The 288,358-nt window shown below is 41.7% G+C and overlaps 1 protein-coding gene across 1 annotated transcript; it reads left to right on the plus strand.

Moving 5' to 3' along the window:
• The first annotated feature begins 100,056 nt into the window (after positions 1-100,056).
• kcnn2 (potassium calcium-activated channel subfamily N member 2) lies at positions 100,057-218,335 on the plus strand. The gene is made up of 8 exons (XM_063069166.1): positions 100,057-100,938; positions 101,229-101,324; positions 137,172-137,590; positions 180,911-181,052; positions 184,002-184,112; positions 195,798-195,925; positions 203,608-203,677; positions 217,798-218,335. Exons 1-8 carry the CDS (start codon positions 100,057-100,059, stop codon positions 218,083-218,085), a joined length of 2,136 nt encoding a protein of 711 aa, XP_062925236.1. The 3' UTR covers positions 218,086-218,335.
• Positions 218,336-288,358: the final 70,023 nt, after the last annotated feature.

The raw sequence follows: 288,358 nt of genomic DNA on the forward strand, positions 1-288,358 counted from the left end.
TATCAGAAGAGGGAAGAAATTTGATCTAATTAACTTTGACCATGGAATGGTTGTTAGTGCCAGATGGGGTGGTCTGAGTATCTCAGAAACTGCTGATCTCCTGGGATGTTAATGCACAATAGTCTCTAGAATTTACAGACAATGATGCTAAAAATGAACAAAAAAATCCAGTAAGTGGAATGGCAGTTCTGCTGGTGAAAACACCTTGTTAACGAGAGAAGTCAGAGGAGAATGGCCAGACTGGTTCAAGCTGACAGGAAAATGACAGTAACTCAAATAACCAAGTGTACATCAGTGGTGTGCAGAAGAGCATCTCTGGATGCACAGTATGTCGAACTTTGAAGCAGATGGGCTACAGCAGTAAAAGACCACAATGAATTCTGTTATTGTTATTGCTTTGTCTCAGAAAACTAAAGCAAGTAAATGGAATAATTTCCTCCCAAAGTCTGGAGCACATCCAGTATTTCACAGATTAATGTTTGGAAATATTTGTGGCTTTTCACATATTGAGGTCTGGTTTGTCTCCAGGAAAACAAAAAGGCAATGTGGCATCTGCAGAAAGGATAATTCCAGCCTGATCGGGTCACTATTCAAATTGAATTTTCCACTCCATTAAACAGCTGAATTTCGCAGAACAAATTGCTTCCTTTCTTCCTTGTCTATATAACACTTGAGTGGCGGATTTTGAAATGCTTGATGTCAGCAGAGCAGCAGAAGCCCCAAACCAAGAATTAGCATGTATGCATGTAAGTAGATCTTGCACCCAGGGGAGATACTTCATCTGAAATGCTTTTTTCCTGTGAAATGCAATGACAAAGAAATGATTAAGTCCCCCCGAACAGCTGAAAAGTGTTCTTCTTGCCTAGGGAACAACACCCACTGAATGCCCAATATTGGAATGTCAAATAACCAGCAACAGATTTGGAAAGCATTTGAGATTTCTGGTGTTCATGAGGTTAGTTATCACACTTGTACTTTAACCTCTAAGTTTACAAGACCATAAGACATATAGGCCATTTGGCCCATTGAGTCTGCCCCACCATTCGATCATGGCTGCTTTATTGTCCTTTCAATCCCATTGTCCTGTCTTCTCCCTGTAACCTTTGACACTTTTACTAATAAAGAACCTGTCAACCCCCACTTTAAACATACCCAACGACTTGGCCTCCACAGCCAACTAATAATTCTTGAACATTGCTGCTTCTTGTTGAATATTGTAGAAGGAGATGAGTTATTAACTTCAAACTTTCTGCATAATCACTCAGAGAGTTGAACTGCATGTGCATGTAACAAGAGCTGTATAACTCATCTCCTTCTACCTTAGGCCACGAACTTATCAATCACCCCTGCTGTGGACCACTTCTACAAAGAAGGGGTCCGTATGCTCCACGACCGCTGGATAGGAGGGGACTATGTTGAAAAATAAATGTGCTAGGTTTTCTAAAATTGACTCCGTCTTCCTTAGGCCACGAACTTATCAATCACCCCTGGTATATGAACTTATTTTGTGCATAACATTTGGAATCATTGAAAGTGATTTGTTATGTTTTCCACTGAGTTCTCATTGTATGTAGCGACATGAACAACATGTCATCCTGGAAAATGTGCAAGAGGTTTTTGTGTTTAGTGTTTGTTTTGGAGATTGCAGGAAGTACTGGTTGGATTGAATAGCAGAATGAATTGCAAAGAACTAGTACTAATAGCCCTCGGAGATGCAAATCTAGAGATGCGGAACAAAATTTGCAGGTGTTTGGGTGGTGGAACAGGTTGAACTGGGAAGGTAAGGATGGGAACTAACCCTAACAAGAAGAAACGGCACACTTTGCCAATGTGATCTTAGCCCTTTTCACGGGAGTGGAGCATAAAATGTCATCTCAACCTCCAGCAAATACTTCCAAGGGGAAGGAGGAAAGAGGCTCGGAAGCGGTTTAAAATATTGATAAGCCAGGGCTGTCATTTTTTAGTCCTGAATCATTCTCTCCCAAGTGAAGGAACTAGAAAAGAAATTTGCTTTCAGCCCTTTATAGAGATTGATAACGTGCCTAGAATGCAGGTGAATACGGGAATTTCCTCTTCCCAACATAATGTCTGTTCATAAGGATGGCTTTCCTTGAAGTGACGGAATTCCTCACTAATACACATTTACTTAATACATGACTGTTATTTATGTTTCTGGATCAGCGGCGAATAAAAAGAACATCTGTCGGTTTTACGGCACTGTGGATGGCAGATCTTAGCTGTTTAGCATCAAAGTAGCGGGTATTAGGCAGTTACACCTCTATTGGAAATCGCGAGCAACGTTCACCCTTTCTGTAACACAATTAACTCCCACACGTTTACTTGCTGACACCTCATCACTCAAGTTGAACCTCAGACCCGATTACATTAAATAACAACCGAATACTTTGATCTTAAATGAGATTTATTTTCAGTTTGCGTGTTTTGACAATCGTAGCCCTGTTCATCCGTGCAGCTTTAAGGCTGAGCGTTTCTTTGATCCGTGCCGCCGGCATCAGAGCTGCACATGACCTCGTGGTCTAACAGGTAGTGCGCGGGGAGGCGAGCTGCCGTCTACCCCGAGATCACGACGGGTTGACAGCCGGTCATTGAAGATGCTTCTTCACATAAGCTCTCCTCTTTCGTCTTCACCAGATCTGGATTCATGTCGGTTGACTCAGTCTGTGCTCCCGAAAGAGAGGCGAGCGCTGTTGGCAACTTGTGCAGCTGCGTCTTTGGAGACTGACCGGTATCTTCGGTGAAGGCGAGGGTTCGGGTTCAGTTGGTGATCTTCAGATGCCGTGGGCAGAAGCGCCGATATTAACGTGCTCAGGTGACGGGGACGCTCTCGCTTGGAGTCTGGACCAGCGAGTGTCAGAGGCAGCAGACCCTACCGGTTAAACTGTTTGCAGACTCCTTGCAGCAAGTTGCAATGTTCACTTGTTGAGTTCCGTCTCCTGGAAGTAACGGGTGGGCGCAGTGGTCAGGGCAGAGCCCCGGGACAGACAGAAGAGTGGCAAGAGACAAAACAATTAGCTCCACATTAACAAGGAAGGAATCGTTAAAGGTAAAGAGCCCGCAAACGATATAACACGTAATATATTCGAAGTGTTGTGTGAATTGCTTGTGAACAATTATTTCATTTTCCCATTGATGCTGCGTTACATTTGATCCTAGATGCTTTCTGACTTTGGATGTAGAAGGGAGTTACTTATCCATGGAGTTGGATCTCTGTGGCGATCTCAGGCAGCTCACTTCATTCAAGATATTTCTTCAGTTTTGCTTTAGTGTCGCATACAGCAACATCTATCCAGTAGACTGTATGTTGCTGTTTATATCCTTTAGTTCCAGCTTATTCGCTCCCTTCGCTTCATTTTCCCTGATTTTTCTCTGGAAACGGCCATGGTTTGACACAATTCTCCTCCTTAAGCGGTCTCTTGCAATGGAGGATGCCAGTTCCACTCCAGTTTTGTGGGTTCTGAAGTAATTGAAGCCCATGTGGGAGCCATTGATGGGTCTGCTGGAGCCTGATGAGGTGTCTTGGTAGATAGTTGGTGAGCTTGTACATTCCTATGCATGGTTTGAGGTTCTCAGTACCATCCTGAATGCTCTTCCTCTGAATAGTCATGAGCCAATTATTTCCAGTGGGGATGTTATGTTTCAAAGCAGCTCCGAGTACAAAATAGACTAGTCATAGAGCACTACAGCACCGAAACAGGCCATTTGGCCCATCTAGTCCATACCAAACTATTATTCTACCTTGTCCCTTGGACCTGCACCTGGACCATAGCCCTCCATACCTCACCCATCCATGTACCCAACGGAATTTCTCCTAAATTTTGAAATTGAACATGCATCCACCACTTCCACTGGCAGCTAGTCACTGATGATGTCATACTAGTTTGACTTAATGATACCCCTTTGGGCATGGACCGGTTAGAACTCAACCCACAGCTTCACAAATTCTTTTCCCTAGTCATCATGTCCCTACTGCCTCTGTGTCCGCTGTTCAAAAGTGAATCAGGTTGGTATTACATTTGATCCTAAGCTGAGTTTCAAGCCATATCATACCGGCATCATCACTAGGAAAAGCCAGTTCTCCACCTCTAACATCTCTCTTTCAGCCAACCTCTTCTGCAACAGCCTTGGTACGTTCATTTACTGGCTGTTATGCTGGCATTATTTTGCAGATACACAGAAGGTCAAAACTGATGATAAAGGTAAAATTAGGCAGGTCTATCCCATCACCAATCAGCTGGTGAATAAGATGTACAACCACTATTTATCTTCTTGCCAGAAATCTAATGGAGGATTGGGAATTGGTAATGGAACCCATTGTGACCTGTTACCACTTTTGGATCTCTATCAGATGGATCTTGTCAGTATGATATAATCAGAAGTGTTGAAAAGTAATTCATCAGTTATATTGTTTAACTTGGTGTCAAATCGTATGAAGATCTGAATCCATTATGTATGTGGTATTGAATCTGAAATTCAAATATCAGTATTATGGGAAGGCTGATGAATTCATTAACCAAATTATGAATTACCCATGATTTAGTTTTTGTGAGTTTGAGATTCCCTCCTCCTGCTACAATCATGGTACATTTTTGTCGACCATGAGCTTATTTTAGGGGCAATAGCATATATTGTCAGCTAACATTGATCACTCTTCTTGTGTCAACAACTTCCTTCATAATACATGAATTATGCTTGAAATGCTGCTGTTTTCCAATTTAATGAACACTGCATAACATCTGAGCCATACATATTATCTCTTCCAGGGAGGAAAACAATTTTTTTTTCAAAAACATTTCAATAGCTTGCTGTATTATTAACAGTGAAAATAAGTTTAGCAACTATTTCCAATGCCTTTCATTGCCCTTTTAACCTTCATCCATGCTTGTTAGATTGCTAACATTCCCATCTGGATGGCTTCTTTCATTCAACCCTCCATAAGTAAGAAGGCAGCTATGGTTCCTGTATCCTAAGTTCCCCTTTGCTTATTTACCAGCCTTGTCTCCTTTAGTCAATTTCATGACTAGAAAGTTCATGAGGGTACAGAATCTTTATGTTCCTGTTAGGTTGAAAAGAAAGGTTAAAAGTTTGAGACAGCCATGGTTTTCAAGGAATATTGGAAACTTGGTTCAGAAAAAGAGAAATATCTACAATAATCATAGGCAGCATGGAGTAAATGAGATGCTCGAGGAATATAAAGAATGTAAAAAGAATCTTAGGAATGAAATTAGAAAAGCTAAAAGGAGGTACCAAGTTGCTTTGGCAAATAAGGTGAAAATAAATCCAAAGGGTTTCTACAGTTATATTAATAGCAAAAGGATAGTGAGGGATAAAATTGGTCCCTTAGAGAATCAGAGTGGACAGGTATGTGTGGAGCCAAAAGAGATGGGGGAGATTTTAAACAATTTCTTTTCTTCGGTATTCACTAAGGAGAAAGATATTGAATTGTGTAAGGTAAGGGAAACAGATAGGGAAGTTATGGAAACTATGATGATTAAAGAAGAGCAAGTACTGGCACTTTTAAGGAATATAAAAGTGGATAAGTCTCCGGGTCCTGACAGGATATTCCTTAGGACCTTGAGGGAAGTTAGTGTAGAAATAGCAGGGGCTCTGACAGAAATATTTCAAATGTCATTAGAAACAGGGATGGTGCCGGAGGATTGGCATATTGCTCATGTTGTTCCATTGTTTAAAAAGGGTTCTAAGAGTAAACCTAGCAAGTCCGCCTGTGAGTTTGACGTCAGTGGTGGATAAGTTGATGGAAAGTATTCTTAGAGATGGTATATATAATTATCTGGATAGACAGGGTCTGATCAGGAACAGTCAATATGGATTTGTGCATGGAAAGTCATGTTTGACAAATATTATTGAATTTTTTGAAGCAGTTACTTGGAAAGTTGGCGAGGGTAAAGTGGTGGATGTTGTTTATATGGACTTCAGTAAGGCCTATGACAAGGTTCCATATGGAAGGTTAGTTAGGAAGGTTCAATTGTTAGGTATTAATATTGAAGTAGTAAAATGGATTCAGCAGTGGCTGGATGGGAGACGCCAGAGAGTAGTGGTGGATAACTCTTTGTCAGATTGGAGGCCGGTGATTAGTGGTGTGCCTCAGGGATCTGTACTGGTCCAATGTTGTTTGTCATATACATTAATGATCTGGATGATGGGGTGGTAAAATGAATTAGTAAGTATGCAGATGATACTAAGGTAGGTGGAGTTGTGGATAATGAAGTGGGTTTTCAAAGCTTGCAGAGATTTAGGCCAGTTAGAAGAGTGGGCTGAAAGATGGCAGATGGAGTTTAATGCTGATAAATGCGAGGTGCTACATTTTGGTAGGACTAATCAAAATGGGACATACATGGTAAATGGTAGGGCATTGAAGAATGCAGTAGAACAGAGGGATCTAGGAGTAATGGTGCATAGTTCCCTGAAGGTGGAATCTCATGTGGATAGGGTGGTGAAGAAACCTTTTGGTATGCTGGCCTTTATTAATCAGAGCATTGAGTATAGGAGTTGGGATGTAATGTTGAAATTGTATAAGGCAATGGTAAGGCCAAATTTGGAGTATTGTGTACAGTTCTGGTCACCGAATTGTAGGAAAGATGTCAACAAAATAGAGAGAGTACAAAGAAGATTTACTAGAATGTTACATGGATTTCATCACCTAATTTACAGAGAAAGGTTGAACAAGTTGGGTCTTTATTCTTTGGCACGTAGAAGGTTGAGCGGGGAGGGACTTGATAGAGGTGTTTAAAATTATGAGGGGGATAGATGGAGTTGACGTGGATAGGCTTTTTTCCATTGAGGGTAGGGGAGATTCAAACAAGAGGACATGAGTTGAGAGTTAAAGGGCAAAAGTTTAGGGGTAACATGAGGGGGAACTTCTTTACTCAGGGAGTGGTAGCTGTGTGGAACGAGCTTCCAACGGAAGTGGTTGAGGCAGGTTCGATATTGTCTTTTAAAGTTAAATTGGATAGCTATATGGACAGGAAGGGAATGGAGGGTTATAGGCTGAGTGCAGGTCGGTGGGACTAGGTGAGAGTACGAGTTCGGCGTGGACTAGAAGGGCTGAGGTGGCCTGTTTCTGTGCTGTAATTGTTATATGGTTCTCATAGTTGTTTTCAAATTCCTCTGTTTTCAAGCCTCCAGGTAATTCAGTGATCTCCTTTATTCTTAGATCTGACAGAGATGGTCTCTCCTCTTCTTCTGCTCTCTTCTTTATCCCTAAATATGACTGATATAACTTGGACTATGTACTTTTTTTTCAGTCTTATAGTTCTTTTATATTCTATGTTTTTCACCTGATCGTTCTCGTTTTTTTTTGTGTGCAGGGGAGCGGTATTTGGGAGTCAACCTGCCTGTTACATTTTTGTTTGTTTCTTTGTGCAGGGAGGATGGATTTGGGGTTTGATGGTTGTGCTGCCATTCTTTTCTTGGTTTTGTGACTATCTGGAGAACAGTATTTCAGAGTTGTATACCTTGATAATGTGTGGTGCGTGGCCAAGTGGTTAGGGTGTTGGGCTCACGATCTGAAGGTTGTGGGTCTCAGCCAGGGCAGCGTGTTGTGTCTTTGAGCAAGGCACTTAACCACACACTGCTCCAGTCCACCCAGCTGAAAATGGGTACCAGCAAATGCTGGGGGTTAACCTCGCGATAGACTGGTGTCCTATCCGGGGGAGGGGGGAGTCTCGTACTCTCAGTTGCTTCACGCCACAGAAACTGGCATCAGCACCGGTCTGATGGGCCACAAGGCTCTGGACAGACTTTAACTTTACCTTGATAATAAATGAACCTTTGATGTTTCAATGGAAGACACGCCCTTAGCTTCCTAAATTCTGGAAGTTGCATATCCATATCTTCCTGCTCACCTTTCTTTCATCCTTCAAGATTCTTGATAAAAATCTGCCTGTTCCATCAAGCTTTTGATAATCTGGTATAGTATTTGTTTGTGTCGCATGTCATCTGTTTATGTCAGAAAGTCCTTCTGTGAACAGCCCTTGGGGTGTTTTTTGTTAAACTATATATAAAAATAATAGAGGTTATTATGTGTGTATTCTATTGCCATGGCAAAGAGTTTTACTATTTCAAATCATAAGTGAAAAACGGTTATGCCAATGTGGTAATAATTATGTTGTACAGCACTTGTCAGAATTGACTATGATTGGGTGTGTGCTGGCAATTGTCTAGCTGCTTCTGACTTTTGATTTTATTAGTAACTGTTTGTCATGTAACCATCATCTCTTTTTTTTACTTAAATAAAAGAACAGAGGCTACTTCAGTGATTCACATTAGCAAGGTCATTCCTTATGTTGATCTTGCAGTTAATTTGAATTGAACTAACTTGCTCAAGACAGCCATTGCAACTTCACTCTGCTCATTTACAAGTGAATATGTGGTGCTGACATGGTGTGAGGTGAACATGAAATCTTGCTCTTTGCCAGTATGAGCAAACTTGTAGTGTTTGTGTTAGAAGTATTAAATAGATGCATTAAAATATTTAAACTAAGATCCACTTTCTGTCAGGACGATTTTGTGAAATTGATCTGCACATTGCTATGTTAACATATTGACCGTGTTCAGTAATTTCTGAGATAGCAAAGTTTCTCAACGGTGCTAAATTAAGTTGCTGAATCATCAGAAATATGTTAGTTGCTGGTTGATGTGTTAGTATCTTTGATAAATTCTTTTGCATTCTGCAAATTGTGACTTCTCCTCACCAATTTGTTGCAGTTGTACTTGGTTTCTATTTCATTTCATACCTGAAAGTATGTGGGGCTTGGACGGTCAAAGGCCAGGCTGAAGGGTGATTGGAAACAGCCATATCAGGACAAAGAAAAAGCAATTAGGAGATGGAGGTGGAAGGGTAATGAATAATAAAGCAGATCGGGAATAGAACTATTTGAATTTCATGTGTGAAAACCATAAACTTTATCCAGGAGTTATCAACAGTTCTGGCCACAGTTTGAGGTTTGAACTAGGGCATGGAGAGCAATCAAGATCGCCAGTATCTTCAAATGTAATTTTGCATGCTCCTTCCAGGCAGCATCAGATAGCGCATTGACACCAGGGTTAGCAAGGCTGCTGCACAACTCGAGTGACCCAACACTCATAAAAGTTGCTGGTGAACGCAGCAGGCCAGGCAGCATCTATAGGAAGAGGTACAGTTGACGTCTCTCAGTGGCCACACATTTTAATCCCACGTCCAATTCCCATTCTGATATGTCTATCCACGGCCTCCTCTACTGTAAAGATGAAGCCACACTTAGGTTGGAGGAACAACACCTTTATATTCTGTCTGGGTAGCCTCCAACCTGATGGCATGAACATTGACTTCTCTAACTTCTGTTAATGCCCCACCTCCCCTCGTACCCCATCCATTATTGCCCATCCTCTGGGCTTCCCCCCTCCCCCTTTCTTTCTCCCTAGGCCTCCTGTCCCATGATCCTCTCATATCCCTTTTGCCAATCAACTGTCCAGCTCCTGGCTCCATCCTTTCCCCTCCTGTCTTCTCCTATCATTTTGGATCTCCTCCTCCCCCTCCCACTTTCAGATCTCTTACTAGCTCTTCTTTTAGTTAGTCCTGACGAAGGGTCTCGGCCCAAAACGTCGACTGTACCTCTTCCTATAGATGCTGCTTGGCCTGCTGCGTTCACCAGCAACTTTTATGTGTGTTGCTTGAAATTCCAGCATCTGCAGATTTCCTCGTGTCTAGTGACCCAAGTTCAATTCTGACCTCTGGGATTTGTGGAGTCTGTGTGAAGCTTGCACCTTCTCCCAGTGACAGCATTGGTTTCTTCCTATATCCTAAAGGCAAACAGTAAGCAGATTAACTGGCTATTATAAGTTATGGTTGGAATAATCAGGATTGCATTAATGGCCATGAGACAATAGGCTGTAGGGAGGTAAGTGTGCGTGTAAGATGGGATTTCTCCAGAGAAATAGCAGAGACCAGATGGTCTGACTGGTCTCCAACAATATTAACTTAGGGACTTATCCCATTCTGCAGTTCTTTGCTAGTTCAGCCTTTCCATGCTCCAAGCATCATGATCACTCCTGCTGTGAAGAAGGTTGATTGTACAGTTTCTTCACAGCAGCCATGATTCACTCTTCACCAGTCCTCTGTGCCACATTTACTCGTCCAGGCCATAGATGGGCAGATTAAATGGTTTCGGCCCAGAATGGATGGATGGAGGGCCGATTTCTGTGCTGTATGCTCTATGGCTCTATTGGATAATAAGGAATATTCAGATGTTCAAGAATATTAAATTTTTTTTATCAATGAGTAATAATTAAAGAGAAGAATTTTGTTTAAAAATAAACTACTATAAATTAAATACATAAAGTGAATGAAAGGAAATTAAATAGAAAACCTGTTTGTAATGAAGTCTGGTGAGTGCATTCAAATGAATGGAATTGCTGCTGTATACTGATATGTAGCCGAAGAGCTGCTGGTGGACACAGTGGTGATGCTGGCAGAAGTGTGGTAGTCAGGAACGCAGGCTTCCCACCTCCATGTTGTAACATGCTGACGCAGGAACTGAAGGTGTTGAAGATCAGAGAATGGATCAGTGAGCTTCCAAATGAACCGCCACATACATTAGAGATGGATCAGGACTAACAATTCACAAGAAGAATACTTCAGAGTACTTCACAAAATGTAAGGATATTCCATTTGATGAGTTTCTTCTGATCTAGGAGCATGAGGATGCTGTCATCTCCCAGGCTCCCAACATTGCTGCTGGCCATGTTCTCCCTGTCAGCCAGTAGTGTATAAAAAAAAATGTAATCCAATTGTTCAGAAATCTCAATAGCATGATTTTCTGGCTTATCTTGTTTTACTTTTTGTGCTCCCTTTAAAGTCACTGTGGCCCCCATTCCTTCACCATTTACCAGTTATATTCAGGGTTGTGCAATAGGACAGGAGAGGAAGGGATACTGTATCTCAGATGGCTGTGAGGTAAAGGAACTCACCAAATTACCTGCTGGCTTGAACACAGTGGAACCTTAATCAAATATGACAACTTTTAGTCAATGTAAGTTTATAATTATATCATAATATATTGACTAAAGGAGCCAAGACTGGCAAACAAACACAGGGGAAGTTAGGATACAGGAACCACATCCCCTTCACACTCACCACATTTTGTTTCCCTTGGTTCCTCGGTTGAATTTACCCAAAATGGATAAATTCAAAAGGCAAAGTTAGAACAGGTATAAGCCAGGTTGCCTATTAGCTATCATCCATTTTATGCCACTGATCAATTTTGCCCAAGATAAAATCCTAATTGAAATGTACTAAATTTAGTCCCAATTAATTCCCTTTCCAGATGAGCTGAATAGATTTTAGTTAATGAATGGTAAAAGTATATGCATTTATTATATTACATTGGGATCATAAGGGTATGAAAAATTAGAGCAACATCATTTGGATTGTAGTGTCAATTTGAAATTTTTAGATTTAGTTAAATTGCTTTTGGAATTGGGTAAAAAATTCACAATCTGTGCTAAAACGTGCTGGATAATTTCATCACTACACTTATTACAGCTCATGGTATCAACTAACTAATAAAAGCACTGCTGAAGTGAGTAATCAAGACTGTGTAGTCTTTAAGGATCTAATAAAATATCAATACATATTGTGGCATTGAGCAATTCAAAACAAATGGACAATCAGATACAAAAATAATTACTGGTTTATTATTATTATCACATGTACCAGGACAGCGCAAAACTTACCTTGCACATATACTTTTCATACAGCTCAGAACTTTACACAGTGCATTGAAGTAGAACAGGATAAACAATAACAGAATGCAGAATAAAGTGTAATAATTAAAGAGAAGGTGCAATGCAGGTAAACAATAAAATGTAAAATCATAATGAGGTAAATTGAGGTCAAGAGTTTACCCTATCTGTATAAACCCAGTAGTTTAGCTTTAGCCAGTATCTATTGAGAAAGAAAAGCTGATTTAAAGTTACAGATGGATGGAAAAGCAGGGATGTAATGCTGAGGGTTTATAAGGCTTTGCTCACACTGAATTTGGAGCATTGGGAGTAGTTTTTGGGCTCTTTATCTAAGAAAGGATGTGCGGGCATTGGAGAGGGTCCAGAGGAGGTTCATGAGAATGATTCTGGGAATGGAAGGGTTAACGTATGAGGAACGTTTGATGGCTCTGGGCCTGAACTTGCTGGAGTTTAGAAGAATGGGAGGGGATCTCACTGAAACCCGCTGAATATTGAAAGGCCTGGAGAGAGTGGACGTGGAGAAGATGTTTCTTATCATGGGGGAGTCAAAGACCATAGGGCATAGCCTCAGGAAAGGATGTCCCTTTAGAACAGAAGTGAGGAGGAACTTCTTTAGCTAGAGAAGGGGTTCCCAGCCTGAGGTCCAAGAACCCCCTAATGGTGCATGGCATAAAAAAAGTTTGGAAACCCCTGAGAGGGTGGTGAATCTGTGGAATTCATTGCCATGGACAGCTGTGGAGGCCAAGACATTGCGTGCATTTAAAGCGGAGTTTGAAAAGTTTTTGATTAGTCAGGGTGTCAAAGGTTATGGGGAAAAAGCAGGAGAATGGGTTTGAGAGGGACAATAAATCAGCCATGATGGAGTGATGGAGCAGACTTGATGGGCTGAATGGCCTAATTCTTCTCCTATGTCTTATGGTCTTATCATACTAGTGAAATATTTAATAATCTTATAACAGTAGGGTGGAAGTTGTCCTTCAGCCTGGTGTTACGTGCTCTCGGGCCTTTGTATCTTTAATAAAAGCAGAATACTGCAGATGCTGATAATCTGAAAAAAAAAAACAAATTAACAGAATTACTTGGCAAATTAATCAGTGCCTGTGAAGGTAGGAAACGGGTAACATTTCAGGTCAATGACTTCTCATCATAACCCTGAAGTTTTAGAGTTAAAAGAAATGGATGGAGAGAGATGAGCAGAACATAGGAAAGGTGATTGAGTGGAGACCAGGAGAGCTAGACTAATGAATGTGGTGGTGGTGATGCTACCTAAGCGAAGGCAGTAAAGACTAGTAAATAATAAAACTTGCGTCTGACAAAAAAAAATGTATAGGAGAACAATGAAATCTGAAATCACCAGAGAAGAGAAACTGGGAATGTACAAATAAGATTGGAATGGGCGCTTGTCTGATTTTGTTGTAGTCAGTGAGCTTATAAAACAAGCTTCCAGTTTTGCAACGAGATACAAGTGAAATCTAAAATGTCTTTAGAATATCTACAAGCTGCAAGTTAATACCAATATTCAACTTTCAATCTTCATTTCAGAGATTCAGTCATTCCATCCTTGTTGCCCAGCTTTCAGTATTCACTTTTTTCACCCAACCAGTAGTTTCAGGATTCATTTGTCAGCTCCTATATTCAGTCATTAGCCACAGATTTTTATTATTCACCTGCTTTACTGTCTTTTGTAAGAAAAGTTTCATATTCTTACAAAAAACTGCTTTACATTGGGGGGGGGAGGGGGGGAGAAGAGAAATAGCTAAACAATTGGCCTAAACAATCTCATCAAAATGTCACTGAGTTTTTGTACTATTGCCTGAAATAGATCTGAAAACAAAAGGTAATAGTTTGTATAAATTGACAATCCTTAACATCACAAAGTTCACAAAATAATTTAAAATGTCATCAATAACATGAAAATGAAATGATCATTATTCCCTAAAGTTTGATGAACAAAAGCAGAATCATTCTATTTTATTGTGAGATCAAAAGGTTGAATAGAAAATGGAAAACAATACAACGAATTATTGGCACAAATTGTGAGAACAAAGAAATGTGAACCAATCAACCAGTTTCTGTTTGTTGGTGTCTGGACATCACTGGCAAGAATAGCATTAGTTGATAATCTGCAATTACCCGTGCTGATTCACCATCTTGGACTGCCACAGATTTTCTGCTGAAGGCTCTCCCACAGTGCCAGTGGGCTGGGGGCCCCAGGAATTAAGTCCAACAGCAGTGGAAGAATGTCAGGATTGTCTGCAGCTTTGAGCATATTCTTACGTGTCCTCCTTGTTTCAGCTCACTAGTTTTGGAGGTGCTATCGTAATCGTCTTGAGTAGCTGCATTTTGCAAATTATACACAATGTTGCCACGGTGATGACAATGGAGAGAGTGAATATTTATGGTGATGGATAAATATCATACCACTCAAGAGGGCTGCTTTGTCTTTGAGGATGTGGATCTTCCTGAACATTGTTAAATCTCCTGTCTTGTGCCTTTTGATATCAATAAGCTTAGAGATGTCAGAAGAGGCAATGGCCTGCTCTTGTAACCATGGTATTTATGTGAGAGATCCAGCTGAATTTCTGGTTCGGAATGGTTTCCAGTTGATGGCAGGTTGCACTGTGTTGGTAATGCCATTAAATATCATGGATAGCTGAATAGATCTTCTCCTGTTGGGAGTAACCGTTGCCCGACAGTTTAATAGACACAGCTCAGCATATCACAACATCTAGTCTCCCCGCCCCACCCCCATGGACTGTGTATATTTCATGCTGCCTCAGTAAATCAGCCAACATAACTAAAGATCCCACCCACCATGGGCATTTTCTCCTCCATCAAACATAAGATACAAAAGCCTGAAAGCATGTGCCATCAGGCTGAAGGACAACTTTTACCCATCTGTTATAAGATTATGAAATAGTTTTCTAGTATAGTAAGGTGGAGTCTTGACCTCCTAATCTACCTTGTTATGATCTTGCACCTTATTGTTTACCTGCACTGCATTTTCTCTGTAACTGGTACATTTTATTCTGCATTCTGTTATTAACTTCAATGGACTGTGTAATAATCTGATCTATATGAACAGTATGCAAGACAGGGTCTCACTGTACCTTGGTATATAATTAAACCTGTTTCAATTCCAATTCCAATATTGCATCTAGCATCTGCTTGGAGAATGCTTAAAGGTACTTAAGTCCCATGAGATATCTGCAGTCACGTTTGTGTATGGGGGCAGGGAGAGGGGAACTTTGATATTTTAATTTGTAAGCCTGTCCTTTTTTTTTGCACCTAGAGTTCTGAGTTGTTTTTAAATGTACACATTTGCATATTTCAAATTATTTTCATGATATGCAGCAATGAATATAAAGTTGAGACAATATTGTTCTTAGGTGTCAATGAATAAACAGTGCATATTTTGATTATTTATTATAACATTATCCAAGACAAATGGATAACATCCTCTCTAACCTCCATGTTCTACTTTCTATTCATTAGCATTTATGTTTTTTTTAGTGAAAGATCATAAATTTACCCAATTGTTGTACCCAATACTTGTAGAGTATTGAGGGAACTGTGTTTTCTTTCAAGTAACGTTGAAACAAAAACAGTACCATCAAATCACTGAACTGGTATTTTTACCAGGCAAGTTGCTTTTGACACATACGGTGATTGATATTTATTATGGAACTCTTTTCCATCAGCATTTCAAAAGGCATTTTCATGATGCATAACCACTTCCCTCTAATCTCTTGTCGCTGATCATCTGTAGTCTTGCTACAGATTTTACATTTCAAAGAGTTGGTAATAATTCTGCAATGAAATTATAACTGGTGTTGCTCCATTTTAGCTGGCAAACAAGCTAAAAGGTATTTATTTTTAATATTTCAGACAAAGCAGCATGGACGCAATATCATTTTCATGCATATGAAGCAGTCCTTGCATAAAAAGAGGTACAGGACATCCAGTTACACAGCTCAGTAATTGCTCTCCATAACATACCCATTTAAGCAGGTCTTTTATTTGTAGTCTGACAATTGAAATTCAGCATCATCCCTTCACTTCTCATCCTCAAGTTAGTCTGCACTGTAATCTCAGCACTAAGGATTATAAATTTTAAGTTGTATAGATTTACCTCAATGTTTCTCAATATATCACACATGTTCACATACACAGTACACACACTCAGTGGCCACTTTATTAGGTCACACCTGCTCACCTGCTCATTAATGCAAATATCCAATCATGTGGCAGCAATTCAATGCCTAAATGCATGCAGACGTGGACAAGAGATCCAGTTGCGCAAGAATTACCGGAAATGCTGGGAATCCAAAGCAACACACACAAAATGCTGGAGGAACTCAGCAGGTCAGGTAGCATCTATGGAAGGGGGTAAACAGTCGGTGTTTCAGGCCGGGACACTTCCTCAAGATGGGAAAGGAAGGGAAAAGATGCCGGAATCAAAAAAGGTGGTGAGAGGGAAAGGGGGATAGCTAGAAGATGACAGGTGAACCTAGGGCTGTGAGAAAGATCAAATGCAGGAGAGGAGAGGGGACTATAGGAGAAAGGGAAGGAGGGAAGGGCTCCAGGCTGGGGGGCGAGGGGTGTGATAGGCAGGTGAGAAGAGGTAAGAGGCCAGAAAGGGGAATAGGAAAAGAGGGAGGAGGAATTTTTTTTTACCGGAAAGAGAAATTGATATTCATGCCATCAAGTTGGAGTCTACCCAGGCAGCATATAAAATATTTCTCCTTCAGCTTGAGGGTGACCTCATTGTGGCGCAAGAGGAGGCCATGGACCGAAATGTTTGAATGGGAATTGGAATTAAAATGTTTGGCCACTGGGAAGTTCTGGCTTTGGCAGATGGAGCGGAGGTGCTTGACAAAGCGGTTCCCCGATTTACGATCGATCTCACCACTCTAGAGGAGGCCGCACTGGACACAATAGACAACCCCAGCAGAGTTGCAGGTGAAGTGAAGTTCTGCCTCACCTGGAAGGATTGTTTGGGCCCTTGAATGGAAGTAGGGAAGAGGTGAATGGGCATCTTTGCATCTGTATTTACTGGGGAGATGGATACAGTGTTTATAGAAGTAAGGGGAGGCAGCATCAACTTCATGGACCCTGTACAGATTACAGAGGAGGAGGTGTTTCCTACTCTGAGGCAAATCAGGGTGGATAAATCCCTAAGGCCTGACAAGCTGTTCCCTTGGACCCGACGGAGGCAGGTACAGAAATTGCTGGACCACCAGCAAAGATATTTAAAGCATCCTAAGAGATGGGAGAGGTACCCAGTGGACTGGAGGATAGCCAATGTTGTTCTGCAGTTTTAAAAAGGCTCTAAACAGAAACCAGGAAATTATAAGCCAGTGAGTCTGACATCAGTTGTGGGAAAGTTATTGGAAAGTATTCTAAGGGACCGGATATATAAGTATTTGGATAGACACGGACTGATTAAGGATAGTCAGCAAAGCTTTGTGCGTGGTAGGTCAGGTCTAACTAATCTCAAGCAACACACATAAAAGTTGTTGGTGAACACAGCAGGCCAGGCAGCATCTCTAGGAAGAGGTGCAGTCGATGTTTCAGGCCGAGACCCTTCGTCAGGACTAACTGAAGGAAGAGTGAGTAAGGGATTTGAAAGTTGGAGGGGGAGGGGGAGATCCAAAATGATAGGAGAAGACAGGAGGGGGAGGGATGGAGTCAAGAGCTGGACAGGTGATAGGCAAAAGAGATAAGAGAGGATCATGGGACAGGAGGTCCGGGAAGAAAGACAAGGGGGGGGGCGGACCCAGAGGATGGGCAAGGGGTATATTCAGAGGGACAGAGGGAGAAAAAGGAGAGTGAGAGAAAGAAAGTGTGTATAAAAATAAGTAACAGATGGGGTACGAGGGGGAGGTGGGGCATTAGCGGAAGTTAGAGAAGTCAATGTTCATGCCATCAGGTTGGAGGCTACCCAGATGGAATATAAGGTGTTGTTCCTCCAACCTGAGTGTGGCTTCATCTTTACAGTAGAGGAGGCCGTGGATAGACATGTCCACGGCCCACATCCCATTCTCATTCTGACATGTCTATCCACGGCCTCCTCTACTGTAAAGATGAAGCCACACTCAGGTTGGAGGAACAACACCTTATATTCCGTCTGGGTAGCCTCCAACCTAATGGCATGAACAATGACTTCTCTAACTTCCGCTAATGCCCCACCTCCCCCTCGTACCCCATCTGTTACTTATTTTTATACACACATTCTTTCTCTCACTCTCCTTTTTCTCCCTCTGTCCCTCTGAATATACCTCTTGCCCATCCTCTGGGTTCCCCCCCCTTGTCTTTCTTCCCGGGCCTCCTGTCCCATGATCCTCTCGTATCCCTTTTGCCAATCACCTGTTCAGCTCTTGGCTCCATCCCTCCCCCTCCTGTCTTCTCCTATCATTTTGGATCTCCCCCTGCCCCTCCAACTTTCAAATCCCTTACTCACTCTTCCTTCAGTTAGTCCTGATGAAGGGTCTCGGCCTGAAACGTCGACTGCACCTCTTCCTAGAGATGCTGCCTGGCCTGCTGCATTCACCAGCAACTTTTATGTGTGTTGCTTGAATTTCCAGCATCTGCAGAATTCCTGTTGCTAACTAATCTCGTAGAGTTTTTCAAGGAAGTTACCAGGAAAGTGGATGAAGGCAAGGCAGCGGATAAGGTCTACCTGAACTTTAGTAAGGCACTTGACAAGGTCCCGCATAGGAGGCTGGTCAAAGAGGTTCAGTTGCTCGGCATTCAGAATGAGGTAATAAATTTGATTAGACATTGGCTTTGTGGGGAAGCCAGAGAGTGGTAGTAGAGAGTTGCCTCTCTGACTGGAGGCCTGTGACAAGAGAAATTCTTTCCTTGTTATGGCGGCAGGAAGATGGGGTGAGCACGGATGTTCAGAAAATGGAGGTGATGTGAGTGAGGGCAGCATCAATGGTGGAGGAAAGGAAACCCTGTCATTTGAAGAAGGAGGAATCTCTGATATTCTGGAAAGGAGATCTTCATCCTGGGAACAGCTGCAGCGGAGACAATGGAATTGAAAAAAGGGAATAGTATTTTTACAGGAGACAGGTTAGGAAGAGGTAACCGTGGGAATCGGTAGGTTTATAAAAGATGTCAGTCGACAGTTTGTCTCCAGAGATGGAAACAGAGAGATCGAGAAAGGGGACGGAGGTGTCAGAAATGGACCAAGTGAATTTAAGGGCAGAGTGGAAGCTGGAGGCAAAGTTGATGAAATTGATGAGCTCGGCGTCGGTGCATGAAACAGCACAAATGCAGTCGTCAATGTAGCAGAGGAAGAGTTGGGGAGCATTACCGGGGAAGGCTTGGAACATGGACTGCTCTATGTAGCCTACAAAAAGGCAGGTATAGCTGGGGCTCATTAGGGTATACATGATTACCCCTTGAGTCTGGAGAGAATAGGAGGAGCTGAAGGAGAAATGGTTGAAGGTGAGGGTAAGTTCTGCCAGATGGAGGGAGGGTGGTGGTGGAGGGGAACTGGTTGGTTCTTTTATTGAGAAATAAGAGGAGAGTTTTAAGGCCTTCTTGATGGGAGATAGAAGTGTATAGGGCATGAACATCCCTGGTGAAAATAAAGCAGTCAGGCCACGGAATGGAAAGTTACTGAGGGTAAGTTCAGTTGTTCAGAGCAAATGTCAGAATGGGGAAGAAAGGTGATCTAAGTGACTTTGACGGTGGAATGGTTGTTGGTGCCAGACTGGGTGGTCTGAGTATCTCAGAAACTCCTGATCTCCTGGGATTTTCGTGCACAGCAGTCTCTAAAGTTTACAGAAAATGCTATGCAAAACAAAAAAAACCTCCAGTGAGTGGCAGTTCTGTGTGTCAAAACACCTTGTTAATGAGAGAGGTCAGAGGAGAATGGCCAGTCTGGTTCAAGCTGACAGGAAGGTGACAGTAACTCACATAACCTTGTGTTACAACAGTGATGTGCAGATGAGCATCTCTGAACGCACAATACATCAAGCCTTGAAGTGAATGGACTGCAGCAGGAAAGACCATGAAGATACAGTCAGAGCCCATTTCATTAGGTCCAGGAGCTACATAATGTGGCTTTTAGGTGTAAGTATATGCTACGTATCTGACATCAAAATTCTGAAACAGGAAAATAGATTCTTTGTTGGGCCCACACTAACCTTGGCTGAAACACACCTGGTGAGTCGACTATGCAAAAGGACAGAAGGTTTTATGAGCTGAGTTACATGAAGGAGGGGATTGTATTAGCCTATGAGATCCTCTTTTTCGGATGGCAATTCCAGAAATAACTGTAGGTTAATGGCATTTCAGGGATCAGCATGATCCTGACTCTGTGCCTGCACCTCACAGCATGGAGATTTGGAATGTGCTCGGGATCAGGTGTTGCTGTCAGGTTGGAACAGCCAGAGGACTCACAACTGAAATCAGGAGCAAGGCTCAGATACGATACTGGATGTGGTGTGGAGAAGGAGGCCAGTTACATTGTATACTTGGACTCACACTTCCCTTGTATACTGAGCATGAACTGGTCACCAATATTGATGGTTAAAATGTTTTTATTAAATTTTAATGTTCATGTTTATAATTTATTAGTTTATTATTATTTTTAATGTTACTTTTCCATTATGGGTATCTATTGCATTGTTATAGTCATCACACACATTTTGAAACAGCCAAAATGTTCTCTGATAGCAAAGCCCTTCCCACCATTGAGTACATTTAATCCATAAGACATTGGAGCAGAATTAGACCATTTGGCACATCGAGTCAGTTCCACCATTTGATCATGGCTGATTTATTATCCGTCTCAACCCCATCCTCCTGCCTTCTCCCTGTAATCTTTCACACCCTGACTTATCAAAAATCTATCAACCTCTGTCTTAAATACACTCAATGACCTAGCCTCCACAGCCACCTGCATCGATGAATTCCACAGATTCACCACCCTCTAGCTAATGAAGTCTCTCCTCATCTCCATTCTAAATGGACGTCTCTCTATTCTGAGTTGGTGCCCTCTGGTCCTAGACTCCCCCACCCTACAAAATATTTACATGGAGCTCTGGCACAAGAAATCAGCATCCATCGTCAACAACCTCCGCCATCCAGGCCATGCTCTCTTCTTTCTACTATGACTGGGCAGGAGGTAGAGAAGCTTTAGTCCAACACCATCAGATGCCTGGTCCTGCGTGGATGACTTCAATCACTACAACTCTGAATTGATTCTACGAACTACAGACTCACTTTCAAGGATTCTTTACAACTCATGTTCTTAGTATTATTTTTTAGTTGCACAGTTTTTTTTTACATGTTGGTTGGTCATCAGTGTTTTTCTCTTTATGAGTATATATTTTTTGGTAAATTCTGTTACACTTTTTTCCTTAAGTGCCTGTAAGAAAGTGAATCCATTTATGTACTTTGATAATAAATTCACATTGAACTTTGAAGCTGATCACTGGGGCACTTGGGATCTGCAGCCTGAAAACTTGTCACTGCTGATGGATTGCTCTATCTCATGGGACAGAAATGGTAGCAAAGTGCGGAGGGCATTTTGTTCCACGCAGTGAGGGTAGGGCAACAATGAGGCCAAGGCTGAAGCTAGATGTAACTGGCTGTAGTTTGTAGAATCAATTCAGAGCAGTGGTGACTGAAGTTATCCACGCTGGTTCAGGAGTTTGATGGCTTCTGTAGCTTCTGCCCAATGGTAATAATGAGGAGAGGACATGGCCTGGACAGTGGGGGCCTTTGATGAACCCTGCTTTCTTGTTGTATCACTTCATGTAAATGTACTCAATGGTGGGGAAGGCTTTGCTTGGGGTGGACTATCAGAGATTTTTTTGACTGTTTTAAAATGTGCATAATAACTAAATGTTTGCCAACAATTGAAATGGATACAAATTGGTATTAAAATATATGTGGCCTAGTGTTGATGCTGTACTTGTTATTTGTGGGCCAGTGGGAGGAGAAAACTGGTGGGCTTTGCAGACACCTTGTTTAATCCTCCTTTAAAATGGATTGTGCATGCAATGAGGAGAATTACGGACTTGGAGAATATGGGACTGGGATTCAATATCTTAGAAAGTTCTCAGTCCGGTTGCTCAGATGTGAAATGTTAGAACCTATCCTTTCAGGTTCTGGGCATTTGGATGCTCACTCAATTTTCAGTGTGTACTGAGATAAGTCCTTAACTCTGCAGCCTTGTGGTTTCCATTTCTCTCACTTCCATCGAACAAGAATGGAGCCCAGAGATGTGCAGGATAAACTAAGCAAATGAAACACCAATTGAACTATCATGAATGTACAGGGGTAATTTTTTCCTGCTTCTGTTGAAGCTGTTCCATTAGAATTTATGAAAATTTAGTATTATTAAAAACACATGCCACACGGATCTAAGTGTAAATGATCAAAGGAGCCTGGTCAGTGAGTGTTAAACCTTTTAGTTGCACACAAGTGCATAGAAACCTTTGAAAGTGGCTCTGAGTTCATCACATTTTATTTTTTTCATGTCATAAATAAGACTAAATTTGGGAGGCTAATTATAATGATGTTGCGGTTAACAGAGTGGGACACATTCAGATGTGCACATTGTCCATACTGGAAGTATTGGAAATATAAAGCTGTCATGTGCCACATCATTGGAAACATACCTGCAATTATTTTGAATATCTACATGAAATATAGACATAACTGCTGGAAGAACTCAGTGGGCTCAGCAGCATATAAAAGTGGAAAGGAATTGTTGATGTTTCAAGATTCAAGATTGTTTGATACCATTTCCAGTACACAAGTGTAAAGAAGAACAAAATCGTTGTTACTCTGGATCCAATACAGCACAAAAAACACAATAAGACAATGAGCACAGTAATAAAAAATGGACAGATATAAATATAGAGGACCGGGTCGAGACAACAGAGACTTATGGAGAAGAGGTGCTCGGTGGGTAATAAAATGGACGAGTTCACTGCGCTAGCCAGGTGTCAGAGAATATTTCAAGAGTGCAGTGTTATGTGTTTCACTGGAACGGGGCTGCACGAGGACATACCCGATCAAAACTTTTCCATGGACGGCTTCCAGACCATTCTGGCTGACTGAAAGTGCACTGAGAGCGGTAAGCGTAAAGGAGTTGGGTGCTTACTGTTCTGGTTAACAACAGATGGTGCAATCCGGGTCATATTACGATTGAGGTACGTGTTTGTAGACCGGATATTGAACTTTTTACTGTTGGACTTCAGCCATATTTCACCGAGATACAACACTGGGCGGCACGGGAGGTCGTTCCTGCCTGTGGCCATCGAACGTGCAGCTCCTCCCGTGGAGGGTCAGACACCCTGAGCCAATAGACTGGTCCTGGACTTATTTTCCATCTGGCATAGTTTGCATTTTGTTGTTTGATTGTTTGTGGTTTTTGTATTACTATATTTATGCTCTATTCTTGGTTGGTGCGGCTGTAATGAAACCCAATTTCCCTCGGGATCAATAAAGTATATCTATCTATCTATATAATAAACATTGCAGCTTATATACATTGACTGTATGTACATAAAGATTTGTTATGTACAGGAATGTCTGTACATAAGGTGATGCTGACTGGAGATGATAAAGTAGTGGTGTTGGGGGCATGTGGTGGGGTGAGTCAGTGAGTGGAAGTGTTGCTGCAGCTATAAAGAAGGCAAGATAGCAGCTGTATATCATCAGGAGTTTGAGCAGATCTGGTTTGTCAACTAAAACACTCAAACTTCAACAGATACTGTGGAGAGCATTCTGACTGGCTGCATCACAGTCTGTTATGGGGGGGGCGGTTACTGTGCAAGATCAAAGGAAGTGGCAGAAACTTATAAAATTAGTCAGCTCCATCATGGGTACCAGCCTCCATAATATCCAAGCCATCTTCAAGGAGCAGTGCCTTAGGAAGGTTGCGTCCATCAATAAGGATTCCCACCACCCAGGACATGGCCTCTTCTCATTGTTATCATCAGATAGGAGGTACAGAAGCCTGAAGGCACACACTCAGCGATTCAGGAACAGCTTCTTCCTCTCTGCCATCCGATTTCTAAATAGACACTGAACCCATGAACACTCCCTCACTACTTCATATTTCTGATTTTTTGCACTATTTATTTTAACTTATCTATTTAAAAGAGATATATACACCTAACTTAACTCAGTTTTTACCTCTGTATTTATTTACCATGTACTTCATTGCACTGCTGCCACTAACAAATCCCACAATATATGCCGATGATATAAATTCTGACTCTGATAGGCCTTACTGGTTGGGACAATCAGTTCATGAACAGGGTGGGTTGAATCCTTCATGATGTTGCTGGCCTTTTTTGGCAACTTTCTGTATATGTGTCCATGATGGCGGGTAGGCTGGTGCCAGTGATGCACTGGGCAGTTTTGACGACCCATTGTAAAGCCTTTCTGGCCTCCGCAGCCCAGCTTCTGTACCATTCAGTGTCGCAGCATGTTAGGAAGCTCTCTACCGCTTGTTGGTGAGCTTTCCTGATCGTGTAGGATGTGATCTGGGACAATGAAAGTTTGTAGGAGAGCACACACCAGGAGTAGGAAACTGCTTGCGGTTTCTACTGCTGTGACGTTGATGTAAAGAGGGCTGTGACTGATGAGAATTCTTCTGAAATCGATAACCATTGAGGAACATCAACAAGACAAAGGAAATGGTTTTGTTCCAATAACACATCCTACACAATCAAGAAAGCTCACCAATGTCTCTATTTTCCGAGGAAGCTGGACTACGCACATCAGTACCCACGAGAAATAACTTCTTCCTTAATGTTAACAAGACAGAGGAGATGGTTCTCAACCCTGCATCAGGATTGAAAGGTCTTGGCCTGAAATGCCAACATTTTATTCCCCTCTGTAGATGATGCCTGACTTATAGATTTCCTTCAGCATTTTGCTATGTGTTGCTCAAGATTGATAGCATCTGCAGAATTTCTTCTGTTTGTGATCCGGATTGATGTAGTTTCCAGTTTAGCCCCAGTCTCTACCACTCTGGCTCTTTGACCACATTCTTACCAAGAATAGCTGCACCCTTCCTCAGTACTTACCTTCACCACCATCTTTTCCCAAGTGGTCTGCAGCTCCGTTTCTAGGCCACCCAGTTTGGCCCCAAGCCTTCCAATAGATTGTTGCTTAAGCCTTCAGTACTTGCAGTCTCTCATCTCCAAACTGGATTAAGCTCCACTTTACTGCCTGTGCATTGGATTCATTTTAACACCAACACGGTGTCGTGGTTCAAAGAGACTACCAACCATTATCCTTCAGGGTGGCTCATTTCAAAATATTCAAAGTACATTTGTTAACAAATAATGTGTAAGTTATACAACCTTGAGATTTGTTTGCTTACAGGCAAAGTAAGGAATCCGAAAGAATCCAATTAAAATGAAGACCAACCCCAGTGCCCACAGAGAAAGAGAAAAAAAAAACAAATCATGCAAACAACAGAAACAAGCATCAACAACAGAATTCTGAACCAAATTGAGTCCTTGGATCCAAATCTCCAGAGCAGCTCAGAGTAGGCCCAAAGCCTCAGTATTCAGTTCATCATATTAGCGGGGTAAATCACTGCAAAGTTCGCAGACACGAAGCACAGCAGCCGGAGGGGTGGGGGGGAGGGGAGTCTCATAGCCTTAGCATCACGGAGAGAGGAGCCCCCAGTCTATCTGGGCCGGCGTTTAAATTGTCCGAACTGCAGATTGCATGTTTCACTAGGACCTGGGTCCCGCTGCGGCAAATCGCTCCGGGCCTAGAACATGCCATCCAGTGATTCACTTTGGAGCTAAGTATGGATCATATGGTAACATTCAAGTTTTCTCCACTCCGAATTGTCCACGCCAACCAGCACGGCCCCAACTCTAAGTCTGTCAATTTTGCAGCACACCAGCAGAGCAAAACTTTGTGAATTTGCTTTACCTTTGCTTGCGTCTTCATTGTTTGCAGTAACAGTTCAGCAAAACTTACTTCAAAAGAAGTGTTATTCGTAATTTTTTAATTGAATTCTTTTGCTTTCGGCAGTGCCATCTTAAACCAGAAGCTTGGCTGATCCTGATTTTTCTTTCCTGATCCTGTTGAAGTTTTCCTGTTTGGAATTTGTGATGAATTAGCATTATTAAAGAATTCTTTGATCACTTACACTTAGATCTGTGTGGTACATATTTTACACAGTATTTAATAATTATTACGTAAGTGTCTGGTTATTTTTCACTACTGACTTCAACATTATTGGTACAATTTTCATTATTAAATTATAGGCCTGATATATTGGTCTTGGCATTACAGGCTAAGATGCTCAATTTAAGATAAAAGGTATTTTGGCACCCAGAAACTGTAAGCATCAGTCAAGGTGTGCAATGACTTATTTGGTTCTATGGAGCTAACCAACCTGCTCAGAGGGATCTGGGTGTCCTTGCACGTAAATGACTAAATGGTAACAAAGACATACATCAAACAATAAGGAAATTCTTTACTGCAAGAGGATTTGACTGCAGATATCTTATTTCAATAATAGAACAAGATAGTTGCATATGAAGATATACAAAATGGTGCAGCTGTATCTGGAATAGAATAGTCGTCCTCTCTCATAAAGGATATAGTAGCATTACGAGGATTGCGAAGAAGGTTCATCAGATAGGTTTCTGGAGTGCAGTATTTATAGCATGTATAAGAGGAAATTTAGTAACTGAATGTTATAAACACTCAGTATTATGTACAGAAGTACCCTTGTGTGTGTGTGTGTGTGTGTGTGTATATATATATATATACACACACATATACATACACACACACACACACACACACACACACACTCTCTCTCAAGGGTACTTCTGTACATAATACTGAGTGTTTATAACATTCAGTTACTAAATTTCCTCTTATTTCCTGTATATATATATATATACACATACATCCACACGTGTGTGTGTATATGTTATAGATATAGAATATTAGTATAGGAAAGTGCCAGTGAGGTAATTTATTTATTTGAATATTACAGCAAGTATGAGGAATTGATTATGTTCCTGTTTCAGTTAATGTTCTTAAGAGTACATTCTCCCAGAGTCCCAGAGGTAACAACTACTGATGCTTAAAGAAGGTTGTTTTTGTTAGTTCTGTGGTAGCGAAAGCCTACTTTAAGTCCAGATTTGCTTTACCTTTGCTCTGCTAATGCTCAGCTGATCTTTCTATTGACGGACTCCAAGACATTAGTAACACTGCGCTGCTAGGGAGTGGAGTGGGCTGTATGATCTGATATAGACTCTCCAATTCCCATCCCTGCCATCACCATCTGCTACTGCTCACTTGTGAAGTATGACTCACCGTGTGAGAGCTTGCCTCCACTCACTGAAGAGCATCTGATCTGCATAGTTTCTACAAGCCCTACAGTGGTACACCCTCACAAAGATCCAGTTCCTCTGCCTCCGTCACTACCTAACAGGGCATGTGAGGAAACATGTGAGAGATGAGAGGTATAAATCGGCACTTTCATGGTAAGAATATTATGTTGTTATGTTAGTCATATTTCACTCTTGAAATTGTGTGACTGTCATTCTTTTCTGTACGACATACATATTGGTTATTGATACGTATTTGTGACACAGTAGCCGGAAACGACCCATCTTCCCATAAACATTAAAATTCCCTTGTCCTCCATTTGTGAGTTGAGAAATCTGAAGCAGCCCACGAGCAGGTCTCCTCTGTCAGTTCCACACTCTGCTGGCGTGAGGGAACAATGATCCTTAGAGTGCTCTGATGACGTGTTCACTCAATGAATGCAGAGGATTCAGGTGATTCAGGGAAAGAGGCATGAAATTCCAAGAAGCTGAATGGGAATGATGGCCAGGTAGATGGGAATTTGTGGGTGGGGGGGAGCAGAGAAACAAGAAACAAATGTGTGTGTGTGTGTCTGTGAGAGAGAGTGAGAGAGAGAGTAAGGGATGAGGCTGAGTCCTAATTTGGAGTATTGTATGTAGTTCTGGTAGTTTAACATAGTAGTAGCTTTTCTGTTCCTGATGCCCTGGCCTTAAGCCAGCAATAGATTGCTTCCTTTTATTGCTGGAAAAGAATATCTCCCTCTGTCTGCTCAATGTTGCCACCTGTACTGTGCCTGAAAGCAAATATTGCCTGTTTGAAGCCAGTTATGCTCGCTGTGCGAGGAGTGGCGCCCCACATAGACTTCCAATCAGCACCTTGTAAGGCATGAAGATGCCTGACGCAGGCCTCTCATGGTCTGAGTCGACGTTCTCTCCCCTAAGCTCTCTGGGCCTCTCATAATTGAATGAATTTCTATCAGGTCTCCCCTCAGCATCCACTGCTCCAGAGGAACAGCCCTAATTTGTTCAACCTTTCCTTGAGGCGCATGCCCTCTAATCCAGGAGCATCCTGGTAAACCTCCTCAACCCTCTACATCCTTCCTGTAATGGGCTGAACAAATCTGAATGCATTTGATGCAGCCTAACCTGAGTTCTGAAGAGCTGGAACATAACTCCCTGACTCTTGAAATCAATGCCTCAACTAAGGCAAGCATGTTATGTGTTTCCCTTACAATCCTATTGGCTTGTCCTGCTACTTTCAATGAGCTACAGGCATGGATGTCACAATCTTAAGCTGGACAATCCTGTCCTTGACCTACTTCTGAGTTAAAGATTATGAATTGGAACCAAGGAGCAATTATTGCAAACCTGTCTCGAAGTGCCTCCATCTCCTGAAATATTAAAATCAAGAACACATATAGAACCCTGGATTTGCTTGCCAGAGGTTTATTCAAAGATTCTCCAAATTAGTCATGTAACTTCAACAAAGAATTATCATAAACCTAATACGTGTGAATCCAAGGCTACCAATGAATTTCCTTAAGAACCGTTGCAAAAATTACCATTATTACCCGCAGTTCAAATGCACTCAGTAACCACTTTATTAGGTACCCCTTCTACCTAATAAAGTGGCCACTGATTACAAACAAGAGAAAAATCTGCAGCTGCTGGAAATCTGAGCAGCTGATTGTACATTTGTGGTCTTCTGCTGCTGTAGTCCATCCACTTCAAGGTTTGATGCGTTGTACGCTCAGAGATGCTCTTCTGCACACTACTGTTGTAACACACGGTTATCTGAGTTACTGCTGCCTTCCTATCAGCTTGAGCCAGTTTGATCATTCCTTTCTGACCTCTCTTATTAACAAGGCATTTTTGCCAGTGGAACTGCTGCTCACTTGATGTTTTTGTTTTATGCACCATTCTTTGTAAACTCTAGAGATTGTTATACGTGAAAATCCCGGGAGAGCAGTAGTTTCTGAGATACTTAAACCATCTCGTCTGGCACCAACAATCATTCCATGGTTAAGATCACTTTGCCCACTTGTTCTCCAATCTGAACAACAACTGAGCCTCCTGACCATGTCTGCATGCTTTTATGCATTGAGTCACTGCCAGATGATTGGCTGATTTATATATTTGCATTAACGGGCAGGTGTACCTAATAAAGTTGCCACTGTGATAGCTTACAGTGCTATTCTGAACCTGATCTTGTGCTCACCAAAGTGTACTTCTCAGCTACATTCATTCATCTAAGCATTCACGTAAGATTACAAACATAAACTGTGATTATTTTATTCACTTCCAGAATGTGAGTGTTGCTGACATGGCTACTAATTATTGCTCATCCCTAATTGCCTATGAGAAGGAACTCTGGACTTCTTGGACCTGAAGGAAAGATATCAATAAGCTTGAAAAGGTGCAGAGAAAATTTACAGAGTGCAGAATGCAGGGAATGTTGCTGGAACTTGAGGACCTGAGTTATAAGGAAAGATTGAATAGGTTAGAACTTTATTCTTGGGGGAATAGAAGAATGAAAGAAGATCTTATAGAAGTATTCAAAATTATGAGGGGTATAGGTAGGGTAAATAAATGCAGGCTTTTCCCCTGAAGTTGGTTGACACTAGTCATATGTTTATGGTGAAAGATGAAATATTTAAGGGGAACCCAAGGGGAAACTTCTTTGCTCTGAGGGTGGTATGAGTGTGGAATGAGCTGCCAGTAGAATTGGTGGATGTAGGTTCAATTCCAATATTTAAAAGAAGTTTGGATAGGTAGAGAAGTCATCTCTCTGACACAGTGGTGGCAAGAAAACAACCTTTCCCTCATTGTCGCAAAAACAAAGGAGCTGGCTATGAATTACAGGAAAATTGGAGACAGGCTAGCCCCTATTGACATCAATGGATCTGTGGTTGAGAGGGTGAACAGCTTTAAGTTCCTTGGCAATCACATCACCAAGGATCTCATGTGGTCTGTACACACCAGCTGTGTGGTGAAAAAAAGGCACAACAGCGCCTCTTTCACCTCAGACGGTTGAGGAAGTTTGGTATGGGCCCCCAAATCCTATGAACTTTCTACAGGGGCACAACTGAGGGCATCCTGACTGGCTGCATCACTGCCTGGTATGGGAACTGTACCTCCCTTAATCGCAGGACTCTGCGGAGAGTGGTGCGAACAGCCCAGCACATCTGTAGTTGTGAACTTCCCATGATTCAGGACATTTACAAGGACAGGTATGTAAAAAGGGCCCATAGGATCACTGGGGACCGAAGTCATCCTAACCACAAGCTGTTCCAGCTGCTACCATCCAGGAAGTGGTACCGCAGCATAAAAGCCAACAGGCTCCGGGACAGTTTCTTCCACCAGGCCATCAGACTGATGAACTCATGCTGATTTGACTGTATATCTATGTTACATTGAATGTTCTATTTATTATAAATTCCTATGATTGCACATTGCACATTTTGATGGATACATAACGTAAAGATTTTTACTCCTCATGTATGTGAAGGAGGTAAGAAATATAGTCAGTCAATTCAATACATGGATGGGAGGGATATGGAGAACTATGGTCTGGGTGTAGGTAGGCAGAACAACAGTTTATCATTAACTAGATGGACTGAAGGGTCTGGTTCTGTACTGTGGTGCTCTATGTCTCTGTGACTATTGTAGTCCTTCATCTGGTAACTTGAAAGTATGGGCTGTCCCTATAGAAAGTGAAGATCATCGATTTGTTCAGGTATTAAAGAAGTTGTGGTGGATTTTAGCTGAGCATTTAGTAGAAGATATACACTGTAGCCACGATGCACCATTATTGGAGGTGGTGAATAGCAAACGGGGTGCCAATCAAGTAGCTTCCTTTATCATGGGTGCTGTCGAGTTTCTTGAAAGTTACCAGAGCTGCTCTTACTCATGCCTGTGGCAAGTATTCATCACATCCTCCTCCACTTACCTTGAAGACTGTGGGTGTCAGGAGCAAATCATTCGCAATGGTTATTACTCCAGCTTGCACAGTCCAGAACTCATGTACACTGCCCGGTTATGTTTCTGACCAGAGGTGATTTTTAAGGATCATATCAGATTTGCCATTACCAGTAAGTGTCAAGGAGGCATTTAGACACAATCACTAGACACAGATATACCTTTGAAAAAACAATATAAAAAATGCAGCTTCCCATTTTGCCAGCCTATGTGAAAGTGGACTCTTGTCTGAGGAATTAAGAATGCAACCAAATCCTGTACATTCATCAATAAACAGCTTCACTTCTAACCTCCTACTAACCCCCACCACCCAGGTCATGATCTCTTCTCGCTGCTTTAATCAGGAAGTTGGCACAGGAGCCTCAGGACTCACTACCAGGTTTGAGAACAGTTATTACCTCTCATCGATCAGGCTCTTGAACCAGTGGGGATAACTTCACTTGCCCTATCACTGAACTGTTCCCACAACCTATGGATTCACTTTCAAGGACTCTTCAAACATGTTCTTGATATTATTTATTTATTTATTTTCTCTCTCTCGTATTTGCAGAGGTTGCTAACTTTTGCACATTGGTTGTTTGACCGCCCTGTTGGCTGCTGTCTTTCAATGAATCTATTATGGGTCTTGGAGTTAATGAGTATGCCTGCAAGAAAACTTATGTCAGGGTTGTATATGGTGACATACATGTACTTTGATAATACATTTATTTTGAATTTGGATCTAACCTTCTCATGAATGGAAGGTCAGTGATTAAGGTCCAATGGTTGTCTCAGAAATTGCAGTGAAGTTCTTCCATTTAGCCACAAACGACTGCACACATTTTCCTTTTTGCAGATGTGGTCCCAGTCAGATGCGAGATATATACCCTATTGATTCCTGTCAATAATGTTTACCAGTGCTCCTTGATGTCACAGTCAATTAAATGCAGTCTTGAATGTCAGTCATTCCACCTCACTAAGACCATAAGACAGCTGTCCCCAGCCACCGGGCCGCAAAGCATGTGCTACTGGGCCATGAGGAAACGATATGAGTCAGCTGCACCTTTCCTCATTCCCTGTCACTTGAACATAGGATTGCCAACTGTCCCGTATTTCCCCCGCTAAGATAGAGCGTTCCTATGAAACCTTTCATGCCGAAATGGCGTGAAGCGAAGAAGCAATTACCATTAATTTATATGGGAACATTTTTGAGCGTTCCCAGACCCAAAAGATAAACCTACCAAATCATACCAAATAACACATAAAAACAAAAATGAATAACACTAACATATAGTAAAAGCAGGAATGATATGATAAATACACAGCCTATACAAAGTAGAAATAATGTATGTACAGTGTAGTCGGGAAGATGAAAGCAAAACCAATTTGTGGGGGGGAGAAATGGGCCGTACGCACATGCGCACACAGGTGCCAGCGCAAGTCATGGTCATGGTAGTCTTTCCTGGAGTAAAGTGTCCCGGGATTTGACTGCTACTTTTGTCCCTTATTTGGGAGTGAGAAAGTTGGCAACCCTAACTGTAAAAGACATGTTGAGGTGAGTTTAATCCTACTTCCCGCTGCCCCCCCCCCCAACCCCCCGGGTTGGCCAGTCTGCAAGAATATTGTCAATATTAAACCGGTCCGCGGTGCAAAAAAGGTTGGGGACCCCTGCCATAAGACATCGGAGCAGAATTAGTCCATTCAACCCTTTGAGTCTACTCCGCCATTCCAACATGGCCGATATATTTTCCCTCTCAACCCCATTCTCCTGCCTTCTCTCCATAACTTTTGAAACCCTTACTAATCAAGAACTATCAATCTTTGCTTTAAATATAAAATTCAAGATTATTTAATGTCATTTCCTGTACATAGGTGTAAGGAAAACAAAGTAATTGTTAGTCTGGACCCGATGCAGTACAAAAAAACACAAAAGATAAATAACACAGTAATAACATTAAAAATAAATAAATATTGTTACGTACCCTGTAACTGGGTTGCCAAACCAGCAGAAATGGATCACTCAGTTGGAGTCTGGATTACTAGAACTAAGAAAGTTTTATTAAAGAAACAAGCAACACAGTAATCGAAAGGATAATAAATGCAACAGTTCAGCAATGATAAACACACATGTGCACAGAATTAAGATAACAGGATCAACCAAGCTCTATCGTTGTCTAGGGGTAAATGACCAATTTCAAAGTGACACAAAGTCCAGTTCAATTTAGTTCAGTTCGCAGTAATCATTGCCATGGCGATGGACAATGTGGGGGGAAGGAGAGAGAGAACAAGAACGAATGATCATTCAAAACGGCTTCCACTCACAGACCTGCGATATTGCTCACAAGTAGCTTTCGGGCGAGTCCTTTGTGATGTCACCTGGGGTCACCGACTGTGACCCCTCCTCCAGATGCGGTCAATCCTCTGCAGTGAACCCGGCACCCAAGCAAGAACGGACACACACCGGGTTCCCGCTGATCGTACCTTTCCACCCTGTGCGTCTAAGGCTGATCCCGCGATCAGCCGTCCAAGAGCTGCCCACCGACTTATGAGAGGCGCACCGCTTCCAGGGTCTCGTTACCTCGGGGTGTCGTGTGTGTCCTGCCTTAGCGAACCTGTCCCTTTTTATCCCCCTGCTGGAGTATCGCCTGTCCATCAGTTCAGGGTTCAAAGGGGGAGCCGCTCTAGACAGCTCTCTCTCTCGTCCCTTCATTACACATCTCCAGATCGCCTGTCCATCACTTCAAACAGTTCAGGGTTCAAAGGGGGAGCCGATCTTGACAATACCCAGACTGATGGCTCCTTCACTAACATCTCCAAATGCTGCTTCATTGTTCCTTATCTCTCCCTCCCCTGAGGACAGGTGGCAGACCAACTGCTGATGCCACTGATGCCTGCCCAGGCCAGCAAACATCTTAATTTATGTGTATTCTCGTCACAATATAAATACATAAGATAGCTTGTATTCCTAGATGAATTGTATGTCCATAAAGTGACACTAGGCTGTACATAAAGAAACTAACAGGAAGTAATAAACTGGTGGTGGAGTTAGTAAGTGGAAGTTTTGATCAGTTTTACTGCTCGGAGAAAAAACCTTTTTGAGTCTGGTGGTCCTGGCATGGATGCTATGTTGCCTCCTCCCTGATGTGAGTGGGACAAACAGTCCATAAGTAGGGTGTATGAGATCCTTTATGATGTTGCTGGCCCTTTCTGTATATATGCCCTTGCTGGTGTGCAGGCTGATACCAGCGATGTGTTGGGCAGCTGTGACTAACCACTGTAGAACCTTCCCGTCTGCTGCATTGCAGTTTCGCAGTGATGCAACTTGTTAGGATGCTCTCTAACTGTGCGTCTGTGGAACGACTTGAATATGGATGTGCAAAGTCCAACTCTCTTCAGCCTCTCCAGAAAGTAGAGGTGTTGGTGAGCTTTCATGACTGTGGAGGATGCGTTCTGGGACCATGAGAGGTTGTGTGAGAGGTTCACTCCCAGGAGTCTGACACTGCTTGCAGCTTCCACTACTGTGCAGCTGATGTAAAGAGGACTGTGAGTGTTACAGATTCTCCTGAAGTTGATAACCACCTCCTTTGTCTTGTTGGCACTAAGAAAGAGGTTATTTGCCTGGCACCAGACCTTGAGCTCTTTCACCTCCTCTCTGTGGGCTGTCTCGTTGTTGTTGGAGATGGGCCCCACCACTGTCATGTGATCAGTGAACTTGACGATGTGGTTGGCCATGCAGTCTGGTGTGAGCAGAGTGTACAGTAGTGGGCTCAGCACACCACCTGAGGGTGTCGAGTGGGCTTACCCATATTGAGGATCATGAGGAGGGACGAGTGACTATCTGAGGCCTGTTCATTAGGAAGTCCAACACTTAGTTGCATGGTGGTGTATTTAGACTGAGGAGCAGGAGTTTGTTCACAACGGTCTGTGGGACAATAGTATTGAATGCCAAACTGAAACCCAGAAACGGCTTTCTGATGTAAGTATCCTTGTCCTCCAGGTGTGTCAGGGCCAGGTGAATGACAAATGCGATGGTATCTGCCATAAAGTGGTTCTGCCACTAAGCATGTTGCTGAGTGTCCAAGGTGGCGGGTATAGAGTTTCTGATATGTGCTTTTCCCAGCCGTTCAAACCACTTCATGATGATTGGTGTCAGTGCTACTAGGCAGCAGTCATTTAGTTTGGAAGGTGAAGCATTCTTTGGTACAGGGGTGATGGTGGCTGATTTGAAGCATGTGGGGACAGCAGCCTGGATGAGTGAAGAGTTGAAGATGTCTATTAAGTCATCAGTGAGCCAATATACCCAATAATTGGCCTCTACAGACATCTGTGGCAATTGGCACAGGTTCACCACCATCTGTTTTAAAAGGACAATCTTGTATTCTGAGATAGTGCCCTCTGATCCTAGACTCCCCCACCACAGGAAACTTCCTCTCCGCATCCACTCTATCCAGGCCTTTCAATACTTGCATGAGGTTTCAACAAGATTTTCCCTGTCATTCTTCAAAACTCCTGCAAGTACAAGCCCAGAGCCATCAAACACTTCTTATATATTAACGCTTTCATTCCTGGTATCATTCTTATGAACCACCTCTGGACCTTCTCCAATGCTAGCACATCCTTTCTTAGATACAGGTCTAAAGCAGCTCACAATACTCCAAGTGTATTCTGACCAATGCCTTAGAAAACCTCAGCATTACATATTTAGAATTCAGATCTCAAATCTACATTTATTGATTATTGGTAAGTGCCACTTGGTGAATAGGTTGGAGCTCAAACATCCTCAGCAGGTCCCATAACGTGGCTTCTTTGTGAGGATATAGAACAATTTGAAGGATAGCATCACCTGAAATGGTTGAACATTATTGTCCCCCTTTACCCGTGAAGCAGTAGATCTTTGTGTCCTGGAAATTGGACTGTGAAACTCCTGTCATGAAGGTCTAGGACTGAAATAGCTATAAGCAGCCAGATTTATCTTCCATTTTGCCAGATATGGTCCCACTGAAAGAGAAGACATAGGAATTTTTAGTGAATAAGGCGTGTATCTGGAGATATTCCTGAAATTACATTGAGACACATTTATAAAAAAATCCAGGTGCAGTAAATGTCCTCAAATCAAACAAGTCTGAGTGCGCAGCAGTAAAGAAACCTGTGTATCTCTCTATTTCAATGTAATCTCTGATATAATGATAAAATGGAGCAAGAAGCAAGCAAGAGTAGTTGTTGCAAGTTGGAGGCATTTCCATATGCACATTTTGAAAGAAGATAGTAGGAAAGGCGATTAAAGCTCACAATCACTAAGGATAATGAGTGTCATTTATATAAAAGGTTATAGGAAAGAGTCTAAAAAGCAAACAGCTTATGATGCTGCATTTGTAAAATTCTTGTTACACATCTTTGAGATTGAATTTACGTCCTACTGCCACTGCAATATCTACCAGCTACAGTTGATGTCATCCTGAACTCAAATACCCTGCTTCTCTTGTTCCATATCTCTTTTAGAATGATATTTAGAAATACTCTCTTACATCAGATACTTGCCATTCTTTCTCAACTCAAGTGAACAGCTTCCTCTATTAACACCATTCCCCCATAATAATGTTGATTTTCTTTCATACAACTGTTCTTTGTCTCCTTATGGTTTGTTTTCTCTCCCTCTCTCAAACTCATTTATCATTCCAAATGCTTTTTGGGTGCAACTCCTAAATACGCAGGAACATTATATTTCTCCTTCCCTGGTACATTAGGAATTCTGGCTGGATCTTCTAGATTTGGAAACAGTTGGACATACCTTTTTCCTGAATAGACAATGAAAGTTCAAAACTGGCCCATTGTGTTGGATATTTCATTGTGTTGGATACTTAGCCTTGTGTCCAAAGTTTTCTTTAACCAATCGCTACAATACAAAATAAAATGTAATGAGTAGAACATTTTTGGCCGATTGCCATTGATGGCTTTGGTGAGGAACCATAGGTGGAGTGAGAAAAACATGACACACTCAAATTCATTGTCATCTGATGGTAAACACACGGCCAAATGATGCAATGTTCCTGTGGACCATAGTGCACCACAATAGATATAACACACACAGCGCATAAACCAAAACTTTACCATGATTAAGTTAGTAAAATATAATTCAAAAAGCACGCAGCACAGGTAAACAGTAGAATATACAGTACTTGGTGGTGGAAGGGTGCTCATTAGTCTCATAGCCTGAGGAAAGAGGCTATTACCCAGTCTGGAAGTCCTAGTCCTGATGCTTCTATACCTCCTTTCTGATGGTAATGGGTCAACGAGATTGTGAGTTAAATAACATAAAAAAAGAGGGCTATGGGTAACCCTAGTAATTTTTAAGGTACACGTTCGGCACAGCTTCGTGGGCCTAAGGGCCTGTATCATGCTGTAGGTTTTCTGTGTTTTTCTATAGGTGGTTGGGATCGTCAACAATGCTTTGAGCTCTTTGTCTGCAACGCTCCCAGTAAATGTCACAAATGGGGGCAGAGGGAGATCCTCTAGATGGTTTTAACCTTTGTAGGGTCTCTCAGTCTGATACCTTGCAGCCTCCGTACCACAGAATGATGCAGACCGGACACTCTCAACGGTGTGCCTGTAGAAAGTTATAAGAATGTACCAACCAGAGATTATTACGTTTGAATGAAGCAATCTCAATATTTTCATTCATTTTTCAGCAATAATTAGTACTTAATAATGTCAGTGCTCCATGAAATTTTATTACTTGCAGCAAAAAGAGATCTTTAATGCTATTACTATTCATGAAAAATAGTCTTAAATTATATTTGTAAATCAAATCAAGAGATGAAGGAACAAGAATAATTAGTACCCTTAAATCAGATTAGAACATGATGTCCTTTATGCATCATTCAGTACAACATGGTGTAAATATATACCATTTAAATATATATTTTATAGTAATACTATCTTTAAATTACAGATCAATAAGGGATGTTCATTGGAGAAGTTTCATGACAATAATTTACAAAATCAGTACTAGAGTATTGCATAAAATGGACATCCCTACAAGAAACTTCAATGAAATAATATTTGATTAAAGTTTGTGAAGATTATAATGTTAGCAACCCCCATAAACAGTGAATATCTTAAGTTAGGTAGTCCACCACAGCAAAGATAGACAGTCCTCTCCACCGCTGGGCACATTTACATGGAACGCTGTCACAGGAAAGCAGCATCCATCATCAAAGACCCCAACTATCCAGGCCTGCTCTCCTCTCACTACTGCCATGACGAAGGAGGTACAGGAGACGTGCGAGCCACTTCAACAGGTTCAGGAATAGTTATTACTCTACAACCATTGGGCTCCTGAACCAATGCAATGGTAACTTCACTCACTTCAACTCTGAATTGATTCTATAACCTATAGACTCACTTTCAGTTACTCTCCTACTCATGTTCTTAATATTATTTATTTATTTAATTTTATTTGTACAATTAGCCTTTTTTTCCACATTGGTTGTCTGTCTTTGATCATGTATGGATCTTCATTAATTCTATTATATTTCTCTATTTTCCTGTAATGCATCTTAGAAAATAAATCTTAAGGTAGTATATGGTGACACATGCACACTTTGATAATAAATTTACTTTGACTTTGAGATATTGCACTTTCAATGTTGGAATTCAATCTAAGCATTTAGGTGTTTATTTTGGATCCTTCACGTTCACTGTTTAGACTCACAAAATCATCTTTACTCCCTGATTGGATCAGTGCCTCAAAATTATCATTTTCGTAATGAGTAATGAAATGAAAAAACAGTATTTTCATGTATAATGGATTAAAAATAGTGAGAAATACTGTTGGCTGGATTCGTTTGTTGCATATGACTAGTTCAAAAAAGTACAATTCTCAAGATATTTGAGTGATTATTACTGCTGGAAAGAAACTCATGGAAATAAGCTTTGTTTTATAAGAAAGTGTCAAAGCTTATTTCTAAAGTAGTATTTTAAATGTTCTCTGAAAGCATAGTTTTTTGCTGACTGAGGTTTATGAAGCTTTTCAGAAATATAATAATGTTAGCTTTATTTGTTATACATACATCAAACCGTATTAGGGAAATGCATTGTTTGCATTAAATCAAATCAGTGAGGATTGTGCAGAGAGGAAGGCAACAAATGTCACATTTCGGATGCCAACACAGCATGCTCACAACACACTAACCTTGGAACGTGGGAGGGTATCAGAACACCCAGAGGAAGCCCATGTGGTCACAGGGAGAGCGTACAAACTCCTTACAGGCAGTGGCAAGAATTAATTTTGAATAAAGAAAATAAAATTGGCTTGGATGATAAAGGAAACACAATGGACTGACTGCTTCATTTATATTTTTTTGAAAATCCCTTGGTGAAAAATAGATGCATTACAGGGCCACAGCAAAGTAAAGTTTCATCTTTTTTCAGACTGAATGTACCTTAACAAAATGTACTATGCAGTATTTCTTTATGGCGTGAAAGGAAGGCACTTCAGCCCATCAATTCCGTGCATTTCCATTCCCCACTAATTTTCTCTATTGTCCCTTTTCCCTCGTTGATTTTTGCATTCATCTACGCTGCAGCGACAATTTAGTTATCCGTCAGATCTTTGAGATGTGGGAGATAACTGGAGTACCCAGGGAAAGCCCATGTAGTCACAAGGAGAACGTGCAAACCCCCTGCAGACAGTATCTGAGGTTAGTGTTAAATGTGGGTTTCCACTGCAGTGTGAGAGCCACTCTCCTAGCTGCACTTCCTGGCTAGTATGGGTTCACTCATCTGTGCAATTGAAACTCCGGATGAGCCTGTTCATCAAAAAAATGAGGATAAAAATGTTCAAAGAAAGATTTTAAACAATGAATAAAAAGGTGCCTTCTTAGACATCATTGGAACAGGAGGAGGATGGGAATATGAAGATTGACACATGATACGTTCTTGCCAAAATTCTGTAACAGAACACATCCAATATTGTTTTCCTAAGCACATGATTGGATTATTCCTCTATTTGAACTGCATTGCAGGAGTGTCATCATGCAATAAGATTGAAAACAAAAGTCCTAGTTCCAATAAAATTCCTTCAGCCTGGAATATTAACTCAGTTTCTTTTTCTCTGGTGCAGCCACACTCACTTTTCGTTTCTGGCATTTCTTGTTTCCATTTTATAATAAAGTTTTAATACTGCACAACATAATACATCACAATTCCAATCATTGCCAGCCTTGCCACTTAGTTTAATCTGTACCTGAGCAGTAAATATTCCAAGCCTGAAATGTAGAATTCCAGCACTAACCCTTTTCCCCTCTGCAGTAAAAAGCCCAATTAAATTAGAAACTTTTCCAAGGCTTTGGCCACCTTTCTAACATTCATTTCTAGGCCTGTTGTCCTTTTACCACTATGCTCTGTGTAGAGTAGGTATTCTCTATATGCTAAAAGTTCTATATTAATCAAAGAGGTTGAAGTAATACTTTATGGTGCAATGATATATATACACACAGTAGCTTACTAGTGTAGAACTACTGAAAACTTGGAAACAATCATGGCAGTTTTGAGCTGTTTTGTGATAATATGTTAGTGAGAAAATTATTTTTAGTACCTGAGTGTATTTTAGAGAATGGTCAGTAAAATCAACTATGCCATTGGAACAACTACTGTATACTGTTTGTCCTATATAACAAAAAAATCCCAAATTTTGCATCTAAACATATACCTATCCTAATTTCTATGCTGTAATCCTTCATCATTCATTATTTAAATAATTAGTGTATACTTGAAAGCGACAAAGATGTTGAAACCCTGAAATTTCTTACTCCTACAGCTGTCAGCAATTACCCTTCTGTATTTTAGCAGAAAATCCTGAGAATATAAAGAACCCCAGGCACTGAATAGTAATAACAAATCCTTTTTTCAATCCCATAAATCAAGGACATAAGATTTAGAAGCAGGAGTAAGTCATTGGCCTTTCACATGGCTTCACCCTTCAGTAAGATCATTGCTGATTGGTTTTTACTTCAGTGGTTCTTTCCTGTACTAATTGTCTTGCCTCTGAGAGTTCTTCCATTGGGTTTCCAACAGATGCTCTGGTTTCCTGCCACATCCAAAAAGAAGAGCTGGTAGATTAATTGGCTATGGGAAATTAACCCTTAGTATTGGTAGTAGCAAAATATATATCATGGGGGATGTGAGAAAGCATCTATTGCAGTGCTCTGGGGAAATAAGAACGTCAGAATGGAACTGAAGAAATTACTTTGTTTGGAGTTGTCTTAGACCTAATAGGTCAAATAACCACTTGTGTAGTCGTAAATAAATTGCATTGCAAACTTCTAGCAAGCTTTAGCTGTACAAGTACCTTATCTTCCTATGAATATCACTACTGGTATGACTCGGACAGCTTGTGTATGCACACTTATCAGATGCCATTATTGAAACCAAGATGGTTTTTGTTCACCACAGAAACTAAGCATACACCTCAGCAGTTTAAGAATAATCCAATATAATCTCATCAACCAAACAAACTATTCTACAGCTCAGAACAGGATCATGTGAAATTAGAAAATATATTTTATAGCATCACTTTTGACATATAAAAGTAATTTGAATTTGTTTACTGCTCTGCAAAATATGGAATTTCTAACAATAATGCTATTTGAAATGTTCTAGTTGGAATGTGTTGTTGTCAGCTTTTATATATGTACATGAAGAAACGGCTGTACTTCTATCAGTGATGGCTAAACTCGTGCAAAAATTCCCAAGTGTATCTGTTGTTCTTTGTGAGATTCGGGATTCCTCTATCTCACTGGGTCAAAGTGAAACTTTGTGCAACCCATCTGCTAAAACGACCAAATGGCTTAAATTGCAGAGGTTGTAAATAGGAGCCAAGCTCCTTAACTTTTATATGTTGCCAATCCAAGCAACTTAACCTAGTCACATGGTGGAATGGAATGCATTTATTGGGTTTGCACTGCTTTGATGCTGGTAATTTTGTACTTGTACATCTGAAAGCACTTGAAGAATTATTTGAAGGCTTTGAATGACTCCTCTGAACTGCAGTTTCTTTTAAAAGCATAGAACACCTCTGCCCATGATGTTGTGTTGACGTGTTGAACCTACTCGAAGATCAATTTAACCCTTCCTTCCAACATAGCCCTGTATTTTTCTATCATTGTGCGTATCTAAGAGCTTCTTAAATGTCCTTACGCACCAGTCCCCTAGTTTGTTCCAACGCAATCACTTTCCGAGGTATTTTAGGATTCACTGTATTCTCCAGCTCAGCCTTGGATCTGGTTTTCCCTTCCCTCTTCGCTCATGGTCATCATTGAGGGAAAGGAGAAAGCATTTTGGGAAGACCAAGTTTAAATGGTGACTGTAGTTAGATGTGTATTGCAAATAAATCTCTAAAAAGTGCCAAACACTTCCTCGTTTCCAATTTCACAGATGGTGAGATTAAGCACGGAATCCCAAATCCCACAAAGAACAAACAATGTTACCTAAGCATGTCTGAATTTCAATGTGGGACGGGGTGGGTGAGAATCTACCTGCATGAATGTTATTTAAACTAACTATTTAATCAAAGGAGTATACTCAAATCTCAACACTGACCCATGTGAATCCATGGATTCAAAGTGATTATTTTCGTTATAAGTGGCTTTCTGTGATTTTTGGAAAATTGCTGTACATTTTACTGATTTAGAAAATAATACTGAGGAAAACCGAACATTTTGGAGAGGATTTCATAGGATTCTATGCATGGACACAAAAGCTGCTAGCACATTGTACACCATTAATAATTGGAATCTCAAGTACCAGAACTCAAATTACGAACATACATTTTACTGGTGTCATTCTTAATAAACTGAGAACTAAATGTAAATGAAGTACTTCTATTCTTTAAATCAGTGGTCCCCAACCACCGGGCTGCAAAGCATGTGCTACCGGGCTGAGATGAAATGATATGATATGGTGAGATGAAACGATATGAGTCAGCTGCACCTTTCCTCATTCCCTGTCATGCACTGTTGAACTTGAACATAGGGTTGCCAACTGTCCCGTATTTGCCGGGACATCCCGTATATTGGGCTAATTTGGTTTGTCCTGTATTTCCCCCGCTAAGGTAGAGCGTTCCTATGAAACCTTTCGTGCCAAAATGGCATGAAGTGAAGAAGCAATTACCATTAATTCATATGGGAAAATTTTTGAGCGTTCCCAGACCCAAAAAATAACCTACCAAATCATACCAAATAACACATAAAACCAAAAATAAATAACACTAACATATAGTAAAAGCAGGTATGATATGATAAATACACAGCCTATATAAAGTAGAAATAATGTATGTACAGTATAGTCGGGAAGATGAAGGCAAACCGATTTGTGGGGAAAAAAAATCGGCACATACGCACATGCGCACGTCACGCATGCGCACACAGGTTCCCGCGCGAGGCTTCATGGTCATGGTAGTCTTTCCTGGGGTAAAGTGTCCCGGGATTTGACTGCTACTTTTGTCCCTTATTTGGGAGTGAGAAAGTTGGCAACCCTAACTGTAAAAGACATGTTGAGGTGAGTTTAACCCTACTTGAATACCTCTCTCCCCCAGTCGGCCAGTCCGCAAGAATATTGTCAGTATTAAACCGGTCTGCGGTGCAAAAAAGGTTGGGGATCCCTGCTTTAAATATTCAATATACTACACTTTTTATTACATCAAAGATATTCAGGCTTCTTTTTGTATGATGTGATGTGTGTTGGGTGGCGAGGTGGAGGTACATCTCTACCAAAAAAAGGTGTAAGGTGCTAGTTCTCCCCGCTAGACTGCAGGTCACCCTTGGACAAGTTGCAGCACTTGCCTAGCGCCTCCCGCCACCCCGATCAGGGTCACGTGAAGCCTGGGGAGCAGGTGGTGGATGGTTGTACAAGATGCTGGTCCTGGTTATACGATCACTGATACCAGGCAGACATTCTCTGAAGAGTATTGATAATGGCTGGTGTCCCCCATCTTAAAAAGACCATGATCACTTGTGTCATATGACAAGGCACATAATGAATCAGAATCAGAATCAGGTTTATTATCACCGGAATGTGTCATGAAATTTGTTGACTTAGCAGCAGCAGTTCAATGCAATACATAATATAGAAAAAGAACAAAATAAAATAATAATCAATCAATCACAGTATACATATATTGAATAGATTAAAAATCGTGCAAAAGCAGAAATAATATATATTTAAAAAGTGAGGTAGTGTTCACGGGATCAAAGTCCGTTTAGGAATCAGATGGCAGAGGGGAAGAAGCTGTTCCTGAATCGCTGAGTGTGTGCCTTCAGGCTTCTGTACCTCCTACATGATGGTAACAGTGAGTAAAGGGCATGCCCTGGGTACTGGAGATCCTTAATAATGGTTGCTGCCTTTCTGAGACACCGCTCCTTGAAGACGTCCTGGGTGCTTTGTAGGCTGGTACCCAAGATGGCGTTGACTAAATTTACAACCCTCTGCAGCTTCTTTTGGTCCTGTAGATTAGCCTCCCCCATACCAGGCAGTGATGCAGCCTGTCAGAATGCTCTCCACGATACAACTATAAAAGTTTTTGAGTGTATTTGTTGACATGCCAAATCTCTTCAAACTCCTAATGAAGTATAGTCACTGTCTTGCCTTCTTTATAACTGCATTGATATGTTGGGACCTGGTTAGATCGTCGGAGATCCTGACACCCAGGAGCTTGAAGCTGCTCACTCTCTCCACTTCTGATCCCTCTAGGATGATTGGTATGTGTCCCTTCGTCTTACTCTTCCTGGGGGGTCAGATGGTCCATGAGTTCTGTACTGGATCTAAGGTCTTGAACAATAATATAAATGGCTCATGGGTGTATGCAGAGATGGTGTACTGAGTCCCTGATTACAGTGCAGTTGGCTCCATTGTGTTGCTCATGTCACTTGCATGGGTGAAGGAAATGATTCACAGATACTTTCAAAGCTTCCTTGAACAAATGCACCATCTCCATTGACTCCTAGGAACCTTTGGCCACCCAAAGTGGTGGAGCAACATCTGTGATGTCACTAAGAGTCTGAATTCAGCCATTGGTAAGGCACCTCCTCTCCAACTATCCAACCATCCCTCCCAGAAGATTCCTCCTGCCCTATCTAGGAGAGGGTTGATGTCCTCATCAGTCACCTCAGAATTCACAGGACTAGAGTGGCACAAGTCACTCTTGACCCTGAAGGGTTGCAGAAGAGGAGGAAGAACTGGAACCATAGATGAGAATTGAGCTGCTCCTTCTTCTGTCCAAGATCAGAGAGGGTGTTACCGATGTGTTAACTTGGAAGGCAATTCAAGTTTTTGATATTTAATTTACACATTTGACATCACATCCTTTGTAATCTTTAGCCTGTGTTTCTGCTTCAATCATGACATAGTTAAATTAAATCGATGGCAATCACATTTTAAAATGGTTCAACATTGTGCCTTTTAGTGAATATTTATTCTTTACTAAAAGAATGTGGTTAATAACTGATTAGGAGAAAAGAAAGGATTAGAAATGCAATGAAAGCCTTGTGTAAGAGAATTAATTTTAATTCTCGCAATAGCCCTAGAAAATTGTTATTGTAATTTTGTTCAGCCAATGTATAAATTGAAATGGAACAGTACTTTAATTATAACAACATGTTTGAATAAATAATGCTTGTACTTAATGACATTTGTCTTGGACAACAATTATGAGAAAAATCTAACATTTCACCATTTTATGAATTGCATTGTTCATAAATTCAATAAGCCAATGATTAGCATCCATTGTAACCTTATTTTATGTTTAATTTTCAGATAATGCATAATTTCTGGTGAGATTCTTATGATAAAAGGGCATCCAACAACATCCATGCCAATTTTATGCAAAAAAAAAAGTTTGTGAATGATTGGAATAAATGAGATAAGGGAATCTCTTAAGAATATTCTAAGAGTATTAAACATAAAATTGACATTTTGTCAAGTTAATTTGAAGGAATGTTAGTCTACATAAAAGGCAGCAAGGTTAACTAAGTCATTAATGCATATTTGTTGAATGAGTGTATTAAATAGATAAGACTTAATTTTCTTTGGAGCGTTTATAAGTGCAAGTGCACATTCTAATGCTTTTAGGAATTTCAGTAGTGGGGTAGAATGCACTTCTAGTACAACAGCAGGCCATTACACCTTAAATAGTAACATATGACTTTCTCATGTTTAATGACATGTCTAACCCTACCTACCTGTGCTATAACATTTCTATAATAAACTGCGTTAAAGTTTTAATTGTAAGTTAGAGTTTAATGTTGTATATTGGTTATTTATTCAGTTAGAGGAAAGCATTCAGAATATTCTGATGCTAAATTCCAAGACTATTCATAATAGAAATGGAATAGCTATTGAGCTGAAGCCACACTCCAGTGGAAAGAGACCCACAAATGATCCTAACTTCATCCTTGCACTCTTGGAATAAATCCTTTTTACTCCAACTATTCGGCCACAGGGAATTTCAGGAGAGAGTTAATGGGATCAGAGTGTGGGGAAGCAATGGCTACAGGAAAAGAACTGCGGCGACACCTGGGCCATTTAAAAAGTAGATTAAAGAAACAAGTACTGGCTGCTTATTTTGGCAGCCCAGATTGATCCCTTTAAGACCAATGCCCATATCAGTTCACAGAAAGAAAAACAGAGCTGGAGAGGGTCAGTATTTTAAAATTCCTTAGTGTTACCGTATCAGAGAATCCATCCTGGGACCATTCCTGCTAACTCCCTGGGGCTTGCTAATTGCAGCACATTTTGCCATTATACCCAGTACCTCAATAATCCTAATCTACATCTAATATAGTTCCCCAAAATAATTGTGATTTTTACCTAGTATAATGCGTCATTTCAAAGAAGGCACAGTAGTGCCTCTATTTTTTTTTGCAGATTTAGCAAGTCATCTAAAACTTTCACAACATACATCAAAGTTGCTGGTGAACGCAGCAGGCCAAGCAGCATCTGTAGGAAGAGGTGCAGTCGACGTTTCAGGCCGAGACCCTTCGTCAGGACTAACTGAAGGAAGAGTGAGAACTCACTCTACAGTTAGTCCTGACGAAGGGTCTCGGCCTGAAACGTCGACTGCACCTCTTCCTAGAGATGCTGCTTGGCCTGCTGCGTTCACCAGCAACTTTGATGTATGTTGCTTGAATTTCCAGCATCTGCAGAATTCCTATTGTTTGCGTTAAAACTTTCACAAGCTGTGTACATACATCTACTGATGATGCTTCTGGACACATCTTCAGTGATGTTCCTGGAATCATCGGGTGTTTCAGGTCTTTCAACATCATACAACCTCCTCCGACCCCAGCTTGTGTCCAGATGACCAGCTACTTATGACTCCATGGCTCCCCTCTTCTGAGCCACAGCTATCTTGAGGCCCTCTCTGCCGCATCGGTGGTACTGCGGATGGCTCTCCTCTTCCTCTCTCCCTCGATGCCCAAATTGCTGAAGGCTCTAACTAAGGAACGGGCTGCGAATCCCCTACAACCAACCTCCACTGGGCAGCTTCCTATCAACCCCTCCCTTCGCCGTTGCCTCCAGAATTTGGTTAACATCTTCATCAAACTGCTTCCACAGTGAAGTCATGTTAGCTGCAGGCCATTTGATCCGCCTCCTGTTAGACTTCATGTTAGAAGGATTAGTTTGCAACACGTGAAGGTTCCGGGCACTACGGGCTGACTCCGGGCCTGGCCCCTCCTTCGTCTCACCAGGTTGGTTACCTGCGCGTTGTGCTGCTCCTGCTCCCGCCAAACACTTATCCTCGCTTGGTGGATCTTCAAGCCGCGATCATTCTTGCAGATTTTGCCACATGCACACTGCTTCCTCATCGTCGTTTGTTCACTGCCTGGATCTGATGTCGTTATGTTCGTCCGACTGGGGTGCTCTTCCTCCCCGCCCCTCGGGCACCCCGGGGGTATTTTTCCCTTAGATTCATCGTCGCTTTTGTGGGGGTCGTTCTCTCAGAGGACACAGCTTGGATTGCCAGCCCGTTCTGACCCGGTTGCCATCTCTTCGGGCTGTCACTGACTCTCCAGTCGTCACCACTCTTTTCGCAAACATCTATAGAAGCAGAGTGGAGAGTATCCTGACTGGTTGCATCACAGCTGGTATGGAAACACCAGTGCCCAGAACAGAAAAGCCTACAAAAAGTGGTGGATACGGTCTAGTCCATTACAGGAAAAGCCCTCCCCACCATTGAGCACATATATACAAGGAGTGTCGCCACAAGAATTTGCAGTTTGTCTTTTTTTTGCACATTAGTTGTTTGTCCGTCTCTATGTATGGTTTTTCATTGATTCTATTTGTATTCCATTGCAGTACTGTGAATGCCCACAAGAAAATGAATCTCAGGATAGTGTATGGGGACATATACACTCAGTGGCCACTTTATTAGGTACCCCTGTACATTGGCTCGTTAATGCAAACATCTAATCAGCCAATCATGTGGCAACAGCTCAATGTAAATATAGTCAAGAGGTTCAGTTGTTGTTCAGACCAAATGTCAGTATAAGGAAGAAATGTGATCTAATTAACTTTGACCATGATGATTGACGGTGCCAGACAGGGTGGTTTGAGTATCTCAGAAACTGCTGATCTCCTGGAATTTTCACACACAACACTGTCTAGAGTTTACAAAGAATGGGACAAAAAAATTAAAAACATCCAGTGAGCAGCAGTTCTGTGGGAGATAATGCCTTGTTAATGAGAGAGGCCAGAGGAGATTGGGCAGACTGGTTCAAACTGATAGGAAGGCGATAGTAACTCAGAGAACCAAACATTACAACAGTGGTGTGCAGAAGAGCATATCCGAACGCACAACACGTTGAACCTTGGAGTGAATGGACAAACACAGCTCCAGCCCACACTGTGTTCCATTCCTGCACCTGATAAAATGGCTACTGAGTTTACTCAATAATAAATTTGCTTTGAACTTAGAGTCTGAAGCACTGCGGGAGCATCCATTAACTCTGACAGCTGCAGATTCTGTCATCTTTATTTTCACTAAGGCTGCTATTTAGCAAATAGTAATTGTTCATTTTCTCTATTGAACATGATAAATGCTGGTTTTGCCAGCTGTTGTGTATTTAGTATTTCAGTAAATATTTATACATTGTTTGATTAAGCATTCTTGTTCTTTAAATAATTAATTATGATTTATATATAAAAATAAGTTAATTGCATACATCATCACAATACCACATGATACATGCACATCTTGCTTAAAGTAAACTTGAAGTTACACTTATGTTTCGGGCTCCCATGTCTTCCTTTGAATTAGTCTAATATTTTGAAGTTACAAAACATAACATTGGCTACAAGGTATTTTTATAATGAAATGGCTACTGACTGTTTAAGTGCAACAAGACATTTGAACTAAAAAAAAATGCAGCGAGGAATGGTAAAACATAGCTGTACGTGTTCCTTGGAAGGGATGATATTATATGCAAAAATCCATGAACAGAAGATTTCAAAGTTCATAAAGAACGAGTACCGGGTGATAATAATCATTTATTAAAAAATCAGTAATGGCTAGGTACATCGGAAAGATTGACGAGTTTGATTACACAACGGGTAATTGGCTTATGTATACTGAGCTATTGGAACAGTATCTTGAAGCAAATGAAATAACCAATGAGAAACGAGTACCAATTTTGCTAAAGCATTGCGTTTAAAGGCAAACAGATTTATCCAAAGTTTGACTGCTCCAACGAAACTATTAGAAATGAGTTTGGGGCTATTGTAAAATTAATGCAGGTACAATTAGAACCAAAACCATTGATTACAGAATGATCTAGGTTTCATAAGTGAAATAAAAAAAAGGAGAGTCCACTTTAGCATATCTGGTTGAATTAAAGAGATTGTCTGAGCATTGTCAGTTCAATAATGGGCTTAATGTTGCACTGAGAGATTGTTTAGTTTGTGGAATCTTACAAGAAAGCACTGAAAAACAGCTCCTAACTGAGGCACAGCTTACCTTTAAAAGAGCAGTGGAAATTGCTGTTTCAATGGAAACTGCAGACGGGGATGCAACTGAGTTGCAGTCAGGAATAAAAGTGAACATGAACAAAATTGCAATGTCTAAACAGAAATTTCTCTGGCCAAACAAATTGTGTTACAGTCATGGCAGGGGCTCACATACACCAGACTAATGAAGATTTAAAGTCAAAACTTGCAGAAAATGCAACAAAGTCGGACACATACAAAGAGCATGTCGGGTAGACAAAAATAAATGGACTGCCCAGGGAAGAGAAAAGGCTAAAATGTTATGTTGCAGTCTCACAAACAGCACTAGTCTGCACACTGTTGATGAGAGTGACACAGGATTGTGCAGCCTTAAAATTAACAGTGTGAAAATTAACCATAGACAAGCGATATGACTTACACCAGAAGTTAATGGCAAATTAATTAAAATAAAATTGGACCCTGGTTCAGCTGCTTCAGTCATTCAACAAAATATGTTTGAGAGGCATTTCAAAGATACCAAACTGAAGCCTGCAGATATTCAACTAAGAACTTATACTGGAGAAAAGTTAACTTCTGTGGGAATGACATTCGTAGCAGTGAAATACAACAACTAACAAGCCACATTGAGCTTGTATGTTGTAAAAAAACAGAAGGACCCGTGCTGTGGGACATGACTGGCTGAGACAACTACATTTTGATTGGAGATCCATTGATCATTTCAACACCACATCCCCTACACAAAAATCAACTGAAAACAAATTTAAAAATACTGAATGATGCCACAGCCGTCTCCATGTTGAACCCCATGAACTGTTCCCAACAGAGGACAAACAAGTTTTGATCCCAACCACTATGCCTCTGGTGGGAAAGTACATTGGAGCAAGGAAGGATCATGCTGCTCAGAGGAATCGTGAAAGTGGTGAAAGCAGTATGACTACAACAGCTTTTATAGGCAACATATCTGAGAAAGCTTCTTACACAGTATATTAATCATGCAGTCATTTGTGAAATATGGCTTGGTTTTCAGCTGGAAGAGAGTTTAGGGAGCTTCAGGAAATTTGCAAGCATTTGGCTTTTGTGAGTATAAAGAACCAGAATCTACTCTGCATGCATTAAGGTGATTGCAAGACCTTTAAGTGGGAGTCAAAAAGTTGCTTGTAAAGGTATATGTGAAGACCACATCCCAGTTGGATGAATGGAAGCTGAAAAAGAATGGAGGCAATGGAGAAACAAAAAAAGAGAATTCATCAGATGATGCTGTGGATGTGCAAGAGGACAGATCAGATGGTAAAGGGATCGGGAGAAGGATTAAGAGAATACTCTCGTGAACTAAATGCACCTTCCCAAGATCAAGACGCACAAAGCAGAAGAAGGAAAATGAAGAGGAAAGGTGGCTACTACTGTCAGAACCACTCCCTGCAGTCCCAGAGTCAACGTCTACAACCACTGTGGAGAAGTCCCACAACCTAAGCTGTTTCCACAGCCACAAGGCTCACCTACCAAGCAGATCCCCCTTGTCAGGAAAGACATTATCCCACAGGAGTAAGATAGATAGATACTTTATTGATCCCAAAGGAAATTACAGTGTCACAGTAGCATTAGAAGTAAACAGATATACAAATATACAAATGTTAGAAGAGAAGTAAGAAAGAATTTAAAAAAAATCACTTCAAACAGTCTTAACAGGAGGGGGTTATCACTTCCCCTGCTATATGTTGACTCATTATAGAGCCTAATGGCCGGGGGTAAGAGTGACCTCATATACTGCTCTTTAGAGCAGCACAATTGTCTCAGTCTTTTACTGAAAGTGCTCCTCTGATCAGCCAAGGTGGCATGCAAAAGGTGAGAAACATTGTCCAGAACTGCAAGGATTTTCCGTAGGGTCCTTTGTTCTACCACAGCCTCCAGTGTGTCCAGTTTGACTCCTCTAATACAGCCAGCCTTTCTAATCAGTTTACTGAGTCAGTTGCCATCACCCGTATTGATGTCGTTGCCCCAGCACACCATCACATAGAAGATTGCACTGGTGACAACAGACTGGTAGAACACGTGAAGGAGAGGCCTGCAACTCCAAAGAACCTCAGTCTCCTCAGGAAGTAGAGGTGACTCTGGCCCTTCTTGTACATTGTGTTGGTGCTCCACTCAAGTCTGTCATCCAGGAGCACCCCCAGGTATTTATAGGTCCTCACCACATCCACACCCTCACCATCAATAGTAACAGGAAGCAGCAAAAACTGAGTCTTCCTAAAGTCCACCACCATCTCCTTTGTCTTACTGATGTTGAGCTGCAGATGATTCAGCTTGCGCAAAGTCCTCCATCAGGGCCCTGTATTCATCTTCTCATTCTCCCTTTATACATCCAACTATTGCTGAGTCATCAGAGAATTTCTACAGATGACATGACTCAGCATTGTATCTAAAGTCCAAGGTATACAGGGTAAACAGGAAGGGCCAACAGGGCTCCTTTATGGTGCCCCAGTGCTGCGTATAGCCATGTCTGACACACAGCTCTGAAGCTACACAAACTGTGGTCTGCCAGTCAGGTAGTCCATTATCCAGGATACAATGGAAGTGCCAACCTGCAGTGAACGGAGGGTTTCCCCCAGCAATGAGGGCTGTATGGTATCAAAGGCACTTGCAAAATCAGAAAATGTGCTGCCCTGCTTATCCAAATGGGAGTAGGCTCTGTTCAGCAGGTAGATGACAGCCTCCGCAGCGATAAAGTCCTTAGATTTGAAAGAAACAACTTAAACATTTACTATGCTGTGAATGTCTGTATATAGTAGTTATATTATATAGCATACAACAGGAATTCTGCAGATGCTGGAAATTCAAGCAACATACATCAAAGTTGCTGGTGAACGCAGCAGGCCAAGCAGCATCTATAGGAAGAGGCGCAGTCGACGTTTCAGGCCGAGACCCTTCGTCAGGACTAACTGAAGGAAGAGTGAGTAAGGGATTTGAAAGCTGGAGGGGGAGGGGGAGATGCAAAATGATAGGAGAAGACAGGAGGGGGAGGGATAGAGCCGAGAGCTGGACAGGTGATAGGCAAAAGGGGATACGAGAGGATCATGGGACAGGAGGCCTAGGGAGAAAGACGGGGTGGGGGGGGTGACCCAGAGGATGGGCAAGAGGTATATTCAGAGGGACAGAGGGAGAAAAAGGAGAGTGAGAGAAAGAATGTGTGCATAAAAATGAGTAACAGCTGGGGTACGAGGGGGAGGTGGGGCCTAGCGGAAGTTAGAGAAGTCAATGTTCATGCCATCAGGTTGGAGGCTACCCAGACGGAATATAAGGTGTTGTTCCTCCAACCTGAGTGTGGCTTCATCTTTACAGTAGAGGAGGCCGTGGATAGACATGTCAGAATGGGAATGGGATGTGGAATTAAAATGTGTGGCCACTGGGAGATCCTGCTTTCTCTGGCGGACAGAGCGTAGATGTTCAGCAAAGCAGTCTCCCAGTCTGCGTCGGGTCTCACCAATATATAAAAGGCCACATCGGGAGCACTGGACGCAGTATATCACCCCAGTCGACTCACAGGTGAAGTGATGCCTCACCTGGAAGGACTGTTTGGGGCCCTGAATGGTGGTAAGGGAGGAAGTGTAAGGGCATGTGTAGCACTTGTTCCGCTTACACGGATAAGTGCCAGGAGGGAGATCAGTGGGGAGGGATGGGGGGGACGAATGGACAAGGGAGTTGTGTAGGGAGCGATCCCTGCGGAATGCAGAGAGAGGGGGGGAGGGAAAGATGTGCTTAGTGGTGGGATCCCGTTGGAGGTGGCGGAAGTTACGGAGAATAATATGTTGGACCCGGAGGCTGGTGGGGTGGTAGGTGAGGACCAGGGGAACCCTATTCCTAGTGGGGTGGTGGGAGGATGGAGTGAGAGCAGATGGACGTGAAATGAAGGAGATGCGTTTAAGAGCAGAGTTGATAGTGGAGGAAGGGAAGCCCCTTTCTTTAAAAAATGAAGACATCTCCCTCGTCCTAGAATGAAAAGCCTCATCCTGAGAGCAGATGCGGCGGAGACGGAGGAATTGCGAGAAGGGGATGGCGTTTTTGCAAGAGACAGGGTGAGAAGAGGAATAGTCCAGATAGCTGTGAGAGTCAGTAGGCTTATAGTAGATATCAGTGGATAAGCTGTCTCCAGAGACAGAGACAGAAAGATCTAGAAAGGGGAGGGAGGTGTCGGAAATAGACCAGGTAAACTTGAGGGCAGGGTGAAAGTTGGAGGCAAAGTTAATAAAGTCAACGAGTTCTGCATGCGTGCAGGAAGCAGCGCCAATGCAGTCGTCGATATAGCGAAGGAAAAGTGGGGGACAGATACCAGAATAGGCACGGAACATAGATTGTTCCACAAACCCAACAAAAAGGCAGGCATAGCTAGGACCCATACGGGTGCCCATAGCTACACCTTTAGTTTGGAGGAAATGGGAGGAGCAAAAGGAGAAATTATTAAGAGTAAGGACTAATTCCGCTAGACGGAGCAGAGTGGTGGTAGAGGGGAACTGATTAGGTCTGGAATCCAAAAAGAAGCGTAGAGCTTTGAGACCTTCCTGATGGGGGATGGAAGTATATAAGGACTGGACATCACTTCACCTGTGAGTCGACTGGGGTGATATACTGCGTCCGGTGCTCCCGATGTGGCCTTTTATATATTGGTGAGACCCGACGCAGACTGGGAGACCGCTTTGCTGAACATCTACGCTCTGTCCGCCAGAGAAAGCAGGATCTCCCAGTGGCCACACATTTTAATTGCACATCCCATTCCCATTCTGACATGTCTATCCACGGCCTCCTCTACTGTAAAGATGAAGCCACACTCAGGTTGGAGGAACAACACCTTATATTCCGTCTGGGTAGCCTCCAACCTGATGGCATGAACATTGACTTCTCTAACTTCCACTAGGCCCCACCTCCCCCTCGTACCCCATCTGTTACTCATTTTTATGCACACATTCTTTCTCTCACTCTCCTTTTTCTCCCTCTGTCCCTCTGAATATACCTCTTGCCCATCCTCTGGGTCACCCCCCCCGTCTTTCTCCCTAGGCCTCTTGTCCCATGATCCTCTCGTATCCCCTTTTGCCTATCACCTGTCCAGCTCTCGGCTCTATCCCTCCCCCTCCTGTCTTCTCCTATCATTTTGCATCTCCCCCTCCCCCTCCAGCTTTCAAATCCCTTACTCACTCTTCCTTCAGTTAGTCCTGACGAAGGGTCTCGGCCTGAAACGTCGACTGCGCCTCTTCCTATAGATGCTGCTTGGCCTGCTGTGTTCACCAGCAACTTTGATGTATGTTGATATTATATAGCATATTGTGTATGTAGTTGAAATGCACTCTATATTGAGTTGGAGTTTATAGCTAAGCAGGGAGGAGAGTTGTGTATTTATCTTTTCAGTAATATTTCAATAATCTTGTATATATACATTTATTGTTAGATTAAGCTTTCTTGTTCATTTAAATAATTCATTATGGGTTATAAGTAAAAATATGTTAACTGCATATGTCATTACGCTACCACATGCTACATGCACGCCCTGCTTAAAGTAAACTTGAAGTTAGACTCATACTTCGGACTCCTGTGTCTTCCTTTGAATTATTTTAATGTTTTGAAGGTGAAAAACATAACACCAGCAATGTCAGCATCCAGAAGTGAGTAACAAGAATTAAATAAACTTAGACTATACAATCTGTCTTCATAATCTAAAATGAAAACAGGAAGCTCTGGGAAGATCCTGGAGTGGACCAGGAACTCCCATCAGTGGAAGGGGAAACACTAATAGAGGGTCTGAGGTTTGATCCAAAATGTTACTGGTTTTTCTTTATACAGATGCTACCTGACTGGCTGAGTGTTTTCCTTTCAGATTTCTGCAATCTGAGGAGCTTTGAGATTCATAACAGAAATTTTGCCTCACTGGTTAGAAATGATTATTTTTTGGGGAAAAACTACTAGATGTAGATCAGGATTATTAAGATACTCTGTTGGAGTAAAATGTGCTGCAATTTGCGAGCCCTCGAGGGGAGGGAGGGGGTGGTCAATTGGGCTCCTGTTTCGAAGACTGGCAATGTAGATGGAAGTCAGCTGGCAGGCCAGAGCAGCTGAGCAGGCAGAGTGGATCTCTGCCCAGAACAACCAGCTGAGTAACGTCAGCGATAAAGAACTACATGAACAAACTGCTGGCAGGCCAAACCAACCACAAAACCTGGGGTCAAAGCGAGAGCTGTGTACAAGCTGTAGATCCCAAGGTCGTGATTTACATTTATGTTATTGGCTGTGAAATGCCAGGCTTCAGTGCCATCACATGATTTATTCAAATGTAATGTCTACAAATGCCATAATGAACACAAATTAAGTTGATTAACGGCCACAAGACATTAAGTTTCGTAATTTACAAAGCATCAACTTCAGGTGCTGAAGTCTTAGAACATTGAGACTTCCACTTTTTAAAATATGTACTAGACAGAGTAAGCAATCCATACATCTAGACAGCAAAAATCAGGATTATAATTAAATAAAAAGACAAATAACATCAATGAAGTAAGCATTAAATGAAAATGCTAAACAGCTCAACCAATTTACAATTCAGTCCGTCAACACAAAGTCAAGTGGAGTAATATTAAGCTGTTCATCCAGATTTTGACATAAACTATTATAAGGAATTGCAGAATGGTTACAGCATGAGTGAAGTCTTTTGGCCCAATGGGTCTGTGCTAGCAAGGTGCATGAGCAATCCAGGTCACCCCACACCTTCATCCTCTTCCTGTAAGCCTGAAAGTTCTTTCTTTTCACATGCCTACCCAGTTCTGTTTTGGACACTGCAGTTTAATTTACCTCCACTACAAACACTGTGACAATTCCCTATGTAAAAGATTTTTTTCTATACCCAGCGCACCTGCATTTATGAAGTTGCAAATCCTGTATGTTTCTCTTTAAACCTTCCCCACCACTTTCAACAAAGTAGGCACCCTCCAGTTGTTGTACCCCTTTTAGAATTTTCCCTCTCGTTTATATTCCTCATTCCTCAAAGCAAAATGAAACATTTCACAGTTGTTAACATTCAATTTCACCTGGCACCTATCTGCCTGTGCAGCCAGTTTCTACTTCCTGGAAATCTATCAATTTCCATTTCACAGTGCATTTGTATCAAACTTTTACATGATTTGGAAATTGTGCTCTTTACATTCAAATTCAAATCATTAGGCTGATGTCCTCATACCAACCACTGGGAAAATCCAATATACACTTCCTTGCAGACTGTAAAATAACCTTCTGTTACTTGGTCCATTTTCAATCCATGCTCTTACAAACATTTTTATTCTTCAATCCTTCAGGTCTTCAATCCTAATGAAAAACCTATTCTATAGCATCTTATCAAATCCCTTTTGGAAATCTATATATATAGACTTCCAAAAGGCATTTGATAAGAACAACATTTTCTTCACCAAGTCTCTGTCCTCCGTCAAGAAATGCTATCAAGTTAATTAGGTACAATTTGCCTTTAACAAATTGTATGCTGGCTCTCGCTAGTCAATCTACACTTGTTCATCACAGCTAATTTTGCTTTAACAAAATTACTGTTTATAGGACTTTTCTTACAACTGAAGTTAAACTGTGGTTGCTAGTTTTATCTCTCAGCTCTCTCTTGGGCAAAGGTATAACATTTGCGATTCCCCAGTTTTCAAAATTTGAAGACATTTGAAAGATTCTGGCCTACACCTCTGCAATTTCCTCCCATACCCTGACACAGAAAGGTATTGCCAGCTGGTTAGAACAAATTACTGAAGGTATTCCCAAAAGCTCCATGGCAAAACACTGCATCCCTGGTGACACCTGGGAATTCAAGGCTGACGATCATTCAAAGTAGAGAAGAGGAATTAAAAATGGCACTGGAAACAAAATTATGAGGAATATAGTTGGGGTAAATGCAAGCAGCCTTTTTTCGCTGAAGTTGGGAGAAACTAGAATCGGAGGTCATAGGTTAAGGACAAAAGGTGAAATATGTAAGGGGAACCTGCGGAGAAACTTCTTCACTCAGAGGGTGTTGCAAGTGAGGAACAAGCTGCCAGTGGAAGTGATGGATGCAGGTTCAACTGCAACATTTAAAGGACATCTGGATATGCTCTTGGTTGGGAGAGGTAGGAAGGGTTATGACAGCATCTGGGACTAGGCAGAACAACTGTCTGACATGGACTAGATGGGCCAAAGGGCCTGTCTCTGGCTGCAGTGCTCTATAACCCTATGAAAACCCCATGTCCATGTATTAGGAGCACACAAAGGCCCAGCGGAAAAGGCAGGAGTGCAGCATCTCAAATCAACCACCTGCCCTTTCTGTCAACCACCTCTTGCCCCATCTCTGACCCATTTGCCTTCCTTACTAGTGACTCAGCCTGGTACTCAACCTGCATCAGGACTCCAAGGTCCCTTTGCACTCCCAACCCTTAAGGGTTGTTGCTTTGGATGAAGCCATGGCTTGAATGAACCTATTTAAAAGTTATCAGTTATAGTTTCTCGTGTATAATTTTAACATCTTGTCTGGCAAGATTTTCCGGTGTCTTAAGTTGTCCCATGGTGGAGAGGTGAATGGAAAACTTATTGAAGATGTCAGAACAGCATCTGGTGCTTAAGCTATATCACGTACACAGAAAATATGGATTCTGTGACAAAAGGAGTCCCCAAGGCATGGTACTTCTATATTTGTTGTAAGTATCTAAAAGATATGGAGCAAAGAGTAGTTTTTACTGAAGGTGGATGTCAGGTGTCATCTAATTTCAAACAGGACTGAGATGCTGACCAGCTCATTTCTTTTCCCAATGCAGCACTCATCATTCACAACACGAGTTACAGAAATTCAGCAATGTTTCAGGAGTTCAATATTTCCTTTCCATCTCTTCAGCAATCCTAAAGTGTTTTACAGCCATTAAAGCATTTTCTTAAGTATAGTCACCACGCAAACTGGTATGGAGCAAAAACAGCCAATTTGTTCACATCAGATCCCCAGATTGCAACAGGATAATGACCAGTCAGACACTGCTTTCGTGATGCTGGGGGAAGTAGGACCAATTCTCTTCCACATCTTCAAAACCGTGCTCTTTTTTAAAAAAACACAGGACAGCAGAGGCAGGTCCTTCAATACAGCTCCAAAATGCAACAACACCCTCTGCCCCTCTGCACTGCCAGTCTAGATGTTTGTGCCAGTTTCTAAAGCAAGGATTGACTCTGCAATGTTTCTGACTTGGCAGCTGAAGTGCGGCCAGCTATAACCTTTATAAAGACCATTCACAGACTGCACAGTCACTTGCTACAAATGCACTAAGTTACCCCACCCATAGGACAGAACTTGCTTCTCTGGTTTTCCAAATTAGATCATCACTGCTGAGTAGAAACTGCTCCTTGGCTAGATTCTGGGATATATAAATTATGAAGAGATCGGAAGTAAAACAATGAATTCTTGACATGCAGGCTAAATAGCAACTCTGTCTTCACACAGCTATAGTGGAAATGTTCAACATTTAAATCATGATTAAATAGTTGTACATCTCTCCTATTATACCAAATATATCATACTGAGTCAACTGCGTAAACCACTGGAAACTCTAGATATTAATAGATCTTAGCATGGGTACCAAAGTTTCAAAGATGCCACTTGGCATTATGCAACTTACAAATATGTGATTGACAAGTTAAATTATACATAGCTTTAAGAGATAATAATTTTAAAACAGGAAATAGAAAACAAATTACATAGTTTGGATAGATAAATAAACATTAGAAGCCATAGTATTTAGAGGTACAAATTATGTATTATTCATAAATTACAGACAGCATTGAGCAATATTCTGTACTAAAAACCATTAGTTATCATCAGCATTTAATACCATCATTCCTACATACACCAAAGCTATGGACATGCCACCAATGCCACCTCTACAAAATCTTCAAATCAATTGGTAGGTGAGAAAAACCAACAACTCAGTGCTCCTTTCCAAGGCCACCATCCCAGCAGAGATGGTGACTTTTATCACTGATATTTATGTCGCAGAGAGGTAGGTCTTGAGATAAAGAAAATGCTCTAAACTTTTGAGAGTCTTGTTGTGATCCTTTATCATTGGAAGGTGGTGGTGTAGGGACGTTGGAAGAGTGAAGACATTTTGTTTTGCAAATGTTGAGTACAAGGCCAACCTCTTATCGACTTCAGTGAAAGATTCAACAATGACATGGAGCTTGGCCTCCAGACATGTCCAAACAGAAATATGTCTACAGCTCGACCACTTCGGGCAGGATGACCTTGTTTCTGGGTTTGGACGTAACACAAATTGAACAGCTTACGTTTGTCCTGCAGAATGGTTCCACTTCAGCAGGAAGCCTGTTGGAGCTTGAAGCATAACTATCAAGGATGGAACAAAGCAATAAGACAGCCTTGCTGGGTAAGTGGAAATGCTCCAGCATTACAGCAGCTGAAGGCAGGTCCTGCAGGAAGCACGTGAGCTCAGGATCAGATGGTGAGTGTGCTAGGAGTGCAGGAATTCTGACAGGTCTCTGATGACCAGAATGTGTTTGGATTTTTCATTGCTGCCAATCCCATCTTCAGGTAAGGCAACCACGCTGCTGACAAGCAAGAATAGAATTAAACTGATCAAGTACAGTAAGGAGGAAGCTCTTTAATCTCCACCAACTGCAACTGCCTTTGTAGCAGCTTGCATTCCTCACACACACACACACACACTTCCGGTTAAGATGGCACCAGCGTACAACATTTCCTTGGTCGACATCTTCCAGATGGCCCACAAAAATGTCTGTTTTACTTCTTTTACATCTTACATTTTTTTTTTATCTCAAATGTGTTTCTGGGACTGTCAGAGCCTGTGAATTACAATCTGGGGATCATTTGAGTGATCCAGTGCTTTGCTGTCTTCTAGAAGATTCCGGGAAGCAAGCGTGTACTCGGATAGCCTCGAGGCAAAGAAACTTCGAGATGGGGTGCGAGCTGATGCTCGACTCCATTTCATTGATTAAAGTACGTTGAGGAAGATTGAGACATCAAGGCGAATATGGAAAGCGAGCAAGAGCTCGGTGACGACTACCTGCCGTTTGATTGTTGCCAGAGAAGGAGTCTGTGAGCAGCCTATCACTGTGTGGCTCGCTGTAGCAGGCAGGTAGGCCTCTGGGCCTCGTGTGGAGTCCCTCTCTTGAGATGATGAAGGACCATGCTACGGTGGTTCTGTTCTGCATTATGGATTGGACTACTGTGTTTATGGATTGTGGACGTTTTTCACACTTACAGTTTTCATGTTCTGTGTTTTTGCACGTTTCTTTCGGTTTTGTTGTGTGAGGGAAGGGGGTTTGGGGGTTGATGTTCTTGTATTCTTAGTTTTTTGTGTGGGGTGAGTAGGGTTTCGGGGCCAACGTTCTTGTTGAATTTTGTGTGGGGAAGGGGGTTTGGGGTTCGATATTCTTGTTGCATTTTGTGTGGAGGGGGCGGGGGTCGATATTCTTATTGCATTTTGTGTGAGGGAAGGGGGTTTGAGGAGGGGTTCCTGTTCTTGTTGTATTTTGTCAGTTTTTTGTGCGGGGTGAGTGGGGTTTCGGGGCCAATGTTCTTGTTGAATTTTGTCTGGGGAGACGGGGGGTTGGGGGTTTGATATTCTTGTTCTGTTTTGTCTGGGCAGAGGGGGTTTGGGGTCGATATTCTTCTTCCGTTTTGTGTGGGGGGAGGGATGTTGATGATTGGGATGCTGTTCTCTTTTGTGTGGCGGGGGTGGATTTGATATTTCTCCCTGATAAGCTTACATATTTCTTCCTTGTCTCGTGGCTATTTGGAGTAGATGAATCTCAGAATCGTATATGGGTGCATCCTTTGATAATAAATTAACCTTTGACTCCATCCCACAAAGTCTATTTACACCAACCGTGACCCTAAACAGTGATATCATAAAAACTTTATTGCTTGGGAGTAGATGGTCTCCTACTTCAATACTTAAGGAATATTTGTCAAAAATCCACAATGTCATTGCTCACACATGCAAATGAATGATGCGCCAGGAGACTTTAATGACACCACGATTGTAAACATTTGCATGAAAGAAAGACAAATCTGACAGCGGTAACTACAGAGAGCCCCTCCTGCTGTCTGCTGCAGAGCACGGTATCAGAATGGAAAGCCATCAGGAGATCAATCCTTTGCGGCGGACGGAGCGAAGGTGTTCGACAAAGCAGTCCCCCAGCCTTTATCAGGTCTCACTCATTGCCATTCTGACATGACTGTCTATAGTCTTCTCTACTGCCATGATGAGGCCAGACTCAGGTTGGAGGAGTTAACGCATCATCTTTCGTCTGAGTAGCCTCAAACTGATGGCATAAAGATTGTTTTTCTTTAACTTCTGGTAATTTCTTCTTCCTACTCCGCCTCTCTTTATTTCATGTCCTGTTTTGTTATTCTCTCATCCATTCTTTTCTCCTCACCTGCCCAGTTCTTTCCTCCTGCTAACTATCTACTGTGGTCTGTTGTCCTCTCCTATTCGATTCCTCCTTCTTTAGCTCTTTCTTCTACCTATCCCCCTTCCACTACCCCTCCTACTTCATCCCTCTCCCCCCACAACTGCCACTTTGGGATATCACCTGCAAAATACAAGAATTTAGACCAACGAAAGATATTGAAAGGTTACTTGCTCAATCAGTAATTTGAACGACATGGAGAACATACCCTACAGATATGCCAAAAAGAACATAAATAGAAGTTTATTGCAACAACAGCTACCAAGATAACCTATTCTACAACAATCTGTTAAAAAAGCAATAATTACTATGAAAATTCTTCACTTGAAAATAAAGTAGCATGTGAAAAGCAATGAACACCATTGACAGTGGACTATTACATTACCACACAATTTGCAATTTCAGTTTTAAACAGAGAAATTATAGTATATATCAGCAATAAATTCTATGTCCAATATATTATTAATGTTGCTGTAAACCTGTTTTGGGATTAGCATATCCATTATAAATTTGCCATCCATAATTTGCATAAATACATAAACAAAATGTTCTTATCAGTCTTACATGAGGAAATTAGAAAAAGACGGCAAAAGAACTGGCTTTTAAAACTGACAGCATTAAAATAGTTCGATCTGTAACTGGAAGAGAAAACTTGCCTCACTCCTCTTGCATCACTGATTAAAGTGACTGTGAATTTCTGGCTGTCCATATTGATACCTAGAGAAGAGTCCTTTTGTTATTTATTGAGAACAGTCCTACCTCAAATTCTAAATGATCCCCATAATATACAAAGTTCATACAAGACCTTATACCCCACCTAAAAAAATGGGTAAACCTATGCGCATTCAGAATCTCAGGTTGTCTACATATTTGCTACATGCTGCCTGTAAAGCATTCTGTTGTACGGGTGATCGGAGATACATGTAGAACAAATTAACCCCATTTTGAGGAACACCATACCTCCTGCCTGACGGTAATAGCGAAAAGAGAGCCTGGTCTGGATGGTGGGGGCACGTGACGATGAATGCTGTTTTCTTGTGGCCACATGCCATGTAAGTGTTCTCAGGGGTGGGGAGGACATCACTTGTGATGGCCTGAGCTGCAGCCACTACTTTCTGTAGCCTTTTCTGTTTTTGTGCATTGGTGTTTCCATACTAGGCCATGATGCAACCAGTTAGGATACCCTCCACTGCGCATCTACAGAAGTTTGTCAAAAGTTTTTGGGGATATGCCAAATCTATGCAAACTTCTGAGAAAGCAGAGGCGCTGTCATGCCTTCTCTGTGTTGACACTTATGTGCCGGTCCCAGGACAGGTCGTCTGGTATATTGACTCCAAGGAATTTACAGCTACTGACACTCTTCCTTTGTTCCCCTAACAAGGACCCCGAACACAGTTTCATCTTCCTGTAGTCATTAATCTGCTCTGTAATTTTTTAAAGACATATAGCATGGTAATAGGCTCTTGTGAACAACTAATCTACTACTCCATTACACCTTTGGAATACAGAGGGAAAGCGGAATACCCAGAGTTTCAGGGGGAGAATGTAGAAACTCCTTACAGTCCTTACAGCAGTGCAATTGAACCTAAATTGCTGGTGCTGAATAGCATTATGCTAACCATTACACTACCGCACTATCTTATTTTGCTGAATTTGAGTGACGGGTTGTTGTCGAGGCACCACTCAGCCAGATTTTCAGTCTCCCTCCTATATGCCAATTCGGCACCACCTTTGATTCGGCCAACAATAGCGGTGTTGGCAGCAAACTTAGATTGCTGGATTGCTACCATACCAAAACGTGGATGGACAAGATGGAACAATGTATCGATGCAAATAGCCCCAAGTGAGAGCCTAGCATTTTATAATTAATAATCTACAACTCTAACTTTGGCTATCAGCTAACAAAGTCAATTGCTTGTCCTGATGCTAGGTAGTGTAGTAGTTGACGCAATTCTTTACAGTGTCAACAATCACCAATTGGGATATGATTCCCATGTCTGTGTGTAAGGAGTTTGTGTGATGGTATTGGGTTTGTTAACAGCAAAGTTCTAAACTCAAAGACTTCAAGCCGTAATGGATATCGATACCCAAGGGTACCCTCATTAAAGGGAGGTTATACTGTAACTACTCAATCTTTAAAGACTAGTTCACTTCCCTGTTTGTTCTCCACAGCGAGCTTAGCTGCTGATACCCACTATTTGAGTGGTGGGTGCCCCCACCCTGTCCCTACTAAGGAGTAGATACTTCCAGCTAACAGAGGTTTAAACAGCTCATTTATTTTCAGTGAAGCGCATTTAAATCCAAACATTCTTAAAATGCATTTAAAACTCAGAGTATTTCTATCTTATAAAAGATTTCCAAAATTACAAACCATTTCTAAAACACGAAGGTTTCCAAAACACAGGTACAATTCGTGCAAGCTAAAAGAACAAAAATCAAAGGCAAGGAATGGATTCTAGTTCACCCAGTGTTTCTGTCATTCTTCTTGATGTTCCTAAACCATTCTTAAAAAGCCTGATCTGCTCTCTAAGTTTATACTGTTTCTTTGCCACTTGGAAAACTTCACAGCCATTTGATATCTTTTTCAGATACCTTTTAACATATGTGATCTAAAAGCTTCTGAAGACAGAGATCTCAGGTACTCACAATTAATGCAATGAAGCTGACTCCTTGAGTACATACACTTTCCTATTATTAACACATCAGCCATTTAATATACTAAATGATAATATCAATCAAACTTCCTTGAACTAAACTTAGCCAGTGTTGTCTAGTTTGAAAAAAAAGCCAAATTAGATAACCTATTGTCTTCTACTGCCCCTCTTAAGCAGAAAATCCAGTTGCTGTGGCACCAACAAGTTTGCTCTACCAACAATTGCTTGTTTGTAAAGTTGCTCTTCCAAGTTCAAACTGATTATTGCTTGCCATTTACATCAAGAACTGAAAACTGGTGACAAGAAGCTGAACGAAGAATATTGGTTGGAAGTTTAACTTATTCAAAACAACACTTTGATCTCTAGAAGCTCACAGCTGCTGTGTTTAGAAAGCTGAGCTTGGCAAAAAAGCGAAGTGTCTCCTGGACAGTGAATGTCCATCACACTTGTACATTCTCCCCATGACCACATGGGTTTCCTCTGGGTGCTCAGGGTTCCTCCCACATTCCAAAGACATACAGTTAAGATTACTGAATTGTGGGCATGCTATGTTGGTACCAGAAGTACAGCAACCCTTGAGGACAATCTCCTGCACAATCCTCAGCATATGTTGGTCAGTGACACAAATGACACAATTCACTATGTTTCGATGTAGATGTGTTTGGGCAGAGAGTCTTACATTGAATTCGATGCTGACTGGTACCAAACTGTATTGGTCTCTGCGGTTCCTTTGGGTTCATCAGTTGCATGGAGAAGGGGAGCTGGCTACATGGGCAACAACTTGCTCTCCATATTGTACTGCCCAGGATGCTTGTCTAGGCAGCTGGGACGCAACATCAGTGATCGACCCTCACCGACGGAGGCGTCACTCACTCAGTTGTTACAAATAGAGCTAATCTTTAAGCATTGTATAAACTTCCTTAGCCATCTAGGAGTGAGTTCATAAATAACTAAGCTACATGGTTACCAATTCTTTAATAGTTTTTTTTAAAGAGATCTCTAACTATAAATTTGACATGGAGCTAAAGATGATTGCTGATTTAACCCTGATCCAAATGTTGAGTAACAAGTTGGAATGCAGGCCTGAGCACTTTTATGTGGTTTCTGTGGTCCTGCAAAATTGCCGTTTAGTGACCTCTGCTGGCAGTAGTGGACATAGGGAAGAACAGCTTTGTCCTGATCGAACATAATGTTAGTATTGCTCACTCAAGACTAACGATCACTTACTTAAGCTGTTGAAGGATGCCAAGCTTCAAGAACTGTAAATCAGTAAGGAAATGAAAATGCACATGTTCAGAATAGAAAATTGTCAAAAAGGATTAAATTTGTGATACATTTAGAAAGAACATTTTTCTGCCATGGACTTCGCACAGTATATTTACCTTTAAATTTTCAATGGCTTTCCTTGTTATTTCATTAGCATCTTTAATTCTTTAATGTATCAATATTTTATCAATTATAAACTTAACGGAATACTGTATAAGGATGCTATACAGGTTCATTATAGCAGGCACCATAAGCATTATTTAATATTAAACATTAATGCATTGGTCAAAATTAAACAGACATAAGCAATACTGTCAAGCTACCCACAAGGTTTTTCCTTATCCATTGATCTAAGAGTCTCTTTTCAGTTAATTATTACTATGTCTCCTCTAGGGCACTGATAGTTACAGAGCATGGAGCTTCTCAGCATAATTATGCCACCCTCATTAAGCGCATGGTTCTGTAGGGTTATTGATACACTGCAGGGATCTAATGATTGCTAAAAGAAAAATAAGCATAATAAATTATATCTCTTTAAAGACTGCTTGTCTTTTTCATTTAAAAAATTGTACAGTACACTTAATTCAGAAGTTACTTATGTCAATTTTCCTGATTGATTTCAGAACAGGAATACTGCTGAATTTACTCTTTAAATAATTACAAATTTTGGTTCATAAACATTGAAATGATCTAAAGTGTTTTGAGAGTCCTGATCTGTGGAACTTTGCACTCATCTCTATTGCGGTGACCTGCTGACTCTGAACATTTATGTCTGTGCTGTGTAGCCTGGGATTAGCCATACATTAAATAATATTCTGATGTTCCTCGGTCGGCTAAGGAGATTGATTTCACTGAGATCAATGATGCCACAGGGACCAGATACATGGGGATTTCTCTTGCCGGCACCATCGACCAAGTCTAATTTTATTTGTCTCAATGTGATGGATGGCTATAAGGTTTTGGAGTGGAACCAGAAACAAATTCAGCATTGGACTTGCTTTGTGCTTGTTACATGTGAATGATGTGTGTAGCAAATGCAGTACTGGCTCCAAAATGTGAAATCTGGTGAAGAAGTCTAACTTGTAGAAATGTCTGCACTACAACAGACCAGGCACTGGCTGTCCGGCCAGATTTGTCGCTTATTTTCCTTCACTCCATCTGAATTCAATACTACCAGCCTTACAGACTAGAAATTCATACTTTATGGCATGTGCTAAACATGCAAAGTTTAAGTAATGTATTTCCTGCATTAAGTGGCCACGGAGTGTATTGTTCATGGTCTTCTGCTGCTGTTGCCCATTTACTTCAATGTTTGAGATGTTGCACGTTCAGAGATGTCCTTCTGCACACCACTGTTCAAACTCCTGGTTATTTGAGTTACTGGGATCTTCCTGTCAGCTTGAAGCGGTCTGACCATTCTCCTTGATCTCTCTCAAGGCATTTTTGCCCACAGAACTGCCACTGACTTGATGTTCTTTGTTTCTTGCACCTTTTTATGTAGCCTCTAAAGACTGTTGTGCGTGAAAATCCCAGGAGATCAGCAGTTTCTGAGATACTCAAACCACCCCGTCTGGCTCCAACAATCATTTCATGATCAAAATCAATTAGATCACATTTCCTCCCCATTCTGATGTATGGTCAGAATAGCCGAACCTCTTGACCATGTCTGCATGCTGTTATGCATTGAGTTGCTGCCACATGATTAGATATTTAGATATCTGATATCTATTAATCAAATATTACATTAGATCTTTGCATTAATCGTGTTGGGCACGTGGCCAAGTTGTTAAGGCGTCCGTCTAGTTATTCAAGGTCACTAGTTCGAGCCTCAGCTATGGCAGCGTGTTTGTGCCATTGAACAAGGCACTTAATCACACATTTCCCTAGTCTGTGTGAGGAGTGGTGCCCCATACAGACTTCCAACCTGCGCCTTGTAAGGCATGAAAATGCCCGACACAGGCCTCTCATGGTCTGAGTCGACGTTCCCTCCCTCCTTTTGCATTAATGAGCAAGTGTACAGGTGCAGCTAAAAAAAGTGATCACTGAATGTATATTGAACCTCACTTCTGAAATCTGGTTCCATTGGCTAATGAAATGTCTGAAATGGAATTCAAACTGACATACTATGCATGCAGAAGGCCACTTTCTATTCTAGCAAGGTACAAGAGATGATAAGGAGCCCTATAATATAAGAACATATATTATATTAGTTGATATGCAGATATTGTGTTTGATAAAGTTAACAGCAAAGAGCAATAAAGATGGTTTAAACTGCACATTGAATTTGAAAACATTTTGCCATTCATCTGGCTAGGTCTATGACCAATTGTTCAGTCTTTCAATATACTTCAATTCTCTCTCAAGTTGTTTGCCTTTGGTTTAAATCTAAAGGCTCTGTAAGGTACCTTTCCTCCATACTTGAGCTCACGTCTTGTGGCCCAAGCATCGGTCCCAGTAAGGTACATGTTGCTCTGAGTCAGCTTATGTTCCTTTTGTTTGAAACATTTCTTTTTTCTTGCATTTCCTACAAATCCACTTCTAAGTCAGATGGAACAACAGATGTGAAACAAAGCCACATCTACCTTAAATTAAACAATGCTTGAGAATTATGTTAGGGTGCAGCCTGTCTGGAATTCATACCATCAGCCCGCCTATCAAGATTCAGGCTTTTCATTTACTAACTGGGACACTCTTCATTCCTCATTTTAGAAATAACAGGTTACCCAATGTTTCTGCAAGATAGTTACCAATAATGATTTTAACACCTGCTACATCAAATGATGCCATTGTAATCCAAGTTGAGCATTCAGTGTACTGCCTGTTGGCCGCTGGCGTTTAGGGCACCAATGAAGTTTCTTCATTGCTGTTTCTGTAACAATGTCTTTTAACCAATCCGGGTTGTTAGCCCTGAACCTGGAGGACCAATGACCCACTCTTAGTCTGGCCTCTACCCTTTGACCCTACCAAAGCACAAGACCCTGACTCTAGCCAACATAGCTCTCTGGGGTATTGAGGCATGCAAGTTTCTAAACCCTACAACAAAGTTGTGATCCTCTTGGTGGAAGTACAGAGCTACTTTTAATGAAATCCAATGAATTTTTATGCAAATTGAACTGAATGATAATATTAGTTTTGTATGTTTTATGGAATAATACAGCATGGAAACAGGCCCTTGAGCCCAATTGGTCCATGACGACCACGGGATCGTCTGTGCAAGTCCCAGTTGCCTGTATTCAGCCCATTGCCCTTCAGGCCTTTCTCCTTCATGTGCTTATCCAAATGCCTCTTAAATGTTGCAAATGCATCCATCTCTACCTCTTCCATGACAGCTCATTCCAGTTATTCACTTCCTTGGTATAAAGAAGTTGCCTCTCAGATCTTGCATCTCCACTCTACTTTTGGACTCCCCAACTCTGGGGAGAAGAGTATTTACTTTATTCATGCCCCTAATGACTTTACTAACTTGAATTTATCTCTTATTCCTCCTGGCTGCAGGGAATTAAGATCCAACATCAGAACCAAGGTCATTATCACCGACATAAAGTATGTCATGGAATGTGTTAATTTTGCTGCAGCAATAATAAACAATATGACTCTATAAGTTGCAATAAGACGTACAAAAATAAACAAATATAGTGCGAGAAGAGAGCAAAACTGTGAGGTAGTGTCCATGGGTTCGTGGACTGTTCAGAAATCTGAAGGGGGAAGGGAAGAAGCAGTTCCTGAAATGCTGAGTGTGCATCTTCCGCCTACTGTATCTCCAGCAAGATGGTAGTACCAAGAGGGCATGTCCTGGATAGTGGGGCTTTTTAATGATGGATGCCTCCTTCTTGAGGCACTGCCTTTTTGAAGATGTCCTCAGTGGTGGGGAAGTCATTGCCCATGATAGAGGTGGCTGAGTTGACAACCCTCTGCTGCTTTTTTCTGATCCTATTCATTGGCACCTCCATACCAGATGGTAATACAACCAGCTAGAAGGCCTACCATGGTACAGCTGAAGGAATTTTCTACAGTTTTTGGTGACATAACTGATCTCCTAAATCTCCTAATGAAGTAAGCCACTGGTGTGCCACTGAAATGTTGGCCCAGGATAAATCCTCTGAGATGTTGATGACCAATGTTATGTATTTAATATTTCATAACATTTCAGTAATATTGTCAATATATTGTTTGATTAGGCATTCTTTATTGTTTACATAATTCGTTATGGGTTATATGTAAAAGTACATGAATGGCATACGTCATCATGCCATCACATCTTAAGTGGGTATCTTGCTAAAATAAAAATGAAACTAAGACACGTTCTTCTGGGCTCCCATGCTTTTCTTTTAACAAGTTTTATATTTTACAGTTACAAAACATAACAGTAGTGATGAGGTATTTTTAAAACAAACCAGACATGGGTACTTATCTGTTGAAGCACAGCGAGATATTCAAGTTTTAAAAAAGACCAGTGTCCTTTCTTTACAAAAGGAGAAGACATTTGAGTTTTAAAAGAAAAGCATAAAATGGACAAATTCATGTGTTCATAAACACTGAGTACAGGTTAATAAATTTGAAACAAAAAGAGCAGAAATGGCTGGCTACATTAGAAAGATAGACCCATTTGATTGCACAAGGGATAACTGGATGATGTATACTGAGCAAATTGAATATTTTAAAGCAAATGTAATAGCCAATGAAAAGCGAGTGCCATTTTGCTGCATGTAATGGGTTGAAGAGCATACAGTTTGCTTAGATGTTTAGCTGCTCCAACCAAATCAGCCAAAATGACCTTTGCTGATATTGTGAAACTAACACAGGAACATTTCGAACCAAAATCATTATTGATTGCAGAACACTTAAGGTTTCATAAGCGGAATCAAAAGGAAGAGGAATCCATTTCAATGTACGTGGTTGATTTGAAGAAATTATATGAGCATTGTCAGTTCAGTGATGGGGTTAATGATGCACTGAGAGACCATTTAGTTTCTGCAATCTTACAAAAAAGCCTTCAAAAACAGCTCTGATCTGAAGCACTATTTATATTTAAAAGAACAATTAGAATTGCCGTATCAATGGAAACAGCAGACGGACATGCAATCAAATCACAGTCAGGAATGAAAGTAAGCATGGACAAAATTGCAGCGTATAAACAGAAACTGGCCTGACCAAACAATGCAAGTTTAAAGGTGAAACTTTTAGAAAATGCAACAGAGTAGGACACATACGAAGAGCATGTCAGACAGACAAAAAGAAATAGACTGCACAGGAAAGAGAAAAAGATTTTAAAAAGTCAAGTTTCAGTTTTAAAAAGAGCACTAATCTGCATGCTGTTAATGAAAAATCTGATAAGAGCGAGACTGACACAGGACTGCGTAGCCTTTAGATTTACAATGTGAAAACTAACAATTGACAAGCAAACACGAGGAAATCTGAAGATGCTGGGATTTCAAGCAACACACATCAAAGTTGCTGGTGAATGCAGCAGGCCAGGCAGCATCTCTAGGATGAGATACAGTCGACGTTTTGGACCGAGACCCTTCGTCAGGACTAACTGAAGGAAGAGCTAGTAAGAGATTTGAAAGTGGGAGTCGGAGGGGGAGATCCAAAATGATAGGAGAGGACAGGAGTGGGAGGGATGGAGCCAAGAGCTGGATAGGTGATTGGCAAAAGGGATATGAGAGGATCATGGGACAGGAGGCCCAGGGAGAAAGAAAGGGGGAGTGGAGAATCCCAGAGAATGGGCAAGGCTTATAGCGAGAGGGACAGAGGGAGAAAGAGAGAGAGAGAAAAATATATATACATATAAAATAATAATAAATAAATAATGGATGGGGTACGAAGGGGAGGTGGGCAAGAGAAGTCAATGTTCATGCCATCAGGTTGGAGGCTACCTAGACGGAATATAAGGTGTTGTTCCTCCAACCTGAGTGTGGCTTCACCTTGACGGTAGAGAAGGCCGTGGATAGACATATCAGAATAGGAATGGGACGCGGAATTAAAATGTGTGGCCATTGAGAGATCCTGCTTTCTCTGGCGGACAAAGCGTATGGACAAGCAATATGGCTTACACCAGGACTTAATGGCAAATTAATTAAAAATAGAATTGGACACTAACTCAGTTGTTTCAGTCATTCCACAAAATGAGTTTGAATGGCATTTCAAAGATACTGAACTGAAGCCTGCAGATATCCAACTAAGAACTCGTACAGCAGAAAAGATAACTCCTGTTGCCAGTCCAGATCTATCTCTTATTGAAAACGTATGGCGCATCATGAAGAGGAGAATCAGACAATGGAGACCACAGACTGTTGAGCAGCTGAAGTCCTATATCAAGCAAGAATGGACAAAATTTCCAATTGCAAATCTACTACAATTAGTATCCTCAGTTCCAAAACGATTAAAAAGTGTTATTAAAAGGAAAGGTGATGTAACACAATGGTAAACATGCCTCTGTCCCAACTTTTGTTGAGTGTGTTGCAGCCATCAAATTCTAAATTTGTGTATGTTTACAAAATACAATTAAGTTGGTCAGTAAAACAATTGAAAATCTTTTCTTTGTACTTTTGTCAATTAAATAAAGGTTCACGTGAATTAACATATCACAGATTTTTATTTTTATTGCATTTTGGAAAATATCCCAACTTTTCTGGAAATGGGGTCTGTACATAGAATACTTTGGGAAGAGGGCTCTGGGTTCATCACCCTTACGCCCCAAATGTTTCTTCAGATACGTCAATGACACCTTTTTAGTGTAGCTTCATGGACTCCAGGCACTCCAACAGTTCCACGACCATCTGAATAATAAACATCCAAACATTCTATTTATAATGGAGATGGAGAAGAATAGTTGCCTCGCATTCCTGGAGTTCCTAATATGACAGAAACTGGATGGTAGCCTCGGACATGGCGTCTGGCAGAAACTCACACACCGGCTTATACCTCTACAATAACAACCACCATCATGCCTCCTTATGTAGAGCAGGTCTTTATACCTTGATTAACAGTGCAAAAATTAATACCATCATCAAAACTCAAAACACAACTTATGCGGATCAAAGATGACCTGGGACTTCAGGTTGTCTAGCGTTTACAGGATTCCCTGTGAATGCGGAGCAGCATATAGTCAGCCAGATGGGGCTCACAGTGGAAACCCGCTTCAGGGAGCACAGCATTTTCAATGGCCAGAGGATTGACTTCGATGGCAGAAAACTACTGTGCTGTGTCAATGGCTTTTGAGACCACCTGCTGAAGGAAGTCTTTGAAATAACACTAGGGGAACAGAATTTTAACAAAGACGAAGGTCTTGCTCTAAATAAGAACTGGAATTCAATTGTAAGCAAGGTGGGAGAGTGGAAACCTGATTGGATGAGGACTAACCAATCAGGAGGGTTGGACCATGGAGTTATAAATACCACTGGACTAGACATGCCCGAGCATCATCCTTGATGAAGATGGCGGAGTCTGTCATCAGAACGTCAGTTATAATTGATACCTGTACCCGACTGGAGGCCTGAGAAGAGTTTATTTGACAAGATCCTTTTTCAATGAGAGGTGGCTTTCCAAAAGACAAGGGAAGTGGTGACATCAGACACTGTACTCGCACATTATGATCCACATCGTCCACAGAAGCCCACCTTATTGTATAGGTATAGTCATGTCACATATTAGGAGTGATGGAACTGAACACCCTGCAGCCTTTGTATCACGTTCCCTTACCGCTGCAGAGAAAAACTACGTACAAATTGACAGAGAGGCCTTGAGTCTGGTTTGGGCAGTATTTGTATGGGAGAGCGTTTACACCCGTTACTGATCATCAACCATTAGTGTCCATTCTCAATCCACAGAAGGGTTTTCCGCTGACGGGAGCAGCACAAGTGCAGAGATGGGCTCTGTTTCTTTAAGGCACAATCACAAGATAGAATTCAAGAGGATGACTAAGCATGGAAGTGCCGATGGATTGTCCTGCTTACTCTTGGGAAAGGAAATACCTACAAAATTTGCAAAAGAGGGCACTCCTATAGACGTATTCTCCCTAACACAAATTGGAAGTCTCTCTATTATGGCAGAGATGATCCAAAGGGGAACCAGGAAAGACCCCACACTGCCCAAGGTCTCCATGGAAACTCAAACTGGCAGGAATGTGCCGCAAAAACTCAAGTTCCCCCATTTTAATAAGTGCCAGCATGAACTTGCCCTTGACGGGGATTGCCTTACTTTGGGATTGAGAGTAGTTGTACCATCCAAGCTGAGAGCTAAAGTGTTGGGGCAGCTGCATGCTGGTTCTCTAGGCCTGGTCAAAATGAAAGCATCGGCTTGAAGTTTTGTCTGGTGGCCTGGGATGGGTCAGCATATTGAACAGCCTGCCATGTGCTGTTTGGGATGCCAACACGTCCAGAAGAAAGGTAATCGGAGTTGTCAGAACCACTTCCTGTAGTCCCAGAGTTAATTCCTACAACCACCATGGAGGAAGTTCCATAACCTGAGATTTGTTTCACAAGAGAAAGAAATCCTCCACAGGGATTAAACCTTTAGGCCTGAATGAAACAATTTAAAATTCACTTTGCTGTGAATGTCTATGTAGTAGTTGCATTATATATTGTGTTGTTTATTATATACTGTATACACTTGGCAAATGGCCAAGTGGTTAAGGCGTTCATCTAGTGATCTGAAGGTCGCTAGTTTGAGCCTTGGCTGAGGCAGCATGTGTGTCCTTAAGCAACGCACTTAACCACACATTGCTCTGCGACGACACCGGTGCCAAGCTGTATGGGTCCTGATGCCCTTCCCTTGGACAACATCGGTGGCATGGAGAGGGGAGACTTGCAGCATGGGCAACTGCTGGTCTTCAATACAACCTTGCCCAGGCCTGCGCCTTGGAAACCTTCCAAGGCGCAAATCCATGGTCTCACGGATACCTATATATATGTTGAAATGCATTCTATAACGGATGCCTATATATATGTTGAAATGCATTCTATATTGAGTTGGAGTTTATAGCTAAGCAGAGAGAAGTATCCTGTATTTAATATTTCAGTAATACTTGAGTGATATTGTAAATATATTGTTTAAGTATTTTTTGTTTACATAATTCATTACAGGTTTATATGTAAAAGTGTGTGAATGGCATATGTCATCATGCCACCATATTATAAGTGCACATTTCACTAATGTAAAAACAAAACTAAGACACAATCCTTTGGGCTCCCGTGCTTTTCTTTTAAAGAGTTTTATGTTTTAAAGTTTACAAAACATCACACCCTCTCCCTATAACTCAAGCCAGGCAATATCTTTTTATACCTCTTCTGCACTCTCCCCAGCTTGACAAAATCTTTCCTATAACAGGGTGATCAGAACTACACAATGCTCAAAGTGCAGCCTCGTCAATGACATAACTGAAGCCTCATATCCTTACTCCTAAATACCCAAGGTCTGACCGGTAAAGAATAGAGTGATAAAAGCCCTTACCACCCTGGTCTACTAGCAAAGCTGCTTTCAGTCAGCTCTGCACCCGTTCTCCCTGGTTCCTCTATTCCACAACACTCATCAGTGCCCTGCCATTCACTGTACAACTCCTACCTTGGTTTGACTATCTTCAAGTTCAAAATTCAAAACCTCACACTTATCCACATTGAAATCTAGTTGTCATTCCTCAGTCAACCTCCCTAACTGATCAAAATCAGTTGGTTCCTGAAATACAGTGATAAAAAGCCTTTGGAGTTCAATTCCCTAACTGCTTGCTCAGACTCTGTCCTCTCTACCCTCCATTTCCATCCGAACTGCACCAGCTTTTAGATTTGGAGTTCACTGGACCCCCCCCCCCCCCATTGAGTATCATCAGCTAAAATAATTGTGCATGTACATTCATATCCAAATCATTTACATAAATCACTCCCATTTCTGATCCCTAGGGCACTGCACCAGTCACAGGCATCCAGTTAGACAATCACCCTTTGCTAGCTGTCAGAGCCAGTTCTGAATCCATCTCACTAGCTCTCCTGAATCCCGTGCAGCCTAACCTTCCAGATCAACTTGCCACGCAAGACCTTGTCAAAGGCCTTAATCCCTATAGATACCTACTGCCCTACTTTCTTCTACCCCCTTAGTTGCCTCTTCAAAAAGGTCCAAATGATTTTTCAGACGATCTCCCACAACTCCCAATATCCTGGCGGGGAGGTTTGCAAAGGCTATTGTGGAGAGTATAACCTGGAATTGCTGGGGGTGAGAACCAAACTGAAGTGACGAAGGAACAGGTGGTTGGCTCACAAATAGAAAAAGCTTAGAGACAGTGCGAGAGGGAGGATAGGCAGGTGATAGAGAGGGGATGCGCTCAGACAGATTGTTTGAGATGTGTCTGTTTTAATGCAAGGAGCATTATGAACAAAGCAGATGAGCTTAGAAAGTGGATCAATACCTGGAGCTATGGTGTTGTGGACACTACTGTCAGTACCTCCAGTTGAACTATGTCTTTTTGTGTCTTTTCCCCCCTAGCCTTCAGTCTGTGGTTTAGTATTGCCATGTGCTCTTGTTTGTCTTCATGCCCCATGTGCGCCTGTCCCCGCCCCTTCTCTACTCCGGCCCCTGTATTACTGAGTACTCGTCTCTCACCTGTTTCTCATTATTACCTGTTTTGTTGCCACTTCTGTCTCATTGTGCCCCACCTATCACCTGCCTCTCTATTTATTGCTCAGTGTAGTTTAGTCCTGCATTTTCACCTGTTTGTGGCCAGATTGTGCCAATGAGTTTTCCTGAGCCTTTCCAGCATTTGTATCTGTACTCTGTCTGCCTTAATATCGACTCTGCCTATTTCCCCATTCTGGTTTTTGGATTTCTCTGGATGTTTTGATCTTTGCCTAAACTTTGACACTGACTTTGTTTGCACCTCAGCAGACATCCCACCTCTCCCGGAAGTTCCGGGAGTCTCCTGTATATTGATAGCGGCTCCCTGATGCCCGCAAATTATATACATTATCCCAGAAATTGATTTTTTTTTAGAGCGGTGGGGGCGGGGGAGAGATAGTGAGAGGGAGAGTGTGTGACAGAGACAGAAAGTGACAGAGAGAACATCCTGATTGGTCTGTCTTTGTGCTAAGTAGACCACAGTTTTCTCTGTGGGCAGACTTTTCAGTCGACCTCTCCCTCCCTTTCATTGTCCATCAGTTCAGTTTAGTGTCCTGTAACTTCATGGCAGAATGTTCCAAAGAAAGAAAATATAAAACATACTTCACCCCAGGCTACCCTAAAGTGTACCCATGCCTAATAGGGGTCAAAAATAATGAGTGTTACTCGCTGCACTGTTTGCTACAGTAACTTTTCTATTGCCCATGGTGGGTTAAATGACTGTAAAAGACATGTTGAGGTGAGTCCTGGATTATGTCTCAACTAACCTTGAAGAACTGGTGCCAAACTACAAAAGTTTGCCAGTTGATGAGTTCTGGGGGAAGCTGTCCAAAGTAAAATCTGTGAGCACAGGGCAGTTGAGATTCAAAGAGCTCTGCCAGTTGAAGCTGCTTTTGATGCTGCCAAATTCTAATTGTGATGTAGAAAGGGCATTCCGCATGGTGCGTCACATTAAGACAGAATTCAGAAGTCAGCTGTCTCACAAAACATTTGTGAATCTGATGTTTTGCAAAATTAACAAATTCATTGCTATGAGGTTGAGACTTCCGGTTGAGACCTCCCTGAAATGAGTTTTTGCAGGGTGGGATGACTGCCTCAGGATTGTACTCTGTCCATCTGAATATCGACTCTGCCTGTTTCCCAATTCTGGTTTTTGGATTTCTCTGGATGCTTTGATCTCTGCCTGAACTTTGACGCTGACTTTGCTTGCACCTCGGGATTTGTTACTCAATTAATATCACTGTGCGTACAGTACTGAGTCTGCGACTGGATCCCTGCTCCAGCATCCTGACAATTACAGAGACTTGGATGGCTCAGGGGCAGGAATGGTTACTTTGAGTGCCAGGCTTTAGATGTTTCAGAAAGGACAGGGATGGAAGCAAAAGAGGTGGGGGTGTGGCACTGTTGATCATAGATAATTGTCATGGCTGCAGAAAAAGAGAAAGTTATGGAGGGATTGCCTACTGAGTCTGTGGGTGGAAGTTAGGAACAGGAAGGGGTCAATAATTCTACTGGGTGTTTTTTTGTAGACCACCCAATAGTAACAGGGACATTGAGGAGCAGATAGGGAGACAGATTCTGGAAAGGTGTAATACTAACAGGGTTATTGTGGTGGGAGATTTTAATTTCCCAATCCCTAGAGTGAGGGGTTTAGATAGGGTGGAGTTTGTCAGGTGTGTTCAAGAAGGTTTCTTGACACAATATGTAGATAAGCCTACAAGAGAAGCTGTAGTTGATCTGGTATTGGGAAATGAACCTGTTCAGGTGTCAGATCTCTCGGTGGGGGAGCATTTGGAGATAGTGATCACTATTCTATCTCCCTTACCATAGCATTGGAGAGGGATAGGAACAGACAAGTTAGGAAAGCATTTAATTGGAGTAAGGGGAAATATAAGGCTATCAGGCAGGAACCTGATTGGAAGCAAATGTTCTCAGGGAAATGGACAGAAGAAATGTGGCAAATGTTCAAAGGATATTTGCATGGTGTTCTGCATAGGTACATTCCAATGAGACGGAAAGGATGATAGGGTACAGGAACCGTGGTGTACAAAGGCTGTTTTAAATCTAGTCAAGAAGAAAAGAAGAGCTTACGAAAGGGCCAAAAAACTAGGCAATGTTAGAGATCTAGAAGAATACAAGGCTAGCAGGAAGGAGCTTAAGAATGAAATTAGGAGAGCCAGAAGGAGCCATGAGAAGGCCTTGGTGGACAGGATTAAGGAAAACCCCAAGGCATTCTACAAGTATGTGAAGAGCAGTGGAGAAGTGTGTATGGAACCAGAGGAGATAGCAGCGGTACTTAATGATTACTTTGCTTCAGTATTCACTACAGAAAATAATCTTGACAATTGTAGGGATGACTTACAGCGGACTGAAAAGCTTGAGCATGCAGACATTAAGAAAGAGGATATGCTGGAGCTTTTGGAAAGCATCAAGTTGAATAAGTCACTGGGACCGGACGAGATGTACCACAGGCTACTGTGGGAGGTGAGGGAGGAGATTGCTGAGCCTTTGGCGATGATCTTTGCATCATCAGTGGGGATAGGAGAGGTTCTAGAGGATTGGAGGGTTGCAGGTGTTGCTCCCTTATTCAAGAAAGTGCGTAGAGATAGCCCAGGAAATTATAGACCAGTGAGCCTTACTTCAGTGGTTGGTAAGTTGATGGAGTAGATCCTGAGAGGCAGGATTTATGAACATTTGGAGAGGCATAATATGATTAAGAATAGTCAGCACAGCTTTGTCAAAGGCAGGTCATGCCTTATGAGCCTGATTGAATTTGAGGATGTGACTAAACACATTGATGAGAGTAGAGCAGTAGATGTAGTGTATATGGATTTCAGCAAGGCATGTGGTAAGGTACCCCATGCAAGGCTTGTTGAGAAAGTAAGGAGGCATGGAATCCAAGGAGACATTGCTTTGTGGATCCAGAACTGGCTTGCCCACAGAAGGCAAAGAGTGGTTGTAGACGGGTCATATTCGGCATGGAGGTCGGTGACCAATGGTGTGCCTCAGGGATCTGTTCTTTGTGATCTTTATAAATGACCTGGATGAGGAAGTGGCGGGATGGGTGAGTAAATTTGCTGATGACACAAAGGTTAGGGGTGTTCTGGATAGTGTGGAGGGCTGTCAGAGGTTACAGTGGGACATTGATAGGATGCAAAACTAGGCTGAGAAGTGGAAGATGGAGTTCCTCACAGATAAGTGTGAGGTGGTTCATTTTGGGAGGTCAAATGTGATGGCAGAATATAGCATTAATGGTAAGACTCATGGCAGTGTTGAGGATCGGAGGGATCTTGGGTTCTGAGTCCATAGGACACTCAAAGCTGCTGTGCAGGTTGACTCTGTGGTTAAGAAGTCATATGGTGCATTGGCCTTCATAAATCGTGGGATTGAGTTTAAGAGCCGAAATGTAATGTTGCAGCTATATATAACCCTGGTCAGATCCCACTTGGAGTACTATGCTCCGTTCTAGTCGCCTCACTACAGGAAGGACGTGGAAACCAAAGAAAGAGTGCAAAGGAGATTTACAAGGATGTTGCCTGGATTGGGGAGTGTGCCTTATGAGAACAGGTTGAGTGAACTCGGCCTTTTCTCCTTGGAGTGACGGAGGATGAGAGGTGACCTGATAGAAATGTACAAGATGATGACAGGCATTGATTGTGTGGATAGTCAGAGGCTTTTTCGCAGGGCTGAAATGGCTGCCACAAGAGGGCACAGTTTTAAGGTGCTTGGACGTACGTACAGAGGAGATGTCAGGGTAAGTTGTTCTTTTTCCACAAAGTGGTGAGTGCATGGAATGGGCTGCTGGCGACAGTGGTGGAGATGGATACAATAGGGTCTTTTAAGAGACTCCTGGATAGGTACATGGAGCTTAGAAAAATAGAGGGCTATGAGTAACCCTAGGTAATTTCTAAGGACATGTTCAGCACAGTTTTGTGGGCCGAAGGGCCTATACTGTGCTGTAGGTTTTCTATGTTTCTAACAAAACCGTGCAAGACTATTCCTAATCAGGCTTTGACTATTCAAGTGATGGTAGATCTTGTCCCTCAAAATTCTGTCCAGTAACTTCTCTACTGAAACTTCTCTACAACTGAAGCCAAGCTCACTGCCCTGTCCTTTCTACACCTCGTGAAGAATGTTAAGCACCTCTCCTCCCCCCCCTCCAGCATTCTGGAACTTTATCCTTGGCTGATAATATTTCTCCAAGGATTTCTGATTTCTTCCCTGGCTTCCCATAAAGTGCATTTGCTCTGGCCATGGAGATTTGCCCATCTTAATGTGCTACAAGGCTGCAGTTAGCTCCTTCCTTCTAATACGCATATGATCCCACAACTTCTTACCCTTTTTTTTGTAGCATCCATGTTATTATCCTGAATAAACAGAGAAAGGAGATAAACAATTCTGAGCCATCTCCTGCTGCTCCACACAAACAGCCTGACAGCCTTTAAGAGGGCCTAGTCTCTCCCTAGTCACCCTTTTTCTGCTGATTCAACTGAAGAACCTTTTTAAATCCTGCTTGCCAAATCCATCTCGTACCTTTTTCCCCTCCTAATTTCCAACTTAAGCCTGTTCTCAAACTTTTTGTATTCAAGGAATTAATTTGTACTCACCTGCCTAAACACTATGTACAGTACATCTTTTTTTTCCTTACCAGAACTTTTATCTCCCATCAGCCAGAGCTGGCTGAATTTGATGCCTAGCCTTCACACTAATAGGAACATCCTGCTCTTGGACTCTTGATGCAACCTTTTTTTAAAAGCCTTCCATCTGCCAGCCATTCCTTTGTGTTGAAATGGAGTCACCAAGCTGAAACCTGCTAGATTTTGCCTAATGCCCACATAGCTGGCCTTGCTTCAGTCCAGGATTTTAACCTGTTCTATCTTTTTTTCCCATAACTCTCTTAAAACCAATAGAATTGTGCTTACTGGACTCAAAGTGTTTTCCCAACTGACACTTCAATTACTTGACCCACCTCATTCCCTAAGTAGTGTTCCTTCCCGAGTCCAACATGGAGCAAAACAGGGCAGCACGTCTACTTCCTTAGGAATTTGTGGGGATTCGACATGACATCTAAAATTCTACAGATGTGTGGTGAAGGGTATATTGACTGGCTGCATCATGGCCTGGTATGGAAACACCAATGCCCTTGAATTAACAAATCTTACAAAGGTAGTGGATACAGCTGAGTCCATCATGGGTAAAGCCCTCCACTAAGCACATCTACACAGAGTGGTGTCACAGGAGAGCAGCATCCGTCATTAGGGATCCCCATCACCCAGGTCATGCTCATTTTCGCTGCTGCCATGTTCCCATAACCTATGGACTCACTTTCAAAGACTTCATTTAATGTTCTCAATATTTATTGCTTATTTCTTTCTTCTTATTATTTCTTTTTGTAGTTGCACAGTTTGTTGTCTTTTGCACGCTGCTTGAACGCCAATTAGTTGTGGTCTATCATTGATTTTATTCTGGTTATTATTGTATTATGGATTTGTTGAATTTGCCCCGAAGAAAATGAATCTCAGGGATGTATAGGATGAGATGTATGTACTTTGATAATAAATTTACTTTGAACCTTGAGTCCATTCCTCAATACATTGTGTGAGGAAACTGACTTGGACACACCATCCAAATTTCACCATCCAGGCCGACTGAACTCTGGCTGGGTGCCACACCATTCTTGTGTCTCCTCTGCAGCCACAAAATCTCTCCTCTGCCCCCTGGATGGCACAATTTTCCCAGTGTCAACTAACACTATCCTGCTATCCTCACAACTATGTTTAATCTCTCGACACATCTACTCCTCAAGATCCCATGGGGACTACTGGGGAGTCTACAATATAGCCCTATCAAGGTGACTATCCCCTTATATCTAAATTCAACCTAAATGGCCTCATTAGATAGTCCAAAAATCTCCTCTAAGTACTATTGTTATGTCACGCCTTCTGTTCTGACACACTGAACCGTCAGTCCTGCCCTTCTTTCAGCCACATTCATGTTATGGCCATATTATCCCAGCCCAAGAGGCTATTCATGACCTCAATACAGCCACTCAGTTAAGTTACGTGCATTGAAATGCAATTTAATTCAGTGATCACGTTAAGTGAAACTTAACAAATCCTAATTCCTACCTCTTTTAAACTCAATATAACTTTGAGCACTGATAAGGTACTTCGAGAGGTTAGTTGTGAAACATATCAACTCCGGCCCGAGGAATACCCTGGATCTACTCTATGTGACCAGTCTCAGAAGGGCAATGGCAGATGCCTTTTCACTGGCCCTACACTCAATTCTGGATCATCTGGACAATGAAGATGCCTACATCAGGATGCTCTTCATTGACCTCAGCTCAACATTCAACCCTATCATCCCCCCTGAAACTAATCAGTAAGGTCCAAGACCTAGGCCTCCATACCTCCTTGTGCAACTGGATCCTTGATTTCCTCACTTGCAGATCCCAAGCAGTATGGGTTGGCGACAACATCTCCACCACGATCTCCATCATCACAGGTGAACCACAAGGCTGTGTGCTGAGCCCCCGCCCTACTTGAAGTATACCGATGATTGTGTGGCTAAGTGCAGCTCCAAAGCCATATTTAATTTTGCTGATGACAGCACTGTTGATGGCCGAATCAATAGTGGTGACAAACCAGCGTATAGGAGGAAGATTAAAAATTTGGTTGAACGGTGCCGCAACTGTCAGCGCACACTCAACGTCAGCAAAACAAATTACCCAATTACTGACAAGAGGAGGAAGAGGCCGGAGATCCATGAGCCAGTCCTCAAAAGGGCATTGAAGTTAAATTCCTTGGTGTTAAACATATCAGAGGATCTGTCCTGGGACCAACATATAAGTGACTTCACAAAGAAGGTATGCAGGGCCTCTCCTTAAAAGTTTGCGAAGATTTGGCATGTCATCTAAAACTTTGAGAAATTTAGAGTAGAGAATGCAGAAGAGAGAGTGTCCTAACTGGTTACTGTCTGGTATAGAAACCCCAATGCCCAGGATCAGGAAGGGCTACAGAAAATGGTAGATACAGCTCAGTTCATCACAGATAAAGCTCTCGCCACCATTGTCACAAGAAAGCAGCATTGATCAGCAAGGACTCTCACCACCCAGGGCCATGCTCTCTTTTCACTATTACCACCAGGCAGGATGTACAGGAGCCTTAGGTCCCATAATCGATATTCAGGAACCGTTGTTACCCTACAACCTCCTGAACCGGTGTGGATAACTTCACTCTCCGCTATTCTGAACTGTTTCTACAGTCTACAAGACTCACTTTCAAGGACTCTGCAATTCATGTTCTCAATATTATTTGAGCTTTTATTTACACAATTGTTTCTTCTTTTGTGCATTGGTAGTCTTTGCTTATGGATAGTTTTTCATAAGTTCTATTGTAATTCTTTATTTTCCTCTTGAAAGAAAATGAATCTCAAGGTAATATATGGTAATGTATACATACTTTGATAATAAATTTACTTTGATTTTGACATTTTGCAAAGTTCTCAAGGTCAGGAGAACAATAGAGACACTGCATTAATTTACAACGATGGTGCAGAGATATTTTTAGCTACTGAAGATAAGAATCAGGTGAAGGAGAAAACAAAATATATTTGAAATAGGTGACTTAATGCAGTTGGATTAGTGTTTGACTGTTCAAGCAATGAGGCATCACAGGGAAGGAAAATACCTATACATTTTATGCCAAAAGATTCATTCTGTTTGACAGTATACACTCAGTGGCCACTTGGGATCTTCTGCTGCTGTAGCCAGTCCACTTCAAGGTTCAACATGTTGTGCATTCAGAGATGCCTTTCCGCACAGCACTATCATAACGCATGGTTACTTGTGTTACTGTCGCCTTCCTGTCAGCTTGAACCAGTGCAGCCATTCTTCTCTGACCTCTCTCATTAACGAGGCATTTTCATTCACAAAACTGCCGTGGACTGTATTTTTTTTTGTTTTTCGCACCATTCAGTGTAATCTCTAGAGCACAGGGGTTCCCAAACTGGGGCCCACGGACTCCTTGCACAATTGTACTGGTCCATGGCATATAAAAAAGGTTGGCAAACCCTGCCTGCTCTAGAGAGCCCTCTCCTATCTGAATCTAATTTCTTCAGTCTCCTTTGTCACTTCCACCAACCTCCTCCCAACTTCTTAGATCATTCCAATTCTTTTCCTCTCCCTCACTTGCCTCTCAACCCCCATCCCCTGGATCTACCCATCATCTGCAAGCTTCATCACTTCCCTCCCCCTTTTTATTTTAAAATACTGTCTGGCTCCCCTCATTTCCAGTCCTGATGAAGTGTCTTGACCCGAAATGTTAACTGTCCATTTCTTCCAGCGTTTTGCGTGTTGCTTCAGACTTCTAGTAAAACTATCTCCCTCTCCCTGTATGTGAATGGGGTTCAGAGGGGTAATAATCCAGCCATGATGGAATGGCACAACAGACCTGATGAGCCAAATGGCTTAATTCTGCTCCTGAGTCTTATGGTCCTTCTCTCTAACCCTTCTTGTTTATAACTGTATATAATCCATTGTATATATGCAACTCCTTTACCAACTCACAGGAAATCTGTAGCTTTAGAGATGAAATCTGACTTCCCTTTTTCCCTGTACCTGATATGCTGCTCAGTTGGGTAGATTCTGGAGATCACTTGGTCACCAGGCCATTACAGTTTCAATCTACACCCACCCCAGTAATGAAAAAAGACAGCAGAGCTACTGAGTGACCTTCAGTGTGATGTTGATGCCAGGTACTCCCTCTAAAGAAAATTTGAAGAACTACCTGATTAAATAATCCTTCAAAGGACTCTTCAACGCCCACACAGTCACTACAGAATTCTGTTGTTTTTATTGGAAAAAGAGACAGCACTTAGCACATGGAAACCTCCCTGAGTGTAAGAACCGGGCTCTGCTCCCAGGATGTGTTTGACAGCCAGTGAGGCCTCTCTCTCACAGGCTCTCAAAGCTGCCGTTTGGTAGTCACAAATGTTCAATTACTTAAAAATGTTTTAAAAAACCCTTAAAGCAACTAAACTTTGATACATAAAAACAAAAATTAGTTGAAATAAAAAAAGGGAAATTTGCTTCTTTTAACTATACTATGGAGAGTTGTCTCCTCCCTTTGATTTAGTTAGTTACTTGAATTTAAATTCCCAGTTGCCTTGATTGGATTCAAACCCATGTGTTCAGTGCAGCCATGGATTATTTTACACTTTCTCAAAATTCCACTGAAATAATTCCAGATGCAGTCTGGTATGGAGATATGGAGGACTGGAAAAAGCTGCAAACTCAGTCAGTTCCATGACAGGCACTAGCCTGCCAAGCATCGAGGACATCTTCAAAAGTTGATGCCTCAGGAAGAAAGCATCCATCACTAAGGACCTTCATCACACTGGACATGCCCCCTTCTCATTGCTACCATCAGGGAATAGGCATGGGTAGGTACTGAAAATCACCTGGTCACCAGACCATTTCAATTTCACACACTCAATGTTTTCAGAACAGCTTCTTCCCCTCCACTATCAGATTTCTGAATGGACAATGAGCCAACTATGAACATGTCTTCACTCTTTTTTGGGCTCTCTTTTTGCACTACTTTTTTTCCCTCCTTATACTGTACATATTTCTGATTGTAATTTATAGTTCTCTTATGTAATGCACTGTCCTGCTGCCACAAATTTCATTATATATGCCAGTGATATTAACCTGATTCTGATAATTCTGATTATTTGACATAAGCCCCAAGTAGGGAGGTAAACACTGCTGAAGATAGGATGGACATAATAAGTGTTTACATTTTCTAAAGATAGCTAATGCATCAACAGTGGGGTTAAAGTGAGGCATAGCTGTCTTTAGTGTGGGCACGCAAGTGGTTAAGGCATTGGACTAGCGACCTGAAGGTCGTGAGTTCAAGCCCCAGCTGAGGGAACGTGTGTCCTTGAGCAAGGCACTTAATCACGCATTGCTCTGCGACCACACTGGTGCCAAGCTGCATGGGTCTTAATGCCCTTCCCTTGGACAACATTGGTGTCGTGCATTGGAGACTTGTAGCATGGGCAACTGCCAGTCTTCCATACAACCTTGCCCAGGCCTGCGCCCTGGAGAGTGAAGACTTTCCAGGCGCAAATCCATGGTCTCACAAGACTAACGGATGCCTTTCAGTTGTCTTTAGCAAATTATGGAAAATCAATGGAGTGAATGAATCAAATGATCACTGAGGCAAAAAAAACCTCACTGATATTAAAGGACAGAAGGTCCTGTTGATAATACTGTCAATTTGGTAACTACATTTTTGCTTTTCGTTCTTAAATTTCTTTTCTCTTGGTTAATAATATTGTTCCTCTATCTCTGGTGGCAGATTATCAGTACTGCTTCACAGGCATACACTTTAGTGATATCTTCCTTATTGCCTTTCTCTAGCAGACTTATGGTCTCGCTGAGACAGCATTGGCGAATTACCTAACCATAGATATTCTTTCTTACAGTGGCCAGCACCTTGAATAAAAGACTTTCACCGTGTATTTAGCTCAGGTAACTCATTGCTCTGAGACATATCTCATGCATTTTGGCAACTTCACAGGAGCTGTTCCATTTTTAGTGATGGCTTTCAAACAAATTATGTTGTTTAGCGAAGAGAATCCCCAGTGCAAACTACTGCAAAATAACAGTATAATGAATTTAATTTTTACGCAGGCTTAGGAATTTATAATGAAGAATGGGAGAACACAGAGATGAATGATTTTTATTACCAGATATTGCCTAAATGATCAAATATATGATATTGATATGATGACTGAATTACAGATGTGCAATCTGGTTTAATTATTCTGTAAGCCCTCCAATTTTACTAGATATTTTCCCAAAACGTCTTTACATCTCCATAATCAATGAAGGGAAAATACAAATACTGAGTTAAACACAAAATTATTAATAAATTTTTTTTCTAGATTCTGAAGACACACAGTCCTCTTTTATTGTCATTTAGTAATGCATGCATTAAGAAATGATACAATATTTCCTCCGGTGTGATATCACAAAACACAGGACAGACCAAGACTGAAAAAACTAGCAAAACCACATAATTATAACATATAGTTACAACAGTGCAACAATACCATAACTTGATGAAGAAGTCCATGAGCACAATAAAAGTTCAAAGTCCAAGTGAATTGTAATACCAAACTGATTCTACATCTCCACTTTGCCGTTGAAGTGGAAAAAACTTGAACATTTTTCTTTTTTTTCCCCCATACCATTCTCTGTTAACTCTAGAGACTGTTGTGGGTGAAAACCCCAGGAGAGCAGTAGTTTCTGAGATACTCAAACTACCCCATCTGGCAACAACATTCACTCCACGGTCAAAGTCACTTAGATCACATTTCTTCCTCATTCTGATGTTTGACATGAAGAACAACTGAACCTCTTGACCATGTCTGCATGCTATTTTTTTTGCATTGAGTTGCTGTCGCATATTTGGCTGATCAGATATGTGCATTAACTAGATATACAGGTGTATCCAATAAAGAGTCCACCAAGTATGTGTATTATATATTTATAAACCCTTCAAGGATGGAACAGATTTCAAAATCATAAATGACACCTCTAGAAGTGTCATTACCTGATGTTAATGATGCCTCTATTACTTGTTCAAACCTAGAAAGTGGAAGAACATCTTCCTCTCAATATCATGTGACACTCCTGTTAGAGAATCCTTTCACATTGTCATGTAAAACTAATAGACTTTTAAGCTTTGCATCCTTCAAGATATTTATGTAAAAATGCAAGTAGAATGATGCACGTGTATTTTTTGTGTGCATGAAGTTTTCTTCACAGCTACAGGCTTCATTGTTACTGAAACTTCTAGTCATGACCGACCGAGATAGTTGGTGAGTAAAAAGAGGTTATACTATGTGAACAGCCTGTGAGACTGGTGGTGATGGTTGCGAGAGATTGATTTTGATGATGTGTTTTGGGACTTTGACAATCTGTCTGAGGTAATTAAACTTACCATGCCTCTTCATTCATGTCTTGCCGCTAAAATCCTGCCATTCTCATGGCGGCACAGTAGCATCACGGTTAGCACAATCACTTTACAGTTCCACCTTCACGAGGACCACAACTTTGCCATAGGGTTTGGAGGCTTGCATGTCTCAATGATATGGAGAGCTATTTTGGCTGGAGTCAGGGCCTTGTGCTTTGGCTCTTGGTCAGGTCACCTATGCTAAACTGGACAAAGGGTAGAGGCCAGACGAAGAGTAGTCCACCAAAGTCCTAAAGGTTCAGGGGTTTCAGCTTGGGGCTAACAGCCCTGACTGGTCAAAAAACAGTTATGGAAACAGCAATGGTGAATTTTTCAGTATGTGTCTGATGGTATTCCTGACTCTCCACCCAGGGAGAAGGTAGGAGATTGGGGCTAACAGGGAAAATGGATCACTCATGATAAAATGGCAGAGCAGACTCGATGGGCCAAATGGCCTAATTCTGTTCCTATATCTTATGGTCTTATGGGACTTGCATGGCTGATAGCAGTGAAAACAGAGAGGAAACCCTGAACAGTGCCAAGATCAAGACCAAAACTGTTTATGGAATGTACAAACCATGTACAATGCTGGCAAGCTAGCATTAATAACTGCAGAAATGCACCCTACATACTGTGTACTGGGCCGAATGCTGGTGCCCGGCAGAGACTAACCTTGCCAAGCTGCTGTCATTCCACACCAGGAGCCTCCAGAAGATCCTCCGCATGTTCTGGCCAGGAAAGATCTCCAATCACATCCTGCTCCTTCCGTGTCATCAGGAGGGCAGGGCCACAGTCATTGTGAGGATGCGTTGGAGATGGATTGGGCACGAGATAAGAGAAAAGGCCAACTCCATCATCAAGACAGCACTTCACTGTACACTTCAAGGGCGGAGGAACTGTGGGAGACCAAAGACAACTTGGTGCTGTACCGTGGAGGCAGAAATGAAAGCCTTGAACTACACCTGGGGTACAATAGAGATGACCAAGGACGGACAGAGATAGAGGACCATCTTTGTTGCTCTAAATGCCAGTGGCGTAATGGGCAGTAAGTAAGTATGATGACAGCTCCAGTGATACTGATTGGGCTTTGATTCCCACTGCTGTGCTGTCTGTAAGGAGCTTGTACATTTTCCCAATGACCACATGGGTTTCCTCTGGGTGCTCCTGTTTCCTCCCACATTCCAAAGACATACAGTTAGGGTCAGTGAGTTGTGGATGAGATTCAAATGAAACATCTCACTGTACGTTTCAATGTTTTGATGTGCATGTGACCAATAAAATCCGAGCTTTTTCCTTAATTGCTGCCTTCTTCCATTATTGCTTCTCTGGAGAATTCTTACTGCCAAGGCAGGGAAACTCTCTCCTCCTTCCCATTTCATCTATCAATACTTCCAAAATCATATCAATAAAAGACAATAGAAACGGGAGACTGCTCTTGTCTAGCCTGTTCTTCCCTGAAGCCGTCAAGACCAATGAAATACCATCCTCCACAAGATGCCATCACAAGACCATTCCCAGCTGGGAGTTTGGATTACATTTGATTGAGCTTGAGATAGTACACTTATGGGCCCAATTCATGAGCTGTGCTAGAGCCCTGAAATGGATTAAAATGAAGTGGATTATTCAGTTGGGGTAAAACTTTTTCAGCATGATCTAGTTTACCACCATCACTGTACAATTACCAAAACCTTCTAAATAATTTACACACCTGGTTATGTATTACCCTAAATTTTAATTTTAAAAATTGATAAGCAGGAAAGACTTCTGATAAATAATTATATGCTTTATAGCATTTCATTGAACTTATTCTCATTCTTTTAACTCTCCCATCTTTTTATTAAAATGTATTGACAGTTCTAATTTTCAATATTTAACTACGATGTAAAAAGCTATAGAAATGATCCATGCTGGTGTTAAATCTCATTACTTCATTCATCAACCAGCATAATTTTCATTGGCTTTTATGCATGAACTTGTAATTAACAATTTACAACGGTACAGCTCCCTCTATGGGTGTTTGGAGACTTGTGTGAACTGGCAAATAACAGTGTTTCCTCACTCACCAGCTGAACATTCCTACCTGAAATAAAGTGAGTCCAACCCAAAACAAGTAAACAGTTTTTATTCCTATGTAAAATCTTCTTAAAATTAAGCAATGAAGGGCTATTGAGAAGATGCAGAAATTATTAAAAATATCCATCAAATCTGAAGAAATTAAGTCTACAAAATTTTCAACGCCAGTAAGATAGCATGGCAGTAAAGAATTACTACAATTGAAATTTCACTTACAGTCTTAGATTTCTCCTTAAGATCAAGATACTGCAAATACTTAATACCTTAAATACAAGCACAAATAGGCGCTCAACAGCTTAGACATCATCAAAGAAAGTTGGTTACACTTCAGGTCAATAACCTATCTGAACTTAGATAACCTGGTATTTCTCAGTCCACAGAACCATTGAACTGTGTGGGACCAGGGAAGAAAAATTGAAAGGCATGGTCTGTGATAGGGTGCTAGAAATCAGATGAGAAAGGGATGATAATAAAAGGAAATTTAAATGATACTGAATTTACAATCTCTTGTTGGATTGTTTTGACGAAGCTTAGAACAGTTAGAATTGATTGTTAATGTACACCCTGGGAGTAAAACCATGTTGTGGAACATCCTCATTGTAAAAACTCCTGGGAAATTCATCCTTAAATCTTCCTGTTTCTACTTCTATTTTTTTTTGTTAGCTTTCTGAAGACTCTTTGTTATCACCTTTCTGTCTCTCCCCACACCTCTCTCTGACACTCACTTTTATTCTGCATGTACGCCTCCTCACTTCCTCTGCAAAGGCTTCTCTTTCATTTATTTCTAACATCATTAAAATTAATATGTTGGAGAAAATTACATTTGTCCCTTGTACAGGAAGTTATTAAAGTGAAATCAATATCAAAAAATGAAATCAATATCAAAAAATGAAATGAAATTGCAGACAAGGGGAAAATCACTATTTCCAATTAAGTATCACACTTTGCATCTAAATATCAACAAATTATCATAGTTAAATAGCTAACTTCTCATTGTACATTGACTAATATTTATTTCTTGCATTCCTGGAGGGCATAGTAGTACAAAGGAATTTGATTGGGGATTTCCCCATTAGAACTCTTCACTTATGTTAATTTCCAGCAATCAATGAACAACAGGGAAACTATAATAAAACTGAATTGTGCAAAGTACATAGAAACGTAGAAAATAGGTGCAGGAGTAGGCCATTCGGCCCTTCGAGCCTGCACCGCCATTTATTATGATCATGGCTGATCATCCAACTCAGAACCCTGCACCAGCCTTCCCTCCATACTCCCTGATCCCCGTAGCCACAAGGGCCATATCTAACTCCCTCTTAAATATAGCCAATGAACTGGCCTCAACTGTTTCCTGTGGCAGAAAATTCCACAGATTCACCACTCTCTGTGTGAAGAAGTTTTTCCTAATCTCAGTCCTAAAAGGCTTCCCCTTTATCCTCAAACTGTGACCCCTCATTCTGGTCTTCCCCAACATCGGGAACAATCTTCCTGCATCTAGCCTGTCCAATCCCTTTAGGATTTTATACGTTTCAATCAGATCCCACCTCAATCTTCTAAATTCCAACGAGTGCAAGCCCAGTTCATCCAGTCTTTCTTCATATGAAAGTCCTGCCATCCCAGGAATCAATCTGGTGAACCTTCTTTGTACTCCCTCTATGGCAAGGATGTCTTTCCTCAGATTAGGGGACCAAAACTGCACACAATACTCCAGGTGTGGTCTCACCAAGGCCTTGTACAACTGCAGTAGTACCTCCCTGCTCCTGTACTCGAATCCTCTCGCTATAAATGCCAGCATACCATTCGCCTTTTTCACCGCCTGCTGTACCTGCATGCCCACTTTCAATGACTGGTGTATAATGACACCCAGGTCTCGTTGCACCTCCTCTTTTCCTAATCGGCCACCATTCAGATAGTAATCTGTTTTCCTGTTTTTGCCACCAAAGTGGATAACTTCACATTTATCCACATTAAATTGCATCTGCCATGAATTTGCCCACTCACCCAACCTATCCAAGTCACCCTGCATCCTCTTAGCATCCTCCTCACAACTAACACTGCCGCCCAGCTTCGTGTCATCCGCAAACTTAGAGATGCTGCATTTAATTCCCTCGTCTAAGTCATTAATATATATGTCCCAGCACCGAGCCTTGCGGTACCCCACTAGTCACTGCCTGCCATTTTGAAAAGGTCCTGTTTATTCCCACTCTTTGCTTCCTGTCTGCTAACCAATTCTCTATCCACATCAATACCTTACCCCCAATACCATGTGCTTTAAGTTTGCACACTAATCCCCTGTGTGGGACCTTGTCAAAAGACTTCTGAAAATCCAAATATACCACATCCACTGGTTCTCCCCTATCCACTCTACTAGTTGCATCCTCAAAAAATTCTATGAGATTCGTCAGACATGATTTTCCTTTCATAAATCCATGCTTTGTCCGATGATTTCACCGCTTTCCAAATGTGCTGTTATCACATCTTTGATAACTGACTCCAGCAGTTTCCCCACCACCGACGTTAGGCTAACCGGTCTATAATTCCCCGGTTTCTCTCTCCCTCCTTTTTTAAAAAGTGGGGTTACATTAGCCACCCTCCAATCCTCAGGAACTAGTCCAGAATCTAACGAGTTTTGAAAAATTATCACTAATGCATCCACTATTTCTTGGGCTACTTCCTTAAGCACTCTGGGATGCAGACCATCTGGCCCTGGGGATTTATCTGCCTTTAATCCCTTCAATTTACCTAACACCACTTCCCTACTAACATGTATTTTGCTCAGTTCCTCCATCTCACTGGACCCTCTGTCCCCTACTATTCACAATGCTGTATTCACAATGGAATTTTGTATTTGAGAGGAGGAATTATTATTTAGCAAGTTTCAGTGTAAAAGTAATAAGCAATTCCTTGATTTTTTTTCTTCTAAGGTTTGACACTACAGGTTTATGCAACTGAGATAATTTGGCCCAACTAGTCCATTGTACAATTAAAATCTGGAATTTGTCTCAAATGCTTAACCAGAAGTATCGCTTTGTTGAGTTTTCCATGAAGCAGGGCTTTCTGGTTTCAAGAGAAAACACTATTGTACATAAATTAGATGTTTCTCTTTTGCCTTAATGTCCTTTAATGGGATTTTTAAAATCTGCATTAGTTAAGGCACCAGAAAAAGTTCTCTGCCTGGATTTTAAAGCCATGACATATGCTTCACAATCAAAATTGAGCTTTTTGTCTTTATAGCAAATATTGAATTGTTTGGTTTCCAAGGCTTAAAATCATCCTAAACAAATTAATATCATCCTAATAATCATCCAAAATTAATCTCAGGGTAGTGTGTATGTATGTGTATATATATATATATATATATATATATATATATATATACACACACACACAGTGAATAAATTTACTCTGAACTTTGAACCAATTTTGAGATATGGCCCCTGTAATAATCTAAAAGCCGTATGCTCAAATTGGATGTGGCAAGCTTTCACAGACAGGAAAAGGCCAATTACCAGTCAATCTGCATTAGTTAAGGCACCAGAAAAAGTTCTCTGCCTGGATTTTAAAGCCATGCCATGCTTTACATCTGCCACTGCTTGGTTTAAATGTCCTGCCTGACAAAAGGTGTTGCACTCTCTTGGTTGTACAATGAAACATCAGCCGATTTTGTTCTTTTGTTATGTCTGTGGAGTGAGATTTGAAACTACAAACTTTAACCATAGAGGCAAGAGTGCTACCAATGACAGCAGATTAAATTAGCCATCAGTGTAAGATGCTTTATTCAAAGTTCTGAATGTGGCTTTGTATTGTTGTCGTTTACTGTATGTACCACCTCTCCAAAGTATAGGCATGGAATTTCCAGACATTTTATTGGAAAAGCTGCTGTAAGTTCCAAACATTAATGAAAATACTGTACTCAATTTCACAAGAATTAAGTTCAATTACTGAGTATAACAACAAATTACGCAGTCTTTATGGTTGTTATAGCCGGGGGTGGTAATGGGAAAAGCTCCCACTCCTAATGCTCCTAAGGAGTATTAAATACTCCTAATGGGGTGTGTCTCAAACAGCTTCTGATAACCAAGTCTTAACTCCTCTCCTTCACATGTGGCTTAGCTACTAAGCCCGGCAGAACCGTTTCTACTGACAGAAGGGGCAAAAACAGTGTCTGGTTTTGATGCACCAGTAAACTTCGGGCAGATGGGGCTCATCAGCCGTGGTTGGCAGCTCATCTGGGAGAAGGAAAACTTTGATCTCAAACCGCCACTGCCTTGTGGCTATTCCGACTCAAGGGGAAGGCTTCGGGAGTAAACCCCGAGGGGAAAATCAGGAGCTGGCGACCCTAAGGCAGGCCTACATTGAGTTCAATGCTGACTGGCCACTCCTGTGACAATGCTGGTACCAAACTGTATCGGTCTCTGCCATTCCTTTGGGTTCATCAGATGTGTGGAGGGGGGAGCTGGCCACAGGGGTAACAGCTTGCTCTCCATATCTAGACAGCTAAGTTGCAATACCTCTGGTCAACTCTGACAGATAGAGGTCCTCACCTCAAAGGTAAAAATAAGGAAAAATGCTAATCAGTGTGTTCACAACTGTTTAAAACGAACAGAGATGTACTGGAACTGACGAACTTTGTGAAAAGCCCTATGAACCAAATTGCTTTGATGAAGGTATAAGTAAGATGTAATTTGAATTAATTGGCATACTTCTACTTTTTTTTTCTCATGCACTTTCTCCATCATTCCCCCTGTTATCATACAGCACCTTTTGTAACGTAGCCCATGCTATCAATGGGGAGTTGCAAATGCAGTTCAATTATTTGCGCAATTAGGAGAGAGAAGAATATTCTGTAATGTGGTACAGGATTATGTAACGCATCACTGGGGTTAGACAGTGCAATAGATGGTGGGTTAGTTTAATATCATATTATAAGCTGCGATAATGATATGCCTGATCAATTTAGGTAATATTGTGGTTTATAGAATGTGTAAGAGTACAGGAAAAGTATTTCTGTGTATAGTGCTGTACAAAAATCTTAGCCACATATATGTATAGCTAGGGAGCTTAAGACTTTTGCACAGTACTGTATTTGTCAACGTGGGGCAGAGAGGAAGTTTGTAAGTCTGGCGGGGGCAAAGGATGTTGGGAATGATGAGGGTGGAGAGCCGTGGGAGGGGTGGGGGACAGGTGGCACAGCAGGAGTGCCGGGGCGGAGAATGGGTGCAGACACACCCACCAGGCAAAGTCATTTCAATCCAAACAAATGTCTCTCTGGTGCTTCCCGCTCCCTCCCCTCTCCCTTCCCCTTTTCCCAACCACAATTCTCTCTCCCTGTTCCCTTCCCACTCTCAGTCCACAATAGAGACCCATATCAAAATCAGATTTATCACCATTCATATGTCATGAAATTTGTTTTTTTCACTGCAGTACAGTGCAATACATTAAATTACTACAGTACTGTACAAAAGGCATAGACACCCTAGCTATATACTGTATTTATGCCCAAGACTTTTGCACAGTACTGTATGTTTTACTTTGCTAGTGTAGGTTCACATTAAATTGCTACTTGTGGAATATGCCATTCAGTAGAAGTGACTGTGCATACCATGCTGACTGAGGGAAATTTCACATAGGCATTTTCTTAGTTGTGCTTCAGGCTTGCTAAGACAATCAATCAGGTCACTATTTATCTTATCGGTCGAGTAAGGGATAATTATCCACTAAACATAATCAATCTTTCATCCACTTTCTTCTCATTCTTGATCGCATTTGGTGGTTGGTAGTTTTCATTCATTATAGTTAAAGCGGAGACTGATGGGTTCTTGTTAGCAAGGGTTACGGGGAGAAGGTCGGCGAATGGGATTGAGAGGGATAATAAATCGGCCATGATGGAATGGCGAAGACCTGACGGACCGAACGGCTTAATTCTACCCCTATGCCTTGTGGTCTAAACAACACACAAAATGCTGGAGGAATTCAGCAAGCCAGGCCACATCTATGGAAAAAAAGTACAGTCGACGTTTCAGGCAGAGACCCTTCTGGTCTAAAGCACTTTTCGTGCCGCAATTTAAGGCGTTGACCCTGATTGCAGCGGATTGTGGCTGAAAGAATTGATGGTCCTTTGCAGGGAAACCTTGCATTGACACGGTGAGACCACAGACTGAATGGGATTTTAAAATCCAAAAAAGCCACCCCCACTCTTCAATCTCTTCGCCCTCCTGTCCAAATGGTCGCGATTTATCCACATTAGGTAGCGGCCCCGAACACATCTCCCCTCCTTGTACCGCCGATAAACTAAAGGTCATCCGCTACCCCCGAGCCTCTTTCGGGTCCTCCCAAAGTACGTATACCATGTACTTCTTGGGATTCCTTTTCTTGCAGGCGCCCACAGGAAAATAAAGACATACTACAGAATCTTTGAAAAACGGTGCACAACAGGACCGGCAAACGGCCAAGCGTGCAAATAATATTTAAAGTTTAAAAATTGCCGAGAACATGACCCAGAAAGTGAGTCTAATGCAGAACTACTTAAAACAGTCAACAGCTAAAAGCTACTTCAATTAGTTCCAGTCCTGTCCTCCCCATATGTTCCACTATTGAACGGAGTGAGTTCGTTGCAGAAATGTCAACTGAGTAAAAGACAAAAACGCACATTAAACAGTAAGTTGCATTTTTATTTCCCGAAAATGTGAACCCACATTTCATAAACCAAACTTCCATTTTCAATACGACACGTTACATAGAAAGGATTGTGGTATTTTCCCCACCAATTACGGGGAAAGCCGCAGTTTGCATTTTTAACGTATAGTCAACACTCCAGTGCCAGGCAATTGGTTGGAGATGGCAATGAGATCCCTTGGCTGAGCTCAAAAGTAACCGAGGTTCTAAGAAAACTGAGGCTATTTTAAAAAAAGTAAAGGAGGATGAACTTACGATCAAAGTTACGTGGAAATTCACTCTAGAGAAGGAGAGACTGAAATGATTGCAGACTGCCCATTCAAAATTGTTGCGGAGTTTGACGCCACCTGGTGGTCATTTGTTGCAGTAACAACACGGTCGCCTCAGGTTCAATGTTACCTTAAGAAGCTCGAGTGTCATCCGCTATCCACGATTTAGATACTCGACACCGTTAATAGGTGCTGCATTATTTAAACATTCAGTGGCAGTTAAATACGGAACACGAACATGAGAACGTCCTAATGTGTTGTATCTGTTTACTGAAATCGATTTATAATATTTCTGTACGGAAATCCACTTCTTGTACTTTTTTTGCTCCATAATGTGCCGAGATAAAGTCGTTTTAATTGTCTGATTTTTTTTGTGTGGGGTGGGGGTGATGATGTTGCAGAAACTCATAAGAAAATTTAAATCTTTTTCAAAAACCATCTAAAACAAAGATAAACCATGTCCCAGTGATTTGAAACACGTTAGAAGCGGCAACACATTTCGCTAGTTGTGATTCACCTTATGGTTCATCAATAAAAATGTATTAAATTAGTATAATATCCTTAATTACTCAGCTCCTTACAAAGGGTTGGTTATACTTCACACATTAATTAAAAAAGAAAATACATAATTGATTTGTTTTTACCAATTAAGCGACTATTACTTGTTCAGTCGACTTTCGAAGGATAAAAGGCAATTTACCTGCAAAGGCTGCGGCGCTTCGGTTCAGTATTGAAAACCCTACCGCATCTGTGGTTCCACCATAACAGAAAGGGTTCCCTGCTTAAATTAATTATTCAGAGTCACTCATTGCAAAAACTTAAAAACACCTAACAGCCGGCTAGGATCCTTGAGGGTGAGGCTGTGAATAGTTTATCAGGAAATCAGATACAGGTGAAGAATTCAATTACTTAATGGAACCCAAGGTTTGTGCTGAATCTTTTCCAGGACCCTCCAGCAGATCAATTGCTATGCATCGTATTGCACAGTGAATAAACTACAAATCATTCCCATCATCAATCGTTTAGCAATTTTACATGGAAAACCGCAGTATTTTATTTACACACTGGCCACACGACAGTGCCAACTTAATACAAGGTTTCTTGCATAACAGTTTGCTTTTTCCTTTTTTTGACCAAAAATCCGCCTGACAGGTTTGCTGGATTGGCTTTATACAGATTAGTTTAAAATGCAGTGTTTTATTTTTGGAATTTTTTTTTAAAAAGTCTGGCGATTCTATCAAAGATTTAAAAGAACCCTTTCAATGCATACCAGACATGTTAGCTTGCAATGTTATGCAATCGAGTTCAATAAAAGCTGATGTTTGTCTTCGACTTTCTACTTTAGGAATTGTATCTATGGTGTAACAATTACAATTTCATTGAAATATCTTACATATAACAGCTCAAAATCGACGCATGTGTTTACAAAGTCTGGTTTCGCCGCCCAGTTTTTAAGAGTTTATTTCCATAAAATGAACCCACTTATTTCACTGGAAATACCAGGTGCGTTTAAAACATGTTTGTATGACGCTTCTATTTCCCTCTAATATTATTCAGAACCTGTTGTCTCCTGCAGGAATCGATGAAGCCAGGACGGGGTTGTGGCTGGCGACTTTGGACTGCCAGGATATCTTTGTTGTGACTACTGAGGATGAAATACTCTGTGCATCCAGTCTAATCATCTGCCAGCGAGCAAAGAATTTTGCAGCAACATTTCCCTGAATCTGTGCAAAACTGAAATAAACCAGGGGAGAATTCCCTACTTTGGAAATCAGCTCACTGATGATCCTCTTCATTTGAGGGCGACTGCAGTTAAGTTCAGTTGGCGAGTGACTGGGACTGGAAGCCTGCAGCCGTGTGCAATGAGCCGGTGCAAGCGGCGCCCAGCCCCGCCACAACACCCCTCACTACAGTGAGTGTCCACGGAGCGCGCGCTTCTCTTTTTCCTCCCCATTACGTCATGCCGATTGTTTTGGTCCGTCCGGCCAATCGGACGCACTGTCTGGATTCTACGGGAGCCGGAATGGGCCCGTCTTCGCGCCAGGATTTCCCCATCCGTACCATAACGCATTGCGCAGGATGCACAGCCCGATCCTGCGGCTTTAACAGCTCTGACATGGAAACCCCATTGCAGTTTCACGATTTTATCCAGGAGCAGCAGCACAGCCAGCAGCGAGGCGAACAGCCGCACGAATGGATCAGATGCAACTGCCCGCGTGTCAGCGCCGCTGGCGACAGCCGGCTTCTGTGTAATTCCTCCCCGGTCACTTTCAGGACCAATTCTCCCCTCTCCTCCTCTTCCAGGCAAGGTAGTCAGCTGAACGTCAGCGAGCTCTCACCGTCCTCCGCCAGTCATGCCAGCTCCTCTCGACATTACCACCAGCACCGGCAGCCCAGCCCCACCAACCACCGCAGAGAGAGCAACCCCTTCACCGAAATAGCCATGAGCAGCTGCAGGTACAACGGCGGCGTGATGCGGCCGCTCAGCAACCTGAACTCGTCCAGGAGGAACCTGCATGAGCTGGACTCGGAATCGCAGCCTCTTCAGCCCATCTTCACCACTGTCGCCCCGGAGATCGTGGTCTCAAAGCCGGAGCAGAACAACTCCACCGCGGTCGTTTCCTATGGGGGCAGCGGGAGTGCCGGTGGCGGAGGAGGAAACAGTGGGAATAACAGTAAATCGAGCAAAAAGAAAAATAATAACATTGGCTACAAGCTGGGACATAGAAGAGCTTTGTTTGAGAAAAGAAAACGATTGAGCGACTATGCTTTGATCTTTGGTATGTTTGGGATTGTAGTGATGGTCATTGAGACTGAACTTGCGTGGGGGGCCTATCAGAAGGTAAGCAACATATGGTTATTGACTCGCACTTTGACATTTCTGGGGTCTCTTTTTTGTCTTTATGCAGTTGCCTCATCACCAGCATGCAGCGTATCCGAGCAAACTGCTTTCTACTTTTACATTAGCAATTTAAATTTTAAACGCTTATTGCAAAAGTTAATCAGTGTTCAACTTGACATTGTGATATACACTTCTAGATAATGAACATAACATCTGTTTTTAGGTTTTGCTTTTAAAGTTTAATTTCCCACTCATGTTCAACACTCAAATGTGTTTCTTTTATATTACAGGGTTCTCTGTACTCATTAGCTCTAAAATGCCTTATTAGCCTTTCCACCATCATTCTGCTTGGTCTGATCATTGTATATCACGCGCGGGAAATTCAGGTAACTATATTTTTACTAAAACAGTAACTCTATAATCTGAAAGACGGAGGTTAGTAAGTGTATGCTGGACTGTGTGGTTATTTCATTTATTGTTAAACCGGGACTTCAGATCGATGCTCAATTCAGTATTAAACATAAAGATTCACAAAGTAGAGCTGTAAATGTATCAAATCGTCTTTTCTTTAGCCAAGGGTAATCGGCGTATTACATTAATACTAAGAATATTCATTAATTTTGGTTTAGATAAAAGTTGTTTTCAGGAACTAAATCCCATGGTTCAAAATATTTTAAAGAGACAAGTCGTAGGAAATGTAATTAAACTGTCACTAATTTCTCATCATTCTGAATGTCTTGGATGAGTATTTATAGTCATAAATACTAACGTTTCACAAGTCATAATACTAACGTTTCACAAATTTTCCAGTATTTCTATTACCAAAATACCAGAAGTATGTTTAATGTTATAATATATTCCAGATATCTGTATTCCATGGATATTTAGTACATACGGTGTGTAATGATGCATCTGTAATCAATAATATTCTACGTGCCATTTTTCTATCTAGCGCTATCGAAGCACCATTCATTCATTATTTCCAGATAAGCATGTTTCGCTCAGTGTTTTGTAAAGGGGCTGAACTGAGCCGTTCAACTTTTTTTTAAAATTTCGGAGCCGGGCTTGTATTTTTATATTACACGGACAATTGCGACCAGCGATTACTTAACTGAGCGAAAGAAGCGCGATTAATCAAGGGATTTATTTGCACGATTCTTAAATGATTTTAGTTCAAGTATAAAGTACTTCGAGGTTTTTCTAAACCATTCTGGGCTAGATGCGTTGTTAGTGAGGGCTTCCTGGAGCAGAAAATAATTCCGGTGTTCTGCGCTGGGAAGTAAATTGGACCAGTACAACGGCAACATTTCCCCGAAGGTGGTGGTTTGACCGTAACCGCTCCATCATTCCGAGTGCCCCTTCGTTCTGTACAGGACTATCGCGCTTAGCATTGAATTGCATCACACGGGGAAAAATACAACGCGAGAGTCTTAGTTCTAGCGCAAGGCTTGTAAATATGTAATCATTTTAAGCGGTGGTAGATTAATGAAAGAAAATATTCAGTGATATTTCGTAAGTGCAAATTAGACCCCTCAGCACGCAGCTTTTAAAAAAAAAACAACCCGTCGGTTTCGATATCTAAATGTTTGTAATTAATGATTGCCCGGAAGCGAGTTTTAAAATGTAATTCCAACAGAGCGTTCACATTGGAGCTGCCGCTGGAGACTTAACACCTATAAATGGCCGCCTGATGTTAGGATACGAAGTATTTAATAAAGTGAGAATGACCCCGGCCATAACAGTAAATACTTCGGGTTACTATGCAACCGATTTGTAAGCTAACATTAGTGTTGGATTACTCTGGGTGGATCGGACGCCGGGGGAGCAGGAAGGGGGTACCCCGGAGCGCGATGCAGTATCAGTTAAACGAGGCCGAATGGAGAGGCATTGAAGCCGTTTTCATTCAAACTTTTGGGGTTGTGTGATGGTGCCTCCCCGTCCCCCTCCAATGGCTTGCGCACATATCGAAGTTCGATCAGCAGAATCGGCGCTACTGTCAGGCGTGTAGAATGCATTGTTGAGCTTGATAAGTCAGAAACCTCAAATAAGTGAGGCTGAAGTTGTCCTTTTGAGTGTTATAATAGTTCAAATTATTAACTTAGCCACGAGAGAATGCCTGTGATTCTGCCACCAGTGGAGTTACTCACGGCGAGTGCAGGGTGCGAAGTGAAGGCACGAGGTGAGAGGCGCTCCACCGGGTGCTGCCAATACGCGCTCTCCGCCAAAGCTAAGTGAGCCGCACTCGCCTGCTTTAATCCGGCAGAAGAGAGCAGCCACTGGTATACAGAAGTAACACACTGCGGACATTGGAGATCTGAAGTAGAACGGGGAAACGTTAGAAATATCCGGGGGGAAAGTGGCACGCAAGCGTTATCAGCTCCGAGTCTGATGGCGAGCCCACTCGAAACGTTAAGTTTACCTCTCCTGCCGATGGTGTCTGACCTGTCCCGAATTCTTGAGGTCGGAAAGTCCTGAATCTGTTTGAACATGTCTCAGTAACGATGCTGGGAACTGGAGAATGAGGGAGAGACGTGTTCCGTCAATAATCAAGGGTTATGGCTTTGATTTACCGGGTAGAGGAAAGGCCCAGTTAACTAACTAGTGTAGCCAAGGCCAATAACACGGTGAATGTGCATTCTAATTGCACAAACGGATTTGGCTAAATACACTCAAGAAATAATGAAAGTTACCAGTTTACAGACTCAACGTTTTAAGAACAGCTTCTTCCCCTCTGCCATCCGTCCATGAACACTATCACGCCATTCCTCTAGTGCACTGTTCGTTTATTTATCATTATACACCGTTTGTAACTTATCCTACTTTCCTTATGTCTTGCACCATATTGCGGCCACAAAACAAGAAACTTTGATCAGGTGTGTGTCAGTGGTAGTTAACTAGACTGATTCTATACTGCTGGAGTCTAGGAGGATCTAGACCAGGGGCCACAGTCTCAGGCTGGGTGAGGGTTGGAGAGTGGTGGTGCTGGAAGACACTTAGGACTGAGAAGAGGGGAAATTTCTTCATTCACAGTGCGGTTGACCTGTGAAATTCTCTGGGAAGGCTGTGGAGACCAATTGAATGAATGTTTTTTTTAAGAGACAGATGTTTAGACAAGAGATATCACATAGTAAAGAGAGAGAGTGGCAGTTTGGTTTTGAGATAGAGGATCCATACTAAGGGACCTATATGCTAGAAAAATGAAGGACTATGTCAGAGGGAAAGTTTAGAGTTGGTGAAAAGATCGGGACAACATTGTGGGCTGGAGGGCCTATACTATGTCGTGCTTTTCTAAGTTCTATGTTCAGTATTGATTGGCAGAACCAGCTGAAAGGGCAGAATGGACGACTCCTGCTCCTTTGTTGTGATGTTTTTAAAAATTGTTGGATCGTCATGCAGGTAAAAACAAATTGCTCATTAATGTCACTAATTAGACAAAGGAACCTGTGATCCCTTTGCCAGCTCCGGGGTTGTGTCATATGGTAACTTTTACTGTCCTTGTGACAATTAGGAAAGAGCAATAAATACTGTTGGGCAGGTATCACTGGGATCTGAAGTGCAGAAAGCAGTGGTTGATGTTTGAACAGTCCATGTAATTGGATTCTGACTGTTGAACAGCTATCAGATGTATTTGCAGTCTCACCATATCAGCTGATTGTATCATCAAAAGGAAATTGAAGAGTGCTTTAACTGCCTTTGGAAATAAGTGGGCTCCTGGTTATAGTTATCGAGGCGAGTCTCCTCCTACAGTGGTTGCACTCAGAAATGGTTAAATAAATTACTCCAGTGAAGTTTACTGGGCAATTAAGGATGGGATCGGTTGTCCATTTCTCCTATATTTTCAAGCCCCAGTATACCACAGTTAGAGTCCAAAAAGGAGAAAATGGAGAAAATTACTTTGTGCTTTCGACCATTTTCGAGATTTGGTGCTTTGCATTAAATCTATAAATAACTAAAGAGTAATTAACAATAAAGAACAGCACACTCACATCTTATGATTAGATTTTAAGCAATTTTCAGTCTGTTTTCCAGATTTGGTACTTACCATTAAATCTATAAATAACTAAGGAGTTATTGACAATAAATAACAGCACACTCACATTTTATGATGATTAGGTTTAAGCAATTTTCAGTCTGTTTCTACTATTTGAATAATCCTGTTAGAATATTGGCTGTCCAGATTTTTGGAGACTGATTTTTAAGTATTGGCATCTGCTGCTGCAATAAAATTAATATTGATCACTTTCTGTGCTTTGTGCTCACTCAGCCTCTTTATGTAGCAGAGGGGAGATTTTCAGGTGAAGATTATTTTCTGTATGTAATGGAGGAAAATCCAGACATTCTTTATAAATACTTTTTTAACCCTCACATAACATATAAAGGAAGCAACATAAGAAATATTGTGTAAAATATTTACAATCAATAGAATGGCAGATGGGTAAAAATGTTTCAGAATTAAAGTTCATGAGTAGTGTCTGATTTTTGAATCTTTATTTTGTAGTGGGAAATATTTTGGAATCTGAATGCTGGTGCATAGATTTGAGTTTAATTTTAAATGTTCATATTAAAAAACACAAACAAATCCTCTGCTTAGAGTATAGATTTATCCTAAGTTCAATAACACAACCCTAACAGTCATTTGAAATTTACAATGATAATTGGTGCTGGGTATCATTGACCTGGCCAGTAGTAATAGAAGCACACACAAAATACTGGAGGTGCTCAGCAGGTCAGGCAGTATCTATGGAGAGGAATTAAAAAAACACACTATTTCAGTCTGAGACCAACATCTGCAGAGTGTTAGTAACAGAGACATACTTCAGTCACGGGTTCCCAACTTGGGGTCCACAGATCCTTTGCTAAATGGTATTGGTCCAGGGCATAAAAACGTTTGGGAGCCCCTAGTAGACTAAGGGTGGACTATCAACTGAAACTTATCCAAATTCTCCTAAAGCACCATCTTTCTGACCTCTTTATTTAGTTTTTTTTTCCCACTCAATACATGAAATTGTTTCTTAAAATTAATAAGATGAATGCATTTCAGTTAAGTAAACCAGAATTTAGCTTCTTATGTTGTCAGCAGTGGCTCACTGAGGGCACTTTCCCATTCCTAAGCAGGGATGGATCATGGTGTCAAGAACATTTGAGACATTTATGTGTGAACACGGTAACACTTCTGGCGCGCTGTAGTTTGACTTGCCTTCTCGCATTGTCTACACCTGATTCTAATTCTTATATTTTGGCCTGATCTGCTTTTCCATGTGGATGTAATGTTGATCTATTTGATAAATGATCGGGAACAGTCTCCTTGTTGTCTTGACCAATGTTCGTCTGCCAACCAATATTAATATGGGAGCCAATGCATAAACTGTCCTCAAATTGGATTCAGCATTTCTCTTCCTCGGGGAAATGAGGATATTGGGAAACTGCCTTAAAATAATTTGTGTATAGTTCCTCAAAAAAAAACAAGTTTTTTGGTCTTTACCATGTAAACCAGACAAGTTTTGAAGTTACCAGAGCAACACACAAAATGCTGGAGGAACTCAGCAGGTCAGGCAGCACCCATGGAAGGGAATGAACAGGCAGCGATTTGGGAAGACCCTTGTTCTGGTCACAAGTGTTTACAAAAGGTCTTGGCCTGAAACGTCAACTGTTTATTCCCGTCGGTAGATGCAGCTTGAGCTGCTGAGTTCCTCCAGCATTTTGTGTGCATGCTGTGGATTTCCAGCATCTGCAGAGTCTCTTGTGTCTATTAAGTTCCCAGGTTTAGGTGTACATTCTCTGCTGAATGCGCTAATCTGATTTGCGAGGTAAATAAAAAATGCACTGGTTTCAGACTCCCTATGGTTAGGAAAGGGGATGGGGGCTCCTTAAGGATTGCTGCAAATGTGGACTTGAGGGTGAAAAAATGATTATAGTCTGAAGTTATGTATCTGTCTCCACACTTCGGTGTGCTCTCACTGTCTGGTCTTCAAGCAGAATAATGCTATTAAACTCTCTACCGTTTTAAATAACACGGATTATTTGCGGATCATTTAGTTTGTGTTGTGACATTAAGTTTGAGAGGAAAGTAAATGTGTTGGAAGTTTCTCTGACAAAAAAATACTTGACAACAGCCATTTGGTGATCGTAATAAATAAGGTGTAAGCTGCTGACGGGAGAAAATGTAATAGTTTTGATGTGGCTGTACTTGGACCACTCATATCTGTCGAAACACAGCAGTTATTAAGGGAGCGACTGGCAGCGTGTCATCCACACATGATCCAATGATAACATTGGCACTGATTACATAGAGCTGCTGAGCAAACAGTTGAAAACTGTGGCTGTGTACAGTACTGTACATGCCGTTCCGTGAAGTCTTCCACAGGCCTAAAATAATGTTTTCTCCCCGACTAAATAACAGAGCGAAGCAGGGCAGCAGTCACCACCCCGTTATCGGAGCGATTACTATTTTGCTCCAGGGTATTGTCCATGGACAGGGTCACCGTTTCCAGATACTGTACACAATCGCCGAATCCTGAGCAATCTGACTCTCCTTTTTCAAATTAAATTACTTCGGGCTTTTAAAAAAAATGGCAACACATAATAAATGCAGACTTTGCATTTTTATAAGCCGAGGCATTCGAGCAAAGTGAAACGTGCCAAACGCCTTTGGTCGCACCCTCCGCAATGCCCGGGAATCAGTGCCAGTCCGCCTTACGGTCACACCCACCCCCCAGAACTAACCGAATTTGCAACAGCAGAAACAGGAGTGAGAGCACGAAGGCTGGGGCAACCCAGGGGTCGGTCCGCTTTACCGGCTTCGGGGTGTGGTGTTGGTGAAAGGGTGGGAAGAACGCTGGTCTCTGGAAATAGTCACCAGTGTCGTGGGCATAGGTCGATTTCACTGCAGCTCCAACAAGCCAATTCTGGAAAGCGTGACTGGAGGAAATACTTAGAAAGCCGGTCCTAAAGCAAGCACTCGTGCCTCTCACATGCATAACATGGAAAGGCGAGGAACCGTTCTAGATACCCACACCGCCCCAGACGTTGACACCATGAGGATGGCTTGTCACATTTTCGCGGTATGCTGACAAACAGCTTAGTGCTACGAGTTCGCACTGACTGAACGTGTGCCTCATACTGCAGTGTGTGGGTGGAGGAAGCTTCGGTTGAACGATTTGTTTTCTGTTTGCCAAACGGGGAGAAAATACAAGCCAGTCCCCTCCCCCGGGAAAGCTATTTAAACGCACCGAGTTGTGCGGCACTTTGATCTCATGATGTAGAATTGCGGGCACGGTCTGCTGTCTACAGAAGTACTTGTCGATGGCTGCACTTACACAGTAGCTAAAGAAACGGTTCACAGAAGATATTGTCGTAGTGGGATTGCCTGACAGTAAGGCAACAGCCCTGCTCCTCGCGATTTAATGCTTGTGTCTTCATCCACCGAGCAAGACCTGTCTCCGAAGTTCACAAAGAAAGTTTCGAAAACTGGTTCAGCATAGGATAGGTGTTTATTTCTTTTATAATCTCAATCGAGTGTTCAATACCTTCATCTACAAAAAAAAATGGTTGGTTTAGTTAAGGCTACGGTTTTCTCAGACCTAGAATTTTTTTGTCAAACAACTTTCAATACCTTTCAGTTTCGGGGTCAGGAATTGCTTGCTTCCCCTTCGGCATTTTGAAAAATGGATAACGCCTATGCCCGATGTATTTGAACTACGGAAGCTTGTTGAACACTAATAGCCAGAAGGGATTGCCAGAGCGCGGCTCAATGGCAAGGAGGCCCGTTTAGTTGGAGAAGACGGTCTGTTGCACACTCGCATACAGAAATATAGGCACTTCAGTGTATTCCGACTGCACGCTTCTGTGAATAAATAGGATCAAACCTTACCCATACCTGCTTCCAAACCCTCACCTTACATCATCAACCCCACCCCTTTACTAATTCCCCCTCTGCTCTCTTAATCCCCCTTTCCTCTTCACCTTTTCTTCTTCATTGATTCTTCTCTGAAAGTCAAGGTCAGAAAATATATCAAGTAGCGAGAGTGATCTTAAGTATATGGTTGGTAGACACTGAAATCGGATTGCTAGCTCAGTGTCTGAAAAGCAGAAGCAGGGCCAGGAGGAGAAGGTAGTATTGATGGTACTGTATGATGTACTTGGGCTGCTTTAAATTTCAGATTAAGTTACAAATGGTCAGGACCTGGAGTAAAGCAGTTGGCTCTTTGAGCTTAATCTGCCTGCCATTTAATGAGATTGTGGCTGATCTGATTCCAGTCTGAACTCTAATCACAATGTCTTTTCACCCCTTTTTCTGTCCACTGCCACTTTAAGAATATTTACATCCTCCTTGTCCGCTACTCTTGGATTAAGCAATTTAAAGACATTTTAGAGATTTTAAAAAATTCAGTATCTCTGTCTTGAGTGATATATTATTTTTAAACACAGATCCCTAGTTCTAGATGCCCCCGTAAAAAGAAACATGATTTCTGCATCACAAATAAGAGAAAATCAGCAGATACTGGAAATCTGAGCAACACACTCAAAATGCTGGAGGAACTCAACAGGCCAGGCAGCATCTATGGAAAAGAGTAGAGTTGACGTTTCGGGCCTGAAGGGTCTTGGCCTGAAATGTCGACTGTACTCTTTTCCATCGACACTGCCAGGCCTGCTGAGTTCCTCCAGAATTTTGTGTGTGTTGCTATGATTTCTGCATAATTCCTTTCAGAACCCCTCGGGATTTTATATGCTTCAATGAAATTCCCTCCCCCTTGTCTATACTCCTGAGAATACAGATTCAGATTTATTTATCACATGTACATCAAAATATACAGTGAAATGTTTGTGTTAACAACCAACACACCTACCCTGTCCAGTTTTTCCTCTTTGAATAACTTACCCCCTCCAGATACTAGCTTAGTAAACTTTCTTTGGACTGGTTCAAGATATAAGCAAGCTTCCTTAAATAAGGAAGTTATCTTTGTGCTCAGAACTCAGTCTACCTGTGGTCTCAATGATACCCACTATAACTAAAGCATAACTTCCCTTCTTTTTTACCCCTCTCAGTAAACAAATGCTTCTGTTAGCTTCCCCAGTTATCTGCAGAACCTGCACAGTAGCTTTGATAAAGCTCCACTTATCCTTTGAGGTTCAGATTGACTGGTGGCAATCTTTAACACATGCACTCATGCCATTGTGTGTGAGAGCTGAAATATCAATATCAGAGCTCCCATAATTCTTGACTTTTTTGAATAATGGACAAATTTGCTACTAGAACCAGATGCTACATGTGCGGGGGCTTGAGTTTCGCTTCATTGTACCTTTGCATTTGTAAATACTCCTTTCTGGTCTGGTAGAAGCAGCATGGTTTATTCTACAACCAAGTATATTTGCACTAATAACAAAATTACAGTGGCGTATTTATATTAAAACCATAATTCTCTTTTTGAAATGGGCATTTTGAAGATGAATTTTTAAATCTTTAATTACTTATTAATTAAGGATTAAATGGAAAATTGCATAGATTAATACCAGATTAGGGATATGGAGTATTATGCAAACTATATTGTAGTACTTTTTGAATTTCTGGGGACTTTTAGTGTTGTGAAGAATAATCCATTGCCTTACATTTTATTCTTAAATTCATAGAAATGAAGTTTATGTTCCTTGATGACATGTTATATTTAACATCTTATTGGGTGATTGCAGCTATGCTCTCTAATCTGCCCTCTTTCCTTTTGCTCTGAGGGATATCCTTATTATTTTTTTGTAATATCTCAATGGCATTTATATCCTTTGTGAACCATTGCTAGTAAAATTGCACAAAATGTGATATGATATATAATAAATGCAGCACACTCACAGTAGACATGTACTGGACGATTTTGACTATGTTTTCCAGGGTCCCACAATAAAAAAGTGGAACTTTACATTCCAGTATTAAAATTATTATGCTTCTTCACTGCATTTGGAAGCCATGTTTAAATTCAATGGACAGGGTAGTTTTGTTGGACTTGGAAACCTATTGGAAAAATTAGGGCAAGAGCAGCAAGTCAAACAGGAATTGCTTTGAAACTAGAGAGGCTGGAGTTATCCCTCTGTCTTCTCGTTTCCTGTTTTTAAAACATACGGAGGCAAATAGGCAATAATTTATATTGAGTCAAATTAATAAACAATGCTATTTAAAATATATATTAATAATCCATTGCATAATTGACTAAATATCTAACCTGAGTTATTGAAATACTAGAGAATAAATTCTTCATATTTTAGATGATTTCTGAAATAACATTATATTACATTAACTGAATACAGAATAAATACATTGGGCTGGCATATATCTGAAAATCAAATCTAAATATAAAGCATTGTAGGTGGCACCGTACTGTAGCTGTAGAAAAATACAAGTGAAATGATGGTATGAATATAGAGGATTTTTTATATTTATTTCTTATCTGTTACATTAGATCTAAGATACACGGTTCACTCCTGGGTGGACACATTAATATTAGTTGCTTGCAGTCCATCAAACAGCGTAGAAGCAATTTCATTAAAACAAAATGATCATCTTTATCCTATTAATCACACAGAAGGGAAACATATCCTTCAGTTGAATTGATCCATGTCAACCAAAGTGTCCATTTAAACAAGTCCCACTTGCTTACTTCTGGCCCACATCCTTTCCTATCTTTGTGCCTATCCACGTGCCTTGTAAATGTTAAACCTGAGGGATTCTGCAGATGCTGGAAATCCAGAGCAACTCACACAAAATACTGGACAAACTCAGCGGGTCAGGCAGCATCTATGGAAAGGAGTAACTAGACACTGTTTTGGACTAAGACCCTTCTTCAGGATGGGAAGGGAAGGGGAAGATGCCAGAATATAAAGGCAGGGATGAGGGAAGGGGGAATAGAAGGCGATCAGTGAAGTCAGGTGGGTAGGTAAGGTAAAGGGCTAGAGAAGAAGGAATCCGATAGGAGAGGAGAGTGGACCATAGGAGAAAGGAAAACAGGAGGGGACCTAGGAAGAGGTGAGAAGAGGGAAGAGGCCAGGATGGGGAATAGAAGAAGAGCGGAGGGGGAGGGAATTTTTTTTATGGAAGCAGAAATCGATGTTCATGTCATCATGTTGGAGGCTACACAAATTTGGAATTTAAGGTGTTGCTCCTCCGCCTTGAGGGTGGCTCCATCGTGGCACAAGAGGAGCCCAATGACCCACATATCAGAATGGGATCAGGGATTAAAATGTTTGGCCACTGGGAAGTTCTGCTTTTGGTGGATGCAGCAGAGGTGCTTGATGAAGCAGTTCCCCGATTTACAATGGGTTTCATCGACGTAGATGAGGCTGCATCACTGCGCTGGTTACAAAAGATAACCCCAGCAGATTTGCAAGTGAAGTGTTGCCTCACCTGCACAGACTGTTTGGGTCTCTGAAGAGAATCGAGGGAGGAGGTGAATGGGCAGGTGTAGCACTTTGGTCACTTGCAGGGATAAGTGCCCGGAGTGGGGAGGGATAAATGGACAAGGACATCATGGAGGGAGCAATCCCTGAAGAAAGCGAGGGGGAGGGTGGTAGACAGCCTTCCCCATGAGTGGGTATAGCTGCAAGGCAGTGGAGGTTTGAGATCAGAGTTTTCCTTCTCCTAGATGAGCTGCCAACCACACCTGACGAGCCCCATCTGCCCGAAGACTTCCTTAATGGTGCCTAGGTATTCGGGCATGGATTACCTTCTCAAAAATGGAGAAGTTTAGAAGAGTTTGAACTGTAATCTTCAGATTCAATGTGTGCAACCAATGAGCTAAGGCTGATATACCTAGAGCAGAACAGAATCTATCAATGACGAATGGTTAGTGAGTCAATACACATGCATATCCTGCTAACGTAGGAAGTCATTTAGAAAAAGGAGTGCATTACAACACTGGCCATTAAAGCTAATGAAGTCTAATTATTTAAAAGGAAATTGAAAAGGTAACAGGATGTAGAGAAAGTACAAGGGAATAGAAATATAGCAAATAGAAATAGAAATAAAGTCTATAAAATACTCTTATTAATAAAGTTGTATAATCAAGGATAGGTTGCAAATGGATGTATAATGTGGGGAAGTGTCATTCATCGGTGTGTATGTTGAGTTGAAATATTTGATCATTAGATAGGGAAATTTGAAAACAACACCTGAAATTCTAGAAACACTCAGCAGGTCATGTGGAAGGAGCAACAGAGTTATCAAAGACCCTTTGTCAGGCCTGGGCAAGAGAGACAAAGAAGATTATTTTAAAGAGTGCACACAAAATGTTGGAGGAACACAACAGATCAGGCAGCATCCACGGAAATGAATAAATGAGTTGAAGTTTTTAGGGCTGAGACCCTTCTTCAGGACAGTAAAGGAAGGGGGGAGATGCCAGAATAAATAGGTGAGGGAAGGGGAAGGAGGGCTGGCCAAAAGGTGACTGGTGAAACCAGGTGAGTGGGAAAGGTAAAGAGCTGGAGAGGAAGAAATCTGATAGGAGAGGAACGTGGACCATAGGAGAAAGGGAAGAAGGGAGTGGGACCAGGTGGAGGAAATAGGCAGGTGAGAAGAAGAGGTAAGTGGCCAGAGTGGGGAATAGATGAAGAGGGAAGGGATAAGGAAAACTATCTTTACTGGAAGGAGAAATTGATATTCATATCATCAGGTTGGGGATAACCTAGACGAAATCTGAGGTGTTGCTCCTCCACCCTGAGAGTGGTTTCATCGTGGCAAGAGAAGCAGCCATGGACCGACGTGTCACAACGGTAATGGCGATTGGAATTTAAATGGTTGGCCACCGCTTTTGGTGGAACTTCAGCGGAAGTGCTCGACGAAGCAGTATCCCAAATTATGTTGAGTCTCACCAATGTAGAGGTGGCCGCATCCGGAGCACTGGATACAGTAGATGATCCTGACAGATTCATAGGTTGCCTCATCTGGAAGAACTGTTTGGGGCTGTGAATGGAAGTGAGGGAGGAGGTAAATGGACAAGGGAATCATGAGGAGGGGGTGGGAAGAGATCCCTGTGGAAAACAGAGAGTGGGGGGAGGTAAAGATGTATTTGGTGGAAGGATCCTGTTGGAGATGGTGGAAGTTGTGGAGAATGATTGTTGGATGCAGAGATTCATGGGGTGATGGTTGTGGAGAGGAGGAACTCTATCCCTTTTAAGGTGGTGGGAAGATAGTGTGAGTGAGAATGTCCGGGAAATGGAGGAGATGTGGCTGAGAGCAGCATCAATGATGGAGGAAGGGAAAACCCATTCTTTGAAGAAGGAGGACATCTCTGATGTTCTGGAAAGGAAAGCCTCATCCCAGAAATAGATGCAGTGCAGTCAAAGGAACTGAGTAAAGGGTATAGCATTTTTACAGGAGACAGGGTGGGAAGAGGTATAGCCCTGGGAATCAGTAGGTTTATGAAAGATGTTGGTCGACAGTTTGTCTCCAGAGATGGAGACAGAGAGATCAAGAAAGGGGACGGAGGTGTCAGAAATGGACCAAGTGAATTTAAGGGCAGTGTGGAAGCTGGAGGCAAAGTTGATGAAATTGACAAGCTCAGCATGGGTGCATGAAGATTAGGTTACAGAGTTCTATTGAACTTAAAGCTAACTTTCTTTCCCAGCTTTGATGCAGGACTTTGGAGCTCAACTGTTAACTCTATTTATTATTGTGCTCAAGACCAACTGGCCTCATATTTATGCATATTTTGAATTATTTAATTTGATTTTTGAATTAATGTGTTTGCAGTATTAAGAGTTTTATAGTAGCATTGATATGAATGCTTAAAACATTCATAAAAATATAATATGTTCAGTTTCATATCTGTGTAAAACTTTGACCTCAGCTTTCCCCTCAGTAACAAGTATATTGAAGATTTTAAAGATTAGCTTTATTTGTCACAGTAAAATTGTGTGTCAATAATTTACACCGTCCAGGGATTGTGCTGGGAGTTGCTCGCAAGTGTTGCCACATTTCTGGCACTAACAAGCATGCCCACACTTCACTAACCCCAACCCAACTGTACATCGCGGGAATGTAGAAGGGAACTGGAGCAGGTGGAGGATACCCATGCAGCCACAGGAAGAACAAACAAACTCTTAACAGATGGTGCTGGAATTGAACCCCAATCGGTGATCTCTTGTGTTTAGTGGCGTCATGCAAACCATGCCGTCCTTGGTTTGGTTTCTGCTGGGATGGGCGAGGTTGCCTTTTTGTCTGTGGCACCACAATTGGCTGTGCTGCATAGCAGGGATGGGTAAAGACAGGGAGAGCTGTAGTGATAGGAGACTCGATAGTCGAGGCAGGTGGGAGATCCTGTGGAAGGGAAGAGGATTCCTGGTAGATGCATGGCTTCTCAGGTCAAAGACGTCTCCAAGCAGTTGTAGGACATTCTCAAGACGCATGGTCATTGTACACATTATTGTCAATGAGATAAACAGGAAATAAATTCAGGAAATTAGGCAGAAAGCTAAAAAGTAAGTCCTTAATGTTCTGTAATCCCTGGATTAGTACTGGTGCTCTGCTCTAGTGAGTAGGAGGACAGAGCAAACAAATCATGGTTGAGGAGTTGGTGCAGGAGGGAGCAATTCAGATTCAGCTTCTTGTTGTCTTTGCTTGTGTCCTTGTTCGTGTGTAGAACACCCACGTTGGTGCTGTCTTTCATTGATTCTGTTACATTTGTTATTCTATAGATTTATTGAGTATGCCTGCAAGAAAATGAATCACAGAATTGTATATGGTAACATACATATACTTCAAGAATAGATTTACTTTGAACTTTGATTCTACTGTGAATGCCTGCGAGAAAATGAGCCTCAGGTAGTACATACAAACTTTGATAATTTTATTATGAACTTTGAACTTTGGAGCATTGGGATCTGTTTTGGGGCAGAGGATTGTTGTCCCTGAACTGGAGGGAGACCAATATCCTGGCAGAGATATTTGCTTGAGCTGCTAGGGAGAGTTTAAAATGGTCTGACAGTGAGGTAGTATTGTAGCGGGTGAGGAAGTTGAGGTAAATATAGAAATTAAGGTTAGCAAGTGGCTAAACAAAACTTGCTTTATAGCTAGGTACATTGGACTGTGAGTTTATAGCCATTACAGAAACATAGTTGGGAGATGGGCTGGGCTAGTAGCTACAAATTGCTGGAGGAGCCCAGCAGGTCAGGCAGCATCCATGGAAAGGAATAAAGAGTCGATGTTCCCAGCCAAGAACCTTCATCAGAATCTCTTATGTTTATAATAGGGCTGGCAGCCCGATGTTTTGGGATACAGATGCTACACACATGATAGAAGTGGAGGTTGGGTTTGACTAAGGAGAATATCACAACAAAACTTAGACAGTATATTCCTGGGGGAATATCCAGTAAGCTTATATTTATGGGACTTAGAAATGAGAAGGAAGTGATCACTTTGATGGGATTGTACTATAGCCTCCTAAATATTCAGCAGCAATTAGAGGAGTGGGTTCTGGTTAGTTGGGATACATCGGGACCAGTACATTTTGATTCAATTAAGCGGCTGCCCCATTTAGCTGAAGTTTCATGGAAATAGTTAAAAAGGTATAAAAAAGACAAACTACCATTTAACTGAGTAACACATTATGCACTTAAATGAAATACAGAATGAATTAGAGCACTATCAATATTACTACAGACCTATAAAACTATGCATTTGTTCCTAACAGTTATTGACGGAGAAATTCACCTGCCATGTTCTTTTGATTGACTGTAAATGAACAAAATCAACAGACACCTGGTGTAGATATTGGATTGCCTTCATACAGTGCTATTGATGATTGCATCCTCTAAATCTTTATTTTCCTTGTGGCCTTCAAGCTCATTATTGATACATTCAAATTCTTTGTTAACTTGTTGAAGTAATGAATTTTCTTCATTTTCAATCCCAGTTGTTTCTGGCATCTCCAAGTCTGAATGCTTGAAACCACAGTGAGCAAAACAGTTCAGAATTGTCTTACTGCTTCTTTCTTGCCAACTTTCAGTGACAAAAAAAATCACTGCTTTTCGAACACAAGCACATGCAACTGATGCTATTTAAAAACTGTAACTACTGGCTCAAAGCACGATGTAGTGTCTAACGGCCACACAAGTGCTCGCGTTCACTTGACGCTAGTTAGAAACTATTCGGCAACAGTCTCTGCCCCAAATAAGTGACATAGTATCCCAGATAAATGAAGAGAATCTCAGCTATTTTCTTGATTAGTTTTTGTTCTTTAAGAGTTGTCCAAAAGAAGTGGCTACCCTGATTAGCCGAAGGTCCAATTAACCAGAATCCACTGTATGTAGTGAGACCACAGATAGGTGCAGGAATAAATGGGTTATAAAAGTCACTTCTCTATTATTGGAGGGACAAACATACATGGGGTAGAATTTGTTGTGTATCCAAAAAAGAAGAGATGCTTATACTTAATTCTCTCTTGGAAAATGAAAATGGAGAAGTTAAGGAAGTGGGTTGAGGAGTGACAAATGGATTTCAGAACAGGTATGTGTGAGATGATGCATTTTGGAAAGTCAAACCAGCATAGGATTTATATTATGAATGGTAAGGCACCAGGAAACTGAGGGACCTAGGTGTGCAAGAGCATAATTTGGTGAAAATGGTGTCAAAGATGGAGCGGGTAGTGAAAAATTCATTTAGCACACTAGACTGATCAGTCAGGGCACTGAGTGCAGGTGTTTATGTTGTTGTTGAGGTTGCACGGAGTACCATGCACAGTTTTGGTCACCATATTATAGAAAAGACTTGGTTAAGCTGGCAAGTTTGGTCCTGATGAAGGGACTCAGTCTGAAGCATTGACTCTCTATTCCTCTCTATAAATACGGCCTGACCTGCTGAGTTCCTCCAACATTTTGTGTGTGTTATTCTGGATTTCTAGCATCTGCAGAATCTCTTGTGTTAAACTGGAGAGACAGCAGAAAGGATTTACAAACACGTTAACGGGACTGTAAAGCCTGTGTTATATAGGGAGAGATTGGCCAGGTTTATTAGAGGAGTCAAAGACTAGAAGGCATAGGTTTGGGCTGAGGGGAAGATTTAAAAGGAACTTGATGGGCACTTTTTTATGGAGAGGCTGGTGAGTGTATGGAATGAGCTGCCGGAGGAAGTGGTTGTAGCAGGCACAATGGTATCATTCAAGAAACACTTGGATAGGTACATGAAGGGGCAGGGCCTGGAGGGACATGGACTGAAAGCAGGAAATTGGGATTAGCTGGGTGGACACCACTGTCAACGTGGATGTGGAGGGCCAAAGGGTCTATATCCATACTGTATTGCTGTGTAACTCTGACATTGACATTCATTACAAGAGAGGGATGGGAGGCTGAAAGCTGAGTTGGGAGGAGACAACCAGAGTGTTTGCTGTTTAACAAGGCGCCATGGAAGCGTAATAGTTGGCGTATCGCTATTACAGCAGGGGCATCGACGCTCCGAGTTCAATACTGGCATCCTCAAATTTCAATGTAAATTTATTATCAAAGGTTACCTTATACAATGGTAAGATTCGTTTTCTCACGGGCATACACAGTAAGTCTAAGAAACACAATAAAATCAATGAAAGCCCACAACCAACAGGACAGACAAACAACCAATGTGCAAAAGACAAAAAACTGCAAATGCAAAAGAGAAGAAAAAGTAATAATAATAAATACTCTAAATAAGCAATAAATATGAAGAGCATGAGTTGAAGAGTGTTTGAAAGTGAGTCCATGGGTTGTATGAACAGTTCAGTGATGGGGCGAGTGAAGTTGAGTGAAGTTATCCCCTCTGCTTCAAAAGCCTGATGGTTGTGGGGCAATAACTGTTCCTGAACCTGGTGTTGTGAGTCCTGAGGCTCTTGTACCTTCTTGCTGATGCAGCAGTGAAAAGCGAGCGTGGCCTGAGTGGTGGGGCTCCTTGATGGTGGATGCTGCTTTCCTGCAACAGTGTTCTGTGTAGATGTGCTCAACGGTGGGGAGCAGGTCAGGCTGCATTAAGTAACTAGAGTTTTTTTTGTCTGAAAGCCTCAGGTTTGGGATTCCTAACAGATTGCATTGTTGAGGAAATATCAGTTCCTCACATTACTTCTCTGACTGACTATAGATGCTAAAGAACGGCAGAATGATAATGGATACCCTAAGGCAGATGTTTCAGACCTGTATCATATTTAATCTTAGGAGTACACAACTTATCTCTCCGGATATAGTGGAGAAAGTGTGCAGTGACTGTGGATATTTACCATTATGTCATGATGTTAGAGAACTGTGGACTTTAGGAAAGTGCAGGCTGACTACAGCCCTCTACACATCAAAAGCTCCACCATGGAGAGAGTCAGGAGGACCAAGCTTCTTGGAGTGCACATCATGGATGATCTCATCTGTTCCCACAACATCACCTCTTTAGTCCCAGAAGCACACTCCACTCCCTGAGGAGATTGAGGTGAGTGAGGCTCCCCACCCCCATCCTAACCACATTCTACCGGAGCACCATCAGGAGTGGTCTGACCAGCTGTATCACTGGTATGGGAGTTGCAAGACATCTGACAGCAAGACCCTGCAACGGGTTGTGAGGACTGCTGAGAGCATCACTGGGGTCTTCTTTCCACCCCCCCCCCCCATGCCATTCAGGACATACACCAGAAACACTGAATTCACAGAGCCCTCAACATTGTCAGGGGCCCTCCCATCCATCCCACAACCCCTTTGACCTACAACCATCAGGCAGAAGGTACCAGAGCATAAGAGCAAGGACAGTTCGGCTTCTTCCCATGGGCTGTGATTTCTGAACACCCTGTTACCATTAGTAAGCATTACTTGTGACAGTTCTAGTAGCATTATACTGTGGTATATTTAACTATATGCCCTATATGTACATTTTGTCAACTTGTATAACTGCAGAATATTTTTATTATCTGTTAATAGAATGGTGTTAATATTAATATAATGTGATATACGTACCGGGTTTTGGACCTTGGTTCCTGAGGAACATGTTTCAATGAGCTATATACATTGTGGGCACGTGGCCAAGTGATTAAAGCATTGGACTAGCAACCTGAAGGTCGTGAGTTCGAGCCCCAGCCAAGGCAACGTGTTGTGTCCTTGAGCAAGGCACTTAATCACACATCGCTCTGCGACGACACTGGCAGCCAAGCTGTATGGGTCCTAATGCCCTTCCCTTGGACAACATCAGTGGCGTGGAGAGGGCAGACTTGCAGAATGGGCAACTGCCAGTCTTCCATACAACCTTGCCCAGGCCTGCGCCCTGGAGAGTGAAGACTCTCACAAGACTAAGGGATGCCTTTACTAGACATGTGTATGGTCCCAGAGGAAAGATGTTTTGATTAGCTGTATACATATTTTAATTGAATTGACTTTATTTCTTACATCCTTTACATGGATGTGCAATGTGCAAATTGTAGTAATTTGTAATAAATAGTATGTAGAGTAAGATATACAACAGAACAGTCAATATACCTTAGAAATACAATTGTGTCAGCGTGAATTAGTCAGTCTGATGGCCTGGTGGGAGAAGCTGATCTGGAGCCTGTTAGTCTTGGCTTTAATGCTGCGGTACCGTTTCCCCGAGGGTAGCAGCTGGAACAGTTTCTGGTTGGGGTGACTCGGGTCTCCAATGATCCTTTGGACCCTTTTTACACACCTGCTCATGTAAGTATGTATGGCCCCAGAGGAACATTGTTCATTTAGCTGTATACATGTGTATGTTTCAGTGACTATACACTTGAACTTGGATATTTTTCTGTTGAACAGAATGTTATGGTTAAATGAGTTAATTTAAACATTTAAACTTCCTGTGCAAGAGCCATCTATCCGTAAATATTCCTCCTCAAGAGTGCAGACGAAATTGGAAAGGTATTTTTGCTCATTTAGACTTGAGTAAAGGAGGACTTTAATGGGAGGTTTGTGCTTTCATTGCTTCTGATTGCTTACTATAAACTGAGCATCCTTTTGAAACTCAGATCTTGCTTCTTTAGTGATGCTGTTACTTGAATTGAATTAAAATCAAAACAAAACAACAAACACTATTGCTTAGCGGTGCTCTGTGGTAGGCTATGCAATCTAGGTTGTTTATGTACGGAAGTCCTACGCATTTACAGGTCTTTTTCATAACTGAGCAAATAAACTGCTTTTATATCTGACAGGAAAGCAATGTGCACTTAAAAAAACTTTTTTATAATTTAGCAAAATAATCCAAGGTATTTCACAGCTAAATTTTAAATCACTATTCAGCTGTGTAAATAGATAATGTCAGGATAAAAGCCTGGTCAAAGTGGTAGGTTTAATGAAGTATCTGAGAGGATAAGGAAGGGAATTAGGGAATTAATGGAAGGTATTCCGGAGCAAAAGGCACAAATTGACAGCTAGAAAGTGATGGAAACTAATTTCTACCCTGGGATTTCTCTCTGGTTTTAAATATAATGGCACAAGAGACTGCAGATGCTGGATTCTGGAACAAAACACAACTGCTGTAGGAACTCAGCAGGCCAAATGGCATCTATAGGGGCATAGGGAGAATTGAGGTCCTGATTCAGGGTCTTACCCTGAAATATTGAATACCTTTTGTCTTCTACAGATGCTCCCTCACTGAGTTCCTCCAGCAATTTGTCTTTTTGCTTGAAACATTATATGGGTTTCTATATTTTAGACACTTACTTGAACAAATTGGACCTTGGACAATGAAGTAGCAAGAACATTTTTCAAAAGGTATTATGTAGACTGATTTTTTTTGTGTGTGTATAATGGAAAATACCTTGAGTGAAAGTAAATGGTATTTATTACTAAGGACTACATAACAGTAAAAAAACACCTCAAACTGCAAATGTGAAACAAAAGCAGAAAATGCTGGAAATATTCAGCAGGTCAGGCATGGAAAGGGCCTGCTGACTTGTTGAATGTCAATATCGAAGGTCACAGGCAGTTTATTAAAAGCTCAGTTCTGAACATTGAGCCCAGGAACAGGCCCTTTAGCCCATCAGGTGTGTCCATAGAACCATAGAAACCATAGAAACTACAGCACAGAAACAGGCCCTTTGGCCCTTCTTGGCTGTGCCGAACCATTTTCTGCCTAGTCCCACTGACCTGCACACGGACCATATCCCTCCATACACCTCCCAAACATGTACCTGTCCAATTTATTCTTAAATGTTAAAAAAGAACCCGCATTTACCACCTCGTCTGGCAGCTCATTCCATACTCCCACCACTCTCTGTGTGAAGAAGCCCCCGCTAATGTTCCCTTTAAACTTTCCCCCCTCACCCTTAACCCATGTCCTCTGGTTTTTTTCTCCCCTTGCCTCAGTGGAAAAAGCCTGCTTGCATTCACTCTATCTATACTCATCATAATTTTATATACCTCTATCAAATCTCCCCTCATTCTTCTACGCTCCAGGGAATAAAATCCCAACCTATTCAACCTTTCACTGTAACTGAGTTTCTCAAGTCCCGGCAACATCCTTGTAAACCTTCTCTGCACTCTTTCAACCTTATTTATATCCTTCCTGTAATTTGGTGACCAAAACTGAACACAATACTCCAGATTCGGTCTCACCAATGCCTTATACAACCTCATCATAACATTCCAGCTCTTATACTCAATACTACGGTTAATAAAGGCCAATGTACCAAAAGCTCTCTTTACGACCCTATCTACCTGTGACGACACTTTTAGGGAATTTTGTACCTGTATTCCCAGATCCCTCTGTTCCACTGCACTCCTCAGTGCCTTACCATTAACCCTGTATGTTCTACGTTGGTTGTCCTTCCAACGTGCAATACCTCACACTTGTCAGTATTAAACTCCATCTGCCATTTTTCAGCCCATTTTTCCAGCTGGTCCAAGTCCCTCTGCAGGCTCTGAAAACCTTCCTCACTGTCTACTACACCTCCAATCTTTGTACCATCAGCAAACTTGCTGATCCATTTTACCACGTTATCATCCAGATCGTTGATATAGATGACAAATAACAATGGACCCAGCACTGATCCCTGTGGCACACCACTAGTCACAGGCCTCCACTCAGAGAAGCAATTTTCTACCACCACTCTCTGGCTTCTTCCATCGAGCCAATGTCCAATCCAATTTACCACCTCTCCATGTATACCTAGTGACTGAATTTTCCTAACTAACCTCCCATGCGGGACCTTGTCAAAGGCCTTACTGAAGTCCATGTAGACAATATCCACTGCCTTCCCTTCATCCACTTTCCTGGTAACCTCCTCGAAAAACTCCAACAGATTGGTCAAACGTGACCTACCACGCACAAAGCCATGTTGACTCTCCCTAATAAGCCCCTGTCTATCCAAATGCTTGTAGATTCTGTCTCTTAGTACTCCCTCCAATAACTTACCTACTACTGACGTTAAACTCACCGGCCTATAATTTCCCAGATTACTTTTCGATCCTTTTTTAAACAACGGAACAACATGAGCCACTCTCCAATCCTCCGGCACTTCACCCGTAGACAGCGACATTTTAAATATTTCTGCCAGGGCCCCCGCAATTTCAACACTAGTCTCCTTCAAGGTCCGAGGGAACACCCTGTCAGGTCCCGGGGATTTATCCACTTTAATTTTCCTCAAGACAGCAAGCACCTCTTCCTTTTCAATCTGTACAGTTGCCATGGTCTCACTACTTGATTCCCTCAATTCCATAAATTTCATGCCAGCTTCCTTAGTAAATACAGACGCAAAAAACCTATTTAAGGTCTCCCCCATTTCCTTTGGTTCCGCACAAAGCCGACCACTCTGATCTTCAAGAGGACCAATTTTATCCCTTACAATCCTTTTGCACCTAATATACTTGTAAAAGCTCTTTGGATTATCCTTCACTTTGACTGCCAAGGCAACCTCATGTCTTCTTTTTGCCCTCCTGATTTCTTTCTTAAGTATTTTCTTGCACTTCTTATACTCCTCAAGCACCTGATTTACCCCCTGTTTCCTATACATTTCACACAACTCCCTCTTCTTCTTTATCAGAGTTGCAATATCCCTTGAGAACCAAGGTTCCTTATTCCTATTCAATTTGCCTTTAATCCTGACAGGAACATACAAACTCTGCACTCTCAAAATTTCCCCTTTGAAGGCTTCCCACCTACCAATCACATCTTTGCCAGAGAACAACCTGTCCCAATCTACGCTTTTTAGATCCTTTCTCATTTCTTCAAATTTGGCCTTCTTCCAGTTCAGAACCTCAACCCTAGGACCAGATCTATCCTTGTCCATGATCAAATTGAAACTAATGGCGTTATGATTACTGGAACCAAAGTGTTCCCCTACACAGACTTCTGTCACTTGCCCTAATTCGTTTCCTAACAGGAGATCCAATATTGCATCCCCTCTCGTTGGTCACTCTATATACTGATTTAGAAAACTTTCCTGAACACATTTTACAAACTCTAAACCATCTAGACCCCTAACAGTATGGGAGTCCCAATCAATGTATGGAAAATTAAAATCCCCTACCACCACAACTTTATGTTTCCTGCAGTTGTCTGCTATCTCTCTGCAGGTTTGCTCTTCCAAGTCTCGTTGACTATTGGGTGGTCTGTAATACAATCCCACTAATGTGGCTGTACCTTTCCTGTTTCTCAGCTCCACCCATAAGGACTCAGTAGACAAGCCCTCTAATCTGTCCTGCCTGAGCACTGCTGTAATATTTCCCTACCAAGCAATGCGACTCCCCCACCTTTCATTCCTCTGCCTCGATCACATCTGAAACATCGGAACCCTGGAATATTAAACTGCCAGTCCTGCCCCTCCTGTAGCCAAGTTTCACTAATTGCTACAACATCATAATTCCACGTGTCAATCCACGCCCTCAACTCATCCGCCTTCCCCGCAATACTCCTAGCATTGAAATATATACACCTCAGAAGATTTTTACCACCACTCACAACCTTTCTATCAGCGGATTTGCTTAAACTTTCAATATCATTTATTTTCACCCCAGCCACACGGTCAGCTCTGGCACTCTGGTTCCCATCCCCCTGCAAGTCTAGTTTAAAGCCTCCCCAATAGCACTAACAAACCTCCCTGAAAGGATATTGGTCCCCCTGTGGTTCAAGTGTAACCCGTCTCTCTTGTACAGGTCCCACCTGCCCCAGAAGAGGTCCCAATGATCCTGAAATCTGAAACCCTGCCCCCTACACCAGTTCCTCAGCCACTTGTTCCTCCTCCAGAGCATCCTATTCCTACCCTCACTGGCACCTAGCACAGGTAGCAATCCTGAGATTACCACCCTTGAGGTTCTGCTTTTCAACTTCCTACCAAGCTCTCTATACTCACTGTCCAGGACCTCTTCACTCTTCCTTGCTATGTCATTGGTGCCTATGTGCACCACGACATCTAGCTGGTCACCCTCCCACTTCAGAATGTCATGCAATCGATCAGAGACATCCTTGACCCTGGCACCTGGGAGGCAACAAACCATCCTGGATTCTCTGTCACGACCACAGAACCTCCTATCTGCACCTCTAACTATCGAGTCCCCTATCACTACCGCTCTCCTCTTTTTCCCCCCTCCCTTCTGCACTGCAGAGCCAGACTCAGTGCCAGAGATCCGGCTACTGCAGCTAATCCCAGGTAAGTCATCCCCCCCAACAGATCCAATGCCGTATACTTGTTGTTGAGGGGAGTGGCCACAGGGGAACCCTGCTCTGCCTGCCCTTTCCTCTTCCCTCGCCTGACAGTGACCCAATTTCCTGTGCTCTGCTCCTTTGGTGTAACTACCTCCCTGTAGCTACTATCTATAATCTCCTCATTCTCCCGAATGATCCGCAGGTCATCCAGCTCCTGCTCCAGTTCCCTAACGCAGTTTGTTAGGAGCTGCAGCTGGATGCACTTCTTGCAGGTGTTGTTGTCAGGGACACCGGAGGGCTCCCTGACTTCCCACATCCTGCAAGAGGAGCATTCCACCATCCTGCCTGGCATTCTCTCTACTCTAAACAATCTGAACAAAAAATTTACCGGAACCTACCCTGGCCTCTGCCTGTTCTCGCCGAAGCCTGTTTGAGCCAAAGCCGTCCCACTCCGACGATGGCCGCTGTATATGGTGCTCTGCTTTTTAAACCTTGGCACGCTACTTCACGCACCTGCGCAGTGAAGACCCTTCTCCCCGAGCAGTTCTTTAAAAAAAAATGACTTTTTCGACTAAGATGACAGTCTAAACTAATCCCGTCTGTCTGTACTTGGCCTGTATTCCTTTATACCTTCTAAATGCCTCTTAAATATTGCTATCATATCTGCTTTTACTACCTCCCCTGGTAGCATGTTCCAGGCACCCACCACTCACCGACGTCAACGTCAGTATGCTAAATGAAGCAAGAACAACAAGCATTGAAGCCTATGTCATCAAGAACCAACTAAGATGGAGCGGTCTTTTTTTTCGGATGAAAGACGAACGTCTGCTGAAACAAATCTTCTACTCCCAGCTTAAAGAAGGCAAACGTAAAAGAAGTGGACAACAGAAGAGATTCAAAGACGTCTTAAAAGCCAACATGAAGAAATGTAACATCGACATCAACAATTGGGAAACCAATGCCAAGGACAGGAAACTCTGGCAAGCCGTCATCTGAGAAGAAACAGCAACTTTCGAAGCCAACAGATGTGCAGAATCAGAAGAAAAGAGAAGAAAATGGAAAGAGAGGCAGCAACAACAAAAGCCCGATCTGCCATCTGGAACTACCTGTCCTAAATGTGGAAGAACTTTCAAAGCCAAGATTGGACTCATAAGCCACTTGAGAGCCCATAAGTAGATCAACAGAACGAAGACCATCATCCTTGACCTTGAGCGATAGCCACGACGATGACGACTCATCACTCCCTTTGTAAATAAAACTTGCCTCATAAATCTCCTTCAAATAGTCCACCTCTCACCTTAAAGCTATGCACTCTAGTATGTGAAATTTTTTACCTGAGGAAAACATTCGAACTACACTATCTATGCCTCCAATTATTTTATGTGCTTCTGTCAGGTTGTCCCTCAACCTCCGACACTCCAGACAAAACAATACAAGTTTGTCCACCCTCTCATCGTAGCTAATATCTTTAATCCAAGCAGTATCCTGGTAAACCTTTTCTGCACCTTCTCCAAAGCCCCCACTCATATAGTGTGGCAACCAGAACTATTCACAATACTCCAATCATGGCCTAGCCAAGTTTTATACAGCTGTAATTTGGCTTCCCAAATTTTGTTTTCAGTTCCTCAACCAATCAAGGCAAAGATGTTGCACACCTTATTTCCCACTCTATCCAATTTTATTTCCACTTTCAGAGAGCTATGACTTCCGCCCCAAGATCAGTCTGTACTTCAATGCTTCTAAGGGGAGGGAACGTCGACTCAGACCATGAGAGGCCTGCGTCGGGCATTTTCATGCCTTACAAGGCACAGATTGGAAGTCTGTGTGGGGCGCCACGCCTCACACAGACTAGAGCAATGTGTGATTAAGTGCCTTGCTCAAGGACACAAACACGCTGCCACAGTTGAGGCTTGAACTAGTGACCTTCAATTCACTAGACGAGCACTTTAACCACTTGGCCACGTGCCCAACACAATGCTTCTAAGGGTTTGGATGTATACTTTTAATGTATACTTTTCTCTTGCATTTGACCTCCAAAAGTGCAGCCCCTCACACTTGTCAAGGTGCTTTCACCCACAGAACTGCCACTTAGTGGATGTTTTTTTGTTGTTTATTTTTTGCACCATTCTTTGTAGACTCTAGGGACTGTTGTACATGAAAATACAGGAGATCACAATCTTCTTCAATAACACTGAGTAAGGCTCACCAGCCCATAATTTCCTGGTTTGTCCCTGTAGCCCTTCTTAAACTAAAGAATGCCCTTGGCTATTATCCAGTTTTCTGGCACCTTGTTTGTAGCTAAAAGGACACAGAGATCCCTGTCAAGGTCCCAGCAACCTCCTCACTTGCTTCCCTCAGTATCCTGGCATATGTCTCAGAATCTGGCAAAAAAGCTCGTTTGCCTGGCTGAACTTGTTCTTACTCCAGTTCTCCAGGTCCAAACATAAATGTACAATCTCTATACACCTCCGCCCCACATAAAGGTGGCCTGAGGGACCTCTGCCTCTTTTCCTACTCCTTCACCTTGCTGAACTCGTTTTCTCACATTGAAAAACCTTTCTCCATGCTCTCTGCGAATTAATGCTGGATTTTTTTCCCTCTTTCCAGGCTTTGATGGAGGGTCTTTATCTTTCCAAACTGTTGACATAAATATCCATTTCCTTGTCCAACCTTGTAACCAACCAAATATCCTGCTGCTGAGTTCAATCCCAAAATAAAATAATTTTGCTTTAAAGCAAATGTAAAATAGATTGAGTACATATGTGTGTGTTGGGTGTGGGGGTTAAGAAACTAAATCTCTGGGATTGCTGATCAGTGAGAAAATAGTCACCTTCTTAATTTTGTAATTATTTATTTTCAGAGCTGTGAGTCAACTTATGTCCACCTGCCCATTTATTTTGAGGGACGTGATGGGATTCTGAATCAGCCTTGGATAAATCCATTACCAAACTAGTTGTTTCCAAATCTCAGCTTTCGAAATGGATTGAATATGTTGTATTTTCCAAATGATTGCATCTACAAATGACCAACCTTTTAAAAATATATCAACATGCAATAAACTCAGATAAGTTACTCACAGAACGTAAATCATCTTAAGACAAGCAGATGTGCTCTCTACTATGAGTAATGTTGTACTTCTTCAAAGTACGTGGGATAAAAGGATGAAAGAAATTGCTAATTGTGTAAAACAATAATATGGATGGTTATCGCAGGAGATTCTGCAGATGCTGGAAATCCAGAGTAACACACACAGAATTTTGGAGGAACTCAGCAGGTCAGGCAGCATTTATGGAGGGGAATAAAGCTGGAAGGTGATAGGGGAAGGCAGGTGAGCGGGAAGGTGGGTGGGAGGGTGGGGCGGGAGGGATGAAGTGAGAATCTGGGAGGTGATTGGTGGAAAAGGTAAAGGGCTGAAGAAGAAGGAATCTGATAGGAGTGGAGAGTGGACCATGTGAGTAAGGAAAGGAGGAAGGGAACCGGAGAGAGGTAATAGGTAGGTGGGGAGAAGAGAAGAGGGAAGCCAGAATGGATTAGGGGGTGTAGAAATTACCAGAAGTTGCAGAAATTGATTTTCATACAATCAGATTGCTACCTAGACAGAATATGAGAAGTTGCTTCTCCAACCTGAGAGTGGCCTCATCATGACAGTAAGGGAGGCCATGGACTGACATGCCAGGGTGGGAATAGGGAGTGGAATTTAAATGGTTGACCACTGGGAAATCCTCCATGCTGTGGGCAGACTGAAGGAGCCTGACAAAACAATTCCCCAGTCTACGCTGGGTCTCATCGACGTAAAGGAGGCCGCATCAGGAACACTGGACTGGATGGTTGGCGGTGTTAAGAAAGTGGTCCTTGAGAGTTCAGATCATGTGAGCATCCTGCATTGAATCAATTATTGGAAAAGGGAATGAAAGTGAGGTTAATACAGCGGGGATCTAAAGCTGATCTATAATTAGGAATTGGTAAGTAATTAATGAGAAAGGGATTTAGTTGCTGTGATCACAATTCTAATTAATTACCCAGACAAGTAAGGATTACATAAATAATCAATCTGTTCAGAAACATTTATCATAATTGCTGAATAATGTTTTATTGTCATCCAATATTTCAAAATACTTTTAAGACTTGATTTTTTTCCAAGTTAGTCATCGGATGATTTTTGTGCTTATTGCAACTGTTTTCCTTTATTGTGCACACCTGTCGCATTGCCATCATCAGCAAGTCACCCATTCACAATGTAAGAGAATTTACAAAGTGCTCCTTAGAGATATTATTTGGAAACTCCATCACACCTCAGAGGAAATGAACTCAACAGTACAGGCAAACGTCCAACAATGAACTTGTGACCTACAGAGCAGCTGCTGGGGGAGGAAAGTACATAGGCGCTCAAGCAATTAGCTGATAAATAATGACAAGTATGAAAAGTGCTCCGTAAATAAGTTATTATTGCTTTTATTGCCATTGCAGCTAGAATCTATTCTTCATCAATGTCAACACCATCAATGGCCCAGACACCTAGAAGTCCACCGTGCCCAAAGGCAGGGTGTATTTGTGGTGGATGCTTTGGCTAGGATTGTCTCTGAGGAAGAGCGGAGAGATAGCCAGCACCTGTATGAAAGAGCACCTAAAGGAGGTCGTCAGCCTAGGTTCTGCCTTTAACATGTGCTTCTGCCTCCATCATATTGGTCCACTTCCTAGACAACAAGATATTGAAATGGTCATATCCCCTCAGAGAAAGTAAATATAACTGCTGGAGCAGATGGGATCTCTGCTACAATGCAAACAATTAATGTGAAGCCATGAATTAATGACCTCTTTGCCAATATATTGGAGGTGCAGGACTCACCAGCAGACCTCAGAGACACTATAAATGTGACCATCTGCAAGGAAGGAGACTGATCTGATTGTGGTGTCTCGTGCTTTCCCTGCTGTATGCAACAAAGAAAGTCTTCACCTTGGCCCACCTCAACCATCTCCCCCTGCTGGCTGAGGAGCTGCTTCCCAAATTGCTCTGCAGTTCTGTCCATCCAGAAGCACAACGGTCGTGATTTTCACTGAATAACTCAGTCAGGCAGCCTCGTGAGTACCTGGCTTGCAAATTGGAAAAGTCCCTCCTGAGGTCTGCCTGCTCATGCAGCTAGTGGAGCTGCTGCATCACAGTTGCAGTCAGCTGCTGCGACTCTGTCCTCTGGTGCTTTCTGTGTGAAGTTTGTCCCGTCACCCTTTGACTTCAGGGGTGTCCTCCAGATGCTCTGCTGCATAGTTACCCCTTGTGTGTAGGTACGTGGTAACAATGGGGGTAGTTGGTGTTGGAGTAGGATTAGTGAAAGTGATTCAGTTAAAGTTAAGCAAAGGAAATTTTCACGCTCTGTCTGTGCTGAAGTTATCAGCACAGATTATCAGTATCGATATGCTACCTGTGAATTTTTAAGCTTTTCTGCTTGTTTAATTTTGGAAAAGATTGAAGTTAATTTTTGAGCAGTTTCTCAGCAGGGACGGAATGAACATAAGTCAAAATTATAATTCTACAGAAGGCACATTTTAGCTTGATGAGATTTTTGAACATATGTATGATGAAAGATGAAATATCCTCAGGACAAATATATATTCCAGCTCCAAATCCACCTCTCAACCAGAGCTGATCTTGTATCATTATGGGCTGACATTGGTGGAGGTGGAGTTGACTCAAAAATGTGCCAGAGATATTTCGACTGTTTCAAATCTGAACTCAAATGGCATTTCAATGGTTGGAGTCATACCTTACACAAAGGAAGATGGTTTTAATTGCTGGAATCAGAATCAGATTTATCATCACTGACATTTGACATGAAATGTGTTATTTTGCAGCAAGAGTACAGTGCAATGAAATTAAAATCTATGAATTACAAAAACAAATAACGTAAAAAAAAAGAATAACATGGTAGTGTTCATTGGTTCATTGGCTGTTAAGAAACCTGATGGCGGAGAGGAAGAAATTGTTCTAAATCAAAAAGGATGGATCTTCAGACTCTTATATCTCTTCTCTAGTTTTACTAACTAGAAGAGTGAATGTCCCAAAAGGTGAGGGTTCTTAGTGATGGGTGCTGCCTTCTCGAGGCACTGCCTCTTGAAGATATCTTCGATGATGGGCACGGTTGTGCCCATGATGGAACTGGCTGATTCTGTAATCCTTCACATTGGAGGCTCCAGACCAGGTTTTGATGCAACCAGTCAGAATGCTCTCCACTGTACATCTACAGAAACTTGTAAGTGTCTCTTGTGATGTAGCAAATCTCCTCAATCTTCTAACAAAGTAGAGCCTCTGGAATGCCTTCTTCATGATGGCATCAATGTGCTGGGCCTAGGAGAGATTCTCTGAGACATTGACACAGAAGAACTTGAAGCTGCTCATCCTTTCCATTGCTGACCCCTCAATGAAGCCCCAGGCTGCAAGACGGTAAGAAAATGGGAGCAAGCGGTGGACGGCTGGCCCTTCAAGCCTCAATATTCTTCCACTCAATATTATTAGGCCTCATCTTTTCTGCTGATTCCCATTAGGTCTCAATTTCCCAATCTTTCAAAATTCATTAGACATCCCAAATGACCTAGCACCCTTAGCGCTGAGAATTCCAGAGATTTGCCTATCCCTGTGAGAATAAATTCATAACTTTCAAGGGAGTGTCTGAGGCTTAACCAGCTGCTTCATTGATGATGGCCTTTCCATCACCATCAGCAACTCACCAACTTTTGAGTTATCTGCAAATATACCGATCATACCCCTACATTCACTTCAAAGTGTGAATATAAATAATAACTAGCAAGTGCCCCAGTGGCAATGTCTGTGGAACACCACTGGTCACACGTTTCCACTCAGAAAGCAGTGCTTTCGTCTTCTTTTAGAAAGCCAATGTTGTTTTCAATTTGCTAGCTTGCCTTGGATCTCATGGGTTCCAACGTTTTGGACCAAAAGAAAAATCAGAAATCTCTCTTGTTCATTGTCTCGTTTGCATCGTGCTTTCCTCCATCTTTTCAAATTTATTCTTAGAAGACAGGTTAATCATACAGAAGCTGTTTACATCCCATTCTTAGGATCAAGTAGTTTGATAATACACAGGATAATTGTCTGTGGACTTTTTTCCGTATCTGTTGTTGTTGTTGTTGATATCTTGAGAGCAAGCACTGTGGAAACATTAAAGTGAAAAGACTATTACAGTGCATGAGCAAGAAAATCCCATGTAAATTCAACCCCCTCAAGCTCAGAAAGTTGGGATGAGAATTAGAATCTTCTGGATTAGGGAAATGGATTTGGCTTATTTTTCTGGTTTCTCTAGCTATGGAGCAGCAGTAAAACAGCCCACAAAATAAAAGACTCCGCTCATCCTGAATATTCTCTCTTTTTCCCTGTCCCACTGGGCAGGATTTACAAAAGCCTGAAAGCACATATCTTCAGTCTCAAGGACAGCTGCCTGTTAAACAGTTTCCTAGTACGGTAAGTTGAACTCTTGACCTCACAATCTATCTTGTTATGACCTTGCACCTTATTGTTTCCCTGCACTGCACTTTCTCTGTAACTGTTACAATTTAGTCTGCATTGTTATTGTTTTACCTTGTTCTATCTCAATGCACTGTGTAAGATCTGATCTGCATGAACAGTATGGACACAAGCTTTTCGCTGTATCTCAGTATATGTGACAGTAATAAACTAGTTTCAATCTGAATTCTTCATTTTGGTCATTCCATTCTTCTATTATCCCAGTAATCCAACTGGTAACCTTTACTACACTGCCTCTTTCATAAGTATATCCTTCCTTATGTAAGGAGCTTAGACCTGTGCACTCTGTGGATAAATGACATTGGAACAAGACATTTTGTTCTTGTACTCAAATCCTCTTGTAATAAAGACTAACATATGGTTTGCCTTCTTGATTGCTCACAGTACCTGCATTTCAACTGTCAGTGACTCCTGAACAATATACCTTCCCAACTGCCACTTATATAAAATAAAACCTCTTTTCCATTGTTCTTGTTCAGGAGGATGACTTCACGTGTTTCAACATTATGTTCCTTCTGCGATGTTGTTTTCGATTTAATTAATCGAAAGCTCCTTGAATTCTCTCTGCATCCTTCTCATCACCTATATGTCATCTAGTTGTTATATCATAGATAGCTATGATCTAGCAAACATCAGCAAATTGAATTTATTACCTTTGATCCCTTGTCAAATGATTAATATAGATTGTGAAAAGCGTTGCTCCCATCACCAATCATTGCAGCTCCTCACTAACCACATTGCCTCTCAACCCTGAATATGACCTGCTGTTACCATTCTCTATTTTCTATATATTAAACAGTCATCAATGCAAGTTAGTATATTACCCACAGTAGTAGGTGGTTTCACTTTGTTTAATAATCGCTGGTGTGGTACTCACTCTGAAAGTTCCAATACATAAATGACACAGATCCCTATCATATATCCCTCTGTACTTTCCTCTGCAATTGGATCCTCGACTTCCTAACTGGAAGACCAGAATCTGTGTGGATTGGTGATAACATATCCTCCTCATTGACGATCAACACTGGCGCACCTCAGGGATGTGTGCTTAGCCCACTGCTCTACTCCCTATATACACATGACTGTATGGCTAGGCATTGCTCAAATACCACGTATAAATTTGCTGACAATACAACCATTGTTGGTTGAATCTCAGGTGGTGACGAGAGGGCGTACAGGAGTGAGATATGCCAACTAGTGGAGTGGAGCCGCAGCAACAACCTGGCACTCGATGTCAGTAAGATGAAAGAGCTGACTGTGGACTTCAGGAAGGCTAAGATGCAGGAACACATACCAATCCTCAGAGGGATCAGAAGTGGAGAGAGTGATCAGTTTCAAGTTCCTGGGTGTCAAGATCTTTGAGGATCTAACCTGGTCCCAACATATCAATGTAGTCATAAAGAAGGCAAGACAGTGAATATGCTTCATTAGAAGTTTGAAGAGATTTGGTATGTCAATAAAAACATACAAACACTTCAATAGGTGTACCATGGACAGCATTCTGACAGGCTGCATCACTGTCTGGTATGGAGGGGCTACTGCACAGGACCGAAAGACGCTGCAGAGGGTCATAAATCTAGTCAGCTCCATCTTGGGTACTAGCCTACAAAGTACCCAGGACATCTTCAAGGAGCGGTGTCTCAGAAAGGCAGTGTCCATTATTAAGGACCTCCAGCACCCAGGGCATGCTTTTTTCTCACTGTTACCATCAGGTAGGAGGTACAAAGGCCTGAAGGCGCATACTCAGTGATTTAGGAACAGCTTCTTCTCCTCTGCCATCGATTCCTAAATGGACATTGAACCCTTGAACACTACCTCACTTTGTTTAATATATAGTATTTCTGTTCTTTGCCTTTTTAAAAATCTATTCAATATTCCTATACTATAATTGATTTACTTATTTATTATTATTATTTTTATTTCATTTATTTATATTTTCTCTTCTATATTACGTATTGCATTGAACTGCTGCTGCTAAGTTAACAAATTACACGTTATATACCGGTGAAAACCTGATTCTGATATATACTGTTCCAGTCTCAGCAAGTCACAAGGATGAAATATGGGGGTGTCCATAAGACATAGGAGCAGAATTAAGCCATTCAGTCCATTGAGTCTGCTCTGTCATTCCATCATGGCTGATTTATTATTCCTTTGAATTCCGTTCTTCTGCCTTCCTCCTGTAGCCTGTGACACTTCCACTAATCAAGAGTCTATCACCCCATAGCCTGGCCTCCACAGCCATCTGTAGCAATAATTTCCACAGATTCTCCACCCTCTGGCTAAAGAAGTTTCTCCTCATCTCTGTTCTAAAGGGATATTCTTGTATTCTTGTGACTCCCTCACAATAGGAATCATTCTCTCCATGTCTTCTCTATCTAGGCCTTTCAATATTCGATAGATTTTAATGAGATCCTTTCCCCCCCCCCCCCACATTCTTCTAAACTCTGATGGTTATAGACCCAGAGCTATCAAGCACGCATGGTATATGAACACTTTCTTTCTCAGTGTCACTCTCATGAACTGCTTCTGGACCCTCTCCAACGCCAGCACATCCTTTCATTGATGTGGGACTCACAACTGCACACAATATTCCAAATGTGGTCTGACCAATGTCTTATTAAGCCTCAGAATTACATCCTTGCTTTTATGTTCTAGTCCTCTCGAAACGAATGCTAACATCGCATTCGCCTTCTTTACCACGACTCACTATGATTTTTTTTTAAGGAGAATCTATATCAAAATAAGTCTTTGTGCTTCTCTGAGAGATAAAACTCTCGTTTCTGTTTTGGACTCCATGATGTCACCTTTGGACTGAATTTGTGCACTGCTCCTATTTTGTGAAGGGTCATACATGGAATTTGATGCAGGGAGTCACTAGCTTGGCCATTTCCAACTTTTACAGCAGTGACCTTTGAAGATGTAAGTTGAGTCTTCCTCCCCATTTGTAAGCTCCTGGACTTATCTGTCATGTTTAGCCTTGGTTCTGGCAGTTGTCAGTATGCCCCCACTTAGTTTATGATGGCAACATGTTGGAGGAGACATATAATTACAGGCTGTTGTGTCCAACTCCCACTTCAGATTTAATCATGCATTGCAAACCAGTGAATTCATGAATCTGGAAATATACAAAATCCAGCTTTTCTTTTGCAGTGCTAGATAAGTAAAATTTCATTGTGTGACTAATATCGTGCTGCCAAAAGTGTCAGCTGTTGGCTGCCAGCTGCCACTAATCACCAATTTTAAGTGTAAAATATAGCATTAAAGTTAGCAATGAACGTATCAGTGCAGTTCTTATTTTCATAGTTGTCTTATTTAACTAATAAAATTTTAAAGGACAGAGGTAAGCCACTTAGCCTGTCATATCAGTACCGACTGTTTGAAAGAACTGTCCCTAATTAAGGTAGTTTTTGACAGAACTCTACCAGCATTAACATTATGAGATGATTCAGCAAAGTACACTTTCCCTTGGTGTACATTTAGTTTTTTGCAATTTATTGAAATTTACACTTAACAGAAATACAGGAATGAATGGATGCAAAAGTAGTTTGGGTGATGTTGATTTACGTTTGCCATATCAGAATAAGATAAAGTTGAGACCGATAGATATTACCATTGTTTACAGTCAAGAGGAGAAGAGATTAATTCAGTTCCAGAGTTCCTTTATACTTAAAGGGGAATTTCACTTAATTTTCACTTATACTTAATCAATGACCTGGCAGCTATCTATCAAAAAAGAACTGAGCAGAAAGACTGAAGATTCCTATGTGATTATTTAAATAAATGTTGGTATTTTACTTTAGCTTTTATTTGTGAATTTTTAACATTATGTTGTCTTTGTGTTTTATGTCTAATCTTATAAAAGTGAAGAGATGTTCTGGCTAACTTTGACTTTGGATGATAATTTTAAAACGATTCAGCAGTCCGTTTATAGATCTCACCTGATTATCCTTTCCTTTGAAACTATTGATATTTTTGATTACATCAGATGAACAAATGCTTCAAAAATATGAGTCTAACCAGAATATTTTTATTGTGCTGATTTCTTGGAATAATATAGTGATTTGATTTAAGTGTGCAGGTTGTTAGTGTGCAAATTGATCAGTCTGGTAAAACTGTGCTATTTTCCTGCAGTTATTCATGGTAGACAATGGCGCCGATGACTGGAGAATAGCCATGACTTATGAACGGATTTTTTTCATCTGTTTGGAGATATTGGTATGTGCTATTCACCCAATTCCTGGAAACTACACTTTCATATGGACAGCACGTCTTGCCTTTTCATACACAACATCTACAGCAATAGCAGATGTGGATATAATCTTATCAATACCAATGTTTCTTAGGCTTTACCTTATCGCTAGAGTAATGCTGTTGCATAGCAAACTCTTTACGGATGCTTCCTCAAGGAGTATTGGAGCACTGAATAAAATAAACTTCAATACCCGTTTCGTAATGAAAACTTTAATGACCATATGTCCTGGAACAGTACTGCTGGTTTTCAGCATCTCATTGTGGATAATTGCAGCATGGACTGTACGAGCTTGTGAAAGGTAAGTGTTACTCTATCAGCTTTCTCAATCTTCAAATGTAAGATAGTTATCTATTATTTTCAAATCCTGAATGATAATTTCACAATCGAAATTTAATGGGCTTAATAACAAACATCACAATCTCTTGTAATAAATATTTCAATATTGTGATGATATTCTTTTTTTCCAAATTTGATTTGGAATTGTTAATTTCTTTTGTCAAGACAATTATGAAATTGAGTATTTTTTTTTATGCTCAAAGTCAAGGATCGTGGATCAACAGCTGATTTCCATTAACAGGGACACATTGGAACCAGCATATTTTGGCCCAATTAAATGGCTGCCCCAATTTGCTGAAGTTTCATGGATATAGTTAAAAAGCTATAAAAAAGACAAACTACTGTTTAACGGAGTAACAAATTATGTATTTAAATGAAAAACAGGAACAAATTAGAGCACTAACAATACTACTAGAGCACTAACAATACTACTACAGTACTATAAAATTGTGTATTTGTTCCTAATAGTTATCGACAGAGGGGTTCATCCAGTATATACCTTTTTATGACTAAGTGAACAGCATCAACACAGATACCTAGTACAGATAATGTACTGTCTTAATACAATGCTTTCGACAGTTATATCCTCCAAACCTTCATTTTCAATTATAACATTCAAGATGATTATTGATACCTTCAAATTCTCTATAGTTTCTAACTTGTTGAAGTAGTGAAATTGTTGCATTTTCACTCCTGACCTTTTCTGACATCTCCAAGCCTGAATGCTTGAAACTGCAGTGAGCGGAACAGTTCTGAATCGTCTTACTGCTTATTTCCTGACAACTATCACTGACAAAAATCCTTGCTTATTGAGCACAAACACACACAATTGATGCTATTTAAAAACTGCTCTAAGCATGGTGTAGTGTCTTAACAAGTACATGTGACTGACACGAGTCAGAAACTGCTTGGCAACAGGTTCCTGTCCCAATGAAGCAGCATGTCCCAAATAAATGAAGGGAGTCCCAATTATGTTCTTGATTAGTTTTGGTGTTTTTAAGAGTTGTCCCAAATTACCAGCTGATCCAATTATCTTGGTCGACTGTACTAGGAATTTGCTGTGGTGTGTTGGCGTGACATGCAACAAAAACAACATTCAACAATTCTAAAGAATAAACGATTACATGAAAACAGTGTTAGATGTGGAATAAAATGTGCATGAATACTAACATGTATTTACAATTATAAAAAGTGGTTTAAAGTGTTTACAATGCAGTGCAGTTACTGAGGTTTTAGATGGGGGTGGGCTTATCTAGAGATGTTGAATTATGGATTTGAGAAATGACATGACCAGCCTTTCAAAAGTCTTCATTATGACTGATGTGATGTGAAGTATCTTCAGGAAGAAAATGTTTAATTGAGCTGAGTTCTCATGTATTTTACAGTGCTTCAAGAAGATTAAGTATAATTATTCTATACCGCTGTATGGATCAACAATTTGCAGTGCTACTCACCTAGAGAAAGGCATTGCAAAGTACTTTATAGGATGGGAGACAAAGGGAATGTACAAGGAGAGAGGGGAAGAAGAGCTTAAGGACTTTGGACAAAATAATCAAGTACTGGGGGCACCAACAGCAGATGTTTAGGAAGAAAACTTCAAAAATCATGATGACTGAAGACTATTGTTTACTGATGGAGAAAAGGGGTTGAGGTAAATTGAACGGTCAGGGAAAAGGAAAGATGCAGAATTAAAGGTTCAGAGAGCATGATAGGAAATTGGGAGAAACACTGAAAGGATTTAAAAGTGAGAATTCTGATCTTAAAATTGGTTTGCAGGAACATAGATAACCAATAAAGTTTGACAAAGGTGAGTGATGAAAGATCAAAAATATATGTAAGCAGGTATTCGGAACCCTTCTTTCTAGACAGGTTGTTATTAGTAGAGACTGGAGGTTGGTAAGAACCATATTATAGAAGTCAGGCTGTGGGGATGGTGGAGAAAAGTGACCCAGCGGAACAGATCTTATAGGGATAAAAAACTGAGTTTGGGTCAAACAAAAACAAAAGATTCACATTTCTTACTTTGTAATGTAAGAAAACTATTCTTTCTAAAGTTTCCAGGAAATTAACAGTGTATTTAAAGACCAGTCATCTGATTTTTGGTGTTCTGTAAGTTTAGTTTAAAAATAGTCAAAACATCATGTTCTAAGCTCAGTAATAATTTGCCAGTTTTAATTTCACTAGAGGGGAAACTTGTTAAATTTATTTTCATAAGGCTGGCACTCTCCATTTATCATAGACCTACTTTACTTTTACGTCGTCTGAGCACCAGTCATTGATGAGAACAATGCTCCTCATGGGAAGAGTTTATGTTGAGGATTTAAGAAAATGGTTCTTGGCCTTAGAGTGGATAAACATAGTAGCCCTTCAAATGATTTTTTGACTCCAACAAGATACAACTACACTTCAGCACCGGTTGGAACTCTTATGTCCCTGCCAGTACTCCTCCACCAATTTAAGATGATGCCCCAGAAAAGATGGTGAATATCAAACCATAACTACTGACTATGTGAAACATAGTGTTCCTTTTCACCTCATGCCCAAAATTTTGAGTCTGAAGCCTTAATCCTGGCTCTTGAACTATTAATTAATTAGAGCAGCTTCCCTCTGTCCATCCCATCTAAACCTATCTCAATGTTATGCTCCAATATCAAATCTGATTATGACCTTGTTTTAGTTGGTTTAGGTTCCATCACTAATAACCACAGTTTCTCCAGAGCAGCACATGCAAAACGTGGTGGGAAATTGGGAGAAACACTGAAGGAACTCAGCAAGTCGGGGAGCATCAATGGAAATGAATAAACAGTCGAAGTTTTGGGCTGAAACCCTTCTTCAGGACTGGAAAGGAAAGGGGAAGATGCCAGAGTAAAGAATTTGTGGGAGGGGAAGGAGTAGAGGCTAGACGGTAATAGGTGAAACCGGGTGGATGGGGGTGTGAGGATGGGATAAGGAGCTGGGAGGTGATGGGTGGAAAATGAAGGCTGGAGATGAAGGGATCGGATAGGGGAGGACCATGGGAGAAAGGGAAGGAGGAAGGGCACCAGGGAGAGCTGATAGGCAAATGAGGAGAAGAGAAGAGGTAAGAGGGCGGCCAGAGTGGGTAATTAAAGAAGAGGGAAGGTGGAGGAGGAAAAATTAGAGAAATCAATGTTCATGCTGTCAAGTTGGAGGTTACCCAGATGGAATATGAGATGTTGCTCCTCCAGCCTGTAGATTGGTCCAGTTTCTCCAGCTCTACATTAGAGCTGAAACCCCTCATTCCTAGACAATCTCTTATTTTGCTCCCTTGTGTAGCACCTCGACATCCTTTCAGAAGCTATATAACCAGAACTGTATGGAATTTCTAGTTGTCAGTTTGACCAGTGTGTTTCAGAATCAAAATTTGTAACTCCAACTTTGCCACATTTTCTTGGGAAGCTCCCAATGGATTTTTGTACTTGGCAGAGCTGACACCAGCCCAATTTTCTGATCATTTTTCTTCATCTAATCAAAAATATTAGCTACATGTTAAATTATATTTAAAAAATCAAAGATTGGGCTTCTAGCTGCTTTTAAATATATTTGCTAATTTAATGCTCCTAGAAGTTTTGTAGCCAATGTTTATTTTGACTAACCCACGCACCCTCTCACCATTCCAGGAACCAAGCAGTACTTCATAAGATGTGACCACGCTGATTGGCTGATGATTATTTGTTGCTATGGTTGCCTGGTCTTGTTAAAGAGCTACCTTCAGTTGTCGGGTACACTGGAACATAATCAAAGCTAATGAATTTCAATAATATCATAATTCAGTGAAAAGAGCAAAAAACCAGCCACAAACCAAGTATAACTCAAAGTATTTGATAATAAATGGTGTATCTAATTTTATTCCAATGATATGTTTAAACTTCAGAATAAAATAATATCACTTTATGTTTTGTAATGCTGTTCTCATGTCTAGCTCTATTTCTACAATTGTTACCTGTGTCATAAACAATCAAAAATCTAATCACTGTTTTGTTTATAGTTAATATTTTCTCTCTCTGTTATTCACTCCTCTATTTTCTCTTTCTTTCTTGTTCTCACTTCATTACACTTCCTTTTTCACATTTCTCTCTTATTTTTTCCCTCTGTCTTTCTTATCCTTTCATCTCACGTTCACATTTATGATTTAATTCTTTATCATCTTAAGGATACCTTTCTTCTGCCTGTGTTCTTGTGTCTGATCTGCACCTCTGCCTGGCATTCCTACCAAAGGTTTCTGCACTACATGCCCTTTCACACATTGCATGAGCTTTATGGGGTGCAGAATTATTAATATAGAATTAGTAACTGTGATGAATTTTTGTGTCATAGTCATAGTCATACTTTATTGATCCCGGGGAAATTGGTTTTTGTTACAGTTGCACCATAAATAATAAATAGTTATAGAACCATAAATAGTTAAATAGTAATATGTAAATTATGCCAGTAAATTCTGAAATAAGTCCAGGACCAGCCTATTGGCTCAGGGTGTCTGACCCTCCAAGGGAGGAGTTGTGAAGTTTGATGGCCACAGGCAGGAATGACTTCCTATGACGCTCTGTGCTGCATCGCGGTGGAATGAGTCTCTGGCTGAATGTACTCCTGTGCCCACCCAGTACATTATGTAGTGGATGGGAGACATTGTCCAAGATGGCATGCAACTTAGACAGCATCCTCTTTTCAGACACCACCGTCAGAGAGTCCAGTTCCATCCCTACAACATCACTGACCTTACGAATGAGTTTGTTGATTCTGTTGGTGTCTGCTACCCTCAGCCTGCTGCCCCAGCACACAACAGCAAACATGATAGCTCTGGCCACCACAGACTCGTAGGACATCCTCAGCACCGTCCGGCAGATGTTAAAGGACCTCAGTCTCCTCAGGAAATAGAGACGGCTCTGACCCTTCTTGTAGACAGCCTCAGTGTTCTTTGACCAGTCCAGTTTATTGTCAATTCGTATCCCCAGGCATTTGTAATCCTCCACCATGTCCACACTGACCCCCTGGATGGAAACAGGGGTCACCGGTACCTTAGCTCTCCTCAGGTCTACCACCAACTCCTTAGTCTTTTTCACATTAAGCTGCAGATAATTCTGCTCACACCATGTGACAAAGTTTCCTACCGTAGACCTGTACTCAACTTCATCTCCCTTGCTGATGCATCCAACTATGGCAGAGTCATCTGAAAACTTCTGAAGATGACAAGACTCTGTGCAGTAGTTGAAGTCCGAGGTGTAAATGGTGAAGAGAAAAGGAGACAAGACAGTCCCCTGTGGAGCCCCAGTGCTGCTGATCACTCTGTCGGACATACGGTGTTGCAAGCACACGTACTGTGGTCTGCCAGTCAGGTAATCAAGAATCCATGATACCAGGGAAGCATCCACCTGCATCGTTGTCAGCTTCTCCCCCAGCAGAGCAGGGCAGATGGTGTTGAACGCACTGGAGAAGTCAAAAAACATGACCCTCACAGTGCTCGCTGGCTTGTCCAGGTGGGCGTAGACACGGTTCAACAGGTAGAACCGTGGCATCCTCAACTCCTAGTCGGGGCTGGTAGGCGAACTGGAAGAGATCTAAGTGTGGCCTGACCATAGGCATGTGGGTCACACATTTTCCATTGTTGATTCCAGGTCTTGGTTTTCCATATTTGCAAAACTCTTCAACACGAGAGTTGGTGGGTGTGTGCATTTTGACATCACTTTTATAAAATTCATTTAGAACTGAAGAAATAGAAGCAGGAGGAGACCATTAGCTCACTACTTCCAGCTCCTCCATTTGGCCAAACTTTTACTTCACTGTCAGTTCTCTGCAATTACCTCATTTGTTCTTTCCCCTTAAAGGTCGACCTTCATCGCAATCAATGTCTGAGTCTCCACAGCCCTCTTTGGTAGAAAATTTCTCAGATTCATTGCACTCTGGATGAAGAAATTTCTTCTCAGGTCTGTCCTGAAGAGAAGACTGATTATTCTGAGACCAAAGCCCCTGCCAGAGGAAATATCATCCCTGCATCTATCTCTCAAGCTTTGTCAGAGTATAGAATCTTGCAATGAGATAACCTTTCATTCTTCTAAGTTCAAGAATTTAGTCGGCTCAGTCTGCTTAATACTTCCTGCTTTGATAATTTACCATCCCAGAAATTAAGCTGATGAACCATTGCTGTCCTCCTTCTGCTGGGGAGACCAGATCAATACATGATATTCCATGCACTCTCTCATTGGCACTCTAGGTTATTGAAGCAAGACTTCTTGCAATTAAGGCCAATGTATATTTGTTACACTCATTGCTTGTCGTGCCTGCAAGTGAAGTATGTAAGAGCCTATCTAGATCCAGCTGAACACCAATACTTTTCAGTCCCTCACCAATTGAAAAATAATATTCCTCCTTTTATAGTTTCTACCAGAGTGTAAGACCTCACTTTTTTACATTATATTCTCTTGGCCATGTTCTTTCGTGCAGCTTTGTCTATATAGTTTTCCTTGAATCCTTCCCTGCACCCTCCTTGTAGCTTTGTACATCCATGGCCGGTGAATGGTACTAGTTGTACAAACAGAATGTCATCTCAGCAAGGGAATTAAAGGCCTTCTGCTGCCTTAGCAAAGTGGAAGAGCCTTACGTGGTCTGCGGTTGGGACATTTAAAGCATTCAGCTGGCAAGTTTTTTCCCTGGCAATTGCTATGCCTTCACCTCCTGCCAAGGATCCAGGAACATTGCATGCCCCATTTGTTACCTGCAGCCTGTGACTGATCTGATTTCCTCCACATCCTTTGCTAAGTGGAGAAAACTTTATTGTCTGTGACTTTATACACAGTGAAGGTCTATTGAGTACAATAAAGTATCAATTACTGGGGAGGGGGGTTGCACACAAATTTGGCACAGCTTACCCCATCCCACAGCATTGGCTTAATGTATCTTTATAGAAAGCAATGTCTGGCCATCTGCATTTGGTACAAACACAAGAGATCCTGCAGGCGCTGGAAATCCAGAGTAACATACACAAAACGCTGGAGGAACTCAGCATGTCAGGCAGCATCTATGGAGAGGAATAAAGAGTCGACATTTCAGGCTGAGACCCTTCACCAGGACAGTTATGAAGGGTCTTGGCCTGAACTGTTGGCTCTTTATTCCTCTCCATAGATGCTGCCTGACCTGCTGAGTTCCTCCAGCATTTTGCATCTGCATTTGACACTATCCTTGCTGCATGGAACTGTAGCTTTCTTCAGTCTCTGTATGTGGCTGCATTCTTTATGTATGTCTTCCTCTTTTTTACTCTCCTAGTTCCTGTACCATGTCCAATGTCTGAACAATTAATTATGTTTATTGAGATTCAGCAGGGAATTGGCCCTTCAAGACATGCCACCCAGCAATCCCCTGATTTAATCCTAGCCTAATCAGGAGACAATTCACAATGACCAATTAACCGGTCAACTGGTAGGTCTTCGGACTGTGGGAGGGAACCCATGCGGTCACAAGGAGAACGTACCAACTTGTTTCAGGCAGTGGCGGGAATTGAATCCAGGTCATCTGTACTGTAAAGCGTTGTGCTACCTTGCCACCCTCCCTGACTTTTCTCTTGGTCAAGGAAACGAATATATGCTTCGTCTGAACTGGATTTCTCTCTAATAATTTCTTGAGTGAAAGCCTTAAAGATTAGCTAATGGAGATTCAAAAATTATGGATGTGAATAAAAGGAAGGTCACTACTGGGTTGCTGTCCATTTAACATTAGCAGAAGCAGTCAATAATTCCCCACGGGTGCTTGTTGAAATAGGTTTGATTATTTAAAGGAGCTTGGAAAATATTTCAAGATCCAAAGCTTTGGGAAGTGGGCAAGATTATTGTAAGACATTGAAATCTGTGACTTGATGGGCAATTTTCATTTTACATCTGCTGGTTAGGCTTAATCGAGACAGAAATATCCAATTTTAACTTAAAGAAAACAGAAAATGTTGGATGTTTCTGGATATCTCCCTCTCTTTACCTTGACAACCTGAGTTTCTGTGTTTTACTTGCCTCTCTAGTAGTGTGCATCGATAAGCAGATTTATCTGTTTGTGTTAGATTCAATAAACCTATGGACACTTGGATTCAAAATTGTTCATTACTAGATAGAAAATTCAGTCACTTGAGAAGCAATTTAGCTGAAACTAATGTGGCTAAATTTTATTTGTTCATAGACTGAAACGCACAGGTGTTAGAGTGATAGTTAGCAATATTGAAACACACTTTAAAGCTGTGTAACCGAATTACTGTGTTAGTGAGAGCACATATGCCAGTGTTGTTTATCAGTTCTGAGATCTCCAAGTGTTACCCAGCCAGCACTCACCTTTCCCATGAGGTCTAATCTATAGTGAGGCTCCAGTCCATGTGGATCCTTCTTAAAGGCCCCAGATTGTTATTTTGTTGTTCATTACTAGAAAGCTTTGCCTCTGCCATAAATATATACAGTGGCTTAAGTTTAATTGGGCCATTGGGTAATTGGGGCAGCTGATTATTTGGGACAACTCTTAAAGAACAAAAACTAATTGAGAAAATAGCTGAGATTCCCTTAGTTTACTTGGGACACTGTGCCACTTTATGGGGAAAGGAGATTGTTGCCAAACGGTTTCTACCTAGTGTCAGTCGCATGCGCTTGTGTGGCCGTTAGACACCACACTGTGCTTGCTGTTTGTGTTCAAAAAACAGTGATTTTTGTCACTAAAAGTAGGGGAGAAATAAGCAGTAAGACAATTCAGAACTGTTTTGCTCACTGTGAGTTGAAGCATTCGGGCTAGGTGATGCCAGAAAGGTCTGGGAGTGAAAATGAAACAATCTCTGTAGTTCAATAAGTTAGGAATTACGAAGAATTTAAAGATTATTGACAATCGTCTTGAATGTTACAATGAAAATGAAGATTTGGAGGATGCAATCATGGAAAACATTGTCTGAAGGCAGTCCATTATCCACACTTGGTGTTGGCACTGATTTTGTTCATTTAGTCAATCAAAAGAATACGACAGTGTACACTGGATGAATTCCTCTGTCGGTATCTACTAGGAACTAATACACAGTTTTATAGTACTGTAGTAATATTAGTGGTGTTCTAATTTGTTCTGTATTTCATTTAAATACATGATTTATTACTCAGCTGAGTGGTAGTTTGGCTTTTTTATACATTTTTAACTATTTACATGAAACTTCAGCTAATTGGGACAGTCGCTTAATCGGGCCAAAATGTATTGATCCCGATGTGTCCCAATTAACTGAAATCCACAGTACTGTATTTTCACCCTAAAATAAACAGCTGAAAAGCAATTTTTTTGAGCTGTTGATAAATGTGGACCACTGTGCCAGTAATTTAGTTCCCACTGGTTCTGCAAACACGTGGGTTAAAAGAGTCGAGTGCTGAGAAAGGGGTGCATGGTCCTGACAGGGGGGACATGATCACCCATTTTTGCCACTGGCTGTCTGAAAACTGACGGGCAAGTGGCTGGGCATTGCACATTGCCTGAAGCAGAGTGGTCTTATCTAAGGAGCGAAGGGACTTCGGAGTCCTCCTGCAGGACAGAATCAATCATGATAGACGGGCCAAATGGCCGGTGTCTTTTGGTCTTCTGGTGCATCTGGAAACTTGGACTGCTGCTACCCTATTGGACCTGCCCTACGGCTGGGGAAGTCGGTGCCATTCATTGGTATGGTGACACGTGTATGACTGGGAGGCAGAAGGTAAAGTAGGAAACCACAGAGGACCTGGGGAGGTCAAGGGACAGGCTATGGGGATTCGGGGCAGGAATCAAGTGGATAAGCTGGAAACTGGGAATAATCAGAGAGAAATTTTGATACAGTGCATGAACAGGGCCGTTAAGACTGGATTGTCATGGGTGTGCCAAATATCTGTGCTCCATTGCATTGCTGTTCAGTTTTGCTTTGGGGTCGCCTTGGCATGAAGTTTCTGTAGTAACGGGAAACTCTCCTGAAATGGCATTACAGCCTTAATTTCAGAAAAAAAGTTGATTTTCATTTGCCAAATACTGAAAAAAGGAAATCTTTATTGTACAATTTAATTTCCGGGCAATGATATTTTGTACAGAAGGCATTAAATCTCCTTTCAAATATAATTCTACTACTAAGCTGTGTGCGAGTAGAACCTGTGATTTACATTTTGATGGTGCGTTTTTGGGCCGATTGAGCAATCTGCCACTTTGCTGTCTCCGAGGGAGTTTGGTGAGGTTAGGAGTGGAATGTGCGTCCTGGTGGCCTGAAAGCCTGGAAACGAGGTGCGAGCCCACGATCGACTCCATTGCTTCTCCCTGATTGAGATGTTGAGCAAGGTTGAAGTCAACGAAGACGAGGAGGGAGAGTGGGCGGATATTCGCCACCATCTGCCTGTGTTGGACCGATCTTCTTCTCCCTCTCGGACTCGGAGGAAAGTGCAGGAGTCTTGTGTTCCATGTTTCAACGACTGATGGGCAAGGCTCTTGTCTCTGGATCTGTTTTGGGGGGAATCTTTGAGGCTCATGTTGCTTGTATTTCTGGATTCTAGTTACTCTTTTTTTGTTGCTGTTTTTTGAGTGGTTTGATTGGGACAATCAGCATGGACTGTGGTGCCTTGGCAAAGACTTGCCGTGCGGCCTGCAGTGCGCTAGCGTCACTGAACTGAATCCTCCAGGGCTCCTACTTAGATGTCTGATGTTCGATGCGTGATTCGCTCGCTTTTTGCCATTTGCCCAATTTGTTCCTTTTTTGCACGTAGGGTGTTTGATTTTTCCTTTGTACGGGGTCCATGGTGTTTCTTTATTTCGTAGCTGCCTGTGAGAGGATAAATCTCAGAGTAGTAGTTTGATAATAAATGTACTTAAATTCTTTAACAAATAAAGCTAATCTCAATCTTGTCTATAGAATTTAACTTTTAGCTCTCTACCTTTCATATACATGTTAAAAAATGTTTGTTGCACAAATATACAATACAGTATGCTAATCCAACATTTTTAAATGATATTTTTGCCTTGTTCTCACAACGTTGTCTTGAACTATCAGAATAATCTCAAATGATAACATGATTTTGACTCTGGCTCCAAAGTCATTAATTTGATTGCAACAGGATAGGAGTTGTTGCATCTCGTTAAACCTGCTTCAGGGTTTTTTTCCACTGTAGGACAATATTTTTATGTACTATACAATGAGCTTTAAGTTTGAAGTTGATTGTGGGGGTTGCAATAGTTACTTTCTTGGGTGCATGGAGACACCTGGGCATGCACAATGGTGTCAATTATAGCTAGATGCTTAAAATTCATCTGCTATGGAATAATGGGGCAGTGGCTCCATGACAAAGGGCCTGTAGATCTACTACCTCCAGGTCCTTTCTTACACCTGCAACAATATTTGGGCTATGAACTTACAAGAAGTTACGTGTCATGCTACATTGGCGTTGAAAGCACAAGGACACTTGGAAACTACCAGTGATGATTGACGCAAACAGCGCATTTAATTGTATGCTTTGATGTTTCGATATACATGTGACAAATAATGATAATGTTTAATTTTTAATATGCTCAATCTCAGTGTTCCTTGATTAGAGTTCAAAGTGAATATATTAGCAAAGTACATATATGTCACCATATACAAACCTGAGATTAATTTTTTATGGGTATACTCAATAAATCTACAAAATAATAATCATAACAGATTATTATTAACAATGAAAGACCGCACCAACCTGTGCATTCAGAATGCAAAAGATAACAAACTGTGCAAATACAAGAAGAAAGACACAATAATAATAATAAATAAGCAATAAATATTGAGAACATGAGATAAGGAGTCCTTACAAGTGACTCCATAGTGTATGGGAACATTTCAATGATGGGCAAATGAAACTGAGTGAAGTTAAGCCCTTTAGTTCAAGAGTCTAATATTTGAGAGGTAATAACTATTCCTGCAAATTTGCAAATTGTTTCTATAATGCCATTAACTATTTGACAATATTTAGGTTTCATTTATGAATATGCTTTCTACTATAAGAAATAGTTCACCACTCTCCACCCATAAGAATATACCATATCAAAATGGCCATAAGTGGTTTCTGCCTTTGAGATTTATGAAACTTTGCTTCCAATTTGTTTTCCAGAAATGCTTCCATTTTCTATAAGTGAGGAATGTCTCTAGTCAGGTTTTTTTTTGGTTAGAACGTGCAGTGACAGTATGCTGCAAAGTGTAACTGATCTTGTGAACAGAAAAGCAAGCAGTCAGTGTATGCTTTTAGCTCAGCCAGCGTCCTCTGGGGCCCACAGTGATAAACAGGAGTACCAGTTGAGTTAGTTTCCAGTTTTTCCCTTCCTCCCTGTTGGGAACTGCCTGGCCTTCACCCAGGATCCTCCTGGAAGCTGTGGCTGACATCAATAACTAGCCGTGTGGGAAAGGAGGCTGCCACAATGCTTCCCCGTACAAACATTTTGCTCAGATTAACCATATCAAGTCACTGCCAGTGGAAACAAAGAAAGCACAACTTGCATTTGAGCCACCATTTTCACATCCTTGTTTCAATTTTTTTTAAATGGTCCCTGTGACTTTGTCAAACGGTGCAGCAGCCACTTTGTGTATGGAATATCAAATCTTAGCAGTTTTACACAGCAAGAAGTGTTCTTGGTGTTAACTGAGAGATCAACATTTTACAAGACTCTGGGAGATTCACCTCCCCTTTTTGAAATGTTTGTGCTTCTATCCGAAAACGCACAAAAGGTCAGTGGTCCAGATCTTCCTGAGAAAATGAGAGGTGTTCCGTGCAGATGAAAGTCTTTGATATCCTAAAAGGTGCTCACAGGCAATTTGCCAGCTGTATTCTAGTGTTGGGCTCATCACGGAATACAGTGGCAGGGTATCAGAGTCCCGTAGTTACCCTGCAGTTACATTGGATGCCCCCATTACCTCCGGTTTCCCTGCAGTTACATTGAATGCCTCCATTAACTCCGGATACCCTGCAGTTACATTGGATGTCCCCATTACCTCCGGTTACCCTGCAGTTACATTGGATGTCCCCATTACCTCCGGTTTCCCTGCAGTTACATTGGATGCCTCCATTTCCTTCAGTAGAGAGAAACAGGGAGATGAATAAGTAAGGATTAGTTCACCAATTTTTAATTGGTTTATTTGGTTTGCATTGATTCTAATTGTTACATAATGCGAATGCATTTTTTTTTTAGTATTTTATTGGTTAATATATTTGGAGGTTTTCAAAAACATTCCTATTATTTATTATTCCTATTATTTAGTAGAATTGACAGTCAATTGAGCTTGAGCACATGACTTAGCCGGCTGCAATAGAGTTTCTAATGGCAGAGCATGTTCAGAGTCCTAACCAGGACTGGGCTTCACTGATTTTAATGGTGCCAACATTGCCTAGGGGAATCAGCCCGAGTCAGGAACCAGCAAGGGAGCAGCAAGTTCAAATAGTTAACTAATCACAGAAAATTCTGGGCCTATGACAGAGTAAGCAACTGGTTTAGACATAAATTAATACTTAAGATGGGTAGAATTAGGCCTGACAACAGCACCAAAATTACAGGTGATTTTCATTATATCTAATTGTATCAATGAAGTATTGATTTTCGGAGGTTTACCAATGGGCAAAATTCAAATTAGAGAGGACATTTATACCTATGTGTTGTGAATGAAGTTGTGTTTCTTTTAAACAGTGTAAAGCTGATCTTATTCTTCTTTAAAAGCTGAGCTTAGATAAAGATGGAATGACAAATTGACATTGATTCTGATAACCTGCCATTATAACGCAGGTGGCAAATTATCAGAATGGCCAGAGGTCAGATGTGATGGATGTATTGACTGCCTTGTGTTGGCAGATTCCTCACTGCAGTGATTCACAATTTGGTGTAAAGTCAACACAGGCACATGTGATGAGACCAGCTTGGAGTAAAGGGTCATCGAAGGGTGCAGTAGGACCTTGTCTGTTTATTGTAAGATTTTCCTGGAATAGGTTGCTGGAGGCAATAAATTCTTTTCTTTTCCATGAAGGGATCTGAACCTTTTGAATAGCAAATTTGGGCAAATGTTCCATGCCTCTTCAGTGTGCCAAGGATGAAAATAACTGTGAGGGCAACTTAGTGCTGAGAGTTGGCTGTTTAACGTGACTGTATTTTATTGATGTAGTGATACAGCTCTGAGTAAGCCCTTTGAACCCCACTGCCCCAGCAACTCTCTGACAAACCCAATTAACCCTAACCAAAATCACAGGACAATTTACAATGACCACTTATCCTCCCCGGTTGGTCTTTGGGCTGTGGGAGGAAATCAGAGGACTTGGAGAAAAACCCCACATTCCATGGGAGGGTGTACGGAGACTCCTTACAGAATGGTGCCGGAATTGAAGAAGGAAGAGAAGATCTCATTTACTCATGCAAGGTTCTCAATGGGCTTGACGAGCTCAATGAAGGGAGGACGTTTTCCCTGACTGAGAAGTTTAGCATCACGCAGTGCACACGCACCACATCCCAATAAGTGTTAGGCCATTTAGAACTGAGACGAGGAGAAACTGTCTTCACTTGGGAGGTGTTCAGTCTTTTTGGAATCCTCTGCTACAGGGCCTACGGAAGCTCAGCTGTGTGTTTATTCAAAGCCAAAATCGATAGAATTTTGGCCGTTCAGGAATAATGGAAGAGAGGTGAAAACTGATGGTGGAGGTAGCGATCAGCCAGGGTCATAACGAATGCCTTGAATGGTCAGACAGTCAAATCCTTTTTCTATCTCTTATGTTCTGTGTATTTAATTTTAAAAGCTGTTGTAATTTTCCACCTTAATTCCCTCTTTGCATCTCTCTGCCTCTTATTCGTGCTTTAAAAAACTCATTGAAAACAACTACTTTGTCCATATTTTAGTTGGGACCTGATCCAGGGTCTGGACCCGAAATATCGACAATTCCTCTCCCTTCCCCACCCCCCAACAGATACAGTTTAAACCGTTGAGTTCCTCCAACAGATCATTTATTAATCCATATTCCAACATCTGCGGTCTCTTGTGCTAACTTTTACTAGTCTACCTCGGTGTTTCAGTGCCGAACTTGGTAATACTGTGAAGGCAGTGGGATGATTCGCATAAAACCAGACATCTGTTTGCACCAGCCTCTGATGGAATTCTCCTAGCTCACCGTGCCCACTGGAATGCCTGTGCGTTCTGTTGCTGCCAGACAAACTGTGAAAGTTAATCTCAATGCTAATGGTTGCTCTACCCACTATGCAGCGGCTCTGATTTTTGTGTCTACTCTGCTTAGCCACTAGGTTTCTCTGCCGAAATGTCAGAATATAAAGTGCCAATTCTTTTCAGAGCTCAAACATTTTGATAAGTTTTGTTCCTGTTCCCACTTTTCAAACTCAGTAACTTTTGTTGTGGTATTCGGTTTGACTCAGACATAATCTCTAAGCCTCTTCGAAGGCCACTTCATATATTTATCAATGAGGTCAGAACCTACTGACCTTCCTTTTCACATAACCAAATCAAATCTCTAATTCACCTACTCTGAAGTGTCCAGACCCCTCCCAATGCCAAATGTTGTGACGAAGTTCCTGTAGCTCATTACCAGTCCTAGTGATCCAGTGGGAGAGGGGGTGGATTGCTAGGCCTTTGTGACACTATGCAAGCACTTTGGCGCCAAGGACCATGGTGACAGTGTCTGAACACATAGAGCTTTAAGCTGTCTCTGCATGAGAGCAGCTTGAGCTTCCACTCCAACGCCCAGGAGCCGAGTCACTTTTGCTCCTGCTGTTTCTGAAAGGTGGCAGGGTGGAGATACGTCTCTGCCAAAGGAGGTGCAAAGTGTTCCTTCCTTCTGCTAGCCTGCAGGTCACCCTTGGGCAAGGTGTGGCACCTGCTGAGCCCCCCTGATCAAGATCACGTGAGCCTTTGAGAGCAGGTGGACGGCGATATGAGCAGCTGGTGCATATCACAACTCCTGGTTATGTAATGACTGATGCCAGGCAGACAATCTCTGAAGAGTATTGCTAACGGCTGGGCTCACCCATTTGCCCAGCAGAAGGCAATGGCAAACCACTTCTACAGAAAATTTTTCCAGGAACGATCATGGTCATGGAGAGATCATGATCACCTATGTCATACGACACAGCACACAGTGAACGAACGATAGCAGAAGGTGAAGAAACATCAGTGAAGAGTTGTATTGTGGTTTGGCCCATGTATGTGCCATTGGAGTTTAACACCAATAACTTACTAGAAAGTATTAACTTCTTTTCCTGTGCAAAGTCCTTTTTGAGATGTTTCTGGACTTCCTCAAGCTGTTTGACCTCACCGCAGGTGTCACGTAGAGCTGCTAATGCATATAGCTTTTCATTGTGCATCCCCATTGGCAACGTTCCCTCTCATTTTTCTTTACAGCCGCGTGGACTCTCAGTAATGTTTTTTTTGATGCAGAAATTTTTATGCAGCCTGGAAAATCCACAGCATGTAAATTTTTTTTGCAATATGCATATAATAAATATTTAGTATGAAAAATTGAAAAATCTCATACATTCGATTTTACTTATTAATTGAAAAATATAATGAAATACAACAAAGTATACCTTCCACGTTTCGTAAACTTTTTCAAGTTGCTTTCAATTCCAGTAGTGTGGCAACAAAGGCTATGTGCACGGGAGCATTTCAGTTACTGTGTGGCCCCGGATAGGAATTGGATAGGACTTGGTCAAGGACCTTATCATCTGTGGTAGGGGGCAAGCCATGGGTCAGGAAGAAGGGAGACATCATCTTGCCGCCTGTGTGGAAGCCTTGTAAATGCAATAGAGACAGAAGAACTGGGAGAATGGAAGTGAGCCCTTGCAGGAGGCAGGGTGGGAGGAAATGTTGTTGAGATGATTGTGGGCTTCTAATGGATGTTTGTGGCTGGCCATCTCCTGAAATGGACATAGAATTATTAAGAAAAGCGAAGGAAGATTCCTAGATAGACCATGTGAAGTTAAGAGCACGATGGACAGTGTTAGCAGTTTAATTGGATTTCCATGTTCTCAATTAGCGTGGGAAGTTCAGGGTGCAGGTGGCAAGGAGAGTTGTGCATGTGTGCAAGGAGAGTTGTCTCACTTTGGCTCTTGGTCAAGGTTTGGGTAATGAAGACTGAACAATGACATATTTATTACCACTGACTCATATATCATGAAATTTGTTGTTTTGTGGTAGCAGTACCGTGCAAAGATATAAGCTTAGTACAAATGATAAAAATTAATAACTAGTGAAAAGAAAAGGAATAATGTGCTAGTGTTTATGGAGTTCATGGACTGCCCGGAAATCTAACTGCAGACGGGAAGAATAAGTTCCTCTGGGAATGAGTGGGGTAAAGTGATCCGAGTGGGTTCATCTCTACCATTTACTTACTGCTGCCTGTAATAGTGCACCATCCATCCTGCAGTGCAAGAGAGGAGAGTGTTACAGTGAGAACTGTGCGTTGTGTTTGGGTGATGCCATTGCTGGTAGTGTCAGCAACCGCTGAGCTGTGTGTGGGAGGCTTTGGGCTGTTCACTACGATGGAGTAGCGGATCCTTTGACTACCTGACACACTTGCTGAAAGACAGAAATGAGGTGGTCAGTGGGGTGCTGTGCTGAGCAGAGTCCGAGGCTGGTGGGACAGTCGGAGGGGCGTTACATTTGAAAATTAACTTGCCCTTCTGAGAGGCCATTGAATTTCATGTGGCCAGGTCCACCCAGGTCTTTGGAACGTAGCTTTGATGCTTGCTGTCAGCCCCTTGTATTTCCTTCACAGTGTATGTTAGGATGACCTTCTAGCCCCACTGGATCCAGACAACTCAATTCTGGCACTGTCCTGTAAGGAGTGTCTGTATGTCCTCCCCATGGAATATGTGGGTTTTCCCCGGGTCCTCTGGATCCCCCCCACATTCCAAATATGTACTGGGTAGGTTAATTGGTCATTGTGAACTGTCCCATTGTTAGAATAGGGTCAATCCGGTTAGTCAGGAGTTGCAGGGGCGGTGTGGACCTACTTCCCACGATATCACTGAATCAAATAAATAAATGCTTCTTCAAACTTCCTGTACAAAATAACGTGCAGTGCACTGTAGAATCTGTTCCATTCCACGCTGTTAACTGCTTTACACATGCCCAGATCAGTTCGTGCTGTAGAACCCCTGTAAACCCAGGCACCGTGCGCCTCCACTGGAGGGGCTGAGAGCTGGCTAAACTATTCAGGTTAGCTTTACCTGGTCATTTTGACATTTGACCTTTGTCATTGGGCACCCTGCTGAGGCATGCAGCTGATGAGTGGCGGGTGATTGGACGTGGACTGGGCAATGCGACAGGAATGCACACATGGCAGGGTAAGGTAAAAATCAGTGAGGGTAAATGGGATTAGTGTGGGGAGGGGCAAAGGCAATATAGACAGGTTGGACTTGTATGATGCTAAGCTATCAGTGCTGCTTGAAAATATTCATCTTGGGCAGAATTCATTAGCATGTGATATTTATAGTAAAAATAGTTTGAATGAAGGAACCATCTTGATGAAGGCAGTGCCCAATGGTAGTAAGTATACATGGCTCCTGAACCAGCATGGATAACTTCGCTCTCCTCAACACTGCCTTTCAAGGACTTTACAACTCATGCTCTCAATATTATGTTTGTATTTATTTATTATTTTTGTATTTGCACAGTTTGTTTTTTTTTTGCACCTTGGTTGTTTTCCTGTCTTGTAGTTTTTAATTGTTTCTGTTATGTTTCTTTGTACTTTTTGTGAATGCGTGCAAAAAATGAACTCAGAATTGTATATGGTGACGTATATGTACCTTGATAATAAATTTACTTTGCGTTTAATTCTGAGAAAATCTTATTGCTGATCTTAGAAATTGTAAGCTTTGTGAAAATATTGCAATTTCCAACAAGCTTAAAGTAGATTAGCCTGACTGAATGATGTTCTGCACCGAATGCTGTAAAGATAGTTGAATAACTGACACAACCCCTTTGTTTCTTTCAGGTCCCCCAAAGTAATGTAAGGCTATTTGGTTGATTAAGAAGTTTTGCAAATTTGTGCGCATCAATTTCAGCTTATAGTTCAACATGAGAGAGGAAAAAAGGCTTAAACCAAAACAGGCAAATGCTGAAAACTATTCAGCAGGCTTGGTAATGTCTGTGGAAAGAAACAGTTACATTGTTTATAGATCAGTTAGTGACCTTTCATCAGAACTGGGAGCAGAGAGAGATAAGCAGAATTTAAGATACAGAAAAGAGCAGTGGGTTGTTGGTGACGGTGTGGAAGACTAGGGATTAAATGGCATGGTAACGAATCCGGAGGAGAATGTCATGAATGTTGAAACCTCAAAACAAAAATGTTGGAAATGCTCATTATTGGAAATTGTTGAACTCGGTGTTGAACGTAAAAGATTCTAATGGGCCAAAACTTTTTAGTTGTATGTATCTTTTCCAAAAACTCTCATCTGAAAATATTTGTTTGAAATCTTCCTCATTTCAGCCTACTTTTGAGGATTGCTGTAATAACTGGAAGCAGAAAAAAAAACTCTGTAGAAGTTGTTTTCCTGTTTCTCCCTCGTATACCCCATAAATTAGAGTGAGGTCCTGGGAGGAGGATCTCTGATTTGTTCTAATACTAATTTTGAGTATTGTTAATACAAGAGATCCTGCAGTTGCTGGAAATCCAGAATAACACACACAAAATGGCAGAGGAAATAGGCAGGTCTGGCAGCATCAAGAGAGGGGAATAAACAGTAGATGTTTCAGACAGAAACCCTTCATCAGGACTGAAAAGCAAGGGGGAAGAAGCCAGAATTCAATAGTTTGTTGGTGCCACATGCCATTTCCTATTTGTCTATCATGAAAGGCAAGCAGAATTGTTCAGTGGTGGTAAAGATTCTGGAGGTTATGATAAAGATAGAATGTTATACCGATAAATGGGTTTTATACTTAAGCTTATTTTTTTTTGTCTTTGAATTTGTCAGGAGACTGTGTGTCAATTGAAGTAAGTATGAAATGAGGGGAGTGAGGTCCCACTGAGATGGACAACACTAGAAGGATTTTGGTAGTAACACAGGTGGTCTAAGGAAGACAAGGAAAGGCACTTTTGTCACACTCACAATTCTGAAGCAAAATCTGACGAGGGTTGTTTGAATTTTAATCAGGACAGCAATAAATTTGTGCACTCGAGGTATGCTAATTGTGACTAAGTAATCAGATAGTCTGAAAAATGGTCCTTGATCTTAAAAATGCTTTTTCTCCCCCAGATACTGCCTGATTCGCCAAGTGTTTCCGGCATGCGTTGGTTTTTACTTCAGATTTCTATCATCGGCAGTTTTTGTTCTGACTTTTATTTAATGAGATAATCTATTTTTTGTGATAATGGCCACTGCACTAAGAATTGTCCGTTTGTTTAGGTTTACATGAGTGGCTACATAGGGCCGAAATTTACTGCCCTGTATGAGCATGCCTTATTCTACAAAGCGTTATTCTACAATATGTTATTCTACAAGTTAGGACCCTCACCATCCAGGACATGCCCCTTTCTCATTACTGCCTTCAGGGAGGAGGCACAGGGACCTGAAACAGTACACTCAGTGTTTTAGTACTTCTTCTCATCTGCCGTCAGATTTCTACACAGTGGATGAAAACTACTTCTCTATTTTTGCTCACAATTTATTTATTTTTTAATATTCTTCTTAATGTAACTTGTAAGTTTTAAAAGAAATTTATTGCAGTGTAGTGCTGCCACAAAATAACAAATTTCACGACATGCCAATGATAAAAAACCTGATTCTGATTCTCTGCTGCTGGAAATCTGCACAGGAATGCCTACCTAGGTTAATTCTTAGTTAGTGAGAAGATGCAAATATTATTTATTAACCAAGTGCCAGTTTTGTTACTTTCTTGTAGACTTAAGGCTGTGCCAGATTTCCATGTGTTATCCAAGTGGTTTCATCAAGGCAGCAGTGAAGACTATTGCATTGTTTGAGTTGTGGGCTTTTGGATGAGGCATTAAACTCCAAACTGTGAGATTCTGAAGTGGAGTCAAAAATAAACTGGCATTGATGTAATGCTCTGATTAAAACTAGTATAATGGAGTAAATATTTAAAATTAAAAGTCTGCTTAGGGTTATACAAGAAGCTATTTGATTCCACCTGTATTATTGCTGAGGAGCATGATGAGTGGTTAAGTATGTAAGAGATTAACTGGAACTGTACATGGAGCTCCTTGTAATTAGTCTGACAAAGCTTCTGCAACTTATACCAATAAAACAGGGTATTTGCACATTTGCTGTTTCTGAGCCTCTGCAATGCTCAAGTTGGCTTCCATATTTATTCATAGTCATACTTTATTGATCCCGGGGGAAATTGGTTTTCGTTACAGTTGCACCATAAATAATAAATAGTAATAGAACCATAAATAGTTAAATAGTAATGTGTAAATTATGCCAGTAAATTATGAAATAAGTCCAGGACCAGCCTATTGGATCAGGGTGTCTGACCCTCCAAGGGAGGAGTTGTAAAGTTTGATGGCCGCAGGCAGGAATGACTTCCTATGACGCTCTGTGTTGCATCTCGGTGGAATGAGTCTCTGGCTGAATGTACTCCTGTGCCCACCCAGTACATTATGTAGTGGATGGAGACATTGTCCAAGATGGCATGCAACTTAGACAGCATCCTCTTTTCAGACACCACCGTCAGAGAGTCCAGTTCCATCCCCACAACATCACTGGCCTTACGAATGAGTTTGTTGATTCTGTTGGTGGCTGCTACCCTCAGTTCAAAGTAATTCAAAGTAAGGAGACAAATCTCAAGGTTGTATAAAGTACGTATGCATACTTTGATAATACATGTACTTTGAAATTTAAACTATAAAGACAATAAAAAAGAACTGCAGATAGAACATCGAACAATACAGCATGTTGTAACTCTGAATTAAAAGCAGAAAATGCTGGAGACACTCAGAAGATTAGGCAGTATTTGTGGAAACACAGAACAGTTACTGTTTCAGCTTGAAGACTTACTGAGTGTTTCCAGTATTTTCAAAAAGAATTTATTGGTTCTAGTTAACTTTGTGATATGCAGAAACCATGATGTGCAGTTCACTGTAAATGCCTGTTAACAGTTTTATTGTTTACATCTTCAGTGATTTTAGAATACAAGTTGGATCTCGCCACATTATATTTAAATTGCAATTCCCACTCACAATTTGATATAGTGGCTTATTTTCCAAAATGATATGTATTATTGTTAATGAATGTTTCTTCTTACTTAAACACTAAGAGGTTTAATTTGGATGTGAGACTGTTCAATGATGATCATTCCAGATGGTTTTAAGCTTATCAATGTGGTGAGAGTCTTGTAAAGCTCAGAGACTGTAAGACCATCTCTCCAGAGATAGTTAATTTGAAAATAGAGATGGAAAACTAGAAAAATGATGAACCAAATATAATTAACTCAAACATCCCTCATCACTAAAGCTGCTGCTTACAGTAAAGCAAAGCTGACACTCAGTGACAGAGGTGTGTATCTAATCCATTTGGCGTTCGATGTTCCAATGACATGAGTATACTGCATTATTTATCTTCTCGCCAGAATGAATGCTTTTAACTTTGTAAATTACCTTGCAACATGAGCTCTGGCTGTTGCTTAAGTAACAGAAATGCTGCCAATCTGCCTGTTTATTTTACCTGGTTTTCCTCGTGTTCTGCATTTTTAAAGGTAGTTACTGTTGCACCTGACATTTGTGTCACTCATTCAGTGTAGATACTAATCTTTATCTTACAGGTCTTGCTTTAGCATTAAATCCATTAAGATGAAAATTGCTTGTTAACAGTTCCTGCACCACCTTGCAGTGAAGAATGCTGAGCTCCTAGCTGGTGGCTCATCTCCAGGAGTCTAAAGTCTACTTTTAAATGTGGCTGTATGGAATAAAGGATTGGATGCCCCTCTTTGGTGTGATTGAGGTACATGGCTTCAGTCTCCATGTGAGCTGACTTTGGGCCACTTTACACCCACAAATAATACTCTGCAAATTTCCATTCAATTGCCTTTTCATTCCAATGCTTTGTAGCCGTGCAACAATCTCAGTCTTCTCACTGGATCCCTGAGATCATGGAAGGTCAACATTCTGTTCTCTGGTGATGTCAGGTAGGGTGTCTGAAGAGCTTCTGGACGTTGCAAAAATGTCAGGCGAAACAGCCTAGATCCACGCAATGAAGATATTGCTGAAAATAACAAATTGATTGGAACATCACTTCCAGCAACGATGCTGGTAAAACCTACCATGAAAATTAGAAGGCATTGTAAGTTTTAAGTACCTTGAAGCAATAGTCAATACCTATTTCCTCCAGCCAGTGACAAAAGCTAATGAATATTTGGGAAACAGCAGTGAAGGGAAAGTGATATCCCTGAAGTTGTAGTGATGTCCACTATGCTTTGTGTTGTGAGGCAAACTTTTTTTCTTTTTAAATCTTTTTATTAATTTTCCAAAGTTATAAACAAAAATAACAATGTTAATACAGAGAGATTGGAATAATCTTATTATTAATAAGCATATACAGAAAAGATTTCAGATAACACAGGTATAATAGAATTCCAAACTCATGATGTAATTAATCATAGAGAAAAAAGAAATAAAAAGAAAAAAATACAAAGAAAAACCCCAAAAAGAAATTTAAAAAAGAACTAAATACTGACCCTCCAAAAAAAGCAAATGGAACAAAACAAGGCGAGACTATTATCTTAGATCAAACACATTCAATAATGTCAACTCCGCTCCTCTATTCATATATTTTAAGTTAATAAAATGGATTTGGAAAGGTCAAATTACATCATATGAAAATGTTGAATAAGTGAGGCAAACTTAAAGTACTTGAAGCGTACAAATTTAAGAGACTGATGTGTGTCTCGTACGATGAGCAAATTATTTGAGAAATTGAAGGGTTCAGTTAATGGAGCTGTGTGACAATCTTGAAGGTCATACACCTTTGCCAAAGACAAAGTAGAGGGCACCTCAGAAGAGTAAAGGAAAGGAGGTGGATGCAAATGGAGTTGGGAAGCTAACATAAAGGGCCAACTGGGACTCAAATAAAAAGTTAGTCAACCATAGACTGGAGTGAGGAAAAGTTGCTTTAGTGATAGTTGTCCAACAGTTGCAGTGTCTTCTGGACAAACCTCACAATGATCTTCCTGCTTCCGTGATTACACACTTGATTACACACACAGTAAAGGATACAATTATTTTAATGCAGTTATCCTCCACAGCCTGATTAGCTCAGTTAAAAATCAGCTTATAAGAACAAAACTGGTTAAAACAATAAAGAAATCCTTGTAATTTTATGACATCTTTCATGATGATCGGACAGTCTTTAAAAATGTTTGCAGAAGATAGTCTCCCACTGCTGTAAATGGACCACCTCGAGGTGCTGTGTCATTTTCTGTATGAATGGATTTACAGTGACTCTCATTCACAACAAACCACTGAAGCATTAAAAACAACAATTCCTTCCTGTCTTCCAGGTATTTTATCCTAATGCTTTTTAAAAATAATGTATAAATTTGGGGCAAAATTTGATAGTTCTCTGTCATTATTTCTGATGGAGATGAAAGTGCATCTCCTAGCTTTGTATAGACTCGCTGTTTCCGAGACAAACAAACAAACAAGCACACACACACACACACACACACACACACACACACACCCTTCTCTCATCATGCAAAATTCCAGCGGCAAACCCATGCTTGTTCCTGACATTCAGATCTCACACCTGCCCACCTACCTGACTCCGAGGTTCAGCCCGCTCAGGTGGGCCAAGTTCCTGCCCTGGCCTTGAGCTGCACATAGGGTCCGCATTTCCAGCCCTAGGTTTAGTTTCACATCTGGTGCGAAATCCTGACCCCTGCCTCAGGCTGACCATCTGAGTCATAATCCCAAATCTGAGGTTCTTGCTCCACACCTGGAAGAGTATCTTGCCTTCCAGGTCTGGGAAGTATCTGAAGTGCTGTAAACATGAACACTTCCAAGAAAGGTTCCTGTGTGGTAACAACACCGGTCACTCCCTCCACCTGCAACAGGAAGAGTCATCACCAGGATCTTTCTCCACTCCAGAGGTTGACGGGCTGCTCCAGAATAACAGTGATCACAGTGTGGATTCTACAGGCACAGTGGAAATTATCTGCACCACTGCTGGATCAGGGTAGAGAATATTTGTTTTTGTATTTTCCTTGTAGTTTAACTTTCTGATGTTTGCTTATATTTTTATATAATCACCTATATACCATGGATTCCAGTTAACTGGGGCCCAGTTAAGTGGCCAAAATCACTGATTTTTGAACACAAACACGTTGCAACTAACACTGTTCGCCTTAAGTACAGTGCAGTGTCTAACTGCCACAGAAGTACATGTGACAGGCGCTAGTTAAGCAGCATAGTGTCCCAACTAAACTACGGGAAACTTGGCTGTTTCTTTAAGGCTTGTCCCAAATATGCTGCTGCCCCATTTAACCAATGGTCCAATTAACCAGAATCCATTGTATATGCAGTTGTTCAGAGAATTTTCCAGCAATTACCATACAGTTGCTTCAGTATTATTGAGAAGCTTCTTAGTTTTCTGCAGCTATTTTATAGATTAATTGCTATCATTAGAATTTTGTTATCTTTAGTTTGGGTACGAATTGAGCACAAATGATTTTACCTTTGTTTTTTCTTTGTTCTCTCAGCCCTTTCTTCGTTCATTCTATGTTCTTGTATCCTGTAAGTCCAATACAGTCAAAATGCAATCGTGGAGCATGCTTGTGGCTTTGAATCAGAGGAGGTAGCAGGATGGGACAGCTCAGCTTGTCGAGATTAGGTATGGGGATAGCATCTTCTCTGGCTTTGGACTTAGTAATAACTTCAAGAAGGGGGCAAGGAAGCAAAAAGGAAATTATAGACCTGTTAGCTTGACATCGGTGGTTGGGAAGTTGTTGGAGTCGATTGTCAAGGATGAGGTTACAGAGTACCTGGAGGCATATGACAAGATAGGCAGAACTCAGCATGGATTCCTTAGAGGAAAATCCTGCCTGACAAACCTATTACAATTTTTTGAGGAAATTACAAATAGGCTAGACAAGGGAGATGCAGTGGATGTTGTATATTTGGATTTTCAGAAGGCCTTTGACAAGGTGCCACACATGAGGCTACTTAACAAGATAAGAGCCCATGGAATTATGGGGAAGTTACATACGTGGATAGAGCGTTGGCTGATTGGCAGGAAACAGATAGTGGGAATAAAGGGATCCTATTCTGGTTGGCTGCTGGTTACCAGTGGTGTTCCACAGGGGTCCGTGTAATGGCCGCTTATTTTTACATTGTACATCAACGATTTGGATTATGGAATAGATGGCTTTGTGGCTCAGTTTGCTGATGATACGAAGATAGGTGGAGGGGCCGGTAGTGCTGAGGAAACGGAGAATCTGCCGAGAGATTTGGATAGATTGGAAGAATGGGCAGAGAAGTGGCAAATGAAGTACAATGTTGGAAAGTGTATGGTTATGCACTTTGGCAGAAATAGTAAACGGGCAGACTATTATTTAAATAGGGAAAGAATTCAAAGTTCGGAGATGCAACGGGACTTGGGAGTCCTTGTACAGGATACCCTTAAGGTTAATCTCCAGGTTGAGTCAGTGGTGAAGAAGGCGAATGTAGTGTTGGCATTCATTTCTAGAGGAATAGAGTATAGGAGCAGGGATGTGATGTTGAGGCTCTATAAGGCGCTGGGGAGACCTCACTAGGAGTACTGTGGGCAGATTTGGTCTCCTTATTTAAGAAAGGACCTACTGACGTTGGAGAGGGTACAGAGAAGATTCACTAGAATGATTCTGGGAATGAGAGGGTTAACATATGAGGAATGTTTGTCCGCTCTTGGACTGTATTCCTTGGAGTTTAGAAGAATGAGGAGAAACCTCATAGAAACATCTCGAATGTTGAAAGGCATGGACAGAGTGGATGTGGCAAAGTTGTTTCCCATGATGGGGGAGTCTAATACGAGAGGGCATGACTTAAGGATTGAAGGGCGCCCATTCAGAACAGAAGTGCGAAGAAATTTTTTTTGGCAGAGGGTGGTGAATCTATGGAATTTGTTGCCATGGGCGGCAGTGGAGGCCAAGTCATTGGGTGTATTTAAGGCAGAGATTGATAGGTATCTGAGTAGCCGAGGCATCAAGGGTTATGGTGAGAAGGCGCGGGAGTGGGACTAAATGGGAGAATGGATCAGCTCATGATAAAATGGCGGAGCAGACTTGATGGGCCGAATAGCCGACTTCTGCTCCTTTGTCTTATGGTCTAATAATGGCACCAGCTCCTCTCTGGGAACAGTGATTGAGAGGTGACTTTGCATGCCAGCTGCTGCTATCTCTGGTCATCCTGCAAGGCAGAGGACAATGATGTAAGGGTCAAGCCATGTGCTTTACTGGTTAATTGGAATGATTGGCATGTGAGATTTGCAGCAGAGTCAGCTTCTTGAGAGAGCCCTGATACACACAAGTATTAGGTAGGGGTGCTTATAGAAAGTGATGGTTGGTGACCGCCACTTGAATAGACTCTTGACCGTTGAAGAGTTGCAGGGTTTTGCTGCAGAAACAGGGAAGGAATGACAAAATACTTACATATCATCAGAACTTCTGCCTCATCCGTTATCCTGGTTGCAGAGGGTCATTGGGTTGGAAGATGCTGTTGAAGAAACTTTGAATAGTCGCTGCAGTGTACTTGCTGAACTGTTGGAGTTGAAAGCAAAGTCTTCCCCCGTTTCCTAAGGTGCCGATTCCTGATTTGTGTTTTACAAACGGTCAGAAGCCTTTGTTGAAAGGAGGCAAGCCATTTTTGCAGAGTACCTAGTTTGTGACCTGCTCTTTTTAATGCTCTCATTAAGCTTTAGGTCAATAATGACTTTTAAAGGTCTAGAAGCAGTGTCCAACAGAACTTAGATTTTTTTTCCATGTTACATACATTAACTAAAAAATTGATACCCAATTGCATGATCCGTATGGTAATGATAATGAATTAGACAACACCTCTGCTGTCAAATAAATGTGTCAGTGTATTCTATCACTCTGCCAACAACTTTCTCGGTGAAAATCAGACTCTGCTTCATGTAAAGCTCTGAGGAATTAATTCATTTGCATTACATGTTGATGCAGGACTTCGATGAGAATTAGAGCCAGTAATTGCTGCAATCTGCTGTAACTTCTCCATTAATCCCCTACCACTCTTGCCTGCAGGTCAGTTATCGCATCCCACGTGTGGCCGAAACAGATTGTGCGCAGTTGCTAGAGATGAAAGTTCCAAGAGTGACTGAGTGCTGAGGCTTTACAGGTTCTTGATGTAGTGGAAAATGAGCTTGGCTGAGTTACCATGGAACATTCCATTCCTTTGGACTGCCCTGTGCCACCTGTCACTCATAGAAGGATATCTTGTTCATGTAGTCAATCAAATTAGTCATGATGTGCCTGTGGGGAAAGGAGATGGTGGTTCCTGTCAATCGTTCTCTAAGCACTCTGTAAAAATTACTTTGCAAAATACCTCATCAAATGAGCACTGCAGCTTGCTTGATTGGGGTAAGAGGGAACTTCCCTGTTAGGACCTTAATGCACAGCTGGAAACTCAGCCCCAACTTTGGGGTGGGAGGCGGGTGGAATAAGTCAGTGTTAATTGACAGAAATGGGTGCCACTTGGGAAGAAACTCATTTCCAATTTGTCCGTTTTCCAGTTCTCTCCATATTTCTTTTTCTCTGCTAATGAAATATTAATCCCATACCATATAGTACATGCTTCTGTACTTGAATGCCTCTCGTATATGCTCCAAAAATTCTTGGAAACTAAATGTATTTCTATTATAATTGCCCCCCTTTTTTTTAGCAGGATACACATTTCCTGGGCTTTTTGGGCTTTTGTTTTATACCTCATAATTGCCCCACAAATTTTCTGACTATGAGCTAATATCTAACAGTAAGAAGCCAAAAGCTAGGAATCAGTTTTGAAGACTAATGCATGTTTCAATTATTCATTTAGACCAACCAATATATGCACATCCACACATTCATTTACACTACTTTACGCACTATACCTAACATTTATTACATAAAATGCTTATTTATTACATAAAATGTAATGTGCATTTTGTTTTTCTTTCAATCGATCCATTGGTCTCTCTCTCAGTAATTCTGCTGCTACTTGTAGGCACTGCCGTGTACCGCCAAATGGTGTGAATGAGGCTGGGCGTTGCAAGTGGAGAGTGTAGGCAAAGTGCAGGCAACTTTATGTCTGGTCACATACCTGCTGGAAGCTTCAGTCTTGTGACTGGGAGGAAGTCCTGTAGGAACCTATCACTGATGCCTAAGAAACAGTGCCAAGGATGTGGTAGAGTTGACACAGCAGATGGCAAATTCAAAGGATTTGTGCATCAAGGACTAGTTCCTACACCTGGCAGGTTGGGGAAACAAAGGAACAACTGTGTTTCTTCACTATATTTCATCAGAGTTCTGAACAGTCCATAAACTTTACTTTGCTATTCCTCTATTGCACTATTTATTTATTTCATTTCTTACTTATAACTTATATTAATTTCTTATGTTTTGCTCTGTACTTCTGCCACAAAACAACAAATTTCATGACATATGTCAGTAATAATAAAACCTGATTCTGATGTAGCCACACATCCCTGACTGAAAACAACCTTCAAGATCTGTTTATCAATAAGTTATCAAAAAGGTTTGCATTTCTAGATTTACCACAAGCATCTTAAAACATTTCATCCTGATTGTACACTGTCATTTTGGTTCTTGTAGTTTATGTTCTAACAATAATTCAATTTAATCAACAGCTACACGTAGTGCAGGATTATAGCAGTATGAAGTCACTCTTGTGGAATTGTTATTATGCATTTTGAGGATGGAACAAATACACTCCCATGTGTAAAAATAATTATTTTGCCACTAAATTTCTTATGTTTTGATCATTTATAAATGCATTGGCTGATAATGAATTGTGCTTGAGCTTTTCATAGTCATTATTTAGGAATGCACCTTAATGTTTAATTGGCTGAACGTTGGGAAGCCTTTGTGATTACATTTTGGTGACCTATAGAACTATTGATGCTGTTTGACATTTTAAAGGTCATCCCTCCTTTAAATCTTTCTTCAAATGGATACACGCTCAGTTTTATCAGTTGTTTAATATTCAGAAACATTAAACTCCAGGAATCAATACTGTGAACCTCCTTTGAACTCAAAGTGTGTTAAAATTCTCATTGAAGCAGAGTGGATCATGTAGGACATAATATTGTGGTCTGAAAAATAAGATTTAGAGGGCTAAAGTTGCATTTTGCAGTTTGCAATCAAATTCTATCATTGTTGGTAATAATGCTTGATTTGTGTTGTTTGTAACGTTCTCATAGTCAGCTGTAATCAGCTTTGTGTATGAATGTTGACCTATTTTTCTGCACTATGAAACCAAGACCGGAGCCAGCTCAAAGCTAGGTGTTGGTCTAGTGAAGGGTTCCCAACCTGGGGTTTACCGACCTCTCGGCTATTGGTAGGGGTCAATGGCATAAAAAGGTAGGGAACCCTGGTCTAGTGATTGCTACTGAAAACTTCCATCAGGATGTGCAGTAAAGACAAGGTTAAGATTAATAGTGACAATCCCTGCAGATCATTTGGTACTTAGAGCAGGAAATGGAATGCCTGCTTTTCAGGTGTCACCTGTTATTTCTAAGTTCTAAAATGGTGAACTTAAACATCACTGGGGTGACTTTGGGTAATGATTTGTGAGAGCAGTGAAAGTCTGCCAGAAATTTAAAGCATAAAACCATAAGGTATAGGAGCAGAATTAGGCCATTCAATCATGGCTGATTTATTACCCCTCTCAACCCCTTATTCCTCCCTTCTCTCTATAATCTTTGACTCCCTTACTAATCAAGAACACCTCAACCTCTGCTTTAAATAAAACCTCTGCTTTTAAGTACCCAACGACTTCACCTCCACAGCCATCTGTGGCAATGAATTCCACAGATTCACCATCTGGCTAAAGAAATTCCTCCTCATCTCTGTTCTCAAATTAGTATTCTTGTATTCTGAGGCTCGGCCCTTTGGTCCAAGACTCCCCTACTATTGGAAACATCCTTTCCACGTTCACTCTATCTAGGCCTATCAATATTCGATAGGTTTCAATAAAATCTTTTCATTCTTCTAAACACCAGTGAGCACAGGCCCAGGGCCACAAACACTTCTCGTATGTTAACCAAATCATTCCTGGGATCATACTTTCGAACCTACTCTTGACCCTCTCCAATTCCAGCACATCCTTCCTTAGATAAGGGGCGTAGAACTGTTCACACACTCCAAGTACCTATTGTTCATAAAGCTTCAGGTTCACATCCGGGCTTTTATATTCTAGGTGTCTTGAAATGAGTGTTAACATTGCAGTTAGCTTCCTTGCAACCAGCTCAACCTGCAAGTTATTCCTCAGAATGCTTCAGGTCATGGAATGATGACATTCAGTCTCTGTCATTGCTTGGCATTATGGCTACTATTGTACTCCTCTCACTGAACAAAATTCTGCAGCTTGGAAAATTTCTTCCCCTCATTCTAACTAATACTATCGACAGGGATCGCAACTACCTGCAGGTTAGTTGCTGGCATATTTATTCTGGGTGTTGATGTAACTTTCTATTATTTTGATGACAGGAAGTGGTGTGGAAATTTTGGCTTTTTCAAAGCTTTGTAGTCACTGTTTTATTTACAGGCATTCCCTGTGTGATGTGATCACACTCGTATCTCTAATTGACTGTCACTTGGCCACAATACAAAAAAAAAGAATTATCAACACAAGGTATGAACACAAGAGATTCTGTGGATGATGGAGATCTTGAGCAACGCACACAAAGTGCTGGAGGAACTCAGCCAGTCAGGTCTCAGCTGTGGAGGGAAATACAGCGGACGTTCTGGGCTGAGGCCCTTCTTCGGGTCCTGACTTGCTGACCTCCTCCAGCATTTTGTGTGTGTTGAACACCATAAGATGATGCCTGTGAAACCAAGCTTAAGAATGAAATCATGGTGATTGCATACAGGCATCAGACAATCATGTGATTATCTGATGAGAAATGATTAGGCCCACCAGACTTATGTAATGAAATGTCTCATTCTCGTATGAAGACATATTCACCTTAGAACCATTGATTCAGTCAGTTGCTATGACTGCGACACTATTGTTGGCCTTTTGTTCACTTCCCTCTTGCCTTTGTCTCTTAGCAGGAGATGCCTATCCTAGAAGACAATGGGGAAAATTGCTAGACTCATACGAAATAGCATTGTCAATTGTTAAGATAACAACAGATACTTAAGAATGGTTACAAGACAATAATTTTTCTGATGGATGAGTTACAGTAACTTTATAAATGGTGATGACTGCCGAAGTTTAAAGTAAAAGGGTCAAGGCCTAAAGAGGGCAACCAAACACAGCATTAATGCACTGTAAGCAAAGTTGGACTCCCAGCAATTCGGTAAGACTTTTTTTCAAGACACACAAGGCAAAACTAACTGGGAAAATCGTGAAGGGTGATAAGAGAGAATCTGTACCAGTTTAAAGAAAGCACTTGGGGAAGTTTGACTCTGCTGATATCAGTTATTGGTAACTGAGGCATCTGTGAGTGGCCATAATTTTGGTAATAAAGAAACCAATGAGAATGCGAATGCTTTGGAATTTTGAGAGTTTTGGTGCAGAACTATTTAATTTCAATTTGGACGTAGAAGGAAATGGGTCTGGAAAGGGTTAGGAGATTTAGTAATATTGCTCGAAGTCAGAGATGGCATTCACCTCAACCAAGTTCAAGGGATTAGAAAGGCCACAAAAAATATGCAATACCACATACAGTATGATGGAATGAGGATGCAAAATTGAAGAAATTAGTCTTAGGTGAGTGGTGAATTGACAGGAAAGAGAGTGAATGGAAGTGAAATAGATATTAAAATTCACCAAGGAAAGAGAGGGGGAATCAATTGGAACCTTGGGATGGAGATTGTGAAATCTGCCTGGCAGAGAATTTTGTCGAGAGGTGAAGTCCTCAAGAAAACATGAAAGAAGAGTAGAGTGTGTGGATGAGCCATTAATTATGATAAGATGGGCACTGCCATCATAATAGTATGGGCAGAACTGTACAGTACGTGCAAGAGAACATGACATATGAAAGGTAAAAGGGCCAGGCTTGTATCCCAAGTACACAGACATCGGAGAGGTTGGATTCCTTCTGAATTTTTGTGGGTCTGCTGCCCTGGCAGACGTTCAGCGGAATTCCCCTTTACACGCATAAATGGGATTTCTGCCAAGGACGCAGTGACAGAACAGCATGAGTTTCAGGGACCATCTGGTAATGGGTATGGCTGAGAAAAGAAGGAAGCCATCGTAACCGTATCACAACAAAAGGGGGACCCATTAAAAAGGAGATGAGAGGAGAACAAGTGATGCTAAAATAATCCACACCTGCAAAGGGGAGCTTCTATTTTCACTTCTTGGAAGGAAAAAAAATCACAAGCTTGTTGTTCATAAATAAATCACTTTCATGTACGTAGAGACTGATATTCCACCTAGCCAACAGCACGAAGCAAAGTAATTTTAGATGTGTCTAAGGAAGGAAGTGCAGATCCCATTGAGGGAAGGAAACATTTTCATTCTCAGATCCAGTGAAGATGCTCCAATCTAGTTTGGAATATCAATGTGGAACCCATCTGTTAAGAGAGAAACTGCAGAGAGAGCAAACAGTAATACTGTTTTCTTGTGCTCCTCAGAGCTCTGTGACAATATTTGTGCACAGTTACCTTTTTCCTATATTCAAGTAGTTTGAATGCTTAAAAATAGTGGTAAGTTTTTTTATGATCACCATGATCGCCCACACCATATGACGTGGTACATAATGATGATGATGAAGCATTGTATTTAATTTAATCTCTTTGCTGCTACATTTCCTGACTCCTTCCTTCCTTTTCCCCTCTCTTTGGTGCTCAGCATGGTGGCAAGCAGCTCTTAGTGAAGTAATTGTTTTACCTCAGATAGATCCTTATTGTATAACTTTGAAATGGCAGTTCAAAAAGATCTGCCCTCTCACCTCTTGTCAGCAGCCACTCAACACCATTTTACCCAAGACCACTCGGTTATTTCATCACAATGAGTCATCCTGTCCAGCAAAGTACTTGTTGCTTCTGACATTTATTGAATTTTGATATCTGTCTATATTTGAGAATAAGTGCATACCCCAAACGTAATCAAGTATATATACATTTATTGAAACAAGCATTTTAGTTCCTATCTATTTAATCCTAATGCAGGATTTAGATGCGTCGACTAATGCTTTGCTTCCACAGATTCTGCCTGATCCGCTGAGTTCCTTCAGCAGCTTTCCTTTGTACTCCAGATTCCAGCTTCTGAAGTCTCTTGTTACTTCTCTCTCTTTCTATAATTTCAACGCACTATTATTTAAAGCTGCCAATTAATCATAATCAGTGAGCACAATTAAGCTCATGGAAATTAAGCTGTTAATTGTTTTTAATGCGGTAATCATTCCTTTAATGACAAAAATATCCAAATAATAGTTTCAGAACCAAAAGAAAAATCATTCTACTGATGCCCTCTGCCTTGGGATCAACAGGCAACCATATGTTGCAAGCTCTGATTGCTCACGAGGAGCTTCACTGTGCTCTGAAGTCCACAGTAAGGAACAAAATCATATTAACTAAAGGTTGAATCACATCCATCACAGTGCCCTGAAGCTGACTCTGAATAGTCAACAAAACCCCAGGATGGACACCTCCAGAGAGTTCAAAGTTCAAAGTACATTTATGTCACCATGTACAACCCTGAGATCCTTTTTCACATGGGCGTACACAGTAAATCCAAGAAACACTGTAGAATTAATGTAAGGCTGCACCCAACAGGACAAACGACCAATGTGCAGAAGACAACAAACTGTACAAATACAAAAAAAAAATGAATAAGCAATACACTTCAAAAACATGAGATGAAGACTCCTTGAACATGAGTCCATGGGTTGTGGGAACAGTTCTGTGATGGGACGAGTGAAGTTGAGGGATAATAACTGTCCCTGAACCTGGTGGTGTGAGTTCTGATGCCCCCGTGCCTTCTTCCCGATGGCAGCAGTGAGAAGACAGCAAGGTTTGGGTGGTGGGGGTCCCTGGTGCTTTCCTGCGACAGCGCTCCATGTAGATGTGTGCTCACTGGTGGGGAGGGCTTTACCTGTGACGTATCTCTCCCAAAATAAACTTGGTCTGTAAGTTTAAAGTTTTTAAGTACGTTTATTACGGAAGCGTATATACCATATACAACCTTGAGGTTCATCTTCTCGGCAGTCAGTCACAAAACAAAGAAACACAACAGAATCCATGAAATGAACTCCACACAACAAAGACCATCCAAAGTTTGAAGAAAGAACGGATGACACAGCATGCACTGCAGGGTAATTGAAAGTGAGTCCATAGCCACAGAGCCAGTTCAGTGCTGAGACGAAAGCCAATGGCTGTAGGCCACAGCCTCTGTCAGTGCAACACTGAGGTGAGTTAAACCTCACAGGGTAGTGAGCTGAGCACTGGTTCGTCCTTTGCCCTCAGCCTCGACGCCTTCATCTTTTTAAACTGGCTTAGTGCTTAAATCGGCTAGACATCGGTTTGTTTTCTGCTCCAGGGCCCAGGGCCTGCTGAGTCAATCTGGGCCAGACCCAGCTCCAGCAATGGCCGCCACAGCTGTAGCTGCATTCTCGGGTGTGCAGTTCAATGAATCTTTCCATCTTGGAAGGAAGTATAAGCACAAGTGTCAAGAGGGTAAGAAGAGTGGGTGATAGTGCAGCCAAATCTGGAATGAAGGAAACTAGAATGAGCAAGAGGCAGGAAGAATATGGAAATCTGATGGTTGTAGTAGGGGAGGAGTTTGTTTGCATAAATATAGAAGGACTGAACACAATAAAAGCATAAGTTGCATAATTAGGGTTGATACAAAGTTCAAAGTTAATTTATTATCAAAATACTTATATGTCACCATATATTACCTTGAGATTCATTTCCTTGCAGGTGTTCACAGTAGAATTAAGAAATACAATAGAATCAATTAAAAACTACACTCAAATGAAGACTAACAACCAATGTGCAAAAGAAGACATAAAATGCAAATACAATAATAATAATAATAATTAATAAATAGTGAATAAATAATTCTGAGAGCAGGAGTTGTGGAGTCCTTGAAAGTGAGTCAATAGGTTGTAGAATCAGTTCAGAGTTGAGTTGAATGAAGTTACCCATGCTGGTTCAGGAGCCTGATGTTTGAATTGTTCCTGAACTCGGTGGTGTGGAACATAAGGCTCTTTCACCCCCTTCCTGATGCAGCAGCGAGACGAGAACATGGCTTGAATAATGGGAGTGTTTGATGATAGATAACATACACAGAATGCTATAGGAACTCAGCGGCCAGGCAGCATCCTTGGAAAAGAGTAAACAGTCAATGTTTTGGTCTGAGACCTGAAGAAGGGTCTCGGCCCGAAATGGCGACTGTTTACTCTTTTCCATAAACGCTGCCTGGCTGAGTTCCTCCAGCACTTTGTGCGTGTTGCTTGGATTCACAGCATCTGCAAATTTTCTCTTGCTGTGATGGATGCTGCTTTCTTGTGGCGGCACTCCTCGTAGATGGTAATGGTAAAGCAGTTTTAGATATGACCATGGTGAAACAAGTAGTTTTCAAAAGCTAAAAACTGGAGACTGTAGAAGTGTGAAATAAAAATTTAAAATGCTGAAAATATCATGCAGATTAGGCAGCCCTGTGTGTGGGCAAAGAGGGAAAGAGAGAGAGAGAGAGTGAGAGTTGATGCTTCAGTTCAAAGACCGTTAATCAGAATTGAGGAAAGCTTGAGATTTGTTGCAATGAAGCAGTCACTTGTTGTATAAAGGGACTAAAGCCACCTTTTATTGCTCAGTGTATGCTTTTTGCTCTTTAATTGTTCAAATCCAAGAGTAGAATAATCACCTGATATAACTGAGACTGAACTGTTTGCTGCCTAATTATTTGAACTATTAACCAACTGATTCTGATGTATTTCAATTTGGGCAAGGCAATAATTTTGAATTTGTTAGAGCTTTGGCCACGACTGGTGTTTCTTCTAAAATGTTCCATCTTGAAGGATTCTTTCAGAATCAAAATCAGATTTGTTACCGTGACACATGGCGTGAAATTTATTGTTTTGCAGCAACATAAAAAATCTATAGACTGCACAAATAAATAAACAGTGCAAAAAGAAGGAATATTTATGGACAGATCAGAAATCTGATGGCGGAGGGGGAGAAGCTGTTCCTAAGTTGTTGCATTTAAGTTTCAGGCTCTGCAGCTTCTCTGTGATGATAGTAACAAGAAGAGGCTTCTAAACCACTACAGACAGAGCATTTTGCAGACAACTAAGTTTGTTTGAAGTTTAGTCACTGCTGAATGAAAGAAACATGACAAAGGCACAGAATTAGGCCATTCTGCCCATTGAGTCTGTGTACAACACATGCAATTAGCTATTTGATGGCACAGAAGGTTTGATGATGTTGCTGGGGGAATACATGTTCACCCGAAATGGCCTGTATGAATTTCAAGTAGTGCTACTGGATCTTTTATGCAGGCAGGCAGGCATCTCAGTTCAATATCTCTGCCCCAGTGCTGCGCTGGAGCTTTAGCTAAGACATGTGCTCTGTTCTGAGGGCGGATTCTTGAACCTGTAACTTTCTGACCAAGACATGAGACAGCCACCAACTGAGATTCAAAGCTGCCAAGGTTCTGCCAGAGTTCTGATTCAGAAGTTCCCTTGAGTGTCTGCACATGCTCAGAAATTGCCACTGTCTCAGAATAACCAACTGTAAACTACAATTACCATGGATTTTCACCTTCTCATGCCTTTTGTTTTCTTCTTTAAGAAAACAGCTCGTCAGGAATTCCTTAGAAACCAAGATTGTGGCAGAGAACTGAAGGATTGGTAATGTTTCGTTGATGTTCAAAAAGAATGTAAAGATAAACCAGCAACTGTGGCCGAATAATTTCAAATTCAGTGGCAGGGAAATTGCTGTATACAGTCAAGGGCAAAATTAATTGTCATGAAGATGTGTGCATTAACGAGTCAAGGTTGACATGCTTAATGAAAGGCAAATTATCGTTAAACTGACAGCATTTGATAGGATAACAATAGAGGTTATGATGAGAGCGGAATTGTTGATGATGTGTGATGAATTTAACATAAGGTTTTTGATAAAGTAGCACATATTAGCTTGTTTTCGGAATTGAAATTAATGGTGTTGATAGGCAGCACTGAAGTTCAAATTTCAAAATAAAATTTATTATCAGAGTACATATACGTCACCACATACAACCCTGAGATTAATTTTCCTGCGGGCATACTTGGCAAATCTATAAAACAGTAACTGTAAACAGGATCTATGCGACAAACTGTGCAAATGCAAATATAAATAAACAGCAATAAATAACGAGTATGAAATAACATGAAATGAAGTCAGAAAAGTAGGTAGTGTAGTATTTTAAAAGTTTCTAATTTGTAAGTATCTAAAAAAAATGGGATCTGGGCAAATTATACTTATTAGACAAGTGTTCAAAAGACACGAAACAGTTATCCAAGAATAAGTCACGAAAACATGTTATACCCTTCATTTTCCATGCCAAAAAGGCTTGATTCAAGCAACACACATCAAAGTTGCTGGTGAACGCAGCAGGCCAGGCAGCATCTATAGGAAGAGGCGCAGTCGACGTTTCAGGCCGAGACCCTTCGTCAGGACTGTTAGTCCTGACGAAGGGTCTCGGCCTGAAACGTCGACTGCGCCTCTTCCTATAGATGCTGCCTGGCCTGCTGCGTTCACCAGCAACTTTGATGTGTGTTGCTTGAATTTCCAGCATCTGCAGAATTCCTGTTGTTAAGGCTTGATTCATAACAGAGGGTTGGAAAAATTGAGATATAATAGGGCTTGATAAAATAAATTTGTTCAAACCAAAAATTTTACAAAATTGAAAACATATTTGTAATGTATATTTAATTATTGGATTAACCATTTGTTTATTCAATTTAGAAAGAACAAAGGGAAGCGAAGTCCCTAAAATAGAAACCAATGAAAACCCTTGTACAGATTTACATTCAAGGTCTTGAGCATCAAAACTAAAACCACAAGGCTACTAAACAGCTTCCTCTCACAGGCAGTCAGACTGCTAAACAGCTGCTCTACCTGACTCTGCTTTGGACACTTTTAACTTGGACAATTATCACTTGATTTTAACTGACATGTGGCTGTTGTGTTTTACTGTTTATTGTTATGTTTATTATTTAGTGTTGCGTTTGTTATGTTATGATTGCACTGCTCCTGAGAAACGCTGTCTCATTCTGCCCTGCAGAGCTGATGTACCATTAGAATGACAATAAAGTTTTTGAATCTTGAATCTTGAATCTTGTGGACTTGGAATTGTATCCAAATCCTGTGTCCAAAATATTAAGTATCAGATATTAATTGCCCAGTAATAAAATCTTAAATTCAAATTAGAAACTTTTAAAATACTACGCTACCTACTTTTCTGACTTCAAATCCAACTGATATCACGGAAAAAATTTTAGGTTTAAACCCTTATCAGAAGGGTTTTATAGCAACTATTTATAATATGATTATGAAAATACAGCCAGATATATCTGATAAAATTAAGAATGACTGGGAAAGGGAAGTTCAACTTCTCTTACCTATAGAGAAATAGGAGAACATTTTCCAGTTAGTTAACTTTTCCTCTATATGTACTATACATGCGTTGATACAATTTAATGTGGTGTATAGGGCCCACATGTCTAAAGATAAACTAGCTCGTTTTTACTCTCATATAAGTCCTGTCTGTGATAGATGTCAATCTGAGGTAGCTTCTTTGACTCATATGTTCTGGCCTTGCCCTCTTTTGGAAAAATATTGGAAATAACATGAAATGAAAGAGCATGAAATAACAAGATAAAGAGACCTTAAAGTGCGACCATCAGTTGTGGGAACACCAGAAGTAGAATGAGTGTAGATATCCCCTTTTGTTCAAGAGCCTGATGGTTGAGCAGTAGTAACTACTCTTGAACTTGGTGGTCTGAGTCCTAAGGCTCCTGTACCTTCTACCTGAAGGCAGTGGCAAGAAAAGAGCATGGCCTGGGTGGTGAGGATCTTTGATGATGGATGCTGCTCCTCTATGGCAGTGTTTCATGTAGATGAGAATGGTTGGGAGGGTTTTACCCATGATGTACTGGGCTGAATCCACTACCTTTTGTAGGATTTTCCGTTCAAAGGCATTGGTGTTCCCATAACAGGCCGTAATGCAGCCAGTCAGGACACTTCCCACCACACATCTATAGAAGTTTGCCAAGGATTTTGATGACATGCCAAGTCTCTGCAGTCCGTTGAGGAAGTAGAGGTACTATCATGCTTTCTTTGCAATTATATTTATATGATGGGTGCAGAACAGGCCCTCTGAGATAGTGACACCCAGGAATTTAAAGTTACTGACCCTCACCACCTCTGAACCTCTGATGAGTACTGGCTCATGGGCCCCCGGTTTCCCTCTCCTGAAGTCTACAATCAGTTCTTTGGTCTTATTGACATTGAGTGAGAGGTTGTTGTTATTACACCACTCCACTGATTCATCACCCCCTTTGATACAGCCTACGGCAGTGACATCATCAGCAAACTTGTATATAGTGTTAGAGCTGTACTTGGCTGTAAAGTGAATAGAGCAGAGGGCTAGGCACACAGCCCTGTGGTATTCCTGTACTGATGGAGATATTTTTGTCAGAACTGAATAGATAAGGTGGTGATTTCATAGGCATGTTCAAGGTATAAAAGGGATTGGACAATGCAAGTAAAGAGAAACTATTCTTATTGGCTGAAAAGTCAGGGAGCCAGAAGGCGTGTGTTAAGAATGGTTGGGGAAACCCCCATAGGTGACAGATGAAAAGTCTTTTTCACACAGCAAGTGAGCATGGAATACACCACCAGAGAGGGTGACAGGAGCAAAATCAGTCATCGCTTTGAAAAATAACTGGGCTGATACTTTAGGGGATGTAAACTTAGGCCCCAGGGAAAGAGCTAGAGTATAGGATTGACTGATTTACTTTACGCTAAATTGGCATGATGGTCTCTGCAGTAAATACCACTGCACAATTCCTTGGCTCTAGAACCTTCTCATTTGGCTGAAAATTCTTAACTGGAAGGGAAAATGGATACACCAGGTAAAGGAGACCTGTAACTATTGATTAGAAGCTGGTGAAGTGGGTACACAAAGTTTTGCTCAATTATATGTGATGACATTGAAAATGTTAATCCAAATCTGTAACAAAGAGAAGTGTGAATCCTCAACAGGAGCAGTCCGTAACTGTAAGGCTCTTGAGAAGCCTCCCTGTGACACAATATTTGTTTATCACAACTTGTTTTTGTCCATTTTATTAAGTTTTGGTATCTAATTACAAATTGCTGTAATGTCACCTTCCTAAGCCATATTGATTGGTTAATAGAGGGTAGTGATTTTGAAAAGAAAAGAATTAAAGAACGGGGCAGCAGAATACAGAACGCTGGGGAGCCCTAACCACAGGGCCACAGGCCTCTTGACGTCAGACTGGTGGTGCAGGAGACGGTGAGTGGAGGCCTCTGGGTGCTTGCGGACATTGCAGACCACAACTGGAACACTAGAGACCAGAATGGAAATTGTTTATGCATGGGTAGAGAACTCATCTTTCTTATTTGAGCTTGCAAAGTTTGGTGGACGTCGTGCCTGACTTCTGGTCACCTTTGAGGGCATCATTTTTTTTTGTAAGTGAGCATTACACATTGCAGTCTATAGGCTAGTATTCTAGTGCAAGATTGGATAAACTAATGCTAATATTCCATATATAATTCAGCTAATATTGTCTATATTAATACTGATACTGACCATATTAATTCAAGCAGTTTTGAAATACTCTTTTTATTTCTTTCTTTTTATTTCTTGCTTGACCCAGCTGGTGGCATAGTGGCATCAGTGCCAGGCTTCGGGATGAAAGGTCCCGAGTTCGAATCCAGCCGGCTCCCCTGCACGCTTTCCATCCATGCTGGTTTACGAGCTGGTGAAGACAGTGGCAAACCACTGCTGTAACTTGGCTCGTACGTGGTTCCCCACTAGGTCAGAGGCGTGGAGGGAAATTGTCTGCTAACCGGAGAAACTCCAGATGCGACGTACCTTTCCTCTTTTTTATTTTTCACCTGATACCTTTGGATTTAACAAATACTCTAAATGTTGTGAAAAGAAATTGATTTCTTAGTTCATTAATTTTGCTAATCTTTTGGAGACATTGATACTATTGCAATCATGTGAAATATTTAAAAAACGTCTTCAGAGCCAGGGTCCCCTTCCTTTTCCCTTTCTATTCTCCACTCTCCTTAATCAGATTCTTTCTTCTCCAACCCTTGACCTTTTCCACCCACTGGCTTCATCTATCACCTTCCAGCGAGTCTCCCTCCCCTCCACCCACCTTTTCATTCAGGCATCTCCCCCCACTCCCTTCCCTTTCAGTCCTGAAGAAGGGTCTTGGACAGAAACATGGACTGTTTACTCTTTTCTATAGAGCTGCCTGACCTGCTCAGTTCCTCCAGGATTTTGTGTGTGTTGCTTTTGATTTCCAACATCTGCAGAATCTCTTGTGTTTATGAATTTCTAGTACATTAACAAGCATTAATATTTTACTATTACCTGCCATGTACATTGAATTTATAGCTTTACCTGATGACTCGGGCATTTATGGCTTTTGATGATTGCTCTGAATGTTAATTGTGTTTCCTTAGTTGATCTTATTTCAACAGAAGTTTAAAATTTTGCTTCAATAATAGAGGATGTAAATGACATAAAATACACAATCTCTCCAAAACTTCTATTACCAAATATTTATGAACCAGAAGGCTGAAATGTCTATATTCAGCTATTCCTTTTGGTTCATTTTAGTTCTGTTATATATATTTTTGTAACTTCTGTTGAACTACTATTATGGATCACATACACCATAATTCCACTATGATGTATATTTTCTTCGCTTGATTCAAGTTCACAATATCTCAAGTCAAATTTTGATTGAAATATTTAATTACATCATCGTTATCTCTTTTAAAAAGGCAGTGGTACAAATAAATACAAGGAACAAAGATCTTATACTTTGCACGCAAGAGAAGTGAAACTACAATCAATTATGTAATGATGTTCTAATTGGTTTGCAGATATCACGACAGCCAGGATGTCACAAGCAATTTTCTTGGAGCAATGTGGCTTATATCTATCACCTTCCTTTCCATTGGGTACGGTGATATGGTGCCACATACATATTGTGGGAAAGGAGTTTGCCTACTCACAGGGATTATGGTAAGTTCTGTACTTCAGTAACCCATTACAGTGACGTACTGAAAGGACAGTTGGTTATTGTTTTGGGAGTGGTGACAGGATCCATCCGGTTTCAGGTGGAAGGCAATTTATAATATGAGTATCATTATTACAAACATCGTAGGCTTTGAGACACAATCTGCTGAGTTACTGGCAGCAACACAGAGCAATAATAATTAAGATTGTTCGTAGGCAAGGAGAATTTCAGTTTTGGTCACAGCATTGTCCGGTGGGTCATTCAAGGAAGAGAAGATGACTCAGAGGGAATAAAGTAGACAACTGGTTTAACTCCGCAAAATACTCACCTGATTATGGAAGCAGGTGAAGTGCTTTGCTCCACCTTCAGGAAAACATTGCTATGAGAAAGCATCTCCCTTTGCTCGCATTCTCTGGCACTCCTAACAAAATGATTTGCACTGGTTACACAAACCATGTTTCCGTGAACTTACAGTAGCTGCCCCGGTTCCAACAATGATAGCTTTACAACTTGGAACTAGAGAAAAGAGGCCTCTGGTGTTGGTCCTGCATATTGTATGTTCTGCCTTTTATGATTAATTTCACTTTGGGTGTATTGTGTGGGTGGGGTTCTCAGATGTGACCACTTCAGGACTGTTTCACTTCTTTCAAGAGGTATGAGTTTTGAGGGGACTTGCTCTACCTTGAGAGTGCATTTGGCTGTATGCGATTGATCTCAGAGCGTTTATCTTCATCTCATGTTGCTGCACCCTACAGGAAATTAAAACAGGTTCTGGGTCGCCAGAATTGACTTGTCCAAAGAGATCAAAGTCTCTCTGGTTCTGCACTGGACTGGGACCTGTGTTTGCTTTTAACCACTGCAGGGCCCGTCCCTCCCTTAGAGTACTGGCTGCCTCCCCACAGCCTAACCCACATTATCCAGGACTCTGACATTCCAGTAACACTGACACATTCCTTCTAATTCTCCCATCCGTGGAGTCAAAGGGATGATTAATGTTTTGGGCCAGGACTTTCTGTGATAAGTTCAGTTTGAATCTAATGTGTCAATAGACCAAGTTTGTGCTTTTCACTGGATTTCAGTATCAAAGCAGACAAAGAGGTGTTATTTTCACAGCTCAAGCACAATTTGTCAGCTACTTCTGGAATTCCATATTTTAATTACAAATTTGGCATTGTATCTATTTGCTGAATCATTTGCAGTGATTGTAAATACCACTAGGTGTGGCATCATTTTGGCTGTAAATTATAATTGAAGATAAGGTATGTGATATGTCAGCATTGATGTCCTAAATAATGATGATTTGGTGATTCATTACTGTGCTGAAGTGTATTTTTATATACTTTTATATTTTTGTAGGTTTCAAGTCAGTAGCTATTTGAAGTATTGAAAATAAAATGACTCTTCTGCATTAGCCATGATTTTTTTTCTAAAAATAGTCTATATCTGCTGACTTTTTAGCTTTAATGTCTAGTTTTAAATGCCTTAAGACATTCTGTAATGTTGTACAGCTAAAAGCATCAAGATCTCATGAATGCATTTGACTGCATGCAAGGGAGCTGAAATGCTTTATTTTATCCAACATGGACAACGTTAGTGTCTCTTTTTTTATTTCATATTGTCTTTCATCGTACATATTCTCAATGATAAAAATGCACAATGTAAGCATCACTTGGCAATTTGCTATTTTTAATGATCAGCTCTATATTTTAATAATACTATTTTTCAGAAGGACAGCTGCCGATCCTTAACATAATTAGCATTGAAAAATGTAGAATCTGTGAAGGGAATTTTTTTGTCTTCCTGATCTAAGCAGAATTTAGTGGGGAAAGTTGAGCAGAGGGCTCACAAATCCAAACACTTAAACGGAAGGAGAATCAAGTGGCTCCAGAATGATCTCCTTTCTGATTTCCCTGAGAGAGGCTGGACGGACTGAAAGGTGACGATAAAAGTCTGCCCTTGCTAGGCATAGTGTGGATAGAACTTCAAGCAAATTGTTATCAATTTCTTAACCAGAGTAGACTTTTCTCGGTATTATATCCAGATGATTTGTGCCCAGACAGAAAAAGAGACATGCTATTCCCACTCTATTGTACCATATATAAATAGTATGCTGTCCTTCAAAACAGGGTGTAGTAGAGTAATTGTTTGAACTACTTCATGCATTAGAATGAGGCAATTCAATTTTGAGAGGCATTGTACATGGCAACTGAGGAGATTAAATTCATTTGGATATTTTTTAAAGCTATTAGTAGTAACTATGAATTTACTGAATTGTCATAAAATCCAGTTGGTGACTAACACCACTTTATAAAAAAATAATTGCCATACTTATCCTGTCTGGCCCAGATATAAAGTCTACCTAGAACAATGTGGTTTCTCTTCACTGCTCTGCAGCAAGCCAATTAGCTGATAAGCAGCCAGGGTGGGTAATGCTAACAAATGACTCCAAAATCTTATGAAGAAGTAAAATTTTATATTTATTTTGACAGATTTTAAAAAAATATATAGTGAAAAATTTCAACTGTGGGAGCAAGGGTGCTCTTATGTATCGGGCACAAAACACTCCCAAGTCAGATTGGCCAAGTACTCCCAACAGTTCTGCTGTTCTTGCACTAAATTCTATTTTGATTGCTTTTGCAATCTCAGTTGAGTTTGCTTGTGATGCATGTTGTGCTGATTTGTGTGTCGTTTTGTCCTGAGATCGCAGGACAAGTAGAAACCAGGTCAAAGATCCCAAAGCAACTTTACAACTGGGTTCATAATTGTGGCCTGGATTCATTTCCTGTTTCTCAGAGGAAAGGATCACATGCCGGGCCACTGGCCTGTCACCCTGATCTCTTACTGCTCATTGACTACCTCCATGATGCACTTGCAATCGTGGTGGATGCAAAAACATTTTTTAACTGAAATAACACCAGGAATTGATTATGTTTTTTAATTCTTTTTACTTATAGGGTGCTGGCTGCACTGCACTGGTTGTAGCTGTGGTTGCCCGAAAGCTGGAGCTTACCAAAGCAGAAAAACATGTGCATAATTTTATGATGGATACACAACTGTCAAAACGAGTAAGCCGTTGTTTTTCAAATTTAACCAAAATTTAGTGTTTCCATTAAAAGAATATTTCTTGTTGATCTGGTAGTGTTTGTGCAAGGGAGGGGTTGGGGGCTTTTGGGGTTTGTGAGTTTTGTTTCTTTTTCTTTTCCATGCGGGGGTGGGGGTGATGTCTTCTTTCAACTAATTTATCTTCCATGGTTTTTCTGTATTTCATGGCTATCTGAAGAAGGTAAATCTCAGAGTTGTATTTGACACAAGTACTTTGATAGTAAAATGAACCCTTGACCTTTGAGTTCCAGCATATCAATGTCCATTGTCAAATGGGGGGGTGGGGAGGAAGTCAATTTGAAGAGATTGATGCCTATTGATGCCTCTGTTTCGGTGTTTCTCATGCTTTAGAATTCTGATGGTACTTTGTACAAGCAATTTCTGTCACCGTGCTGCATGTTTATTCACATAATTTAAATACAGTGAAGTAATCAGATTGGCAAGGAAAATGATGAACATTCTTTTAAGGAATGAAGAAGATTCGGTTTAGTTGTATGGAGAGGGTGGTTTATAATTCCCTCTGTGCTGGGGCAGAGGGGGTAGTGAGGACCTTTTCAATTGGTTAGGAAACTGATTTATATCAGAAACCAGTCAATCCATTGCCTCTCCATTTTTCACATTAACGTGTACCTTTTTATTCAAAAGGCATAGTTGCTGTAGGTCGGAATGTGGTGTCTGTCAAATATTTTTGGGTGAGTGCATGCTTGGAAAGCTAACACTCTACCATGGAATAAAACATTCACATGCCACTAAGAGTTTTTACTGGTTTGAAAGATTTTAACTTGTAGCTTCACTAAAGGTGGGCAGACTGCAGGGACATGTGCTGTGAGATGCTCTTGGCCAACTCTCTCTGTGTTATGGTGCCTAGATGCTTTCTGAATCTGTCATCCCTGGGGTTAAGCAGGGAGAAAAGTATAGCATGGGTGGTCAAGGATGGGAGGGAATGTGATGGAGTGACGAGGTGTGTAGTGACAGTAGTCGAGTCAGGCAAGGGCTCTGATTTTGCAGGACCAGGCATATATTGGAGCAATGGTCAAGGCTTCAAAAATGGCTTGGTCAGCACATTTCAGTTATAGAGAAGTGGCTTTGTTTGGGGTGCTCTAGTGCCTCATTGACTGCATCTTCATTGTTGTCATGAGCCAGACCTACTGGGAATCTTTTGTCCTTCATCTGCCAGCAGCTTGGAGATCGAATAAACTGGAGAGGGAACATCAATGGTAGTTATCTGGGTGTCTCATGCAGATTTGGGAAAACATATTTGTGGTTACAAACCCACTGCATATTAGCAGAATGGAACCAGAACTCAATGAAGGAGATGGTGCTTTCTTCAAAGGAAAAAAAATCCTGTGCATGCTTTCCTAGATTGGATTCCTTTACCAAGTGGGGTTCAGAATTTTGTCATTGAACCTTTAGATTGATGAAAACTGCACGCTGCTCTGGGGTTTTGTACTCCATGCTTCCTTGAGCACCATCTGTCAGGCTCGGTACTCGCCAAAATACAGTCAAAGTACAAAATTCAAGTGTCCTTTCAGTGCGGTTGGCGTTATCCATGATGAAGCTGAAGCATATCACACCCTTTAGAAGTAAGCCTCTTGAAGGATTTCTGAGGAGCCATCTGCCCCTTACCCTGCTGGCCTTCAGGGTAGCAATGAAGATCCTCCATCTCTGGTGATGTTCAGGGCTTCTTTCATCGTGTCAGTATAGCTCAGTTTTCACTACTGTCTGTCATGCAGGCTGCAGGTAGAGACCCAGAAATACCATCACACTCAGATGCAGAAGGATTCTTCATTGCTGTTTCCATAACGGTTTTGTTTTACTAGTCAACTTTGTTAGCCCTGAGCTGGACTCCCAAACCTGGAGGAACGGTGACCACCTCTTAGCCTGGCCTCAACTCTTTGACTTGTTTGGCATGGGTGACCCTACCAAGAGCCAAAGCATAAAGCCCTGACTCCAGCCGACATGCTCTCCGGGTCATTGAGGCACGCAGGCCTCCAAACCCTACAAAAAGGTTGTGGTCCTCTTGAAGGGTCTGTGAGGAAGCAACTGCAAAGTCTTGTAGAAACCTGCAGAGTAGAAGTTGAAGGCTGTGGCCACTTTAACAGGAATAACCAGTGCGTGTCTCTCAGGGCCCACAACTCAGCACGAATAATTCAAGCATGTACTAATCTGTTACAGTGTGGTGTAGTAGTCTGAGCCTTCTGAGACATAGCAAGGAAATTGCTTTTCTCTAGTCCCTGTGCAGAGCAAGGTGCCCTGCAAACTGGTGTTCTGGCTTGAGCTCCCCTGTTGTGCCAAGGCCCTTTGTCAGGTCTCAACCCAAAACGTCAACTGTTTACTCTTTATCATAGATGTTGCCTGACCTGCTGAGTTCCTACAACATTTTGTGTGCGTTGTGTGTAATAAGAAACAATACAACCTAAAACTGGCAACATGGAATGTAAGGACTCTCCTGGACTCGTATGGCATCTCTGACAGACCTCACCGGAGAACAGCCTTGATCGCTGCTGAGCTGAGACGCTACAACGTCAACGTTGCTGCCCTGAGTGAGACCAGGCTCCTGGATGAAGGCTCTTTAACAGAGGAAGGGATGGGTTACACCTTCTCCTGGAAAGGTTTCCCCCCCCAGGTGGACAACATCTCCATGGAGTAGAATTGGCCATCAAGAACACCTTTCTACCAAGTCTGACAGAAACACCTGTTGGCATTAGTGAAAGACTAATGACCCTCCATATCCCCCTGGCAAAGAAACATTATGCCAAGCTTCTCAGTGCCTGTGCACTAACTTTGCCAACTGAGAACGAGGCCAAGGAATACTTTTATCAGACATTGGATGAAGCTCTTTGCCGGATCCCTAAGAATGATAAGATCCTTTTGCTTGGGGACTTCAACGCTAGTCTGGGAGAGAACAACAGAATATGAAGTGGAGTGCTAGGTAGGCATGGTATTGGCAAGGTGAGTGCAAATGACATGAGGCTACTTACTCTTTGCTCTATGCATAACCTTACCATAACCAACACCATCTTCCAGCAAAAGGCAAAATATAAGACCTCGTGGATGCACCCTCGCTCTAAACATTGGCACATGATCGACTTCATCATTGTGAGACATAGTGACATCAAGGATGTTCTCATCACCCGTGCCATGAGAGGTGCAGAGTGCTGGACTGACCACCGTATGATTGTGGCCAAGCTCCATATGAAAGTGCGTCCCCCCTTGCGGCTGCAAAAACCCAATAAAAAGCGGCTAAATTGCAACTGCCTGAGAAACACAGAAGCAAAAAGTGAGTTTCGACACATCCTAGCTGAGAAACTAAGGGAGTTGGAACCTTGTCTGAGCTCAGAAAATACCATGGAACAACAGTGGACCCATATCAGCACTGCGCTCTATGAGGCAGCAGCCCAATCCATCGGCCGTGAGAGCAGGAACCACAAAGATTGGTTTGACGATAACTCAGACACTATCCACAACTTGCTTAAGGACATGCACAAAGTACACCAGGCAACTTTAGACAACCCTTCATCCACCACCGTCAGGCAGCATTGGCAAGCAGCTTGGAGGAAAGTGCCAAAGGTAATACAGGCCATACAAAATGAGTGGTGGACTGAAATGACACATGAAATCCAGTCCTTTGCCAATAATAATGACATGCATAATTTTTACAATGCTGTCAAAACCATCTACGGCCCAATAAATCGATGTGTTACTCCTCTGAAAACAGCAGATGGTCTAACACTTCTGAAGAATCAGAATACCATTCTGCTGAGGTGGGCTGAGCATTTTAACACCCTGCTTAATCAGAACTCTGACGCAGACCCCACCATCCTGGACGAACTGCCTGAACTTCCTCCTATCCACGACCTCAGTCTACCACCAACCTTCCAGGAGGTTCTATCAGTTGTTCATTCCCTTAAGAACAACAAGTCCCCTGGCACTGACAATATCCCCGCTGAGTTACTGAAGAACGGAGGGTACACGTGTATGCACACCCTCTACCAGTACATCACCAAGGCCTGGACCGATGAGAACATCCCACAGCAATGGAGAAATGCAAACATTGTTGTCATTTATAAGAACAAGGGTGACAAGGCCATCTGTGGCAATAGTAGGGGCATATCACTTCTTTCTGTTGCTGGAAAGGTCCTGGCTAAGGTGTTGCTTCAGAGACTCATCAGCAACATCACCGAGTCAGTGCTGCCTGAATCACAGTGTGGATTTAGGAAGAACAGGAGCACGATCGGCATGATCTTCACAGCCTGGCAGCAACATCAGGACCTGTTTATGGCCTTTGTCGACCTCTCCAAAGTATTCGACACTGTGCAAAGAGAGCTCTTATGGGATGTCCTCTGTAGGTTTGGCTGACCCAATAAGTTTGTTAACATCCTCCACCAGTTTCCAGAATGGGATGACTGCTCGGCTGACCTTAGGATAACAAGAGTCCAAGCCCTTCTTTGTACGCACAGGGGTGAGGCAGGGGTGTGTGCTAGCACCAGTGCTCTTTAACATTTTCCTCTTGTGTGTTACCAAGCTTCTCCACAGCGAGATTGAAAACAGCAGCGGTGTGGCAGTGGACATCAGATTAGATGGTAACCTCTTTGACATCAGGAGGCTCTACGCAACCACCAAACTCCATAGAGAGCGGGTCCTGGAGCTGCAGTATGCAGACGACTGTGCTCTTGTGGCCCATACTGTGGAGGATCTTCAGACTGTTCTTGCTGTGGTGGTGAGAGCATACAGCAGGATGGGACTGACTGTCGATACCACCAAGACAGAAGTGGTTTACCAATGGAGTACCAGTCACCCACCCACTCTACCTGCCTTCACTGTTGATGAAAAGCTGTCAGTAGTGCCATCTTTCAAATACCTGGGCAACATTCTCTCTGAGGATAGCGGCATTGACAACGATATCCAGAGCCGCATTAAACAGGCATCAGCTGCCTTTGGGAGAATTCGGCGTAGAGTCTTTCAGAACAGGAGCTTTCGTCCCTCCACAAAGGTCGCTGTATACCAAACGGTCTGTGTCACCACCCTCCTTTATAGCTGTGAAGCTTGGGTAACCTAAAGCCGTAACATCAAGTACTTGGAGCACTTCCACATAAGCTGCCTCCAGCGCATCCTGGGAATTACCTGGCGTGAGCGGGTGCCTCGCACTGAAATACTTGTAAAGACCAACTGCAGAAGTATTGAGGCCATGATCACCCAGCGTCAGCTGCAGTGGCTGGGGCATGTGATAAGGATGCCCCCATGTTGGCTACCCCGCAGAATGTTATACGTCCAACTACATCATGGTCGACACTCAGCTGGAGGGCCGAAGAAGCGCTATAAGGTTCAGATGAAGAATGCTTTAAGGAAATGCAAGATCAGACCCGAGGACCTGGAGGAGGTTGCTGCTGACCGTACCACTTGGCGACAGCTGTGTATGGTCGGGGTTCGTATTCCGGAGATGGAAAGAACAACCAGAAGACAGCAGAAGGGAGCCAGGAGAAATACAGCCATGGTTGCCACCACTACCACATATACACGTCCCACCTGCAATAGAGCTTGTGGGTCCAGGATAGGACTGCATAGTCATCAAAGATCTTATCATTAAAGGAGTGGATGTTGTCATCAGATTTCGATGGATAACCAAAGAAGAGAAGAAGAAGAACCTTCCTGGAGTATAATGCTTGAAGTAATGTGAAAATTTATTTGTTGGTAATATATCCCTGCCTTGAAAAAGGCAAAGATTGTTAATTTGATTAAGTTTCTGGCTGTGATACTGAAGATGTTTATTCCCTGAGCAAAATACTGCAGATGTTGAAAATCTGAAATAAAAACAGAGAGTGCAGGAATTACTCCACAGACCTGCTTTCTCTCTTTGCAGATGTGCCTGACCTGTTGAGTATTTCCAGTACAATTCTGTTTCGGATTTTTTGTGTATTCCTTAACCAACATCACTCCAAATAGAGCTACTGCATCAAAAGCCGAGTTCTCTACTTGAATGCAGAGCTTGTTGGTGCCTTTATGTTGCCAGCTGCAAAAATAAACTGAGAAGAACTATAAACAGCATCACTCTCCCGCGACTCATTCCTCCCTGTGGCAGTGAAGCTGTGAACTGATCTGGCGGCTGTCATCTCTGCAATTTTCGCAGTCTTTTTGTCCCGTTTATATGATGCCTTGAGATCAAGGGCTGGGGCTACAGTGGTTATGGTCTTTCACTTTTTTAATTGGTTTCTTCAGGTTTCTTGCTTTGTGGCTGCCTGTAAGCAAACAAATCTCAGGGTGTATAATTTACAAAATTTTTTGATAGTAAATGTTCTTTGAATCTTGATTCTTAAATTTATTGATGACATTAGCTGTCATCTGTAACTACAGTGTGTAGAAAAATGTATGAAGAATCATAGGAAGTGATGAAAACTAAATTTTATAGATTCCTCACACAAATGTACCCTGCTCTGACAAAATATAAAATTGCCTAAGTCTGTCCTATTTACAAAGGGGAAAAAAAATCAACTTACCTCCAAAAAAAAACTTACCATCAATCATCAGCAGTAAATTGACAGGAAGTATCTCACGTATTCCTGTTGAGCAGCTTTCTTTAACCAATAGCCCACCCCCTGATGTTCAATTTTGATTGATTTATTTATCGAGATACAACTTGGAGTAGACTCTTCTGGCCGTCTGAGCTATGCCACCCAGCAATCCCCCAGTTTAACCCTCACCTAATCATGGGACAATTTACAATGACCAATTAACTTACCGACTGGTATGTCTTTGGTCTGTGGGAGCACCCAGCGAAGACCCCCGCGGTCACGGGGAGAACGTACAAACTCCGTACAAGCAGTGGCAGGAATTGAACCTGTGTCTCCTTAACTGTAAAGCGTTATACTACCCACTATGCTACCATGCCACCATTTCTGTTGGAATATTTCATTATGGCATCAGTTCAAACACATTAAGTGAGAATGTGTTCTGGTCAGCATTTGACCAAGGATCCGGATATAATCAAATAGAAGGAGGATGCTTCATAATGGTAAGGACATTCTTGCATACTCAGTGGTTGTGATTATTGGAACACAACCATCTCAATCCCAAGAAATGATAGTGACACTTCTTCAGTACAGTTTTAAAACAGAGTATCTTTGTCTGTGATTTTACTCCCAATCTTCCTTCCATCAGAAGTCAGAGGTGCTCTATATGTATAGTGATTAGTTGTTTTTTGAGTTAAATTAAATCTGACTCTAAATACAAAAACAAAATGCCATTGAAGGAGAGAAGGTTAGGAGGTGGCCTTACAATGTCTCAAGATGATGTAAGCCTTTTTGGAGCAGACACACGTTATTCCCTTTAGTAAGCAAACAACTAATGAGGGGTTACCTTTCAAACTATTGGCAAAAGAACTAGAAGGGAGAAGAGGATTTTTTTCTGGTTATTGACATTTAAAACAATCGAACTGGAAAGGGACTAAAAGCCAATTCCATAAATAATATTAAAAGGAAAATGGATGAAGATAAACGACTTTTAGGATAATGCACAAAATGCAGGCATGTAACAAAGTAGAACTGCTTTCGCCAGAACAGGCATAGGGAACTACACTGATGGCTCATTCACCCTAGGTTTCTAGGATATGCTGAATGCATTTCAGATTTGTTCATCACAAATTAATAACAGCAGGATCAATGGATGGAAGAAAATATTAAACTGAATAATGGTGGATATACAGAAGGAACATCAAGGTTACAACAGAGAGCAGGGGCACTAATCTGGAAAATAAACCCATTTATTGGCCTTTTTTCTGTGAGTAGCTTCAAAACATAATCCTTCAATATTAGCTTGGAGTACCATAGGGCATTTCTTACTTGTACTTAGAAAGCTTATTTGTACTGTTTGCTCTCTGAGGTCCTGTAAACATTTTCTACATCAGTCAGCCAGTGACAGAGCTCAGGAAAATGTGGAGGTGTTAAGTGTTGTCGGTATTCTGAGACAGTGGTAATCAATATAATTGTTTGTCGTATCCAAAACACCTCAGTTTTATTGTCAACCCTGCAGTAGAATTTGATGTTTTTTTTAACAGCACTAAAAATATTTAGTGGAATGGAACATTTTATTTCAGTCTCTCAAATTTGGTAAGGTGTCTCACAAATTTCCTGAAGAGGTAACTAAGAAGATTGACGAGGGTAGGGCATTAGATGCTGTCTACGTGGACTTCAGCAACACTTTTGACAAGGTCCCACCTGATTGGGTAGCCTGGAAGGTTAAGTCACATGAAATCATATGAGATAGCCAGTTAGATACAAAATTGGCTTAGTGGAAAGGGGTGGAGGGTTGTTATTCCTGTTGGATTCTTGTGACCAGTGATGAGCCACAAGAATCAGTGCTGGGTCTATTGTTGCTTCTCATCTGAAGCAATGATTGTGAATAACAATGTTAACATGGTTTATAAGCTTGTGGATGACACCAAAATTGGTGGTATTGTGGACAGTGATTTAGATTATCCAAGATTAAAACCAGATCTAGATGAACTAGGAAAGTGTACCAAGGTGTAGTAGGTGAAAATTAACTGGGAAAAATGTGAGGTGTTCAAAGATTCAAAGTACGTTTATTATGCAGAATACAACTCTGAGATTTGTCCTGCTGCAGAAAACCGTGAAACAAAGTGACACCAGCAAACCTGTTCAAGAAAACGTGAGACACTCATCAGGCAAAAGAGGACCAAATTGTGCAAATGGCAAAAATCGAGCGAGCAACGCAGAGAATATCAAACATCAAACCAGGAGTATTCACTTCAGTTCAGTTCAGCGCCGTGCCGCTAGTCCACCACAGGCTGCAGGGCATTTCTCTACCAAGGCACCCAGTCACATTGATTGCCCTGGGACATATCCTGTCTAGGTAGCCGCCAACCTGATGGCATGAACATCGATTTCTTGACCTCCCCATCCCCTTTTCCCTCTCTCACCCTTCCTGCCCATTGCCTCCCTCTGGTGCTCTTCCACCTTTTACTTTCTTCCATGGCCTTCTGTCCTCTCCTATTAGATTCCCCCTTCTCCAGCTCTTTTTCCAATCAACTTCCCAGCTCTTTATTTCACCTCTCCCCACCTCCCAGTTTCACCTGTCCCCTTATGCTTCTCCCTTCCCCCCCCCCAACACCTCCTAACTCTGACTCCTCATCTCTTCTTTTTCTCCAGTCCGGCTGAAGGGTCTCGGCCCGAAACGTCGACTGTGCTCTTTTCCATAGTTGCTGCCTGGCCCGCTGAGTTCCTCCAGCATTTTGTGTGCGTTGCTTGGATTTCTGGCATCTGCAGATTTTCCCTAGTTTGTGAATGGTTGGCTGAAGAGGCCATCGCTGTGCTGTACAACTTAAAGACAGTGTTTACCTCGTTCACAAGAAAATGGAGTGACTCTGGAAATTTAGGCCGCAATTTGATGCAGCAGGACCACGTCTTCTATTAATTAGAGTTGCTAAATTTTTCTATTATTGTCACAGTGAAAAGCTTGCCTGGACACTGTTCATACAGATTAATTCTTTACACATTACAATTACAGAGAGAGCAGGCTGATGGTAAGGTGCAAGGTCATAACGAGGTAGACTGAGGTCAAGAGTACTAAGGAGCTGTTCAATTTGTTATAGCTGTGGGATAGAATCTGTACCCGAGCCTGGTGAAGTGTGCTTTCCAGCTTTTATATCTTTTGCATGATAGGAGGGGTTAGGAGAGAGAACACCTTGGATGGGTTGCATCTTTGATTGTGCTGGTTGCTTTACTGAGAATGCAGTTAGGACAACAAGAGTTGTGCTTTATATTCTTTCAATCGATAAGTGCCAAGTGAGAGAAAGGTATTTGAAGCAATTGACACTTTTTTTTCCCTCTCTATTCTGTTAATGTATGTGGGCTTTTGGTGGGAAGGAGAGTGTTTATTGACCCTTCCTAATTACCTTAAATAAATGGACCATCTTTCTGAATGGCTCTGGGAAGGTCTATCCACAAAGCTGTAGAGTGGGTGGTGGTGGGGTTACTTCCAGCATTAAGGCCCTGTGAAGATGGAGTAGTGATTTATTTTCAGGTGAGTATAATGTGTGGCTTGAGGAGAAGTTGTATTCCTTTGAGCCTGCTGGTATTTATGCTGATGGTAGGTGCTGCCAGAGCAGCTGAGGTACGTAAGTGCAGTAACATTTGCAGATGATGCACATTGCAGTCACAAGCAATTAGAACCTGACTGAGGGAGCAGGAGTCAGTTTTCTTAACAAGCCAGGCTGAAGAATTGTGAAATTAATAGGCCGGAGAGGAAGTCTAAATTAGAGTAGGTAAAATTGAATGCTGTGTCACCCACTGGCAGAAAAGTAATGGGAGAGAAGATAGGTGATTAAAGCAGAGAGGAAAGATGAAATTAGAATGGGAAAGTTAATAAGCATCAAAACATTTCTAAAAACGCAGACACGAGGAAATCTGCAGATGCTGGAATTTCAAGCAACACACATCAAAGTTGCTTGTGAACGCAGCAGGCCAGGCAGCATCTATAGGAAGAGGTACAGTCGATGTTTCGGGCCGAGATCCTTCGTCAGGACCTGAAACGTCGACTGTACCTCTTTCTCGAGATGCTGCCTGGCCTGCTGCGTTCACCAGCAGCTTTTATGTGTGTTGCTTAAAACATTTCTAATGTTTAGCATGTTCTGGAACTTGAAGATATGAGACACAACACTTGTAACAGTTTATTAATGTTTATAAAGTCATTAAAAGATTGAAATCCAGTTATATACAGTACTGTGCAAAAGCCTTAGGCACACATATATAGCTAGGGTGCCTAAGATTTTTGCACTGTTCTGTATATTGATTAAAACAGGAAGGTGGCTGGGAAACAGAAATAAGAGTACTTAGCTTTGTATTAGCTCAGTAGCAATATCAATATATAAAACTGTTGCACAGTATTGTAGAAAAAATTAGCTTTTATGGCTGAGTCAGTTTAAAGCCATCATTTAGGTATAGTATCTATCACTTATCATCACTTGCACATTCAGTGTTAACAAAATGAATGGCATTGTGCTTAATTGGGGCCTGTCCTCTTCAATTTTCCATGCTATTAGGCACACTATTATTTTGATCGTACCTCTAGCCTGAAGTCATTGTTGCGGACAATGTAGTTGCTATATCTTTAGTAACAAAATTAATTTTAAATGATTTATGAGATGCCTGTTAACTTCAGGTTCTTGCTTTGTAATATGCTTATGTCTTATAAAATGTTGATTCTCATTTTCAATATTTAAAGTTTCTGAATTTAAGTTGCTTGGTAAAGTCTGGTAACGAAGTAGTTATTTAAAAGTTTCTGGATTCTAGTATCAGTGATGAGGAGTTATGAGTAGCTACATTTCAAGGATCCAAAATTGTATACAAGCTACCATATCAATTAATTGTATGCAAATTTAGAGTTCCATTTTAATAGAAACTATAATTACAAACTGTTAGTAATGGAGTTTGATTTCACTTAAGCAGGTTATAATCAAATCTGCCCAATAGTGCCTTAATATTGGATGTTATGTTAAATGGCAGGCACAAATGTTATTTGGATTGAAGAAACCTAGAATACTGATGTTCTGCTCATTTATTTAAATCCTTAGTATTTTAAAAAAACAAGCTGTACTCAGATATGCACAGAAAATGACTCTGAACTTCCACTTATAGGTGAAAAATGCAGCTGCCAATGTTCTCAGGGAAACGTGGTTAATATACAAAAACACAAAATTGGTGAAAAAAATTGACCATGCAAAAGTAAGGAAACATCAACGCAAATTCTTGCAAGCCATCCATCAGTGAGTATTGTTCATATTTTACCAATGGTTTAACTTTGCAAAACTGCAGAGTAAAATGCTTATCATCACTAGTTTAGGTAAAAACATGGGTAAAATGAATGTCTATCCCTTCATACAAATCAATTGTAAGAAAAAGAAAGAGGACTTTTATCTGTAGTTGTTTTTATCATTAGTGCTATATGTGTTTATCATATGTGTTTTGTTTTTAAATGAAATGTTTTTCTCACAATTAATTGTTAATGTTAAAGTAGTATTTTAAACTCTAAGTGACTAATTCTTCATGATAACAGTCTTTACTGTATTTAAATCTTGCTCCTTTTGTATTTTTTGTTTTGATAATGGATTCTTAAGGATATGTGGTAATCTGTGATTGTGCACTCCCAGCGGGGAGCAAGGGTGCCTGAAGTGGGTGTAGAGCTCTATTTTCGATTTATGCTCTCTTTCCAGCAAGGATTACAGAACTGCACCCATGAGAGCCCAGATAAAAAATTCTAATTGTTTCTTTGGGGTTCCCTTGTATGCAAACTTGCTATTAAATAATGCTTTTCTATGTACTGGGGAATTTTTGAAAAATGATACATGTGTCTTTTACTTTCTAGTGTTAGGTCGATTTTATGTTAGTTCCCTTATTTAACCCTTTGAATATTGCGGTAGCATTTGTAAAAAAAAATCCAGAGATGGTATAAAATAATTTCTTTGCATATTTATTATTCTGATGTAAATTTCTGTTGGCTTGTTGAGCCTTTTGTTAATTGTTAATATTAAAGTAGTATTTTAGTACTTTTTCTACTGTTCAAAATTACATTATTTCATTCTATTTTAGTTTATAAAATTGGCCGATGAAAAAGGCTGGTTTCATCACAGCAACCTTTATTTTTCAAAGGGTTAAATTGATTGCAGATTATTTGCTTAAACCCTAGTCTGTTCTAAAGAGAGTGAAACTATTGTCAGATTGATATTATTTTATGCATTGTTTTATGGTGTGCCTTATTTTACATTTAATTTCTTTTTGTTTGTCTTTTTGTATTTCTACAAAATGAAACTAGAGCTCGAAAGTAAGTTATGTGTGTTGTATCCCAATGATTTTTCAATCCCTATGCATGCAAGAAAGAGGTATTATCATTGTGAATCTAATGGTTTGACCACCTCCATGGAAACTGATCAGAAACCATGATCTAATCTGTGATAAGTGAAATTCATTTGCCATGATTTGCTGTAAATGGTTAATCTTAAAAAGATGAGAAAGACAAAATGTTGGCCCAATTCTGATTTTATCTACTTTATTTTGCTCTTGCAGCTAAACTTCCCTGTGAAGAATCTATAAAATAAACAAAGAACCAGTTCTGCAATAAAATTAATATTATATTCATGTAATTTAACAAATTCCACTAACAGCTAGTAAGGGCTGGGGAAATTCAACCTATTCGTGATGATTCAGCTGATAATATTGAGTTACTGGCACTGAAGGATTGTCACTTAAAGTTAGTTAAATAAGAAAGTAACTGCACACATCTACAAAAAAATCAAAGTCCAAAATAAATTTATCAAAGTACATGTATGTCACCATATACAACCCTGATGTGCTGCCATACAGGAGAAGGGATGATTGTACAAGGTGAAAATAGGCTGCTTTCTTTTAAAAGCAGGTATAGTTTAGAGATCTGTAAGTGTCCTTTGCAGAATCAATACCAATACCGGCTGTGTGACAAAACGGTGACCATGATAATCATCTGAAATTGTTATACTCTGACTGTAGAAGGCTGTAAGAAGCACATGATTCACAGCTGATGTTATTCGATTTTATGTTGAATTGTATAGAAGGACCTAAAAGTTAGTTATCCGAGTGGGAATTACTCAAGGGAATAATGGTGACTGGAAGTAGATGTGTTCAGCAGAGTGCTCCCTCAGTCCATGTTTGTCTGCCCCATTGCAGATCAGAATGCATCCAGAATAGCTTACAAAGCTTAGCAAACTGAAATAAGGACAAGTGAAGTGATGTGACCCTTGTCCCACTTGCTGTCACCCACTGGCCTGCTGACCTGAACCTCCACCTTCAAAAAGCAGCCTGTACTCCACCAATCCATGTCCCACCAACTGCACCCCCTGCTGATCACAGAATGCCATTTGCAATGCAGTTTGAATACCAATGCAATGCAGTTTCTGGTAATTTCTCTAGATAGGGTGAAGAGAGACTGAACTGGTACCTAATCAGCTCTGTCGATAGGCAGGTAAAAGAGCATGACTGTGATGAATCACTCAAGGTTTAAATAAGCATGAATTTTTGGTTCAATTTTTTTTTGCAGCTTTGGTAGTGATATTGGGATGAGGTGATAACTAGGGCGTGGTGAGGTATGGATGTCAAAGAGATATGGCAATGTTATTTGTATTTAAAGCTTGAAGTAGGCCATTTTGAAACATTTGGGCCAACCTTTTACCTGCCTTCCAGTGAGAAAGATGCAAGGGAAAATGTATTATCAGGTTTGGGAGCTGTACCACCAGAAACAAACTATTGACATGATTGCTATTTAATTGGTATTGGTTTATCATTGTAACATGTACCACGATACAGTGAAAATCTTGTCTTGCATACTGTATGTACGGATTAAATTATTACACAGTGCATTGAGATAGAACAAGGTAAAACAGTAGCAATGCAGAATAAAGTGTAAAAGTTACACAGATAGACCCCCATCACCCAGGACATGCCCTCTTCTCATTGCTACCGTCACTGATGAGGTACAGGACCCTGAAGGCACACACTCAACAATTCAGGAACAGCTTCTTCCCCTCTGCCATCTGATTTCTGAATGGACATTGAGCCCTTGGACACTATCTCACTACTTTTTTTTTCTTTTTTTGCACTATTTATTTAATTTAATTTTTTTTAATATATATGTATATATTTTATTGTAATTTACCGTTATTTTATCATGTATTACAATGTACTGTCGCCGCATGACAACAAATTTCACCACCTGTGCTGGTGAGATTAAATCTGATTCTGATTCTGATTCTGATTCAGAAGAGGAAATTTGGGCCGTTGTATTGACTTTGAAAATGTTATTCAATGTAATTGAAGTTGACTGTCATGATCTTGCCAGTATTGTGAGAAGATTAACATAACATTTGTATAAAACAAATTTTGAAGTTCCGTCTGGCCAAGATGAGCCGTACATTCCTTGGCTGAACATGAATCCACGGCATAATTTTCTAATCTTCGTGCCTTGTGGCAGAATGTCGGATTGTATTCTAACTGACAGGAAAGTAAAGGCAGAAAACTAGTTTGTTTCAATGGGGTCCTTACCATCTTTATAAAAAATATTTCCTCTCCAGCTCTAAACCTGATTTACGACAACAAATACATACGTTCACGGAATGTTTTTTTCAAAGGGCCATAATCCAGCTAAAATCAACACAACTGCAGTTAGATATTGGTCAAAAGTTCTTGATCAAGTGTTAAAGGGGAAAGAGAGCTTGAAATGCAGTGAGGAACCTGTACTGAAGGAGGGAAGCTGTAACCACAGTTATGAGGAGACAATGGCAGTGGTGGAAAAAGGAAACCAGCTAATGATGATGGAAGTGAAGAGGGAAGCTGGGATGGAGTAGATCAATGTGTTTTGTATTATTCATACTTCAGAATGTGAAAAGGCCACTATTATTACATTTGGAAATAGTATTCATAGAACCGTTAAGCAGCTGGTGACTCGTGCTCAACTGTTGGTTCACTTGTATCATTTCCCTGATTGTATGGATGAGATCATCTCCTACTATTATTGGACATCCTACATAAAATGTGGGAGGAACTCAGCAGGTTATTGCACGTGTGTCCCATTCCTTTGATCCATGGATGCTTGTGCTTGTGTAACTACTTAGCAGATCCCTGACAATGGAACAAATGTGCTTTTAAAACATACAGGCAAGTAACATAATTTGGAGTTAATAGTCACTGATAACATTTTGTTTTTTAAACCACTTTAAGAATTTAAAGCAGTTTAAGAATTTACATTTGAAAACTGAATCCACCCACTCAAATTAGTGCAATTAAATAGAATGAGGCAGTTCATTCATCAGACTTGCTTGGGTTTTAATCTGCAGAACTGTGAAATATTTTGACAAATTTTCTAAAACTTCAGGATAAAAATGTTTTAAGTAGTCTCATTATTGCTTCCCAAGGTAAATTAAACTTTCATTCTATAAGTGAAATATGGTCTTGCTAAAAGACTTACCTAAAGTTGATGAAGGGGTAAAAATGTGCCACATTATTTAAATAAAATGTAATATTTCATAAGTGAATTCATAATATATATTTGTTTTGGAACTATATTTTTCCTAATTTGTTAACATTAGCAATATGTATATCATCAATAAAATAACAAAAAAAAAGAATATTTTGTAGAAAATAATGCAGATGAAATAATCCCATGAAATAATTCTGTATTGGTTAAACCTTTTCAGATTAATTTAGATCACATCAATCTAATTGCAAATTTACAAAAATACAGTCAGATATCATATACAATAACAAATTAGATGAAGGGCATGCCATTCTAAACAGGTTATGACTAGCTGCAAGACGTTTATGATGTTTGATTTTTAATAGGACTCTCACTTATCACTGAGTTACATTGAAAACAAACTTATCTTGATCAAATCCATTTTGCAGGACTGGTATCAGGCCAGACGGACATAGGAGTGTTTCAGATATATGGGCCCAAGGGACCTCTAGGATGAGTGTTGGAAGTAAATGAGAAATGATAACTGAGTTTGGATTGAATTTGGCCCACTGCTATATTTATGTTTGGATTCTGAAAGTGCAGCTGTTGGATAAACACAAACTTTCAGAATTCAGTCAGTTAATTGAAGTAATATTTTCTTGTTAAAGCGATCATGTCAAAAGTTGTATAGGTGAGGGTGTAATTCAAATAATTTTGTAACTTTTCCTTTATTTCCCTAATCCCATTGATTGTGTTCGAGCACAGCATTTAACCTTGAGATTCACTGAATCATAAAACCATAAGATACAGGAGCAAAATTAGGCCATTTGGCCCATCGAGTCTGTTCCACCATTTCATCATGGCTGATCCCAATTTTCCTTTCAGCCCCAATCTCCTACCTTCTCCCTGTTTCCCTTCTATCAACCTCTGCCTCCACAGCTGCCTGTGGCAAAGAATTCCACATATTCACCACTCTCAGGCTAAAGAAATTCCTCCTTATTTCCATTCTAAAAGGACGTCCCTCTAATCTGAGGCTGTGTTCTCTGGTCTTAGAGTCTCCCACCATAGGAAACATCCTCTCCACATCCACTCTATCAAGGCCTTTCACCATCTGATAGATTTCAATTAAGTCACCCCTTATTCTTCTGAATTCTAGTGAATACAGGCCCAGAGTCATTAAACGCTCCTCACACGACAAGCCTTTCAATCCTGCATTCATTTTCATGAACCTTCTTTGAACCTTCTCCAGTTTCAGCACATCCCTTTGAAGATAAAGGGCACAAAACTGCTCTCAATACTCCAAGTGAGAGCTCACCAGTGCTTTATAAAGTCTCAACATTACATCCTTGCTTTTATATTCTAGTCCTCTTGAAATGAATGCTAACATTACATTTGCCTTCCTCACCACAGACTCAACCTGCAAATTAACCTTTAGGGAATCCTGCACAAGGACACCCAAATCCCTTTGCACCTCAGTTTTTTTGTATTTTCTCACCATGTAGAAAATAGTCCACTCTTTAATTTCTTCTACCAAAGCGCATGACCATACACTTCCTGCCACTTCTTTGTCTATTCTCCTAATCTGTCTAAATTCTTCCATAGCCTCTCTACTTCCTCGAAACTACCTGCCCTTCCACCTTTCTTCTGCAAACTTTGCAACAAAGCCTTCAAATCCATCATCCAAATTATTGACATATAACATAATTAGAATTGATCCCAACACAGACCCCTGTGGAACACCACTAGTTGTCCGCAGCCAACCAGGAAAGGCTCCCTTTATTCCCACTGTTTGCCTCCTGCCAATCAGCCACTGGTTTATCCATGCTAGAATCTTTCCTGTAATACCCTGAGCTCGTAGCTTGTTAAGCAGCCTCATGTGTGCCACCTTGTCAAAGTCCTTCTGAAAATCCAAGCACACAATATTAACCGATTCTCCTTTGTCTATCCTGCTTGTTATTTCTTCAAAGAAATCCAATAGATTTGTCAGGCAAGATTTTCCTTTGAGGAAACCATGTTGACAACAGTCTATTTTATCATTTGCCTCCAAGTACCCTTAGACCTTATCCTTAATAATCCACTCCAACATCTTCCCAACCACTGAGGTCAGACTAATCGGCCTATAGTTTCCTTTCTCCTGCCTCCTCTTTTGTATTAAAGAATTAAATGACATTTGCAATTTTCCAGTCTTCCGGGATCATTCCAGAATCTAGTGATTCTTGATAGATCATTACTGATGCCTCCACGATCTCTTTAGCCACCTCTTTCGGAACCGTGTGGTGTACACCATCTGGTCTAGTTGACTTATCTACCTTCAGACCTTTCAGTTTCCCAAGAACCTTCTCTCTACTTATGGTAACTTCACACACTTCATGACCCCTGACACTTGGAACTTCCACCATATTGCTAGTGTCTTCCACGGTGAAGACTGATGCAAAATACTCAGTTTGTCAGCCATTTCCTTGTCCCCCATTAATACCTCTCCAGTATCATTTTCCAGCAGTCTGACATCCACTTTCACCCCTCTGTAGCACTCTCATGTATCTGAAGAAAGTTTTGGTATCCTCTTTAATCATTTAGTGGCATTGTCAATTAGAAAGAAACAGCAACATTTTGTCAGTGCAGTTTAAGACAGAGTTATGGTTTTGATATGGTTAATCGGGAATTTAACTCTTGAAATTCAAGAAAATAGATTGGTAAAAGATTTGCTAAATAGAATGAGCATTGGGATTGTCAACAGTCTCCAAAATTTGAGGTTTGTTAGTGACAAATTTCCTTCCAGAATCTGGGGGAGGATATTGTAATTTATCTTGGTTCAGAATCTCTTGATTCAAAGTTAAAATGGATTTCGGAAATTGGGTGTGAATATACAGGGTTGCTCACTTCAAAAGGGGAATGCTTGTTTGTTTGTACATTTTTCTTTGGTTTATTAAATACATTTAGAAGATATTATCAATCCACATCTCATTATTATGTGAATGTACATTCCAGACCAAATTTATCCATTGTAGAGTGGACTATAGATGTCCTTTAAAGTCCAGTTAAGTCATCGCTGACATACCTAGTTTTGAGGAAATGGGAAACAAATTCTCATAGAAAGTAGGCAGAACTTTGGGATGGTCTCACACCAATCTTTTTCCATCCTATGTCTAATGGTCATGATACTGAGGCTTTTAATGAATGCCTAAACTTTGGTCTGACATTTGTAAAGTCCTCTTATTTTTCTTCATCTGAAGCTGTGTCTAATATATTACAAAATGCACACATTTTTCTATGCTACCAACTATTTCCATATCAAGGCAGCATGCTTCTCATTTAACAGACAGATGAGTGGTTTTGAAATTTTAAAAGTAAGAAAGTCATTGTTCATGCAGGTGGTTTGCTCTGGTGAATTTTACTGCATGTTCTCTTTTGAAGATGGCATTGCAGAGTGAAGTGAAATTGACCAAATAAAATGAATGTTGCCTTCAGGTTGCGAAGTGTAAAAATGGAGCAACGAAAATTAAATGATCAAGCAAATACTCTGGTGGATCTTGCGAAGGTCAGTGGGGTTTTTCTTTAAACCATTTGTGAATTTTTCTAAAATATTGCACCATGATTTTTGTAAATTGATAGATGATTGTTCTCACAAATTTCCTCAACTTGTACAGAATAATTACCTTGTTATTTTTAAGGCATCGTAAAAATGTTCATTTATTTATTTCAAGGAGAGTCAATAAAGCAGGTAATTGAACATGGAAATCACTGACGTGTTTAGGATTTACATGATTTCTCCCTCACTTGCTCTGTGTTCTTCATTCTTTCTCCCCAGTCATGGGAAGTAGCCTCGCAAGCAAATGGTGTTGAGCCACAGCAGATACTCCACTAAATGAAACGTATGGCTGCTTTGCTGCCTTACTCTGTTGGCTTTCCCTGGAGCAGCTGGAGCCTCAGAAATGGGAAAAGGCTACTGAAGTCTTTTCTGTTTCTGCAGTTTTGTCCTTAATAGTGAAGAAATTCTATTATTGATTGCAGGAGAGAATTCTGGCTGGGCTTTACTGAAATTCAGTTGGGAGGTTAGTTAAGCTTCTGGTTAGATAATCAGTCTAAAGGGGGCTATATTTTTAGAAGGCAGTAGAAAGGCTTTGAGAAGGATGATGAAACGGCCATGATATCATGGCAGAGAAGACTCGATGGGCCGAATGGCCAAATTCTACTCCTCTGTTTTATGGACTTATATTTTGCTGCTTAATCAGACTGAGTTTAAAACTAATCTCATGGGAAAGTTGGAGAGAAACAGTCCAAAGCTATTGTTCAGCCTTGTGTGGTATGTTATGCAGTGCTGGGACCATATCATCTGTAATTTTTAGGTATTGCATATTTTTTGGTTGTGTAGCAGATACTGAAGATGTCATAGCCAGGGGAGGTAGTGAGGATAAGCTCCCACTACCTATTAAATACCCCCAGTGGTATGTGTTTCAAACCAAATCTTGACAATCAAGCAACACACATCAAGGTTGCTGGTGAACGCAGCAGGCCAGGCAGCATCTCTAGGAAGAGGTACAGTCGACGGTTCAGGCTGAGACCCTTCGTCAGGACTAACTGAAAGAAGAGCTAGTAAGAGATTTGAAAGTGGGAGGGGGAGGGGGAGATCCAAAATGATAGGAGATGACAGGAGGGGGAGGGATGGAGCCAAGAGCTGGACAGGTGATTGGCAAAAGGGATATGAGAGAATCATGGGACAGGAGGCCCTGGGAGAAAGAAAAGGGGGAGGGGGGGAAACCCATAGGGTGGGCAAGGGGTATAGTGAGAGGGACAGAGGGAGAAAAAGGAGAAAGAGGGAAAGAATGTGTGTATTACGATAACGGATGGGGTACGAGGGGGAGGTGGGGCATTAGTGGAAGTTAGAGAAGTCAATGTTTATGCCATCAGGTTGGAGGCTACCCAGGCGGAATATAAGGTGTTGTTCCTCCAACCTGAGTGTGGCTTCATCTTTACAGTAGAGGAGGCCGTGGATAGACATATCAGAATGGGAATGGGATGTGGAATTAAAATGTGTGGCCACTGGGAGATCCTGATTTCTCTGGCGGACAGAGCGTAGGTGTTCAGTGAAACGATCTCCCAGTCTGCGTTGATCTCGCCAATATATAGAAGGCCACATTGGGAGCACCGGACGCAGTATATCACCCCAGTCGACTCACAGGTGAAGTGTCGCCTCACCTGGAAGGATTGTCTGGGGCCCTGAATGGTGATGAGGGAGGAAGTCTTAGGGCATGTGTAGCACTTGTTCCGCTTACAAGGATAAGTGCCAGGAGGGAGATTGGTGGGGAGGGATGGGGGTGGGACGAATGGACAAGGGAGTCGCGTAGGGAGCGATCCCTGCGGAAAGCAGGAGGGTGGGGAGGGAAAGATGTGCTTTGTGGTTGGATCCCGTTGGAGGTTGTGGAAGTTACGGAGAATAATATGTTGGACCCGGAGGCTGGTGGGGTTGTAGGTGAGGACAAGGGGAACCCTATTCCTAGTGGGGTGGCGGGAGGATGGAGGATCAAGTCCAGCTTCTAGCCTTCTCGTGTGGCTTAGTTACTAAGTCCAGCAGAAATGTTTATACTGACAGGAGAAGGGGCAAATGCAGGTTACTGATGCCTTAAAGCCAGTTGCTTCGGGCAGATGGGGCTCATCAGCTGCGGTTGGCAGCTCACCTAAGAGAAGGAAGACTCTGATCTCAAACCTCTGCTGCCTTGCGGCTACACCCACTCATGGGGAAGACTTTGGGAATAAACCCTCAGGAAAAACCCGGAGATGGAGTGACTGGGAGTGTCCTTTGTTGAGTTCAACGGTGTCTGGCAACTCCTGCGAGGTGCTGGTATCAGACTGTATCAGCCTCTGCCATTCCTTTGGATTCATCAGCTGAGCGGAGAGGGGCAGCCTGCTACAGGGGCAACAGCTTGCTCTCCATATTGTGCTGGCCTGGCTTGGGTATCATGTAGGGTGCAATATCCATGTTCGAACTCAACCAACGGATGGCCTCATAGCAAATACTGTCAGCAAGAAATTGGAATGTTCTTCAAAAGTTTCCATTTTTAGGTAGCTTCTATGAAACATGAACATTTCACAAAAGGAATCTGTCCATGGTATTAATTTTAAAGGAATTAATTTAGAGGTGGGTCTACTGATGACATTACTGCCAGAGGAAGTATTCTTCAAGTCCGCACAGGTTAGGTTACAGGCTTCAAGAGCTCCCTCACTTTCCTACATAGATGGCAGGAACCTCCTTTGTCATCGTGAATATAAGGTTTGTTTTTTGAGACACCATTGCGTAAACTCTCTTCAACAGATCAACTGAGGTAGGAAGAGACTGCGTCAGTAGAAATTTAGGGATGGAATGGCAGGGCGAGTATATTCGCAGGTATCAAACAGGAATAGTGATCATAAGGTAACTCTAACCATTGTGTAAAATATATAGATATATATTATGTGATTTAAAACTCCCAGTGTGAAGTTCTGCTAGATGGGAACACATTATCAGGAGTTTGTGTATAGGAGGTCAAAGAACTTTCACTAACGTGAGCAAATTTTTCAAGTGACTTCAGCAGATTGCAGGAATGATTCGGAATCCTTGATTCATGCATTTTGTTGGCTCATTCGTTCTCCAGTACAATTGGGTCAGATTCACTACAGGTGTTACTTAAAAATTGCATTAGCTGAGATCTTCTGAATCCAAGAAACGAAGTGTTGTGCTTCGCTTAAGAAAATGTAACCCCATTATACAGAAGTTTATTTATATAGTAAAGTGCATTTATTTTGTATAATATTGCCACTTATGCGGAATTCCCTGCATTGTTGTTCATTTGCCTTCTTGAGGAATCACCGGAAAATATAAATAAGTAAGAGTTTATGTTATTATTTAATCTTTTCATCCCTTCAGCCACTGTCAGTAAATTCTTCTGCAAAAAGGCCAGACAGGACTGAGGTGGTGAAGAAGAGTGGAGAAGGAATCGACATCTGTCCTCAATTGTCTGTTTTACAGGGGTTCCTAACCTTTTTTATGCCATGGATCAATATCATTACGTTGAGAACCCCCAGTTTAACACCGACATAATAAAGTTCATGTTCATATTCAAATTTATTGTCATTCAAGCAAACACATGTAGACAGCTAAATGAAACATCATTTCTCTTGGGCCAGGGTGCAAAACACAATACGTATAGTCACACACAGCACATACAGTCACAAAATAATACTAGTCCCAGACCGGCATGACACATTGTTTTCCAATTCCAGACCTTGGAAATTACTTCTACTGAACTCAATTTCAAAAACTGCTAGTAGTACATCGGAAATCTGGTATGTGTGATCAAAGACAACTTTCTACAATAATGTGACTAACCATTTTTGCTGCAATGTTAAAACAAAAGATGATAGAAAAAGAAATGCTATCAGTAAAACATGTGAAAAGGCATAGGGTTAGTAACAACTTTGTCAGCTTCCTGGGATGGTTTTGAAGCAGCAAAAGACCTAACGTGTTGAAAATGGGACTCTTTTTGGTATTGATGGCTAAGTTAAGCCATTAGAAAATGTCAAAGCATGGATTGAATCTAGCAGATCTCTTTGTACTTTTCAACCAATTTGTGATGTAATGTTAAAAAAACACTTCGTATTATCTCATTGTGTCTCAATTGGTCACAAAATGCGAGGTGTTAGATATCACTCTCTTGCAACTTAGTAACAGGTGCATTTTCCAAGTAGATGGAGGTTTGAAAGTGTGATCTGGCGACTAGCATTTTCCAATCATAAACTATTGATTTTGTGATTGGAATAGATAGAGTAGGCAGGTGTATACTGTTTCCCCTGTGATTGCAAAAGCCCATGCACCCTTCAATCAAATATCAAGTGTAAGTTTTAATTAGCTTTAAGTTTGATCACTGTACAACAGAACTCTTTACTTTAAATGACCATATCAGACAGCCAAATTCACTGGATGAGAATGGAATGTTGATTCAATCTGATCATGGCATACATAAATCTGAAATTTAAGGGATGTCTTTAAAATTAACTTGCCTGAAATAGTTTGAATTTTCTCCTGTTTGATAATAGTGAAGAATTAAAAAGTATACAGGGAATTCAGCTCACAGTACAAGGAACAGGACTGAGTATCACAAAGCAAAACCAAGGTAAAATTGGTCACCAAGGTCAATCATCACTAGAATAGATTTGAATAGACTTAAAGAAGCCGTGTATAATAAAGTGAAACTTTTGGGAGTAACTGTGTAAGCCTGCACTGCCAGCAACTGAGTGGAAACTGAGAGTTGGAGTTAAAAATGTGGTTTCACTATCTGAGAGAATGGTTACCCACTGAGAATGTGGAATTGTTCAACTTTGTATAAACAAATTCATTGTTCATTTTTCATCTTTTGATAGTATTTTTAAAAGTTTTCAGAATAGCTCTTTTGTTTCTACTGCTAATGTTGCTGAAGGTATTTCCTCTTCTAGAAATTGTTTATTTAAATCTGTTCAAAATACTCTATCAGTGATGCTGTGTGTTAACAGGAAAGCGGAAAGACCTGCTCTCTTATATCACCTTGCAGGCTCTAAGTGCTTCATATTCAATTAGATAATGTTCAAGTGTTGTTACATTGTAAGGAGGAACGCAGCCGACAATAGCAAGTGAGAATTTCTCTTATTATCACCCTGCTGAGTTTACTGGGCCTCAATTTAGATTAGATTAAATTGGATTAGATTAGATTTCTTTATTACATTTGCATCGAAACATACACTGAAATGTGTCATTTGTGATAATAACCAATGCAACCAAGGATGTGCTGGGAGCAGCCTGCAAATGTCGCAACACATTCTGGCGCCAATAATGTTCAGCAGAACAACATGTAGTCAACATACAACAACAACAATAAAGCAAAACAACAATACCGCACACACTGCGTCAGGCCTCCAACTGCCAGTCCTTAGCCTAGGCCCCAGATTCGCAGACATCGGGCCTCTGATCTCTGGCCTCGCTTTCCTGGACTCACCAATCCTTGGCTTCGACCTTTGGACTTCAACGACTTCTGGATTTTGACCCTAGGACTCGCCAGTCATGTCTCTCGATCTCAGGACCTGCTGACCTTGGGGCTTGGACCTCTGGACTGCCTCACCTGGCAGTGCAGTATGCCCTCAGTACTGTAAGAGCTGAATGCGCTATTTTTAGGCAGTTCCTTAGGATCAGGGATAATTTACTTCCACCCTGGTATTGGGATTCTGAGGTGGTTAATGAGGCCAGTGGGAGAACTGCAGACTATTCTAGAAATGTGTGGATAGTCAGAGGCTTTTTCCCAGGGCTGAAATGGTTGCCACAAGAGGACACAGGGTTAAGGTGCTGGGGTGTAGGTACAAAGGAGATGTCAGGGGTAGATTTTTTACGCAGAGAGTAGTGAGTGCGTGGAATGGGCTGCTGGCAACGATGGTGGAGGCAGATATGATAGGGTCTTTTAAGAGACTCATGGACAGGTACATGGAGCTTAGAAAAATAGAGGGCTATGAGTAAGCCTAGTAATTTCTAAGGTAGGGACATGTTCAGCACAACTTTGTGGGCCGAAGGGCCTGTATTGTGCTGTAGGTTTTCTATGTTTTCTAAATGGGCACATGGTGTCTGACAGATTATTTGCTGGCTAGTTTGAGAGTTAGTAATCTCTTTCATCACTTATTAAGGGCTTCTGTGTGCTCCAGTTACGTGACATTGAGGTTTTCAGTACGATCCCAAACACCTCCTCCTCCACTTTGAGTCGTCATGTGCCAGCGTTCCCAAAAGCCGGTGGGCAGATCCTCAGGGAACTTTGTACACATTCTTGAATCCTTCCTTCTGTCCAAGTGGTAACCTTTCCCCATGACAGGCCTCAGGACAGAGTGTTTGTTCTGTGAGCCTACCATTGGGCATGTCTTGATGTGGCCAGTCTAAGGTAGCTGACTGAAAATAATCAGGGCCTAGTGCAGGGAATGTGGCCTAGTAGAGGACAAAGGCATTGGTTTGAGTATCTGTGGAATAAATTACTGTCCCATCCAATCAGGTTCAAAGTTAAAAAGTTCAAAGTTCAAAATACATTTATTATCAAAATCTGTACACATTCAACTTCCTTGAGATTCGTCTCCTTACAAGCAGCAACAAAATAAAGAAAGCCCTAAAGGACCGATTAACAAAAACAAAGTCCTTCCAACACCCAATGCGCAGAGAGATTAAACAAAACAAATTGTGCAAACAATTAAAGAAAGTAAATAGCACTCAGAACTAGAGTTTTATGAAGGACACCTCGCCAGGCATAGCAGACAGTGTAGGCCAAGGCCTCAGTTCAGCGCAGAGCTGAGTAAATGTCGTGAGACCACAGGCGCAAAGCCAGGCATCACTGCAGACAGTGCAGGCCACAGCATCAGCTCAGCGCAGAGCCGGGTAAATGTTGCGAGACAACAGGCGCAAAGCCAGGAATCACTGCAGCCAGTGCAGGCCAAGGCCTCAGCTCAGCGCAGAGCCGGGTAAATGTCGTGAGACCACAGGCGCAAAGCCAGTCATCACTGCAGCCAGTGCAGGCCAAGGCCTCAGCTCAGCGCAGAGCCGGGTAAATGTCATGGAGCAGCGAGCAGAACCAGGCAGAATCGGCCCTCGCCTCGCCTCCAGTCCCAGCACCCTGACCTTTGCAATCTGACCCTGTGCTTAAATCACCAAAACATCATGTCGTTCCTCGCTCTCGGACCACTCTGGGGCCTGGACCGTGTTGCCCCGGTTCAGGTCATACTCGACTTTCCCATTTCAGCCTTAAATCGATCAGGCGTCGGGACCTTCCTCGTGCTCGGGGACGTCTCGGCACTGCCTTGACTCTGCTTCAACCCCGCTTTCGCTTGCCTCTCCATTGTTAGCATTGAACGTTATTAATAAAGTGTTATTAAGAAGGTATTTAGTAGTTTTCTTTGTTTTGTTTTCTGCCATCGATAAGTAGTCGCTGGGCATCACCAGTGCCACCTTAATGCAGGTTGTATTCTGATTATTAATTCTTTGTTATACTTTGTACCCTTTGGCATTCTATGGACCGTTACAGACTGTGGCACTTTTTGCCATGTGTCAATGCAAGATTAATTACTGTTTAACTCTGTGGATCTACGTGCTGGCCTGGTGCACCCGTGTGTTGTGCTGCCACTCCCTGGTTGTGTGCAACCAGGCACCTTCAGCGGTCACTTTGTTAGGTGCCAGGTGCTTCTGTAAAGTGGCCACCGAGTTTATCGTCAAGGACTCCTGCTGCTGTAGCCCAACCACTTCCAGGTTTGACATGTTGTGCCTACAGAGACGCTCTTCTGCACGCCGCTGTTGTAACGCGTGGGTATTTGAGGTACTGTCACCCTCCCGTCAGCTTGAACCGATCTGGCCATTCTCCTCTGACCTCTCTCATCAACAAGGTGCTTTCACCCCTAAAACTGCCACTCAATGGATGTGTTTTTTTTCTTGTTTTTCACACCATTCTCTGTAAATTCTAGAGCAGGGTCCAAGGCATGGTATTGGTATTGGTGCATGGCATAAAAAAGGCTGGGAACCCCTGCTCTAGAGACTGTTGTGCGGGAAAATCCCAGGAGATCCCTTCTGGCAATTATTCCACAGTTGAAGTCACATTTCTAATGTTTGGTCTGAACAACAACTGAACCTCTTGACCGTGTCTGCATGCTTTTATGCATTGAGTTGTTGCCACATGATTGGCTGATTAGATATTTTTTATTACTCAGCAGGGTACAGGTGTACCTAATAAAGTGGCCACTGAGTGGATTACACTCTGGCTCTCTTTGGCTGTGTGCTCCTGCACTGTTAGGTACGGTGCCCCTCTGTGCTGAACGTTAGAGCTCATCTTGCACAGGTCTAAAGCAATGCCTAAGGGAACAGGAATCAATACAGAAATCCAGGAGCGAGAAGCAAACAAAATCCTCCCAGAATGCCAAGCGGGAAAGTGGCATTGCACACTGCTCCTTTTAACTTAAAAATAAAACCGAACCCAGTTAGAATGATTCTAGAACATGGAATAGTGCAGGACATAAACAGGTCATTTGACCCACCATGTGTGTGCTGACCATGATGCCAATTAAACCAAATCTATTCTGCCTGTACGTGAATCTTATCCCTCCATTGTGTGTCTTATCGGCCTCGTAAATGGCACAATTGTATTTGCTTCTACCACTACACCTTAATCCTATCCCTGTAGATCTTGATTCCCTAATCCTGGGAAAAGGACTGAGTGTGTTCATCCTGTCCAAGCCCCTCATGATTTTATACACCTCTGTAAGATTGTCTCTCAGTCTCTACACTCCAAAGAATAAAGCTTCAGCTCACCCAACCTCTCCCTATAATTCACTCCTTTGTCTCTTGGCAAAATCCTCCTAAGTCTCTCATGCCACTTTGTGCTGCTTTCATCAACCAACTTTGATCAATAAATTATAGCAAGGTTCAGTACCTACCCACCATAAAACATTTTATTTATTTTCACTGATAAATTTCCAGCTTTACACTCCAAAGTGTTGACTGTAATGTGTGCTCTGTTAGGAGCCCATTACTTTCAGTCGATGCTGCACAGAACGTGCAGCTCCATTTTCTAATATGGAACATGGGCTGTCATTATTCATTAAGATACTGGCCCTGTAAGCTCAGTGCATATTAAGGCAACATTATGAGTTGTGGCTCCCAGTATGGAACTTTGATTGTGAAAATTGGGCATTCAGAAATAGACATATTTTAATGCATCATCCTGCTGTGAAATCTTGTGCTCTGTCCACCTACAGTTAAAAGCCTAATCAGTTAAAGCTGTAAATACATAAAAAAACTACTAAAATCTGGCCTGGATATAATAAGCAATAAACAAGTGTTCAAGTTTAAAAGATGCAGTGAAAGTGTAGGCTAGGAAACTCTAAGAAGCTCTCCTTGCTCATATTTGAAGATTAAGACAAAATTTGAATAGCTGTCTCTCAGTCTAGCTAGAGCTGTACTTTCAGTTGTGCTGATAAACCTACGTCCCATAATCATCACAATTCCAGGGGTTGGGTGGTCTGTCCCACTATCAGGATGAATGCATCGAAAGTGATGGCACAGCCTCTGACACTAGGTGTCGTCAACATAGACCCTGGAAGCTATGAAGTCTCCTGCACCTGTTCAGATGTGGGCAAGGAAACTCCTAGTGGATTTTATCCCTTCTGCTTATCTTTATCCATTGAATCTTCCAACATCACTAGAGTTGTCACTGTCACCGAGTGTTGGAAAAGGGGAGACGTTCTCTCCACATCCATCCTGTCAAGAGCCACATGATCTTTCTATCAAATCCCCGGCGGAATTCTAGGAGATACAGTCCTCCCCTTTCTGATCTTTCCTCATTCCCTAACCTGCCATTCTAGGTACTGGTTGAGGAGAATTTCTCTGAACATCCTTCCTTTAGACTAATACTGTAAACAGTACTCCAAACATATCCTCACTATTGCCCTATATAAGTGAAACATTACCTCCTTTCAATTCCCCTGGTGATTAATAACAATGTTCTGTGTAATTTTCTAATCACTGTGCTTTTGTTGTGCCCACCATTGAGCACATCTGCAAGGAACATTGCCACAAGAAAGCAGAATCCACCATCAAAGCCCCCATCCCCACCATCCAGGCCATACTCTCTTCTCAGTGCTGCCATCGGAAAGGAGGTACAGGAACCCTCTAGTCCCACACCATCAGGTTCAGTAACAGTTATTACCCTTCAACCATCAGGCTTCTAAACCACTGTGGGTAATGTGATGGGGTGTCAGAGTTCAGAGTTCAATTCTAGCATCCTCCGTACGAAAGTTTGTACGTTCCTCCTGAGTGCGTGTGGGTTTCCTCCGAGTGCTCCTGTCTCCTCCCATGTTCCAAAAGACGTGGTTGGTAGATTAATTGGTCATTGTAAATCGTCTTGTGATTAGGCTAGGGTTAAATAGGTGGGTTGCTGGGTGATGCAGCTTGTTGGGCCGGAAGGGCCTGTTCTGTGATTTATCTCTACATTTTAAAAAAGTCACTCACCTCAACTGTGAACTGATTCCACATCCTATGGACTCATTTTCAAGCACGCAACAACTCACGTTCTCAGTATTATCTGTCTATCTATCTATCTAATCTATTTATTATTTTTACTTTTTCTCAGCTCAAGTTAGTAAAACCTGAGGGATGGGCAAAGCCACGTACACTCATTTCTCATTGATAGGAACTCTTGAACTATTCTAGTGGTATTCAGTATTGTGGCTTTTTGGACAGTTACATAATTATTGCTGTATAGCAAATTGTTTAATAGTATTGCATCATGACTTTGAGATGAGACCAGTTGTAGATATTACTATTGGGACAATGTATACCCTATTCATGTTCCAATTTCCTCTTTTAATTCAGCATATCTCTGGTGTTTTTCACTTAATGATTTCTGAATGTTATGTGTATATCTATTAAGTAACTTATTCTTGCTTGTTTATCCTGTAATATTATATCTGGCCTTATATCATGGATTGCCCTATGTGTACTAAGGAATCATTCGTAATATAATTTGTAGAACCCTGATTCTAAAAACTCGATCAGGCTTGTATTTATGGTAAGGTATGGTGTCTTCTATGAGTTTGTATTTTAAAGCAAGATTTTGGTGAATGATGTTTGCCACTGGATTGTGCCTGTGTAAGTAATCAGATTATTATTGTTGTTATTATTATCTGAATTTGCAGTTTGCCTTCTTTTGCACATTGCTTGCTTGTCAGTCTTTGTGTGTAGTTTGTTCATTGATTCTATTGTATTTTTTGTTCTGCGAATGCCTGCAAGAAAATAAATCTCATGGTAGTATATGGTGATTTATACATACTTTGCTAGTAAGTTTACTTTGAACTTTGATTCCATCATCCAAATCATTCACATAAATTGGAAAATATTAAGGCCTTAACTCCAATCCCTATCATGCACCACCTGACCGAACAGAAGAACAAGTCCCTTTACCTCATTGGCAATCTTGTTTTCTGCCATTTAATCCCTTTGTTTTTGCCTTGAATTCAATACTACTGGATATGAGGTTGCCATTTTGCAGAGCACATGCTCTCAGTTTACATCAGCCATCTTCAGCTTCCAGTTGATTCCCAGACTGACTTACCTGTCTATCTTCACTCTCCTCCAGTTTTATGGAGAATCGAAATGCCAACTGGAAGAACAACATGTCATATTGTCATTCACACTATTACAGTACTGTGCAAAAGTTATATAGCTAAGGTGCCCAAGACTTTTGCACAGTACTGTATTTGTCAGCGCGAAATGGAGAGCGAGTTTGTAAATGTGGCGGGAGGAAAGGATGTTGGGAATGTGAGGGTGGAGCACCGAGGGAGGGGTGAGGGACAGGTGGCAGAGAAAGAGTGCAAGGGATGGGGGGGCGGGGTGGTGTGTATGCAGACACGCTCAGCCCTGAGACACCAGGCAATGTCATTTGATTCCAAACAACTGATTTACTGATCATTACAGGATGTCTCTCTGGTGCTTCCCGTTTCCAAGCCTCTCCCTTCCCTCTTCACAACCATGATTCCCCTGTCCTTGACCTCTTCCCACTCTCAGTCCCCACTAGAGACCCATATCAGAATCAGGTTCATCATCACACACATATGTTATAAATCTTTCTTTGTGGCAGCAGTACAGTGCAATGCATAACATTACTACAGCACTGTGCAAAAGTCTTAGGCACCCCAGCTATATATAGGTGCTTAAGACTTTTGCATAGTACTGTATATAATCTTTCACCTTCCCCGAAGAAAGTTCTGATGTAAGGTCTGGAAATGAAATTTCAGTTGACACCTTTTGCCTCCACAGAAGTTGCTTGACTGGCTTCTTGCTGGTGTATCTTTGTTCCACACTAGTTTGCAAGGATTCAGATATCATCAACCAGCCATTTTGCTTGAAGCAATTGTGACCTGGTGAACTGTTTTAATATCAAATCACTATAGCAGATGTTAGGAAATACAAAACTGCTGCTTGTTGCATTGTCAGTGGTTGGGATGAATTTGGCATTTACAGAATATTTCCTGTTTGCATAAGCAACAAATCCTGTTAAATTTGCAAGCCTTGTTACTAACACAACAAAACTGATGAACAGCTTGCCTTAGTAAGCAACACATCAGTGGTTTGCCAACTATATCCATCCAGTTGACGTTGGAAACATTGGAAATGTCCCCAAAGCAGTCGGTATTGAACCTATTCACTACAGTGGTAGTCTACAAAGAATTGGATTTGTACTTTGATTGATTAAGGGAATGAGAAGGAGAAATTGGAGGAATGCTTCTGAAATTTTAACTTCCTTTTGTTTGAAAATTTAACTGAAATAACAGCTATTTCTAGCTCAGTTTATTTGGTTCTAATCTATCAAACTTGCTTATGTTGGTATTGAACCTCTGTTTTCACTCTTTTTAATTCATTGCAATGTTTAAATAGTAATTGAATCTCCATGACAGCAAATTATTTTTGTTTCTCAGCAAATACCTGTTAAGATAAATGTGTTAAAAAGATCTAACTATGTTCAATGTTTGCCCAGTGAATGCCAGGAATTGGAACTGGAAGCTGAGGATTTGCTCTGATAATTTGCAACATTGATACATGATTAAAAAAAAATGAAATGCCATGTTTGTCAGGATGTCATATTTATTTATTTGTTTTATTTAGAGGTGCCGAGCAGAATATGACATTCTGGCCCTTCGAGCCACATAGCCCAGCAATCCCCAACAACCCCCAATTTAACCCTAACCTTATCACGGGACAATTTACAATGACCAATTAATCTACTTACCGGTACGTCTTTGGACTGTGTGAGGAAACTGGAGCACCCGGAGAAAGCCCATGCAATCCATGAGGAGGATGTACAGACTCCTTACAGATGATGCCATGACTGAACTCTGTAGTCCCATGCCCCACTGCTGTAATAGCGTCATGCCAACTGCTACGCTATAATAATTAGGACATTAATTATTCTGCACCTAATACTCTAGGTAGTCTCCAAAGGGATTTATATTGTGTTTTCCTGTTAAAATATTGTGCATATTGTGTATTTTTTTCAAGGATCATAGAGTAATAGAGCACGACAGCACAGAAACAGGCTCTTCGGCCTAGTTGGTCTGTACTGAGTAGTTGTTTTTCCTCATCCCATCGATCTACACCTGGACCAAAGCCCACCCTACTCTTCTCATCCATGTACTAACCAAACTTCTCTTAAATATTGAATTCAAACCAGCATCCAATGGTAGCTCATTCCACACTCTTACTACTGTCTGAGTGAAGAAATTCTCTCTCATGTCACCTTTCACCTTTCACACTTAACCCATGATGAGATTTGAGTCTCACCCAATCTCAGCGGAAAAAAGCCTGCTTGTATTTACCCTGTCTGTACCACCCAAAATTGTATATACCTCTATCAAATTTCCCCTTATTCACCTACGCTCCAGAGAATGAAATCCTAACCTACTCAACCTTTCCCTATAACTCAAGTTCCAGCAAAACTATTATAATTTAATTGCTTCTGCAAAATGGGAGATTTGTTTTGAAAATTGCAGTTTTTATTGGTAGATATTAACTCAGTATGAAAGTGTTTCTTGAAATTAGCAACAAGTGGTGAAACATTTCAAATGTCTTCTTTTCCCTCATTTTAGACGCAAAACATTATGTACGACATGATCTCAGACCTGAATGAAAGGAGTGAAGACCTTGAGAAAAGGATTGTAACGTTGGAGTCTAAATTAGAGACGTTAATAGGAACTATCCAAGCTCTACCTGGACGTATTAGTCAGTCGGTCAGCCAGCAACAGAGGGAATTTCTGGAAGCCCACATGCAGCACTATGACCAACAATTACCTTGCAGCGCTGAGCGGTCACGATCTTCGACCAGAAGGAGAAGGTCCTCCTCAACAGCTCCACCAACATCATCAGAAAGTAGCTAGAAGTGAATGTTTTAACCACTAGAAAGAACTTTTTTTTGCCATCATATGGTTGATATTTCAGCTTTTATTGTAAAGCCCTAACAATACTAAACAGTGTTATCCGGATTCTGATGTCAGAATCCAGGGAACCTGAAAAATTATTTTAGGCCAAACAGAGTGAGTGCTCTCCCTCAGATGCACATTGAATGCACCTAACCTGCTATATAGATTGTTTCTTCTGTACAACTCAGTTGACTTTTTACTTGCGCACTTCAACTGACTTTATTAATATATAATATAATAAAAAGAACATTTCTGGATATTTCTGTCTGGTCAGTTTAAAACCTTCAGTCCATGGGCATAGACTCAGGTGATCAATCAATAATGAGCAAAAAAATGATTCAACTAACATTATACACAAGTTTTTTTTCCAACAAAACGTGATATCTGATGAGTTAAATGAAAGCAATAATCACCATATCCTACTGCTTAAAGGAACATTGGCCTGCTTTTAACAGCAGCCCGCTATAGAAGATATACCTGAAATCATACATCATTTAGCTAAAAGTTCTATGATACTCTGTATTACGCCCTTAGACTTACAAATGAAAAACGGAAATGAAAATGAAGTACCCAAGTGTGTAAATGGTCAAAGCAACTGGATTATGCAATAATATCGCATCTTCAAAATATAACTTTTCCTAGTTCTCATGAAAGATCTAAAGTTTTATCTAATATTTTTCTATTTTAGTGACCGTTGAGTGCTTCCTACAATTTCCATTTTAATTTCAGATTTTCAGCAATATTTTCAGCATTCTGCTTTTGTAGTCACCCAAGAAATTTTAATATACAAATGAATAAAATCAGAATCCATGGCAGATCATCATATTCCACTGAAGTGAATGGCTCTGATGCTCCTTATTATGAATTTCCAACAGCAAGATTTGGGAGAGAAACACAATGTTTGGTGGCGAACCTATGGCACGCGTGCCCAAGGCGGCACACAAAACTTTTGATTGCACGTGGCATGCAGTGTTACTTGTCGATTCTTAAAACACCACCCATTATAAGAAGATACACAATGACCATCTCTATTACCAACTGAAGCAACAAATAGTTTTTAATACCAGAGAGCAGTGAGATGTTTTCAGAGAAAACATCTCACACCAGCTTGGTGCCAGCTAGACAGTTGAGCGATCACGTGACATTGGATGATATATTTTGAAATCTTCACAGACACAACAGTATTTGGTTGTAAACAGTACAGTAACACTACAATTGAGCAATTCCATTGTTTATCAGTTGTCTTTTTAAAAGATTAATAATAATAATGTTTGAACAGGCTTTCTAAAATTTCTTTATTTCAATTTGTCTCCATTATACTTTTATAAATAGTAAAACAATAAATACACACAAATAAGCAGCAGCAATCATCATTTTCCGTAAATTATCCAGTATCAGTTTTACTAATTCATTAGTCAATGATCATCTCTACTCAAATGAGATTAGAGAATTTTTTAGAAGATCGCCATTTTGCGCACATGCTCTCAAAAAGGTTTGCCACCTCTGCTATTTGATATTGTTCCTTATACTTTTTAAAGTTAGGATTGTTAGATTAGATAACACCAGAAAGTTTGATGTAAACCATAGAGTTTGTTTGTTTTCAGTAAGTTTGTTTTCTTTTCATTATCACACAAATATAGGCTATTTAAAGGACAGGTGTCAAAAATGTATTGCTTAATGTATGATAAATATATACAAAGTGAACACTCCCAGAAGTGCCCCATTGTTCTTTGAACCACAATACTTCTCAAACTACTGTTGACTGCCAGCCAAAGTGATCAGCAACGTTCTATCTTGAACATGTTATCTTCTCTATTAAGTAATTGAAATTGTTGGTTTGCAAATAACTAATTACAGACCATAGAGATAAGTCAGTGAAACCTATCTGACAAGTCCACGTAGATCATTTAATTTGTCTCCATTTCTTTCAACATGATCTTCAACATTTTGAAATAGATGGAGAATATTGAATGCATGCTCTTTGGGGAGCAAATATTTACATACAGTGGCCACTTTATTAGTTATACTTGTTCGTAATGCAAATATCTGATCAACCAATAATGTGGCAGCAACTCAATGCATAAAAGCATGCAGACATGGTCAAGAGGTTCAAATGTCGTTCAGACTAAACATCAGAATGGGGAAGAAATATGATCAAAGTGACTTTTACCATCGAATGTTGGTGCCAAAACAGAGTAGTTCGAGTATCTCAGAGCATGATCTCCCGGGATTTTCATTTTAATCTCTAAAGTTTACAGAGAATGGTGCGAAAACAACAAAAAAAAACTCAGGGGGTGGCAGCTCTGTGGGCGAAAATGCCTTATTAATGAGAGAGTCCAGAGGAGAATGGCCAGATTGGTTCAAGCTGAAAGGAAGATGACAGTAACTCAAATAAACTCACGTTACAACAGTGGTGTGCAGAACAGCATCTCTGAATGTATAACATGTCGAACCCTGAAGTGGATGGGCTACAGCAGCAGAAGACTAACAGGAAAGTCATGATGAAACTCTAAACTAGATGGTCTCTTAACATAGATTTCAAGTGCCCAATAGCAACTGTGTCTTCACTAATACAAGGGCTCTTGTTTCCAGTATTTTTATACTGCATTGGCCCAAATCACAGCCACGCTTCCTTCATTTTTCATTTTACCCAGTGTATGAATCCAGTGCAATGACTGATCATCATGTTTCTGGCACCAACATCCAAAGAGAATTAAAAGTAGGAGTGTTGGAAGGAGGAATATTTCACTGTTACATAAAATGTTTGCGAATGAATCAGTTTATACACAGTAGGTAGCAATAATGAGCACTCTCGTCACCTAAATGTGAAGTGCTTAACATATCCAGTCAGCATTCTATTCCCACCCAAAGTCCTTCTAGCTGCTTCACCATACCAATCATTAATCTGTCTACAGTTCTGCAATACCCAAAGGATGTGAACCAAGCTGTGCTTACAAATCATCTGCTATGATCCTGAGAAAGGGCCTTGGCCCGAAACATTGGCTGTTCATTCATTTCCGCGGGTTATGATGATGATGATTATGAAGACACGCAGTCCTCTTTTATTGTCATTTAGTAATGCATGCATTAAGAAATGATACATTATTTCCTCCGGTGTAATATCACAAAACACAGGACAAACCAAGACTGAAAAAACTGACAAAACCACATAATTATAACACATAGTTACAAACAGTGTAGCAATACCATAACTTGATGAAGAAGTCCGTGAGCACAATAAATGCTGCCTGACAGGCTGAGTTCCTGCAGGATTTTCTGCATGTTGCTTTGGATTTCCAGCATCTGCAGACTTCCTTGTGTTTATGATCTGCTATGGTTGTTAAAATGGTGCTTCACAGCCCTATCCTACAGGTGTTCTGATTGGGAGTGAGGACATTCATATTGGTCTGTTGATCTATTGGTCCATGTGCTGTGAATCTAAGCAACAGTTTCAGCGTCTGGGATGAACTTGAATGAACTGGAATCCTAACCGTGCTTCTTGAATCCTTACTTACCAGAAAAAGATGCTGATATTAGACTGAAGCTGATAAAAATTCTGGCCGGGAGATGTATTTAATTAGATTACGGAAAGTATGATAAAGCCTTTGAATCAAAAAAACATGCTCTGCAGCATGGGAGTTCTGAGAATGATCAAACAACCTGAATAACCAAAGAAAATACAGAAGAGTGCAGAGCTTGTAGAGAGTGGAGAAAGTTTAGAGGCATAAAACACATTATAAATAATTATTGAATTGAATTGAATTGACTTTATTACTTACATCCTTCTTACACGAGGAGCAAAAATCTTTACGTTATGTCTCCGTCTAAATGTGCAATGTGCCATTTATTGTCATTTGTAATAAATAGTATGTACAATGGGACAGTCAATGTAGCATAGAAATACAATTGTATCAGCGTGAATTAATCAGTCTGATGACCTGCTGGAAGAAGCTGTCCCGGAGCCTGCTGATCCTGGCTTTTATGCTGTGGTACCGTTTCCTGGATGGTAGAAGCTGGAACAGTTTGTGGTTGGGGTGACTCGGGTCCCCAGTGATCCTTCGGGCCACTTTTAAACACCTGACTTCATTATGTAAATGTCCTGAATAGTGGGAAGTTCACATCTACAGATCTGCTGGGCTGTCCACACCACTCTCTGTAGAGTCCTGCGATTGAGGGAAGTACAGTTCCCATACCAGGCAGTGATACAGCCAGTCAGGATGCTCTCAATCGTGCCCCTGTAGAAAATTCTTAGGATTAGGGGGCCCATACTAAACTTCTTCAAACGTCTGAGGTGAAAGAGGCACTGTTGTGACTTTTTCACCACACAGCCAGTATGTACAGACCACATGTTTATACTGAGGAACTTAAAGCTGTTCACTCTCTCCACCCCAGATCCATTGATGTCAATAGGGGTTAGCCTGTCTCCATTCCTCCTGTAGTCCACAACCAGCTCCTTTGTTTCTGCGACATTGAGAGAGAGGTTATTTTCTTGACACCATTGGGTCAGGATGATGATGACTTCTCTGTAAGATGCCTCATTATTAACTGAGATTAGACCAATCAGTTTTTATTAGCAGATTGGAGCTGTGGGTGGCAAAACAGTCATGGGCATACGAAGAGTAAAGGAGGGGGCTTAGGACACAGCCCTGAGGGGCACCTGTGTTGAGGGTCAGGGGGCAGAGGTGAGTGAGCCCACTCTTACCACCTGCCGGTGATCTGACAGGAAGTGCAGGATCCAGCTACACAACTGAATTGTTGCTTCCATGATGTAATGCAAAACGTTTTCTGAAAGCATAAAGACTCAGTTAGTTATACCATGTATGTTTTAATGTTAAATATGAAGAAAACATACGTATCTGGCCTCAGGTAAATAAAAAGACGTGGATATGGAGAGATAATGAAAATGTGCATGCCAAGTATAAAGGCAATCTATATTTCATCCTATCCTGATGAAAGGTCTTGGCCCAGAACATTGACTGTTTATTCCTCTCCACAGATGCTGCTTGACCTGCTGAGTTCCTTCCAGCAATGTTGTGTGGGTTGCTCAGGATCCGTAGAATCTCTTGTGCTATATTTCATTGATGAGCTAAAACAAAGTCCCCTTTGCTTTTGCAGTGGATATTCAAAACTGCAGGGTGCCATTTGATTGATTTATTGCAAGCAAATTAAGCCATCCAGATTGACAATTCATGGCCCTTCTAGAATGTTCTTCAAGAGCTTGGCAGGCAGGTTGTTTTCCTAAGATTGTGATTTTCATCTGGTGAGTTTTACACTCAACGTTGTCTCCACTCACACTGCACAGGCGCAGATACTCTTTGCTCTTGGCCTAATGGTCCCAAGTACGAAGTGAAGCAGGTGAACTGGTTCTGAGAGAAGTGAAGCCTACCCAAGGATATGGCCAAATACCTTCCTAGGACACAGGCACCCAAAGTCAAATATTTACTGTTTCCATTGCGACGTGTGCCTAAAATGTCACTTACCTATTTGTGCTAATAACTAACTAACTCTCCCAGACCCCTTCTCCTCTCTAACATTGACAGGTCAATACTAGGGATTAATGGATGTGTGGAGAAAACATACTGCATATGTGCATGGATTGAAAACACTCATTCAATTTTGATATTGATAATGCTAAATCCATGTTTTTTTTAATGAAGTCATTAAAAATTGGAAGTACCAGGTTCAAAATTCCTTCTGGGCTGCAAGCAGAGTGACTCCAGAGCAACCTATCCCAAGCAACGGGTCGTGGCCTCTGCTGGGGTGGCAACTTCCATGGCTGATGTCACAATTATAAAGGCTGTAAAATGCTGCTATCTCCATTTAATGTAATCACAAACCAGAGTTGATTTGTAACATTTTACCTACACAAAGTGCATCAGAGTTCTGAAAGGAAGTGAAAAACTTTGGCCGGCCCCGTGCAAGTAGTCATTTTGCTTTGGAGGTTAAAGTCTTCCCCATCTGCTATTAAACTGCCCCCTCTTGCTGCCAAATTCCCCTCCACACAAAACTAGATCCTACTCCCAGGCTTGTTGGAACCACCCTCCCACACCTGCAGATGTTCCCCCACATGTACTGTTGTCTACACCTTCTTAGTGCTGTATGTTTTCTTGCGCATATCTCCTCCTCCAACACTGGCAGAACCCAAACCACAAGGTTGGACCTTCTCCCTACACAAAGCACCACAATATGTTATCATTACATTCCCCTCCCACTATCATATTCCTTCCCCTCTCTGCTGTATCCCTCCTCCCCATTCAATCATACTTCTCTTCTTCACATTGCCGGATTCTGGCCTCTCCTCACAATAGTGTTCTTCCTCCATAACCCCCCAGTTCCTCCTTGCACCACCGTCATAACCTTGCTTGATACACTCATTGGTTTCCCTCCTCACATCGTGGGATCCCTTCTCCCTTCCTAACCTTGACAGACTTTGATACATATGAGGCAAGTCCAGCAGCCTCAAGTAACTGGGCTAATAGGTAATTTCAGCTTGTCATCCACAGCCCTGAAAGAAAGAGACAAGTCATAGGGAGAAAGAGAAGGCAACTGGGCAGGGGTGTGGTTGAGCGGGGGAAAGGAACAAAGGCGAGCAGGGAGGGACGGGCTGGAGAGTACATAAAATATATTCTGTTCTGTAGTTCCTTCTGTTATTTTTGTTAGTTGTGCTGACTGATAGTTATTTTATTTCCTTTGGTGTCAGGAAGAATGTGAAAATTCAAATATAAAATTGATGTGGCATTGAAAAATAGTGCAAGAGACATTGTACTAAAGTATCATCTCACGCAGTATTCCCCTCTCTGTAACAGTTCCATTGGCCTCACGAGTTGTCTACCAATATTTAACACTAGTGGCCAAAGACAAATGCCCAGCTGTCTGCCGTTTGTGTTTGTACATATGGCTGAGCAACTTTACAGAGAACAATATAAAGAAGCAAACCACGTTGTTAATATTTATCAGCAAAGTAAAACTCTGGCTTTTGGGCATCAAAGGTTACAGGGAGAAGGCTGGAGAGTTGAGGGGATGTATAAACAGCCATGATTGAATAGCAGAGCAGACTTGGTGGGTCGAATGCTGAATTCTATTTCTATGTCTTATGGTCTTTGTCTTAATAATTCAGTATGTCTTTTGTAAAATCTGCTTTCTCTATGTGGTATTTTTGCTTAAAATTGACTTCTATTCCTAAATCCAAAAAAATAGACTGTTGTGCATAGCCAGGCTGTGAGAGGAATTTTGAGTCTCATGCTGATAGTAATCCTGAATCCAACCAACATTTCCTCTTCTTCAGCTTTAAGGAAAAGCTACTTGGGTCTGCACAGGCAGCAGGCAAAATGAAGGTTTGGAGAGAAATAATTTTTTTTATATTTCAGATTCAAATTCAGATTTGTTTATTATCAGAATCAGGTTTGTTATCACCGGCATGTGTTGTGAAATTTGTTAACCTAGCAGCAGCAGCTCAATGCACTATTTAATATAGAAGAAAAATAAATAAATAAATACATACATACATTAAAGTATATGTATATTGAATAGATTAAAAATCAAACAAAAACAGAAATACTATACATTAAAAAAAAGTGAAGTAGTGTTCACAGGTTCAATGTCCATTTAGGAATCGATGGCAGAGGGGAAGAAGCTGTTCCTGAATCGCTGAGCGTGTGCCTTCAGGCTTCTGTACCTCCTACCTGATGGTAACAGTAAGGAAAAGGCATGCCCTGGGTGCTGGAGGTCTTTAATAATGAACGCTGCCTTTCTGAGACACCGCTCCTTGAAGATGTCCTGGGTACTTTGTAGGCTAGTACCCAAAATGGAGCTGACTAATTTTACGACCCTCTGCAGCTTCTTTTGGTCCTGTGCGGTAGCCCTTCCTCCTCATACCAGACAGAGATGCAACCTGTCAGAATGCTCTCCGTGGTACATCTATAGAAGTTTTGAATGTTTTTGTTGACATACCAAATCTCTTCAAACTTTTTAAAATTAATTTTTTATGCATTTCTACAATACAGTTACAGGAAAAAACCATTAACAAAATGGAGATTATACAGTGCAAAACAAACATGTCCAATACATAATTCAAAACAATAAAAGAACACCCAAAATAAAATCATGTAAGATTAGTATCCACCCCGGCCTTCCACTGAAAAAAAAAACCCAGGCCAACCATTTCTGTGTATAAAAGATAAAAAAAATAATCGGAGCATTCAACTCCACAGAGCTGTAAATATATATAAGAAAAAAGAAAATATAATGCCGACTACCAAAACTATAATGTAATTTACAACAAAAAACTGTAAAACTTACATAAAAAAAAGCTGAAAGTAAGGGATTGTAGCATACAAAAAAACGATAAACCTAACCTAAAGAGGAGTTACGAAAATATTCAAAAAAAGGTCCCCACACCTTATGAAACTTTATGTCTGAATTAAGAAGCGAATAATGAATCTTTTCAAGGTCTAAACAGGACATAATATCACTAAGCCATTGAGCGTGAGTGGGTGGGGCAGCATCTTTCCACCTAAGAAGAACTAACCATCTAGCCAAGAGAGAGGCAAAAGGTAATGTTCGACGTTTAGTCGTACTCAAGTGCATGTCTACTTCACCCAGGGTGCCAAAAAGAGCAACCAGAGGGTTAGGTTCTAAATGGCAATCAAGAATATGAGATAGGGTTGAAAAAACTTCTCTCCTGAATTTCTCTAGACTAGGACAAGCCCAGTACATATGGATAAGAGAAGCCTCACCCTCTTTACACTTATCACAAATGGGACTAATGTCAGGGTAAAGCCGTGATAATTTAGTTTCAGACCAGGGGTAGGCAACCTATGGCCCGTGGGCCAGATTCAGCCCGTGAGCAAATATTGAGATACTATGCTTATCCGGCCCGCAAGCGATTTTTTCTTATTCTGAGTGTTTCATGCGACCACACTGATGGATGTGCATGGCGTCTTGTTACACTGGCCCCAGGTTCCATTTTGTTCCAAACCAAACACTAGTATATACGAATGACAGGAAGGCAGACTACCTTATTAATATGTATTAGATACTCTCCGTGCACGCGCAGGTTTTCAGTTGGGATCGTTCAAATTTGTAAACAGAAACAGCGTCACTGTGTTTTAACAAGAAATCCACACTAAATATCCAGATATTTACATGTGATACGATACTTGTTGAATAACTCGCATTTCGAAATAAAATCAAAGAAAAAAATTCCAATGGCAATGAATGCAGAACGTAGGAAGGTAGACACTGAATGCCGAAAAAGCAGAAAAAATGACGGAAATACCCTTGCCAGCTACGAAGTCTCAAAACGTATTGCAGAAAAGGTGAAGCCTTTTACAGATGGAGAGTTTGTCAAAGAATGTTTGTTTACTGGCAGTGGTGGATATTGTTTGTCCTGAAAAGAAATCTTCATTTGCATCTATCAGCCTGTCAGCAAGAACGATCATACGGCGAGTTGACGTTAAAAGTTGTTTAAGGGATGCCTGCAACAAATTGCATTTTTTTTTCAATTGCACTTGATCAGAGTACAGACTTGAGAGACACTGCTCAACTTGCAGTGTTTGTGCGAGGAGTGACTTCAACTTTTCAAATTTTTGAAGAGTTTATTCAATTAATTCCTATGAAGAACACAGTTACTGGAGCAGACATTTTTGCAGCTTTGTTGAAAATGTTGTCAGAAATGAAACTTAATGTGTCGAAGCTAATTGGCATCACAACTGATGGGGCACCAGCAATGGTGAGACAGAAAAACTACACTGAGTTCTTTGATTACTAATTGACATCCTTGGTTAAGCAGAAATGATCTTCTAGCATGTGTTATTCATTAATTTGAGGCAAAACATAACTAGATGTATTTAAATGGATAATCCCATATTTCAAGTTTTTTATGGCATTTATCTGGTCCACTGTCTGCTCATTAATACGCAATCCGGCCCACAGAGGCAAAAAGGTTGCCGACTCCTGTTTTAGACATATGAGCTCTGTGTACAACATTAAACTGCAAAAGACAGTGGCGAGCACATAAAGAGATTGAGTTAACTGACTTAAGAATTGAATCCCAAACCGCATCAGATAAGGAGATATTTAGATCATGTTCCCAGGCAGTTCTAATTTTATCAAAGTGGGCACGCCTCAAAATCACTAACTTATCCTGAACAGCAAATAATAAACCCTTACCCAATGGATTGATACAAAGAAACAGGTCCAGAACGTTTTTCTCAGGCATCTCAGGAAAGTTTGATATTAAAGGGTTAATGAAATGTCTAATTTGAAGATATCTAAAGAAATGAGTATTAGGTAGGTTAAACTTGACAGACCGTTGTTGAAAAGTTGCAGAACGATTATCTATGAAAAGATCTTCAAATCGCCTAATACCCTTTCTATGCCAATTGTAAAATGTTGAATCCCGCATAGAAGGTAGGAAGAGATGATTGTGTAAAATAGGGCTAGGGAGAGAAAAATCCATGAAGACCAGTAGATTTTCTGAACTGAGCCCATATTCTCAGAGTATGTCTAATAAGAGGTTTAACAATTAATCTGGGCAAATGACAAGGAAGTGTAGGTCCAAGAAGTGCAGAAAGGGAAAGATCCTTGAAGAGTTCAACTCCATTGCCACCCACTTTGGGCAGTCAGACTGATTATGGAAGAAAGACCAAAAACTAAGACAACGAATATTGGCTGTCCAATAATATAAACAAAAATTAGGCAAGGCCGTACCAGCTACCTTTTTAGATTTTTGAAGGTGAGCTTTATTAAGTCTAGAGTTGGAAGCCCAGGCTAACCAAAGGGATGCCAGTAGATTATGGCAGGGTCTAAATGAGATCACTGGGCGCAAAGAAAAGGCTGGGAATATCAGTAACTGTGGCGCTTCTCTTCCTGACGAACTTAACATACTCTACACAAGATTTGAACAGAAGACGAGAGTCCCGCTCCCTCTGGATGAACCGGACCTGGTGGCATCGAGATTCACCGTCACCGAGGAGGACGTTAGAAGGGCCTTCCTGAAGATAAATCCAAGGAAGGCGACGGGCCCAGGTGGCGTCCCAGGACGGGTTCTCCGGGCCTGTGCAAGCAAGCTAGCTGGAGTGTTTGCTGACATCTTCAACTGCTCCTTGCTTCAGTCTAAGATCCCCTCGTGTTTTAAGAAGGCAACGATAATCCCAGTGCCGAAGAAGAGCAAGGTGGCATGCCTGAATGACTATCGACCTGTGGCTCTGACATCAATTGCTATGAAGTGCTTCGAGAGATTGGTTATGGCACACATCAACCACAGCCTACCGGTCAAACTCGACGCTTTGCAATTCACCTACTGGAGCACCAGGTCAACGGCAGATGCCATCTCTCTGGCCCTACATTCCTCCTTAGAATACCTGGAGAATAAAGACGCATACGTAAGGCTCCTTTTCATTGACTACAGCTCTGCCTTTAATATCATCGTTCTAAATAAACTGATTCCTAAGCTCCGGAACCTGGGCCTTAGCACTCAGATCTGCAGCTGTATCTTCAACTTCCTCACAGACAGGACCCAGGCTGTTAAAATAGGGGACAACCTCTCCTCTACAATCAATCTGAGCACCAGTGCCCCACAAGGCTGTGTACTCAGCCCCCTTCTGTACTCACTGTACACCCATGATTGTGTAGCCAAGTTTTCATCAAACTCAATATATAAGTTTGCTGATGACACAACAATTGTAGGCTGTATCTCGGGTAATGATGAGTTTGAGTACAGAGAGGAAATTAAGAACCTGGTGGCATGGTGCGAAGACAATAACCTATCCCTCAACGTCAGCAAGACGAAGGAATTGGTTATTGACTTCAGAAGGAGTAGCGCACCACACGATCCAATTTACATCAGTGGTGTGCAAGTGGAACAGGTCAAAAGCTTTAAGTTCCTCGGGGTCAATATCACAAATGACCTGACTTGGTCCAACCAAGCAGAGTTCACTGCCAAGAAGGCCCACCAGCACCTTTACTTCCTGAGAAAACTAAAGAAATTTGGCCTGTCTCCTAAAACCCTCACTAATTTTTATAGATGCACTGTAGAAAGCATTCTTTGAGGGTGAATCACAACCTGGTATGGAAGTTGTCCTGTCCAAGACCGAAAGAAGCTGCAGAAGATTGTGAACACTGCGCAGCACATCACACAAACCAATCTTCCGTCTGTGGACTCACTTTACACCACACACTGTTGGAGCAGTGCTGCCAGGATAATCAAGGACACGACCCATCCAGCCAACACACTTTTCGTCCCTCTTCCCTCCGGGAGAAGGTTCAGGAGCTTGAAGACTTGTACGGCCAGATTTGGGAACAGCTTCTTTCCAACTGTGATAAGACTGCTGAATGGATCCCGACCCGGATCTGGGCCGTACCCTCCAAATATCCGGACCTGCCTCTCGGTTTTTTTGCAGTACCTTACTTCCCACTTTTCTATTTTCTATTTATGATTTATAATTTAAATTTTTAATATTTACTAATTTTAACTATTTTTAGTATTCAATATTTGTAATCCAGGGAGTGTGAAGCACAGAATCAAATATTATTGTGATGATTGTACGTTCTAGTACCGATTGTTTGGCGACAATAAAGTATAATGTATAGAGCGTTTACCTTTCGATAGATAGGATGAAATACTAGAAAATAACGCATCAAAAAAAGCTTTAGAAATAAAAATTGGTAAAGACTGAAATAGATACAAAAATTTAGGAAGGATATACATTTTAATAACATTAATTTGACCTACAAGAGATATGGACAAGGGTGACCACTGTGTCAAATTCTGTTTTGTAGAGTTTAGAAGATTGGTAAAATTTTCTCGAAAAAGATTCTTAAAGTTCCCTTTTCTTTTATTTATATCGAACCTGACTACCTCCTTACCCCCCCCCCCCCCGGTGTTTTCACTCCTTAATAAATTTAGTCAGCTTTCTGGTTATAAACTTAATTTACATAAGAGCGAACTGTTTCCAATTAATAGAGAAGCACAAGCTTTAGTATTCCATGACCTTCCTTTTCAAGTAGTTAACAATCAGTTCATTTACCTTGGTATTACAGTAACAAGGAACTTTAAACTCCTAATGAAGTATAGTGGCTGTCTTGCCTTCTTTATAACTACATCGATATGTTGGGATCAGGTTAGGTCCTCAGAGATTTTGACACTCAGGAACTTGCAACTGCTCACTCCCTCCACTTCTGATCCCTCTATGAAGATTGGTATGTGTTCCTTCGTCTTACCCTTCCTGAAGTCCACAATCAGCTCTTTCGTCTTATGGACGTTGAGTGCAAGGGTGTTGCTGTGACGCGACTCCACTGGTTGGCATATCTCGCTCCTGTACGCCCTTTCATCTCCATCTGAGATTCTACCAACAATGGCTGTAACATCAGCAAATTTACGGATGGTATTTGAGCTATGCTAAGCCACACCGTCATGGGTATACAGAGAGTAGAGCAGTGGGCTAAACACACACCCCTGAGATGCACCAGTGTTGATCATCTGCAAGGAGGAGATATTATCACCAATCCACACAGATTGTAATTGCAGAGGGAGGTACAGAGGCCCAGGTTCTGTAACTTATAACTTATGGTAATGATGGTGTTAAATACTAAACTATATTTGATGAACAGCATCCTGACATAGGTGTTTGTACTGTCAAGGTGGTCTTAAGCCATGTGAAGAGGCATTGAGTTTGCATCTGCTGTTGACCTACTGTGGCGACAGGCAAATTGCAGTGGGTCCAGGTCCTTGCTGAGGCAGGAGTTCAGTATAATCTTGACCAACCTCTCGAAACATTTTATCATTGTAGATGTGAGTGCTATTGGGCTACTATTGAAACATACAGTGAAATGAGTCATTTGTGTTGGCAACCAGCACACCATAAGGATGTGCTGGGGACAACCTGCAAGTATCACCACTCATTGTGTCGCGATATTTGATTGAATATGTGTTTTTTTCCTAAATGCACTAAAAATGAGTGACTGTTTCACCTTTAGGTTTAGCTACTCGGACTCGTAAGTCATATTGAAATGCAGATCACTAAGCAGCAATCATTATCCGAGACAGATGAGCTGAATGAGTACTGGTACCTTATAAAATTTGTTCAATCTATGGTAACGTTAAATCAACAAGGACAGAATAAAGTTTGTAAAATCTAACGTGAGGTGGCTACTGATCTCTTTGGGGTGCATTACTTCTGTTTATCAATTTCTCTTCTTCACAAGTATAGGGCTTGGCTCAACTGGCGAAGACTGACTTGAAACTCAGTTCCAGAGAACTGAAGAAAATTCTTCCTATAAGGGATATTATACTTAAGATTCATATAGACAGCTTAAAGCATGCATTATTATGATTAAATTGCACCTGTATATTACATAAACATGCTAAATAGATTTGTTGTGTTAGCATATTAACCAACATGATTGCTGAGCCCATGCACTTACTCTTACTTTAGATTGAAAAAGTGTCGAACATAATTATACTCTGTGACGTTCTCTACCAAAATTATTTGATGTTTGGCTGCAGGTTAAATAAAAATGCTACTACAATAATCACATATGAATCCATAATAAACTCCAGCCTGAATGGTTCTCTGTAAAGCAAACAAACTGCAGGTAGATATACTTTATTCTTCCAGTGAGCGTGTTATTTGCTATTTTTAAAATGTTCATGTTACAATAGAATTAAATAAACTTAATTTTGCTGAAACGTAAAGCACATTAGTGTGAGGCAGAATGAGAGGAGTATGTCAGCATGCAGTTTAAAATACCTCATTGCTGTCTGAGCTGAGTGTGTCACAGCTTTGAAGTCTTTATAGAGGTGTGATAGGAACACTCGCACTAATAGCAGGTGAATATTAATCACACTTACTAAGCTTTGTGTGACTTATCAGTTTTGTGTTACGACACACACACGACCGCGCCAGCCTCCGGGGTTTAGACGCTCTAACTGTCTGCAGTATAGGTAACTGGTGAGACTCCTTTATAGATTCAAGCCCAACCCGCTAATTGGCGGCCATGTTTTGGTGCCGAGATCTTATTATTTAAAGAGCACTGGAACTGAGCTTCGGTGCTCGATCTTCAGCTCAAATTTGGATTCCCGTCTAGTGAGTAGCTCAGAACCCTGTCCTTGCTTCAGTCTCATACCATGTCTCGGTTCTAATCTCCAATACTCCAGCACTTGGACCTAGGTTTCTCATCACAATACGATTGAGCCTAACACGGACCCAGCAGGGTATCTGGACCACTCCTCCTCAGCTGTGGCTAGCCTCAGCGAGAAAGCCTCTAGACAGAGCCTGGAGAGACGCGACCTCCAGGCCACCATGCGCCAGCTATCTCAACGAGGAAGCCAGAGCCACTTGGGTGAGGTTGTTAGTTGCTGTGTGGAGTCAGTTTATCTCCGACCCCGGACAGATTCACCGGTGACCTGGGCTCTTGCTGTGGCTTCCTCACTCAAAGTTGGCAAACACGAGGAAATCTGCAGATGCTGGAAATTCAAGCAACACACACAAAATGCTGGTGGAATGCAGCAGGCCAGGCAGCATCTATAGGAAGAAGTACAGTCAATGTTTCGGGCCGAGACCCTTCATCAGGACTAACTGAAAGAAGAGATTGTAAGAGATTTGAAAGTGGGAGGGGGAGATCCAAAATGATAGGAGAAGACAGGAAGGGAGGGATGGAGCTAAGAGCTGGAAAGTTGATTGGCAAAAGGGATACAAGGCTGGAGAAGGGAGAGGATCATGGGATGGGAGGCCTGGGGAGAAAGAAAGGGGGAGGGGAGCACCAGAGGAAGATGGAGAGCAGGCAAGGAGTTATTGTGAGAGGGACAGAGAGAAAAAAAAAGAGAGAGAGAAAAAGGATGGATAGATAGGTAAATAAATAAATAAATAAATAAATAAAGGATGGGGTAAGAATGGGAGGAGGGGCATTAACGGAAGTTAGAGAAATCAATGTTCATGCCATCAGGTTGGAGGCTACCCAAACGGAATATAAGGTGTTGTTCCTCCAACCTGAGTGTGGCTTCATCTTGACAGTAGAGGAGGCCATGGATAGACATGTCAGAATGGGAATGGGACGTGGAATTAAAATGTGTGGCCACTGGGAGATCCTGCTTTCTCTGAAGGACATTGACTTCTCTAACTTCCGTTAATGCCCCTCCTTCCATTCTTACCCCATCCCTTATTTATTTATTTATTAGTTACTATGTTTTATTTTTTCCTTTTCTCTCTCTCTCTCTTTTTTCTCTCTCTGTCCCTCTCACAATAACTCCTTGCCTGCTCTCCATCTTCCTCTGGTGCTCCCCTCCCCCTTTCTTTCTCCCTAGGTCTCCTGTCTCATGATCCTCTCCCTTCTCCAGCTCTGTATCCCTTTTGCCAATCACCTGTCCAGCTCTTGGCTCCATCCCTCCCCCTCCTGTCTTCTCCTATCATTTCGGATCTCCCCCTCCCCCTCCCACTTTCAAATCTCTTACTAGCTCTTCCTTCAGTTAGTCCTGACGAAGGGTCTCAACCCGAAACGTCGACTGTACCTCTTCCTATAGATGCTGCCTGGCCTGTTGCGTTCACCAGCATTTTCTGTGTGTGTTACTCAAAGTTCACTGGTGTTTGAACTGCAGCCGTCCCAGCGTGGAAATGTGGCCTTTATGATCTCTGTCCTGACCAGGGAGCCCAAGCCTGGGCCACCACACATTGGGACTGGGGGTCAGAGATGTACTCGGATTCGGAGGAGTTTATGGACGCCATGAAGAGGGTGATTCACCACCCCACCGCAGCAAACAGAGCCTCAGACTGGCTGATGAGGGTGTGTCAAGGTAAACGGCCAGCAGCCAACTATGTTATTGAATTTTGGATTTTAGCTGAGGAGGGTAGCTGGAATAGGGAGGCCTTGGCTACTCTTTACCACCACGAACTAAAGGATGCCCTTGCCTTGGGAGAGCTGGTAGAGGACTTGAGGCTCTGATCGACCAGTCCACCTGCCTCGATCATTGCCTGGCAGAGCAAGAGTGGGACTACCTCAGGAGGTTGAAGAGGGCTACTGCAGTTCCACTTCCTGACCACAGACGATGGCCAGCCTGTCTCCTGCTCAGGATCCTGTCGAGCCCATGTAGATCGATGGCACAGGGCACTCCACCGATGGGAAAGCCCAGCGTCAGAGTCGAGGTTGCTGCTGCGGGGAAGTGGGTCACCTGTGGGCTAAATGTCCGAAGCTGCAGCCGTCTCTGCTAAGACCAGAGGCGGTGGACTGTGATGGTAGCAGGCACCACTCCCAACCCAACTAACCCTGGCGTCACGCTGAAGGCGGAGATCCCCTAGGGTAAGAGCCAACAAGAGGTGAATGCCTTTGTGGACTCTGGGGCAGGGCCGGTAATTTCCTGGACTTGGGGACTGTCTGTCATCTGAAAATACCTTTGCAGGAGTTGAGCCAGCCCACACCTGCAACAGATCCAGACAGTCGTCCTCCTGGTTCCAGGCAGATCCTGCAGCAGACATCAGGTTTGCCGATGAGGATAGAGGCTCATGCGGAAGACATTTGTTTCTATATCATCGATTTTCTTCACATACCTCTGATCCTTGGACACCCTTGACTGTCCCAGCATAACCCTTCTGTGAACTGGAAGGAAGGGAAGATCATTGCATGGTCCATTTGTTGCAAGAGGGTACATTTTCAGCTTGACGTTCCAACCCCAGACTCTCCCAAGATCTGCGACCAATGAGGAGGTAGACTTCTGTTCGGGGTAACCTGGAGTCTTCAGGAGACCCAGTCTTTCCTCGAAGGGCAGACAAGCCAGCTCCAGCCAACAGGACCATGCGAGTCCTGACCCTGTCCAGTCAGGGATGCAATGGAACTAGAGGGAGAAGGTCTCTAGTTCAGGAACAAGCCAAGGAGGTGCCCAAGCAGTCAGGAACTCTAGCAGCCAAACCTAAGGGATCCAGTCGCCAGGTCCCATCTAAAGGAAAGGCTCCTAAACATAGACCCTTGGAGCCTAGACCCAGGAGCACAAAGATCACTTGTAGTGCCTCTGTGTCATTGTCTGAGGTTATTGATGAGGAATTGGATTCTGATTTGGTCTCTGCTTCAACTAAAGACTCTAGTGAACCTATCGAGAGGACTCTGAGGCCTGCTGCCTCACTTCCAATGCATGAGGAGCCTCAGGAGTCCTCCTCGGACGGAGGTTCAGGGTAGTTGCAGCACATAAGCTGGTTGAAATCCCTTCCTTCTACAATGATTTGGAAGAGGTCTTCAGCAAGGGACAGGCCTCAACTCTTCCATTGCACCGACCCTACGAGTTGTGCTATAAATCTACTGACTCGTACTTGTCCTCTGCAGGGTTTATTATTCACACTCTCAGAGCGAAGCGCTATGGCGGAGTACATGAAGAAGGCTCTCGCTATGTGATTCATTCGGCCCTCCACCTCACCAGCTGGTGCAGGCTTCGTCCTCGTACAGAACAAGGATGGGAGTCTGCGGCCATGTATTGATTATAGAGGGCTGAACTGCATAACGGCCAAAAATCGTTACCCCCTTCCACCCATGAACAATGCCTTCGAGATTCTCCAAGGCGCAAGAGTATCCTTGAAGCAAGATTTGTGGAGTGCGTACAATCTGGTCTGCATAAAGGAGGGTGACGAGTGGAAGACGGCATTCAACACACTGACAGGGCACTATGAGTATCTGGTCATGCCCTTCAGACTTGCGAATATGCCAGTGGTTTTCCAGGCCTTTATAAATGATGTGCTCCGGGATGCTCACCATAAATATACCTTCATCTATTTGGATGGTATTCTAATCTTTTCGAAGTCCATGGAGGAGCACCTTGCTCATGTCATAGATATCCTAAAGAGGCTTCTAGACCATGGACATTATGCCAAGCTGGAGAAATCCAAATTTCACATAACTACTGTTTCATTTTGGGTTTTATCATCTCTAGCTGGATCCTACTAAGACACAGTCAGTTAGAGATTGGTCACAACCATCCAATATGAAACAAGTCCAACGATTCCTGATATTTTCCAACTTTTACAGAAAGTTCATCAGGAACTTCAGCTCAGTGGCAGAACAGCTGAGAGTTCTAAGAGATCCATGGGTCCTTTTGTTTGGGCTACCGAAGTGGAGGCTGCTTTTGCAGAGCTCAAATAATGGTTCACTACTGGTCCCATTTTGGTTTCACCCTCCCTTCATCATGGAGTTGGAGTGGGTGCAGTGTTGTCTCAAAGGACACCTTTGGACAATAAACTGTACCCGGTGGGTTCTTCTCCAGGTGGCTATCCCCAGCAGAGATGAACTATGACATTGGAAATAGGGGACTCCTCGCACTCAAGTTAGCTTTGGAGGAATGGTGTCACTGGCTTGATGGGGCCAGGAACCCTTTTATTGTATGGACAGACCACAACAATCTGGCTTGTATTCAGGAGGCCACGAGACTGAGTTCCAGGCAGCCCAGGCAGTCTCTTTTCTTCAACTGCTTCAATTTCATCCTGATCTATCAAGCTGGGTCAAAGAATCAGAAACCGGATGTCTTACGCCATCAGTTCAATGAATCCAAAAGAGAAGAGCAACCTACCACCATTTTTGCCCAAGCCAAGGTGATAACATCAATTCATTGGGGAATCAGCACACTTGTTTACAAGGCCCAGGCACAAGGGGAGATTCCAAACAACCATCCTCCAGGTTGTCTGTTTGTCCCAAGTTCTGTCAGGACTCAGGTGCTTCAATGGGAACATGCATCAAGAATGACCACTCACCCAAGATTTGCCAGGACCCTTGAGTTCATCAAGAGAAGATAGCAGAGGCCTGGAATGATGAGAGAGGTCTGACAACACTTGCAGGCGTGTGAGGTGTGCATCCAGAAGAAGGAATCCCACACCCAACCACAAGGGTTCCTTCGCCCTCCACCTGTTCCGGACAGACCATGGGTGCACGTCTCCATGGACTTTGTCATGGGTCTTCAGCCTTTCAAGGGGAAGATGATCATTATGGTCATTGTAGATCATTCTTTGAAGGCCTGCAGTTTCATTGCCTTAGCCGAACTATCATCAGTGGTGGAGATGTCGGAAATTGTTCTCCATCAGGTCTTCAGGATCCACAGATTTCCAGTGGACGTTGTGTTGGATTGTGGTCATGTATATGGAGGACATTCTGTACGCTGACTGGGGCAACACCGAGCCTTTCCTTTAGGTTTCACCTGCAGTCCAATGGCCAGATGGAGTGACTGAACCAAGATATGGAATGGACCCTACGATGTCCAGCCTCAGAATAATCAGATGAGTAGTACAACCATTTAATGTGGGCAGAGGTCATCCACAATACTTTATAGCATTCGGAGCATGGGATGTCCCTGTTTAAATGCCAACTTGGGTATTCTCTGCCACTCTTCCCTGAGCAGGAGGCCAAGGGGTTGGGGTTCCTGCAACTGAAGATCTCATCTGACTCTGCAAGAAGAAACGGACTCGGGTGAGGGAGATTTTGTTGGCCTCTACCCGGAAGACTGAAGTAAAGGCTAACTGCAAGAGAAGACACAGGTCCTGCCGTCCACCCAGGATGGGTCTCTTTGGGTGTAGTCTAGGAAGTTAGTGCCCAAGTTTATTGGACCCTTTAAAGTTCTCAAGAAAGTAAACCCTTTGGTGGCTTACACCTTGCAGCTCCCCAAGACCCTCAAGCTCGATCCTACCTTCCATATTTCTAAATGAAAACTTGAGAGTACCAGTCTTTTAGCTCCACCACCATCAATCCCACCGCCACCCACGTTTGTCAATGGGGAACAGGTCTTCACAGTGAAAAGAATTCGGATTCACTAACTGTTCGCGTGTTCAGCAGTTCCTCATGGACTGATAAGGATTCGAACCCTGGAACAGTACTGGGTTCTGGAAAGGGACATCTTGGATCCGACGCTCATCCACGACCACCTAACCGGAAGACCACAATCTGTGCACATTGGTGATAACATATCCTCCTTGCTGATGATCAACACTGGCGCACGTCAGGGATGTGTGCTTAGCCCACTGCTCTACTCTCTATATACACATGACTGTGTGGCTAGTGTGACAAGAATACACATAGATTAAGATGTTAGCTGGCCTGTGCTGGCACCAGTGGGATCAGCAGTTGGTCTGCCACCTGTCTTCAGGAGAAAGAGAGATAAGGAAAACAATGGAGCAGCATTTGGAGATGTTAATGAAGGGACGGGAGAGTTTAACGGAAGGAGAGCTGTCAAGATCGGCTCCCCCTTTGAACCCTGAACTGTTTGAAGTGATGGACAGGCGATACCCCAGCAGGTATAAAAAGGGACAGGTTCGCTAAGGCAGGACACACACGACACCCCGAGGTAACGAGACCCTGGAAGCGGTGCGTCTCCCACAAGTCGGTGGGAAGTTTTGGACGGCCGGTCGTGGGATCAAGCCATAGACGCCCAGGGTGGAAAGGCACGATCAGCGGGAACCTGGTGTGTGTCCACCCTTGCCTGGGCACCAGGTTCACCGCAGAGAAACGATCGTATCTGGAAACAGAGGGGTCACGGTCGGTGACCTCAGATGACATCACAAAGGGCTCGCACGAAAGCTGACTGCGAAGAATATCGAAGGTCTGTGTGTGGAAGCCGTTTGAATATTCATTTGTTTTGCTCTCTCTCTCCTGCCCCCCACTGTCCATCTCCCACGGCAGCGATTACTGCGAACTGAACTGAACTAAATTGAACTGAACTTTGCGTCACTTTGAAACTGATCATTTACCCCTAGACAACGATAGAGCTTGATTGATCCTGTTATCTTAATTCTGTGTACATGTGTGTTTATCATTGCTGAACTGTTGCATTTATTATCCTTTTGATTAGAGTACTGTGTTGCTTGTTTCTTTAATAAAACTTTCTTAGTTCTAGTAATCCAGACTCCAACTGAGTGATCCATTTCTGCTGGTTTGGCAACCCAGTTACGGGGTGCGTAACACTAGTCATAGTTCAAATGCCATCTATAAATTTGCTGATGATACAACCATTGTTGGTAGAATCTCCGGTGGTGAGGAGAGGGCATTCAGGAGTGAGATATGCCAACTAGTGGAGTGGTGCTGCAGCGACAACTTGGCACTCAACGTCAATAAGACAAAAGAACTGATTGTGGACTTCAGGAAGGGCAAGACGAAGGAACACATACCAGTTTTCATAGATGGATCAGAAGTGGAGAGAGTGAGCAGCTTCAAGTTCCTGGGTGTCAAGATCTCTAAGGATCTAACCTGGTCCCAACGTATCAATGTAATTATAAAGAAGGCAAGACAGCTGCTAAACTTTATCAGGAGTTTGAAAAGATTTGGCATGTCAACAAATACATTCAAAAACTTCTATAGTTGTACCATGGAGAGCATTCTGACAGGCTGCATCTGGTATGGAGGGGCTACTGCACAGGACCGAAAGAAGCTGCAGAAGGTTGTAAACCTAGTCAGCTCCATCCTGGGTGCTAGCCTACAAAGTACCCAGGACATCTTCAAGGAGCGGTGTCTCAGAAAGGCAGCGTCCATTATTAAGGACCTCAAGCACCCAGGACATGCCCTTTTCTCACTGTTGCCATCAGGTAGGAGGTACAGAAGCCTGAAGGCACACACTCAGTGATTCAGGAACAGCTTCTTCCCCTCTACCATCTGATTCCTAAATGGACATTGAATCTTTGAACACTACCTCACTTTTTTTAATAAAGTATTTCTGTTTTTGCACTTTTTAAAAATCTATTCAATATACGTAATTGATTGTTTATTTATTGTTTTCTCTCTGCTAGATTATGTATTACACTGAACTGCTGCTGCTACGTTAACAAATTTCACGTCACATGCCGGTGATAATAAACCTGATTCTGATCAGCTCTCCAAGCAGCCAGAGCTGTCAGGAGTCGGCTGTAGGGGAGGGATGCTCTAACTCTCAGGAGTGTGGATAACTGGCACGTCCCCTTTAAGGTTCAGGCTTAATTGACGGCTATGTCTTGGCACCAAGATTTTTATATTTAAAGAGCACCTGAACTGAGGTCCAGTGCTCAATTGTCAGCTCAACTTTGGAATTTTGGCTAGTGTCTAGTTTGGAACTGTCTTCATTTCAGTCTCGTATTGTGTCTTAATTCTAGACTCAGATACTTCAGCACTTGGATGCTAACCATCCTTGCCTACAGTAGGTCTCTCGTCACATCATGTGAAGAGAGTTTATTTTTATGTTGTAATTTTCGTAACTTGCAATTATGATTTATTGCAGTAAATTAAAATATGACTATAACCTTTGATAAATCACTTTAGAAAACAGCTTCATCTATGAAAACATTATTTTGACATCAATGAACCAAAAGATTTGTCAATCATAGCCAGCGGCAATGAGTCATTAAATTTAGAGGGTCATCTTCCATTGTTATTACATATTAATCAATCTTCCAAATGTTGTGCAGATAGGTCATGTATAATTACAGTCCTCAGGTGAAACAGCGAGGATAATGGTAGCTTATCAATCTGAGACATGTCAGTGTTATTGCACAGTTTAACATTGGCCTGTACATAGTAGTTTAATATTGTACCATTTATGGATCATTAATGACGTGGTTAATACAGAAGCACCCAAAAAGAGCTCGTTGCAACAAAGGAGTTTATCGGCAGAATAGGATTGTTAAATCCGGATCAATCTAAATAGTTAAATAATCATTAACTTTTACTTAGCTCTCCTATAACCCACATGAGTATTACTTGATATTGAGCTGTTAGTAGATACTGTGCCAAAGGATAAGGATGGATTTCAGGGAACATCTTAAAGTAGGAAAGGGAGGTGGGGAGCTTTCGGGAGGGAGCCCCAGAGACTTGCTCCTCTGCCAGTGATAAACCAGTTGTGGGTGGTCCAGAGGAACACAGGGAACTTTGAAGGATGGAGAGCTGGAGAAGATTATGGAGATACAGTAGTTAGTTTGAGAGAATGGAGTTCAATATTCAAAGTAAATTTATTAACAAGGTACATATATGTCATCGTATACAACCTTGAAATTCATTTTCTTGCAGGCATTCATAGTAAACCAGAGAAATATAGTAGAATTTATGGAAAACTACACACAATCAAAGACTGACAAACGATCAATGTGCAAAAGAAATAAATAAGTAATACTGAAAATATTAACTGCAGAGGCCTTGAAAGTGAGTCCATAGGCTGTCATAGGAATGTCAAAAGGTGGGTGAGTGAAAATTGAAAAATGTCATAAATATGGGCAAATGGTTTTTTTAAAAATTCTTTCTTACTTCTAATATTTGTTTATCTGTGCACTTGTAATGCTACTGTGACACTATAATTTACCTTGGGATCTATCTATCGAAAAGAAAAAAAGTTGCAAGTTGTTCATATATGTAAGGTTTCTAATATAGGAAAATGTATTTGAATTTTTAACAGCATTTTGTCAATCACGTTCTGTAACATAAAACAGAAAAACCACACACACACACAAATGGGATTCGGCCATATTATCCTTTGTGCCTCTCTGCCGTTCAGTTATATTTATAAAATCTTAATTGAACAAACATCTCAGGTCCATGTTCTCACCTAATCTCATTTCCCTTAATTGTTTCAGAGTTTGCTGAGAGGGTGATAAAAGGTTACTCTTATGAAAGTTGTTGCTGAACAATGGTTGAAGACCGTGGACAGTACTCAGTATTAGGTAGGATGAGAGTCAGATGGAAAACAGCTAATGGCCCCAGAGCTGAGGAAATTACAGTTCCTCAGTCCTGCAACCAGGGTGACGTCTGATGGCATAGCTTGTTTGCAGTAATTTCTTGATGTCATATCCAATGGATCAAATTGGCTTTTGTGATGATGGTGAGGGAGCGAAGATGAATCATCAATTTGACGGTTCTATCTGAGCACAGTTATGACTGCTTCAAACTTGTTTTAGCGCACACGTTTTGGACTCCGCCATTATTGAGGATAAGTAAGCCTTTCTTCCCAATAACTGTTTAATAGTCCATCCCACCACCATTCACAACTAGATATGGCAGGACCATCCAGCTTCTATTTGTTTTGAGCTTGTTTAGTTGTGTCTAGTGCATATTGATGTTTGTTGGAATCCTGTGTTGCAAATTTGTCAGGTTGGCCTCTCATTTTTTAGCTGATTCAACGTCGCTCTCTGGCATCCTCACTGAACCAGGGTTGATCACTGGCTTGTTAGTAATGGTAGAGTGTGGGGTCACTGATGGCGGTGATGGTCATTTCTGCTGCTGATGGCCCACAACACCATGAGGGAGTCCAGCTTTTAGCAGGAGACCAATTCTGTATCCATCCCACCTTCAGCATGGTGGTAGCATCTTGTACCTTAATGGAGAGTGAAGATGGAACTTGTCTCCATAGTAGTCATAGAGTCATAGAGCACTACAGCACGGAAAGAGGCCCATCACCCCATCTAGTGCATGCTGAACTGTTACTCTGCCCAGTTCCATTGGCCCACACCTGGACCATAGTTCTCCACACCCATCCATGTACTTATCCAAATTTCTCTTAAGTGTTGAAATTGAACTCGCAACTATCACTTCCACTGGCAGCTCATTCTACACTTGCACCACTCTTTGAGTGAAGATGATTCCCTTCAGATCCCCCTTAAATATTTCACCTTTCGCCCTTCACCTATGACCTCTAGTTCTAGTCTCACTCAACCTCAGTGGAAAAAGCCTGCTTACTTTTACCCTATCTATATTCCTCATAATTTTGTATGCCTCTATCAAATCTCCTGTCATTCTCCTATGCTCCAGGAAGTGATCAATCCTTTGAAAGCTGTCATGAACGTTTTCATTGACCATAGCAGATTGGTGAGGACAAGGTCAAGTAGGTTTATTTCCTCATGTTGGTTTATTCGCTACCTGCTGGAGAATCAGTTGGCCAACCATGTTCTTCATGTTAAAGTCCTCTGATGGGGTCTTTCCTCTGTCCTTAATATTTTCAGAGCTTCTTCCAAGTGATATTTAACATAGTCAGATTGATTTAACAGCAGATTCAGATTCACTTATTTATCACATGTACATCGAAACATACAGAGAAATATGTCGTTTGTGTTAGAAATCAGCATAACCTAAGGAGGTACCAGAGGAAGCCCACAAGTGTCGCCACACGTTCTGGTGCCAACATAGCATCTTCAAAATGTTCAGCAGAACAACACAAGCAAAAACAGCAACAATAAAAGCAAAACAAAACTACAGCAGCACAGTAAGTCCCTCCGCGCCCCCCCCCCACCCACTCACACACGCAGACAGGTCTCCAGGCTTAGGATAGGCTGCCTCCGGGCCTTCAGACATCAGGCCTCTGACGTCCCCCACTGCCCCAGTGGACACGCAGACTTGGGCAGTGAGAGCTGAGAGATAGGTGAATGCTAATCAAGGAGGGGTTTCCTTGACTCAGGGACTGAGAGCTGGGAGAGATAGGTGGGTGGTAATCAAGGAGAGTTTTCCTCATCCAAGTTACACCCAATGTTTTGCGAATTTGAAGATTCTTGCATCAACATTAAGGATTACCATGACACTTCCCATCTGATTCTGTAGCGCGGCGAACATGTGAATTATGAATTTCAGCTGGTTTAAAAGCATTAAAGTTGCAATACTGGATCATTAATTAACTAGAAACTGAAATATGATAGGTGTATCCATGGTTTTGCTTCTCTCTGTTTGTGAGTGCTCTGTAATTAGGTTTTACTCAAATTATGTCAACTTTACCTCATAAGCTGAAACACTGCAGATGTCTTCATGATTAAAACTCTGCAAATACAAGGCTGGTTTGCAGAAACGTACTTTAATTGACAACGTAAGAGAGACGTAACAAGAGAGAATTTTGTGACACCGAGTACTCTCTGTATTTTTAATTGTGGTGGGGTACTAAAGGCATCATCAGAAAGAGGGCTAGCTGACATTTTATGTAAAACATTGCCAAACTCATTCTGCTACGTTGCTATTTTCGTCTTTTGTTTCTCATATATTGCTTGTTATACCCTGAGCCAACAACGCACGGGGGAAAGTCACTCTTTATTTTCTATGTTATCGACTTGTCAGAGCTAATTAAAATCTAATATATCTTTTCCCTTTGCTCTTCCATCCGGTGCATTTTCTTGCAATGTGAGAATCTGTTGAGTTAGCTCATTCCAAACATGTAAACTATTTCTTAGCTGCTTGAGCTTCATTAAATTTCATTTAATTCAGTTACTTTCTAATGGCAGGAAACCTTCTGAAAAGGACATATTGCTTTCACACTCAGACCAATTACATAATGCCTCTTTATCAAATTTTGGAGGCAATTGTAAGCTTAGATTCTGATATCAGGTCATATTAAATAGAAAATGGAGCTGACTACACACATTGTGTGGCAAAATACCAGTAGGTTAAGTCCAGTTAGCTACACAAATTATTTAAATGTTGCTTCTCACTGGGATTCATGTGGTATTCCATTTATCTGAGTAATGCTATTTGTGAAAAGCTTTACTATTTATGAAGAAAAATGAACCTTGTTAAAAACTGAGCTGATACCCATGCATGGGGCTTAGGAGGAATATGACTGGGTAATCTCACGGTCTGGTTTGTGCATTGTCTTATTGGCATCATAACTATGAATAAAAATGAAGTACTACAATATTGCTGTTGTTTGTTTTAATACCAGAATTGGGCACATTTAATAACAAAAAGGATAGTTGAAATTCCTTCTTCTTCAGCCCTTCACCTGTCACCTTCCTGCTAGCCTCCTTCCTCTCCCCCTTACCTTTTCATTCTGGCATCTTCCCCTTGCCTTCTCAGTCCTAAAGAAGGGCCTCGGCCCAAAATGGCGACCGCCTGACCTGCTGAGTTCCTCCAGCATTTTGTGTGTAATTAAAATGGAGATGGGACCACGACGGAAAAAGTCAGTAAACGCTTGTGAAAACTGGATTGGACCGAACAAACCGGCAGATCTGGCAAATTGGTTGATTTTATTTTATTTCAAGATACAGCACGGTAACAGGCCCTTCTGAGTTCCCCAATTACACCCATGTGACAAACTAATCTGCCATCCCATACGTCTTTGCAAACATGAGAAAATCTGCAGATGCTGGAAATCCAAGCAACAGGCACAAAATGCTGGAGGAGCTCAGCAGGCCAGGCAGCATCCAGGGAAAAATTACCATCGACATTTCAGGCCGAGACCCTTTGGCAGGACTTTGGGATGTGGGAGGAAACTGGAGCACCCAGAGGAAACACTCCTGGTCACGGGGAGAACGTATAAACTCCTTACAGACAGCGGTGGAGGTAAACCTGGGTCGCTGGTGCTGTAATAGCATTGTGCTAACCACAACACAACCTATTGTTGTCACATGGACTGAGGTACAGTGAAAATCTTAGTCCTGCAGGCCATCCATAAAGAGCATTTCATCACATCAGTGCACTGAGATTGTATAAGGGAAAAGCAATAACAGAATGCAGAACGCAGTGTTACGATTACAGAGACAGTGCAGCACAGGAAGTCAAAATCAAATTACAGGATCAAATCAAAAACAAATATTTTGCACCAGGTTTTCAGAAAGAGGCCAAGAAATGAAAATAGTAACAGTGTGCCACAGAAATCTGTGTGGCATCACTTTTACCCGGCATGTGCATAAAGGATTTGAATGAGGGAAATTGAAGAATGGAGACAAAACTGAAGAGGTTGCTATACAATGGCATTTGGGCAATAAGCGGAAAACTGCTGAGAAGTAGAGGGAAAGCTTGCAGAGAGGACAATATGACAAAATATAATACAATGAGGTGCAGCTGGTAATAAAGTCTCAGCTGGGATGTATTGTGAAGCAAGTTAGAAAAGGTAACTGCTGGTTGAGATGATGTCCCAGTTTGCTCAAACACAGAGGAACAAAAATATGGAACCCACACAAAATGCTGGAGGAGCTCAGCAGGTCAGGCAGCATTTACGGAAAGGAATAAACAGTCGATGCTGCAGGCAGAGACCCTAGGTCAGAACTGGAAAAGAAGGAGGGAGAGCCCAGAATAAAAAGGTGGGGGGGGGGAGGGGGAGACAGAGAAGGGGCGCACACTGGCAGGTGAAAGGTGAAGCCAGGTGAGGCGGGCAGGTGGGGCAGAGGAGCTGGAGTGAGCAGCTGGGAGGTGACTGGTGGAAAAGGGCTGAAGGGGAAGGAATCTGATAACAAAATAGGCTGCATTAGCTCTGTGAAAAACGTGTAACATTGTGCTATTCACAGCCAAGATAGCTTGAATTAGACTGTAACCTTAAGACACTGTTGATAGAACAGTCTGATAAGCTTACTGAGAGAAAACAATGTAAATCACGAACCTACATCATATGCAGTTTATTGCTGTGTGCACCAACCTTGGGGAAAGGATCTTGCTTTCATTATGTATGCAGTCACTGACGAGTGCAGTGTAACTGTGTGGCATTAATACTCTCCATTGCCCATCGAGCATTGTGTTTTCAGGGTCTCTCCTTGAATGGATCTCTAATAACAGAGTGATGCAGCTTGAGATTCTGACAGTTGTATTCATTTTGAAAGCATGTACCAGGCTCAGGACTGTTACCAGTGAAAGATCTACAGTACAATATAATTTAACAGTGAGCATTTTAAATAATGCCTATGTTCCTGATTTATATAACAGTGGTTACCTTAGGTTTCCTTTTCAAATGGCCGTGAGAATGAAAGCATATTGCTGTTCTACTTAGTACATAAGTATTAAGTTTTCAGCATTTCTGTCTTTCCTTTTTTTCTGGCTGATCAAAATTTAGTGGAACAAATTTTCAGTTTCATTAACTAGTGCGTTCAATACCATCATCCTCTGAAAACTAACTAATAAGCTTCCAAGATCCTGGCCTCAGTACCTCCTTGTGCGGTTAGATCCTTGATTTCCTCACTTGCAGACCTCAGTTCAGATTAGCAACAACATCTCCTCCCTGATCTCCATCAGCACAGGTGCACCACAAGGCTGCGTGCTTAGCTCCCTGCTATACTTGCTTCTTTACACTCACGCTCAGCACAGCTCTAGTGCCATATTCAGGTTTGCTAATGACACCACTGTCACTGGCTGAATCAAAGCTGGTGACAAATCGGCATATAGGAGGGAGATTGAAAATCTGGCTGGGTGCAGCCAAAACAACAACCTCTTACTCAACGTCAGCAAGACCAAGGAGATGATTATTGACTTCAGGAGAAGGAACCCAGAGGTCCATGAGCCAGCTGTTATTGGAGGATCTGAGGTGGAGAGCGTCAGCAAGTTTAAATTCCACAGTGTTATTATTTCGGAGGACCTGTCCTGGGCCCAGCATGCAAGTGCAATTATGAAGAAAGAACAACAGCATTTATACTTCTTTAGGAGTTTGTGAAGATCTGGGATGACACCTAAAACTTTGGCGAACTTCTATAGAAGTGTAGTGGAGAGTATATTGACTAGCTGCATGACAGTCTGGTGTGGAAACACCAATGCCCTTGAACAGAAAATCCTACAAAAGGTAGCAGACACGACCCAGTCTGTCATGGGTAAAGCCCTCCCCACCATTGAGCACATCTGTGTGAAACACTGTTGCTGGAAAGCAGCATCCAGCATCAGGGATCCCACTACCCAGATCATGATCCCTTCCTGCTGCTGCCATCAGGAAGAAGATACAGAACCCTCAGGACTCACATGACCAGGTTAGGGGAACGGTTATTACCCCTCAACCATCAGGCTTTTGAAACAAAGGGTATGACTTCATTCAGCTTCACTTGCCGCATCATAGAAATGTTCCCACAACCAATGACTCACTTTCAAGGACTCTTCATCTCATGTTCTCGATATTTATTGTTTGTTTATTTATTTATTTATTATTCGTTCTATTTCTTTCTATTTGAACAGTCTTCTGCACTCTGGTTGAACGCCTAAGTTCGATGATCTTTCATTGATTCTGTTATGATTGTGATTCTATAGATTTATTGAGTATGACCAGAAGGAAATGAGTCTGAGGGTTGTATATGGTGACGTATGTATATGAACTTTGATAATAAATTTACTCTGAACTTTAGTGACAAAGTGAACAAACATGAAGTTAGCAGTGAAGCTGCGATGGTAAATCGGGTGAGGTCTTCGCAGCTTTCTTTAATGGGATCCTCTGCTTGTTGAGTCTGATGGATTTACTGTGGTGTGCAAGTGAGCACTGCCCTCAACCTTCAGACCTTGTATTCCTGACAGGACCCTGCCTTATACAAATGTCCTGACAGGACCCTGCCATATACAAATGCAGGATTTTGCAATAATACCAGTGATGCTAGAAACACTCAGCAAGTCAGGAAATCTGCACACAAAGAGCAGCCGAATTAACATTTCAGATTGCTAACCGTTCCATGGGATTACATGGCATATACAGGCCATTCAACCCAACCAATCCATGCTGGCATTTATCCACCTGTTCTTCCCATTTTCTCTCGCCTAACTCCATCAATTACATTTATCAGTATGACCCTTTCTTCCCTTCTCCTTTATATGATTGTTAAGTTTCCCCTTAAACATGTCTGTACCTTTTTGCTTTAACCATTGTCTTTGGAGATGAATTCCATGTTCCCATTAATTTTTGGAAAACCGGTTTCTTCTGAGTTCCTAACTGGATTTCTTGGTGATCGTACGACAATGATGACAACTTGTTAAAGTTTACCCCCAGTATCTACTCCACCAAAGCCATTGATAATTGTAAAGACCCTCTCAGGTCGCCACACAGTCTCCTTCTCTCAAGAGAAATGTGGCTTTCTGTTTACCCTTCCCCGATGTACACACTCTTTCGTTTCTGCTATTCTCCTTGTAAACAACGCCTGCATTCTCCGCAACATAAACAAGATGCCAGAGGAACTCAGCAGGTCAGCGAGCACCTATGGATGGGAATAAATAGTAGACATTTCAGGCTGAGACCCTTCATCAGGACTGGAAAGGAAGGGGGCAGAAGCCAGAATGTGAAGGTGGGGTGATAGTGCTGAAGAAAGGAAAATGAAAGAATGTTCATAGATTCATGGAGTTTTTGGAAATCTGATGGTGAAGGGGAAGACACTGTTCCTAAGCAATTGAGTGTGAGTCTTCAGGCTCCTGCACCTCCTCACCAATAGTAGCAACGAGAAGAGAGCATGTACCAGATGGTGAGGATCCTCAGTGATGGATGTTTCCGTCTTGAGGCATCATCACTGATGGGGAACCTGCACATGTGATGGAGTTGGCTGACCTTACAAACCTCTACAGCTTCTGGCGATCCTAACCTTCCATACCACACTGTCAGAATGTCCTCCACTGTGCGTCCATAGAAAACTTGCAAGAACGTCTGGTTGCATACCATATCTCCTTAAGCTCCTTATGATGTATGGAGTTGGCATGCGTTCTTCATGATTGTATCAATGTGTTGGCCCCAGGATAGATATTGCAACACGTTGACACTCTGTAGCATGAAGCTGCTCACCTTTTCCACAACTGACCCCTCAATGAGGAACGGTGTATCTACTTCCTGAAGTCCACAATCAATTCCTTGCTGATGTTAAGCGCAAAGTTGCTGTTGCTGCACCACCTCTTAATCAGCCAGTCTATCTCATTCCCATATGCCTTCTCATCACTATCTGAGAATCTGCCAATAAACAGTGGGTGTCATTGGCGAATGGCATTTGAGATGTGCTTAGCCACCCTCTCTAGAAGAGAAACTGGAGCAGCAGGCTGAGCACTTGTTCTTGTGGTGTGCCTATGTTGATTGTCAGTGGGGGTGGAGGGAGGATATCATTTCCGATCCACACTGACTGTGCTCTCCCAGTGAGGACGTCAAGGATCCAGTGGCAGAGGGGGGTGCAGAGGCCCAGGTATAGAACCCTGGTGTTTAATACTGTACGAGATTATGCATTGAACACCAAGCTGCAATCGATAAACAGCAGCCTGGATGTTTTGTTTTTGTGTAGGCTGGGGGTTCCCAACATTTTTCATGCTGTGAACCAATTCTATTAAGCAAGGGGTCCATGGACCCCAAATTGGGAGCCCAGTCTACGTGCTGTAAGGCTGAGTGGAGAGCCAGTGAAATTATCTCCACTGTAGACCTGTTGCAGTGGTAGGCAAATTACAGTGGATCCTGGTCCTTGCTCAGGCAGGAGTTAATTCTAGCCATGATCAATTTCTCAAAGCATTTCATTATCGTACACGTGAGTGCGACTGGCTGATAGTTACTGAGGTGCTCACCTGGCTCTTCTTGAGCACTGATATGATTGTTGCCCTTTTGAAGCAGGTGGGAACCTCAGACACCAGCAGTGCAAGATTGAAGATATCCAGATAGTTTGGTGGTACAGATTTTCAGCATCTGGTCAGGTACATTCTGGGGCCTGATGCCTTGTCAGTTTCACCCTCTTGAAGGGTGTTTGCACGTCAGCCCATAGAGATGGAGACCGCAGGATCATCGGTTGCTGCGGGGACTGTCACTGGTTCCATGTTAATCTCCCTTTCAAAGAGTGCGCAAGAGGTATTGAGCTCATCAGGGAGTGAAGTATTGCTGCCATTTATGCTGTTAGGTCTTGTATTGCTGACATGCGAACACTGCCACCGCCATAGAGCATCCAATTATGTCTCTGACTTCACATGGAAGTGCTTTCTCACTCTCACAATGGCCTTCCATAGGTTATACCTGGACTTCTCGAAGAGTTCTGGTTCCACCTTCAGCAGACTGTGAATCTCCTGGTTCATCCACAGCTTCTGATTTTGGGAAAACTCTGCATGAAGCACACATTCATCTGCACAAGTCTTGTTGGTCAGTGATGGCCATGACATATTAACATGCAGCGTAGATCATTACAGCATAGTACAGGCCTTTTGGCCCACAATGTAGTGCTTTATCCTACTCTAAGATCAATCTAATTCTTCCCTCCCACATGACTCTCCATCTTTCTATCATTCTATCATTCATAACTGAAGGTGAATCTCTAAATAAAATCTGGTCCATCAATGCAAGGCAATCCGGTAAACATTCATCCGCCTCCCTTGACCATACCTTTGTGGTCCTCAGCAATGGCGCTGCAGATCTCAGTACCCACATATGCTGGGAGTAGAAGAACGGCCAGATGACTGGACTTGCCAAAGTGAGGGCGAGGGGTGGCACACTGAGTATTCCTGATGGTGGTGTAGCAGTGATCGAGTGTGTTGCCTCCTCGGGTTTTGCAAGTGACAAGTTGGTAGTAATTGGACTGAGACTTCTTCATGTTAGCCTGACTGAAGTCCCCCACAATGAACAGGAAAGCATCATGGTGGGCAGCCTGGTGATTGTCGATCGTGGTGCTCAGCTCCTGCAGTGCCAGTTTGACATTTGCCATTCTATTCTCATCATCCAATATCATGTCCATTCCATCTCTCTGGTGTCTCTGAAAACAAAATAATGGCCGAATATTTCTGTTATTCCTATATGGTTACATGTGATATTTTCCTTCCTACACCTTAATGATTCTATTCTCTACCCAACCTTCATCTTTTACACTGGCATTTCAAATCAAATGACTGCACTTCTACGTGGCAACCCTAGTCTCCATTCTGTTCCTGTCCTTGTCTCTTTCCTCTATCACCTCTAACAACCCTTCTGCCAGTTTCACTATCACTGTAACCTTTTCTTCCAACCTTTCATCCTTTTTCTGTGTTCTCTGCCTATACACCAACAGCCACACAGTTTCAATCTTACTTTCCAGCAGGAACTTCCTTTTATTTGTCAGTTTTTATAAATGATCAAGTACTGCTACACCCATCCTCTTTCAGGGGTAATTTCCCCAACAGGTTTTCTATTCTTCTCTATCAGGCTACTCTTTGGCTACCAATAAATCTCTAAGTCCTCACTTCCTCGCTGGTATCACTGGACAACAAAGATTTTGCTTCCTGAATACCTTTGGGTGCATCTTATGGATTTTGGGCTACTGATCATGAAAATCACCATGAAATTTCCCTATAACACACCATTTAAAAAAATTGTCTATATTTCTTACTTCAATTCATAATTCAACTCAGAATAACCAAGGCCAAGATTAATGCAGGTATTTTTGTTAGTCCGTAAATCAAGCAGGTCCAACGATGGGCAATTTGAAAAACTTCTAGTGGGACTGGAGAAAATCACATGGAAGGCATTCAAAGATGTTGCTGAAAATTTTCTTGGCAACTACAGAGCACCAAACTACATGCATTTAGTTGACAATATGCTTCAAGCATACAAAACCACGAAGTACAACATAATCACTAAAGATTAATTTTCTGCTTTCCCATTTAGATGACTTCTCTGCAACTCTTGGCACAGTCAGTGATCAGCACGGTGAAAGGTTTCACCAGGTTAATGTGGTTAAGGAGAAATGGTATCAGGGCAATTGAAATCCATCAGTGCTGGCTGATTAGTGTTGGACACTTACGTGAAAAACCTTAGACACTGAATAAAAATGAAAATCATCAACAGAACATTTTTAGCTTAGTTGATTTACTGCAAGACATTAGTGCCGTTATGCAATTAAACGCGTTTTTATTCTATGAAAATTAATTTCTTATTTCTCCAAATTCCTACATGACACATGCAGTCTGAAATTATGCTTGTGTTCAACTTCAAGTGATCTATTGTAAACAAAGAATATTTCTAAGGAAGCAACACGTTCGAAAAAACTTGTTGTCCGGTGTTTTTTGAATTCAACCTGAACCATCCAGATGAGTAAATTGTGATCAATATTCACAGAGTAATGAAACGCAATGTTCCTTCAATATCTTAGGATAGAAATATTAATCTGGTTTCTAATAAACTGTTCCCTTTAATCCTAATATTCAGCTTTCTTTAACAAGATGATTTCAAGGATAACTTGTCCCTGCAATCAGAGACAATCGGTCTATCCCTGTCCTTCATCTTAAGCCCGTCACTCCTACTGGGCCATAGACCGCTGAGAGCAGCTGGCCAGAGTCCTCTGTCCTGGGCCAGTCTTTCAAATTGCCGCCAAGTGCAGCCCATCTTCCAGATCATTCCTCTCCCAAGCATAAGGAATTTGGAGCTTCCGCTAGTGTTCCTATAGTACTGAGTTTTTTACGAGATGGGGTTACTAGCTTCATGCCTAAACTCCTCCTTTTGCATTTGGGCTTGGGGCTGTCCACGGCGGAGCTAACCTATCCTTGCACCATGCTAAATTAGCTCTAAACACTTTTCTTATAACACACAACCCCTCAACCGCTCTGCAATTGTTCCATTGCTATCTTAATCTCATCCAATGGCTACATGTCTGTAAAACTATTCCTTTTCGGTCCTGTGTCACTGAATTAGACAATTGATCTCTGAAAGGAGTGATAGTCTAGAGTCATACGGTGAGGAGACTGGTCCTTCATGACCACATTGACTGTCAACTGTCCCCACACTGATCCTACATTAATCCATTGTTTATTCTCCTCAAGTTCCCATCAGCACCCCTCAGATTCTACTGGTCACTTACATACGCCAACCCATTCATGCCCTGTTCCAAAGGTTTCCCGTTTTCTCAGGATGTCCAATTTACTCCTATGTGTAATTAGGACTGGAGATTAAATTGAGGCATGAGAGGCTGTTGACACAATAAATAGTAAGGAGCTATTTCCCTTAGCTGGGTGGTCAAAAATCAGGGGAAATAGGTTTTGGTTAACCGGTATATGAGCATTTATTTTTCTCCCAGAACTCTGTAGGGCCCTGGAGTTCAGTGCCTTTAAGGTTGGTGGTGGTGGAAGCCCCAATGACATTTAGGTAGTGACTGGATGTGCATATAAAGGGCTGGTCCCCTCATCCCACCTTCCTGTTCAAGTGCAGGAAGATAGGATTGAAATACATAGCACTTTCTCAGCCAGCAGAAAGGGCTATATGGTGTCATTTTATGCCAAAAATAATCTATCCTACATTAATAAAAATTATTACTGTGAAACATGTTGGCTACAGTGTGGTGTCAAGTCCATAGCCTGCTTTACTATCTGTTTAAGAAGTTTCTTGGAGGTTACAGGCAAGGTGATGGTGGTAACAATACCTCTAGAATGTTTCACAGATATTTTCTCACTGCCAGATGAAAAGTTGATTCCCACGTACTAAGGAAAGGCCAAGTGTGGTTTGTGAACACTCTTTTCCCTCTATTAAAGGTGTTGCAAAGCTGGTCATTCTATGAATTCTGCTGGCCCCATGTCCTTTTTCACATCTGGCTAGCTGAAGTATTTAGGATAATTTAGTGGATAAAGGTACAACATCCTGGTGAGCAGAACCTTGCAGTAAATTCCAAAATACTGGGTATAGCTCATACTGAGTTGTTTGATTTCTGCAAGCATGCTAGGAATAGATTTTGAGTTATAATTTCATCCAGTTCAGCAAGAAGCAAGATTAGTGTGAGTTTATTAGTAAGATTGTGCATTGGAATATTAATCAAGACCAGGATCTAAAGATCAAGTAGCCTGTTGTGTGATAACTTTCTCTAGCAGTACTTATGTAATACTAAGCCCTTGCTTTTGAGGTCTACTTGTAACCACTGACAACCAGTGGCAGATTGTTGTTGGTCTTATCTCATTAGTAAATCACATAGAGGCACACAACAATTTAGCCACATGAATTGAGTTAGTAGCAAGCTCTCTCTCTGTGAATTCATATTATAAAATGAAGCAGCATTTCCAGGGCTGGAGAGGAAAAAAAAATGAATAGAAAAAGAAGGAAGGGTTCTGTCATAAGACCATAAGATCATAAGACATAGGAGCAGAATTAGGCCATTCAGCCCAATGAGTTTCCTCCATCATTCCATCATGGCTAATTTATTATCCCTCTCAACCCCATTCTTCTGCTTTCTCCACAGAACTTTTGATGCTCTTCCTAACAAAGAAACGACCAACCTCCACTTTAAACATACCCAATGAATTGGCCTCCACAGCTGTCTGTGGCAATGAATACCACAGATCCTCTACCCTCTGGCTAAAGAAATTCCTCCTCATCTCTGTTCTAAAGGGATCGCCTTCGATTCTGAGCTAGTGCCCTTTGGTTCTAGACTGTCCCACCACAAGAAACATCCTGTCAAGGTCCACTCCATCTAGGTCTTTGAATATTCAATATTTTTCAATGAGTTTCCCCCCTCATTCTTCTAAACTCCAGTGAGTACAGGCCCAGACCCACCAATGCTGCTCACTCATTAACACATCAAATTTTAAACAGAGCTTAAAATGAACTTTAACCCCTGTAATTTCTGGGCAAAAGCATACAAAGTGTGAAATGACTTACACTAAAAATGATTTTGTGTTGGATCTCCATACATAAAGATACAGGTCCCTGACAGGAAGAAGGCCATGGTTGCGGTTACAAACTGAAGTCCAAGGCTCAATATATCATGACTAACTCTGTATGTCTTAATGACTCACCATGAATATTTTATGTCTTAAGAAAGTTTGATGTACTACGCACAAGAAGTGTCAGCCTCTTTAGAAAGCCAGCAAAATGTAACAAAGGGATTAGAATGAACAGCTGGGAAATTTGGCCATGCTGCTTCCTCGGAGTTAAAATGACATTGCGTCTCTCCCTAATGCTGACTTAAAGAAGCTCTAAAAAGATCTTGATATATACAGCACAGTTTAAAATTTTTAAAAGAAGCATTCTTGAGCTCTGGAAACAATGAGCAGAGCTCAAAACATGGAGTTGATTTTCTGGCAGGCATCAACACTTATACATACAATTGAGAGCTCGCCAACCAGCCCTCATGAACTACACCCATCAGCACTTCTCCACACACAGGTGAGTGTGCTTACTTCACCATAGTTACACCAGTGATTTCTGAGGGCAGGGAATCTGTTCCCAGGTTACTGACAGAGATAAGAGGCCATCAGTCTGAATGTTTTCTCTCTTCACGGATGCTGTCTGTTCTGCTCAGCGTTTTCAAAATTATCTGGTTTTATTACTTGACAGAACCAGGAGGGACTTATAGATTACAACAGCTTCAATTGCAAAGAAGACCTCAGAGACTGGAGCTCCTGGCTAGGTATTGATGTGGACATGTGTGCCATCTATGAGTGTCTGCATATTGATGAAGCGTTTGATGGTAGCAGTCACCCACAGCTTGCCTGCTGTTTTGAGGACCAATGAAGAAGTAGATGAAAAGTGGTTCATCTACTTTACTGAACATTGATGAACTGAGTAGAGAGCATTAATCAACTTCCTATTATGGTGGTGGCCAGCAAGTGGTGAGAGGTGATGTGTATGAGGTTACGTAGACTGAAATGAAGGTGGTGGTGGTAATAATCCTGAACTCTACAGTGACAGCAATGCAGGTAAGCATGTGAGTTTGAGCCCAAGGACAGAGAAGTGATTGATCACCACCAATAGCTTGAGTGAATAAAGCATTCAGTATTCACTCTCTTGTTTACTGATAGTTAGCCATTGCCTATGCTTGTCACAATATTATCGCCAACCACACACACTTCAATCTTCTACCCTTAACTCTTGTCTTGAAATGAGCGAGACGAGCTGGTTGCGAAGAGCAGTGTATTTAATATAACAACTTCCGATTTTAACTGTGAATCTCCTCTCACCGGAATTTGCTGTTCAACTTATGTGTAAACAAGCCTCTACCAGAAACGTTACTACTTCATTTGCAGCAGAACTGGAGCCAACGTCACCCTAGTTTAGTTAGTGGTGTTTTGTTACCAACAGACGAAGCATCATTCCAGCTGACAGTTCTCTCTCGAAATTTTGGCATAGTCAATGGGGAAATAGAAAGTTAACTCGGTGCATTGCTAGATACCTCTGGTGCTGCTCCTTTGAAGTTTAAATGAGATGATATAAACAGGCATGCTGAGTGGCGTGGAGGATTCCCATTAAACCATACAAATAACTAGTCCCAAGGCATCAGTGCATTACCGGCACTTTGAAGGCTTATAATAACTTTCATTTAACAATTATAGTAACTTTCATTTAACTAAATTCCAATCCATTTCCTCCATAGCAAGCCAATTTTATTGGCTCTTGGCCCAGGTCTCCAGTTCCGGTTAGCGGTAGTCCCAGTGGGTTGCTTCCATTACTTTTGATTACATGACATCTTCAGAGTGCTATTAATCTTTATATTTTCCTTTACTGAGATTGTGTCTTAAGCTTCCTTGTGACGTTCTAACAATAAATAATAAGTTCACTGACAGTAGCAAGTTTAGTGGCTTGTTATAGTGGTATTTTTATTTATTTACAGGTTGACAAGGCTGAAGTTTACTATCGTCGTAATTGATCTCTGAGTCATAGCAAGATACATTTGGGAAACAAACCACTCGGCTCACCAAGTCATGCTGACAGTCGACCACAAATTTTACAGTAATCTGACGTTAATCCTAGTTTTTATTCTCCACACGTCCTCAACGACACCCAGAAGATACTCCCATTCGCTTACCCATGAGGGGCAGTTTACAGTGGCCAAATTGTCCCGCAACACCCAGGCGTACAGGGTGTGGGAGGAAACCGGATCACCCTGAGGAAAGGCATGCCACAAGCATGTGCTAATTCCACACAGACAGCACCCAGGGTCAGGACTGATCCTGGTTCTCTGGTGCTGTGACACGGGGTCTTTCCTGAGCAGGTGGTGGTGAGCTATCTTTGTGAAACAGTGCAATTCTTCTGGTGGCGCTTGTCCCAGAGCGTTGCAAGGTAGAGAGATCCACTGAGAGTGAAGGAATGGAAATATTGTCCTGGATCAGGTTTGAAGTATTTTAGCACCATGTTTGTCTTATTTGCTGCCACTGTGGTTTATCAGATGGAATGGGTGAAACGTCAAACTTCAAGAGAACTATAATCAATTCTTTTGATTGAAATTCAGTGCAGTTAATGGAAGTTTTGATCCTTACTTTATGCAGAAGGGAATAGAAGGAGGAATATTGTATAGCACAAAGATGAGAGAATCTGCAGGTGCTGGAAATCCAAGCAACACACACAAAATGCTGGCGGAACTCAGCAGGTCAGGCAGCATCTATGGAAAAGAGTCAACAGTCAATGTTCTAGGCCGAGATCCGATGAAGGGTCTCGGCCCAAAACGTCGACTGTTTACTCTTTTCCATAGATGATGCCTGGCCTGCTGAGTTCCTCCAGCACTTTGTGTGTGCTGTGAGGAATATTGTGTGGTAAATTGCTGAGGCCTATACACAGTACTTCATGGAATATTACAAGCTGGACTCATTATCTAAGATAATTATTCTCTGCTTTCATATCTGAGCAAAGGACATAGAGTCAGAAAAAATCTTCTGAACCAGTCAGAGTGTCTGCACACTGGCAGATTTATGACCAGGAAGATACATATTATTGCAAGTCAAAAATGGAGGGATGGAAAGCTTTTGCAATTACAAATAGAGAAAAAGAAAAATGAATGGTTAAAATCAGTCAAGAACTGAGATTGAAGTGAGGAGGAACAATGGCCAAAGGAATTGAGGATCTCTATGCCCGTGAGAGATTTGGACCTGAAAATGTGACCTATGGTGCGTGTGTATTTGGGGTGATGGAGATAATTAGTTCCAATAACATGAAAAAAGCAGGAGTTGAGGTCCAGGTCATAAACACAAAAGGTTCTGCAGATGCTGGCAATCCAGAAACACACACACTTAACATGCTGCAGGAACTCAGCAAGTCAGGCAGCTTTTACGGAAAGGAACAATGAGTCAACTTTTCAGGCCGAGTCCTGACGAAGGTTCTCAGCCCGAAATATCAACTCTTTATTTCTTTCCATGGACGCTGCCTGATCTGCTGAGTTCCTCCAGCATTTTGTATTGAGGTCGGGGTGTCAGTGTGTATGTCAGAGAACGCAGCATGGTCAGATGGCAATGTTCATGACCCTGCAGTGTTGATCTGACGCCAGAATTTCCATTTTGAAGCTAAAATACTGCACTTAGTAACTGAAAACATACTCTATAGCGGGAGGGACGTCCCACTCATCCTTAGTACTCCCACTGTGCAGTTAAAATGCAACAACTTGAAGGTTTGTTGTTAATTGACAGCTGGCTGTTGCTATTTTTCTTTTATTCAGGATTTAGAGCATTGAAAGTAGAAGAGTACAACACTGGACATGGATTTGTTAAAACTGATATAGTCCACAAGAAGTGGAGTGCAGGGTGCTGAAGGATTTTATCCTCACACTGAGCAATCTGTATATACCAGCTGATCCCAGACACCCAGTACTATCTTGACCCTAGCAGTGGAAGCTACCTCAGTAAATATATTTAAGACAAGGTTGGAAAGATTTTTGCATAGTAGGGGAATTGAGGATTATGGGGAAAAGGCAGGTAGGTGGAGACGAGTCCATGGCCAGATCAGCCATGATCTTATTGAATGATGGAGCAGGCTCAATGGGTCAGATGGCCTACTCCTGCTCCCATTTCTTATGTTCTTATGTCCTAGGGCATAACAGGACCAGGCGGATAAGCAGAGATCATGCAGAACTAAAAAAAGGGAAGAGCACAAGACGGAGGAGACTCAAAGGACTCTCTGAGGAGGAGGAGGAGGAGGAAAAGAACAAATGGAGAGAGAGGAGGAAGACGATGCTCTAAAGGGCTTTCCAAGGTGGAGGAGGAAGAGAGAGAGGCTGGGGGGACTACCTGGAGGAGATAGGAGGAGAAGCATTAGGAAGAGAAGAAAGACTCGCCAGAGGAAGCAACATCCATCTTTCGGGTGTTCATGAAGGAACTTTGCTTCCCAAACCTTAATAAGCTGCAGGTTTGTTACAGGGTGTGTTTTAGCTGTGGTTCAGCAAGAGGTTCCCACTGAATGAAAATCAAAATGGTTGCAGATAAAAGAAATCTGAATTAGAGTCAGAAAATATGAGAGCCACTCAGCAAATCAGGCTGCCTCTGTGGAAAGAGGAACAGCTGATATTTCTGGTCCAAGATCTTTCATCTTTCTAGAGACAGTACACTGTTAAGGGCAAGAGGGATCTTGGGATCCATGTTCATAGCTCCCTGAAAGGGGCTTCACAGGTTGATAGGATGGTTAAGAAGACTTGCCTTTATTAGTCAAGGCAATGAGTTCAAAGGTCAGGAAGTTTAGTTTCAGCTGTATAAAACTTAAATTAAGCTGCATCTGAATGTTGCAAACACTTCTAGTTGCCCCATTACAGGAAGAATGAGAGGGTGCAGAAGAGGTTTAGCTGGATGCTGCTTGGATTAGAGGACATGTCCTATAACGAGAAGTTGGGCAAACTTGGGTTGTTTACTCTGGAGCGGTGAAGGCTGAGGGGAAATCTGATAGAGGTTTGTAAGATTATAAGAGGCAGAGATAGAGTAGACAGAGAATATCTTTATCCCAGGGTTGAAATGTATAATGCCAGAGGGTGTGCATTTAAGATAAGAGGGGGTAAGTTCAGAGGGGAGATGTGAGGGGCGTTTTTTTCACACAGAGAATGGTGGTTTCCTGGAAAGCACTGCCTGTGGTGGTGGTAGAAGCAGATGCACTAGGGACTTTTAAAAGACATTTAGATCAACACATGAATGTAAGGGAAATGGGAGGATATGGACATTGTGTAGACAGAAGAGATTAGTTTAGTTAGCTATTTGACTACTAACTTAATTGGTTTGGCAAAGGCCTGTTCCTGTGCTGTACTGTTCTACGTTCTACCTGCAATCTGAAACATTAATTCGTTCCCTTTCCATTGGGTGTTGGCTGATCTGCTGAATCTTTCCGGTATTTTCTGTCTTTTATGCTTGCACTGAAGTCTGCCGTTTGCTACAACAGCCAGAGAGGGGTAACGTTAGCACTGCCAATGCTGACAAAATGGCTGTGACTGTGCAGTTCCTACTTCTCCTAGTCTGGAGCTGGATCCAGATGTAAAATCCCAGAGCTGGTTGTCTGGCACTTCCTAAGAGATGTAAGTGATGCACTCTATCTAGAGGGAGATGAGTTCAGCTGATTCACTCTTGCCAAAAAGCAGCAGAGTGAACATTTCAGGTCAATAACCATTGTCTGATCTCCATTTCTTCCTCCTTTCAAACCGGAAATATTAACTCTATCTCCCTTTCCACAGATGCTGCCTGATCTGCTGAGTGTTTCCAGCATTTCCTATTTTCATTTTGGATTTCCAGCATCTGCATTTTTATTTTGAGATACAAGAGACTGCAATGTTGGAATCTGGATCAACACACAAAGCACTGGAAAACTTAACTGTTCTGGCAACAGCTATGCAGGGAAATGAACAGTCAATGTTTCAAGTCTTGACCCTTCAGCTGGACTCTGCTTCCCTCTGTAGATGCTGCCTGGCCTGCCATGTTCCTCTGGTGCTTTGTGCTTTGCATTTTTAAAATTTCCATTTATCTTTACGTAATTCTAGCCAATCATGATGGTGACTCCATGTTGATATGAGGAGCCATTGACAAGTGTGGTCAACACTGGTCGTACTCAGTAACTGTGAATCATAAACCAAACACATTTTCAGGAGCTGCACCAATTAGCCTCGCTGATATCACAACTGCCAAAAGCAACAGAGTGAACATTTCAGGTCAATAACCATTGTCTGAGCTCCGTTTCTTCCTCCTTTCGAACCGGAAACATTAACTCTGTCTCTCTTTCCACAGATGCTGCCTGACCTTCTGAGTGATTAAGAAAGCATACGGTGTATTGGCCTTCATCAATCGTGGGACTGAGTTTAAGAGCCGAGAGGTGATGTTGCAGCTACATAGGACCCTGGTCAGACCCCACTTGGAGTACTGTGCTCATTTCTGGTCTCCTCACTACAGGAAGGATGTGGAAACCATAGAAAGGGTGCAGAGGAGATTTACAAGGATGTTGCCTGGATTGGGGAGCATGCCTTATGAGAAGTGAACTCAGCCTTTTTTCCTTGGAGTGAAGGAGGATGAGAGGTGACCTGATAGAAGTGTATAAGATGATGAGAGGCATTGATTGTGTGGATAGTCAGAGTCTTTTTCCCCAGGGCTGAAATGGCTAGCATGAGAGGACACAGTTTTGAGGTGCTTGGAAGTAGGTACAGAGGAGATGTCAGAGGTAAGTTTTTTATGCAGAGAGTGGTGAGTGCGTGGAATGGGCTGCTGGCGACGGTGGTGGAAGCAGATATGATAGGGTCTTTTAAGAGACTCGTGGACAGGTACATGGATCTCATTAAAATAGAGGGCTATGGGTAACCCTAGGTAATTTCTAAGGTAAGGACATGTTTGGCACAGCTTTGTAGACCGAAGGGCCTGTATTGTACTGTTTTCTATATTTCTATGTTTCTAAATGAGAGAAAAAAAGACAAGGGATGTAGATTGCACAACATATGAGGGAGAGCAAAATGTTCAGTGGAAGAAAGATTGCTTCCATCTATTGTGTGTATTGGAATCTGCACACATTTTGATAAATAATGTTATTTGTTGACTTTACTGCCCATTTTCTGTGGCTTCTAAAATGAGTGATTTACTTCATGTTTAAAATTCAAAATAAATTTATTATCAAAGTACCTATATGTCATCATATACTACCCTGAGATTCATTTTCCTGTGGGTGTAGTCAGCGAAAAGATCAACAAGAGTGCAGAAGACAACAAACTGTGTGAGTGCAAATATAAATAAATAGTAATAACAAAAATATGAAATAACAAAATCAAGGGTCCTTGCAGTTAGATCATTGGTTGTGGGAGCATCTCAGTGGATGGGCAAGTGAGTGTAGTTATCCTCTTTGTTCAAGAGCCTGATGGTTGTGAGTAGCAATTGTTCTTGAATGTGATGGTGTGAGTCCTGAAGCTCGTGGGCCTTCTTCCTGATGGCAACAGCAAGAAGAGAGCATGGCCTGGGTGGTGCGGATCTCAGATGATGGATGCTGTTTCCCTACAACAGCGTTTTATGCAGATGTGTTCAATGGTTGGATGGGTTTTACCTGTGATGTACTGGGTGAATCCATTACCTTTTGTAGGATTTTCTGTTTAAAGGCATTGGTGTTTTCAAACCAGGCTGTGATGCAGCCAGTCAATCCACTCTCCACAACACATCCATAGAAGGTTATCAAAGTTTTGATGACATGCCAAATTTCTGCAGACTCCTGAGGATGTAGAGGTGCTGCTGGGCTTTCTTCGCAATTGCACTTACGTGCTGGGTCCAGGACAAATCCTCTGAAGTAGTGACACCCAGGAATTTAAAGCTGCTAACCCTCTCCACTTCTGATCCTCACGGACCTCTGGTTTCCCTCTCCTGAAGTCTACAATCAGTTTCTTGGTCACACCGACATTATGTGAGAGGTTGCTGTTACGACACAATTCAGCCAAATTTCCAATCTCCGTCCTGTATGCTGATTCATACAGGTCCACAGCACTGGTGTCATCAGCAAACAAATATGGTGTTAGAGCTGTGCTTAGCCATACAGTCATAGATGTCGTCGTGGCTATCCCTCGAGGTCGAGGATGATGGTCTTCGTTCTGTTGATCTACTTCTGGGCTCTCAAGTGGCTTATGGTTCCAATATTGGCTTTGAAAGTTCTTCCGCATTCAGGACAGGTAGTTCCAGATGGCAGATCGGGCTTTGGTTGTTGCTTCCTCTCTTTCTATCTTCTCTTTTCTTCTAATTCTGCACATCTGTTGGCTTTGAAAGCTGCTGTTCCCTCTCAGATTATGGCTTGCCAGGGCTTCCTGTCCTTGGCATTGGTTTCCCAATTGTTGATGTCGATGTTACATTTCTTCATGTTGGCTTTTAAGACGTCTTTGAATCTCTTCTGTTGTCCGCCTCTTTTACGTTTGCCTTCTTTAAGCTGGGAGTAGAAGATTTGTTTCGGCAGACGTTCGTCTTCCATCCGAACAACATGACCGCTCCATCTTAGTTGGTCATAGATGTAAAGCAGGTAGAACAGGGGGCTAAACACACAGTCCTGTGGTGCACCTGTGTTGGTGAAGATCTTGGAGAAGATAGTTTTTGCCAATCTGGACTGAGGTTAACAAGAGAGGAAATCCAAGATCCAATTGCACAGGGAGGTATTGAGGCCAAGGTCTTGGAGCTTATTGATTAGTTTTGAAGGAATGATGGTACTAAATACTGAGCTGTAAACAATAAAGAGCAACCTTATGTATGATTCTTTGCTTTCCAAATGTTCCAGGATTGAGTGAGGAACCAATGTGATGACATCTGCTGTGGACCTGCAGCTCTAGTAGGCAAATTGGAGCTGATCCAAGTCACCTCTCAGGCAAGAGCTGATACGTTTCATCACCAACCTCTATAAACACTTCATCACTGTGGATGTAAGTGCTACTGGCGATAGACTTTGAGGCAAGTCACTACAAGCTTCTTGGGCACCTGTGTAATTGAAGCCTGCTTGAAACAGGTGGGTATCTCACACCGCTGAAGCAAGAAGTTAAAGATCTCGGTGAATGCAACAGCCAATCGATCAGCACAGGCCTTTAGTATTCGGCCAGGTACCCTGTCCGGTCTGGGAGCTTTCCGAGATTCACCTTCCTGAAGACTACCCCCACATCAGCGTCAGATGCTGAGACCAAAGGATCTTCAGGAGATGTGGGATTTGTGATGGTTCCTCCATGTTCTGACTGTCAAAGCGAGATTAGAAGGCACTGAGCTCATCTGGAAGTGAAGCCCTGCTGGCTTCCACGTCGCCTGAGTTAACTTGAGTAGGAGGTGATAGTATTCAAGCCCTGCCACAACTGTCGAGAATCCCTTGTTGATTCAAGTTTGGTCTGGAATCACCACTTTGCTCATGAGTTGGTTTTCCAGAGATAATACCTGCACCTTTTGTGGCTTTCTTGGTCTCCAGACTTGAAAGCCTCTGATGTGGCCCTCAGCAAATTTCTGATCTCATGCTTCATCCAGGGCTTCTGGTTGCTGGGGAGACTGAATGATTGGTGAATAACTGAATGATTCAATGCGGACAACCATCTGCAGCTGTTTTAATAAAGCCCATTACAACCATGGTGTATTCATTTAGATCTTTAGATTAGTGCTTGAACACGGCCCAATCCATTGACTCAATGATCCTGTATTCGTTCCTCTGCCTCCCGTGGCCACCTCTTAGTTGTCCTGATCTCTGGAGCCTTGCTTTTTAGGCCCTGCCTGTATGCAGGTGGAAAGAGGACAGCCAAGTGATCCAATTTACCAAATGGCAGCCTGGACAAGGAATGGTACCAATTTCTTACCTTAGCGTAGCAAGGGTCCAGTATGTAAGAACCTCTGGTGCTACAGGTTATATGATGGTGATAACTGGGCAAGGTTTTCTTCAAGCAGGCCTGGTTGAAGTCTCTGACTATAACTTGAAATGAGTCGGGATGGGCTGTTTCTTATTTGCAGGCGGCATCATGCGGCGATGGGCTGGACGGTGAATTGGTCACATGGATATAACTGGACAGCAGGGGCTCACTGGGCTTAAAGGGCCTGTTACTGTGCTGTATCGCTGAATAAAGTAAATAAATAAATATTTAAGTTGTCGGGTGCCCAAAAAAAACATGTTGTAAGCAGTTTCTGGCCAGTTTGAAAGAGTCTCCTTAAACAAGTATTAAAAACTATATTACCATTTGCCTGTTTAAAATTGCCACGTGAGGTTTGAATGTTTAGTTAGATTTCTAATGTTAAACATCATTAATAGTACCATTTTACAAATGAAAGGAAATTCAATCAGCTTCTCAACATGAAGCATTGTCTAATTAAGTAAGTGGGAATCTTATTGAATTTTGCCAGGCAGGTACCACATTCCTCAAAGAGAATTGAATTGTAATTATGCACCTCACTATAGTGATTTCTGTGACAGGTTTTTCTGTTGCATCTATTAGAATTTATTGTGTCCATAGCAACAAATTAACATCAACCAGCTAATGAGAGTATTTTTAACATGTAGAGGAAGTTTGCACCTTTTCTTTGTTAAGTGGATTTTTGACCTCCTGGTGTGTTGACTAGCTATAAATGTTTAATATTTTCCATGCTAGCTATCAATTTAATCCTGATATTAATGAGCTAAGAGGGAAACAGGGCTTGCATTTGTAATGTAAATGTCCCTGAGTAGGCTGAGCTGGCAATGTAAAACAGCCACTCGTGTTATGTATGCACATTTCATTAGTCAAAAGCAATTTAGTCTAATTAGTGCCTGATGTGGCTACCCGTATTTTACAGGGAACTCTATATTCTGAGAAAAGTAATATTTCTCCTTGCTTCTATTACAGTTCATATCCCAAATAATTTTCCTTGCTTTTGCAATTTAAAATCAATAATAATTTCCAAAAGTTATTTCAAATTTCCAAAAGGGAAATAGCTTAGTTGACCAGCTAATAGCATTTTCATGTTTCTATATACGTTTTTTTTGCAATCACCTCCTTTTTCTTACTTATTGGGATGTGATCCCAAAAGTGTTGGCAAATCTCCAGTAACTCATCAAATGGCTGTTTCTAAATCTGTGAGCCGGGAGAGTACATCTGATACGACTGTTCAACTGTGAAAGGTGCCACCGCCAAGTTCGAGCCATCTGACGTCCACACACATCTCTTTTCCAGAGGCTACAACAAAACCATCACAATCAGCAACCCAGAGCCTTTCCCCTCCCCGCACTTGGGGCCCTGATGCCAATTGCAATGAGCTATTTTGAGTTTAAAAGGATCTGGTTCTGTATGGTTATATTGATTGCTTCCTTCAGTTCATTGTAATTAGCAAAGAAATGCTGAATACACCTTATACTTAGAGTAGGATTCTCATCACATATTGCACTGACACAGGAAAGCAGCAGTCAAGGACCTCCATCATCCTGGCCATCCTCCATCAGGAGTCTTAGGTCCAGTAGCACTTACATCTACTGTGCTGAAGTGTTTTGAGAAGTGACCTGGATCCACTTCATAACAGGTCCACAGCAGATGCCATTTCATTAGCTCTTCACTCAACCCTGGAGCACCTGGACAGTGAAGATGTATAGCAACACTCACAAAATGCTGGAGGAACTCAGCAGGCCTGACAACATCAATGGAAAGGAGTAAACTGTCAACATTTCAGGCTAAGATTCTTCATCAGAACTGAAGAGTCTCGGCCTGAAACATCGACTGTTTACTTTGTGTGTTGCTTTGGATTTCTAGCATCTGAAGATCTTCTCTTGTTAGTGATGGTGTATACATCAGGATGGTTTTCATCGACTGCAGTTTATAAAAAATCTTTCTTTGTCTATTAGCACATAGCTGGTACATTGAGAATGGATTCAGGGTTAGTGGCATGTTCTTTAAGGGAACTGTTGGAAATCCCTGATAACTACATTTGTACCGGTGCATCTAGCTGCAGCTCCTTAGAGACTGTGTTAAGGAACTGGACCTGCAGCTTGATGACCTTCGGCTCACGCAGAAGAATGAGGAGGTGATAGACTGGAGCTACAGGGAGGTGGTCACACATGAGGTACAGGAGTCAGGTAGCTGAGTGACTGTCGGGAGGAGGAAAGGGAATAGGCAGCCAGTTCAGAGTACCGCTATGGCCGTTTCCCTCAATAATAAGTATACCACTTTGGATACTGCTGGGTGTGGCAGGGTACTTACCAGGGGGAAGCTGCAGCAGCCGGGTTTCTGGCACTGAATCTCTTTCCGTGGATCAAAAGAGAAAGGGGAGAAGAGGAGTGTAGTGTCATAGCAGATCCCATAGTTAAAGCAGGCAGCTGATCCTGTGGACTTGAAAGAGACACCCAGATGGTACATTGTCTCCCGGGTGCCAGGATCAGGGATGTCTCAGATCATATCCACAGCTTTCTAAAGGTGGAGGGTGCACAGCTGGATGTCGTGGTACGTTTTAGTACCAACAACATAGGTAAAAAAAGGAATGCGGGACTGAAGGGAGAATATAGGGAGTTGGGCAGAAAGCTGAAGAGCAGGACCCCCAGGGTAGTAATCTCTGGACTGCTCCTGTGCTATGCGCCAGCGAGGGTAAAAATAGGGTAATCTGGCAGATGAATGCGTGGCTGAGGAATTGGCTCAGGGAGCATGGTTTTAGCTTTCTGGATCATTGGGATCTCTTCTGGGGGCCCATACAGAATGGACAGGTTACACCTGAACTCAGTTGGAAACAATATCCTTGCAGACTTGTTTGATAGAGTTATTGGGGAGGGTTTAAACTAATTTAGCAGGAGGATGGAAACCAGAGTGATAGGACTGAGGAAGAGGCAGTTGGTAAACCAGTAGATGTAGTGAGACTGTGAGGAAGGACAGGCAGATGAGAGGGCAAAATTGCAGTCAGTGGGATGAGTTAAAGTACAACAGAGGTCAAAATCAAAAAGGGAGATGAATACAGGACTGAAGGTGTTGTATTTGAATGCACACAGCATACAGAATAAGGCAGATGATCTTGTAGCATGGTTAGAGATTTGGCAGGTATGATGTTGCAGGCATCATTGAGTCATGGGGGAAAGAAGATCATATTCTGGAGCCTAATATCTAAGGATACACATTGTATCGAAAGGATGGGCAGATAGGCAGAGGGGCTGGGGTGGCACTATTGGTAAAAAATGAAATGAAATCAATAAATTAATATGTAACATAGAATTGGAAGATGTAGAATACTTGTGGGTAGAGTTAAATGACTGTGAGGGTAAAAGACCCTGATGGGAGGTATATACAGGCCTCCAAACCAGGGTATGGAATACAGATTACAACGGGAGATAGAAAAGGCATGTGAAAAGTGTAATGTTATGATAGTCATGGGCCATTTCAATGTACAGGTAGATTGGGAAAATCAAGTTCCTACCCAAGAGAGGAAATTTGTAGAATTCCTACGAGATGGCTTTTAGAGCAGCTTGTGGTTGAGCCCACTTATAGAAAAGGCAATTCTTGATCGGGTGTTGTGTAATGAACCAGCTTGATAACGGAGATTAAGGTAAAGGAACCCTTTGGAGACAGTGATCATAATATGATAGAATTCACCCGGCGGTTTGAGAGCAAGAAGCTAAAGTCAGATGTGTGTGTATTACAGTGCAGTAAAGGTAATTACAGTGGCATGAAAGAGGAGCTGACCATAGTTTATTGAATGGGGACACTAGCAGGGAAGATGGCAGAGAAGCAATGGCTGGAATTTCTGGGAGAAATTTTGAAGTAGCAAGATAGATATATCTTGGAGGTAAAAAAGTATTCTAAAGGGAGGATGACACAACCATAACAGAAGAGGAAATCAAAGACAGCATGAAAGGAAAAGAGAGGGTACTTACCATAGCAAAAATTTGTGGGAAAATTGAGGATTTAAAATAGAGCTTTTAAAAACGAACAGAAGGCAACTTAAAAAAAAGCCATAAGGAGAAAAAGAATTCAATATGAAAGTAAGCTAGCCAATAATATAAATGTGGATACAAAAATTTATCTTTTTATATAAAGAGTAAAGGAAAGGTAAGAGTAGATATTGGACCACTGAAAAGTAACGCTGGAGAGGTCATAATGGGGGATAAAGAAATGGTGGACAAACTTAGTAAATGTTTTGTGTCACTCTTCATTGTGGAAGGCACAAGCAGGATGCCAAAAATGTGAGAGTGTCAGGGGGCAAAAGGGAGTGTCATTGCTACTACTAAGGAGAATGTGCTTGGGAAGCTGAAAGATCTGAAGGTAGATAAGTCACAGATCAGATGGACTACACCCCAAGGTTCTGAAAGAAGTAGCTGAAGAGATTGTAGAGGCATTGTTAATGATCATTCAAGAATCATTTGATTCTGGAATGGTTCTGGAGGTCTAGAAAATTGCAATGTTGCACCACTCTTTAAGAAAGGAGGGAGCCAGAAGCAAGGAAATTATAGGCCAGTTAGCCCGATTTCAATGTCTGGGAAGATGTTGGAGTCCATTATTAAGGATGAGGTTTCAGGGTACTTGGAGGCACATGATAAAGTAGGCCAAGGTCAGCATTGTTTCCTTAAAGGGAAATTCTTGCCTGTTGGAATTTGAGGCAATTGCAGCCAGGCTGGATAAACAAAGGAGAGTCAGTGGGTTTTGATTACTTGGATTTACAGAGGAAGGCTTCTGACAAGGTTCTACACATGAGGCTGCTTAACGAGATAAGAGTCCATGGTATTACAGAAAGGATATTCACGTAAATAGAAGATTGGCTGCCTGGCAGGAAGCAATGAATGGAGCTTTTTCTGGCTGGCTGCCAGTGACTAGCGGTGTTCCGCAGGGGTCGGTGTTCAGACTGCTTCTTTTCGCGGAATATGTCAATGATTTGGATGATGTAATTGATTGGTTTTAGCAAAGTTTGCTGATATGAAGATAGATGTAGGGACAGGTAGTGTTGAGGAAGTAAGGAGTCTGCAGAAGGACATAGACAGATTAGGAAAATGGGCAAAAAGTGGCAGTGTAAGGAAGTGTGCGGCCATGCACTTTGGTAGAAGAAATAAAGGCATAGACTATTTTCTAAATGGGGAGCAAACTAAAACATCAGAGGTGCAAATGGACTTGGGAGTCATTGTGCAAGATTCCCTAAAGATCAACTTTCAGATTGACTCTGCGGTAAGGAAGGCAAAGGCAATGTTAGGACTCCTTTCATGAGGACTAGAAAATAAAAGCAAGGATGCAATGCTGAGGCTTTATATGGTATTGGTCAGACCTCACTGGGACTATTGTGATCAGTCTATGGTCCCTATGTAAGAAAAGATATGTTGGCATTGGAGAGGTTCATGAGAATGATTACAAGAGTGAAAGGATTGATGTATGATGAGCATTTGATGACTCTGGGACTGATTTGCTGGAGTTCAGAAGAATGAGGGGGGATCTCATTGAAACTTATTGAATATTGAGATTACTAGATAAGATGGATGTGGAGAGGTTGTTTCCTATAGTGGGGAGTCTGGAACCACAGTGCACAAAATAGAGGGACATCCATTTATAACAGAGGTGAGGAGGAGTTTCTTTAGCCAGAGAGTTGTGAATCTGTGGAATTCATTGCCAAAGATGGCTGTGGAAGCCAATTCATTGGGTATACTTAAAGCAGAGAATGACAGTTTCTTGATTAGTCAGGGCATCAACAATTACGGGGAGAAGGTGGGAGAATGTGGTTTAGAGGGATAATAAATCAGCCATGATGGAATGGCAGAGCAAACACGATGGACTGAATGGCCTAAATCTGCTCCTATTTCTTATGGTTTTATCTACCCTGTCTTTCCCCTAATACCATTGCACATAATTGCAAGAAGATAAACGTAAAGTAAGGATTTATTGTCAGAAAATTACTGCATCACCTTTCAGGAGAATGTTTTGGAGCAATCTGGAAATCTTTAGCTGATGCAGGCCTGTCGGTATGGGATTTGTAACAGTCTCAGTCATGTCTGACAAACTTGATCAGTCTTTTTTAAGTGGACAATTAAAGTACTGAAGAGAGGAATGTCTCTGGACCATATTTTGTATAGGCTTCCAGAAGACATTTGAGACTCTTAAGAGACTATCAGTTAAAATTGGGCCTACAGACTCGAGCAGAAGTGATTGACTTTATAAAACGGGCTGAGTGAATGGAATCAGAAAATAGAGATAATAGGCAAACAGTTAAATTGTCAGAGTGTGATTAGTGGTGTGCCACAAAGATCTGTGTCTGTGTTTGTGCAATGGTTCACCAAATGTAAATGTAGGAGTAACAAGCCACACATCCATGTTTAGAATGATGTGGCATTTGAGTGGCATTTTTAGAATATGGATGGAAAAATGTTTAACAATAAGGTATTAATAAATTTGGAAAAAGTGGCATCTCTTAGAAATTAAATTTTAATAGAATCAAATACAAAGTCATCCACATCAGAACTAAAAGGAATATGAGAGAATAGTTTCCAAAATCATGAAATTGCTGATGAGCAGAGACTTGTGGATCTGTCTGTGAAAATCATCAGGGTGTAATGGGTAGATACAGGAAATAAATACTAAGGATTTTATCGACTTAATTGCTGTGCAAAGCTCTGATTAGATCCACACAGAGTACTGTGAACTGTTCTGTTCGGTTCATTTCAGCAAGGATATATTGACATTGAAGGGAGTGCACCTCAGATTTAACAGGGTAATGTGAGGACACCAAGAACTGAACGATGAGGAGAGATGATTAAAAACAAGGGTGGAGTTTAGAACGCTGCAGGATGAGTTGTTGGTAATTTTCAAATCAATATGAGGAATTCATATTGTAAATGAAGAACAACCATCTGTGCTATTTGACCATAAGAATAGGAATAGAATTGGGCCATTCAGCTCATCAAGTCTGTTCCGCATTTCATCATGGCTGAATTCTTTCCCTCTCAACTCTGGTCTCTTGCCTTCTGCCTATAACCTTTGACACTCTTACTAATCAACCTCCACTTAAAGTAAACCCACTGACGTGGCCTCCCGATATTCTTAATGAACTGGAAAGGAATAGCTGGAGAGCAGCGTGTAAACATCAGAAATATATACAGAAAATGATGTGAACATTCAGAATGTTGAGTAACTTCTGCTGAACAAGAAGCACAGTTAATGTTTTGGGCCAAAGGCCCACTGTCTGACATTTTCTGTTTTTCTTTCAGATATTCGGCATCAGTTTATTTTGTATTTTTTTACTTTTGTCAAAATAGATTAAGATCATTCAGGAATGAAGGTAGAAACATCTGCACGCAAGAAGTTCAGAAATTTGGAATAGCACAATGAATATGTATCTAAAATTAATTAATTAAAAATGAGCAGTGTAGGGAGGTGTTAATCTGATTCAACGTCTATAACCAGAGACGTTTGGCAAGAATCAGTGCTGAGAACAGTATTGGTTATGACAGATCGAAATGATTTGGCAAAAATGTGAACTTGCATACGTCACAAGCTTTGGCAGAGTTGTGGAGAGTGAGGAGGAAAGTTGTCAAAGGCTTTAGCAGAATACAGACCAGTTGGAAATGTAGATTAGAGAAATGGCCGATGGAATTTAATCCAAACAAGTGTGATGTGTTGCACTTTGAGAGATCAAATGCAAGGGGTGTGTATATAATAATTATCAGGATCCTTAAGAGTATTGATGTACAGAGAGATTTTGTAATGTAAGTCCATGGCTCCCTGAAAGTAGCGACGCAGGTAAATAAAATAGTAAAGAAGGCATATGGTGTAGTTTAGGGGTCAGTACTTTGTCTACTAAAAGGCAGAAAGTCAAAATGTGGTGGTATAAAAATTTTGTTTGGAAACATTTAGAGAACTGTGTGCAGTTCTGGTTGTCGCATTACAAGAGGGATGTAGAGGCTCTGGAGAAGGTGAAGAAGAGGTTCACCAGAATATTGTCTGGATTAGAGAGTATTAGCAATCAGGAGTGTTTATAGACAATAAACAATAGGTGCAGGAGTAGGCCACTCGACCCTTCGAGCCAGCACCGCCATTCACTGTGATCATGGCTGATCATCCACAATCAGTACCCTGGTCCTGCCTTCTCCCCATATCCCTTGACTCTGCTATCTTTAAGAGCTCTATCTAACTCTTCCTTGAAAGAATCCAGAGAATTGGCCTCCACTGTCTTCTTAGGCAGAGCATTCCACAGATCCACAACCCTCCGTGTGAAAAAGTTTTTCCTCAACTCCGTTCTAAACGGCCTACCCTTATTCTTAAACTGTGGCCTCTGGTTCTGAACTCACCCAACATCAGGAACATGTTTCCTGCCTCTAGCATGTCCAATTCCTTAATAATCTTACATGTTTCAATCAGATCCCCTCTCATCCTTCTAAATTCCAGTGTATACAAGCCCAGTCGCTCCAATCTTCCGACATATGACAGTCCCGCCATCCCGGGAATTAACCTTGTGAACCTACGCTGCACTCCCTCAATAGCAAGAATGTCCTTCCTCAAATTTGGAGACCAAAACTTCACACAATACCCCAGGTGTGGTCTCACCAGGGCCCTGTACAACTGCAGAAGGACCTCTTTGCTCCTATACTCATCTCCCCTTGTTATGAAGGCCAACATGCCATTAGCTTTCTTCACTGCCTGTTGTACCTGTATGCTTACTTTCAGAGACTGATGAACAAGGACTCCCAGATTTCGTTGTACTTCTCCTTTTCCTAACTTGACACCATTCAGATAGTAATCTGCCTTCCAGTTCTTGCCACCGAAGTGGATAACCTCACATTTATCCACATTAAACTGCATCTGCCATGCATCTGCCCACTCACCCAACCTGTCCAAATCACCCTGTATACTTACAACATCCTCCTCACATCTTACACTGTCACCCAGCTTTGCGTCATCTGCAAATTTGCTAATGTTACTTTTAATCCCTTCATCTAAATCATTAATGTATATTGCAAATAGCTGCGGTCCCAGCACCGAGCCTTGCGGTACCCCACTAGTCACTGCCTGCCATTCTGAAAAGGACCCGTTAATCCCTACTCTTTGTTTCCTGTCTGCCAACCAATTTTCAATCCATGTCAGTACCCTGCCCCTTTATTTAGATAAACTTGGATTGTTTTCTCTCCAGCACAAGATGCTGACAGAAGTACAGATTAAGTAAGTATGAGAAACATAATAATGTGTTTTCTTTCTAGGGTCAAATGTTAGCAGGTATGTGAGTGGGGAGAATGTTTAAAGTTTTATGAGGTAAGTGCAATAGTATTTGGAATGGGCTGCCAGCGAAGGTGGTAGAAACTGATGCCATTCTGGAATTTAGAAGGCTGAGAGGGGATCTTATTGAAACATATAAGATTATTAAGGGTTTGGACACACTGGAGGCAGGAAGCATGTTCCCGCTGATGGGTGAGTCCAGAACCAGAGGCCACAGTTTAAGAATTAGGGGTAGGCCATTTAGAATGGAGCTGAGGAAAAACTTTTTCACCCAGAGAGTGGTGGATATGTGGAATGCTCTGCCTCAGAAGGCTGTGGAGGCCAAGTCTCTGGATGCTTTCAAGAAAGAGATGGATAGAGCTCTTAAAGATAGCAGAATCAAAGGTTATGGGGATAGGGCAGGAACTGGATACTGATTGTGGATGATCAGCCATGATCACAGTGAATGGTGGTGCTGGCTCGAAGGGCCGAATGGCCTACTCCTGCACCTATTGTCTGTTGTCTATTGCCATTGCAAAATTTAGGAGAGATTTGGACAGGGAAAAGGCGGGAAGTAGACCATGTGTAGATAGATGGGATCGGTTTGGGTCAGCATCAGGGTTGTCACGGACGTTGTGGGCCAAAGGGCCTGTTCCCAGGCTGTACATTCCTGTGCTCTATGTTCTGTGATGGAGGGACATCATACGGTGCAGGGGTGGCCAAGCTCTTTGATGCCATGGAGCCTTACCATTAACCGAGGAGTCCATGGACCCCAGACTGGGATGCCCTGATATAGAGGGACATAGAAAGAGGGAGATATATGGAGCTGATTCACAAGTTAGTCATGATCTCTCTCACAGTAGGTTTGAAAGTCTAAATGACACTCTCCTGCCTGTAGCTTTCCACGATCCTGGAAATTCTCCGACAGATTCCTTGAATCTTAGAAAAAAGAGGAATCAGCAAAGGAACCCTGATGTTTCATGACAACATCTTTCACAAGTTGTGTGGTAAAAGACTGGTGATGATTGCAGATAACTATGCAAAGCGGCAACTGTCAGAGTTGCGTTTTCATCCTCACAGTTTTCAGCGCTACAGATCATGAAACTAACAGATGGAATGCGTAGTGGGAATTACAAGCACACATTTCTCTGAATTTTTGTGAGCAGCTAATCGAATGGTACGGTGGGAAAGGCACCCTGCATCAACCTGCAGTCACTGACGGCTTTTGAAAACACGCCAGGAACTCTCCATGTGGCTGAATGGAATCGTCCTGGTTCTTATTTCTATACATGGCACAGCTGCGAAGCTCACATCCATGATGAGAATTTCTGCAAGTGACCGGGTTGGGTGTGCATTTGATCTCAATGATATGTTAAATCCAGCTCAGATTAGTAGAATAAAGGTTTCCCTGGCTGTTATTATGAAGTGCCTGTTGTATGGACCTCATGTAAATTGGTTTTGAAGCAAGCCATTTTGGGGTAGGGGAGGGAGGGAACGTCAACAGACCACGAGAGGCCTGTGTTGGGCACTTTCACACCTTACAAGGCACAGATTGGAAGTCTGTGTGGGGCGCCACTTCTCGCACGGACACTGGAGCAATGTGTGTGATTAAGTGCCTTGCTCAAGGACACAAACAGCTGAGGCTCAAACTAGCAACCTTGAGATCACTAGACGAACACCTTAGCCACTTGGCCACATGCCCACACAGTTTGGGGTAGCACAATAGCATCGGGTTAGCATAATGCTATTACAGTCCCAGTGACCCAGTCCAATTCCCCCACTGTCTGTGAAGAGTTTGTAAGTTCTCCATGAGACCACATGGGTCTTGTTCGGGTGTTCCGGTTTCCTCCTACATTCCAAACATGTCGGTTAATTGGACACATGCAAGCTCAATCAGCCAGGAGGACCAGTAACTGTGCTGTATTTCTAAATAAAAATAGTTAAATAATATCAAAGAATTGAAAATACACGTGGACTAAGATGTTAACTGTCCTGTGCTATCAGCAGTGGGATCATCAGTTGATCTGCCACCTGTCTTCAGGAGTTTCGGCCCACTTATGATCAAGACTCCCTCGAGGTGGTGGGCCAGCAGTGCCAAAGCACCACCTCCCACTGGTGAGCTTAAAAACTTGGCATCTGCCTCTATCAGGGTTGTTGGTTGCTTCCATCCAATGGATAGTCTGCTCTTCAGGTGTCTATGCAACTACTGAAGGGTTTGCAAGATATGTACACACTATCTGCCCCTCTGGACGTACTTGGTCCACACCCATGCTGATCCTTTCTCTGCTGCCTCAGCTACAGCCCTGCTGGTTGATTTGATCTCTCTTTTAGTGAAGCCAAGGTCACGCAGCCACTTCTGGAAAGTGAACGCAATAAAGCCATGGCAGCCTACTTCGAATGGATAGCATGAGACCTTCCACACTCTGTCTCTGCACTCTGATCTTAATTCTGCATACTTTTAACTTGCGCTCATGGGCTTCATCGATGTTGTCTACCCAGGGGACTGTGAGTTCACCAATAACCACTTCTCTCCTGGTGTCAGACCATACGATTATATCTGGATGCAATGTGGTGAAAGCTATTTGCTCTGGGAAACTGCCTTCCCCATCCAGGTCGGCCTTCACGCACCAATCATTGGCTGAAGAAAGTATGCTTGATCGTGAGCCAGCGCTGTACACCCTTGACTTGGAGCCTTCTTTCACAAATGATATGTGATGTTCTGTGCAGCATGGGACATGAGATAAGTTGTGCTGCAGTACTCTCTGCTCAACTGCTTCTGCTCATATAAAAACACAATTTTCTGGAAATCTGCAGTACAGTAGTCCTATTATTTTCTCCACGGATGCCACCTGACTGTAGAATATTTCTAGAATATTCCGTTTTTATTTCAGATTTCCAACAACTGCAGTTCTTTTTTTTGCTTTTAGAAGCTCATTCTAGAACAAAATGGTGGCTGGTAGCTGGTGTAATATTGTTGTCATGTAATGAGATACAGGGAAAACACTTTGTTTGCTGAACATCCAGACAGATCATGCCGTACATAAGAATATTGAGGTGATAAAAAGGAGAAGACAGGATGTGGAAGATATCGTTACAGCTACAGGGATGGTACAGTGCAGGGAGACAAATAAAGTACGAGGGCCAGGATGGGGCCAATAAAGAGATAGGAGTTCATTTTTAGTGTATAAGAGAAAATGGAGGCACATTGCTAAACATCCCTCAAAACACACAAAATTCCTCAGAGAAGAGTTTGAAAAGATTTGCCACCTAAGACTCTATCAAGTTTCTACATAAGTACATCCAAGACCATTCTGACTGGTTGCATCACTGACCGTTATATGGCTCCAATGTGTAGGATTGCAAGGGGCTGTATCACTTATCTCCATCACAGACATAGTCCTTCGCCAACATAGAGGGTATATTCAAAGCTGGTGCCTTAAGGAGTTGGCTTCAATCATTAAAGACCCTCACCATCTGGGACATGCTCTCTTCTCGTAATACCATCGGGGAAGAGGTACAGGAGCCTGAAAAACAACACTCAATATTTTATGAACAGGTCCTCCTCTTTGACATCAGATATATGAATAGTCCATGAACCCATCAACATTACCTCACTGCCAAAGGGTCTCGGTCCAAAACGTCAACTGTACTCTTTTCCATAGATGCTGAGTCCCTCCAGCATTTTGTGTGTGGTGCCTTGGATTTCCGGCATCTACAGATTTTCTCTTGTTTGTTAAATTACCTTACTACTCATTTGCACTATTTATATATTTTGTAACTTGTAGTCATTTTATGTCTTCCACTGTACTACTGCAATGGAACAACAAACGTCATTGCTAATAAGTTCTGATCCTGAAATGTTGCATCTTTTTCTTAGGCAGTTCCTAGGGACTGAGGATGCCATCCTTTCTCTGTGGTTTTATGACTGTGGAGGTGGTTTTATGAGTGTGGAGGTGGTTAATGAGGCTAGTGTGGGAACTACAGGATCTTGCACAGATTGTGTCGGTTGTGGCTGACAGGATGGGCGGGCCATAAATTGAGGTGGTATACTGCATTGACTGCTTACACAGGGCTTTCCTGTGTTCCGAATGCACAGAACTGGGGCTCCCAAGACTATCCTGAATTCTGCTTCTTCACTTACAGCAGTCATAAGCCAGAGAGTTCCATAAGCTCGTGGAGATGTTGAATTACTTGCGGCAAGCTTTCAGCACATATTTGAATATATGATTCTTGATGTAGAAACATGCTTCACATTTTTCCTCTTGGAAAAGGATGCACCAAAGGACATACTTCTGTCCCTTATCACTCCCTTCTCCCACCAAAATCATCCTCAATGTAACCCTAACTATTGATGCTGCCCTTGCAATGGGTGGGATACAACTGTTGGCTATAATTATGATGGAACTCACAGATTAATGTAGTCCTCAACCATTTTCCATAAGCCCTGATCACCATAATTCATAGGAGCAGAATTAACCCATTCAGTCCATTGAGTCTACTCTATCCTTTCATCATGGCTGATTTATTATCCCTCTCAACCCCATTCTCCTGCCTTCTTCCCGTAACATTTGATGCTCTATCTAATCAAGAACTATCAAACTCAGTTTTAAATACTGTATATCCAGTACTTGGCTCCATGGTAACTCAGCTTTTCACTTCTCCCACCTTCCTGTTGCCAGTGTGTTTACCTCACCTTTAGTCATGAGCAAACACTCACTCCCTTCCTGTTGCCAGTGTGTTTACCTCAGTCACCTTTAGTCATGAGCAAACACTCACTCCCTTCCTGTTGCCAGTGTGTTTACCTCACCTTCAGTCATGAGCAAACACTCACTCCCTTCCTGTTGCCAGTGTGTTTACCTCACCTTTAGTCATGAGCAAACACTCTCCCATCAACTTCCAAGCATTAAGGAAATCCTACTAAAAATATCTGCTGGAAAGATGAGATGAGTTATTTTTATGCAGTGTATTGTCATTTTGTGGAACATACTACCAGGGAGGGTGGTGGAAGCAGATTCAACAATAGCTTTCAGACTGGAATTTGATAAATACACGTAAAGAAAATGCTTGCCTTAGTAACGGCGGAGTGAAAGAGTAGGACTAATGGTGAAGCTCCTAACAAAGAACTGCATGAATGGTCAATTGGATCAGCTTCAGAACAACAACATCAAGTAAATGGATGTATTTACCACACGAACATTGAAACACACAGTGAAATGTGTCATTTGTGTTAACGACCAACATTCCCAAAGATGCGTGGGGGGCAGTCTGCAAGTGTCACCACAGATATTCTGGTGCCAAAATAGCATGCCCACGATGTTCAACAGAGCAACACACACACACACACTCACACACACACACACACACACACACACACACACACACACACACACACACTCACAGACACACACACACACACACACACACACACACACATACACACACACAGACACACACACACACACACACACACACACACTCACATACATACACACACACACACACACACATACACACACACACACTCACATACACACACATACACACACACACACTCACATACACACACACACACACACACACAGACAAAACAAGCAGCAATGACAACAGAAAAAAAAAACAATAGACATTTAAGAAACACACATCAAAGTTGCTGGTGAACGCAGCAGGCCAGGCAGCATCTCTAGGAAGAGGTACAGTCGACGTTTCAGGCCGAGACCCCTCGTCAGGACTAATTGAAGGAAGAGCTAGTAAGAGATTTGGAAGACATTTAAGACTGTGCAATGACTTTTGAATGAGATGCTAAGCACGGCAGTAGAGTGTCGGAGGAGTTTCGGGATTGACATGAGGATGAGGCAGCTGAAGGATCACCTTTCATTACTGGGTTGAAAGTAGTGAAGGATGCACAAGGTGGAAGGTGCAAGAGAGAAGGAGTCTTTCTGTGCTTTTGGTTTTGGAGGTTATAGATTCAGTGAGGGAAAGGCTGATGAACTCATGAGGAATTCAGCTGAGGCACTAATGAGTATGAGGCAATATAATGAAATGAAATGGGATTGAATGGCTTGTTAGTTGGGTTGGAGTAGATTTTTCAATAAATTATTTTTAGTTGGTGGAATTAAAAGGAAAAAAAAGTGATTCAATTCAATACATGCATAAGAACAGAAGCCACATTACAGAAAGTAATAGAACGAGACTTGTTGAATGCTCAGTTTGAAGCTCACTTTTCAGACTCTGCTTCTCATCAGTTGCGCATGAAATCTCCAGCAAACACGTTGTGTGGGTCAATGCACTCCCACATTCCAGACCTCCACGCCTATGCGTTGCAATATAAAAGTATGGAATACATTGGAGATCAGGTACCAGTGCACTCTGCACTTCCTCATTGCACTGATTGGGAGTGTTTGTCAGGAATGGACTTTCCTGCTCAGTGGTGTTGGTTGGCAAATCCCTGTGGATGTCCAAGAAGAGGACTAAGGTATGCTGAGCCAAGGAACCACTTACCTACATAAAGATGGTTGTGTTACTTTTCCTACATTTTAATTAATATCACATCACCTTCATACTGATTCCAGACTCCCGAACCATGTGTTCTTCTTTGAGCTCCTGCACAGTAAGAGATCACCAGGAGGACAACAGAAACATCTCAATAATGTTCTCAAAGTGTCCTTGGCAACTTATGGGAATCCCTAGCCTGCGACCACTCTGCATAAAAAGCATCCGGGACAACACTGAGAGCTTCAGCTCTCTTCACTGAGAATAAGCAGAAGCCCAGTGAAAAGTGTGGAAGGGACATTCCAGCTCCCAAACTATCTATCTACCTTACCATCAAGCACCTCCTGACCTATCTATGGCAAAGTCTGTGAATCCCACATTGGCCTCATCAGCCACCTCAGAATCTACTTACCTAGAACAGAGATGTCATCCCCAATGCCAAGGGACAATATAAGAAGAAAATGAAGAAAAATTGGCTTCTAGATTTATCTGAAGGTTTATTGGCCTTCATGAAAAGTTTGGGTTTCACATACATTTATCATATATTTCACAGTTAGGCTTTTAAGTAAGTTACAGTAATTTAATTTGCTTTTAATTAGATGTATTCATTTTATTTTTAATTAGTTTCAAAATAATTTCTATCATGTTTAATTATTTAATCTATTTAAACAGTTTTTAAAAATATCACCAAATATCAAAGTCATTTAAAAATAGTAAAAATTCCCATGACAGCAATGCACTGTTGGGGAAAGGGACCAGCATCCCCTGTCTGAAGCCTGCTCTACCTCTTTGGAGAACCATGAATATTTCCACAGGCATGGGAAGTTATGGGATTAGTACAGGGGCCATGACTGAGCTATCAAAATCAGATTCAAATCAGGTTTATTGTCACCGACATGTCATGAAAGGTGTTGTTTTGCAGCATGAGTACAGGGAAAGCCTAAATATTACCATAAGTTACAGAAATAAATGGTGCAAGTGTGGAATAACAAGGTAGTGCTCGTGGAACTCACTGAGGTGAGGGCGCACGGGTACAGAGGTGAGGCCCTTACTGAGGACAAGGAGAGGGGAAGGTCAGAGGAAATTGCGAAGACTCGGCACGGATGACAGCTGGGATCAGAGGGGGGAAGTGGATTGGTAGTGTCAGAGGAGAGGGGAGGGTTAGGGTTTTCAGAGAAGCTGGGGTGAGAGGAAGATGGAGTCTCCGAGGACCCAAGAGCTGACGGTGGGACCTGAGGGACATGGGATTGCAGAGTGGTGGTGGGACAAGGGGAGTCTGGGGTTCCAGCAGCAGCACGTAAAGTCCGGGACTGGAAGTGCTGTCGGTCTGGGTCAAGGCTGGAGTCGGAGTTGGAGGTTGTGCAATAGGCACTTTGAAGATGTGCAGGAATAGAGTTGTGAGCTAAGTAGGCATCCTTAAAGTGCACTTGCATTGATTGTGAGTGAGGAGGAGATGCTATCACCAATTCATACTAACTTTATTTACCTGACAAGGAAGTTGAAGATCCCGTTGCAGAGAGAAGCAGAGAGGCCCAGGGTTTGAAGTTTGTTTAGTAATGAGTAGATGATAGTGCTGAATGTTGAGCTGCAATTGATAAACAGCAGCCTAGCGTATGTTTTGCTATTGTCTAGATGCTCTAAAGACCAGTGGAGAGCCAATGAGATTGGATCTGCTGTAGACTGGTTGTGATGTTTGGCAGACTGCGCAAGTCCAGGTCTTTGCTCAGGCATGAGTTAATCTGAGCCATGATGAACTTCGTCATAGTAGAGGTGACTGCTACCGGGTGATGGTCACTGAGGCAGCTCACCCTCGATCTGGTGCCTGAAGCTTAGATGCTTTATTCTTCACTTCATCAGTTGGCTGCCGCCGAGGCCTCCCATTTAATTGAAACAGCTGGTGTGCAAAAGTTAAGTGAAGCCACAGGTCTGGCACTGGGTGCAAAACCAGGTATGGACATGTTTGAGTGTGATCTAGCCTATTATCAATAGATTATGTTGCTGGAAGGTTTATACTCATATCTTCTCTGAGGATTATCACCTTGCCATGGTGGGGAGGCTCATGAGTTCCGGAGATCATGAGAGCGATGATGTATGTTGTTTACCCATCTGGTGCTTAGCTCCTGTAGGGTCACCCATGATGGTGAGGTACAAGGGAGTTGGTCCTGACAGAGAGCGATACAACTGAGATCTCAGTTGTAGAGCTGGCAGAAGAAGGTGACACATTACAACGGCAGTGAAGGTGGAGGAAGGCTGCAGTAATGAAGGGTCCCCAGTCGTCCTGCGTTCCACGCCACTGGCCACTGGCCCCCGGTCCCCGGCCCCGATCGGTTAAGGACTGTGTGGTGGCTGCCTGTGCATTAACCAAAGTCACGCACATCATTCCCCTTTAAGGGACGCCGCTCCAATAGGGGAACATCATACTCAACTCGTGATCGACCGCCTGTCAGAAGGACAGGTGAGGTAAAATCAAAAAGAACAAAATGCAGTAAGCACATTACACGTTGATGTCCGCTCGTTTTATTATCTTGCAGCAGGATGTAACTTTGTTTGTCGTGAACTTGCTGATGAATCTTCATTTGTTTCAAAGTCAGACACATAGAATCCTGGTGAAGGGAGTTGTCCTGCTCCCCAGCACACCTTTTAAATTGCTTTACCATACTGAGTACAAATCTCTTGTCTGGACAATGACAAGTCTCGTTCTTCTAGTTTGGATTTTAGATCCAATTAACTGGACGCCAGCAGCTGGTGGTGTTATGGGAATAGTTGCAGCTACTCCCACTGTCTGCAGTGTCTGAGGTGAGGGACCTCCTTGCTGCTTCAAGCGAGCTGCACTGACTACAGTTGCACTGAGTTCATATTGCATCTTACTGTGGAAGGAGCAAAGTGATCAATATCATTCGTACTTCTGAAGCCTCCATCATTTCATTATTGACCCTGTGAGAACAGAATTTGTGAAAAGCAACAAGGCCCATAATGATGTTGCGTCTTTCCCATCTCTAACTGGGTGTCTGCAACTCTGTTCAAATCTGCCTTGACATTTGCCATTGCCAGCAGGCACACTGTAGTCTTTCCTGTCACCAGTTAAGCATTCTGGCTTTTCCCATCTCCATGTGGGAACTCCTAGTTGTTTCTATCTCCACTTGTATGTTCTGCAGTCATTCCCATTTCAGGCAATTCATTCTGCGTCACCTGGCTCTTCAACCTTCACTTTTGTACATCTTTGATTCAAGTGAGGAAGGAGCTAGATTCTGAGTGAAACCAGTTTATAAAGGACTCCGGCTTTTAACTTCTGGGATATTTACAACGATGTGTGGCATTATCCATTAGATAAACAGTGGATGATTTTTTTTTTGTGAAAATGTTTCTGATAATGAACAATGACCATGGAAATGGAACAAGGCACTCCCTGCATTTTCTGCATTCTATTTTCATGCTTCTACCTTGACGTATGATATTATCTGCCCGCATAGGATGCAAATAAAAAAGCTTTTGACTGTATCTCAGATTGTATGTGACAATAATAAACCAATCCCAATACAAGTCTTCTACTGGACAATTTTCCTGGAGTTAAAATTGTTAGTGAAATTGTTCACAACCAAATTGGCCCAGTTGATGCTTCTCTTTACCTATCTTTGTTCCAAGTTGTAGTTTAACAGGGTATGTTGTCAGTTTTAAGGCTTATATAGTTTTTTTTTGTAATTGCAGAATCTGCGCACAGAGGGATTTGAGCCACATGAAGTTTGCAGTATCTCTACCCCTGATGTCACTGGAACACAGCTTGAGACTGTCACAGTACCTGGTGGTTTTAACTGCTAGTTTAAAAAAATATATCATGCTAAACGGTAACAATGACAGCATCACTTAGTTATTGCATTCCGGAGTGTAGAAAAGTTCAATGGAACACAATAGGACATTACTCATTAAAATGAACTTCCCCCAAGCCCTATCTATTTTGTTCACATGGAGTGCTGTGCAATTCTTCGGCACATATATATATTTAGCTAGGGTGCCTCAGACATTTGCCCAGTACTCTACTCATTTTGTGTATTGCACTGTAATTCTGCCACAAAGAAAAGTCATGACATATGTAAGTCATGAACCTGATTCTGTTATGGGTCTCCACTGTGGACTGAGTGTGGGAAGGGGGCAGTGAGACGGGAGTCATGGCAGGGAAAAGGGGGAAGGGAGAGGAGAGGGAGTGACAAGCACCGGAGAGGTCAATAAACCAATTGTTTGGAATCAAATGATCTTGCCTGGTGTCACAGGGCTGGGTGTGTCTGCACCCGTGCAAAACCCTGACCCTGGCACTTCTCTGCCACCTACCCCACACCCCTCCCGCGGCACTCCACCCTCGCCATTCCCAACATCCTTGGCTCCTGCCGGGTTTACAAACTCCCTCTCCGCTCCACATTACAAATACAGTACTGTGCAAAGGTCTTAGGCACCCTAGCTATATAAATGTGCCTTAGGCTTTTACACAGTACAGTATGCTGCTTAAACCCCTCTGAAGTATACTGAATACATTTTTGACAAAGAAGCACCCTTGGTCTCCATAATAACTAAAATTATTTAACACTCTCTTCAGGCTTCGGTCACAATTCATCAAGGTGCGTGAGCCCAGCACTCACTAGGTTATTTACACAGAGTTCCCCTCCCGTCAGGCATTTGGTTCCCCCAGTGACTCAGGGGGTAAGTGATTCCAACGGAGGAAAGCATCAAGTTCCTGGTTGTAAATATAGACAACGATTTTGTCCCATTCCAGCCATTTGTTAGCGTAACCTGTTAGAGCACGACCAAGCCAGGTTCCGTTCTACCACTCTCAGGTAGGAGTTTGTACATTCTCCCTGTGACCTCGAGTTTCCTCCGGGTGCTCTGGTTTCCTCCCACATTCCAAAGGTTAGAAGGTTAATTGGTCACATGGGTACAATTAGGCTCATTGGGCCTGAACAACCTGTGCTAAACAAGCAAACAAAATGACAACAAAACCACCAACTCCACTTTCTCAGAATGCCAAGGAAATTTTGGCATTTTCCAGATGACTGTTACCGACTTTTGCACTGTTGGTATGGCAACTGCTCTGTCAGGGACTGCAAGAAACTGCAGAGAGTTGGGAATGCAACCCAGTTCATCATGTAAGCCAGCCTCCTCTTCATTGACTGCATCGACACTTCCCACTGTCATGGGAAAGCAGCCAGCATAATCGACCCCTCCTCCTCCACTCATTCTCACTTCTCCCCTCTCCCATCCGGCAATTGAGACAAACATCTGACAACATGAACCACCAGGCTGAAGGCCAGCTTCTATCCCACTGTTATCAGTCTCCTGAACAGACCTCTCAAACTCTATAAGAGGAACAGGTGAACTCTTGATTTCCCAATTTACCTCGTCGTAGCCCTTACACTTTATCTGTCCACCTGCATTGCACTTTCTCTGTAACCGAAACATTGTATTCTGCGTTCTGCTTTCTTTTTACTGTCTGCCATGATCTGACTTGATGGCACATGAAACAAAAGCTTCTCAATGTATCTCGGTGCACATGACGATAATAATAAGCCAATAACTAATACCAAATTCAGTAATTAGTTTAAGAATTGTTTTAGCTTTATATTAAGTATTGTAGTTTGGTTCATAGACCTGAATGTACGTTGACATGGAAACATACATACATTAATTCTCTAAGAGATTGCTGCAATTTAACCTCCATGACATAAATGAAGTGGGAATCATAAGCAGAGGCATTATGGAGCGATGAAGTCAAAAGTCTTCGATGTCTGTCTTAAGTTAGACTAGTCTACACTTGCTTTGGCCAAATGAGGTTAGTAATGTGAAGTAATACTTTGGTGCTTATATTCCTCTTGCCCGCAATTCCTTGTGCTTATTGTACACTGATTTCAATGTCTGGTAGGGATTTAATAGGATTAATTCCTCTTGTGTCTTGCTTGTTGCTGTTTAAAGGTCCCTTCTGAAAAGAAATTAGGATCAATAATGTCATTTTTTACCCTATATAAGCAGAGTCTAAGGACCACACTGTGTGGTCCTCAGACTCTAGAGAAGTTTTATACTGGGAGATAAAGCCCGTTTAGGCATCAGTTGCATACCTTACAAAATGTAGGAGGAACTCAGCAGGCCAGGCAGCATCTATGGAAAAAAGTACAGTCAACGTCTCTGGCAGAAGCCCTTCAGCAGGACTGGAGAAAAAAAGCTGAGGAATAGATTTAAAAGGTGGGGGAGGGGAGAGGGAAACACCAGGTGATGGGTGAAAGCTGGAGGAGGAAGGATAAAGTAAAGATCTGGGAAATTGATTGACGAGATGAGGTGAGAGAGGGAAAGGAGGATGCGTATTGGTGGGGCATTACCGGAAGATTGAAAAATCGATGTTCATGCCATCAGGCTGAAGGCTACCCAAATGG

Source organism: Mobula hypostoma, chromosome 16 (genome assembly GCF_963921235.1).
Source record: "Mobula hypostoma chromosome 16, sMobHyp1.1, whole genome shotgun sequence".
Lineage (NCBI taxonomy): Eukaryota > Metazoa > Chordata > Chondrichthyes > Myliobatiformes > Myliobatidae > Mobula > Mobula hypostoma.

Coding starts and splice junctions, on each gene's coding strand:
- kcnn2 (XM_063069166.1), top strand. CDS start 100,057: ATGCCGATTGTTTTGGTCCGTCCGGCCAATCGGACGCACTGTCTGGAT. Junction 100,939..101,228: donor CGTGGGGGGCCTATCAGAAG/GTAAGCAACATA, acceptor TTTATATTACAG/GGTTCTCTGTACTCATTAGC. Junction 101,325..137,171: donor ATCACGCGCGGGAAATTCAG/GTAACTATATTT, acceptor ATTTTCCTGCAG/TTATTCATGGTAGACAATGG.